We start from the raw sequence: 288,358 nt of genomic DNA, 5'->3' as shown, positions 1-288,358 counted from the left end.
GCGTCTGATGCGTGTTTCGAAGCTAAGCGGCTTTTAAATCGAGGTTAAATCGACACACTTGTCCATCTATTAGCGCCAAAGCATTTTTAAATTGCGTTAAAATCACGCAAAAAAAATAACAAATGCGAGGCCTAGCGGCGAAGCCTCGACCTGGCCTGACCCGGACCGGCCGGGCCTCGCGTGCTTTCCCCGGCAGGGAGGGGGTGGTTGGGGGGTAGGCTCCGCGGGCGTCCTCGGCGATCGGGGAAGGCGTCTTACAAGCCGCGCGGCGCGCGTGTCCCCCTCACCCTGAGGACGTGGTAGCCTTCGCTGCCCCCGCCGGGCACCTCGACGCTCTGCGAGCCGCCCATGGTGGTGGTAGGAGGAGGGGGGGTGGGTGTGCGTGCGTGCGGAGAGCGCCGCTCTCTAATCGGCTCTCGGCGGGGCCTTCTCGCCGAAGGGGCACGGTGAGGCTCGAGACGTCGGCGACGCGGCGCAGCGACGACTGACGTGGCGCCTCGCGGCGGCGGGGGCGGTGGAGGCGGAGGCGAAGGGGGCGGTGCCCACGCGGATGACGACGCGTGCTGATTGGCGCTGGCTACGTGTGGGAGGGTTGGGGGAGTGGTGGAGAATTACGCCCGGGGGGAGGAGAGGGGTGGGGTGGGAAGGGGGTGGGGTTAGGAGGGGGGGTTGCAGTGAAGGGTGAGGGGCGGGGGTGGGGGGAAGGGGAGGGGTTGGGGGGTTGGAGTGAAGGGTGAGGGGCGGGGGTGGGGGGAAGGGGAGGGGTTAGGGGGTTGGAGTGAAGGGTGAGGGGCGGGGGGTAGGGGGAAGGGGAGGGGCTAGGGGGTTGGAGTGAAGGGTGAGGGGCGGGGGTGGGGGGAAGGGGAGGGGTTGGGGGGTTGGAGTGAAGGGTGAGGGGCGGGGGTGGGGGGAAGGGGAGGGGTTAGGGGGTTGGAGTGAAGGGTGAGGGGCGGGGGTGGGGGGGAAGGGGAGGGGTTGGGGGGTTGGAGTGAAGGGTGAGGGGCGGGGGTGGGGGGAAGGGGAGGGGTTGGGGGGTTGGAGTGAAGGGTGAGGGGCGGGGTGGGGGGAAGGGGCGGGGTTAGGGGTTGGAGTACAGGGTGAGGGGCGGGGGTGGGGGGAAGGGGAGGGGTTAGGGGGTTGGAGTGAAGGGTGAGGGGCGGGGGTGGGGGGGAAGGGGAGGGGTTGGGGGGTTGGAGTGAAGGGTGAGGGCGGGGGTGGGGGGAAGGGGAGGGGTTGGGGGGTTGGAGTGAAGGGTGAGGGGCGGGGTGGGGGGAAGGGGCGGGGTTAGGGGTTGGAGTACAGGGTGAGGGGCGGGGGTGGGGGGAAGGGGAGGGGTTGGGGGGTTGGAGTGAAGGGTGAGGGGCGGGGTTAGGGGTGTGGGGAGTGAAAAGGGGGCGTGATTATGGGCGGCACGTCAGAATCAGAATATTTATTTTTTCAGGAGGAATTCCGATGAGCTGTGAAGCTCTTTATCACAAATGTTGACCACTGGAGGTCAGAACTCTATTATCCGAGTTAATTACCCTTTGAGCTATACAGCTCTTTGTCAAGGGTGACTAGGCCAAGCAGCTACAATTAATAAGATATAAATTATTAAAAATGTAAAATAAAACCAAATTATGTTACAAAACAATTACGCACATTCTTTTCGATCTCAATAATGTCTGTCTAAAAGAGTCCAGTGATAGCAGAGTGATGATCCCCAGAGAAGACCCCAGTTGGTTCCAAAACTTTGGAGCAGCAGCTACATGGACCAAGTTGCGTACGAAGTGTCACCACTGGATTAAGCTGGTTGCTATAGTGATTGGGCATGTATTAGTTTATTGATTTATCCGCTATGGAATGCCAACATTTGAAGTTCATGATCGGCTTGTGTGTTTGTAGAATTCATGTTTCGTATATAAACAATTTTTTTTACTCCGATTTTTCCCCTCCATATTTAGAATAAACACGCGTTTATTTGTGACCAGGTCGCTTCTGAACTAGAGTGGGCCTTACCTGGTAAAATTTAATAAAATAGTAGTATCTAGACTTAAAACTTTCGTGACTGCAGGAATTCATATTCTTGGTTCTTTCTGTAAAGTCACGTAAATAGTAAACAAAAAATCTAAAATAAAAGCAAAAAACCCAACACAAGCGGTCTTCTTCAGGCGATTGAAACGTCGTGGGTTTGCTTTTATTTTCTATTTCCGTGACTTTACCGAAAGAACTAATAATAAAAAATAGTAGTAGTAAATAGTACATTTTATAAATTGAATATTCAATAGGTATTCAATAAAATAATTGTGTATTACCGATATACCAATAAAGCATCCATCAATTCCACTGTTTTATTTTACGAATGCTTGATTAAATTGTCGATATATCGACTGAATAAATTCATAAACATACATGACAGTCCAGTTTTTTGTCAATCCATTGCTGAGTAAAAGCCTCCCCATGATGTGTAGTTATAGGGCTGTTTGACCATACTTTACCATGCTGGTTAGTGCAGATTGGTGACGGGGGGTGGGTGGTTTGGGGCGTGTCTGTTCAATTCGCCAGGAATTGAACTCATGTCTCTAGTTGATGGCGCAGTCCGCTGAACACAAGTGCCACCGCTCCACCCCATATTCACAGCATAGTCTGAATTCCATATAGGCTACTGCACAATGTCAATGTGTCCACGGATTGCTCAGTACATTAAGGTATTCACAAAGCATGTATCAGTTGTTATCGCATTGCACAAAACCACTTGTATCAGCCATCCAGAACTCATACATGTGTCAGCCAGCACCCTGCGTGTACCAGCCATTCATAAACTATTGCATATGTATGCACCAGTCAGCAACACCGTTGTGCCAAGCATGAGACATATCCTCACTGATGACGGAAGACCTATACATACCACCCACCCAGCCTCCACATACCATCCAGCAGCCTATGCGTACCAGCCAGCCAGCCAGCCGATGCGTACCAACCAGCTAAGTCACTCGGAGTGTACCACTCAGCCATCCGGGCAGCCAGGCAGCACATCTTGACGCTTTCTTTATTCACAAAAAAAAAATCCCTTCAATGCCCGGCTTTGTTCGCGGTCCTCGCTCGCAAAGTTCCCATAGCGACGCACAAAGCGGTCCCTGCGGAGCGACCTTCGGGTCTTTTGTCTCGAAAACATTCCCCTTTGTGGGCGTCAGGAGCTCGCGGCTCTTGTCACTTCAAGTCGTGCCAGCGGCGAGGCCTCCTCGCTTCGGCGGCGTCCCCCGGCGCAATCTCGACAGCACAAACGACCATCGGAGTGTCGACTGTTACCCACCGACATTGCATCTGGCTCCTGTCGCTCTCTCTCTCTGTCTGTCTCTCTATGTTCGTCTCGAACTGTTCCTCTGTCTCCTGGTGGTAACCGGCGCGTTTAAAATTCGGATTATGCGTGCGCGTTCGTGTGGGAAGTTCCTGCCAGGCGCTTCCAAGACCGAGAAGAAGTTGAATGAAAAGTGATTAATTATGTAGTGTCCAGCCTCGCCGAGGGGGGCCCCTTTAAGATATGCGTTTCTATTTTCGGAGCTTCATTATATCAGGTGCATATACCATGCGCAGGGTGTAGTTGTAATCTGTGTAAGGGCTGAAAATGAATGTGATGCGTCATATCACAGTCTACATACAATAATAGCAACAACAAGCACCATCAGCATTCAAAAGTGCTCTTACGACCGAGATTGTCGCATCAAAGGTACGTGTCGGGGCAAAAAGAGCGTGTGCTATGATTAAAGATGGCAAGCGTGTGTCTGCGTAGAATTCAGATAATGCGCCTTCATTCACTTTGTCTCGCGAATCGGGAACAATATCGCGTCTTCCTTGGCACTAAACGGCTGTTTCCTTACAATCGGTCTTCTACTTTCGGTCGAATTCATTGGTCGGACAATCTGAATGTGATTGATATGAACCATTGGTCTTCTATGTCGAACTTTTTTAAAAAATCCTTTATATTAAGTTCACTTGCTTGCTTGCTTAGGACCGTGCAAATCTTTCGGTCGTTTTTTAACCCACTTCCCGTGATCCAATCGAGCTGACATTTTCCACACAGACTCGTTGTGCGTGACAATTAATGTTCGTGAAAATGTTTTTCCACAATTTTACACTTTTTAGGACAAAAATATAATATTTAATTACCAATTGCTTAATGCTGCCATGCAATCATCTGACCCATAGGTGGCAGCCATCTCAAGCCAGAGGACGAGAGGACTCTAGCCGCCACGCATATAAAGGATTTATAGTGAAAAACTTTGTTTTTACGGGTTATACTTGTTTATCCTGCTGTGTTATGGATATGTGTGAACATGTTCAGCTGCAAAACTGTGCGTCGCATAGTTTCCGATTATTTGTAGCCGTTGGCATTGTTCGAAACGAATCTCTCCCTTGAAAATTGTCTTATTAATGGCAATTAGTTAAACAGAAAAGCTTCACTGACATTAAGCCTCTTTTCGAAGGAGGGTACTGCGTTGGAAAGTTTGGTCAATTCCATAAAAAAAAAAGTATTTGGCTTCATACGAGATAGAACCGGAGTGCCCGGAAGAAAAAAAATCCCATCACGAATACGAGATAAACAATCAAAAGCTCCGCACGGATGGATTGCGTTGTTGCACTGCATTTTCTCTGGCACCTCGACGACCCGCGTCTACAACACCTGGTAACCACAGGTGGTCTCCCATTCACAGAAACTACGAAGCAGGATGAGCCCCGCTTAGCTTCACGCGGTGTCGTGAGATCGGGCGCACTTGGGGTTATTTTATGTCGTATTCAAGAGGCTTGCCTACCTCACTTGCTAATGAAACAACATTACTCGTGTCGTTGTTGCTGTTGCTCTTCACGAAGCGTGCTGCGCAAAGGCAGTGGCTTCTCCCGAGGAGTAAGGCGGACGAGAAGGGGGAGAGGAAGGAGGAGACCACCATCCTGGAAACTTCACAGGGATGAATGCTCAAAGCTGCATTGTTACTACAGTGCAGCGGTCTCCGCCTGCACTCTGAAAACGCTGACTGCGAGAAAAGCCCTCCGCTCACATGAAGAGAGAAAAGCGAGATCGGGGGTGGGAGCCCTCGCGCGGCGGTCCGTGCGTCCCGTAGCACTCCACCCTCATCACGTCAGCGAGACGCATGCTCTGCGTAACCCAGCAGCAGCAGCGGCGGCGGCGGGAGCTTAGAGACACAGAGGCAGTGGTCATCCGCGCCGCCCTTTGCAGGTAACAGAGGCGCGCACACACGCGGTCGCTTAGCAGTGGTAACATGCAAACCCACTCCCGGGTCGCTACGTTGACCGGTACGCGTCTTCGCCGGGACTCCGTGGAACTGATTGGTCTTCTTCATTCGGAATTCAACAAAATTGAGTTGCTGCGTTGGCACCGGTGCGTGCACCACCAGCGCAATGATAACAATAATACAATCTCCACACATTCGTCAATTCCACATCCCAAGAAGGGAAATTATATTATCGGCGACGTTTCGGGCAATGGCCCCTCTTCGTGTAGGTTCAACTTCTCTCGCACCGTGCGTAGCCAACCATGCTAATCGGAGCAGAGGCATGCACGTTTACTTTAGAATAGTAAAATAACAAATGACAGCCCTTTTGTCAATCAATTGCTGAATGAAAGCATCTCCAGTCGTGTCGGACATGGCAGTTGTTTGACCCCTCCTTCACCATGTTGGTCATTGCAGTTTGGTGACGGGGATAGAGGCGCGCGATCGGTTCAGATTTCATTCGGCACTTAAAGATGTTAACCGTGGCCGAGAATCGTGTTAATGGCAGCAGTGTCCTAACCACTGCGCCACTAATTTTGATGTTAATCATAAAAAAACGGATTTGATTATCATTGATGTCCCATTGTTATCGTGATGAGCGCGCCTCATGTATACTTACGTGGCATAAAGGAACTTAATGAGGCTTTATATAACGGGTTGCAAGCGTCGACTACGAGAAGGAAGCATCGCAGATATATTGTGAGAGAGAACCCCACCCCTGCCCCATTCATGCAAGTCCGTGCGCTAATCTCTGAGGATCAAAATGTTAATTTAATGACCCGCGAATTGGTCATAGCTCTCTCTCTCTCGAGAGAGAGAGAGATTGTGGCGAGAGTTAACGGGCTGGCGGATACACTGGGATACTTTGAGCGTCCTGTGTGCACATGATAGAAAAATATATATATATATAAAAAGCACAATTATTAAGGCTTTCTCGTGAATGGACACTTCAGGTTAAGTTGTCGATGGTGACACCAGGCGTCGATCAATCACCTCGATGTATAACCCCTTCTCCTCCTACTCACCCCGGGCGCCGCCACAATCTCACCCACCTCTCCATCTCACCAACTCTCCACCCGTTGGGCCTTCGCATCGATTGTCTATGTGCACTTCGTAAATTGCGTGCGTGCAGCAAACACGATATCAATATTCTTGGGTCTTTCGGTAAAATGACGCAGATAGTCACGTAGATAGGTTATTTGAACCAAGCTACGTCACTTTACCGAAAGACCCAAGAATATGAATTCCTGCAGTCACGAAAGCTTTAAGTCACAATATCAATAATTAACACACGCACACACAAACAACACAAAACTCACCGCCGCCCTGTGCTCATCAGTCACCCGCCGCTTGACTGCAGTGATTAGATGTTTGATCAGCTTTGTCAACATCCGTCTAGGAGCGCGCGAAGATCCTGAATGTGTGGCCTCCTCTCCTCCTTACTCCCACCCCTCCCCAACCCCCTCAACTCACGGGACAGACATTGACACGCCGTTAGCAAAGCCCTCACCCCCATTACGTGGGACAGACGGCATCGCCAGATCGCCACAGCAAGGAGAGAGACGCCCACGCGCTGTGTGCTCGACGGGAATGACGGACGGGACGTTGCGCAAATCGCGCAAAATTGTCCGCACAAATCTCCAGAATTCACGGGCCTGAGAGCGGTAAGGACATTTTGAATTAAGCCGATTTTTCACAGCTGTTCCTGCGTGTTGTTTTTCCTTCTTCCTCGTAGAGAGAGGGGGGGGGGGGGAGAGAATGTGTTATTTCCTCTCAAGTGTGTCGAGGTGTCTGCACCACCGGCTCTCTTCCCGTGCGACCCCCGAAATTCCCCCATCCGCTTTCCCTCCACGGACCGGACCCCCCCCCCCCCCCCCCACCACGAACTCCTAGCAGCACCTGCCTCGCTCTGCGGGACCTCCTCAGTGGGGGGGGGGGGGGGTCTGTCTCGCACCTCCGTAACTTAATCCCTTCCCCCATTAGCCCCTGTCGCGACTACGGTACACTTTTACCCGGTCGCCTCTTCATTGTCGCTCGTTTGTGGCCACAGAGATATAACACTTCGCCGCGAGGCGCCCGAGTCTTACACTCGCTCGCCCGCTCTGGGGTTCGTTCGGATTTTCGAAGATACGTTGTCGGTGTCCTTTTTAGCTTACAAGCTCGGAACGACCACGAGGCGCCCCACTCAAACGACGCAGGTATTCGTCGTTGGTTAACGCAAGCCTGCATTTTAATCTCGGCAGGCGCTCACACTTTCGTGTTCTTTGTTGCAAATCGGTAAGCTCAACTTGTTCCGCTTTGACGCGTAATTTGTCCTGATCTGTGCTCTCAACAGGAGCTCCGCGCGCGCCTTTAGCTTCAGCGCGAGCGATGCAATCTTTGCAGGCTGATTGCGAGGATTGCGAACCGAAGACGCGCGTTTAAGTGATGGATTTGGTTCATTAATCGCACGCTGTATTTCTGCGAGACAGCCTGCTCCGGGTTTCGGGGTGCACGCCGTGGGATGAGGACGCCGACTGACCCGCAGTGAGAGCGCAACTCAGCGCCCTCTCTTTGGCTCCCGACGCCAGCCGAAGATCCTTTCATCACTCCCTGCATCCGTCACCTACGTCCATCCATCTCAACACCCATTCATCACCTCTGTCTATCTGTCCGCCTCTGCCATTCTTCCATCCATCTGTCCATCGCCTCCGTCCACCTATCCATTAATCCCTCTCGTCAGTCACGTCCATCCATTTAACCATCGCTCTCTCCCTCCGTCTCCCCACCGCAACCATCTCTCCCTCGCTAGCCATCTCCTGTGGCTGCTGGCTCCGCCGTGGCCGGTCGCCTACCCCCCATCTCTCTCTCTCTCTCGCTGTGGCCATGTACCGCGTGGCCCTGACGGCGCTCCGCCTGCTGCAGGCGAGACGAGCCCGGCCCGCGACCGCGTGGCGCGCCGCCGCTCTGCTCGCTCTGCTGCTGCTCGCCGCGCTCGTGCTGCGCGCCGACGTCTCGCGCCGCTCTCCGCGCCTCCTCCTGCCCCTCCCCGTCGCCACGCCGTCGGGCGGAGGGTCCGAGCTGCTCCAGGTGCAGCCCGAAGACCTGCCGGGGAACGGGGACCTCGAGGGCGCCGCGGACGACGCGGAGGGCAATCCCGGGGCTCCAGCGCGCGTGGGAGCCGTGCCGCGCCTGCAGATTAGGGCCCCCGCCAAGAAGCAGGTACGGGAAACCCTCTCTGCATGCCGCGAGTTCTGGTTTCGCGAGCTTCGCTTTTTCGCGTTCTAATTCCCTATTCGCGAACCGCTGGACTCCAGTAGTCGCGAGTGTGCCGAGTGGCAGATCACCGAGTCGGGCGTGCGGTCCATTAAAAAAGAACGCGAATGTCATCAGGGAAAGTGTTGCGGCGAGCGCTTCCCAGAGTGCTACATTAAAACAACTGTGCGGCGTTGTTATCACCTCACGAGGAGTCCTCGCGAATTCTTCACAATCACTACCACTTTTATCGTCGTCAAATCATCATCAAAGGTAATAAAACAACACGGCATTCTTCATAACGAATTATTGATGTATTGTAGTCATTGTTATTCAACATTTACCCCCCATGTTAACTCGTACCCTGGAACGTAACCCCGTTATCCCCATTGCAACAAGGTTTCTGCATTCGCGAATGCTGCACCCGCGAGCGTTTTTAAGAACGTAACTAACGCGGTTAGAGAGGGTTCGCTGTATTATACGTGTGGAGGTGTGCGCGCCACGACCACTCGCCTACGCTAATTCAATACGGTCTCCATCCTATATGGGCGTTGTTCATTAACGCCCAGCCTATGCCGTGCATGTGCTATTTACTATTTTTATTTTACCAGGTAAGGCCCACCGAGCTACTCTATAGCTCTTTTTTGCAGAAGCATCTTGGCCATCACAAATGATAGCTCAACGAAGTGGCTTATCGCGTGGAAATATGAGAGCAGGCTAATCCTCTAAACGCGTGTTTCTAATTGTGGAGGGGGGAAACCCGGAGGATCCGGAGAAAAATCCACGCGACCACGGGGAGAGAAACATGAAAACAGTAAATATACAGGCGTCATGGTCGGGATCGAACCTACAATCTCCTGCATACCAGGCGAGGTAGTTAACATCTTTCTGGATGCGGGCTTGCAACGCCGCGCGGGTCAAATGGTGGGGGTTATTTGACCTCTTCGTCACCTGGTGCTGGTCGGTAAATGGCAAGAGTGCACTGAAGACGTGGGGACATATAAAGTCCAGTACAACGGTTGATTTAGCGTCACTGCTACCTGTTGCCCAACATATACAATTACAGTACACTTTGGATGTACAGTACTGTATTGGACACACTGAAAACGGGGTTCGCGTTGGTGGTGTTGCAACTCGCTGACCCGCCCATACTCGACATCTTCATAGGTCATCGGATGCCTCCTGCAGTCTAAATAAAGATTCTGATTATGAAAAAAAGAAAAACCTTAAATGGGGTTTCGGCAGGACGGTGATGGAGGATGGACCAGGCTGGTGACTGAATGACAGCCTCGGGGAAGGAGGGAACGCGCCAAAGAAGATGACGCACGGCAGAAGGGGGAGCGACGCGATTAGTTCGCGTGCAAGTTGTGGATTCGAACGTGGCATCGCGTGACAATGACAGCTGGCGACGGCGTGGCTCGGACCTTTATCCGGCAGCGGATAGATCGTGGTGGGCACGATGATGATGATGATGCTGGTCGCGTATGTATATTTGCAACTGTATCTTACTTAGAATGATGTGCGCAGAGTGGAGATGCGATTTACAGGGATAGCTTAAGCACACGCACTTGCTTAATAAGACAGTCGGTCATAAAGGATGAGGAAAAAAGGGCTTGCGTATCGACTGAATCAATCGTGGTAATGACATACAAGCACGGATAACCTTCGGAGGAGGAGGAGGGGGGAGGGGGTCCAGATTACGTTGGCAGCAGCAGGAGAAGGAGTGAACCCCACCGCGTGAAGGTTGACTTGAGATTTTTGGCTGGAGACCTCGGTTGGTGAATCAGGGGAGCGCGCGGAGCAGAGCGAGGGGGCAATGGAGGGAGGGGAGAGGTACGCGGTGGGGAGGGGCGAGTCTGTGGGGCATCTTGAAGACGGTGAGAGCTATCCCGCATCTCCGATTAGCGCGCTTGGCTACGTACGGTGCGAAAGAAGTTCAACGTACGTTGCCATTGGACGTGGGTGGTCGACGTGGAGGCGGGATGAGGCTCACCCCCAACCCGGGCTTTCACTGCGTTGTTGTTGTTGTTGTTGCTGTTGTTGTTGTTGTTGCGTGCTGCCTACTATCCGAATATTGCGCATTGCCCCGCAGAGCCGAGTGCAGTCCGTAATTCCGTGCGCACTAATGATCAATTATGTAATAATTATTATCCGACAAGATCCGGCAGCTCTGCGCGTAATTTATTCAGAACGTGGGTCCCAACAGCCGCAGCAGCCGCCTCACGCTGGCTACAGATCCATTTTTGAGGACACGGTAATTGCTGCTGTCGTTAATTCTCATTTATATGTGTTTTTTTGTATCGCCTTTCTCACCGAATTGCGCCAAGGATTTGTCTTTGTGTTGACCTAGTTGCGTAAAAAGTTGCTCGTCCTAAAAAGAAGGCACTATTCTATTCATGGCGCGTACACCACGACGTTTTTGACCTACCTCTGATCGTGTGGATTTTCTTACTTTTTGTTTTTCACGCTTTTATTTAACTCTGTCTGTCTGTTATTGTTGTTGTCATATTCTCAAATCTTGTAACTCAATTTTAACCCACTTATCTATTTGGTGTCGACTGCAAACTTGGTTTACTGTACTTATGGCACACTGATGACAATACTATATTCTATATATAAAAAAAATACATTCGTTTTTATATGTTGTGTTTCGGCTTGGGTCTAATTGTCCACGGTCAACTCACGTTGGCTGTAAATCACCACTGCCCCTTACGTTATCACAAGCTTTGGGGCCACTTCCTAGAGTCGTGGAGTTCTGCCATTTCGAGTACGGTACATTTCATTAAAGCGTGTTTAAAAAAAGTTTTTTTAAATATTATTTATTTTTGTTCATCACGAAATAACCTGACGAACGCGTACCCTACGTTGGCATGAAACAGTGAGATGGTTGCAAAGCTTGCGCATCGACGTGAACCGGTGGGGTGCAGTGGTCGTGCAGTGGTTAGGACTGTTCTACCAACCCGGCCGCCTGGGTTCAACTCCCGGCCACGGCTAACATCAGTGGCCAGTGAAGTCTTTCCGATGCACTTCTGCGGCCGTCTGGAACGTTCTTCCTTTCGATATTAGGAAACCACTAGAGCTAGGCATTTAAAATCTAGATTGAAAAAACACATTTCTTTCCAACTGATTTTTGCGTTCAGTTTGTTTTCCTTCCTCCGCACCTCCGATTAGCACGATTGGCCACATACGGTGTGAAAGAAGTTCAACACACATACATCTGTACCAGTTGTGGAGTACCTATTTACCAACAAACATACACTGACCAGCGTGGTGAAGTGTGGTCAAAAAGCCTGCCTGACCTGCACAACATAGGGAGGCATTCATCCGACAAAGGGCTGCAAGCGAGCGAGCGAGCAAATGCATATCTGCACCTTTACCTTTGAGCGTCGCATTATTGTAATAGTTTCGGCTTTCCCGACATACCGCACAACTGGAGAGGCCCTGCTCCCCACATGGCTTTGTGACCTTTTACACGTCCACTGCGAATGACCCGTGCGTGATCGCCGGCGCTGGTTTCTCTCTTTCTTGCCTCCGGACGACGAGTAGGCGAACGAAGCGAGGAGCTCTCAGCCCTGCAGCCGCTCTGACCACTACGGCCCCGACGAGCTGAAGCCTCACCTGGGGAGGCCCTCGCAGGACCCGCTGGCGCCCGGCGCCCGCGGGGCCGCGGTCCGTCTCGGGGCACTGTCGCCCGACGAGCTGGACGAGAAGGAGCGAGGCTTTGCCAAGCACTGCTTCAACGTGTTCGTCAGCGACCGCATCTCCCTCCACAGGGACCTGGGGCCCGACACGCGTCCGCCCGAGTGAGACTTCAGGGCGGGTTTATGGGCTTCGAAGGCCTTCTTCCTCTGCCCTTTGATTATCTGTCTAAAATACGAAATCACGTTTCGCTTCTTTTGTCCATCTGTGAGTCAGTATGTTACTTGAGTCGCTCTCTTGGGTAGTTTTCCATTATATTTGGTTAGATCGCCGTGCATATAAATGAGTCGTTAAACCCACCACCACCACCATCACCTGACAGCCAGTTAGTAAGGTTTGTCATGTTAACAAAACGTGCCAATTAGTTACTACTTAGCACACCGGTGTTGTGTTGGAGAGTAAACTCACAATATGTACAATTCGAGTACGACGTTTCACTAGTAATTACAACCAGCCTCATCAGGTGACAGCCTACGTGTTAAACTGATGAGTTTTCATCACAGAAAGCAAGCCTTTGTGATTTGCAAATGGTTGGTGAAATTGGTAAACTAAAACGAGTTTTATACTCAACTATGTAGATTGAAAACTAATTTCTTTAGAATTGCTTTCTATGTTTAGTTGTCCTTCCCCGCACCTCCGATTAGCACGGTTGGGTACTTACGGTGTGAAAGAAATTCCCCGTACACACATACCGCCCTCACATGCAACAATGGAGTCTGCCAAATATTTCTGGCATTTGGCACATATACAGTAGATGCTGGATATAAGCACACCTCATAAAAGCACGTCTCTGACACGAGCAACACGTGCTTACATTACACTGGTGGGGGGTGTTAAAGGGCAACTTCTGATACAAGCACACTTCTTCAGATATAAACACACTTTGCCTTGGTCCCAAGAAGTGTGCTTACATGCAGCCTCTGCTGTATATCACTTGTCTAGAGCAGACAATGGTGATTGCTGTTTTCTTCTCGCGAGTCCAGGGGTCGACAACAGAAACAACAAGAAGAGTCATTCTTTTTAATTCAGTAAAACACATATTTCAAGAGCCGCAATGCACTGTGTGGTGAATACGAGACGGCGAGTCCTTAATAAATAACTTCACGAAGCAGTCCTTAAAGAGTCGCAGGCGGCTCCAGAGCCGCAGGTAGCCGACCCCTGCACATGGTTAACTGGAATTCCATGACCAGGGGTCGGCAACCAACATAACAAGAACAGAATTTTTTGTGGAATTTCGAGGTCCGCCCTTAAACGGGCCGCATGCGGCTCCGAAGCCGCAGGTCGCCGACCCCTGCGCTCATGCCTCATATTCCATGAGTGGGGGGCAGTTCACCACTGGTGCAGTCTTCTTGGTTCTTTCGGTAAAGTCACGTAGAATGGAAATAATAAAATAATAATAATTGTTTTATAATGTTTTATTTTATTATTTTATTATTTACATTCTACGTGACTTTACCGAAAGAACCAAGAAGATGAATCCCTGCAATCACGAAAGCTTTAAATCGAAATCACTGGCGCAGTATTACGAAAGTCCAAGCTCAGAGTTGGTACCACAAAATCCACAGTCCTCTACCCTCCTCCTCCTTCTATGCCCCCTCCATGGCCAGGTGCGTGCAGCAGAGATTCCCGCGGTCGCCGCCGCTGCCCACGACGAGCGTGATCGTGGTGTTCCACAACGAGGCGTGGAGCACGCTGCTGCGGACCGTGTACAGCGTGCTCCACACGGCTCCCGCACTGCTGCTCGTCGAACTGCTGCTGGTGGACGATGCCAGCACGGAAGGTGGCAGCGAGGGGCGCGTGCCGGGTGGCCACCGCGGCTTCGTTTCCTCTGGGTCCCTTACGGTTTTTTCGCCCTCCGCATTTAGAATCGACGTGCGTTGAGAGAATTTGGCTGCGTTTCGATTTAAAGCTTTCGTGACTGCAGGGATTCATCTTCTTGGTTCTTTCGGTAAAGTCACGTAGAAGGGAAGTAAGAAAATAATAAAAATAAAACATAATAAAATAAAATTCTCACTTTTTTCTTACTTTTTTCTTACTCGATTAGCTGAGCCTTCTTATCTGGGAGTTTGTTGAAGGATCTCAAAGTTATGTGGAATCCATCCCCGTAGAGGCGGTTAAATTTCGATTTCAAGGTTTCGTGACTGCAGGGATTCATCTTCTTGGTTCCTTCGGTAAAGTCACGTAGAAGGGAAATAATAAAATAATAACGTCGTGAGAATTATTTTATGATGTTTTATTTTTATTATTTATTATTTCCCTTCTACGTGACTTTTCCCGAAAGAACCAAGAAGAAGAATTTGGCTGATAAAAAAAAATGTCCACGCGAATAAAGCCACCAATATTGGGCTGTCATTTGTGTGCCAGGTCACTTCTGAAAAAGAGTTATATAGCTCAATGGGCCTTTCCTGATAAAATAAAATTTGTTAATATAGTTATTTACTCACTGATTACTTCATGGGTCGTCGGTAAACTCGGAGGTGGCACGTGAAGAGCAATCGCAGCCATAGAAAGAGGTGTTTTGGATGTGGTATGCCGGGGGTGGAAATAATTTCTGTGTCGCTGATCCAGACAAGCACGGATGAAATGAATCCCTGATTGTAAGGATTCACCACGCCCTGTCATTCGATGCATTGTTGTTTGGGTGGCGATTCGTTTATAGAATCACGTGGATTTTATTTTATTTTATTTCACACGTGTTCGTTTTTTATTTAATCCGTCTCGTTGTAGCATTTTGTCCACTCCGTTATCCTAAATGTAATGACAAGATATCATTTGCATGTCATGTACTACAGTCATAAATCATCTTACGGGAGTGTTGGCACATTAGTTAGCGTGCTGTGCTTTGAACCCAGCATACCGAGTATCAGCAGCGAGTGACATTTCGAACCGGTCCTGGCACCCCCTTCACCAATCCGTGATGTATGGTAAAAACAAACCCATATAACAGGCTTGGCTTGAGTAGACCTTCATCCGGCAGTGGATTTAGAAAGGCCTGCAAAACATTTTCAGAGACACAATTCGATGCATTTATTGTGAGAGTGAGAATCGATTGATGTTGATAAAAGAAAAACATCAGCTTGATGATTAATTTGCTAATATTATGATGTTACTGATCTGGCATAGTGATGCAAATGATGATGCAAATGATGATGCAGATAGCCACGGTGGCGAGATGTTAACTACCTCGCCTGGTATACATGAGGTCGTTGGTTCGATCCCGACCCTGACACCTGTATATTTGGGGTTTGCATGTTCTCCCGTGGTCGCGTGGATTTTTCTCCTGGTAATCTGTTTTTCCCTCCACATTTAGAATCAACACGCGTTCAGAGTATTTGGCATTTATACATTTCCACATGATGATAAGCCACTTCGTTGAGCACACATTTGTGGCCAGGTCACTTCTTAAAACGAGCTATATAGCTCAGTGGGCCTTACCTGTTAAAAAAAAAACACGTAGTTCAGTTTTAGTTTATGATAAATCGCAAACAATGATGGACATACATTGATATTGATTTCATCTTATGATGATGACAATGATATTGGCGATGGTTATCCATCGTTACGACGGTGATTATCACCATGCTGCTGCTGTCGTGTGCCTCCGTGCTCGTGCGTGTGTGGCAGATCACCTGGGCGCGCGTCTGGAGGAACACGTCTCTCACCTGGGCGGCCTGGTGCGCGTGCTGCGCCAGCGTCCGCGCCGCGGCTTAACGGCCGCGCGGCTGCTGGGCTCCCGTGAGGCTCGCGGAGACGTCCTCACCTTCCTGGATGCGCACTGTGAGCCGCCGCCGCGACACCACCACTGTGTCTGCCGCACACAAGCGACGCGCAACACAACAATAGCGTTAGGATAATTGTTTTTTTACCCTTCTATCTGGCAACAAAAACTGACACCTTTTTACAAGGAGTCATGTTTGCATAGACCGCAATACCTGCAGTCATAAATACAAACAAAAGACATAACTCTGATAATGTGCACTTATCAAAGTTATGTCTTTTGTTTGTATTTATGACTGCAGGTATTGCGGTCTATGCAAACATGACTCCTTGTAAAAAGGTGTCAGTTTTTGTTGCCAGATAGAAGGGTAAAAACCCAATTATCATATTTTTACTGGCAAATGAGGTTCCCATAGAATAGCGTTAGGATTTATGGAGCAGGTGTGTAACATCATTGCACGCGTTTACTCGTGCGCCATCGTGCAAACTCCGACCCTGTCCGTCCAGTGCTCTTCGAGCTGCGTTGGCATCCGTTCGCTGAACGAATATTTGCGTAAGTGCTTGCCGCAAATGAACAAAAATACCTTGCTGATATCGTCAAGGACCGTAAACCATCACGCGAACTCCGGTCATCTTCACAGCAGCGACTTTTGGCTAGCCATCGAACAAAGATGTTTGCTGCCTGTAACGCTCTTCCTTCTGATATTAGAGAGCCACTGAAGCTGTATACTTTAAAATCATCTAGATTTAAAACTCATCTCTTTCGAATTCATTCATATTTTTTGTTTGTTGTCCTTCCCCCACACTTCTAATTAGCACGGTTGGCTACGTACAGTACGAAAGAAGTTCAACATACATACATTCTCAAGTTGACTCTTTTCTAATTGTCTAATTGTATATTTATATAGAGTACTTTCACTCAAGGCGCTCGACATACCTTACAAGGCGATGACAGCACGGAATGATGTACGTGACAGGCGCGTGCTACAATGGTTGAGGAATGAGCGAGAGCAATAGAGTTGCGCTTAGGGATCACGAATGGCCAGGGGAGGGACGGGAAGGTGTGGAGGGGCGACTGGAAGGAAGAGAATGGGCAATAAAGAAGAGGTGAGGCTTTAGGAGAGGAATGGGAGGCGGTTTAGGAGGGGGACTGCTTTCATGTTCAGGTGAAGTTTATTCCAGTGGCGGGGTGCAAGGAGGGAGAAGGACCGAAAAACTGGGATTGGGCACAGCGAGAAGGAGGGACGGAAAGAGACAGGCCGACGATTTCAAGTTTCAAGTTTCATTTATTAGGTATAGCCCTGTGAGCCATTCGGCTCTTGAATCGGGTGCAACCGCAACAAAAAAACATGAACAAGAAAACATCTTAAAGTGACTATGTGCAAACAGAAAATCCAAGAAAAGACAGCAAAATATTGCAGAAAAATCACCGTACACCAACCCTGTGCAAATATCCCAGTGGGATGCAAGTCAAACAACAACAACCACAAGACAACTTAGATTAAGGCCATCAGTCTAACTCTGTACTACAACAAACAAACATGGCCAAACCTAAAAACTTTTCAAAAATCACCAAAATAAAGCCATAAAAGCAATGAAACAGTGATCATAGGAACTATGACCGAATTTTCACAATAAACGACATAAACAACATGTACCACCAAACTCTGCAGCCATAACTGGCTGCATGAGTCACTCCACAACAGCAGGAGCATCAATCGGAGTGTCAACATTTTTCAATGCACCTTTAAGATCAGCACACTAAATCAAAACACAGATCATACTTTGCAGCGATCATCCGGAGCGAAACATCGTATTTTAGGCCACTGAATTGCAGTGGCAGCTAGGGGTGTACAACTCCTCTACGATTGGGAACGAAGAGGAAATTGTAAGGAGATGAGAGAGGCAAGATGAGGTGGGGCAAGGCCATTCAGAAATTTGAAGGCTAGCGTCAGGTATTTGAAAAGACAGCGGTGTAGTAACTGGGAAGCCAATGGAGTTGAAGGGGGAGGAGAGGCGAAGTGTAAGAATTAAAGGGGAGATTGAAAATAACTGGTGTTGAAGCATTTTGAATTTGTTGGAGGGAAGTGATGAGAGAGGCAGGGAGACCGAGTAGAAGATAATTGCAGGAGTGCAGAGGGGTAAAGATCAAATAATGAACCAGGGGTTTGACAGCAGAAATTTAAGTGAGAGGGCGGATTTTCCTGATGAAAGCGACAGATGCGAGTTGTAGCGGTGATGTGGGAGAAAAAAGTGAGGGAAAAGTCAAAAGTATGTAGAACTTCTTTCGCACCGTACGTAGCGAACCATGATAATTAATCGGAGCTGCGGGGTAAGGACAACAAACAAAAAATATATAGTTTTCAATCTATATTTAAAAGTGCATCCCTACAGTGGCTTCCTAAAATCGGAAGGAAGAGCGTTCCAGACGGCCGCAGTAGCGCATCTGAAAGCGCTCGATGCGGTGACCGTCTTTGTTCAGCGACTAGACAAAAAGAAAAATAGGTGACACCTTAGGTTAATGGCAGAGGAAACAGGTGAGAGAGACTTGACTTTTAAACAACTTTTATTGCCGCCAGCAGCAACAGCACTGGAGGCGATTCCGATATGAAATACACAGTCGCCAGCAAATAAACGCTATAAATCCACGCGCTGTGGCGCTAAATGCAGCGTGCACAACACGAAAGAAAAGTCACGTGGTGGTGGTGATTGTCATCGCGCACGCCACGGTGACGAGCGTGAACACGCAGGTGAGAGAGAGGAGTGAATGAGATGGTTTAGACGGGAGGAGGAGAGCGAGAGGCCGGAAAGAAAATGTTAACTTTAAACATGTAAACTTTCTAAATGTAGACTCAGTGCTTCACGTGCACAATGATGCAGGGGATCTGAACAGCTCATTCTCACAAAGCGCGATGTATTTTGGGAGTATGTGTTTTAAATACATATATTTAAAGGGTTATTATCAGCCTTTTCGTCAGTCTCGGGGGTCGTCTGACTGCACTAAATCCACGTGTGGGTCGGTGAAGGGTGCCCCGAGGTCCAAATAAAATATCCCTAGCCAGTCATGTTACCCATTTCCAATTATCAAACTCACGTGGCCCGGTTTCCACCGCGTAACCGCTCCACCTCGACGAAGCATTTACACAACTACAGACTCGTACAAGTCCAGTCGTTGTCTTTACCAACAAAAAAAAACAACACAAGACAGTATGTAATGCACCTGACAGAGAAAACACCAGAGTCAAAAATCTGAATTTGGTTGTACAGCATCTCTGTAGACTTCTAATGGGATCCAGCGCACCAACTGCACGTGCGGCCCGTGCTCCGAATTGCCTGTCTGGCAGGCAGCGCGCGTGAGCGCATGCTAATGCTGTGCGACCCACGCAGCATTACACAATAGATGCATCGAATTGACTGCAAAAATTAGGCCACACTCATCCACTTTCAAAGATTGTACGAGGCAAAATAAACTAAATAGCACTTATCCTGAATGGGAATAAAAAATGTTTATTTATAATGGAGGAATCCGATGAGCTGTAAAGCTCTTTTTCATAGATGTTCAGAAGGGGCGGGTCAGAATGTTACAACAACAAACAGTACAAAAACACGATAGTAGTGTAGAGTATAGGAAAGGTAAACAAATCACTTAAAAATATACAAATACAACTAAATAATGTTTGATCTTACCAGGTAAACCCAACTGAGTTATTAGCTTATTTTCAGAAGCGACCTGCCCAGCAATGATAGCTCAACGAAGTGGCTTTTCGCGTGGAATTTTATAGCAGCAAATAATCTAAACGCGTGTTTCTAAATGTGGAGGGGAAAACCCGGTGGACCCAAAGAAAAAATCCACATGACCACGGGGAGAAAATGCAAGCTCTAAATATACAGGTGTCAGGGTTGGGATTGAACCCACAACCTCCTCTATTCCATGCGACATAAATAACATCTCGCCACCGTCACGCGGATTTTTTTCTCTGGGTCCACGGGTTTTCCCCTCCACATTTAGAAACATGCGTTTAGATTATTTGCTGCTGTAAACTTCCACACGATAAGCCACTTCGTTGAGCTATCATTTGTGGTCAGGTTGCTTCTGAATATAGCGTAGTGGGCCTTGCCTGTTAATATAAAAATAGTTTAATATCGATTTAAAGCTTTCGTGACTGCAGGGATTCATCTTCTTGGTTCTTTCGGTAAAGTCACGTAGAAGGGAAATAATAAAATAATAACAATAAAACATAATAAAATACAATTCTCACGACGTTTCGGCCTTCTACGTGACTTTACCGAAAGAAGCAAGAAGAATAGTTTAATAGTTTTTTAGTTTAGTGGTGAATGATATCTGAATTGATCTTGTGCTCTTCCCACCAGATTAACCAATTCCCAAATGGTGAAATATGCTCAATTACCATGACCAACGCGGTGTGGGGGAGGCCTTCATCCAGCAGTGGATATACAAAGGGCTGTTAATTGTTACTACTATTATTATCTTGTAGAGACACATCAAGATGTGTGTCGCAGGATGTCTGAAAAGAGGTTAAGTGTGGCAGTTGCATATTTTGTTTACGGCACGAGGCACTTTCAGGTGCTATGGATCACTGTTGATATCCAGGGAGTGACACTCACTTTATCGACCAGCATTCAAGCACATATCTTTTCCAATTGTAAGACAACAATGGTACTCTTAAGTAGTAAAACGTTTCTCTATGAACATCTGTATGCAATTATGTGGAGTGTAACGATTTCGAACTTCACGTGGCTTCAGCCAGACATCAAACTCAGGGCCTCCGGCTATCTGGAGCATTATACAAAGACATAATAATAATAATACCGGTGCACTTATTGACTTTGCCACAAAGGCAAATATCCTCCATGATAGCCTTCATGGACTGTTGGGGCAAGAGTGGTTAGGGAGCACCTATGAAGGCTGGCACGGCAAACGAGGAGGTAGGTGGGTAGCCAGCACCACGTCTGGCCGCCTTTGTCTCCGCAGTGGCGATGTTCACACACCTCACCGGGTACTCATTTGAGGCTGAGTCGACCAAGGGGAGGCCCAGGACCAGTTCACACAATCGTCACTGGTGTTAGCCGTGGGCATTGAATCGAACTCGGCACACTACCGATCCCCACTAGTCAACCTTAACCACACACAAACACACACGTGCAAAAAAAATTTGGAATGAAAATTAGAATTCATTCGTACGACCCCTTTGCCCGTTTTTAATCAGATCCAGTGCGTATTGTACACGCGCGCGCATCTACGGGCAAGTTGCACTGACCTGTCATGAGTGCATTGATGCATTGCAGGGTTATAATTTCCCATAATTGCTTAAATTTTTTCTAAATGATTGGGAGAATCGGAGGGGGCGGGGGGGTAGTGTATTTATTGTGTACGAAACACACGTTGTGCATGCTCGCAAATACCACTAGATGGTGATAGAGCCCCCCTCTCGCCTGTGGAAAGCCTCAAAGTAGCAAGCCCACCCGGTGTGAAGTATAAGGACAGCCTTCTTCTTTTTGTACGGCTGATGTAGATGCAGAGCAAGAACGACAATCTCACATTCAGGTGGTCAAGCCAGATAACCACATCAGGGGTATCGCTGTGATGTCTCCTTCATATTTGTGGATCGGGCATTGCGTCGTTATAAGTTGTGTAGTCTTGTTCTGGATGGCCACAGTCGCACACTGGAGAGTTTTCAATTTCCATTTGTGCTTCAGGTATCGTCCGCATCTGCCATAGTTTGTTTTTTGATTCCAAAGAACACAGGATGAGATGTTACTATCCTTTGTGCAAGCACTTCCAAGAGTTCATGAACAGTGAGCCTGGTGAAATTTGGGGAGCGCATCGTCAGTAGTGACCCTTTGGTTCCTAGGGTGTTTCGGCCTTTCATACTATACACCCTCCCCAAAGGCGGCCAGCGACAGGGTGATCAATCCTACGCTTGCGTCCCATTCCCAATTAGTCATAGGAGTTGCCTTGTTGTTGGTAGCCACAGTCGCACACTGGAGAGTTTTCAATTTCCATTTGTGCTTCAGGTATCGTCCGCATCTGCCATAGTTTGTGCAGTGAATGCGGTTCATGGTGTGCAGTAACGATGCATCAATCCCTCAATGCCAATTCCTAAGCTCATCCTGCATGCCTTGAATTGTTGCGCCGTATGTAAAGAGTTCACATCTTCCCCCTCTAGCCACTGGAGGTGACTGCATTCCCTACGGGAGAACAAAAAATAACCCATTTGTGCATCGAAGTGCGGCGGTGAATTGTGAGGATTCATGAAATTGTCAGAGGATGGGGTGGGGGGTTGATTGGTACGGCGCTGGGAATTGTGATTAGTCATACAAATAACAGGCAGAGTGTCTGTGCAATGACATACATTAAATATTGCATCAGTAATGCCCTTTATTTTAAAAAGCCTGAGTAGCAACACCATCCATGATGAGCGGTCTGCATTGCCATGTTTGGCCAGGTTCCATTAATGAGTGCCAAGCAACTCATTAATGGGAACGCCTAGAGAAAAGTCACGCATGTGAGAGGACTACACCCAAAGCTCCACACAGATGCATGCACGTACTGTGCTGTAATCTCCCGGCCACCACCCAGTCCATCGGGAGGAGTTTTTACAAATTTGCGTGATCCGCCAGCACTGGCCTCCTGAGCATTGGGTCGCAGCTGTGCGACACTGCCCGGCTAAAATGAAAATCAGTTGAACTAATGGTTCCCTTTCGAACTGATCAATGTATCCCAGCCGTGTTTGTTTCGCCAAAGTAATACTCCGGCTAGTTTCCATTTCACTGAGTCAGGGTGTGGCCCGTTTATGAAATAATCAAACGTAGCCAGCTAATATGATGTTATGGTTTTGAGCTACCCATGATAGTATTGAGGTCTTTACTTGAGTATAGCCTCCATTCCATTTTGCATCACTTCAGTGATTACTTTCGGTTCTTACGATTACGATACGTGCATAAAATCGTGCGTAAGTGTTGGTTCTTCATGATTTATTAATAGACTAATGATATTTTTAAAACATTATGTATGTACGTATGTTGAAAGTCTTTCCTACCGTATGTAGCCAAAGGCGTTAATCTGAGGTGTGGGCAAAGGACAACAAACTAAACACGAAAAGTAGTTCCAAAAGGGATGAGTTTTCAATTTAGATTTAAAAGTGCATAGCTCCAGTGGCTTCCTATTAACGGAAGGAAGAGAATTCCAGACGGCCGCATAAGCGCATCTGAAAGTGCGTTGCAGTGTTCGATGGTTAGCCAACAGCCGCAGCGAGGATGACCGGAATTCGCGTGATGGTTTATGCTCCTTGACGAGATCGGCAAGGTACTGTGTTCATTTGTGGCAAGCACTTTGTGTGTGATATCATTAGAATAATTAGCTTCTTTTCACACCATAAGCATCTGAGTTATATTTAGTGTCCCCATGTTTTATATCGAATTCGGTGCCCATTGATCTACTTGGGGGGTGGCGGGGGGGGGGCTAGGGGCTATACTTTGACTTCGTTCTCGAAACCTTTGCACCGCCACTTGCCCTGTGGTTTCTATTCGGCGCTTCCTGTTTTCTCCGCGGTCCATGTCGGCGCAAGGCGAGTGTTTCTCCGGCTGGCTGGAGGCCCTGCTGGCGCGTGTGGCCGAGGACCCGCGGCGCGTCGTCAGCCCCGAGATCGTCACCATCGACCTGGACTCGTTCGAGGTGTCGCGCCCGGCCCCGCGCGGCCACGAGCCCAGCCGCGGCAACTTCGACTGGACGCTCACGTTCGGCTGGGAGGCCCTCCCGGAGAGCGAGCGCCGGCGGCGGAAGGACGCCACGGAGCCCATCAAGTGAGGGCCTCGTGAACGCTGGCGGGGGGGTGGTGGTGGTGGGGGGGGGGGCGGCGTGGGCGTCACTCAGGAGTGTGTCGGGCTGTACCGTAGGGCTGTACCATAGGTCCCAGTCTTTTTAAACCGGGTTTGTCCAGATCGGTGAGCTGAAAAATATTTCCACAGACAGCACACCACAGTCTGTTCTCCTATAACGCGTGTTTTCATAACACTAATTGGAAATAATGCGGTGTTTTTTTATAATGCGGATGCGAATTGGATATAACGCGTTTGAGTGAACAGAACTACGTCGCGTGAGTAGGAGTAAGAGGCTGTACGGCTGCCTCGGCGTAACATCATGACACAAGGCGGGATGCTGCTGGATGTTCCGGGATGCTACCCGCGCACCTCAGTCTTTGTTCAGCCTGCGCATGCATCGCACGTGTTATCGCGGACTGTGCTTTACCCTATATTGTTTATTATAATGCAATATTCTTCAGGAACTACAACCGAGTTATAGGAGAAAAGACTGTACCTCTCCCTGTGGCTGCGGATGCTCGTGACACGCCACCTACTTTGGGTTAACCAACGACCTGGAAAAAATATTCAGTGAGAGAATTACATCCTCAGTGTCAGGGACCCTCCCACGACCTCCCACACCCAGTAGTTGTCTAAGCCCCCCCACCCCCCGCCGCGAGGCTTCAGCAGGGACTTGGTACAAGGGAGACGTTTTCGGGCTGTCAGAACAAAATGAAACGAACAGTTCAAAGGTTATGGGAACGGAATGGCATAGCATATGCAAGCCCGCACAGTGGGTTTTTGTTTCTCCATAGTGCCAACCGAATGATCACTGACATGGTGTGCTTGTAATAAATAACGATCATGTAAGGAGGCACTTCGATTCGAATAATAGCCCTTGCGTTTTGGTGAACAGTGGCAACAGGACCCGCTCAGCTGTTCGAGCGATCACGTGCCTTTTTGTTGTTTTGTGCGGGTTAGCACTCTGGGTAATTAAGATTTACGAACTCGGCAGTGGAAATTGTCAGATTGCCTCCAGTCGCCGCTTGTAGGTGCAAGGTGGAGAGAGCTGGGAGGCCATGGTTATTGACATTTTCATGGATTTTGTGCAGCCGTGGGTGGAGGTCGTGAGTCATCTTGAAATTGGTCAATTGTAGTTGGCACTACACACATTTAATCAAAACATGTCAGGCAGGTCACTCACCCCCCGTGCCAAGATAATAAATGTAGTACTTTAAGACGTATTTACTTCATTGACCTCCTAGCCTGTAAACAGCGTGGGGCAGTGGCTCGATAATTCTCACGTTAATGCTACATTCTGCATTTTTTTTAAATAACGACGAGTGTGCACTTTTAATTGTGAACAAGTTCGACAAATCCTGCATACGCATGGATTTTGTAGAATGCATGGATGATGCTTTCAAATGTGTGTTTCGCCTCGCAAGTATTTAATCAGTAGTATGGCAGCCGCTGTCATTGTGAAATGCGTCTTCATATTTGCAAATCGACATTTTGACTGTGGGTTGTCTCTCCGGATTTTTATGCCGATTTGCAATTGGGTTTATAATTATTATTATCATAAAAAAAAATCCCCCAGAATCCCCGAGTCTCATAACTCTTTCTATGGAGGATCCTGCAAAGTCTTTTTTGCGGTAGTTGGCGGTGCAATGCCGATTCGAGAAATGTGTTCGCGACACAATTGTACTGTAAAGTTTACGGATGGACAGACAGACAGACCAGTGCATAGGTGCCTTCACCGTGACTTTGGGAAACGTTAAAGAGCATGGCAAGGGCAGCTGAAAGTGATTGTTGCTCACCCGAATTGTGCCTGTGTCGCCAGGACTCCGACCTTCGCGGGGGGTCTCTTTTCAATCTCCAAAGAGTATTTTGAGTACCTGGGCACCTATGACAATCAGATGGAAATCTGGGGAGGCGAGAACATTGAAATGTCATTCCGGGTGAGTCCACTGTGTCTCTTTCATCTTTATTCTTTCCTCCTTCTTCTTATTTTCCATCTCCAAAGTTGCTTGAACAATGAGAGACATTACTGGCACCGCACGTGTACTTTTGCTGAATTACTCCTGAACGCACTGACATTTCCTTCGTGAAAATTATACCCATTGGCACGGCCACTCGCTGTACTCACTCCATGATTGTCATCATTACTGTGAATCAGCCGTGCTGTGATACTGCTGGGGGACGGCTTCAACGTGTTTCAAACCTGTCTTTACTGCATTGATGAGGAGCAACCAACAAACAGACACCAGTGCACAAGACGTGGACACAAATGAGGCTCCAGTTCACGCGCACTGCGTGCCAATGTTGACAAATGCGGCATCGAACATTGATGGTTCATGACTCGACTTAGGGGAGTACAATTTCTGCCTTGGACATTCCAGTTTCAGGTGACACATCCCAGGTGTTTTTTAAAAATGATAAACCATGAGGCAACAGTAAAAACGCACCAGTGCTGGGCAGTCACCAGACGGCTTCTGTTGGGCAGCCGCTCGTATACCACAAGCTAGAATAGTTTAAACTACCGTCGGGATGATTGTTTTCTACTAAATTGCATTGGTAAATAAAACTGCGTCTGAAGCCGGTTTGAGCAAAACTACGACCCAGGCACTTTTGTACACTTTGTCAACGAAAGAACGCATTGGTAATATACACTTGCATGGTTAAAAGTTTGCGTCAAGGATTTGGCTTTGTCGTAGATCGTGATGAACACCTGATTAATATTATTGTATATTTGTATTAGTATTACTATCACTACAATTTCGCTTATTTCCCCAAGAAAGACTGAGTTGCAGGACTCTCTTTTAAGGAAGGCCCCGCCAAATAATTTCTTCAGGAGGGGTCAATATTACTGTTTGTAATCTCAACTGAGTAATTTTGCTGGTAAATTGCTAGTATTGTTTTGGTCAATACCAGTTACATAGCACTGTTCTTTTCTCTATGGGAGGAAGTCGGATAACGCGGAGGGACCCCATGCAGAACACGGGGAGGACATACACACTCTGCACAGAGTTGGGAATTGAACCCAGCTCCTACTTTGGGGCACGAGTATTATTACTGTGCCAGTCTTCTGGTCCACATATATCTCGAGTCCCTCATTATAACCTGCAGTGAGGAAAATGCATCATATAACTGCTGTGACTGACTGACTGATAGGCAAATTCAGTTTTATTATATAATAATGATAGAAACCCAAGGCAGAGTTTTTAGTGACGCACACCAGCTGAGACATTAATCACGACAGTGTGATAGCAAAGTGGGAAGGATTGTTATTTCTTGTGGCACTGTGTCTGGCGTTGTGCAACCTCCGAGGTACAAACAAAACCATGACAAATCATGGGAATGAGAATATTTCACAATACCAGAAGAGGGAATAACGTCACGTGAATCCATTGTCTTGAGAGCTGTCTTATTATTATTACTACTACAACACATCTGACAAAAACCGGGACAGCAGCTATATCCATCCAGGGAAAAACACCAGGACGGGTGGCAACCCTCGCCATTCTAGATTTGAAGCTTTCGTGACTGCAAAAACCTAAGAATATGAACCCTCGCCATGCCGGCCACCTCGCACTGAGCGTGTGTGTGTGTGCGTGCGGGCCTGCCCCAAGGTGTGGCAGTGCGGCGGGCAGCTGGAGATCGTGCCGTGCTCCGTGGTGGGCCACGTGTTCCGCACCAAGAGCCCACACTCATTCCCGGCCGGCGCCTCCATCATCACGCGCAACCTGGTGCGCGCCGCCGAGGTGTGGATGGACGAGTACCGGCACATCTTCTACCGGCGCAACCGCGAGGCGGCGCGCATAGCCAGCCAGGTACACTGCGCGAGCGCCCTCCGTCATGATGTTTGGTAGTAATCATAACGATGAACTCGGTTTGCTGTGGCGCAATTCGCACAAGGTCCAATGTGTTCTCATTGTCTGCATCGTCGTCATCATTATGTGCTAACCATCTGTAATGAATGGCTCCGACACGGTGTGTAAACTTTAAGTTGTTTATTAATAAATCATCGGTACAGCTTCGATTCTCTCTCCGCGGATGTCCACCCGCTCGGGTGGCTGCGCTGCCCCGCGCTACGTGGCGCTCACCCCGCTCGCCAACACGCCGCTGGCTGGCGGCGCGCTAGGGAGCGGCTGAGCCGCCACGTGGCAAATGGAGGTGGCGAGGCAGCAGCGACGGGGAGCTCCTCTTGATCTTCAAACGCCCCGACCCCTCACGTTGCTGTGCCCCCGGGTTATATTCGCTCCCCGGCGGTTAAGCGCCACCTCTGGCCACGCCCCTCCTGGAACCGTCGGGAACGTTCCAGAGGCTTCCCTGGTGGATCCGCCCCATCACCTTTACCCCAGATGTAATGTCTACTATAGATAAACCATAGACTGTACAAGGTAATGTGTTCGTTTTGTTAGATGAAACATTTTCTCCCTTCCTTTATTTTCATTCGGAAAAGAATGTGGTCAAGCGTGCACCGATTCTCGCTGTTTGCATCGCGACCTATGTAACTGGAACTAAGATCTGTCCTTTGTAATAACATCTGCACTGTCGCAGGACGACACATAAAATCGAACCAAGCAGCTCATTGGGCCCTTCTTGCTGAAATAAACCAAATCTAAATCTGCACTGCTGTCTCAAATAACATCGCAGTCAATAACACTTTCATTTTGTCTTCGGTGGATAGTTGTAGCCGTCATCTCGCATGACGATGTTTGTCCACTCATGATCATCGGTGACTAAAAAATGTCATCAACTTTTTTGGTGAATATTTTCATGACATTTCGTTTGCGAAGGTAACACCAGCTGGACGGCACTGGCCCCCATCTCCCTCCCTCCTTCCCAGGGGGAGTTTGGAGACATCTCGGAGCGACTGCGCCTGCGAGAGCGTCTGCAGTGCAGGAACTTCACGTGGTACCTGAACTCCGTCTACCCCGAAGCCTTCATCCCCGATCTCAACCCGGAGGCGTTTGGAGCGGTGCGTAGACAGGTCGCTAGCAAAACGTAACGTAGTAACGAGTTACTAAAATCCGTCATTGTACACAAACTCATTCTGCATTGCTGTGGGGCGTCGTGAGTTAATGAAAAGCATAAATAACCCTCCATTGTATGTATGTTGAACTTCTTTCGCACCGTACGTGGCCAACAGTGCTAATCGGAGGTGTGCGGGAAGAACAACAAACTAAACACAAAAAGCAGCTCTAAGGAAATTAAGTTTACATTTATAAAACAAGTTTTCAGCACGTGCAGAGAACACGATTTAGCCGTCGGCCTATTGACTTCCCAGACCAATATAATCCAAGCAGCATTTGTGTTCACAAACAAGCAACCAGCAGACATGCGGATGCAAATGCTTCTTTGTAAAATGTGTGTGGTGCAGGCGTAACGTGCGCGCGATTTAAAGAAATTGCCTGCCAGATTACTCAACTCATCGTGAACTTTGTGCCGCGCGGCTCTGCTCGAGTGCAGCTGCTGAACCGAGGGAGAGGCCAGTGCTTGGACACTGGCGGTGAGAGCTCCCAGGGCAAGCCACTCATCCTCTACACCTGCCACGGGATGGGCGGAAACCAGGTGAGATCCCTCGCCCGCCCACCTGCCTGCCTGCCTGCCCGCCCACCCGCCCCTGCTCACACATCCCAGGTGTGAATTTTGCGCAGCACAATACGAAAAGCCATCGCGGTGTTCGTGGAAATCTTCGGAAATTGAATTCGCAAAGGCTCACGAGGTCAAGTGAATGTGTGTATCGGTTGTCAGCCCAAATACGTAGACTTGCTGTGTAGACAGTTAGCGCCAGTTTCTTTCCTATTATTGGGCATATAAATATTATACAGCAGGTTGGTTCACATAGCATCATCTTTATGATGGTTATAGTGCCGCTCCTATTGTGGATGGATGGACAGAGTTCATTCATAAATGCTCGCAACCTTATTTAGAAAGTGCTACAACAAAAACCTATTACTATAAAACACGTATTATTTTTCGATTTAAAGCTTTCGTGACTAATGAAACAGCACACGAGCTTGGAGCATATATATAAGCTGGGCGCATTGACAAAGGAATTTGCATATCAAAAGGAATTTTCCCATAAATATGCTAAATTCCTCTTGATATGCAAATTCCTTTGTCAATGCGCCCAGCTTATATATGTAGTGGTGGTATTGACGTGCGCCGGCAGTGATGGATCACGGGGCGCGGGGTTGGGCACGCGATGTGGGCGTGGCATGGACGCGCGCGCCGGTGGTGAGGCGCGCTCACACAAGCTGGGAAAAGAGGATCGTAGCGAGTGTGCAGTGATTGGTCAGATAAGTGGGTACTCTCAGCGACGTCCGCAGGAGGGGTATAAAGGGGGACGCGCGAGAGCACTCGTGGTCAGTGTTAACCAGTTGAAGACCGAAGACGGGGTGGAGGAGGTAGGGGCCCTGTGTGGCTCGGAGCCGAGACTGGGGGGACCGTAGTCCGACGCCCGTGTGGGTCGGGACGGTGGTACCCAGAGCCGAGACGGGCACCCCGGCTGGGTGTGTCCCGGAAGGCTACAGGGCGTAAGAGCCCGTGTCAGTACAGCTGAGTGGGTGTTAGTCACCCGTGTAGCTGAGTGGGTGTTGGTCACCCGTGTAGCTGAGTGGGTGTTAGTCACCCGTGTAGCTGAGTGGGTGTTGGTCACCCGTGTAGCTGAGTGGGTGTTGGTCACCCGTGTAGCTGAGTGGGTGTTGGTCACCCGTGTAGCTAAGTGGGTGTTGGTCACCCGTGTAACGAAGTTGTAGCTGAGTGGGTGTCCGTCACCCGTGTAGCTAAGTGGGTGTTGGTCACCCGTGTAACGAAGTAGGGTGTTAGTCATCCGTGTAACTACAAGTTGGTGAAAATAAAGAGTGTGCTACCCGTGAAGTCGTCTCCTGCCGAGTTACTACTTTACAACTGGCGTCAGAAGTAAACCTGTCTTCAAGGAGAATGGACACAAGGAAGACTTCTCGTTCCCACGTGCAAGACCGGGGAGACGACGACGTACCGGTGACACCACCCTCGGGAGGAGAGGACGAGGAGTTGCCACCGATGCAGCACTTCGCGGAAATGGCCGATGCTCCGCCCGCCTCCGACACCAGCCTGCAGGACGCACACTCCCGCCTGGCGGAGTTGCTGCTCGCCGCCGCTGCGATCTTGGCGGAGATCTCCGTTCCAGTGGCCGGTGGAACGCCTGCGGGGTTGGAAGAGGCGGCGCGACTGGAGGGTTCCCGCCATAAGGCGTTTCGCGCCAAAAGTTTGGGAGTTGGCGCCATTTTTGAGGGTCCGCCTCCGGTTGGCGGGAAACGCGGACACCACGTGGCCAGAGGTCTCCACACAGCGCAGCCCGCGTCATCGGCGAGCGCCGGAGCTCTCCATTTTGCGCCTGCAGAGGGAGCCGACATTTTCTACAACCACAGCGGCGCGCGGGAAAATCGTTCCAACGACGACGACGACGATCGAGTTCTCCAGCAACGATTGCCCGCGCTGTCGGTGTTCAAGGCGGACGGGGGCGACTGGGGAGCCTTCCAGCGACGGTTCATCGCGCATCAAGAAATGTCGGGGTGGTCCGACACCACTGCCCTGCGCGCGCTGCCAGCGATGCTCGACGACGACGCGCTTGCGGCCTTCACGTCTGCCCCGAGGTCGTCCCGCTCAACGCTCCAGGCCGCGCTGCACCTGTTGGCCAAGGTGTTCGGGCCGCCCTCGACCTGTCGCCACCAGTTCTACGATCGGCGGAAGGTGGTTGGAGAAACAACGCTCGCCTATCGCACGGCGCTGCTCGCCCTGGCGGATTCAGCTTTTCCCCGCATGGACAAGGAGGGGAAGGACGCCATGGTGACGGAGCAGCTGCTGGCGCTGGCTCACGGATTGGGAGTTCCCATTAATACGGCGGACGAGATGGACATCTGCTCCCTGGGGATTGCCACGAGTATCCACGCTTACGAGGTCCTACAGCGGAAGCCGACGGTCGTCTGCGCATCGGTGGAGAACGGGGCACCGGCCGCCACGATCATCGGACCTCAGCCTGCTGTGCCTCGGGAGGAGGCCTTCGCTGGTTCGAGGCCGGGGGAGTGGAGACCGGGAGGTCGTTCGCCCACACGCTCCTCCCGCAAGCTGGAGCAACCGAAACCTACGACGTCCCTCGTCGTCTGCTACAACTGCGGCCTTCGGGGCCACGTCGCGGCCGGGTGCCGGGCCCCGCGTCAACGCACCGCGGGACCACGTCCGGACGACGACCAGGGACTCAAGACATCCCAACTGAACCCGGCAAGTCGCGGCACCTCACACGTTCGGTCCACACGCACGGCACGTTCGGGTCGCCGCTTAGCGGTGGGGGGACCGTGTATGGGCGCCGGGGGTTCGGTTCGGCGAGAGGGGTCCGCGTACGGCCCGAAGGCAGTCGAGTGGTCCGAATTGGCCCACAGGATTGTGGCTGCGTCGGCCGGGTCGTCCGTGGTAACGGGGTACATTGACGGGGTTGAGGTCCGGGTGCTCGTGGACACGGGTGCGTCGGCCACTATTATTTCGGACCTTATTTATAATATTCTTCCCGTACAATGTCGACCACTTCTGCCGGTGGACGTACCATTTTACGCGGCAAACGGGGGATCTTTGGGAATCATCGGCCAGATTCGGGCGAATATTTGTATTGGCGACATTAAATTGGCGGGTCCTATTTTTGTATCATCATCGTTGGCCGTTCCTTGTTTACTAGGCACGGACTTTCTGTCTAAAATGCCCATAAAAATTCTCATAGACCAGGCCTGCATTGAGCTTCCGTCGGGTCGGCGGGTTGAGTTTTTGAAGAGTCCAAATAAGATACGCACGGCTTGTGCGACGGTGCAGGCGCTGGCAACCCGGACTGTACGGGTGCCCCCGGGATCGCAAATGTTGGTACCCCTTCGGTTGAGAAAACCCCTTGGGGCGGATGCGGGGGCGCAGGGAGTTCTATTGGGGCCGTCTAACAGGGCTAAAGGGGACCTCGGCTTAGCGGTGGCCCAGACCATGGTGAGGGGGGACAGTGAGCCGTTCGTTGTGGTCCTGAATACGGGGTCGCGGCCGGCCGTGATTACGCAGGGAACGGTGCTCGCTCACGCCGCGCAGCTACCCGTCGAGGAACAGCTCGTTGCTCACGCCGATTCACATGTCGATACGCATCCCCAAAGTGAGGAGGGGACGGAGTGGTTGGACGCGTTGTGTGCCGGGTCCAGTACCTTGTCCAGTGTGCAGTTGGGTGCATTGAGGGGCTTGCTGCTCGAGTTCGCTGACGTGTTTAGCAGGCACAAGTACGACATTGGCTGCACAGACCTGTTGCGCCACCACATAGAGACTGGGGACACGGCCCCTATTCGACAGAATCCCTTCCGGCTCAGTCCAGCCGAGAAGGAGCATGTGCAGTCGGCAGTAAATGACATGTTGGCGGCCGACATCATTGCGCCCTCTTCCAGTCCGTGGGGTGCTCCTATCGTCTTGGTTAAAAAACAGGATGGATCCCTGCGGTTCTGTGTTGATTTCCGCCGCCTAAACAAAATATCAATGGCCGATGCGTATCCGCTCCCCAGGATGGATGAGTCGCTGGATGCCTTGGCAGGAGCACAGTTTTTTTCGACGCTCGATTTGCTTTCGGGATTTTGGCAATTGCCCCTCGATGACGAATCAAAACCTAAAACCGCTTTCCGGACACCGGGAGGCCTATTTGAGTTCAACCGATTGCCCATGGGTTTACATTCCGCTCCTGCCACGTTCCAGAGGCTCATGGAATTGGTTTTGTCAGGCCTTCAATGGGACACCTGTTTGATTTACCTCGATGATATCATCGTTTTCAGCCGAACTTTTGAGGAGCACCTCCAGCGACTGAGGGCAGTGTTTCTCAGGATGCGTTCCGCGAAGCTTAAATTTAAACCGGCTAAATGTTTTCTGCTTCGGGAATCGGTCAGGTATTTGGGCCATATCGTTAGCCATTCGGGGATCTCGACGGACCCTGCTAAGACGCAATGCGTCTGCTCATGGCCAACACCGACCTCTGTTACTGAAGTCCGCAGCTTCATAGGATTTGCCTCCTATTACCGTCGTTTTGTCAAACAGTTTGCCACCATAGCCAGGCCCCTGCACGCCTTGACGGCTAAAGGGGTGCGGTTTCACTGGGGGCCGGAGGAGGAGGCCGCGTTCTGCTCCCTTCGTGACGCCTTGGTGCAGGCTCCCCCCTTGTGTTACCCCGATTTCACGCAACCGTTTGTGCTCGACACGGATGCCAGTAACACGGGTATCGGGGGAGTGCTCTCACAGGTGGTCGGGGGGGTCGAACGGGTGGTCGCCTACGGTAGCAGGGTTCTGTCCCCCGCGGAACAACGCTACTGCGTGACACGGCGTGAATTGCTGGCGATTGTGTTTTTTATACAGCAATTCAGGCCGTATCTGTATGGCCGTCACTTTACGGTTCGCACGGACCATGCGGCTCTCCAATACGCTATGCGGGTGGCGCAGCCATCCGGCCAATTGTCCCGATGGTTGGAGGTCCTTCAGGACTACCAATTCACGACAATTTACCGCAAGGGGTTGCGCCACTCGAATGCGGATGCATTGTCACGGTTGCCGACGCGTACGGAATGCGCATGTCAGTTGGGATCGGCGCGGTGTAAACCTTCTGTCGATGTCCCCGCGGAAGTGGTGCTAGCCGCCACGGATACTACGGGGGTCGACGCCCCCACGGGGAGGGACTCGCTGTTAGCATTGCCTCTCTTCGAGTGGGGCCGTCTGCAAATGGCCGACAGCTCCCTACTCGCGCTACGTCGGAAGGTTAACGTTCCCGAGGGCGGGGAAACGCGGGTCGGTTCCTGGGTGTGCAGACAGGGCTTCTTGATGAAGTGGGACTCCATGTCCCGGCGTCACATGCTTGTGGTGCCGGTTGCTGTACGGGGGAAGGTCGTCCTGGCTGCCCATGAACGACTCATGCATCTGGGGTTTCACAAAACGCTCGCCCTCATTCAGCGAGACTACTATTGGCCTGGGATGGGCAGTGACGTGGCGAACATTTTTAAGGGGTGTGTAGGGTGCGCTAAAAGAAAACCGCCACCAATAGCGGCTAATCCACCGCTTCAATCCATTCAAGTTTCGCGCACGAACGAATTGGTCGCGCTAGACATCTTGGGGCCCTTTCCCACTACACCTCGGGGAAATAAGTTCCTGCTGGTTGGCGTAGAGTACTTCACCCGCTGGCCCATGGCGTGGCCACTCGCCAACCAGTCGGCTGCGGCAGTGGCGGACGCCTTTGTCCAAGGTTATGTTTTGGACAAAGGCGCCCCCGAACGCTTGCTGACGGATCAAGGGAAAAACTTTTCGAGTTTTTTGTTGCGCGAGGTGTGCGACCTGTTGGGTACAAAGAAAGTACGTACCTCCCCGTACCACCCGCAGACTGACGGTATGGTTGAACGTCTGAACAGGACGATTACGTCTATGCTGTGCCAACAGGTATGCGACGACCAGGTGGATTGGGACTTACAGGTACCGGGGGTACTAGCGGCCTATCGGATGGCACCCCATGCGGCGACGGGGTTTTCTCCATTTTTTCTGATGTATGGGCGGGAGGCTGATCCGGCCATGGACGTCCAACTGGGGATTTCACAGCCACGTGCTAAATCAAAATTGGCAGACCACATTAAGTTTAACATTGCCAAATTGGCTGAGGCGCGAGAGGCTGCGAGATTGAATTCACGCTCTCGGCAGATCGCGAACGAGCGATTGCATGAACGGAAGGTGCATACGCACAATTGGGAACCGGGCGATAAGGCCTGGCTGCATTGTCCACACGCACCGTTGGCTACGTCCCCCAAACTGTTGAGACCATGGAGGGGACCGGTGGAAATTGTGCGGGTTGCACGACCCCAGAGTATACAGATTAAATGGGGAAAACGCCGTTGGTACGTGCACCCCTCCCGACTGAAACCCTACGCGGCGCCGCGTGACCCCGGGTTGTGCCGTGACGACCGAGCGTGTGATGTGACCGTCGACTCGGGGAGGGATGTGTCGCAGGTTGATCCTCACGTGTCTCCACCTGACCCACCCCCAGGTGTCTCGGACCTGACGGCTGTTGACCGTCGGGAACCGGAACCCCGCGGCTCGCGCGGAGCCCCGATGCCTGGCCCATGCCTTCCTGAACGGCCGGCGCCGCCGGATGGCCAACTGCGTCCTGTGCCGTACGACGGTCCGGCAAGGCGGACTCGGGCAAGGACGCAACACTTTTCATGAAAAAAAAAAAGAAAAAAAAATGTTTTTCTTTTTTTGTTAAAGCCCGACTTCGTTGCCGGCTTCCCCCTCTGCCGGGGTAATGTCCCGTTCAAGGGACGCTCGGACATTGGGACGCTGCATGAGTCGGAGAGAAAAGAAGAGAAAATGATTAAAGACATTTTTTTTATTGTTACTCTTTCCGCATACACAGTATCGTTGCCATTCGCCGGATTGTGCATGTTGTTCTTGTTGCGGGTGTGGCGGTTGCTGGGTTTTGCGGATTGCGGTGTTCATGTTGTGTTGTTAGGGTTTGTGTTATGTTACGGGGCACACGTGGGGGTGAAGGGGTGTTGTATGTTTTATTAGCAGCCGGGTCGGCTGCGAGCTATGTGGTAGGGGGTGATGTAGTGGTGGTATTGACGTGCGCCGGCAGTGATGGATCACGGGGCGCGGGGTTGGGCACGCGATGTGGGCGTGGCATGGACGCGCGCGCCGGTGGTGAGGCGCGCTCACACAAGCTGGGAAAAGAGGATCGTAGCGAGTGTGCAGTGATTGGTCAGATAAGTGGGTACTCTCAGCGACGTCCGCAGGAGGGGTATAAAGGGGGACGCGCGAGAGCACTCGTGGTCAGTGTTAACCAGTTGAAGACCGAAGACGGGGTGGAGGAGGTAGGGGCCCTGTGTGGCTCGGAGCCGAGACTGGGGGGACCGTAGTCCGACGCCCGTGTGGGTCGGGACGGTGGTACCCAGAGCCGAGACGGGCACCCCGGCTGGGTGTGTCCCGGAAGGCTACAGGGCGTAAGAGCCCGTGTCAGTACAGCTGAGTGGGTGTTAGTCACCCGTGTAGCTGAGTGGGTGTTGGTCACCCGTGTAGCTGAGTGGGTGTTAGTCACCCGTGTAGCTGAGTGGGTGTTGGTCACCCGTGTAGCTGAGTGGGTGTTGGTCACCCGTGTAGCTGAGTGGGTGTTGGTCACCCGTGTAGCTAAGTGGGTGTTGGTCACCCGTGTAACGAAGTTGTAGCTGAGTGGGTGTCCGTCACCCGTGTAGCTAAGTGGGTGTTGGTCACCCGTGTAACGAAGTAGGGTGTTAGTCATCCGTGTAACTACAAGTTGGTGAAAATAAAGAGTGTGCTACCCGTGAAGTCGTCTCCTGCCGAGTTACTACTTTACATATATATGCTCCAAGCTCGTGTGCTGTTTCATTCAGACTCTGTCGCCTCGACGGACCTGGTTTTCACCTGAGGACGGCTGCTTGCGTTGTGGCCGAAACGTCGTGAGAATTGTTTTATTATGTTTTATTTTTATTATTTTATTACTTCCCTTTTACGTGACTTTACCGAAAAAACCAAGAAGAAGCACGTATTATGTGTAATAGACGACTTCCACGACGATTTTTGTCAGAGTACTTCTTGATTTGAAGCTTTCGTGACTGCAAGGATTCATACTCTTAGGTTTTTTCGGTAAAGTCACGTAGGTAAAAAATAAGAATGAAATAAAATAATAATAAATGAAAATAACTAAATTAAATCACGACGTTTCGGAGGCAACACAAGTCTCCGTCTTCAGGTGGGACCATCACAACCAAATGTACTGTATCAAGTGAATAGTCAATTTGGCTGTGCCTCCGAAACGTCGTGATTTAATTTAGTTATTTTCATTTATTATTATTTCATTTCATTATATTTTTTTACCTACGTGACTTCACCGAAAAAAACCCAAGAGTACAGAGTATTTCTTCATTAATCGAGGTACTGCACAGCTCCCTCGATCTCCCAGTAGCTTCCCTTGCACAACACCGCAGGCGAGGGTCTCTCTCTCTCTGGTCCACCAGCGAGGCTCGCTCAGCTCCCCCGGTCTCGCCGTTGGCTGGCGGCGCGCCCGAGAGAAGAGGCGAGCCTCGCTGAGGAACCCGCCACGTGGACGGTGGCGCAGAGAGGAATTGACGAGCAGCGACGCAGACCGGACCCCAGGCTCCCCACACCGACCACGAGTCCTCCCCCGCCTCTGCTTATATTCACCCCTAGGCTCTGCCTCTAGCCACGCCCCCACGTGGAACCTTCCCGATGGTTCCCGAAGCGTCTCTCTCGCCCGTCACCTTAGGCCAAGGTGTTGTTCCCTCTTAGGATTGGATGGTGATTACATAATAGTGTCGTGTACCCAGTTACCCTCTGGCAACCCTCTGGATCGCGCGTCTCCCATTACAAATGTACGACAGAAAAAGTGTCAGTCTCTACTGCTCGCAATGGAGACACCGCCAGGGAGTGCTGACATCATTCATTTATACATTAAATTGACAACACATGCTTAAGTAAAAAAAAGTACAAACAATTAATCAGCAGCCATTGTCGATGTTGGGCACCCGCGGGACACTCGCTGTGGTGCACGGCGGGCGCGACGTGGCTACAATGACGAAAAAGACGTCGCCAATTCCCACCCCCGCCACTCGGCTGCCACAACAAATTGTGCTCTGGAAGCGCACACGGGAACCACGATACCTCGGTAATTTCCTCAAGGAGAGCACAGACCATCAGGTGAACTCCTGTCATCCTCGCAGCAGCGGCAGCTTTTGGCTAACCATCGAACAAAGACGGTCACTGCATTGCGCGCTTTTAAAGATGTGCTTCTGTGGCCGCCTGGAACGCTCTTCTTTCTGATATTAAGAAGCCACTGGAACTATGAACTTTTAAATCAACTTGATGATAAACACTAATTTCTTCATAAGTGCGTTTTGTATTTAGTTTGTTGTCATTCCCCAGCACTTCCGATTAGAACGCTTGGCTACGTATGGTGCGAAAGAAGTTCAATGTATATATACATCTGAGGATCACGTGTAGATATTGTTCATTTGTTTATACAAATGATATGCAAATGTATACTTCTATTTGTAAATTCGTTGGTGCAATAATAATACAAATAGATTGATTGATTACTTAATTAGCTGAAAGGTGCAGCTGCACCGATGCTTGTAAAACCCAACGAGAATAGACAATCGTGAAATGGAAATATATATATGCATATCGTAGTCAGCAGGAGCGAGATTTAATCAATGCCCCACCGGCAAGACACAGGTCTCACCTTGCAGTGACAACCTGCAGCGAGTCCAGGGCACAATGTTCCCTCCGCTGCCACCCGTCACGATGTCGTCTGCCTCTGCGTGCGTTTGTGCGTGGTGAGCGGTGGAGCAGCGGTTAGCGATCTGCTATACGAACCCAGTGACGATTACTCTGTGCTGGTCCTGGGACTACCCTAAGTAGACTCGGCCTCAACTGAGTACCTGGTGCGGTGTGTAAACATCGGCCACCTACCCCCTCGTGTACCGTACCAGCCTTCATACCTGCTCACTAAAAGCACTTGCCCTTACAGTCTGTAGAGGCTATGCAGGTGATATTTCTCTTGTATTTGTGTGTGCATGTGTGCGTGCGTTCGGGGAGCAGTCATGCATTGGTTCGCACACTGTGCTACAAACCTGGGCGAGCCGTGTTCAATTACCGCTCACAGTCAACGCCAGTGATGAATGGGCTCTGGGCTTCTAGCCTGGCTCAGCCTCAAATGAGTACCTGCCGTGGTGTGTAAACTAGAGAGACAGAGACGGCCAGGTGTGGTGTCGGCCCTCACAAGCCCTCGCCGTCAGAACTTTCCTCCCGATGGTCTGTGCGTCCGCATGCGGGATCTTTGTCTTTGCTGCGCGCGTGCCACCCCGCAGTACTTCGAGTACACGTGGCAGCGGGAGCTGCGGCACAGCGTGCAGAAGGAGCTGTGCGTGCACGCCACGCTCGAGGCCGTGTGCCTGGAGGAGTGCCGATACCGTGGACACAACAGCTCGACGCCGGGCGAGCAGCTGTGGCAGCTGCGGCAGGTACCGGGGGCACACCGTGTCGGTCTTCACCACCCCCCCACCCCCCCCCCCCCCCCCCCCCCATGTAGCCGGCACGCTTACGACGGCGTCGCACGCTATGGGGCAAACCCACGGGGCGGTCCGAGGAATACGGCAATAGCTGCCCCCCATCCTGAAAGGGTCGAGAGATTTTGTTTGGGCTTTTCTGAGTAAACAAATAAATGCTGTGGTTGCTATTATTGTTCTTCTTCTTGGTTCTTTCGGTAAAGTCACGTAGAAGCGAAGTAATAAAATAATAAAAGTAAAACATAATAGAACAATTCTCACGACGTTTCGGCCACAACGCAAGTAGCCGTCCTCAGGTGTTATTGTGATGAAAATCATCATCATCGCCACTGTAAAACCATGGCTTTATGACTATGTATGTATGTTGAATACCTTTCACAAGCGTACATAGTCGACCGTGCTAATTGGATGTGGGGGTGGGGGGGGGACAAAAAACTAAACACAAAATGCAGTTCTAAAGAAATGAGCTGACGTATGACTACATGCTAAATTTGATCGTAATTGGTTCTGACACGCATGATTGGGTGCACGTAACGCAAGCGCACACACATCGCAACATGCCCAAAAATCAAGAGGCCAAAGTTGAACACGATTAGAATTTCCATATTGCGAGTCTTGTTGACGGTTGTGTAATCACGATGACAATGTGTACGTGTACGGATATTTTGTCAACCGACTCCTGCTTGTTGAGGGCCTCCCCCACACCCTGCGGGTGGTGGGGGTATCAATTTGTCCATACTTTATCGCACTGGTCTGGGTAGGTTGGTGAAGGTGAGGCGCATAGCAAAGAAGTGCAGTACAACACTGAATATTGCTGCAATGCCCTCTGTTCTCCGACCACACATCTCCACAGCCTATAACAACCTGTTTCATGGTGGTCACCCATCCAAGCACTGACGCCGTTAGCACTTTATTATTCCCCGCGAACGTTACTTTCTACTTCGCGTTGTTCTGTCGTTTTTTTGTGTGCAGAACAAACTCATCTACAACCCGCTGACGGACCTGTGTCTGACAGCACGTGGGGAGCACCCGTCGCTGGTGCCGTGCAACCCCCATGACGCTCTTCAGCGGTGGGTCTTGCAGTAGTGGGAGAAACAGGGCCGCCTCTACAAAACCTTACATCTTCCCATCTACCCGGGGCCTTCAGAGGAAGCGTGCTGGTGTTCATCTTCTTGGTTCTTTCGGTAAAGTCACGTAGAAGGGAAATAATAAAAGAATAAAAATAAAACATAATAAAATAATTCTCACGACGTTTCGGCCACAACGCAAGCAACCATTCAGACGCTGTCTCCCCGACAGACCTGTTCTCCACCTGAGGACGGCTGCTTGCGTTGTGGCCGAAACGTCGTGAGAATTATTTTATTATGTTTTATTTTATTATTTTATTATTTCCCTTCTACGTGACTTTACCGAAAGAACCAAGAAGATGATTCCCTGCAGTCACGAAAGCTTTAAATCGAAACGTGCCTGGTGTTGTGCAAGCCGTGCATGCGGACAGAGCGGTTGTTGTGGCTATCGAGTGTGCAGGCAGTAGCAATTGCACCAGGGCCCATGCCCCTCTCGCTCGATAATCTGAAATGGGACATCTACCGGAATCCTTGCAAATCTCAGACCCTAAGAAAGGATTAAAACCGGGTCGTTCGCTTCCGCACCGGGCACACCACATCCACAATTAAACTAAATTCACCATAATTGATCGATTGATCAGCTGGTAAAGGCCCCTCTATGGACCCACTGTCACGTCGTGAGAAGGGAAGAATCCACCAACTGCTTACTGATGCAAGTCCAACATCCAATCGTGTGCTGCAACTTTCGTGAAAACGAAGCATCGGAATAGTGCTTGCCGCACTAGGACTGTTTTAACAATTGACGCACGAATTCTGAGATAGTGTAGCACGGTTATAGCATAGCGCGTAGGCGGTTGTCGATGAAATTTGCTTTTATAAATGCTAGAATCTGACGTCTTACATATTATGCATTGATCGCGCCCACGGCAAGGGGTGTGAGCTTCTTCAAAAATCACAGGACCAGTTTCTTTTATCCCTTTTGTTTCGACTTGAATGTCGGCCGTCTCTTCACACGTTACACAATGAAAATCCAGTATGGTTTACATGATAGAGTCGAAGCTAAATTCCTTAGAGAAGTATATATATTTTTAAAAATGATAACGCCAATGTGTTACATTGTGTAAATACGAATCGTAATCGAACAAAAATGTTGCACAGCAATAAAGACAGATTGATATCCCTCGGTTTGTGTGCGAGTCTGCTGTTGTCATGAATGTGGATCTTTTTTGCAGTGTGACTGAATGAATGAATAACTTCAGGCCTCATGGGCCATTCATATTGTATTCTTTCCTATCGTTCACTATCATTATTATCAGTGCCGGATTATCCTAGTGGCAAAAGCAACATATGCTACGGGCCCCACACTTTCAAGGGCCCCGCGCTAAATGCTTTCAAGCTATCAATTCCGGCTCAGTGATTCTGCACTTGCTCTATTACTATAGTATTATACTGCCTTCAACTTTTATGAACGGCTCGGTGTTTAAGATTAGCGATTTCTCGTATTATCCAGCTATATAGCAAATGAAAAAAAAAACAATTACTTTACTATGCAACTTAAATCATATTTACGTGTTTTTTTTTCAGGGCCCCTTTAATAACATATGCTACAGGCCCCGCGCTCGCTTAATCCGGCACTGATTGTTCGCGATGGTCAATCCGTTTCTGGATGAAGACCTCCCCAAGCAGCCACCATATCTTGCTATTTGAAATATTCTAACATGAACATAATTATAAACTAATTAATAATGTAAATGATATTCTTGCGTGTGGTAATACTGGACATTCAGGAGCCAAATTCCAGTGTCTTAGCTCTGCTCACCACGATAAGAGGGGCTTCATGAGAGAGAGAGAGTGTGTAGTTTTGCTATCGCTCCTCCGTTGAAGTAGCGCAGACTATAGTGGTTTACTTGACGATCCATAGTTTTTGTGGTCCATGGACACAGTCACACTTCTGTGGCTCGTCTTAAATCTGATGCGGTTGAAGGATACGCCAGTGTCTTCGAGGAAGAGAAATGTGAAAGCCAGGAGATGCAATGTTTGTGTCTCGAACAAGGCGTTTCTGCTGGACGTCCACGCTGTTCCGCTCCGCAGCGTTGTTCAAGATCTGGGTGAGATTCTAGGATGGTGACGTCAGCAGCGCGATCCCAGAAGGGGGATCGGGACTTGAGTTGGTGGGGAGGAACATGATCAAGTCAAATCTTGGTGTAATATTTAGCAGCAGTGGTAGCTTTTCTTAAACTGCTCCTCATTTATGTTTCGTTGTCCTTCCCCCGAACCCTCTGATTAGCACGGTTGGCTACGCACGGTGCAAAAGAAGTTCAACATACATACACGTGGAAAAAATCAGATCTTATTGTTACTCATTCTGTTAAGTGTTGAATAATTGCTTAAAGTTTGTCTAACAGTCACTGTGTCGTGACTCCCCTCCACCCTCCCCCTCTGAGTTCTTCTACGCTACAGGGCCGGTTTGGTGGCATAAAAAGTGAGTGGAGGGTACTTTGGGTGATTTAGGCAGTAGTGGCTTAGATTAGCAAGCTGTCTCTCTTTCGTATGGCTGCTGATATAGATGCAAAGCAACAACTACAATTTCACATTGAGGCGTCATGAGCAGCGGAGTGCATCGCTGCGATGTCTCCTTCGTATTTGTGGATCGGGGCATTGCGTCGTTATACGTTGTTACGGTCTGTCCTGGATGACCACAGTCGCACACTACTACTGGAGAGTTTTTACATTTTCCATTTTAAAACTCGCCAGTGTGCGGCGCGGCTTGTGCGAGAAGACGATTACAAAAATGACAAGGCCGTGGAAACGATGGAAGATTGTCTAACAATGGTCAATGAGAGTAACCCCGAGTTGAATGGCCGACTATTGTGTTGCAATAGTCAGTGTCTTGCTGAGCCTGTGTGGCTTAGCGAGCTGTTGGTAAAACAACAACGTAGGATGTTTCTGTACTGCGGGGAATGGCCTCCTGTGGTGGTGATCTAGAGAGGCCCTTGTTTTTAGCCATTGCCACGCAGCAGAATTTTATTAACAAGTGTCCACCCTTGATATTATTTTGCGTGATATTTTATTTTAACAGAGTGAATGAGACACTTGTGTGTTTTTTCTATTTATTACGGTATACAATATTGTGGTAATATATACCAGTTTGTCAGTATTTGCTAATTAGCATGTTAATGCATTTTAATTAAACGTTACAATTCCTACTCTTTGGTTCTTTCGGGAAAGTCACGTAGGTAGAAAAATAATAGATCACGACGTTTCTATCGCAACACAATCAATCGTCATCAGGTGGGACAACCACCACAGCAAGAACAAACTGCTGAAGTAGGCGAGAGATCTGCCGTGGCACGAGGTTATATAGGCCTCGGCAGTAGGGGGGGAGAGAGAGGAGGTGGGGGGCGAGAGGGGGCGGGGCAGGAAGTGGACCCCGCGGCAGCATTTGGAGAGATCTAAGAGATCGGCTGCAGGGCAGAGGTCGCAATCGGGTACCCGATATCCGTACCCTACCTGATACCCGGCTACCCGGCCGAGTACGGGTAACCATTTGCGACCCTGGTGCGGCCGGGTACGGGTACGGGTAGGCCGTGAGTCATTGGTGAGTAACCGTTTGTCACTCATTTCCCAACGTCTTGTCTCTTCTCACAATTCAAGTTCCTAGAATCAACCCACCCGCGCCTGCAACATGGCTTCACCCCACAGGTCGCAATCGGGTACCCGATAGGGGTACCCTACCCGATACCCGGCTACCCGTACCCGTACCCGAGTGAAATTTGCGACCCTGGTGCGGCCGGGTACGGGTAAGGAATCAAAACCCGTTTGCGACCTCTACTGCAGGGGGGGGAGAGAGAAGTGGGGGGAGGAGGGGGGGGGGCAAAAAGTGAACCCCGCGGCAGCACCCGGGTCACTGGAGTACTGGAGTAGAGATTGGAGAGAGATGCACAGAGAGAGAGAGAAAAAGACACAGAGAGTCGGATGTAACAGCTGACATCGGCAGGTAAGATGGAAACATCACAGTCAGTTAAGACTTTACCTGGTCAATAACGTCCTTCCAATGATTGCTCAGTTTGTACCCATCTTCTCGGTTGAAGTTGTGTCTGTGTTTATATATCTGGATGGCTTCATGAACAAATCTCTGATAATAGCCGGTGGGTTTGCAGAGTACCTTCGTCTAGGAAAAGTCAATTTCGTGTGAGCCCACTGCGTTAAAACTGATCAGCAACGGCAGAGGTATTGGTCCTATCGTGTTTCAGATCTGCCTTGTGTTCACGAACGCGGTCCGAGACATGTCGTTTCGTTTCCTCAATGTAACTGCTGCCGCAACCACAGCTCAGTTTGTAGACACCAGGGTATTGCATATCAGGAATCACATCCTTTACAGATGGGATCTAATCACGGATTTTGTGTATTGTGTTAAAACGAACCTGGATCTTGTGTTTCTTTAAGATTTTGGAAATATTTTTGGTAATCCCTGCTATGTATGGCAAAGTGATGGTATTGGTTGGATTCTTCTAAATTGTAAATATCGGTTGGCATTCATTCAATCAAAAACATAGTGTTGTAGAAAGATCACTCTACAAGTACGAGGGCTATGCACACTTTGCAAATGTATTGTGTTGATAGGGATCCACAACCACTTTCAGTTATATGGCCTCGACTCGCGGCTTTATAAAACGGCCCATGCCCATCACCATGGTGATTTGTCCTATTGATGGTGACGGAGTACAAGTCCCGTTATGCATACAAAATGTGTTTTTACTGAGATAGTCCGCGGTCCAGATCATAAAGTGGTGAGTTACCGAATTCTTTACATGGCCAATGCAAGTGAATTCGAGTTAAATTACATGTATCTACAACGCATAATAAAGCTACAATCCATTTGTCTTTTGTCGATACGATCAAGGCAGAAATGCTTTCCTGTTATTCAAGGTTATCTGTGTATATGAGGCAGAAACAGAATCGGCGTTCAGGAAGCTCAAAATAATGCTATTGTCTGTGTTGCTCTCGAATAACATGAGCTGCACGGCAAATTATGGCGATTGGAGTTTGTTTGGACAAGCGGGAGCTATGTTGCAGATAAAATTATCTGCCAATCGTGTCCTCGCATTCTTGCCAACAAGAGACGTTTATCTGTGATAAGCCAGTGCTTTGGCAAGGTTATCACATCATTCGCTATCCATGTCCATGAGTAAGGGTCCCCAAAGGCCACGTTAATTGAATAAATAATTCCTGATGTCGTAGAACTGCTGTCGGGGGAGAAGCGTGGAATTGGCCAAGGGAGCGAGAAGCTGTGGGTGAAGGGGATAAGGAAGTGAAGGATGGGAGTGCCACGGTGGTGAGATGTTAACTACCTCGCCTGATATGCAGGAGGTCGTGGGTTCGATTTCCACATTTTAAAACACGCGTTTAGACAATTTGGCTGCTATAATGTTCCACATTATCCACTTCGTTGAGCCATCATGTGGCCAAGTCGCTTCTGAAAAAGAGCTATATAGCTCAGTGGGCCTTACCTGGTAAAAAAAAAAGAGTTAGGGATGCAGATACCTGCTGCACAAATAGAACATTCAAAACTCTCCAATGTGTGATTGTGGTCATACAAAACAGAGCGTATACAACGTATAATGACGCAACGCCCGATCCACAAATACGAAGGAGACATGACAGTGGTACACGCCACTACTCCTGACGAAGAAAAAGGAGGAGGGGGAGAGTAAGGAAGATAGGAAGGAGAACTTGCAGAACCTTCCAGGAGATTTGAGAAGAAACAGCAGGAGAGGGTGAAGGGGTGGTGTGAGCAGTGAGCACGTGGACTTCTGGACGTGGCTTCCGACGAGCGTGTGTGCGCCTAAACGTCCCGTTACCCGAATATCGCCTTGTGTGGCTCCCTTGGAGTGTATGTATGTTGAACTTCTTTCGTAGCCAGCTGTGCTAATCGGAGGTGGCAGTGGTGGGATTATCTCATACTCTTAGGTTTTTTCGGTAAAGTAATAAAATTACTGCATCAATTACTGCTTGATGCAGTAATTTTAGCTGTGACGGTCCCACCTGATGACGGAGACTCGTGTTGCCTCCGAAACGTCGTGATTTATTATTTTATTTTATTTCCATTATTACTTTTATTAACTTTAAATTATATTTTTTACCTACGTGACTTTACCGAAAAAACCTAAGAGTATGAATCCTTTCAGTCACGAAAGCTTCAAATCTAGGGATTATCTCACCCTGTGTGATGTAACCCGTGCCGGAGGGAGTCCACGGAAGCGAGAGAAGAGGAGTACGAGGAGGGTGACGAGAGGGGGCAAGCTCAAAGACCCCCCTCCTCCGAGTCCCCTTACCCGAAGATTGCCGTCTGTGGACTCCTTTACACATGCATAAGTCATTAGTACCACCTGAACTGGTACCCACAAGTGGAATATTTTGTCTGGGCTAGTGGACCAAAGCCAATGACCAAATCACCTGGAATGCATTCGCTCTCAGCATACAGGTGGCGAGATGCTAACTTACCTCGCCTGCCATAGAGGAGGTCGTGGGTTGGATCACGGCCCTGATGCCTGCTGTAAAATTTGGGTCCTCTGGTAGCTCCCTTTATATTTAGAAACATGCATTTAGAGTATTTGGCTGCTATAAATATCCGCATGATGATAAGCCCTCTTCATTGGACTATCGTTTGTGGCCAAGTTGTTTATGAGAAAACAGCTAAATAGCTCAATGGGCCTTACCTGGTAAAATAACAAAAAAAGTTTCGTTTTATATGTTGAAAGTGGAGCTTAGCAGATTTGAACCTGGATAAGTGTCTTCGCTTGGATGGGCAAACGCGCACACATTCGGTGTTACATGCTGCCGGGTGGCGATGTTGCCAGCAGGGGGCAATGCAGAAAAATCCGTATATGCTTTGGTTCTTTCGGTAAAGTCACGTAGATAGACATAATAAAAAATAAAAACCACGACGTTTCGATCGCAACACAAGCGGTCGTCATCAGGAAAATTATCAACGTTGGTATGTGGGTGGAACCGTTAGTGGCCGTCCATAAATGACGTCACGCAGATTTTGGACGATTTTTGCCCCCTACCCCTTCGTCACACGGCGTCACAAAAAGTCAGACACCCCCCCCCCCCTCAAATATGACGTCACAAAGCTCTGCCCCCCCTCCCACCAGGCCTGTTGGGTTAGCACAGCTGGGTGCGTCTGCCAGCCATCTCAATGGCACATGGATTTGCTCCGTGACACTCCACGTAGCCTCAAAGTGCACCTTGCATGGCACAAGCGCCGTTGTGACGTCGCCCGCCACCTTGGCGGTTGAACCGCGACTGTTGTTGCTGTTGCTACGCTGCAACCTGCACGCGCGCTCACCCGCCCGACACATCGCACGGGGTCTGACAGCAGCTGTTGGCGAGCGACCACGTGCCATTGACGGCTAGCGAGCGCCTTTAACACCCAGCGCACGTGCCAGCTCAGTTATCATCATTACACGCTCCCAACGGAATCAGGCAGTGTCTCTCCCCCTGTTCAAACAAGTAGCGTGGGCGGCGCTCACATATATATTTCCATTCGTTGACCCGAGTTATTATTATTTTTTTAGCAGTGCGGGGAAATTCCACATTGCTATGGCGAGGGCCAATTTATGGTGTGTTCAGTATATAAAATGGGCTGATGTATTTTGACAATGTGCATGCACGTGATGTAATTCCGCTTCTTTGATTCAATCCGTAAGCTAACTCTTTGAGAAACGTTGTTTGGTCAAAGCTCATTTCTTTTTCTTAACAGTCACTGTGAAATGTCTTGACTTTATGTACATTCTCTAACTCCCCTGTTCGTCTTCCTCTCTCTCTCTCTCTCAGTGTAATTTCAAGTATTGTATGCGCTTCTCAAAGCCTATTTTTTACATCGGCTTTTTCCATCAGTGTTATATCTCACGGCTGCTAATGTTGATGATACTTCATCCTTAATTGCCTCCTGGTCTAATTATTTGAAGTGAATTGATTCTGTATTTCGTTTCCACCGCTAAATCTAGCCGTTAATATGTTGACATTTTGAATCCTGATGTAATTTGTATGCACTTTAGAGCGAGTTGCTGTTGTGATGTTTGCCGCTCGTGACGGTGACTTCTGAGGTTTTAATTCGTATCACCGGAGAACCTTGCCCTTTGTTCCGTGTTCTCAGTCGGCTCCTCGTGCATACACAGCCATTGGTGTCAATCAGGGGCGGTTTCTTCATTAGGGCGATTGGGCGACGCACCACCAATGTCATTCAACCACAGAGTCACGCTAGCCGTCACTGTCAGCCTCTGGATATAGTCCAATCAGCGTCATGTCACGTTCTGTGGAGTACCGCCTCTTTTTGGGCGATTTCACTACGGCTGAGAATCGCCCCGAGTGGCCCCATAGACTTACATTGAAAGATGTTTTTTTTCGAACGGGGGCGCTCCAATGCATTATCTATGGCTTCCGGGAGGGCAAGCCCTAACGTGCTTACGTCATCATACGTGCTTACGTCATCATACGTAAGCACGTTTCATCCAACAATATAATTTATCGCTACCTAGTGGAATCTTTAATAACATAAACTTGAGTGGATTGTATTAATAGTGAGTATATAAACAAACAAGATGTATTGTAAGAGTCACTTTATTTTTCATTAATATTAAAGAAGTGAAGTTGCCTGTACATGCTTAAGCTGTTAATTTATCCATTGCATGGGTGGACCTTATCCTTATCAATCATCCAGACATTTGCCCCCCCTGAGAGATTTTGCAGGAGCCGCCACTGGTGTCAATCCATTGCTGTGTAAGGGCTCTTGCCACACCTGGCAGGGCATGTGGGGATGCTCGACCACACTTCACAACCCTGGTCAGTGTGGGTTCAAGTTCAAGTTCATTTATTAGGTATATCCCTGTGAGCCATTCGGCTCTTGAATCGGGTGCAACCGCAACAAACAAAAAACAAAAACATGAGCAAAAAACATCTTAAAGTGAATATGTGACTAAGTGCAAACAGAAAATCCAAGAAAAGACAGCAACATATTGCAGAAAAATCACCGTACACCAACGCTGTGTGCAAAAATCCCAGTGGGATGCAAGTCAAACAACAACAACAACAACAACCACAAGACAACTTAGATTAAGGCCATCAGTCTAACTCTGTACTACAACAAACAACAAACAAACATGAGCGTGGGAAGCAGAGACGGAGGCACAGCGCAGAACAGCAATGGATTTTGTGTACACTGTTCACCGTCTCCGCTGACAAACTATACTCGCCTGCTATCACGTGTCTATGAATGAACGTATTTGATTTAACCACGTGATCTAACGAAAGGACAACCGATGCTATTTTATTGTCCCTCGAGGGATGAGCCGTGCCGACCCATGCCTATACATTGTTTTATTTTATACCTACGTGACTTTACCGAAAGAACAAAGAGTATACATTGAACTTTGCAACCCTTTGCGATTGTGAGCATGGGGAACAGGCGCGCTGTGCACGCTGGGAGTATCCGACAAGGGAACGGTCGTAGGTTAGATTCACTGTGTAACAAAAACACTATTTTTGTTGTTGTTCCTGAGTTAGTAAGTGTTATTTCCTAATTGCTTATGCCTCAAAAGTACGGAAATTTTATATTATGCCCCACAAACTTTGCTTATGTGACCAGAACACAAAAGCAAAGTTAATAATCCACTCCATCAATAACAGTGTAACAAAAAAATGTTTTCCTGCGTAGTGTTATTTCCTAATTGTTTCTGCCTCAAAAGTACAGAAAATGGCTATTCTTCGCCACAAACTTTGCTTTTGTGACCAGGACAGTGATATTTCTAAATGTACCTATTTTCAATGAGAAACGTGTGCATTTGTGTCTTTCGTTCACAGAAAGTCCTTGTCACAACAGCAACGTTTTGTGGGGATAATAGCCATTTTCTGTACTTTTGAGGCATAAGCAATAAAAAAATAACACTTAGTACCCAGGAACAAAACTGGTGTTACATCGTGAATTATAGATGCACACATTGTGGGCACGTGCCCCGCGGCTAAGGGATAGCTGCGGCACTCCGCTGTGAATTATAGGAATTTGTGCAAAGCAGTTGGTGGCGGTGTGGCCGTGTGCATGTGTGTGTGTGTGCTGACTGTGTGTGTGCTGACTGTGTGTGTGCTGACTGACTGTGTGTGTGTGTGCTGACTGTGTGTGTGCTGACTGTGTGTGTGCTGACAGTGTGTGCTGACTGAATGTGTGCAGACTGGCTGTGTGTGTGCTGACTGGCTGTGTGTGTGTGCCGTGTTTGTGTGGACCGCGTGCGTGGGTGTGTTGACCATACGTGCAACATTGCCGTCTGGACACCCATAACACCTCCGATTAGTACGATTGGCTACGTACGATGCGAAAGAAGTTCAACATGCATGGCACCGGCAGCTTGCAAGTCAAGCTATTTAACCACAGCGCCAGACGATTGGATCAACTGTGAACCTTTTCCTTGAGCCTGGTGCATCCGTGCAGCACTAAGATGCTTATTTTCTGCTGGTAACGCACGTGGGCAAACAGGACTCGTTTTAAATATACTAGTGCCATGAGCGAACGAACTAGGTTCAGTTTCTGAGCAAAGTAGTCTTAATATACGATGCGATTCATATTTAGACAACTCGGTTATGGTCCTGGCTACATCAACTCTACGCCCATCATGACACACAGCGTAGTATCAACAAGGCTCGATTATTTCAACTTACTACTCTAGGGGACGTCTGGCAAAAAACATTATCAAGCTGCACTGTGTACAAAACTCTTTGGCACGTGGTCGTGACGGCTACTGCAAGATCTGACCGTGTCCGTCCAATGCTCACCGAACTGCATTGGCTTCTGGTTGCCTAACGAATACGTTATAGCAGGGGTCCCCAACCCCGGGTCGCGGACCAGTACCGGTCCGTGGCCTGTTAGGAACCGGGCCGCACAGCCGCAGGAGGTGAGAGCGGTGAGTCCGCGCGTGGCCCGCCCCCATGATTTTATTATTCACCACTTACGTCCGCGCCTCTTTCCCCGGACTACGCACTTGTCTCAGTCACAGTTTTGGCAAGCCCACAAGCTCTAACCCTAGTCAAATCTAGATTAAACAAACGTCGCTGGAGAGCTTCTTTGAAAAGGGGGAAAGGCCCAATGATGAACCCCCCCCCGCCTCCCCGGTCCGTGAAAAAATTGTCTTCCACGAAACCCGTCCCTGGTGCCAAAAAGGTTGGGGGCCGCTGCGTTATAAGATCGCACTGATTACACACGAAGTGATTGCCACAAATGAACCACGATACCTCGCTGATCTCGTCAAGGAACTTAAACCATCACGCGAACTCCGGTCATCCTCACAGCAGCGGCTTCTGGCTGGCCATCGAACAACGACTATCACCGCTTTGGTGGCCGTCTGAAATGCTCTTCCTTTCAATGTTAGGAAACCAGTGGAGCTATGCACTTTTAAATCATCGAGATGGAAAACTCATTTCTTTAGAACTGTTTTTTGTGTTTAGTTTATTGTCTTTCTCCCGCACCTCGTATTAGCACGGCTGGTTAAATACGATGGCAAAAGAAGTTCAACATATATACACATATACAAATATATATAGTACAACCATTTGCCAATCCACTGCAAGATAAAGGCCTCCGTTGTGCCGTGCCGTTCAGGAGACTGCTTGGCCATACTTTTACCTCGCTGTTTAGCACGATTTGGGTGTGCTTGTGGGGATCCGAATGAGTTCAAGTATCACGAACGAATAGAGCCAGGTATCATCTATGTCCATTCATTCGGGCACATGTTTCACGCCATTAAAACGTGTGTGTGAGAGAGAGAGAGAGAAAAGCGATTTAGTATGAAGTAAAATAAAATGAACAAACGAGCATCGCGGTGCGGACGTCTTAGCTTCTTTGTCCTTCACTAATCGCTTCCAGAGGACTGGAAGAGAAGGCTTTAGTACATTGGCTCCGTCGACCGAGACATTCGGCTTTTGTGGGATGGAGCGCCGAATGCATCACTGATGATCAATCGGCTGCCATTAATTTAAGGAGACGATAACCCATTGTGGTTGATTATCTCGTTCTCCGAGAAGGAGCGGTGAAAAAATTATCTCTCTCTCTCTTGTATTTTTAAGCGAACGCAGCTCTTTTTTTCCCCGTATGCCTCAAGAAAATTTCACGACAGTGAGTGAAGACCGAACAAACAATATGTTGAAAAATGTGAATGGAACCAATTAAAATTATGCATTTTAATGTCGGTCAAGTGATGGTGTCGTGTTTAGTGCACTGTTTTATGAACCTAGTAACCTGGGTTAGATTACCAGAATTAGCAAACATCAGTGGTGAGTATATCTGAACCGATTCTTCTTTTCCCTCACTAACAAGGGAGGTGAAGTATGGTGAAACAACACAGCATGGAAAAGCCTTCGTCGTATCCTAGTGGTTTGACAATGGGCTATAAATCATTATTATTAATCTTCTTGGTTCTTTCGGTAAAGTCACGTAGAAGGGAAATAATAAAATAATAAAAATAAAAAACATAATTTAATTATTCTCACGACGTTTCGGCCACAACGCAAGCAGCCGTCCTCAGGTGAAGAACAGGTCTGTCGGAAAGACAGACGCTGTCTTTCCGACGCTGTCTTTCCGACAGACGCTGTCTTTCCGACACAGACAGACGCTGTCTTTCCGACAGACCTGTTCTTCACCTGAGGACGGCTGCTTGCATTGTGGCCGAAACGTCGTGAGAATTATTTTATTATGTTTTATTATTATAATTTTATTATTTACCCTCTACGTGACTTTACCGACAGAACCAAGAAGATGAATCCCTGCAGTCACGAAAGCTTTAAATCATTATTATTGTTAACTTTCAATTCCACGCGGACCACGCTGTGCAAATGACAGAGCTGGCTCCGAGCATGCTATACACTGGGCTACGTCTGCTAAAGAATGTGATGGCAACGTAAAATCCCTTTTGTCAACGTTGTCCCCTGCAAAGTGCCTCACGTCCTCTTCAGTGTGCATTTCGATTTTTATTTCATTTCAGCCCCTTTGTCAATCCACGGTTCCATGAAAGCCTCCGCACGCCCTGTCAGTCATGTGGCGGTTGTTTTATTGTACTATACTTCACCATGCTGGCTTTTAACAACAACAAAGATTGCATCACCTGCCCTTTGACCAAATTTTTTACGTGACATGTTTCGAGCTGTGCTGAATTATAACATCCCCTGACAGAGAATACCTTCTTTTATTTTTAAATAATCCCGACGAGCAGATAAAATTGTCTTCCCCAACAGGATATTAGAACTGTCACAGTGTGGACACACCAACCCTCACTGGCCTCGTTGGTCAATGCGGTATAGCATCAGAATCTGTATTTATACACGAGAAATCCGATGAGCTGTACAGCTAATTTTCACACCATACTGCGCCACGCTGGTTTGTCCTAGTACATAATTACAATAACCCCCCCTCAAATCTTTGCACCTGACGAATTAATGAGTTAATGATGACGTCACCCTGCTGCTGCTCTATATAAGAACGGGAGACACAGCAGAGCCTCACCATTCTGGCGAATTGCCCGATGATGCTGGATGCAATTACCAGCGAAACGTCGTGCTACTCAAATTGTAAATGTTGTGGTTTCACGCTTCAACACACCGGTGGGCTAAAGCAGTGAACTAATTGTCTTTTGTCAACGTGACACTTTTTTACTGATTGGTCGTGTCGGGTGGTGGAGGGTTACGACACATTTATAAATAACGCGATCTAAACCCAAAAACGTTGATTATGGTTTGTCCTGTAGGTTACAGATGTCCAGTGAACCACAAATGGTGCAGGCAGGTCAGGGATGGCGGCCCATCGCCAGAGCGGATATCACTCGCCACTGGTGGTAGTCGTTCAAGGGAATCGAACTGAAGTGGTCAGGTTCATAGCGCGGTGCATTATCCAATGCGTCAGCGCTATACATGAATCTAACTTTACAAAGCATGACGTAATTAAGGGGTTGGTTTGCCGTGTAGTATCATGCTACCAACACGCACGGGCTTGCTTGATAGTGATTTTGGGAACGGAAAAATGTTTGACGTGTTAATGTCGTGAAGTTGGTTTTGTTAATGAGTTGTCAAAACCCAAGATGCCTCCTGGTATTTAAAATAAAGTAGTAAGTACAGTATTCCCATGTTATTCGCGAGGGATACATTCCGGAGATACAAATTTCGTCGATAATAATATTGGCCTATATTTTATGAAATATCCCAATTAAAGACGTAATTAAGCTATTACATCCATGGAAGTTATCATAATAAGGCTAAAATGTGATTATAATAAACATAAAGTTTGTACAAACATATACAAGTATAACTCTTTGGTTCTTTCGGTAAAGTCACGTAGGTATAAAATAAAATCAATCACGACGTTTTGATTGCAACACAAGCAATCATCATCAGGTGGGAAAACCACAGCAAGAAAACATTTTTTTGCTGAAGTGGGAGAGAGATGCCGTGGTAAGAGGTTATATAGGTGTAGGGGTGTTACGGGAGGGAAACGGACGGGTACACGGGTGTCCACATCCACGTCCGCAAACGGTTACCACCCTGGGGGAGGGGGCTGTGGGGGGATGCTGTGATCCCACACAGCCCCACCCCTCGGTGGCAAGTTGGTATAAAAGGCGGGGAGCCAGAGAGCTCGAGAGAAGTGTTGTGGAGCTAAGGAGCGAAGAGCCAGTGAAGACCGAAGAACGGGCAGATAGGCCCTGGAACTCCTCTGACCCGCTGTCCTTCTCAGGGCCGGGCAGAGCAAGCCAATGGCGCGGCCCCAGAGCCTCAGATCAGATGTTCTTCTAAGAGCCGGGTCTGTCTGGCTGGGTGTCGTGACCTGTGCCTTGAACAGGGCCAGGTCAGATAGCCTCCCCTAGCGCCTTAGCGGAGGACCTGGGAGCATAACAGTTAGGTAGATAGCCTAGGGGTGTATCCCAGTCCAGTACGGGTGAAGGGGCCGTTACCCCTTCCATTGTTACACTGTGAGTTATAATAAATAGTATGCATCGACTCAGACCTTTGGGGGCCCTAAGCAAAATTTGGTTGGAGGCCCCTTTGATGTATGATTTCTTTCACCCACTCGTTAGCAGTGACTCTAGGGGGCCCTATGCTGGCCACGGGGCCCTTTGCAATTGCAAGGGTCGCTTAGTGGCTGGGCCGGCTCTGCATCGACTACACTGTCTCTGTCGCTTGTGAACCCACTACATAGGTAAGAGAGGGGGGGGGGGCGCTGCGTGGATTCTAGGAGAGGGGCGTGAAGCTGGACGGGGGGAATTGGGCAGGGCTGGACGTGGGAGGCTGAGAGAGATGGAAATGCGGGGGGGGGGGGGGGGAAGTTAACTCGGAATAAGTAATATTTTAAAATACAGTACTTTTTTTAAAACACGCTTTCATGAAATGTACCGGACGAGTAATGGCAGAACTCCGCGACTCCAGGAAGAGGCCGCAAAGCTTGCCATAACGTAAGGGGCCGTGGTGATTTACAGCCAACGTCAGTTGAGCGTGGACAATTAGACCCAAGCCGAAACATAACATGTAAAAATGTATGTTTAAAAATACTTTTTTGATAGAATATAGTATTGTCATCAGTATGACATAAGTATGCCAAGTTTGCAGTCGATACCACATTAGGAAGTGGGTTAAAATTGAGTTGCAAGATTTGAGGAAATGACAACAACGACAACAACAACAGAGTGAGTTAAATAAAAGCGTGTAAAAATAGACTAATACCCGGCAAATATGATAGAAAACAACTATAAAGCAGTTATAAAAGTATTCAATAATAATTCATTCATGAACTTACCTTAAATTATGATGATACGCATCATCACTTTATCTCATCACTTTATCTCGCCACTTTATCTCATCACTTTCTTTATCTCTCTTTCGATGCAGTCGTGCAAAGTTCCAGATGCATTTCGCGGATAGCCAAAATCGCGGACAGGCAAGTTCGTGAATAACGAGGAAATATTGCGTACCGTTTGGATATCTACACGTGTACAGATCTATGCAGAGGTGGGGTACGGTAACCAGCCTGTTAAACACAACACATTAAACATATTTTTAGGTGGTGCTGCGTCCGGCAGTGGTGAAACAAGCACACATCACAACAAAATCAACACACTCGTCAATAACGCGGCCTTAAAAACAAACAGATATCACAGGTGACGTTTCAGGAAATATGTGATATAGATATTTCGTGCAATTGGAAGAAGGGCCATTGACCGAAATGTGGCCGATTATACATTTTCATTTTAAGGCAGTGTTATTGATTAATGTTTCGAAGTTGTTTTGTGTTTGTACAAACTAAGAGATGTGTGGTATATGACAACTGTGTTATATACATGCTCGCTGTAAGTAGCACCTTAGGTGCTGTCGTTCAACCTCAGTTCGGTCCGCAGTTGTCACCCGTGTACTGCGATGAACGGAGGATCAATTGATTGCAATCATCGTTCTCGCAAACCTTGCCTCGTCTGAGCATGCGCTGTTGTGCAGTGCTCTGTTTTCTGCTCAATGCCGCTCAATTCTTTGGCGACTTGCAGATGGCCGTGAGGTGGAGGCCACTGAGTTGTTCTCTCTCTCTCTTTTTACGAAAAAAAAATCCAGTTCGCCGGGTCAGGAAGAGCCCTCGCTGAAAAGTAAACTTCAATTTTGGAAAGGGAAATGCTTGTTTGTGTGCGGATCTTTTGTTGTATTGCTCATCATTGTGCTACGTTTCATTGTTGCGTTATAAGCGGATTTATGGAAAAACCTATTACAATAAATCAGCAGAACTGTTGAGGTTGAAACTTAGCTGTTGCAGAGGCACAAACACATACATTGGATATACAAAACGCAAACGCTCTTACTGTTTTTGGAAGTTTTACCGATAAACAACTATCCATACTGAATTACGTCCTGCTCTGGCGATTAACACGTTGACTTATTAGTTCTGCTGTTTGAGCTTCAGCCCGGCCAACTGCACACTGAGTGTGCTGTGTTACATGCATGTGCTGATCATCTGCTGATCACTCGTGGTGGAGTAAAGAGTGGGTGCACCAAGGCATTAGTCTATAATCTGTGAATATTCACTGTTATGTAAACCACTGTCTGTAACTATTAAAAAGGAATAACTTTGTTTTACATGTGGCATGTCACTGTACAGCCTGAGAAGGCCATGGCACGCGATGCAGTCATCGCATACACCCCGTGAGCGGGTGTAGTACCAGCCATAGCGGGGCAAGGTGAGCGCTGGATAGCGCGGGCACCACGCATAGCGTGTGATGGGGGCTCCCACGAGGGGGAGCGGGAGAGTGTCAGCCCAAGGGCAGGGTTGACCCGGGCCATGGCACTCAGGTTGACCCTGCAGAAACGTGATCTAGAGTACATACTCTTAGGTTTTTTCGGTAAAGTCACGTAGGTAAAAAAATAAAAATAATAGAAATAATAATAGAAATAAAATAATAAATCACGACGTTTCGGAGGCAACACAAGTCTCTGTCATCAGATGGGACCGTCACAGCTAAATCTTTTTTTACATTTTTTACCCACGTGACTTTACCGAAAAAACCTACGAGTATGAATCCTTGCAGTCACGAAAGCTTCAAATCTAGAAGTGATCTAGAGTGTCCATAGAGAGGCCCCCGGGTTGAAGGGGGACTAGGGGGTGATCACGTGTCCAGGGAGAGCTCTCGAGAGGGATCGAGATGGAGCTACAAGGCTCCAGAAGGCGGGCGAGGCCAAGCGCGGAGCGGCCCCAACCGTAGGGGGATATAAGGCAGGTCCCTGAGAGGGACCGGGGTCGCTGCATTCTACAAGCTGAATCTCCACGTCCACCAGCTGAAGCCTACATCTCAAGCTGGAAGCTCTACGTCCTACGAGGCAACCACGTGGTCGCAGACCCGAGTAGGGACCCGACCCTTCGTAGCAGTAACTCCTCTGTATAGAGGAGTTAGCTGGGTGGTCACCACCCTAGGCTGTATCTGGTGAAGGGGCAGTTACCCCTTTGTGTTACGGTGTTACAAATAAAAGTGTTGCCTCGAAAAGGAACAACGTCTGCGACTCAGTTGGACTCACTACACTTGTGTAGTGGTGTTAACTACTCGCTGTTCGCAAACTGTGAGAGAGCGGATCGTAAACAAGGGTTTCCCGCTCAATCAAACGGTCAGGGTCAAATGGGGTGAGGTAGGATCCAAACGCCAGATTGGGAAGGACCAATCAGAGGGTCCCACAAGGTGGCCGGGGATTGGACAACCCGGCCACGAACAAGTATAAAAGCTAGAGCGCTGAGAGCTCTTGGCGAGTTCTGCTACACGAAGACCCAAGTCGGCCGAAGACATCTAGGACCCTGGACCAAGCCCTCCAGCCCTTATCAGGGCTAGGGCTCAGTGTAACCAGTGGTCGGGGAGAGATCCCCTAGGTCCAGCCACAGGACGCTGGGATAGCAGGGAGATTAGATAGCCTGCAAGGTCCGGAGGCTGTACCTTCTGAGGGTAACGGGTGAGGGGACCATATAACCCTTTGTGTGATAGGGACTGTGTGTTAAGACAATAAACAGTGTGTGCCATAAAGAAGTTTAGAAGTCCGTCCTTTACAACACTACACTTGCATAAGAATGTCACATCATTATTCTTGGCTATTTATAGAAATATTAAGTCTTGTTCGTGGCATGCAGTGTACTTGCTATTTAAAGTACTGTATAGTACTCGGAAAAAATAATTGGACATTAATGGCCTCTGACCGAGAGGCCTTACATTTGGAAAATGTGTAACACTTCTCTTCTTAATAATTCACACTTTAAATACCTCTGCTTAACTGAACAAGTTTAACAAGATATATATATACACACACACACATAAAATATTAAACGAGTGAAGTCAAAACCGCTACTTCTCTCCCCTGCTGTGACCGAAAATGCAGATCTGTGTTAATCAGCACTTGGCCTGCGTCGTTTGGCTGGAGACAATGCAAAGCGGGAGCAAAACAAATGACGTTACTTCTGACCTTTAAATTTCCACGAATTTGCTCCGTACACACAATGGGCCAAATTGCATTTGCCCACCAATCAGAAAAACCCAGCAGCTCTCATTTCAACAAAACGTACGCGGGGACCTCTGCGTGCCCCTCGTGGCAGACGATTGAGCAAAGTGTTCGCTGGTTTGCCTTTGAGTTACCCCACCCTCCACCCACAACACCGCACACGCACTTTGGGATGTTTCAATCACAGGCTGCGGCTCCTGGCTCACACGGCAGCAATTAACAGCGGGTCGCGCACCTCCTCAAAAACGGTCTCGTCATTTTCAAGTGAACGCCGGCCTCGTCAAACGCAGACTGCTACAGCGGGCAGTCGTTTTCAAATTCGGATTTACAATTGCGGCCAAACCGTGTCGTTCTCGTGGTTGCTAAGCTACTGTGCATTAGCAGACACCAGCGCCGCTCTCTCGCACCGCATCAACGTGGCCTGCGGTAAAGCATCAGTCACTGATGCTTTAAAGGGGGTGAAGATATCATGACCACAGGTGAATACATACACAATTCATTTGCCAGTAACTACTACTGGCAGGAGAGTGTGGTGGTGGTGATGGTGGTGATGGTGGCTTCAGTCCAGGCTGGCAGTTGGCTCCATCTTTGGGGTTTTAAATTGTAGGTGACTTCATTGATGCGAGAAGAACAGAGAAGCCTGGGGCAATGTCTGATGGCGTCAGTGGGAGTTGGGCTGTCGCCAGTGCCGGATTATCCGGGTAGCAAAAGTAGCTACATATGCTATGGTCCCCGCACTTTCAAAGGCCCCGCGCTCAATGCTTTCAAGCTATCAATTCCGGTTCAGTGATTCTGCACTTGCTCTATTACTATAGTACTACATACTGCCTTCAAATTTTATGAACGAATGACTGTTTAAGGGTAGCGATTTGTCCTATTATCTGGCTGTATAGCAAATGAAAAAATACAATTACTTTACTATGCAAGTTCATATTTTGTCTTTTAATGTGTTTTTATTTTATTTAGGGCCCCTTATTTAGGGCCCGTCCAAGGACGGGTGTATGGCAGTAAAATCTGAAACTTGTAAGCGAAAAGCAGACCGAGGCGTGATATTAATTGCATCCATTTGTGTGCAATTTGTGAGGCCGCGGTGACACGGACTTATTTTATTTAAAGGTTATAATCAATTGTTCATCATGACGTCATTTTTACTTTGACGTCTCAATGGCGTTACGGAGATCGCGTGAAGTGAGGGTTCTGCCTTGTGAGTGAGGGTTGTAAGTTGACGCCGAGGAGGGGGGAGGAGGCGCCTCGCCCCCCCCCCCATGTGGAGTGACGTCACCTGCTAATTAATTTTAATGGTGGGTGGGGGGTGTCCATTTGGAAGACGTCACCTCTTCATGATTATTAATGAGGGGGGCTGTTCGATGTGGAGTGACGTCACGTGCGGGACACACAGACACTCTTGGCTTATTAAAGTATAGTATGCTACATGCCCCGCACTAGCTTAATCCGGCACTGACTGTCACCAGACAGATTCACCCCCAGCAGGTTGCCGTGTGGATATCTTAGCTGGTAAACCTGAGGCTGGGCTCACTGCCTACGTGACTTGGAGCCGCAGCACACCCTTGACGAGTGGAGGTGTAACCGTTCACGCCCCCCACCTTCTCCCCGCGGCGATTGAATGAAAGGTCACGATTCAGGGTGACGATTCCATTCAGTAAGTGATTCTATTTTTAACAAGTTGTGGTGAACTTAGCGGACCGGCGACCTTAGTGTACTTCCCAGCAGGGTTAATGTGTGCTCTCGTGCACACTATACGTATTGAGGGCTTCTTAAACACCGCAATTAGGATTTTCACCGGTGCATTAAAGTCAACGCTTTTACCCTGGCTTTTTGTACTCTGAAACATCCTCACCTCCTGAAATGCTGAGACCGCAAATAACTATTCTTGGATACAGACGCATGTAGGCCAATTCAAATCTGCCCATTCATAAAGATTTACAAATGCTACTGAATGAGAGCCTGGAATCCCAAATCTATTAAAAACTGTTAACTATTTTTATTTAACCAGGTAAGGCCAACTGAGCTATAGCGCTCTTTTTCCGAAGCGACCTGGCCAAACATTATAGCTCAACAAAGTGGCTAATGATGTGGACATTTCGAACAGCGAAATACTCGAAAGGCATGTTTTAAAATGTGGGGGGAGAAACTGGAGGACCCAGAGAAAAATATATGCGACCACGGGGAGAGAGACATGCAAACTCCAAATATACTACAGGCGTAAGGATCTCGATCGAACCCACGACCTCCTGATTACTAGGCGAGGGAGTTAACATCTCACCACGAAGCGCCCTAACCCATAAATCATTACTAAACGCTCTCTTTTTAAGGAAGCTTTTGCCAGACATAGTTCAATGATATTTCGAAGAGAGAGAACATAAAGAAAAACACTTGCAAAAATATTCGGGCAGAATATATGTGGAGTGGTGGTGCAGTGGATAACGCACTATGCTATGAATCCGGCGACCTGGTTTTTATTCCCGGACATGGCTAACGTCAGCGGCGAGTAAGATTGGAACCTATGTAGAGCACCCCAACCCTTCACCAACACGCACTCTCTCTCTCGCATATGGCAAGTCTGTGCAAATCACACGTCGAAGTTTAAGTCTGTGAGCCATGCAACAGCTTCGGGAGTTGCGTGACTAATACTGCTCAGTCCGCCGAAGAGCGGGTGTAGGATGCAGTTATTCGCGTTATGGTCTATTTTCTTGTTCAGGTGGCTACAGTGACACTGTGGGTTGTCTTTAATTCTCCACTTGTGGAGATGTGCGCAGCGACCAGTTCCTGTCCAACACGCACTGGCCAGGCTGATTAAGAATGGTGGAACAACACCTGTGACGACCACAGTGTGGTAGGCCTTCATCCAGCAGCAATTCATGTTTATTTGTTACATGGAAGGGTATAAATATAAAACATTATGTTTTAGTTTGTATTCATATCACAAACAGCGCAGAAATAATATTATAGTGTGGGCAATATAGCCCTCCGTGAAAATGAGCTGGTTAATCCACCTGCACTTTAGTTGTGATGTGACCTTGATCGTCCTCTGTTGCTCCCGTTTCAGGCGACACGCGATGACCTCCACCCTGCCGTAGTTCTTGATTAGCACTTCACATGTCTGGATCTTGCCCGTAAGCGTCAAGCTCCCCACAGATGTCTTCAGCGAGACCACCGTGCCAATTGAAGATGTGTACGTGATCCGTACAGAAAATTAGGCTCACAGCAAGAGCATACCTTCTAACCCAGTGCCCTTCACTAATTTTCAGAGGGGGGGCCACTTTCGCTGATAAGACATCATCAGTGTTAAGGCCGCCACATCGCGTGCAAGGGGTGTGCTCACGTGTTGTGTATTGTCGGGGGGCCGCACATCAGGGGCCGCATTAAAGGTCACCAGGGGCCACTAGTGGCCCACGGGCTTGCAATGAAGAACACTGACCTAACGCCTGAACAATTGTTATGCATATACAAGACTGACACAGGAGGATTTCCCCACAACTCTGGCTGTTGCCTGATGAGGCTAGTTGTAATTACCAGCGAAATGTCGTACTCGAATTGTAAATGTTATGGGTTTACTCTCCAACACACCGGTGAGCTGAACTAGTAACGAATTGGCATGTTTTGTTTACTTGGCAACCTTACTAATTGGCTGTGTTGGGTGGTGGCGGGTTTAATGACACATTTATATTTATGCGATCTAACCCAAAAAAACCTCTATTATGGATAATATTGGTCGCGAATGCCGACTGCATGTTACACTGACAAAGCACAAATTTGACCAAAGTTGGAATGCTGCTGTCATATCTAGAGTGGAGCACCCAGTTCCGATTTCACTGCAGTTGATGGGAATTCATTGCAAAGTAGTCAGGTTGATTGACGATTCAGCACTGATTTACTCCAGTTATCTGCCTACTTATCACTCTTCTATTGCTACTACAGTACCATGCTTTACTCTTCTCAACAACGGGGTTCATTGATTCTGCCACCCATGTTAAGGACTTGGTCTACAAAACTCACCGTCTCATCTATACTGTGTTCAACCCCCCGTGTTGTAGCACAATGCATGCAATATATTTCTGTCTCTGTCCTCACACTGCTTGACTTTGGAATCCCTCCCATCACCTCTTTTTGGGTAGTTTTTTTTATAAGCAGGAAAGCCAGCAACGTGGGTGTGCTGGTGCCAAATTCCCAACCAAATGTTGCGGTCCTCTATACATGAAGAAGTTACCGGCCATTTCACACGTTGGAAGAAACTGGAGCACCTGGAGAAAACGCACATGCGTGAGGGGGCAATGCTTTATCCCATACAAACAGAACATTTGGAGTCCACATTTTTTTATTGTGTCACCTTCTGGCAAGCCAAAGGTTGGCACCTCGAAATCCACAGCAAAATGAGTTTCATAATATAAAACAAATATATTAACTCTAATCTCTAATACCTTTGTAGTGTGATAGCGCTAGCTGGTGCCCAGCTGCGGCAATTGCGGTGGACAAGCAGTACACAGGCCGGTGAGCATATAGACGGGTGTGTCGGCAGAGCGGAGGAACTGGGACAAGGGTCATGGAAGACCCCATCTGGAACCTGCTAGTGGGTTCGAGAAGGGAGGGGCGGCCAGGGCGGAGCCAGGCCGTGCTGGGTAGCATAAAAGGAGCTGAGAGCAGGAGCTCAGGGCTGCCGGTTTGGGGAGTAGACTCGTCTCGTCGTCGCTGCCGTCTTCGCTAGATATTGCGCGGCCGGATAGTTGTTGGCTCTCTCGGTCAGCGCCATCGGTGTTACACGGTCAGGGTTGTGTTTAGGCTAGGCTAGACGACTAGGGAGAGTGCGAGGGTGAACCTGTGAAGTGTGAAGGTGTTGAATAAAGAAGGCGCCGCCTGGAGACCCTTGTCTCCGAATCACTGACACGACACCTTACAGCCCGCTTGGCCTTTCTTGGCTTTTGGGAAGGTACTCAGCAACTGTGACAAAATAACTGTTATAGACTGTTCGTTCCCCCCAAAATATATGTATACTCTGCTAGTTTTTTAGTTGTCTGCAGGTCATTATCGACCTGTAGAGATTACTATGGCAGACTTATTTTTCCAGTTCTCACGGTCGAGACATTCCTTCTTCACAGTTTCCAGTTTATTTTTCCAGTAATCGTCGTTTCTCCATCATCCAGCCGTCTTGTTTTATGGTGACCTCTAGCTTGGTTTCCTGTAAGTTTTTCCTTGCATGATCAATATCTCAAGTGTCTTTCCACCTTATCTAGTTTCATAACAGATTACTCTAACTTTCTGCGATTGATTATGTTTAACAATAAGCTATCTGGGTTCCCTACTTGCACCAGCACATAAAGGGTTGTTCTCATTTTGCTGTACTTGGCATGCGATGTTTCACCACTTATGCAGTTCGAAAGATTTTCACAATTCCAGCTCGCGATTCGCTTTAATAATCGCTTCTTTTTGTCTAACTTGGACCACAATTCATATTGTCCATCTCATAGGTCCTGTTTGTTTGTGCTCTCATTTGTTTGTTCTGTGGCTTCAGGGGACATTATTTTTTCAAGTTAAAAGTTGCTGCCAAATTAAATACAGCCAGCGAGTCAACAACTCATGAAAACACAACTGAAACGGAGAGTACTGCCACTATTTAATGGACTGTGTGTACAAACCACGTGTGTATTTATTCTTCAGCCATGCGTACAGTGGCAACAATAGATCAACAAAACAAACCATTCAGTTGAAACAGTCTTCACGCTTATTGTCTGATAAAATGAGGTAGATCTGATTGTGAGAGGATATGAAAGTTTAGGGAATAGGCCACTTCGACACAACATGACCCACCCAGATAAGTGCTTCTACCAAAAAATTACATCCAGGGATGGAGTTCATTATAAGCAAGCTCAGGAAATGTTTGATGAGAAAACAGCCATAAGCTGTAGTTCTGTTAAGAGTGGCACTCTGTAAAAGGGAAACATCCTTTTCCCTTTTTAGATTAAATGCATTTGGAACAATGTTAACTCGGAAAGTCATTGGACTGCAGAGGGAAACGTTTGCATTGTGGCTGTGCCAATTGGACACACATGTGTGTAGCTTTGCCCGTTTTTTTCTGCACGGCTCTCCGATGTGTTCTCGGGTTGTGTCGCGTGTTGTTCGGCCGCGTTTGGCGAGATTTTAACTACCTCGCTGGGTATGCAGGAGTTCGTGGGTTCGATCCCGATCCTGACGCCTCTAAATTTGGAGTTTGCATGTTCTCTCTCCTGGTCGTCGTGTGGATTTTTCCCCGGGTCGTCCGGTTTTCCTCTCCACATTTAGAATCAACATGACACATGTCGAGTATTTGGCTGCTATATATGTCCACACGATAAGCCACTTCATTGGACTATCATTTGTGGCCAGGTCGCTTCTGAAAAAAACTAATAGCTCAGTGGCCCTTACCTGGTGAAATAAAAAAAATTAGTTTAATAGTTTAGTTTCAGCATATAGTATCCAGCTTTTCTCTCCACGTACTGGGGAGCTTCTTTAAAGAGCCGATTTCGATTCCTGACATCGTTCTCAAACACGCGGTGCAACCCATAAACACATCAGAGAGACCGTGTCATTGCATGTTTATTACTGTGAACCTACATGATGGGTTTGGAAATAAGCTGCGCTGAGTGAGGTGACAGTGTGTGAATTACAGTCTGCGGAGATTATTTGCATTGGAGATTTTTGTTGTTGAATGTGAGTCAGCCTTCGTTTACTACGACACAATTATTGGGTATCTCTGTATTTTTGTCGAGACGAGACGGGTATTTGTGTGAGATGGGGATGGTTGTGTTAAAAGAGACACATATGAAAGGCTGCGGATTTTGTAATTAACAATGTTGACACTGATTAGCCTGGTTTGGAATTCAAATGCCCAAAGTATACGTGGATACGTAATTTTCCATTTAAGCAAATACAATAGGATGTGGATGTATATAGCATCTCAATGGAAATACATCCTCTAGACACGAAGCTACAATACCCGAGATTAAACAAATTAATTGAGCAGGCCCCATGGTGTTAAGTGCAGTCTCCGACCTTTATCAGCACTATTACTCTGGCTCCTCTATTAATGTGCTATGAAGAAGGGTTATTTCCCGAAACATTGGCCATTATATATATTTCTATTAAGGCCACAGTGTTATTGACAAAGGTATTGAGGATTTAAAAAAACAATTGATGTACTGTCTGATAGATGATTACTCTTGTGCTTATGTACAGTATCATGTAATCTTGATTTGAAGCTTTGTTGGCTGCAGGAATCCATACTCTTTGGTTCTTTCGGTAAAGTCACGTAGGTATAAAATAAAATAAATCACGACGTTTCGGGTGCAACACATCATGATGGACGCTTGTGTTGCGGCCGAAACGTCGTGATTTATTTCATTTTATACCTACGTGACTTTACCGAAAGTATCATGTCAGTTTATATGTGCATGTTGACAGATCGATCATATTAATTTCTAAACTAAATAAATGTTATAATATTTCATTCAATTGTATTGCATGTGTTTATAAAGTGCACACGATTAATATTACCTTCTTGATTTTATCATATATTTTTTTCATAGAATCCCAGTGTCTACATGTTAATGATGGGGAAAGGGATGAGAAGTAGACGTGGGAAGGAAGACAGAGAGATGGCACTTGTGGGAAGTGGCGGCTCTTGATTAAAATCATGCCATTAACGTCCACCCCACCTCTCAATGGAAAATAACGAGTTGGTTTTACAATCTGTAAAAGTAATTCGTATGTATCGTTTCCAAGTGTAAATGTATGCAATCCTAAGTGTCCAATAGTGCATGATTAAAGTACCCAGCCCACACACATTATATCGTGTGCATCTATGTATGATAAAACATGCATTGCTCCCAGGAATTATTGTTTTTGCAAACTGTAACCCTGTAAGATCCCAGTGCCACTGGCTACTTCGTCATTAAGTGCTACTTATTCATCCAGGAGGATAATGGGCTGAGTCAACCTCCGAGGTGGATTTGAGTTCACAATTATTTCAATCTTGAGTCAAATCGGTGCCACCCACTCAGATAGAAAACGTAAAAAAAAATCAAGAATGTGCACTGCGCCCACAGACATCTTGAAACAGGTCGGAGTACCCACACTTTACCCCACTCTATGTGGCCTGCAGATCAACTGAGTGTGGTATAACCATGTTTTACTGATGGGTGGATAGATGTAGAGGGGATTTAAAACACTTTCCCATGATTGCAACTACCGGCCCAGGAAAATGAACCAGCGACCTCTGGATTCCAAGTCCATTGTTGCTATTACACCACGGAATAATCCCTGAATGAAGAATACATATTAAGCCTGATTAATGTGTTGCCATAAAGACAGTTCCTATTGATATTTGGCACGCAAAAAAACTTCCAAATCACTGACATTTCCCACCAATTTTTACCGAACATTTTACTTGCCAATTGTTTTCTTTCCACCATTACGCGTTTCCAGCCCTTTGCATCTCCATAAAGGTGAAAAATAATTCAAGCAGAACAGCAGCACCCGCAGGGAGATCGTGTGGTGAGAATAAACGAGCCTGGAGGATATTACTCACAGGGCAAGTGTGACTCAGTGGAGAAGAACACGAGGGTAATGTGGCCCTTCGTGAGCGGTTCATGAGTTCAATCCAAGAGCTGCACATTTGCTCCTATCTGTCCCAGTCAACGCACACCCCCCACATCCATCATCTCTCAACCTGGTTGATTACGTTCTTCCAAAGATTGCTAAATGTGAGAGAGAGACAAAACATAGACACGGAGACACACAACTAGGTGGGGTGTTGACTCTTGTGTTGGCCGACTCTCTGTGTTGTATTGCATTATATTTCCAAGTTTACAATGTTTGTTTTCTCATTCATTTGTACCTGATGATGGTTGCTTGTGTTGCAATCAAAACGTCGTATTCTATTATTATTTCATTTAATTTATTTCTACGTGACTTTACCGAAAGAACCAAAGAGTAAGTCGTGAAGTCACGAAAGCTTAGAATCTAGTTTTAGCAATTATTATTGTTTAAACATCGGTCCTTGGGGTCACCCCTCAAGGAAAGTCAAACTATCCGTGTGCACCAATTAAGACCGTGTGTAATATTGCCAGACCTAAATTACATGGCAATTGATACTCGGTCAACACGAGACCGGAGAAGAGTGAACGACATCTGCGCCCAGGGGTTGGGAGCGTGTCGGGTGGCAGGGTGCACCTGTTGGGATGACGTCATGATAAGGGCAGCGTGACGTTCTGCATCAGAACAATGGCAATATTAAATTTCGATTTAAAGCTTTCGTGACTGCAGGGATTCATCTTCTTGGTTCTTTCGGTAAAGTCACGTAGAAGGGAAATAATGACACTGTCTTTCCGACAGACCTGTTCTTCACCTGAGGACGGCTGCTTGCGTTGTGGCCGAAACATCGTGAGAATTGTATTTTATTATGTTTTATTTTTATTATTTTATTATTTCCCTTCTACGTGACTTTACCGAAAGAACCAAGACAATAGACGAGCAGAAATCCGCGGAACGTCTGCGTTAAACGATGGCCAATATTTACGTTTTATCATCACCCCTAACCAATGTCGCGTGACATCATAACCCCCCCCCCTCTCCTTCCCACTCCGGCGTCTCTTCACGTCATCACACCCTGTCGTCCACCTCACCCCCTCTGCTCAAACTCACCAGTGTCGCATGACGTCACCCCTCCCTCCACTCTCTTCACTTGCGTCGACGTCCCGTGACGTAATCAACCGCTCCTTCTCACATCACCAGAATCTTGCGTGACGTCAGTACTCCTCTCCCCAACAGCCCAGCGTATCTGAGGTCATCAACCCCTCCCGTTCACCTCACCAGCGTGGCGTGACGTCATAAGCCCCCCCCCCCCACCCCCCGACAGACGAACAAGCATATTAATATGTAAAGATGCACAAATTGTCGACTATTGTTTGGGGCTCTGAAATTTTGTCCTCATTTCGGTTAAGCCAGCGGTCGGGAACCTATGGCTCGCGAGCCATATATGGCTCTTCCGGTGACGGCATATGGCTCCCAGACAATTTTGAGTTGAAAAAATAATAATAAAAAAATAATAATAAAATCAGTTTGGAACTGATTTTAAAATACTTGTGATATTGCTTAATAATACTGCGTCATTTTAAAGTAAACAGAAATTAGTTTTGAAGATAACATTTCTCGGGTCACAGGTCCCGTGGACCAGAAGTCGCATTAAAAGTAAGACATATTTAATTTATTATACGTAAAAAATACTATATGGCTCTCAATGAAATATATTTAGAAATATTTGGCTTTTATGGCTCTCCCAGTCAAAAAGGTTCTCGACCGCTGGGTTAAGCGCAACGGAAAGATGATCTGTGTTAGATGCCTTTTCGATACATTTTACTGTTTTCCAGAAGACCTTGGCATTGCCATGTAAGGGGGAGGAAATGCTGTATACGTACAACAAAGCAACAATCATGGTGCTCCTCTAGTTTTTTTGAAGTGAAAGCAACGAACACGGCTGCTGAGCACCGAGCTGTCGCTGAGCGTGGGAGGCCTCCTCCTCGTTCAGGAGCAAAGAACCTCTTCTGTAACCTCGCCGCTGTAATGCTACTTTATCGACCACAACGCACGCATTTACTAACAGGGATAGTCTTGCGCGCCCCCGGTGATTCACGCTGACTCTCGCCTGCACACCCACCCCCTAATTGGCACTAAATGTACAATCAATACGATGGGGGAGTGTCCTTCATTTTCACATCTGCACCGTTGCACTACAAAGGGGTTCGTTGGGTTCCCGATGGACGCCGCTGATGCATTTGTTCTTACTGTTTAATGCTCTCCTGCTCACGGTAGAAACCGAGCACGTCTTAAATGTGTATACATAATTTAAAACGTTGTTGCTTATACTACGGTCAAAGGATGCTGCCATGGTGTTAATGGTCAGCACACTTGAACTTGCAATGCAGTGTTTTCCCGGTTTGATTCAGGTTTCTCCGGCACGGCGGGTACAATTGATGGAAAACATTTCTTAAAATCGCGCCCTGCGAATATGCACCCAGCTGCATTAACGGCTACACCGCAGTTAGTCGAACAACAGGTGGCGTGTGGTGTGGTGAAGTATGGTTACACACCGCTTCTAAGATGCCTAGAGAGTGTGGAAGAGGGGGGAAACGACATTTCAGTAGGGATATTTCTATCTCCCTCCAATGGGAGGCCATTTGCTCACCAATGGCATAAGCAAGACATTGCAAGGTTAAACCTTTACCTTTTCTAACTGAAGCAGAACTAAACAACTGGTGTATTATTCCTGAACAAAATATGTTTTTTTATTACATGATTGTCGTTGTGTTTGTCCTATGTTTTATTTCAATATTCTGGTTATAGTTTATTGACATTCGCAATATAAATATTGATGTTACAATACTCTTTATTGTGCTTTGTTATGTTTTTTGTTGTATTTATATTTAGCTGTGATGCATTAGTTAATACACTAGCCGTGTGAGAATTAAATTGGTTGGCGTATTATCTAATCAGTCGCGTCGCGTGCTTGGCATGGGTCTTTGAGCAAAGAATTAAATGGGCCCCTCTTTAAATGTCTCGCTCCCCTGTTCGTGGCTCAGCACCTGGGTCTCTCTTGCAACACACTCACGTGAGTGATCACTTGACGCAGTGTTGAGAGCACTAGAATCGAATTCTGGTAGGGCGCCACGGTGGAAGGACGTTAACTACCTCGCCTGGTATACAGGAGGTTGTGGATTCGATTCTGACGCCTGTAATATTTGTAGTTTGCATGTTCACCCCGTGGTTGCATGGATTGTTCTCTGGGTCCTCCGGTTTTTCAATCAACATTTAGAATCATGCGTTTAGAGTATTTGGCTGCTATAAATTTCCACACGATAAGCCACTTCGTTGAGCTATCATTTGTTGGCCAGGTCGCTTATGAAAAGAGCTATATAGCTCAGTGGGCCTTACCTGAAACAATAAAGAGTTTACATTTCGATTTAAAGCTTTCGTGACTGCAGGGATTCATCTTCTTGGTTCTTTCGGTAAAGTCACGTAGAAGGGAAATAATAAAATAATAAAAATAAAACATATTAAAATAATTCTCACGACGTTTCGGCCACAACGCAAGCAGCCGTCCTTAGGTGATGACCAGGTCTGTCGGCCGAAACGTCGTGAGAATTATTTTATTATGTTTTATTTTTATTATTTTATTATTTCTCTTCTACGTGACTTTACCGAAAGAACCAAGAAAAAGAGTTCACAGTTTATATAATCGAGGCAGATAAGAGAACATCGTTGAGTTTTGGATTACAGGCAATCCCAGGGCTTAATTTTCATGGATTATTGTTCAGGGCTTCCCAATCTCCAACTGATTGTGAACATATTTTCCAGAGCTCAGCCCCAGACATCTCTGGTGGAAATTAAGCCCTGGGTAAAGCAGATGGTGTTCTGTTGCTGTGGAGAACTGGGAGGGATTTACACTCCTTGGAGACATCTTTCTGTGCAATTAGCGCAGTGATCGGTACAAGGTGGGGTGAGGTAGTGGAGGGGAGGGGAGGAAGTAGCGTGGAAAACACTGCAGATTGCAATGGTGGGGTGGAGGAAAGATGGGATGTTGAGTGATGGGAATTAGTAATAAGCATGCAACGTTCCACCCCCTCTCCCAATCAGTCGCCACGATTTGGAGCCCTGATTCGCCGAACTATAATATTAGCATATTGTGTGCTTATTATTTGTGCAAGTCCTAAATATTGCATTTTCACTTCGTGTGGTTAGATGCACCTCACGAGCATAAGGCTTGATTTTAATTGATGAAGCAATACCTAAAACATAACAAAGGTGTAACACATACGCAGGTAGGGAGTGCGGAGTGAAACAAATGAAAGAAAACTACACGTAAACACAAACATAGACTTTTCATTTATCTGCTGCCATTCACTTTATAAACACCTTGTTATTAAAGGGACCTGAGTAATTGGAACATAACAAGATCACTCATTATGATAGCGGTCCAATTGAGCTGTTTGTGCAAACAATTACACAACAAGACACCAATCAAAACTTTGGAATTTTGAAACTACAGAGCGATGAGCAATCCCTTTTGATGTTCTTGTCGAAATTAATCACAAAACTGCACAGACCTCGTGCTGAATTCGTGCAACGTATTGGCAATATGTTGAAAAAAATTTGCGATTGCAATCAAAGGAGAAGTGGATATAGAATAATGAGGTCTGCTATACAGACATGGCACTCTTCAGCCCGAAAAGAATCAATGCATATTTCAAGCTCTTCAGAAAAGATGCGACATTGTACGGTAAAACACAGGATGAAGAAAATGCAGGACCAGCATCTTGGCAATTGCCCAATATGTATGCGTGTTGAACTTATTTCACACCGTACATTGCAAACCGTGCTGATCGGGAGAGCAGGAAGAAGGACAACCATCCAAACACAAAACACTGTTTTAAAGAATAAAGTTTTAATTCTAGATTTAAAAGTGCATAACTCCAGTGGCTGCCTAATATCTGAAGGAAGAGCATTCAAGATGGCGGCAGAAGCGTATCTGAAAGTGTGCGATGGTGAGCCACAAGCTGCCGCTCTGAGGATGACCGGAGTTCGCTTGATGGTTCATGCTCCTTGACGAGATCAGCGAGGTATTGTGGCTCATTTGTGACAAGCACTTTGTGTGTAACACTGTGTAACAAAAAATGTGTTTTTGTTCCTGGGTAGTAAGTGTTATTCCCTAATTGCCTATGCCTCAAAAGTACAGAAAAAGGCTATTATTCCCTACAAATTTTTATTTTGTTACCAGGACAGTGATATTTTTAAATGTACCTATTTTCCAGAACGTTACAGATAGATTAATTGCTGAGTAAACTTGGAGTAACTTCTAGAACATTCTAGAACTTTCCAGTAATATAAACAGTAGTATAAATACTGGGGCCTTAAGCCCACCAGTTCAGTTTAGGTTCAGCTAAGTGGATACATATCTACATCTTTCTGAGATGGCATCAAGAGGCTGCAAGCATCCAGCAGACGCATTTTGCTATGTCTGCAGCCAATTTATCAATAGAAGAGCGAAAAAGTACTCTGTGGAAGCATCTGCTAAGATGTGCGAGGCCAACAAGGCATATTTCAGCATGCCTGTCAGGAATCAAGACGAACCCTGGGCACCTAATTTCACCTGCGAGCAATGCAAACAACTCTGAAAGGTAAGATGGTCAATTGTTGCTCGGAATTTTATGTTATAAAATTTGTTAACATTTTTAATATTGTAAAAGTGTATTTTTTATTTTTAAATGTTTTACAATTTTCAATGTTATTGAAAAAAGATATCATATATGAAAAAATTGCGAGAATCTCTTGCACATTAGTCATGGGTGAAATCAATTTATTTTTGTAGGATGGTATAGAGAGGAAAAGAGAGCTATGAAGTTTGCTATCCCAAGAATTTGGTGGGAACCCACTGACCACTCAAGCAACTGCTACTTCTGCATGGTGGACCCTTCCAAACCTCGGACTGGCGAGAATGCACCTGCTATCACGTATCCGGACCTTCCTTCATCCATCGCCCTGGTGCCACACTGCCATGAGCTCCCCGTACCCACTCCTCCGGAGAGAGAACAGCCATCTTTAGAAGAGAGCAGCAAGTCAGAGCGAGGAAGACGTTGTAGATCCAGATGACAATTTCAGAGGTGGAGCTGTGGAGAGAAACCCATACTACCCCAACCAAAATACCTCAATGACTTGATCAGAGATCTTGGTCTCACCAAGTCCAATGCCGAGTTTTTGATGTCTAGGCTCAAGCAGTGGAACTTGTTGGATGAAAGTGTGCAAGTCACAGATCAGATGAAGCGTCACCAACCTTTTTGCAACGTGCGCCTTTTGGCGTCTTCTGGTCCAACCCATGTGAGACTAGGCTCTAAGGAAAGCTGTCTCGGGTGTGGACCAATCAACTTCAAGGACAGTGCACATTATCAGAGTTATGTTTTTGTTTGCATTTTGACTGCAGGTATTGTGGTCTATGTAAACATGACTCCTTGTAAAAAAAAAGGTGTCAGTTTTGTTGCCAGATAAAAGGGTAAAAAAACAATTATCATATTTTTACTGGCAAATGAGGTTCCAATGGTGTAAAATAGTTTATAGTTTAATTCTAGATTTGAAGCTTTTAGTTTAGTTTATTCCTTGCACCAGGGACTGTGCTAACCGTGCTACGCCACTGGCTCGAGACTCAACCGCTGAGGCACGGTGCGGGTTTGGAGGGTTGGCTTGGAGTTGGCCTCATGAAACTTAAATTCGTCCCATGGGTGCGTGCACAGTTGCACAGCATCTCAAGTGTGTGTCTGTGGGGCCACGTGGATGTGCCATTGACCCCTTCAAGCAAAGGTTTGCTTTCTCATTCTGCACCAACGACAGGCTTGACTCATATTAAAACAACTTTATAAATGTTTAATTTTGTTTAAAATTGTTCATTCCACCAACTTGCTTTTTTCCCACAGTGCAATTTTAGATGTATTAAACACATACGCTCTTACTTTAATCGGTTGTATGTATTATTAAGGAGTAAAATATGTTGTTTACGGATACGGTAAATTGATTGTGTAATTTATTTTGTGCGAGGAAATGAATGCGTGCAGGAAAACAGTTTGTGGTGCGAGCTCATTGAGGTCAAGAAGCAGAAACTTTTTTTGTGGGGCACCACCCTTTTCAATGTTTAATCTCTTAGTGAGCTGCCAGAAGAGATGTAGACAAGGGATACTTGTGTGTTGAGATGAGAGAAATGTAGACAGAATGGAGATGTCGTGAGATGGGAAGATAGGTGCAGACAAAATACAAATTCGATATTCGTTGGTGTTTCATGTGATTTACTGGAGCTCGCTACGTTTATTAGTTTTATATTTTGAACTGTACTGTATATAACGCAGCCCTAGTTTTGCTGATGAATCTGAGACACCTGGAGCGTTGAGGTTGATTTGCTTATGCCTCGAGCCAACAGTGCAGGAGAGCTGAACAAAACTGAGGAAGCCATATTCCCACAGCACAGGGGATAATTATATAATGTCATGCTCAAGTGCTTCTCACAGATGTTTGCAGCTGCCATTTTTGAAAAAAATGTATGACTTTGTTGTCAGGAAATGCGAATTTTACTTGATGGGGGGATTCAGTGTATTCAAGGTCACGTGACCTCATCAACAATGCAATCGCCTTTCGTAAGTGATTTTATTCCGGGGGATTTCAAACTTTAACTGAATTTGGAGCTCCAAATGATGAATAGCAAATTAATATTTGAAAATACGTATTTTAAGAGATAATGGATTTATATAAAAAATAATGCAATTTGTGTATTTGTAAAAGTCACTCAGAAATTGATCAGACATCCCAATTCAGTCTCAGGGAGGAATTTCTTGACAGTTCTACAATCGCTGACAGAATGTACAAGGTGTTTTATATACATTGACCCGATTTGAAATCGCTATATCTCTGCAACCATGAACCACCCATGAATGAAACTCTTACCACTTGAAAGGGCGGGGCATAGAGTTTCAAATGATCGCCGCTAGATGCCTCTCCCAGCGCACAAACAGCCCCCAGCCTCAATCATTCGCAAGATGGCGACCCCGCAACACAAGGCGTTTTGCGTTCTGCAGTTCAGCAAGACTGAATCCGTAATTGCGGTGCAGCGTGCGTTTCATCACATCCTGCGACTTTTTCTTGTGGGGATAAGTCAAAACCCGTGTTTTTGTGCCACCATTAGTGACTAATCTGGAAGACCTCAACAACAGAATCACGGCAGCAGTGACTTCAATGGAAGAAGACACTTTGAGAGGTGTTTGGGACGAATTCAACTATCGTCTCGATGTTGTCCGTACAGCAGGTGGAGGGCACATAGAGCATTTATAAAATAGTTAATAAAACTTGATAACGCATTAAACCGTTTGTAACTTTTTGTGTAATTGTAAGATGTTGCCATCGTGAAATATACTGCTTTGAAATTGGGTCCATCTCTTTAGAATACCCTGTATTACTCAATTTTAGTTACAACAATGTGAATATCGATTTATAAATGATATGAATAACGATAATAATTTATAGCATTCACTATTCATCATTTGTGGATGAAGGCCATGGGGATTGTGGTAAAGGAATGCCAAAGACTGGTTCAGCTGTTGCTCACAGCTAATGTTAGCTGTGGCCAGGGATCGAACTCAGATAAACAGGCATGTAGCAATGCTTGCATGGTGACCAGAATATCCAATGTTCCTCGACGAATCGATGCATCGCTACGCCACTGTGTATCTTTTATTCTGTTCTAATATTCTGTTATATCATGTTTTTTTTCGCCACTTGTATAGCGCTTGGCGAGTGGCAGCAGTGGCAGTCGTGGCACTGCAAGAAAATACAAGCGCAGCTGGCTGTGACAGTGCATGTGCTGAGTGAGCTAATGAGTTTTTAAAAAACGTTTTAAAAGATACTTGCTCTCACCTGTCTTGGCTCCCAGAAATGGTCCTTGTTAAGGCAAGCCACGTGGCTGCACATAATCAGAGAATGTGGTATTGAATTGGGCCAGGATTATCAGCATCAACGGGTGTCGCTAATGCAAAGTGCCATATTTCAAACGGAAGCACATCAACATGACATCTGCTGCCCAAGTGCATAGCGCGTGTTAAAAGCGTGTGGGAACGACGCGCGCACGGGGTCTGCTGCGCTCGGGAATGGCTCACATGGCTCCATGCTGAGAGAGAACACGGATGGCGCGCAGATGTTTTTTTTATTCATGCACAGATGCGTTCACGTGTGCCGTGCGCGGCAGATTGCACTATTTGAGAAAAAAGAAAAGAGACTGATGGAGTTTAATGCCAACCCGGGGAATTACGAAATTATGCAATAAAAATAAACAACACGGAAAACAAACAGACGTAATGCACATTTAAGAGCGAGGATACTCTATTGTTTCGTTGATCATTTCACCAGTTATCAGTTTAATTACTTGACTTATTAAATAACAGGAATATATTTGGGGGTTATTGGGGAGAGTAACTCCTCTGCTCCCGTGTGTGTTGCTGAACGGGACGTGATCGGTGGGGATCGGTGACGTCATCGGCATCATCATTCACATCACGTGGCTTGCAGGGGGGTTTCCTGCCTTCGGTAAGCAGCACATCTGGAGGTGGCTGCTGCCATTATTATACTGGTTTACAATTTTTTAGAGGTCATACAACTGCTTGTGTTGCGATCGAAAATGTCATAGTTTTTTGTTATTTTCTTTGAACCTATCTACGTGAGTTTACCGAAAGACCCAAAGAATATGAATTCCTGAAGTCACGAAAGCTTTAAGTCAGGCTTGGCCTTACTCTTGGGTAGTTCCATATCCCTGACAAGGTCTTTCAGTTCATCTTGTGTTATGAGGTGTGGTTCAGAGGAGAAGGATGGGAGAAATTCTGGGTCATGTGACCATAATGGTTCATGACCAAAAGTTTCATCCTCTTCCTCGTCTGACTCAAGTGAGAATTATTCTGGTGCATCAGCAACTGGCAGTCCTTTTTCGTGGGGTACTGGGCGTATATCTAATGGAATATTTAGTTAATGCACAGTTCACTTTTTCTTCTTTGACACACCTTTCCAAAAGGGAGGCGCCATGCAGAAGTAACAATTGCTGATATGATCTGTTGGCTCTCTCCAAATCATTGGCACTGCAAAAGGCATAGATTTCCTTCTCATGTTCAACCACTGGCGAAGATTTGTTGCACAAGTGTTGCAGCATATGTGTGGGGCCCACATCTTGTCCTGATCTCCGATTTTGCAACCATAGTGGTTATACTGCACTTTTGTGATGCAAAAGTCACTTCACCATAAACATAGCAGAAGTTTTTCACACAACTACGAGGCATCTCTGCTCACTTTGGCTAAACAGAAATGTGTCCCTTTACAAAATCAAACACTGACAAATAAGAGAGCACGACACTGTTGGATTTCTGGAGCTGATATCGGGCAATTTGTTTAGCAGAGGGATGTCAGCCGAGTTATGATTGCATCATCTATGACTTCTAGGAATAACATGATGCAATTCCTATCATGTATGATGCAATACCAGATTCAGATTGCATCATTCATTGTTTTGCTAAAAAAGCAAGCACTGTCCAAACCTAGTCATAGGTTTATTCATAGATTCAGTCAAAGATGTATTTTAGTCATTTCTGGTTTAAATTGAGATCCCTTCCCTTTAAAACTCGTTTATCCTCCGCCATTCCCAAGTCAAGAGTGGTATACACTGACCCAGTAGCATATCTTAAAAAATAGAGCCAAACAACACTTTTAAGCATCATTTTCAATGGCCCAGAATTAGTGAAGTTGGACTACATTTATTTCGGAAGCATTTTGGCTGTAGACCAGTGTTATTAAAGGGCCCGAGTCATTTACCGCGCAAAAAATAAAAATACTCAAATCCATTATCAATAACACTTTGGTCTCAAAAGGAAAATGTATAACAGGTGATGTTTCGGCCAATGGCTCTTGTTCATAGCAAATAGATAGGCAAGAGAAATAGAGTGGATAATTCATTAATCGACTAATCATCCCAGCTCTACACACATCAGTGAACACAAGCGGAGTAGAACTAAGATATTTGGTGCACAGCACAAACAATACAGCCGCTCATTCGCTGTGCCAGAATTCACAGTTGCCCGCTAACAGTTACCCCAACAGCCTGTCTAGGATATGCACGGGATCGTTGTCTTTATCTTTCTGTGTACAAACCGTTTAGTATGTACCTGTACTAATGTGCAGTGTATGCTTGGCTATATGAATACGAATCAAACACGTCTAGCAGGCAGTGCCGCCCCTGGTGCAGTCTGGAGGTAAGGCTCGGTGGATCACGCAAATTTGTGGAACTCCCAAACCTGCTGGACAGCGAGTTAGCCAGGAGATGGCAGTACAGCAAGTTGGTTCATGAATCCGTCTGTGCGAACCTTGAGTGTATGTGTGGGTTCTCTCCGTGTACTCAGTTTCCTCCCACATGCAACTACTAAAACGGGAATTGGGTCCTCCTTAAGGGGCCAAAGAGCACTGAGATTCAGCAAGACTATCATTAAATAAAAGGCATTGTAGTGCACACATAAATATGGACATTACATATTCTCTTACGAGTTGGATAAATGAGTTAGAAGAGCTCTTTGACACCTATATGTTAGCCCGCTACCACAAACAACGCACACCAGTCAACTTACTGCTCACCGCCCCTATCACATTGCAACACGGATCGAGTTAAAAGGCAAAGACAAATTGCCCAATGTGTCTTAGAAGCTTTGGACTGCAGGTCTATTGTGAATTTCTATACCGCGGTGAAAACGGTTGATATCCACATTATATTTCCAGCATGTACATGTCTCGCTTGTATAGGGTGGGCTGGCCATTGAATAAAGATGGTAACTACGTCGCGTGGCACTTTCAGGTGTGCTTCTGCGGCCGTCTGGAACGCTCTTCCTTCCGATATTAGGAGGCCCCTGGGGCTGTGCAATTTTAAATAATCTATATTAAAAACTCATTTGTTTAGAACTGCTTTTTGTGTTTAGTTTTGTTGTCCTTCCCCCGCACCTCCGATTAGCACAGTTGGACATACACAGAGTTGCTTTAGTCCTTTAGCTCTATCAGTTAATTTTTACAATACAAATGTGTCGGGACTTCCCACTCACCTTATACCTACTATAATCACCCAGAAATGTCCTTCACGCTCGTGACGTCACTCCACATCGACCAGCCCCCCTCATTAATGTTCATGAGCAGGTGACGTCCTCCAAATGGACACCCCCCCCCACCCCTCCTCATTAATAATCATGAGCGGGTGACGTCACTCAACATCGAAAAGCCCCCTCATTAATAACCATGAGCAGGTGACATCCTCCGAATGGACACCCCCCCATTATTATTACCTACTATAATGAGCCAAGAATGTCTGTGTGCAACGCTCGTGACATCACTGGACCCCCCTCTCATTATTAATCATGAGCAGGTGACGTAACTCCACATCGAATAGCCCCCCTCATTAATAATCATAAGGTGACGACCTCGAAATGGACACACCCCCACCATTAATATTAATTAGCGGGTGACGTCACTCCACATGGGGGGGGGGGGGGGGGCGAGGCGCCTCCTCCCCCCTCCTCAGCGTCAACTTACAACCCTCACTACAAAGGCAGAACCCTGACCCGACCCAGCCAAGGTCCTCGGGTACCTACCCACGGGGCTGCTCGGACCCAACCCAGCCAAGGTCCTCGGGTCCGGCTCCAAGTCTTCAGGGTGGCTTCTTTGAGTCGTCTAGTGGATGACAACTACCGGGCCCGGTCCCAGCTCACTCCACCCCTGGCCACGCCTTCCTTCTGGAACCTTCCCGAGGGACCTGGAGTGTGACATCATCCCCCAGCCCCCTTTTTGGGGGTCTGGGGTCTGCACCCCTGGTCACGATGCTCCCTGGGGATTACCTCGGCCCAACGGCCCGACTTCATCTAACTATCCGGCTCAGCCTCTCTTTCGCCCCCTGTTGACACGGGGCCGGTACTACCGGCTAAGAGTAGTGGTGATCGCGCATCACGCCCAACAATGCCACTACATCACCCCCCCCCCCCTATAGTAGCACCCAGCCATCCCAGCTGTCAACTCTCCCCACAAGAACATTGCAATATACATAACAAAAGTACGCGTGCCTAAAAAACAGCAACAACAACATGAACCAAACATAAATACCTCAGCTCACCTGTACAAAATTTACACTATATAAATACATACATACTAAATGGCGCACACGCGACCGCACACGCCTCCCCCCCAGCACATATGCAAGCCATAGCAACGGCGATGCGTCCGACCGTCGACAAAATAAAGGTAAAGAAGGCCACTGACCGAGATGATCCGCTGGACGTGATGAGGTGTACGAGGTGAAAGCAGGGGCCGAGTGTGTGTGGTGCCACGACTTGCCTGAGGCCGCCGTGGAGCTGAGGGTGATCGAGGAGCCAAAGACCGTGGTCCGGAGATGCGACGTCGAGGTGCCCGGCAGCCCAACGACACGTGTCCTCATCGTCCACAGTTGTAGCAGATGACGAGGACTGTGTCCGGCCGCGGAGATGCCTGTCCCCGCTGTTGGAAGTCCCATTGTCACAGGCGATCGTTGGCTCTCCAACCCCTGGCCTGAGTCAACGCAAAGGCCTGGTTGGGTTATGACTCCTCCGACGAACTGCAGGTTTTTGCCGGCGAAGTACAGGTCGCGAGACCTGTCTCCCGCCGGAGGAGCAAGTGTGCCTGGATGCATTTTGCGGCACGCAGGGAGCACAGGTCTCCGTCATCCACGGCATGTATAACCACATGCAAATCCCGTGCCAGCGCCAGCATTTTTTCCAAAACGAGAGTGTCGATGCCCTCGTGGTCCATGCGGGGAAAGGTGGCCTTCGCCAGGGCTAGCAACGAGCTGTGGAAGGCGAGGGGAGTTTCAGACTCACCCTTCCTCCGAGCAGCCAAACGGTGCCACGTTTCCGATGGCGGCCCGTAGAGTTCGGCCATTTGTTGCAGCGCCTGCTGCAGCGTTGTACGATCCGCCCGTGGAATCGTGATGAGGGCGGCAATGGTGTCATCGTCCAAGGCGGCCAGGAGCGCTCGAAGCGCCCTCTCCTCTGTCCACTCCGCCATCTTGCGATGTGAGATGAAGCGCCGCTGAAAAGCTGTCCAGTCGCCTCCCGCCACGGAGAATTCCTTGAGGATGGGCAGGCATTGGTGGATGGAAGGCACGTGTCCCACGGGCAGTCGCTCCTCATCACTTTTGGCGGGAACTGCGCCGGTCGCTCCGCCAATGACACGGTGATCTCTGATTGGCGTGGGCTGTGACCGGATGTTGCATATGTCCCATGATGCCCTTGGCTTCCGGTGGAAACTCCCCCAACTTTAGCGGAGTTTCAAAATCTTGGGCGGGAATTGTGGAACCGGTGGCTGTAATGGCCGTTGCCTGGAGGCCCGCTCCGCCCTCCTCCGCCGTTGGCTCCCAGCGATGAATTTCGTCGAGGATGGAGACCACGGCATGTAGGAGTTCGGCGAGGCAGGAGTGCACCGCCCGAAGCGCTCTTCCCGATGGTGGTGACCCGCCGGGTGGCTGGGCAGACTGCAGTTCGGCCGGAAACACTTTGTCGCCTTCTGCCGGGGTTGTCAACCCCGGGGCAGTTGTCTCGTCTGCCTCTTCGTCGAGGGTCCTGGTGCGTATTTTCCTCCTCGTTTCCATGCTAACTAGTTATTTGGCCACTTCTGTCACCAATTGTAGTAGGTATGAATGGAGGGAGACTTCTCTGGAGGCAACACGTTTATTATACAACTAACTTTACTACCCGGCTTTGCCCGCGCCTTGGATTCTTGTCTTGGATTAATACATGGCCTACGCAGAGAGTGGGGGGGGGGGGGGGATGCGTGATGTCAGCAGGCACACTGCGTAACGCTGCCGCATGCGGGTGACATGACAGAGATGTGACGTCACTGCTCACTTGCGTGCAAAATATATCCATCATTGTGCCCCCCCCCCGCCCCCCAAAATACAAAAGTCATTTTTTTATACTTTTTACCCACATGCCAAATTTCATGTTTGTTGCATGTCGGAAAGTATGCTAAACATTTTGAACAGACACACATATTCACAAATTTCCATTGTATATATATAGATAACAATAACAGCTTAACACGAAGGGGTTACGGCCCCTTCAACCCGATATCCTAAGGAGGTATGTCATCCACACTGGCGTGCCCTACACACTGGGAGATTCGCTCACTAAGGGTCCTCCGGCTAGCGGGACCTAGGGAGGCTATTCTGACCCGACCCAGCAAAGGTCCTCGGGTCCAGCCCCGGTTCCAGGTCTTCAGGGTGGCTTCTTCGAGTGAATGAAAACTGCCGGGCACGTTCAGGATTCCGGCTTTTATACAGAGTCCCTGCTCACTCCGCCCCTAGCCTCGCCTTCCTTCTGGAACCTTCCTGAGGGACCTGGAGTGTGACGTCAGCCCCCAACCCCCTTCTTGAGGGTCTGAGGTCTGCACCCCTGGTCACGATGCTCCCTGGGGATAACCTTGGCCCAATGGCCCGACATCATCTGTCCGGCTCAGCCTCTCTTCCGCCCCCTGCTGACACGGGGCCGGTACTACCGGCTAAGAGAAGTGGTGATCGCGCATTGCGCCCAACAATGCCACTACACGTACATCTGTGCTCCACTCCTTCACCAACCCACAACGACCGGCAAAAGGTGGGTATGTTCAAATAACCCCCACGACCCATGTAACGTACATATATTTTCCAGAATTCTAGATTGACTAAAATAGCCATATATAGACGTACGTACCACATGTGTGCAGAGACTATAAGTGTACAGTGATACAGTGTTTGTGTGTACGCAATATGCCACGCTCCCTCCCTGCCGATAAAACCCACAAACGTGCAGTGATCGTGCCCGTTTATCTTCACTTGTGGGGGTGTGAAATAAAAGGGCCTCCTTTTTAGGGGAACTTCAAAGCGCGTGGCCGTGGCTTTCTTGTGAAATGTCACCCGACAGCAGTGGCGGGTCGCGGCGAGCAGCCCTAAGTAAAAGAAAAGGTAAGTGCCTTGGCTTTTTGAACCAAATCAGGTGGAAAATAGCGAGCCTTTTTAACCTGTGCCATGAAGCATGCGGATGAGCTGACAATGTATATGCGCAGGATTAATCGTTAACATCATCAGCAGCAGCCATCATCTGTCCACGGATGGATGAAGGCCTCCCCATTCTATCGCTCATGATCTCGACGTATTTTTATATCCATCTGTACACGGGCTGATTTCATTGCTCCATCTCCTTTGGTGGACGTGGTTTCACCGTGCTATAAATAAAAAATGTCATCAACCATTGGATGCCCTTTGTCAATCCACTGCTGGACGAAGGACTCCGCAAGCCATGTTAATCATGGGTGGTTGTGTTACCATACTTCACCACGCTGGTGAGTGTGGGTTGGTGATGGGGACCAGTACAGAGACTCGTCACCGATATTAGCCCTGGTCATGAATTAATTCAGGTCGCCTGGGTTCATAGTGGAGCACGCAAACCATTGTGCTTACCACTCCACCCACTATAACAAAAAAAGAAACATGACATGATTCCAATGTATTATCCTTTAGGGTTACTTGTGAAATTATTGACGTTTCATTTTCTTTTCGTGACATATGACGCCTCACAAGGCATTGTTAACAAACAAACTCAGTATTGCCCGTGTGTGCGTATTTCCTCATTGCAGTGCATTCAGTGGCGCTCTTGCCCTCGCGTTGAGCAGAGGCGGGTCACCAAATGCCAGCGAGACGAATCACCGGGGGCAGGACACTGCTGGCGGAAATGTTCTACTCTTTTAAGGCACACACACAAACATAAAGCAAATCTCGTTTCGCCGCATTTTAAGAAATGGCTTGATGTGAAAGAAAAACAAAGAACCCACTCCACACATACCCATCTAAACATCAAAACACTCAGCCGCAAATTGCAGCGTAGAATCCGTCTGGAGGCGTTCCTTCTTTCAGCACGTCTGTGGTGACTCGTGATTATTGAAGCAAAGCAGCGCATCTTTTTTTTTGGGGGGGGGGGGGGGGGAGCGCAAGGATACATGCTGATGCGGTCATGGGCGTTGCGTGCCGTGTGTCGTGTCGTGCGTGCGCAACGCGTGGTGGGTGGGGGTGGCGATCTACGGTGCGTATCCTGGGGCGAGCTCGCAAGGAGCTGTAAAGAGCCACGCGGTGCACTCGCTCGCTCGCAATGACACGCGCGCTCGCAATGACACGCGCGCACACGCGCAGCGACCACAGAGCCAGGGGGGAAGACGGTGCGTGCGTCCGCGTGTCGTGTGTGGAAGAGCGCGCAGGCACGTGCTTGCACTGATCACGTCTTAGCTTCATCCTGAGCGAAGAAAATGCAAGAGTGAAGCGGCTAGCGAGCAATAGAGAGATCTCGAGGGCTCTTTCGTGGCATTGGCACACAGGACGCGAGATCGAGTGCGAGAGAGCGAGCGATCGAGAGAGACAGCAAGAACGACTGAGAGACGGAGGGATTGATGCAAGGAGCAGCGCCAGCACCACCACCGCAAATACAAAGGCAGACAGAAGGGAAGGCCGGGAGGGTGAGAGACAAGGGGAGGATAACCCAGCGAGGAGGCTCGTTGGGAGAACCATGACGGAGCGGTGCGAAAAGCAAGAGAAGTTATTTAAGAGGAAAAGTGCCACCTTCACCGTTGGAGGATGCTCCTACATCATAGGTATCACACACTCCTGCTCCACCACCGTAACTTTTTTGGTGCACCTCTAGACGGTTTGTTCCTAGGGGTGTCCTCGCGCTGCACCCACTGACATCTCTCTCTCTCTGCCTGCTCGGTAACACCGCGTTTTTCTGGTTGCAAACATAACACTGGTCAACACACTTTTTCTGGCATAAGGTATTTCAACGGTCATAAGGTAATTTTGGGGTGCTGATTCCAAATCTGGCATCAGTTGTTGTCTATCACATCAGGTTTTTGAGATATCAAATATTGCATTTTCAATAAAAACTGCAGAAGAAAAATATTAAATAAATGTGGATATCTACATAAAATGATATAAACACACTATCCTAAAAATACAGCACCATATTTTAACACTAAAGCAGTCACTGACTGGCAACAACTTGCAATCATAAGTGACAGAGTTAATTTCGGGTAAAATAAATGAAAATGGGGTATGCCGATAGCATAAAAATGAGATGTGATAGAGCAAATCTGAGATCAGATTTGGAATCAGCACCCTGAAATTAGTCTAAAACAGCTGCAAAAGTCCAGGCCAGAAAAAATGATTTTTTTGTTGACCAGTGTATAATCGATGGTAGGGTGGGGATATCCGTTTCAATAACACTTGATCGCCTTTCACTCTCGTGTAAACTAGACGGGGGAAATTAAATGTACCGACAGCTGACTATCATGAAAACGAATGAATACAGTACATATATGACAGTCCGACTGGCTTCAAAATGTCAGATTGTAATTCTAGAACGGGAAGGTTCAATAAGACATGTATTTTCTTGGGTCCTGTCTTCGTGCTCGTGTTTGCATGTGGAAAAAACTTTATTCCTAAAAGCCCAACTGGATATTTTACTGACTCGTTTATTCAGTTCGGTCCGACTTGAGATGTTAGGCCAATTACTTAATGAGTAATAGTGCGGGAGGAAGCGACAGCGCTCGGAGTTTACTCATGCATAAGGGATGGAAAGACTACAACTCCGCACGGAGAGGTCTACACCTTGCATCCTGCAGTGCCTGCTGTGGGCATCAATATTTCAGAGGGAATGGATGATCTTCTCATTTAAATCCTGACCAGGTAAGGCCCACTGAACTATATAGTTATTTTTAAGAAGCCACCTGGCCATCAATGATAGCTCAACGAAGTGGCTTATTTACGTGGAGATTTATAGCAGCCAAATGCTCTAGACGCACGTTTCTAATTGTGGAGGGAAAAAAACCGGAGGACCCGGAGGAAAAATCCATGCCACCACGGGGAGAGAGACACACGCAAACTCCAAATACACAACGCGCGTCAGAGGCGGTTTCGAACCCACCACGACCTCCTGTATACCGGGCGAGGTAGTTAACATCGCACTACCGTGGCACCCCAGGGGATGGGCGGTCTCATTCAAATGCTCACGTCTCCCGCTACAAGCGGCGATGCAGATCGTACGCACGCACATGCGCAATGCGAACATGTGTGTGTGTGTGTGTGGAGGGAGGTCACACTGCCCCTTACAACTTTGACGGGAAACTAAATCCCTACCGCGTGCTTTGAAAACAATTTGCTCTCAAGTAAACTTGCGGTTTTAGAAAGTTTTGTTTTTCCTGTCTCAGATATTCAGCGATGTGTTCATTTCATGTTTCAAAACAATAAACTGATTGTGCATCAGAAAATATTACTAATTGTGCAAATACAGTAACTGCTTTAAAATATATATATTTTAAAAAATCATATTGAGAGTGATTTAGAAGATCCTTGGATGCCAAATGGATTTGTGTATAGTTATGGGGAGCCAAATGATGGAAAGACCAATCTTGAGCTTCATTTACTCTGTTCCACTCCTGCGTCCGGCAATATGCTTAACAACTAAATGCCAATGTTGAGGTTTGGTAGCCAAGAAAGGGCTTCATGAGAGAGTTCCTTTGTAGTAGTAGGTTTTTACCCTTTCAACTGGTACAAAACTGACACCTTTATACAAGGAATCATGTTTGCAATAACCGCAACACAAGCAGTCAAAATGCAAACAAACAAAAAACAACTCTGATAATGGTAATGCTATGCACTGTCCTTGAAGTTGATTGTTCCACACCCGAGACAGCTTTCATTAGAGCCTAGTCTCACATGCATGGTGTTGGACCAGATGACACCAAAAGGCGTACAACTCAAAAACAGTGCACCATCAGAGTATTGAGAGCTCGGGGAAAGCATTTACACTATGAAACCTCCTTTACCAGTGCTTTATCTTTTCCTGCGTTGAAAAAGCGCAGACTACAGTGGTTTCATGTAAAAAATAAATCGCATGTAAACAGCTTGCTGAAAGTAATAATGCAATGTCTGTTGTTGCCTCTGGGTGATACTGGACACAAATGTGAAAGTCTTTTCATCCCAAGATAAAGTGGGGTGGAAATTTGTCCGTCGAGTCTTGAGCCGGTGGTGGGAATTCCACGTTCCAATGACAGGGCCCAATCTCTCCACAGGGAGCCACTGTTCACTCTCCACATGCTGTAGTAGTAGTACCCGTTTTATTGACTCCAGGAGGGATGATGGGCTGAGTCGACCCTTCGAAATGGATTTGAACTCAACACCATTTTGATGACCTAACATTTTGGTTTGAACCCTAACAGATCAGTTGAAAACGATGCGAATTTCAACATTCATCTAGCGAGCATTGATTGAGTCATACTTCAAATAGAAACGAAATTTCTCAATTAAATGTAGATACAGATGCACGTGACGTTTTGCGTTTGTTCACTGCAGTTTGTATATTTACTCTCGCAACGAAATCATACAGTTTCTGCATGAATGAACAGCTTGCTAAAACGCTATGATTGACCGTGGTTAATGCAGTCACCTGAGTTAGATTCCTGGTAATGACTAACATCAGTAGGGAGTGATATCTGAACTGGTCCTAGTCCCTCCGTTTCATAACAACAACAGCAGCCGTCATTCGCCACCAAGTCGCGGCCGTGACATCACCACAGTGCTTGTGCCAGGCTTGGTGCACTATTTAGGACACATGACAGTGTCAAGGCTTGCTTATTTGGAGGTCACTAAACACACGCTGACATAATCATGGTAAAGTATGGCGAAACAAACCCCCGCCGGCTGACATAGCGTGGCTAGCCTTTAATCCATCAATGTATTTATTAACAGCGGGGATGTGATTATGAAGAATGATTTAAATGTTACGGCGACGCAGTGGCGAGCACAACGGACACCGCAACTTGAGTTGAATTCTCAAACCGTGGCTGACATCAGTGGTGCTGATTTCTGAACCTGCCCTGGGCTCTCCCTTCAACCAACCTGCAACTGAACAGTGTGAAGTATGGTCAAACAACCCCTCCCACAGAATTAAAAGGTATGGGTGGCCTTCGTTGAGCAGTGGATTGGCAAAGGGTGGAAAATTATTCATTACACTTTTACATCGCTCCCGTTGACGTTCGTGATGTATTTACATTTCTGAGTCCAGTACTTTTATAAGGGGTCTCTGTTCGTCAATGTAATCATGAACACGCTAAAACCTATTCGTATTGTCTCATACTTTGATACTGGCAAAAAAAGGGTCCCCATGTTGTAAACATGACACGTTCGTACAGCAGTTCAAACAATACGCTGCGTTAAGGGCTATTGTGATGGAGGGTTGGTTTTTCGTCGTGTCGTTCAGTTTGTGGGGGTGTGTGTGTTCAGCATGTTGATGCTTGGCTGCCTCAGTTGCTGACAGCCAACGCTGTATTCATTGTGCAGCCAGAAACTGCGTTGACGTAGAAAATCGACACCGATGCAGTAACAACAACCCCCCCCCTCCCACACACAATTTCAAGAACTTTTTACAGCTGAAGAGACAAAGAATTGTGACGTCATATTGACAGGCAAAGAATGCTGGGATTCCTGTTATTGTTTTGCTGTCTAAATCCGACTGCAGCAGAACCCTGTTTAATATTTACTTTGTTAACGACGAAAATATGTGTGCAGGGTTTCATAATTGGCTCCACTGGGAGACTGTTATAAAGGGTTTTGGGTTAGATCGCGTGAGTATAAATGTGTTGTTAAACCCGCCGCCACCCGACACAGCCAATGAATAAGGATTATCGGGTGGTTGAGTTTAACGACGCATTTATATTAAGCAATCTAACTCCAAAACCTACATTATGTATACTACTGGTCGCGAAAGCCTGCTACGTGTTAAACTGGGAAACCGTTGTTCATTTCCATGATGGGTTTCATTGAAATATAAAAGCACGTTTACCAAAAAATCAATCACCCCCCCATCCCCCACAGGTGCACCGTTATAGTGAGGGTATAAAGATGCGTTGGTCTATCGATTATGGTCGAGCGTTAAGCTCGAAATACATCAAATCACACGCGCAGCAAACGACGTCTTTATCCCGCCAGAGGCCGCTAAATTCATCACGATGTTAAACGGGAGCATGTCCCTGAATGTAAGTGCGAGCGTGGATTGCGACGATTCATTGAATCGTCGGCTTGGGAGAAGGAGAATCGTTACAATCTCCTCCGTGTAAGGTTGTACAGCTTAACACTGTCATCTCTCGCAGCTAGCTATGTCACTCGTACACTGCTACTTGATCCGTTTATATATTTACACGAAGTACTACATAGCAATCTACGGAAAGAGATTGACTTTTCTTCTTCTTGGTTCTTTCGATAAAGTCACGTAGAATGGAAATAATAAAATAATAAAAATTAAACATAATAAAATAATTCTCACGACGTTTCGGCCACAAAGCAAGCAGCCGTCCTCAGGTGGAGAGCAGGTCTGTCGAGAAGACTCTGCACTCGCAGAGTCTTGCTTGCTTTGTGGCCGAAACGTCGTGAGAATTATTTTATTATGTTTTATTTTTATTATTTTATTATTTCCATTCTACGTGACTTTACCGAAAGAACCAAGAAGATGAATCCCTGCAGTCACGAAAGCTTTAAATAGAGATTGACTTTGCCAACTGCGTCGCGAGGAATCCGGTTTGCACAGGTAGCATGGACAGTGATAACGTTATCATGGACATTTGTCACCAGACAAACCCTGGGTGGTGATGTGGGGGCGCGACATCCACCCCCTCCACTCTCCCCTCCTCCTCTTCAGCCGTCTCTCGCAGCGCCCCCGCCGATCGGGTGATCGCCCCCCACCCCCCGCGCCAGCGCCCTCTCTTAAGGAACATCGCTACTCGGCTGGCTCACCACCACCCGGGGTTATCTCCCCCACGCACACGTACACCACCACTAACACGGAAGTGGCTGCGTGCACGTGCGCGCCCCTGCAGGCGCTCGTTGCACACTAAGGCTAGCGCTAAAAACAGCAGTATGAATATGCACGCGCCCCTCCTGGAGGTTAAGCCCTAATCCGCGTGCCTACAATGCTAATGGGAAGGGAACGGCTGGGACAGGGCTATGGGGCACGCCTCACCGTTAATGCGATTTGTACTGTGTAAACACGCTGCGTAAAGCGCGCTGTGTAAAGACGCACGCGCGTGCAAGCACGTGCAAACGACGGCGGCTCTGTGTACTGCAGTACACGTGCCTCACACGCATGCTCAAATCACTCGCACGGCGCTGCAGACTGGCGTCTTACACACACGCCAACCCCGTGTAAACCGTGGCGGTCGTAGGGATGGTATTAGATGCGCACCTCACACACCAACCCCACCACGCCGACACCCTGCAGCCCCGCGCTCGCTCTCTCACGCACACCACCCCCGCACGCAAGTCGCTCCACTCAAAAATCACAGACACCACGCCGAAGTTCACCCACACACACAGAAATCACACGACACCGATCTTCTGAACTGGAGTTTATTAATGGCACGTCTAAAGAAAATCCTGTGCGGCCCGGAGTAAATATTCTACGAGCAGCGCCTAGCCTATCCCTATTCAATCCCTGGATGTACCCCCCACTCTACTTCTCACCGCGCAGACGCACTCACAGTGTCGCACGGACGCTGTGGGAGTTGGAGGGACGATGATCCGAGAGGTCTCTGCCTGGGGTCGAGTCGTAGCGGCACTCACTAGCGTCTCTTGGACGCTGCGAGCGGCTGGGAGTCGGACCGGGCGGCTGAACAGCTGGAGGGGAACTCCTCAACGTTTTTCCGCTCCCTCCTTTTATGCCCTCGGAATCCGAAGATCCAGGGTCACGTGGTGTTATCCTGCGCGGCCAATCGGGTGCCTACCTTTCGATTTTAAACCAATGCCCCGTCCTTACCTGGAGCGTTACTCTCCGTTCTGCCTTGACCCATTGTCTACGCACCCGTCCTCCCCACCCTGGCCACAACTGGTTTGGTCGGGGTGGTCGTTCCGTGGAATATACATCCGCGATGTGGCTAGGAACTTCCCTCCCACCTCCTCATCTGCGCTGCCCACGGGGTGTTTGCCCTCCAGGCCCTATCTCCCGTGTTGTGTGTGCTTCATTGCGGCCAGCCTCTAAAGCTCTATGCGCCCCGACGACTTTTAAAAGTTGATTTTAGGGGAGCCGCCATGTAATCCGGCCTGGGGGGGGAGGGGGGGTCAATCTACTGGCAACGGGAAACCGGGAGACATCCCTGCTAGGTGCCCTTCGGATGAAAACCTGTGGGCTAGGTACCCCCCTTCGAGATCGTACGTGGGTGCGTGTGTGTGTTTAGTGGGAGTGTGCGTGTGTGTGTTTAGTTGGGGGTGTGCGTGTGTGTGTTTAGTGGGGGTGTGCGTGTGTGTGTTTAGTGGGGGTGTGCGTGCGTTCGTATGGAGGGGTGCGAGGGGATGGCAGCGCCGGCGGAGTTTCTCCGTTGCTGTGGCACCACAGTGACTTGCCATATTGACATTTGAAAATAAATTATTGAAGAGTGTCCTTATTGACATTTTTATGTATGGTGAGCAGGAACGTGTAATAATCGATACGTTCCTGTCACCAAACTACTCGCAGAATGTGCCCGATCTCGTAAGCAGGGCTGAGCTTGGATAGTGTTTGACCACCAGGTGTGAAAGGCTGCTTGCAGAGCTATGTTGTCAGCAGAGGGCAGTGCAGCAAAATCCATTGTTATACCGTACTATGCTCCAGAGTCTTTGCTGGCTGTCAGTTTAACACGTAACTAATGACACATTTTGTTGACGTGACCAGCGTTACTAATCGTCCGTGTCGAGTGGTGGTGGGTTAACGACACATTTATATTATGCGATCTAACACAAAAAACACCTTTATTATGGCTATGTTTGTATTGAGAAACCCTCAACGACCCGGGCGGTAAAGTATAGTGAAATTACCCCCATCACCCGCATGGCGTAAGTAAGCTCACTTGCGGCAGTGGATTGAGAATAGGGCAATTGGTGATTTGTACCAGGGTGGGCAGAGATGCAGTGGCTTGCGCACTGCACAATTGACTTGTCCACCTGAGTTTAATTTCTGGTCATGGATAGCATGAGTGGCGAGTGGCATTTGAACTGGTCCTGAACCGCCCCCATTCCCCCGCCCTCTTTTTTCATCAACCCAAAAGACTGACCAATGTGGTGAAGTATGGTTAAACAAACCCCCATGACTGATGCCGTGTGGCAGGATTTCATCCGGCATTGGATCTACGAAGAGCTGCAAATTAATTGTTAATAATCCATGTACACTTATTGCAACTAACGCTTAACGTTCCACTGCATATGTTTCAGTATAGAAGTTACAGTTGGTGGGAGTGTGAAGTTGGGCAGGAAGGAGGTGCTTTAGTAAGCAGTGCTTAGGCCAATAGTTCGTGTGACAGGAAAATTGGTGCACTGAGTTATAATAATGCAATCTATTTACCGAGGAAAAACCCTAACTGTGACTCCTTAAAGATTAATGGGTATTGGAAACGTGGGAGGAAGAAGCAAGGTGCCCAAAGACAACGATGAACACATCTGGGGACATATATCTGGGGACAACGCAGAGCTTCATGCAGACGGATTCGAGAATGCATCACTGCGCTGGCAATCTGACCACCTTGCAGCCAAAAGCCTTAACAACCGAGTATTAGTTTAACACGTAGCAGGCTTTCGCGACCAATATTATTCATAATCAACGTTTTTGGGTTTAGATCGCTTTATTTATAAATGTGTCGTAACCCTCCACCACCCGACACGGCCAATCAGTAAAAAAGTGTCACGTTGACAAAAGACAAATAGTTCACAGCTTTAGCCTACCGGTGTGTTCAAGCGTGAAGCCACAACATTTACAATTTGAGTACGACGTTTCGCTGGTAATTGCATCCAGCATCATCGGGCAATTCGCCAGAATGGTGAGGCTCTGCTCTGTCTCCCGTTCTTATATAGAGATTGGCCGTGTCGGGTGGTGGAGGGTTACGACACATTTATAAATAACGCGATCTAAACCCAAAAACGTTGATTATCAACCGAGTATTCCCCGGCATTGTTTCCAACTAAGCGCTAAACCAGGCGCAGATCTGAGATCTGATGGGATTGGGCACGTTGAGGGCGAATTTGATTGCAAGCAATGAGGGGACAGTTTAAATGCATCCTTTGCAATGGCGAGGACAGCACACGTGCTCTCTCTCATGGACTCAGTGGTCCTCAGTGGGAGCGCCCACTCTCGCGTGCCCCCCCCCCCCCCAAACATTTTTTAACCCTAAATCACAATGAAGGTTATTTTTGGGGTTAGATCGCGTAAATATAAATGTTGTCGTGAAACCCGCCACCACCCGAAACACAGCCAATTAGTAAGGTTTGTCACGTGAACAAAACGTGTCATTTAGTTGCTATTATATTCTTGGTTCTTTCGGTAAAGTCACGTAGATATGAAAAATAATAATAAAATTCATAAAATGTAAAAATTTAAATTAAGATAAAAAAAGCAAAAAACCCACGACGTTTCAATCGCAACACAATCAGACTTCATCAGGCGGAGAGAAAAGAGGGGGCAAGCCTCCAAATGCTTGCCCCCTCTTTCTATCTACGTGACTTTACCGAAAGAACCAAGAATATCAATTCCTGCAGTCACGAAAGTTTTAAGTCAAAATGGAATTAGTTGCTATTTCAGCACACCGGTGTGCCGGCGAGTAAACCCCACAACATTTACAACTTAAGTATCGTGACGTTTCCCTGGTGATTACAACAACCAACTACATCAGGCGATTGTCCAGAATTGTTTAAAAAAACAATAAATTAAAATAATACAATTAAAGTAAAAAAAAACATAAAAATATTAAATTGAAAATAATAGAACTAAAACCCCACAATAAAAATAAAGAATATAAATAGTCAAATACAATTTAAATAAATTGAAAATAATAAAAGCAAAAAACCCACGACGTTTCATGGCAACACAAGCAGTCTTCATCAGGCGGAGAGACAAGAGGGGGCTCGTTAACGTCGTTGGTTTTTTTGCTTTTATTATTTTCAATTTATTTATATTTTTATTTTACATTTTCATTTTATTTTACTAGTTTTTTTTTGTGGTTCTTTCCTTTTATAATTTTCAATTTATTACTTTTTTTTTTATCTACCTGACTTTACCGAAAGAACCAAGAATATGAATTCCTGCAGTCACGAAAGTTTTAAGTAAAAATGTAATTGTCTTAAATCAAGTAAAGGTCACTGTGAGCCTATCAGGTGCCAAGACTAGAGGGAGGTTAATGAAGTCATATACATTTTAATGGATTATGTTAATATGAGAATATGCGGTAGCTATAATCGGAACGGGTTAGTTACAGTTAATCAACATACAGTGAAGTGCATTTTTTGTGTTGAGTTTGTTGTCCTTCCCCGCAACCTCCGATTAGCACGGTTGGCCAGCGCACCGTGAGAAAAAATGTCAACATAAATACATTATGTTAATCTGAGAATACGCAGTACATGTTACCGGTTGGGTTAGTCACAGTCTAACCCTGACATTATTTGCTTACACCACGGAGTGGAAGAAGTGGGGAGTATCCATACTTTACCCCACCACACGTCACCTATCGATTGACTAACTGCGTTGCACCCCTTTATGCTGCTGGGTAGACATAGGCGGGGGAGGAGGGTTGAGAAACTCGTCCATTCTGTTAACTGCCGTGTCGGGAGCTTTAGCTCGCGACCTCTGGTTTGTTAACCATTTATTAACAAATTCTTGGTCGGAGGTTTGTTCAAGCATACCGTGTTTCTTGGATCAATTAAACGAGTCCCATTTTGTGGGGGAAATTCCAAAGCGGCTCTGTTTCGAGGAGTATGGCTCCATTCTTGGGCAGAACGTTCCTTTTCATAGAAATGTGAAATGTATATCACCGGGGAATTACTGCCAATGGTAATGAGTGGCACCCCCCATGCTCGTTTTGAGCAGAGAGCGAAAGTGAGATTACATAGATTCAACAATAGGCTACAAGGATTACTTATAACCACCCTCAGGCAATTTATTTCAAATCGTTTAAAACAGTGGCCAGGGGTTAACCAGATCAGGTAAAACCAATATGTCCAATTGGAAGACTTTGTCAGTTTTGCGTGCGCGTGCATATTTGACACCTGCTTACTTAGGTCGTTGAGTCGCCGCTGCTCCTGTGTTCCTGCATATCCGTGCGTGTGCTCGCGACTGCATACCCAACATATGTGCACGGTCGAATCGCTCGCATCACATTCCCGACAGCGTCTGTGTGTGCGCATGTCAGCCAGGGCTGGAGCAGGACGTTTGTCGCACGAAACATACCGTACAAAAAAGTTAGGTTCCGCAATCGTAACATTTACGATAAAACTCCATGTTTGTAATCTTGACTGTGACACCTGAACTTTAATCACATTTTTCATTTGACATGTTGGTGTTATGAATACATCTCGTAATGTTTTTGTAATTTTTTTACGAAAGGGTTTAATCGTATTCTTTGGGTCTTTCGGGAAGGTCACGTAGATAGGTTCAGAGAAAACAACAACAAAAAACTACGACCTTTCGATCGCAACACAAGCGGTCGTCTTCAGAAAAAGAATATGAATTCCTGCAGTCACGACAGCTTTAAGTCAAGGTTTCGTCTTACTTCATCCTCCGCACGATACCTGTTGCCCTCTTTGTGTGTACACAATGAGATCGTGTTACAGCCATCAGCGCAATGGCACACCTACATGAAACGATTTAACTTTACCCTTGGGCGGATTTAATAGTGGAAACAAAAACGTGGGTGATGATAGAAAAAAGGGTGTTGTGCTGTGTGCACACGTCACTTTTAGGCTGTAGTATGGACCAGCACCCCCACCCTACCAGGCAGCCAAGCACACAGTTCCATATACAGGGGCCACGTGGCACAGTGGTTAGTGCATTGGGCTATGAACTTGGCGGCCGAGGTTTGATTCCCGGCCACGGACTAACATCAGTGGAGAGTAATATCTGAACCAGGGGCGGTTTCTTCATTAGGGCGATTGGGCGACGCACCACCAATGTCATTCAACCACAGAGTCACGCTAGCCGTCACTGTGCCTCTGGATATAGTCCAATCAGCGTCATGTTACGTTCTGTGGAGTACCGCCTCTTTTTGGGCGATTTCCCTCCAGCTGAGAATCGCCCAGAGTGGTCCCATAGACTTACATTCAAATATGTTTTTTTTCGAACGGGGGCGCTGCAATGCATTCTCTATGGCTTCCGGGAGGGCTCGCCCTAACGTGCTTACGTCATCATACGTGCTTACGTCATCATACGTAAGCACGTTTCAGTCAAAAATAATATTTGTCGCCACCTAGTGGAATCTTTAATAAAAGAAACTGAGTGGATTGTAATAATAGTGAGTATATAAACAAGATGTATTGTAAGAGTCACTTTATTTTTCATTAATATTAAAGAAGTGAAGTTGCCTTTACATGCTTAAGCTGTTAATTTATCCATTGCATGGGTGGACCTTATCCTTATCAATCATCCAGACATTTGCCCCCCCTGAGAGATTTTGCAGGATCCGCCACTGATCTGAACCGGACTTGGCCTCGCCCCTCTTTGCTAACCCAAATTGACCAGTGTTGCATCACTGTGGCGAGATGTTCATTACCTCGTCCGGTATACAGGAGGTTGTGGCTTCGATCCCAACCCTGACGCCTGCTGTATATTTGGAGTTTGAAAGTTCTCCCCGTGGTCGCGTGTTTTTTTTCTTTGGGTCATCTGGTCTTTTCCCTCCACATTTAGAATCAACATGCGTTTAGAGTATTTGGCTGTTTTTAATTTCCACGTGACAAGTCATTTCGTTGCACTATAATTTGTAGTCGGGTCGCAACTGAAAAATAGCTCTATAACTCAGTGGGCCTTACCTCGTAAAATAGTGGAAAAGTATGGTGTAGTATGGTGAAACAACTACTACAATTATTATGTATAGTGCAAGGAGGCCTTCGCACACACGCATACACGTAATTAATTGGTCTCATAGGCTTTATTGTCCCTCTAATTTTATTGGCCTGCCCAATAAATATTGACGGTTTTATTAAGAAGTCAATATATCCATTTTGTGTTTATTTCTCATTCATCCGAGAACGTCTCAAGACTTTTTTTTTGTCAGGAGGGTCCTGCATTGAGAAATCATGTTTTGAAGAATGGCATGAGGGATGAAACTGGTGCACTGGGGTGAAGATTAAAACAACCTTTAGAGATGGGGTAATTTAACCCCAATACATTGCTTATCTTGACAAGAAGCATAAATCGTCGCGTGCACTTTCTCGTGAATCCTCGAAGCGGCTTTTGGCTAACCATCGAACAAAGATGGCCACTGCATCGCGCGCTTTCACACATGCTTCTGCAGCTGTCTGGAACGCTCGCTTCCGGTATTTGGAAGCCACTGGAGCTGTGCACTTTGAAATCTCAATTGAAAAGTAATTTCTTTAAAACTGCTTTTTTCTGTTGTTAATAATAATAATAGTTCAATTTATAACGCGCGCAAATTTGCAGACATAGTGGCCGCAACTCAGAGGCGCGGAGCCAAGCTCAGAGTCGCTTGAAAGCGTGATTGTAGAGGTGAGTTTTTAAGTCTCTCTTGAAGGAGGCGATTGAGGTGATGTTGCGAATGTGCAGAGGGATATCGTTCCAGACTGTTGGGGCTGCCACCGAGAAGCGGCGCATTGAGTTTGTTGTCCTTCCCCCGCACGTCCGATTTTCACGGTTGGCTCCATACATACACGAACGCATTTATCACCACCCGGAGAGATTGGAAGTTTCGCAAATCGTGTGATCCACCAACGGTCGTTTCATGATTCTTATGATCCACCAAGCCTTGCCTTCTTCCACAATCCGCAAAGCCATCACTCCAACCATCAAGAAGGATCCCGTTGAGGAGCCTTCTTGATGGTTGGAGTGATGAACCAAGAAGATTCTTCCACAGAGCCTGCATGCCCTGCTGGAGGACTGTGGTGAATGTGCTTTGGTTGCAGCCTCGAACGTAGCACCCAGGCAAGAGCCTCTGCCCTCAAGAATAATAATAATTAGTGCATTTGGTACTTGTGCCAATTTTGAAGCACAAGTTCCGTCATGAAGACACTGCGTTCACAGACACGTCTAGTATGGCAGTCGGGGGCGATGCTATTAAATGGATTTACTGAATTAAGTAATAAATGCATAGCTTTGTTTGTTTGGGCAAACTTGGTCCGTGACGCTGGCACACACCATGCTCTCTTCTTTTTGGAATAAAGTCACGGGATCTTTGACGCCCACTATGAAGCAGATGGTGCGGAGTGTTTGTAGTTAATACACCCGCAGTATTACCCGGGGCAAGTTTCGAACCGCAAACCTCTGTGACAAGTGGGACAGATTTTTTTTTCCGGGTCCTCCGGTTTTTACCCTCCACATAAGAGTCTTTGGCGGCTATACATTTCCACGTGATAAGCCACTTCGTTGAGTTATACTTTGTGGCCAGGTTGTGTTCTGAAAAAGGGCTAGATAGCCAGTGGGCCTTATCCGGTCAAATAAAAAAAATAGTTTTATGTTTTTAGTTGAAACGCGCTTGGAAGCACGCAAGCGCCTCAGCCGGTGCGTCCTCAAATCGCATTTCCAACTGCGAGTCTAAGCTCTCTTCACGGCCGCCCATGTTGATAAACAAGTTTTCCTAAGATGTTGTCCCACCGGTTTGACGGATAAATTCACAAATTTCTCGGTCAATATTTTTTGTGTTTCCCCAGGCATACAACTGACACAGTTTTTTTTATGTGTACTTTCCGTATGTCCCATCATTGTGCTAGGTTATTAAACCGATATTTTTTTCCCTGCCACTCCACTCAGAAGACCCCAAAAAGATCAGTGAAGGTGGTGTCTTGCAAAAGGGCATTATTTAAATGCCAGTATCCCCTTGGAACTCCTCGTATTTTCATTTGAAGTAGAATTAGGTGATGATCGGCCAGTGGTGCTGCCTGAATACTGGACGACACTGTACTATTTTCAAGGTCTTTTGAGATGTAAAAACGGTCAATCCTTGACTGCGACAGTGTCCTGTCGGCTCGGGTTCTTGTAAAGGTGAAACCTTGCTGCTTTGGATGTTGCATCCGCCACACATTTACAAGACTGTATGTGCGGAGCACATGCCGCAAGGTGTTCAGGACACCGTTTTTGCACTGCTCGGTGCCAGTGCGGTCGAGGACAGAGTGTACAGTTGAAATATGCTCCCAAAATCAGACACTCGTCATTTGGGATGTTTTTGAGTTAGTTCTGTAACGCATTGAAACATTCTGTTTTTCTGCATCATTGATGGGTGTATATATGTTTATGAGGTGGACAGAAATGTCATTAAGTTTGATTGTTACGCTGAGGGCTCTTCCCGGTACTACCTCAATTTGGTTAACTATGGTGGGTGTAAACCCTGGTGCAAATAACGTTGCCACCCCTAAAGAATAGTGAGAAAGGTGACTGAAAAACAAATCACCTTTCCATTCTGTTTCCCATTCATTTTCCTCGCTGGTTGTAAGATGCGTCTCCTGCACAAAGAGCACCAAGGCTTCGTGTTTTTTTTTTTTGCGAGAGACAGCACAGAGTGTCTCTTAACTAGACCTCTACACCCATTTATATTAATTGCAGCTATCCGCAGCATTGTGACAGTGGAGTTGTTGCCAGGTGTGTTTTATTTACATATAGTTATTTGGCTCAGGAAGTACCTGATCCTTTTCCTTCCCTTTCCAGATGATGGCTTTCCCTGTCTCTTGAAGCCCTCCTCAACATGGAGTAGGGAGGCTACAATTGCCTTCACATTTCGCCACCTTGACAGAGCTGCAGTCACTCTTTCTTCTGAGCCATGCACTTCATCCAAAAAGTTCCATATATCCGACTGTGAGAATATTGGTGCCACTCCAGTCAGCTCAGTAGATGTCAGGTTCACCCACTTCCTGTGCTGAGGGTTTCTTCCACCCGCTCTTCTTGGCTTCCCTCCTCAGCCCTGAGGCTTTGAGGATTTTCAGTCGTCGTGGTATCCTCTGTCGGTGCTTTATGGGATGATGCCGATTGCCCCTCCATTGACGGCCTTCCATTATCCTCGTCTTGGTCACCCCCCGCAGTTTGGTCAGTCGGGCCCCGTTTGGGCTCCTCCGTGCTCTTGGCTGCTCACGTTTCCTGGGAGCCCTCGGCCGCCTCAGTGGGTGCGTTGTCGAGGTCTGAAGTGCGACCCTCTTCACTTGTTTCCTTTGCCACTTCATAGATTGCGTTTTCCTCTGCTTCTATTTCAGGCTCCAGATTTTCTGCAGGTGTCCTGTGCTTGATCTTGGTTCCTGCACGGGGCTTCTTCCCTGTGCGTGTCCCACCTCTAGGGGCATCTGGCATGGCAAAGACCCCGTCTTTGCCACCAGTGCTCTCCGTATCTCCCCGTGGCGTGGGTGTGATGTCCGACTCACTCTGGGAGATCTTTAACAGGACCGACCTCATCCCCACTTGACTCTGGAGATAATGAAGCTGAATGCTCCATAAATATTCTCTTCAGAGGTCCGGCTGTCAATGATGGCTGGGTGGCTGGCTGAGCCTCAGTCTCCATGGCAGTAGCTGGAGTTGGAGCGGGATCTACTGCCATCTCGCATGATCTCTGTGGTGAGGGACTCTCTCCTGAGTCACTTGTTGGATGTGTTTCTTTATCACCCTTTTCCACAGTTTCCTCGCTGTTGGATTGGGCATTTGCCATCTGCGGGCAGTGTTTTTTAACATGCCCCTCTGCTTTGCATAGGTTGCATTTTAGTATGTCCCTGCAGTAAAACAGCCTATGGGCCCTTCCTCCATTCATGACCACAAAGGAGCCCTCCTCAAGCTGCCCATTGGGCACCAGCATGTAGACCTGCCTTCTAAATGACAAGACATGCCTCAAGGCGGGATTTTTGCAGCTCAAAGGCACACGCTGTAGGTTGGAGGTCAGTGTCCCAACTTAGCCAGGTTGTCTTGGATGTCTTTATCGGGAATGTAGGCGGGACGTTGGATAGGATTACACGTACCGATGGCGATGAGAGTGGCTCCAAGGTGATGTGCCAATCGTTAACCGTCAGCCCCTTCTCTATGGCGGCGTTTGCCATCTTTTTGGACATAAAGAAAACCACCTTTCCGCTCACCTTGGAGGCGTACTTCATCGAGCCTCCAGGCACGATGGCGCCCAGCGCTTCCCCGTAGACTTCGAGCGGGACATCGCTGGAAGCCGGGCAGCGGATTCCAGCCTCGCGTGGAGGCCCCAGCTGCTGCTGCAGGCGCCTTGCAGACCCCAGAGACGGGCCTTGCGTAGGCGCGGTAGCTTTCGCGTACGTTGTTGCGGGTCGGGTGGACATTTTCACGTGTGTGAGATATGTCACACGCAACTACTAAAGCAAACCTCTCTATTTTCTAAAGCCAGTGAAAAATGTACAAAAAATAATTATATAAAGATGGTCAATCCTGTGTTCTGACCACCTTCTCTTAATACTTTTACTGCTGTTCACTCAAAGCTCCCCTGGAGAGAGGGTGAAATTATTTAAAGTCCTCAGTATTTTACAAAAAGAGACGAAAACAGAAAATATGAAAAAGCACACCAACAAAAAGATAATAACGTGAACACGCTCACAGCACAAAACAAGGGGGGGGGTCTAAAGGGAATGCGCTGTACTCACACCAACTCGTGTGGTACAGTGCTAACACGTGTGTGTTCACGTGGAACCACACCAGACACCCCCCCACATCCCCCCCCCAACCTTTCCCCCACACCCTTATCCCCCCCCACCCTCGCCCCCACCCTCCTCCCCCACCCTCCCCCCACCCTCCCTCCGCCCCCCCCAACCCTCTTCCCCCCCACCCTCCCCCCCTCCCTCACCCACACTCCCTCCCTGCCCACCCACCCATCCTCCCTCCCCACCACTCTTCCTCCTTCCCTCCCTCCCCACCCACCCACCCTCACTCCCCACCCACCCTTACCTCCATCCCCACCCACCCTTACCTACCCACCATCCCTCCCCCCCACCCTCCCCACCCAAACACCCACCTCACCCTCCCTCCCCGCCCACCCACAACACCGCCAGGGTGAGATGCTGCTCCCCCCGCCCTTACACCGATGTTGCTGCTGCTGCGGCAGCCAAAAAAGAAACAGCATCGTCCTCCTACTCCCGACTCGAGTCGCACCTGTCACGCGAAGAGCCGCTCCATCTCCATGGAAGCCGACGCCACTGGGGGATGCGCGCGTGTGCGCGCGCGCGAGTGATGGGGACGTGCGTCCCCGCGGGTCTCTCGCTAACACGTTTGGCTCGGAGCAGATGATCGGACTCCCGCTTAATGTTGGCCCAACGTGCCCTGACGTAGCTTCGCTCCCCTCTGTCCCACCGAGGCTGTTCCACATTTTTAAGGGCATCTGCGGTGTTTTCCCACCTCGCGGGGGGGGGGGGGGGTAATTTACTCTGTTTACCGACTTCCTTTGGCAGGAAACAGCCTTGGGATTTTGAAACCAAACAAGGCAACAAGCAGGTCTCACGGATTAGAATTTCCCCATGTGACCTGGGTTAGAATTCCCCCAATGTGCCTTTGGCTCGTGTTAATGGGTTAATGGTAGCGTATTGTGTTTTCAGCTTGAATGCACGAAGCTGTGCTCCTTTAAAAGCTCACGGAAAACTCGTCCGCTCGAACATTACTCTCATACGTAGAGAGGGTGGGAAAGTGTATCCCCTCCCCCCACTCTGTGTACAAGAGGTCACTTGAAGGCATCTTAGAGTTAGCTCTGTGATATCCGCTTCTGTTGGGCTGTAATCCAACAGGAAGGGTTGCACATCTCTGTGAAACTTGCAAATTGATTCTTTGTCTCGTGGCGTGAGGCCGATAACATGGTCAGGATAACATTTGTGGGAATGCGACAACAAAAGCACTCCCACAGGATCGCCTGAGTCCATATGCTTATGTCACACGTGCGTTTTGAAGGTTGTCATGACGCCTATTTATTTAATGAAAACTTGGCATAAACTGGAAGAAACCACAATGTCAACAACTGAGGGAATTAATCTTGCTGTCCATGACTTCTGCAATGTCCCATTGCAGTCTTCAACTAAATTGGGGTGTTTTTGTTTAACCTTAGTTATGGCTTTTGTGTAAACTAGACATCACTACACCAATGTGCAACATCATTTCGCTGCAGTGTTTTGTTTTATTCTTGTCTGCTTTTGATGAACCGACAATGTGTGACTTACCCTTGCCTGGGCCTGCCCTGGGTAGACCGAGTTAAATTGTAGACTTGTCTGACAAAGTATAATCAGTTTTGTAATTATAGATACCTTCATATTTCTACAAGCCATAATAGAAGCTTGCTAATGCTGAATGCCAAGTACCCAGTGCATGTTGATAGGATGAGTATTAAGATATATATGTAACAAACAAAGGGTTACTTCCTTAGAGATCATCATTATAAAAGCCTTATGGTAACCTCTAACATTTGTTATCACACTCTGTCAGTTTGCATCATGCCACCACATATTGTGACAATCAGGTGAACTTAATATCTATATGAGATTCTTTTTTTTAAACTGAAAAAACTGAGCGAAAAATATATTTTCACACATTTTTGCAACTCTAGATGAATGTTTTTGGCCTAGTCTTCCATGCTGGCCTGACATGTTGAAATATGTAGGAGTACCAAGACAGGGCGAATCTGCCCATCGACTCACAATGATGCACCCATTCTATTTCACAACACGGTTTCAACTGCACAAATAATGTCAGAAAAGTTCACGGTTTTGTACTTGCTCCGCCACCGGACGCTTGAATTTGCAAGACTTGTCAGTGGCGAGAGGGAGGGGGCGATATTCCGACTGGCAGCAACTCGGCGTGCGCACTCCGTGTCGCGTTAATTGGAAGATGACGGCAAGGACACCGTTAATGACTCCTCCGACGGTGTTGAGACAACAGTGGTGGTGACATCGACGGTGACCGCCCGCCTGGGCTTCAAGCAGCTTGACTGTCTCGACTTGACCGTGCCAACATGAGCGTTTATTTTCGGGACTCGCGATTTTGGGGATAATTATTGAGGTTTGTGCTCATTTAGAGACGTCAAATGTCGTGGATGTGCTCGCGGTGCCAGGCGCACAGAAACATTTAACACCACATTACAGGGCAGTAATGTCAAGTATTTTTATTGTTAAACATAGAAGGACTATAGGGTCAAAATAATTACACCCAACAAAAGCCGAAATTGAATAGTGGAATTAGTAAAATGAAATGAACTTGTGTTTTTATTTTGTAAATTTAAAGTAAAACCATGCAAATTCAAGCAAGCGAAGACGTAGCAGCATAATGATCATAATAGGAAAAACTTTTTTTGCATGTCAAAATGTTACTGGTGACCGTTCTCACAGAAAAAAAATATGGTAGTTTTAAGGACATGATGAAAAGGAAAAAGAGAGCCAGTTTTTTTTGGTTGTGATGTTTCTCATTTTTTTCATGGGCAAGATTGACAGCGCTACCTTGGCAGATCGGAACTGTTAAGGTGGAGCAACGGCGGCAGGCCGGTGGGTCCACATTCCGGAAAGAATAAAAGAGCGCTGTCAAGTTGCAAAAGTCTACAGTGTATTCTCAATATCTCTGTTTCTATCTTCTCCTGTAGCTATGCCTGGAAGTGTTTGACGTTATTTTCGGTAGTATTTAGAGGTACCAGTTATTTGAGACCGAAAGGCATGTAATGTTCGGGCTTAAAAAGAAAAACTGCTTCAACGACATCTGCACTTGTGGCAGTGTTTCGTTGAAGGTATCAGTAGTCTAATATTTTTTGAGATTTAAATAGCATGCAATCTAAAGCTATTTAAACTTTTTTTCATTTTATCAGGTAAGGCCCACTGAGCTATAGCTCTTTTTCAGAAGCGACCTTGCCACAAATGATAGCCCAACGAAGTGGCTTATCACGTGGGAATTTATAACACCCAAATTACTCTAAACGAGTATTTCTAAATGTGGAGGAAAAAACCAGGGGACCCAGATAAAAATCCACGCGACCACCGGGAGAAAGACAAGCAAACTCTAAATATATAGCAGGCATTAGGGTCGGGATCAAACCAACGACCTCCTGTATACCGTGCGAGGTAGTTAACATCTCGCCACTGCGGCGAGATGTTATTACTTCCCTTCTACGTGACTTTACCGAAAGAACTAAGAAGATGTAGCGAGGTGTTTGTTTCATTGCTTGTAACTTAACTCCGTGGACTATCTCAGTTGTATTCATTTAAGTGAACGGGGGGCCCTTCGATATCTTTCGACACACAAGAAGCTGCAACACTTGGTGCTCTGCAGTGATTCCACTTACAAATATCACTCGCACGTGTTGTAGATAAGAGCCACCTTTTGGAGCAATGCGGCTGCCGTCTCCTCAAATAAACATCACCTCGGGTAAATAATCCACTACGATCACAGCGCGTGTGTAAAAGCCCTCTGTTGATGAGCACACTCTGTCTTTTTTTTTTAACGCACGCCAGTCGTTGTTCACGGACCACTCGCCGCTTGACGGCTCCCGGCTCTCGTGGCACGAGCAGGTGTGCTCGAGAGGGGGCCGTGACTCGAGTGCGATCTTTAATCCCCTGGACCCCGGGGACGGGGGGGGGGAGAGACGTTGTCTAATCAGCCCAGTGGACTATACACTGATTTTTTTTTATTCCATATGGGTTTTTTTTTTTCTCGGCGTCCTCTTCGCTCGCGGCTGGGTGTGAAGCGTCGTCGCCGTTCACCGTGCGGGAGCCTCTGATCGTTGTCACTGTGGGTCGAGTTCGGCGACCCGCGCCAGTCTTATTTGGAGCGATGTGCAGGAGGGCTGTGTCTGTGGAGCGTTGGGAAAGAGGAGTGCTGTTGAGCACTTCTTTCTCACCTTACGTATATAATCGGAGGTGCGGGGGGGGGGGACAACAAAATAAACACAAATAGCAGTTCTAGAGAAAAGAGTTTTCATTTTCGAGATAAATTCGTTGTCTAAAAATGATGGGGGTGTCCAGACCCTCACATCACCCACACTGACGCTCCTGGATGAGGAGCATTCGTTGGAGTGCCAGTTAAAGTTGGCGAGGCGGAGGGCTCAAATCGATGAAATGATTTGTTGGGGAGTATGAATAATGAATGAAGTAGGAGGCCATGAAACATGCCCCCTCCGCCCACTCTCGTGTTTCGAGTTTCCACATCACAGCTTTAACTACCGGATATAGACATTGCCTTTGTGACAACTAGTTTTTTCAACGGTTTATATGCCCCCTAACCCCCCCCCCCCCCCCAGCAAAATAGATGTATTTACTAAAATCAAATGTTTTATGTTTACTGTAGGATACCTTCCAGATCTGGCAAAAATAACTAGACCTGCTATCAATCATCCACAAATTTGGAATTCCACATTCATGGAGTGCCTAACACACAGGCATGTCTTGCAGTTATTTTGCAGTGTTTAAATCCTCCACCACCACCCATCATCATCAGCCACTCACCATCAAATGAAACAACTTTTACAACTGTAATAACACTGGATGTCTCACCTATAAAATTATGTTTGTCTTTGTGATGCGTCCTGTTTCACTGTAATAAGTTACTCCTTTTCTGTTGTTGAGCAATTACAGCTCTCTAGAATGTGCTATTTAATCACCGAGAATGTCTGATGTACCCGACCCTGATAGTTAAGTGCTGATTGAAAATAGGCCGCCGTTGAAAGATGGTATGCTACGTAGCACCTTATTGGGCAGAAAAGCAATTACCAATTCACCCAGTTATCTAAATGCACACACATGTTTTTGCTTTCCTCCGGGGTTTTTTTTGCAGTTGTGAATTGATACAATGGAAATTTTATTTCGCGTATAAATACGCATGGTTTGTGTTGGGAATCTTAAGAGTGACATTTTAAATGTTGTATTAGAATCACCTGTATTCGGCACGGTGTATTATTTATACCATCACCAGCAGCCATTATCTATCCCCTGTCAGAAGAGGGCCTCCCCGCACCATCAACACCATCAACCGTTGTTTATCCACTGCTGGATGAAGGGCACCACATGCCATTATAATCATCATCATCAGCAGCAATTGCCTCTCGAGTACTGCACGAAGACCCCCGCACATCGTCATCATCAGTGATTTTCTGTCCATCGCTGCACCAAGGCTTCCCAAAACCGCAGCCATCATTCACGAGCCTGTGGCGCCATAATCCATCTCACTCCTGTCAATGGAGTGGCATCGTTGCTCCGTCTCCGTGGCGGTTGCCCACTCGGGATCAATTTAGATTTTCTTTGGGCTGCTATTCCATCACCAGCCTCGTCGGTTAGTCACCACCGCTTCCACTTACGTGTCCTCTCCAAGCCCACTTTTCTCTAAGGTTAATGATGGTCCACGTGCTCCTTTATGTCTGTCGGGGTAAGTCCTAGCATTTGTTGGAGACAGGAGAGCCAATGTGCCCCTTTGTACGGGAGAAATGGACGAATAAACATTCCACTGTGTGCACCAATCAGTGGTGAATGATGTACAGAAGTTGCAAAAGGAGCGGTGGGTGAACACGTGGAGCCGAACGTTTATCGGGAAATGTTGGGGCAGATACCAGACAGTGGGAGCAGAATAAAGAAAACAAGCAATCACGCACTAGGATGGTATTGCAGCTCTTTGAGAGAGTGCCGGATGGGTGCATGGGTCCATCTAAAGTTTTTGGGTTAGACCACGTAAATATAAATGTTGCCTGATGAGGCTGGTTGTAATTATCGGCAAAACGTCGGACTCGAATTGGCACATTTTGTTTACGTGACAAACCTTACTATTTGCTTGTGTTGGGTGGTGGAGGGTTTAACGACACGTTTATATTAATGCGATCTAACCCAAAAACCTTAATTATGGATAATATTGGTCGCGAAAGCCGACATGCTGAACTGCATGAGTGGAGTCTGACATTGCAAGTGGGGTCAAGGGAGTTGGGCGGTACCAGGCGACACAGAGTCCCGTCCGTATGCTTGTGTCGTGGGTCCAACTGAGTCGCAGACGTTGTTCCTTTTAGAGGCAACACTTTTAATTGTAACACCGTAACACAAAGGGGTAACTGCCCCTTTGCCAGATACAACCTAGGGTGGTAACCACCCAGCTAACTACGCTATACAGGGGAATTACTGCTACGAAGAGTCTGACCCTTGCTCGGGTCTCCAACCACGTGGTCTCCCGTAGGACAAGGCACTTCCAGCTTGTAGAACGAAGAGACCCTGATTCCTCCCAGGGACCCGCCTTATATTCCTCTCCGGTCGGGGCCGCTCCGCCCTCGGCCCCGCCCACCTTCCTGAACATTCTCGTTCCCTCTCGATCCTTCTCAAGAGCTCTCTCCGGACACGTGATCACCCACTAGCCCCCCCCCCCACCACCTGGTGCCCCCTGTTTGGACATCCTGGATCACGTGTCTACGGGGTCAACCAGAGTGCCACGGCCCGGGGCAACCCTGCCCCTGGGCTGATACTCACCCCCTCCCCCTCAGGGGAGCCCCCACCACACGCCGTGCGTGGTGCCCGCACTATCCCAGTGCTCGCCAAGCCCCGCTGGGGCTGGTGTCACACACAGCCACCCACACGGTGCTGTCCCCACTAGGGCTGGTGTCACACACAGCCACCCACACGGTGCTGTCCCCGCTAGGGCTGGTGTCACACACAGCCACCCACACGGCGCTGTCCCCGCTAGGGCTGGTGTCACACACAGCCACCCACACGGTGCTGTCCCCACTAGGGCTGGTGTCACACACAGCCACCCACACGGTGCTGTCCCCACTAGGGCTGGTGTCACACACAGCCACCGACACGGCGCTGTCCACGATGTAGAAACATCGAACGGCACGACCCTTCCGGGCCGGCACCATACAGTGACATCCTCGATGTCGCTACACTTGTGTCACGGAATTGTGCACAACAGAGGCAGTTACCGTGAGGCAGCGTTGTGATGCTGCCACGTTGTACGGCACAAGGTGCGCATGTTTTAGCATGCCGTTGTGAAGCGCCCGCAGCCTCCAACTTTCTTCCACATGCTCGTGCGCCTGAATACGCGAAGGCAAACACGAGGGGCACGAGTCAATGGAGCCTTTAACTTTGACCAAACTAAATGGAGAGAAGGTAACGGGCCTGCCTGCGTTCATTGATGGTAGCACCGCCGAGGGTCATATCCTCCAGGCTCCAATTTGGGAAGCCACTTCAACGGCGGCGTGTGACGGGTGAGTAATATTTAATCTACCACTTGCTGTCACCTTTATTACGGGCGAGTTCATTTATGGAACGGCTATTTACGCATGCGATGAACGAGTGACCTGGACTGACCCCTCCCCTTTCCACTCTGCCCAATTCCACCGCCACAACCACCACAACCCACCTCCTCCACCCTGGACGAGGAGTGGCTGACGTTAAGCGAGAGGTGCGTTTTGGGAGTGTGGAACAGCTTACCCAGAAATACCGGGCGGTCCGTTTACAGATATCCTCGCTGCAATAATAATAGGGGAGATAATTGCGTGTAGAAAAGGCAAAGTTTGAATGCACAGCCTCTGCACGTCTCCCACCAGCTGTACACTGACATGCTTTTTTTTAACACTCTTCTCTCGAAGATGTCGAGCCGTCGCTTTGACAATATTCAGTGGCGTGTATGGAAGAACGAGGGGTTATTGGAAGTAAGTGCAATATCCGTCGGTGGATCACGCAGCATTATTAATGGAACCCAACAATGAATCAGTGTAATGCTAAGTAAAAACAAAGTTATTTTCAGATGGTGTATGAGTAGTTTTAATGAGGTGTACAAATTATAGAGACCAGTTTTCAGCGCATTTTAGCTTTTTAGTTTTGTTTATTCGCGTGTGCTCGTGTGGTCACGTGTATTTGTTTCGGCAGGTGGGAACTAAATTGTCTATATCGTGTTGTTCCTTGCACATTTTATTTGGTCTGCAATCATTCCTTTGCTGAGTGATTCTCCAGTTACCTGGACTACTCTTGACATCTCAAGATGTACTCTATGGGAGGCACGGTTTAAATATTAAAAGATGATGTTTCAATGCAGTACACAGAGTACAACGCATCTATGTATGTTGAACTTATTTCGCACCGGACGTAGCCGACCTTGCTCATTGGAGGTGCGGGGGAAGGACAATAAACTAAACACAAAAAATGAGCTCTAAACAAATACGTTTTCAATCTGGATGAATTAAAAGTGCACAGCTGCAGTGGCTTTCTAGTTTCGAAAAGAAGAGCGTTCCAGACGGCTGCAGAAGTGCATCTGAAAGCGGGCGATGCAGTGGCCGCCTTTGTTCAACGATGCTGCGAAGAGAGCGCAGTGTTGGGACAAACACATATTGAGACTTCTGCATGCAATCGATTGGCTAATGGCATCAAGAATAGCGTGGTGTTCTTTGTGGAAGGTAAATTCAGCATGTGGTGCATTAACCCTTCCGCGGACAACGGTCTTATGAATGCACAGGACTCTGCAGTGGGATATGTGGTGAAGCAAATATGGTATTTTTTAAGACGAACATTAAACAGCTCGGTTGAGCTTCATAGGATGACATTCAACAAAGTCACACATGGATAGATACAGCAAAATAAATAATTGCACGTAGTAGCCGTTCACTGAACAGTATTTCGATATTGAGACAATTATAAACATATAGACGCAGACAGATGAACATATATAGATCGATAAACAGATAGGCATATAGATAAAAAGAAGGATTTATATCAGGATTGATCGGCAAATAGAGAGATAAAGCTGCGTTCCCCTGCAAATCCATGCAATTGACATGATGAGCCTTTCCGCTATGTATTCCAGACCACTCACTTTGCGCAGCCACTTATGATGCGGTGGAAATGCCTCGGTCTCCTTGCAAATATCATCGCGGCGATCCCGTTCCCGGCTTTGCGGGTTTCTAGCCAAGGGTCCCAGCCACCCGCGCTTTTGAGAGACGTCAAACGGCATTGTCCAGGAATACAATACTGCACTGTACACGAGCACCGTAGCTATCGCAGTCCACCTCGGGTTCATTATTTATTTGTGAAGAAGAAGAAGAAGAAAAATCCCAACCGCATTGTAACGCAACGCCCTTATAAAACAGCGTCACGAGCCACTCTATAATCATCCTTGAAACGCGTTCGGGGCGCATGTGTGTGTGTGCAGTGTAGCGGTTAGCGCTGCGCTGCGAACCCGGCGACCCGAGTTCGATTCCCGCTCATAGCCAACACCAGTGGCATTTATGTGAACCGGTCTTGGGACCTCCCCTAGGTCGACTCAGACTCAAATTAGTACCTGGTGCGATGTATAAAAATCGCCACTGGGGAGACAAAGGCGGCCGGGCGTGGTGCTGGCCACCCACCCTCTCGTGTTGCGTGCCGGCCTTCATAGGTGCTCGCTAACAGCAAATGTCCCAACAGCCTGTTCAGGCTATAAGGGGGTTCTTTGTCTTTGGTGATGATGGTGGTGGTAGTAGTGGTGCTGTTGTCTTTGTGCAGTGTATCAGATGGGATCGTGAGTGGCCAGTGATGTTGCATGATTGCTTGAGTGACACAGCAGTGCATCTACACACTGACTAATGTAATCGCAATTCATATCAGAGATATAACCATCAAGAAGATTCCGCGGTTTAATCACTTTGTGGATTGAATTACCAAAGATACCAACATTAATAATTGATTTGTCTTTACAAAAAGGTACTGTGCATACTACATATTGGAGACGGGTTAACACTAATTAAAGTATTATTATTGCCATTTCAGTTTCACGCGTAGGCTTTTGCGACCAATATTATCCATAATAGCGTTTTTTGGGTTAGATCGTGTAAAAATAAATATGTCGTTAAACCCGCCAATTCGTTACTATACTACTCGTTACTATACTAGTGTAGTGTCAATGATTCGGAGACAAGGTTTGTAGGAGGCACCTTCTTTATCAACACCGCTCATGGTCTCGTCCACACACTCTCCACAGTAGCTTAACCTAGCCTGTACACAACACCAGCCGACTCACACTGATGGCGTTGACTGAGATAGCCAACTGCTCTCTTGTAGCGCAATATCTAGTGAAGACGGCAGTGACGACGGCGATGAGACGACAGCAACGACGAGATGAGTCCACTCCCAGAACCGGCAGCCTCGAGCTCCCACTCTCGGTTCCTTTTATGCTCCCGGCGCGGCCTGGCTCCGCCCTGACCGCACCTCCCTTCCTGAACCCGCTAGCAGGTTCCAGCGGCCTCCAGATGGGGTCCTCCGTGACCCTTGCCCTAGTTCCTCCGCTCTGCCAACACACCCGTGTACATCCTCACCGGTGTGTGTATTGTCTGTCCACCACAGTTGCCACTGCTGTCCACCAGCCGGCGCTATTACACTACAAGAGTAATGAATTGGCATATTCTGTTTATGTGACAAACCTTAATAATTGGCTGTATCGGAGGGTGGCGGCTTTAATGACACATTTTATATTGATGCGATCTAACCCAAAAACCTCTATTATGGATATTGTTATTTCAATATAGCACCTTTCACCTAATGGGCATCGGAGCACCTTTTTTTAAGTCACATAATAAGTTTCATAATAATAGCAAACAAATGAAACAAAATGTTTCTCAGACTCAGACCTTTAACCGACGACAGGTTGGGTGAAGAGTAATCCCTCGCATCTCTTATTAAAGCCCAGCAAGGCTGAAACAGGGTGTATCTCACGTGGCTCGTCCAGTCGTGTGTCCCAGGGTCGAGGTGGCAAGGTGCGATCCACCCGAGGTCTTTTTTGAGACGACATCTCAGGACTGACCGAAGCACCAGTCCAGAGGACGTGGACTTTCGCATCGTGCGCAGTGTGTGGCCGATCGGGAGGCGACAACAACCTTTGCCGTTTTAATTGTTGATTATAAGAACTGCCCCCGGTTAAAAAGCGGGCGTCACCTGCACCGTTATTGTTGGCCGCAACGGCAGATGCCCTCTCTTTGGTCACAGGTTTTTTTGCCGTGGCGGTGCTCTGTATCTCAGAGCCAGCAATGCGTGAACGGTTAAGGAAATTATCGTGAATTAACTGCACAGTGCCTGAACACAGCCCAAAAGAGGCATGGATTGTGCATTCACATGAATATCCACCCATCAATTGAATTTTTTCTCGACACGCGTCCAATCGTACTCATTCCGCCTTCCTTACGAGAAACAATTGAAAGCGCTCTCTTTCGTCGCGCCTTTTTGGCAGCCCGAGACTTTGTTTTTCTTTTTTGCTTTAGGCCACATTGTTCGACCCCCCCCCCAACTCTCGACCCCCCCGACGTGTTCCGCACATCCGGCTGTTGTTCAGCCCCCCACTGTAGGCTGCTATGCTGAGTATTCCAAGACTCATTGCCAAGTGTTGACGATTAAATGGAGCTTTGTCTCTCAATTAGGACGTGCATCTATAGTCTTTGCTTCGACAAAAACACAAGCAAACTTTTGTTACGTATCTGCTGAGTTTACTGCACACTCCAGAAGCCATACGATAAATAAGAACCACATCTCCTGATTCCAGTGCAGCTGATGTGGTGGATGTACTGTACAGGTGTATACTAGTCTGTCAGTCCAATGCTGTGTCAATCATGGCGGTTTAACCATTACTTTGCCACGCTGGGCAGTACGGTTTGTTGAAGAGTGTGTACCCCGGGACTGGTTCAGATACCACTCGCTAATTATGTTATCTGCGACCCCAGGTTGCTGGGTTCATCGTGCATATTAGATATTCAAACAGGTTATGGACGAGTCCATAACCTGTTTGAATATCTAATATTTTCGTCACTGAGTCTCAATACTTCATTTCAAGTGTCCACCTTTAGGACGTTGAACCAATGTATTTGTGTTGTATTGACGACGTGGATGAATGTTAATTGAACTGGAAGCAGATCGGGATTTTATCTCAATTCGCTGAGCTGTAATTCAGCCAAATTAAGTCAATAACCAAATTTAGATGAGAGGGATGTATTTATTTATAATTGTGGACAGCTGAAATCTGGGTTTGAACCCAGGGTCTCAACGGAGCCGGCTCAGTGAGTGCTCCAAGCCCCCATGGGGATGTATCCTACGCCTGTTGACAATAATGCACTGTAAATATAAAACGCATCCTAGAGTACCAGAGGAGCAATATCCTTTACAGTCACACATGTGCGGTAATGCACGGCTACAAACGAAATTGGATCTTGTGCTGCCACTGGTAATATCCTTCATAGAAAGAGTTGTGCTCATTGATCAGCACTCGTAGAATAACAATTGAATGCATTACACGGCAGTTAGAACACATTGGAATTCCCGCAAAAATGCAAAGTTTTTCAATACAAATGTGTTATTGTGAAGCTGAGGAGACCGACAATGAGATGAAATTCTATAAATAATTATATAAACGTGGCATTAGGGGGAGTTATCTTCAACCAAAGATGGTTAACCAATGGAGGGAAGTGATCAATATGTTGTCACATCCACATTCAGTACTGTGTCTCGATATGTAAAGGGGCCGTCGATAAATGACGTCACGCGATTTTGGACGATTTTTGAGCCCCTCCCCCTTCGTCATACGCCGTCACAAAAAGTAAGACCCCCCCTCAAATATGACGTCACAAAGCTCTGCCCCCCCCCCCCCCTTCAAAAAAAATTCAACATGCTTCAAATCGCTTTCAACTATTGTCATTGTAGTGCGTACTTAATGTGGCGAGAAAACATTTATTAAAAAGTCTATTTAATTAAGTAGAACATGTTGTCTATATTTATTTAAAGCTGCGCATTTTGATGTGACGTCACATTTCTCAACCCCCCCCCCCCCCCCCCCATCGTCACACATCGTCACAAATGTCTGACCCTCCCCCCCCCTAGGTGCGTGACGTCATTTATGGACGGCCTAAAAGTGAGGAGCAGTGGTGCAGCTTTTAGCATGCTGTGCAAAGGAAACCTGGCGACCAGAGTTTGATTCCCACTCACGGCCACCAACACCAGTGACAATTATCTGAACCAGTCTTGGGCCTCCCCTAGGTCGACCCAGCCTCAAATGAGTACCTGATGCGATTTTTTTACATCACCACTAAGGAGACAAAGGCAGCCGGGCGTGGTGCTGGCCACCCACCCCTTCATGTGTTGTACCGTCCTTTATAGGTGCTCGCTAACAGCACTTGCCCCAGCAGTCTGTTAGAGGCTATACGGGAGATCTTTGTGTTTTATATATATATACTAGCTTTACTACCTGGCTTCGCCCGAGACTTGGATTCTTGTCTTGGATTAGTACACGGCCTACGCGGAGGGTGGGGGGGGGGGTGCGTGACGTCAGCAGGCACACTGCGTGACGCTGCCGCATGCGGGTGACATCACAGATGTGACGTCACCGCTCACTTGCCGTGCAAAATATATCCATTATTGCCCCCCCCCTCCCCCCAAATACAAAAGTCTATTTTTATACTTTTTGCATTGTGTACAGTCTGGAAGCTACCCACATGCCAAATTTCAAGTTTGTTGCATGTTGGGAAGTATGCTAAACATTTCGAACAGACTCACATATGCACAAATTTCCCTTTTATATATATAGAAGAATTTTGTGTATATAAACATGATCTGGGCCCGAGTGAGCCAGGGTACCGAGGTCAGTGCGGGGATACAAGCAGGCAGGCAGGCTGGGGGGATGCGTGCGCGAGGAGTGTGCAGGTTGCAAGGGGGAATTGTGAACAACTTTTGGAACCGATCGAGGTAGAGAGGTTACTGGCGTCGTCGATTATTTTTTATTCATCGAAATCCTGACGGCCGTGAGCAGGAGCTGTTGTTCTGTGCGCGCAGTTCAATGGTGCGCCTCACGTGACCGTTTGAATATGTGCAGCGCAGTCCATTAAAAAATGGTTGAGGTACTTGAAGGGAAGAATAACACTGCAAGTGTATACTTCTAAAATGTGTATACAGTACTATGGTAATTTGAGAACACGTAACATGCATTCCGTTGCATAAGTTTGTCTTACAGATGTAGTGCATGCGTTTTAAGTCAAAATAAGCTGCACGTGACAAAATTGGTAATTTTTTAATCCTATTACACTGATTTTTATTCAGGACACGACTATCAAATTACCAGGTCAACCACAGCACATTTCTGTTTTTGAAAGCAGCAATTGCATTTATCATCTTAAATAAATACATTGTAATCTGAATAAGCTAAGCTGTTTCTCTTACTTCTTAATTAAGACCCAATAATTGTTCCTCTTGTAATTTAAACCACGTTAAGCACCAGAGGTGGGGTTATGGGTATGGATAATAATGATAAAAAGATTTAACACAGACTTTCGAGACCAATATCCATAGGTTTTTTTTGGTTTAGATCGCGAAGGCTCACCGTAATGACATCACCATTGCTCAATTTAAGACCGAAACAAGAGAACTTCTTCACAATTATGGCTATTTTATAGTTTAGATCTAATTTCTGGCTCGTTCAGGTTATGGCTGGTGCATGGTTACCAAAGATTAATCAGCCTCTTGCTTCTCTCCACCGTGCCCATTGTCAACTATTTCATTTACGCATTCATTGGTGACCAGGCTGAGACCAGTGGTGGCTCCTGCAAAATCTCTCAGGGGGGGCAAATGTCTGGATGATTGATAAGGATAAGGTCCACCCATGCAATGGATAAATTAACAGCTTAAGCATGTAAAGGCAACCTCACTTCTTTAATATTAATGAAAAATAAAGTGACTCTTACAATACATCTTGTTTCTATACTCACTATTATTACAATCCACTCAGTTTCTTTTATTAAAGATTCCACTAGGTGGCGACAAATAATATTTTTGACTGAAACGTGCTTACGTATGATGACATAAGCACGTTAGTGCGAGCCCTCCCGGAAGCCATAGAGAATGCATTGGAGCGCCCGCCATTTGAAAAAAAACATCTTTGAATGTAAGTCTATGGGAACACTCTGGGCGATTCTCAGCCAGAGTGAAATCGCCCAAAAAGAGGCGGTACTCCACAGAACGTGACATGACGCTGATTGGACTATATCCAGAGGCACAGTAACGGCTCGCGTAACTCTGTGGTTCAATGACATTGGTGGTGCGTCCCTGGCTGAGACCATCAACTCGTTACGCTGAAGAACCCGGTTAATCACAGGCCACTGCCTGGATTCAAACCCAGCGTCTCAACAGTGACAGCTCAGCACGTCCGACTGTCAATTGTTTACTACAGTAAATTGCATTCAATTTTCAAAATGCCTTGTTGTCGGGTATTATGGGTAACATTTATCTCTCCACATAAGCGTTGATTAGTTCTTAGTCCAATTAGCTTTCTTGACCAATATTGTCTGACTCCGCTGATGAGATTCAGAAGGTCAAGATCAGTCCAGAGTGTGCTCGCTTAAGCAAATGCTGCTGGTCTAGAAAGGCCTGTGTTCTGTTGGACTAAATATATTTCATTTTTTATGTGGAAAGACAAACAGAAAGGAAGTCCGTTTATTTCATTTATTTACTGTATGTAATATATCATGTGCATAACAATTATTCCGTATACACACATTCAAATGTCAGCGGTAGGAATTTGTAAAAATAAAAAAATCACGCGCAATTATTCACATCGCTTTGATCCTATATGTTTTCCAAATCCCCCTTTTTTAATCAAATCAACAGCACACACACGAGCCAAAAAAAGGAAAATATAGTTATTGACTTTAGGTTTAGAGTAATAACAAAAATCGTTCTTGCAATGGTAACACGACTGCTGATTACAATCATACCCCACACTGTACATGAACTAAAGAGGGCACCGCGCTTAATAATGTCCTTACAAAAACTGCGGTGTGGATTACAGGTGATTTGATGAAAATCCTGCAAGATAACTGGTTTTCAAATGCTCTGCGAGGGGGGGGGGGGTATTGTATGGTACTGTTTCAAAACCGGGTTGCGATGCGAGGTCTAATGACTTTAATGACTGTGCGTGTCATTCCTCTGTCACCTCTATCCCCTCTCCCCTTCTGCTACCCCACACTCCCATCCCTGTCCCTCACCCGACCCTGCTCTTCTTTATTTGCCATTCCTCTGCCATTACTCCTCTCTCCCTAACCTCTCCCACAGTTGCAAGCGAGCCTGTGGACGGGGCATTGAAACGGCAAGTCAGACGTAAGTGTGTATGTACGTGGGGAGCGGTAGTGTAGTGGTTTGAGCACTGGGCTATGAAACTTGGCGACCCGGGTTCGGTTCCCGCTCCCGGTCAACACCAGTGACCAATATATAAATCGGACCTGGCCCTCCCCTAGATCGATTCAGCCTCAAATTAGTAAGTGATGCGGTGTAACCATCGCTACTTGGGAGACAAAGGGTGCCAGGCATGGTGCTCGCTACTCACTACCTCGTGTGCTGTGCCAACCATCATAGTTGCTGCTAACAGTGCTTGCTGCTAACAGCGCTTGCTGTTACAGTCTATTAAGGCTATATGGTGGAACTTTGTGACATAGTAGCTGTTAGCCTTCAGCACTTTGATCCCAGTGATCTGATTTTCCATGACCGAGGTCGCTCTCGCAAATGAGACTCTGTCCTGGTCTCTTGAATGGTCACCTGCTGGAACAGCACAGTATTTCCCAAATGAGTGGTATCTGAATCCCGTCCTGGATCTCAACCTCAGACAAACTTCACCTTCAACGTGGTGCGTAAAAATCAGAACGCAGCAATTATCTGCTTCCGAAAATCTAAATGCCATGCGTTCGTTCAGCTAATTTACACCGGTGGCTTTTAAAGGAGATGTAACTCTCAGAGATACCGTTTTGTCTTCTGTATATTTATTATGAATCGAGTCCACTGACAACTCAACAAGTAAGTGACTCTGTACACTTGGGTAGTGAGACACCCCTATTCAGAGACAACATAGCTTATAGTCTCAAGACAACTCGCAGACGATGGAGACGGCCCGATCCAAAGTGACGGCGACGACGGTATCCCCCACCAAACAGCCCACAGCTCCGGCTCGCGCTGGCTTTTATCCTCGCCCAGTCTGGCCACGCCCTTATTCCCGAATTCTCATCGCCGCACCTGGCCCTGCCATTGGATCCCGTGCTCCCCCTCACGTGACCCTGTCAACGCTCGTCCCATCAATCATCATTAGCACGACCATTAGTAACCATGGTCCCGGGGAACCATACTGTCCCGCTATCGCTCCGCACTGTCTTTACATATGTAAGAATGGGGCTGTCATCTAGACATGCAAAGCATGCTGACACTTTCTGTTTTGATTTTTACCATCTCAAATTCCTTCATGCAAATACCTGCCTCTGACGTGTGGAGCAAAATGTCACGTACCATGTCGACCAACACGCGGTTCAACATCAGAGAACTATACAGCACAGCCTTGGACATCTATGAAGTACCTTTTTGTGGATATATTATCGTATTTGTCTAACCCGCACACATCTCTTGCCGGTGAGTTTTTTCATCAGTTGCAGACAGTGCTTGCATTTGTGTTCACGCCGGTAAGAGGGACAATGCTGGACAGGCAATGGTGTTATCCACGCCACTGTGTCGTCTGCTTTGCTGTTCCAATCTCTCAATTAGCATTTTTTCGTTATACATGTGGTCAGTATTCTCAAAGTAATCACCTGCGATGCAATTCACGCGTCATCTTTGTTTACAATTCATGGATTTTATATGATCTAAAAAAAACTACATCGTATTTATGCTATGGGGACCTCATTTGCCAGTAAAAATATGATAATTGGTTCTTTACCCTTCTATCTGGCAACAAAACTGACACCTTTTTGCAAGGAGTCATGTTTGCATAGACCGCAATACCTGCAGTCATAATACAAACAAAAGAACATAACTCTGATAATGTGCACTGTCCTTGAAGTTGATTGGTCCACACCCGAGACAGCTTTCCTTCGAGCCTAGTCTCATATGGGTTGGACCAGATGACGCCAAAAGGCGCCTTTTGGCGTCATCTGGTCCAACCCATATGAGACTAGGCTCGAAGGAAAGCTGTCTCGGGTGTGGACCAATCAACTTCAAGGACAGTGCACATTATCAGAGTTATGTTCTTTTGTTTGTATTATGACTGCAGGTATTGCGGTCTATGCAAACATGACTCCTTGCAAAAAGGTGTCAGTTTTGTTGCCAGATAGAAGGGTAAAGAACCAATTATCGTATTTATGCTTACTGTGTTTTGGTTGTTATCTTATAATTTGTAGTGATACTGGATATCTGTGAAAAACAGCTACATAGCTCATCGGATTTCTCCACTCTAAATACAGATTATTATATCGTGAGAATACTGTAATTTTTTGGCAATTATTCGACCATAATTGACAACAACAGCGCCACTCAAAGGTAGACTGCGTCCCAAATACATGCAATAATGGTGCTGTCACTTTGAAATGCGAAGCATTTTGGCAATTTATTATATTTGTTGAGGATTTTCAAACACCTGGGCTGAATTGCAGCTGCTTCGTATACATAAGTGGTCGTGTTGTTGGCTGATAGATGCACCATAAATCTCTACGAAGTATCAAGGGGAGTCTAATCAACTATATTTTCCTCTTTTTGGCTCGAATGAGTGCTTTTTATTCGAATAAAAAAGGGGATTTGGAAAACATGCAGGATCAAAGCGCTGAGAAAAATTGCGCGATAATCTTTGTTATTTTTACAAATTCCTACCGCTGACATTTGAATGTGCGTATACGGAATAATTGTTCTTGCACATCATATATTACGTACCGTAAATAAATGAAATGAACAGACTTCTGTTCTGTTTTGTCTTTCCACATACAAATGAAATATATTTAGTCCAACAGAACACAGGGGCTTTCCAGACCAGCAGCATTTGTTTAAGCGAGCACACTCTGGACTGATCTTGACCTTCTGAATCTCATCAGCGGAGTCAGAGAATATTGGTCAAGAAAGCTAATTGGACTAAGAACTAATCAACGCTCATGTGGAGAGATAAATGTTGCCCATAATACTCTACAACAGCGCATGATTAAAATTGAATGCAATTTACTGAAGTATACAAATGACAGTGGGACGTGCTGAGCCGTCACTGCTGAGATGCTGGGTTTGAATCCTGGCAATGGCCTGTGATTAACCGGGTGCTCGAGTGTAACGAGTTGATGTTCTCAGCCCGGTCACCAAATGACTGTGTAGATAAAAGAAAAGAAAAACTAATCACGTAAATTTTGGTACTGTCCCCAATTTGGCCACATTCCAACTTGGAGAATTAAACGTGTTACTTTGACTGTCACGTGACAAGCACATTCAGAATCTAAATATGTAATTATGCTCGAGGAATCCGATGAGGTGTGAAGCTCTTTTTCACATTATTCTTAGTGGCAGAGTAGGTGAAGATGTGCTGCCTCCCCCCCCCACTCTCTGATATCCACTGATTTGGGGATTTGGGCCGTTTTGGGCCGTTCTCTGCTCTGGAGGGGTAATTACGCTGCTCTGCAAGGCATCCAAATGTATGCTCATGACATGGCAATGATAGCACGACCAGGATAATATTTTGAGAAGAGAAAAAACAATGAAAAAAATTCTATCTTAAAAGAACATGTAAGCACCTAAGCCTCACCTGCAGAAGTGTTTGCATAGCTCCTGTTAAATCACTGATGATTCCATGTGATGATTTAATCACAAGAAATATACGCGACCATCAGTTAAATCACCCCGACTGCAACACAGATGATGTTAAGAAGTTCTGAAACAACAACTCCATCAGAGCGAAAATTACAACACCAGCAAAGGAGACAGGGTGTTGTTACATGCGTATATCCGGAGTTATTAATAATAAATGGAACTAAACTCAAAAAGTGAAAATCTAACGAATATCTAAAATGAAAAATCCCTTATTGACAAAGGGCAGGGAGGAGAGAGCCAAGAGGCTGATTGCTCTTTGCTAACCATGCATCAGCCGTACCTAAACGAGACAGACATTAGAACTAAACTAATGAATAATTTTTTTTATTTTACCAACTAAGCTCTATGGCTCTTTTTCAGAAGCCACCAGATCACAAATGATGGCTCAACAAAGTGGCTTATTTACGTGAAAATATATATCAGCCAAATACTCTAAACGCATGGAGAGAAAACCCATAGGACCCGGAAAAAATGCCATGCGGCCGATGGGGAGAACATGTAAACTCCAAATATACAGGCATCAGAGTTGGGATCGAACCCACAACCTCCTATATATACGGCGAGGTAGTTAATATCTCGCCACCGTGGCTCCGATAAGCATTAATTAATTATAGCCTACTTTTTTCATTTAGAAAAGGACATGCAGCCGGTGCCATGGTTATCACACTGGACTTGCAATCTAGATATCGCTGTCTGGTTCGACCTCTCAGCGCTGCAGATAAAATCATGGGCTTTGAGTCCATAAATGAACGCTCATGTTGGCACGGTTATGTCCAGACAGTCAAGCTGCTTGAAGCGCAGACGGGTGGTCACCGTCGATGTCACCACCGCGGTTGTATCAACACCGCCGGAGGAGTCACTAACGGTGTCATTGTCGTCATCTTCCAATTAAGGCGACACGGAGTGCGCACGCCGAGTTGCTGCCAGTAGGAATATTGCCGCCCTCCCTCTCTAAAAGGCTTGTTGCGCTCGCCACTGAGAAATCCCGCAAATTCAAGCGTCCGGTGGCAGAGCAAAGTGCAAAACCGTGAACTTTTCTGACATTTTCTTGGTTCTTTCGGTAAAGTCACGTAGAATGGAAATAATAAAATAATAAAATAAAACATAATAAAATAATTCTCACGACTCTGTCTTCTCGACAGACCTGTTCTTCACCTGAGGACGGCTGCTTGCGTTGTGGCCGAAACGTCGTGAGAATTATTTTATTATGTTTTATTTTTATTATTTTATTATTTCCATTCTACGTGACTTTACCGAAAGAACCAAGAAGATGAATCCCTGCAGTCACGAAAGCTTTAAATCGAAAATTTCTGACATTATTTGTGCAGGTGAAACGGTGTTGTATGTTTTTTTAAATCCCCCCCGCCTCTATATACCCGGCAGTATAAATGGTTGCACCATAGTGAGCCGATGGGCAAGTTCGCCCTGTGGTGGGGTTATCGCATAACTACTCCTACATCTTTCAAGATGAGTAGGCCAAAACACACTCTAAAGGTGCAGGGTTGCACGTCTACCTTTCCTTTTAACCTTGTGTTTTTTTTTAAAGATCTCATTTAGGTATTCAGTTCACCTTACTGTCACCTTATGTAGAGTTATTCTGGTGGCATGATGCAAGCTGGGAAAGTGTGGTAACAAATGTTAGAGGTTACCTTAAGGCTTTCATAATGATTGATGGTCTCTAAGGAAGTAACCCTGTGTGTGTTATACATATAGTCGATCGACAGATTAAGTTTGGCGAAATCAAGTGTGGGTGCGTCCAAATGTGTATATAAGACGTCTGAGCAGCGTGGACGAGTCGGTTAAATACTCTCTATCGGAGCTCTCGAGAGCTCCCTCGAGTGAATGTTCTTCCACCAGCAGTAGCGTGAGTGAGCAATTGCAGGGCTGCATCTTTTACCTATTTCCCATTGCATTAACTACTCTCATTGTGCGGGAGATACCGAACCAATGGCAGTTGGTATCATGCACACATCAATACTTCTGAAATCCAGGTTACCTGGCATTGCTGCATCAGAACCTGCAGATTGATCGATACACTCGCGTGTGTCGTCATCAGCTTACGATTCATTTTTTCTCACGCAAATAATTATTCATGCCAACGTACGCGAGTGTTTGTGCGTGTTTTACGTACGTGCGGAAATGAACAGCCGTGTGCGTTCGTGTATTTGCATTGTGTTTTGATAAAACATGCTTGTGCAAATATTGCTATAACCAGATATGCGTAATGACAATAGGGAGATAATGGCAGGGAGGTTAGCTTACAGTACGAATACACTAGTGGCCACGGAAGGTAATGACAGGGGTATCAGTTGTGAGTGTGAAGGGACTGATGGCTACAGGAATGTTCGAGAAGGGAGCGTGGTCAGGTGACGGAAGAGGACGGTGGAGTCTGCCGGTAGAGCGAGCATCCAGAGTTAGCGAGAATGATCGGGAAGGGGGTCATGGCCTCGTGTTGGTATAGAAGGGAGATGCGCGGGAGACTCGGGGCTGTTGCAGTGGGGATCTCCGCCTGATGTCAAGTGAACGTGTCTTGAATAAAGTGCCATCTCAAGAGAAGTGCGTCAAGTCGTCATTACATATGTATTAATAGTATTGGTATTGGATTATGGAGTTTCAACCATTCGACCATCCCATCGGACTGAGGGTGGTAGGGCGAGGTTCAAATTTTCTTGGTGCCAAGGAGGTCACAGACCTCCTTGAGAAGTCGTGAAGAAAAATTTCGGCCCTGGTCTGTTAATAGTTGTTCTGGCGCAGCCTTGACCAGAACGTACCCCTGCACGAACGCCTCGGTGATGGAAGAGGCCGATTGGTCCACTTAAGGCCATGCCACAGGCCAACGCGTGAGGTATTTTACCCCCACCAAGAGGTACCTGTGGCCCCCGTTGGGATGTCAGGAATGGGGCCAAAATGTCGAGTGCCATGAGCTCATTGACACAAGAAACCCGGATGGACTGCAGCGGGGCCCAATCATGACCAACCGGGGCCTTCCGCCGTGCACAATCGGGGCAACCTTTTAAAAACAGTGCCACATCACTCTGCACACCTGGCCAGTAGTAGTCCGGTTTAAGGGTCAGCAAGGTCTTATGGTAACCAAGGTGCATAAGCTTCTTGTGAATGGCTCGGGTAAATTTTCCTCGCAGGGCAGTGGGCACAACCACACAATAACGCTTCAGTTTGGTATCCCAACGCATGAGGAGGCCGTCATGCACAGCGACAACCAGGGCAGCCGACGGAACTGAGCTCCGGGTGTTTAGCCCAACACGGCATTGTAACCTCAGCAGAGAGGAATCCTCCATCTGCAATTTGGACCATACCTCTCAGGGGAGACCTAAGCCAAAATTCACAGGCAACACCACACCCGGAGGGGGGGCCGCGTCGGCCATTGCAACCAACTGGGCCGTGATGTCAACTGGGGCCCTGCAGCGACTCGAACCCATGGTGCACGCGCACCCGCCCCCCGTAGGCAACTTGGACAGGCTATCATCGTTTCCATCCTGTGCCCCCTTCCTGTGGATGACGTAAAAGGAATATTCCTGCAGCACCTCGAGCCAGTGGGACAGCTGACCTGAAGGCTGATCTATCCGCAGCGAATATTGCAGGACCCCATAGACACGTGATCCGGAGTGTCCACAGAGAGGCCCCCAGGTGGGGCGGCTAGGGGGTGATCACGTGTCCGGGGAGAGCTCTCGAGAGGGATGGAGAGGAAGCTAGAACGCTCGAGAAGGCGGGCGGGGCCAAGGGCGCAGTGGCCCCAACCTGGGGGGGATATAAGGTGGGTCCCTGAGAGGGACCGGGGTCGCTGCATTCTACAAGCTGGAAGCTCCACGTCTACAAGCTGGAAGCTCTATGTCCTACGAGGCATCAACACGTGGTCGGGGACCCGAGTGAGGGACTGACCCTTCGTAGCTGTAACTCCTACGTATAGAGTAGTTAGCTGGGTGGTCACCACCCTAGGCTGTGTCTGGGGAAGGGGCAGTTACCCCTTCGTGTTAACGTGTTGATGTTACAATAATTGTGTTGCGTCTAAAGAACAACGTCTGCGACTCAGTTGGACTCACTACACATGTGCATGTTTGTGTAACTTAACAAGAGCAGTGACGTATAGGTTTAGCATACTGCACTATGAACCCTGAAATATGGGTTAAATTCCCAGCCAGAGCTAACATCAGTGGCAAGTGATATCTGAACTGTTCATGAGTACCCAATCTTTATTATTGCTGTCTGAGTGTGGTCGAGCGGTCTAGGGTGCTGGGTTAAGGTTGCAGTCTCTTTAGGGACATGCATTTGAATCCCACCGTGGCCAAATTATGTTTTTTTTTTAATCTCACTCCGTGAGTACTATCCCCACCACGGCTATGATCAGTGCTTAAGATTGAACCGGTGCTGGGTCTGCCCTAGGGTGACTCGGTATTAAATTATTCCCTGGTGTGGGGCTGACGACACAACCCACCAATGCGTCCTGTCCGATCTTAATGGGTGCTCGTTAACAACACTTGCCTCGACAGTATAATAAATGTTATTTAACGGGGATCTTTGTCTCTGTGTAACTAAATACACCAGTTATTGCGAGTTCACATTATAACACGAGCTCAGCAAACGCTGTCACGTAATATTGCACCAGAGCACAAGAGCACACATCAGGAGGGCATTAAAACTGCAAGAGGTACACTTAACCGCACGCTCGCGAATCGCGCGCTCACTTTCGCGTCCCCCTCTTTATTATTTAAACAACAACAATGAAACCCAAGTCCCCGGGGTAATGTTTTGGTGCTAGACGCTGTGTGAGCGGCTCTCCCTCGAGCTATTATACTCAAGGAGATGCTGTGGTAATGAATACTCTGTTTGATCTCATGTAATGCCATTAGGCAGAGAGGTTAATGCACCTGGGGTGATGTACAGCGGTGAATTGTTCACTGCGCCCGTACGCAAGGCGGAGCCATGTGGGGTGTGGGTGCCACAGATATAAATACAAGACCTGGGGCTGTGTGGGCTGAGGATAGGGGATGGGGGGGAGTGGCCCTCTTAGTGACGAGATGTTAACTATCTCGCCTGGTGTACAGGAGCTCGTGGGTTCAAACCCGACCCTGACGCCTGCTGTATATTTGGACTTTGCATGTTATCCCCGTGGTCGCATAGATTCTTCTCCAGGTCCTCCGGTTTCTCCCTCCGCATTTAGGAACATGCCTTTAGAGTATTTGGTTTCTATAAATTTCCACGTGATAAGCCGCTTCGTTGTGCTATCATTTGTGGCCTGGTAAAAAAAGTGTTTTACTAAGTGTTTAGTGTAGTACAGGTCAAAGGCATTGGAACGACAGGCAGGTGACTTATCGCGCTCTCACCGTCACGGTTTCTGGTGTCAGAGCTGCGTGTTATTGTTCGACATAACTCATGTGTTCAGGGCGAGGGAGGTCTTAAAACGGTTTTTTTTTACTGGCGACACCCACGCTCTGTCATTCGAATAACATTCACCCTTCCATAAGAGTAATATTGCCTACGTACAGCACGAATGTGCATCCGCTGCTGGATGAGGGCCACCCCCACGCCGTGCGGGTCACTCATAATTACCCTGGTCAGTGAAGGTTGGTGAAGCCAGCAAGCGTGCTTGTAGAAGCATATAAGTCGAGTGGAACATTGGATTTGCAGCACTGCCCTCTGTTGCCGCACCCTAGCCCTTCAGTAGCAGCAGTAATAACAATACATTTATAAAGAGTACAAGCACAAGATCGGTGGCGCACTGGTGAGCTCATTATACTGTGACCCTGGGGACCAAAGTTCCATTCCCGAGTTCGGCTAACATCAGTAGCGAGTGATGTATCAACCAGTCCGGTTTCTCCCTTCACATATAGAGGCGTACATACCGTGTATCTGGCTACTATAACTTTCCACGCGATAAGCCACTTCGTTTGAGCTATAATTTGTGATAGCCAGCGATGTAGCTCAGTGGGCCTTAGCTGGTAAAATAACAAAAAATAGTTTCGTTTAGCCCCCCCCCACCCCCTTCTTCACAAACCTACACTGACCAAGGTACTTGATGCACGGTCAAAAAACACCGACGACCGATACAGCATGGGGATGGCTGTCATCCAACAGTGGATGCAACAAAGAGCTGTAAATTATAAAATGCAAGAGCATCTCATCGCTGTGCAAGTGCAACCGTGCATCTTGGACAGCCCTCGAGTATTTAAACGAGCACATCAATGAAACGTATATTAACGAGAATAATGGCACGAACAACAACGCGCATCGGGCAGATTGAAGTAAGCGCGTTGGACTTCTCTCGCGCCGTACGTAGCCAACCATGCTAATCGGAGGTGCAGTGGCGTGAAAACCGCGCAGGGCTTCGGTATCTCCTACGCCCGTGACAGCGAGCTGCCAGTGAAGCCGGCCGTCTGCATAAGCCCCACTGTCACCGATGGCCAATCTCGGACGCGTTGCCTGCGACTGTTTGAGACGGTATCTGCACTTCTAGGAGAGACTCCGTGCCCTCTAACAGAGGTGTGGACTCGAGTCATGTGACTTGGACTCGAGTCAGACTCGAGTCATGTGACTTGGACTCGAGTCAGACTCGAGTCATGAATTTTATGACTTCAGACTCGACTTGGACTTGCATAACAATGACTTTGTCCCACCTCTGAGGTGTGGACTCGAGTCATGTGACTTGGACTCGAGTCAGACTCGAGTCATGAATTTGATGACTTCAGACTCGACTTGGACTTGCATAACAATGACTTTGTCCCACCTCTGAGGTGTGGACTCGAGTCATGTGACTTGGACTCGAGTCAGACTCGAGTCATGAATTTGATGACTTCAGACTCGACTTGGACTTGCATAACAATGACTTTGTCCCACCTCTGAGGTGTGGACTCGAGTCATGTGACTTGGACTCGAGTCAGACTCGAGTCATGTGACTTGGACTCGAGTCAGACTCGAGTCATGAATTTTATGACTTCAGACTCGACTTGGACTTGCATAACAATGACTTTGTCCCACCTCTGCCCTCTAACTTGATCCTATGGGCCCCACCGCTCCTACGATGTCCTCACTTGACTGGGAAGACATTCCCCGAGAAGTTTGATCTCTTTCCGATACGCGCGACGCAGCAGCGAGCGAGCGCGTGTAGTGGGTTTTGCTTAATTTGACACTGCCCAATGCATACATCAATGGTTGTTGGGTGAAAGGGTGGAGGGAAGGAGGTGGGTGGAGGGGGGGGATTGAGTGGTTGGGGTTTTAGATGAACTCTGAAAATTCCGCTCCTCTCTCTCTGAAGCGTGGAGCGATCTCCACATTATCCCGAGTTCACGTCCCTAGAGGGATCTGTCCCTCACAGGCCTGTGAGACTCACATTCACAACCCGAACCCTTATCCAACCAATCACAACACCGAGCCCCACAAGATGGGAGAAAGTTGAATGAGCGATTAATTTAATGATTGTTCTAGGGCCCGCCAAACCCCACTCTCCAGGCTCCACATTCTCATATCTGCGTCAACTGGTTCATTGCTCAAACACGTCCTTTGCACAATACCCAGAGTCGATTGAATATATCGACACGGCCGTCGTAATCTGTGCCTTTGTCTTTCTTAAACAAGCTCCATGGACATTGGATCTGTCTGTATGTGACGCCGACATTAGATGAAATATATGCGAAGTATGATTATGATATGGTAGTATAACTTACACGAATAATGTACTGCCTTTTAGAATATACGTTCCTTTGTCAATCCACTACCATACCTGTCAACCCCTTATCAGTGCCCTGCCTTATTACAGACCAATTCAGACCTTATTGGTCATCGCGTGCTCTTATACATCTCAATGTTCATCCTGCAAAGTCCCATCACATGGGAGAAACACAAACAAATAGACAAAAATAAATGTGCCTGTATGGACCCGAAACCTCAATTCCCCTTTACAAGAATGTGGGCAAACCGTAATGAGTTAACAGCTCTACGACTGCAGTGACGAGGGCCTCACCACGAACTGCCAGTTATGGGGTTATCTTTGACCAAACGTCACCACGCTGGTCAGTGCCGTTTGGTTGAAGGTGATGGTGGTGGCCCACGACTGGCGCTAGACATGGCCGGGAAGAGTTGCGTAGTGCAGGGTGCTAACCACTGTGCCACCACTCCACTTCACAATACATACGACTGTATACATTGAATTGCAAATTTGCCTAAATATATCCTCGTGTGGTACAAAGACACAAATCAAGTAATCACAATGCAATCACAATAGTAACTCGTGTAAGACATTATCATTGATCGTCTACAGCCTCTCCTGCTTAATTTGGTCTTGTCAAATTCTATATTACGATGGAAACCTGTAAGTTCAACATTCTGGCTAAACCAATTACAAAAACCACCCTTACGTTTTATAATTTTACAGGTACTGTGTATGCCAATGTTTTTGTGACCCAGGTTTCTTCACCCTAACGCCTTTGTTGGACCTAATGAAACGTCTTTCAGTAGAAATTCACGGTTATCGAGTGGAGGGTCTTGTTCCCTCCAGGCGTCACGCAAATGCCCTCGCACCTCCGTCTACCCCCACACTTATCAAACACGGTTTTGGGCTGACGCCTCTTCTTGAGACGCAACGTACTCTCGTATTTGTGAAGGTACATGTGATGTCGACATTATTGATGCGCTCTCTCGTGCGTGATCGGTCGACTCTATGCGTTAACCGCTCGCGCCCGTTCTAAGAAACGTAGTTTGTGGTCCAGAGGGCAACGCTTGGTGGGGACGGCTCCTGCAATGAAACACCTTTTGGGTGAATCACGCAGATTTGTAAACACGTCAAACACGTTGGTAATAGAAGGTCGATCGTATTATTACTGTTTCCTTCAATGGCTTGCCTTGTTACATTAGTATTATGTAAGAGGCGGCTAAGGTTCGTGGTTACTGAGAGATTTTGAAGACAGTGCCTTGGGCTGGTAGAACGTTGTGGCGATTACAACAATACAGGATGGGCAGCCGCTTTCAAAGTGATGTGGTTAAAGTGCCCTGGTGTGGAAATGCGATAAAGAATAGCCCAACAGGTCTAAATTGATAAGATAACAAAAAAGTTTAACCTATGAAACTGATTGCAAAAAGACACCTCAGTAATATACAGTGAGGGAAAAAAGTATTTGATCTGGTGGCCAACTACAACAAACGTCTGACCTCTGTGATTGCCAACAAGGGTTTTGCCACTAAGTACTAAGTCATGTTTTGCAGAGGGGTCAAATACTTATTTCCCTCATTAAATGCAAATCAATTTATAACATTTTTGACATGCGTTTTTCTGGATTTTATTGTTGTTACTCACTGTTCAAATAAACCTACCATTAAAATTATAGACTGATCATTTCTTTGTCAGTGGGCAAACGTACAAAATCAGCAGGGCATCAAATACTGTTTTCCCTCACTGTATGGAGAGATTATCTAATGCATTCTATGCACACCTGGGCAAAATTACTTATTTCATGACATTTTAAATGTAAGAGGTCCGCTTTCATGAATAGGTACTCTGCACTAATTGTAGGCTTAGCTTGAAGTGCCCAAATGTACTTAGAAAATTGTTAAATTACAGGGGAGTCAAGTTTAATTAGATGTTAACACGTGTAATGTAGCGTCAGCTCTTTCCACCCACCCCCGGTCACATACGTGGCAAAGGAGCGGAGTAGAACGCACGTGCGGTGTCGCTATTCCCAGCCACACGGAGATGCCGCTCGCTGTTGATGTCCCCTCCCCCCGAGTTCCCTGGGTTCTCGTGATAGTTGGCACGCGTCGTGACGGCTACCGCAAGATCCGACCGTGTCCGTGCGGAGCTCGCTGAGCTGCATTGGCTTCCGGTTGCCGAACGAATAATAATAATAATACCTCGTTATATGGTCGCGCTTATTACACACACAAAGTGATTGCCACAAATGAACCACGATACCTCGCTGATCTCGTCAAGGAGCATAAACCATCACGCCAACTCCGGGCATCCTCGCAGCAGCTTCTGGCTTAACCATCGAACACAGACGGTCACTGCATCGCGCGCTCTCATATGCGCTGCTGCGGCCATCTGGAACGCTCTTCCGATATTAGGAAACCACTGGAGCTATGCACTTTTAAATCAAGATTGAAAACTAGTTTCTTCATAACTGCTTTTTGTGTTTAGTTTGTTGTCCTTCCCCCACACCTCCGATTACCACGGTTGGCTACGTATTGTGCGAAATAAGTTCAACACATACATACACACGCACAGAGGCTGAGTGATGGCACTCGTCACTATTTTTCTGCTATGATGGGTTTCCTCGTCATGTACAGACTTTGTTTCGTAAGGGAGCTGCCATGCTCGAAACCAGTTGTGACGTCATGGCGAAAAACATGGAAGTGAGACGCATGATGTTGACTCAGGATAGCCTAAATTTACCTAATCAAGCACGAAACATTGGTTTTAAAATTATATTTTTTTTAAATTGCTTACCTCCAGCTACAAAGGGGTACATGTGGCTAGGTCGGGAGCGAGTTGAGCACATGGCTCATGGAGTGTGGAGTGACAGTAATTCACGCTGTGCTTTCAATTGTGGGACGCGAAATGGGGTGGCTGTTCCTGGGCAACTGATCCCGGCTGCCAATGCTGATGGAAACGCAGCACGAGCGTCATGCTGCGTGCAGCCACATATCAGAGTAACAGAGCCGTCGGTGATGCACCCTATCCTGAGGTTGAGCACAGCTTAAAGTAAGCTTGTCGATTAGCGCGGTGAGAGTGAACAAGATTACTGGCGGCTGTCTCTCGCATCTCAACGGCTGGACTTTTGAGATTCTGATTTCGTGTGGACATTTTCGTTCCAATTATGTGGGCGCGCTAATCATCATGAGAACAGTTCAAAATACATGAAGAGTGAAATGAGGACCTTGTTGTGAAGTACGTACTGGCAATGGGGTTAGGGCTAGGGCCAGGAGCGGGATTGTTGTTTAGGTTCACGCTATTGTGTAATATTTCACGGTTGTGAGATGAGCAAGAATACGACAAGAATAGATATTTATTGAGACGAGAGAAGATAGATGCATACACCATGGAGATGAGAGAGATTAATTTGCTATTTATTTCATTTATTGTTTTGTTTGTTGGACATTGATTTCGAGATTTTATGCCACGTTTTTTTTATTCATGAATGTGGGCCCCTCGAGCTATCTGGGGCTCCTATGCTTTTGCTTGGTTTGCTTTTGCCGATCACCACCACTGATGGTGGGGGAGATGGAGATGAACAGGAAGAACCGCGTTCCAAATGTTGTCAATTCCTCATCTGACACTGCCACCTATGGGCCTGGCTCTGAGTAGCAATACCAGTGTTGGGACGCTGTACAGCATTTTCGTGCACGCTGATTGCCAACGAGTAGCAGAAGATTCCTCGGTTTGGTCTTCCACGAAGCTCATGGTTCACCCTAAATCGCATCCGCACAAAATCATGGCAGGTGCGGATACTTGATGCACAACCGGAAAATTTAAAACTTTCCAGTAGTGTGCGGCTGTGGTCCTCCAGAACAGAGACCGTCCAACTTATAACGACGCAATGCCCGATCCACAAATACGAAGGAGACATCACATCGATGATAAACTTCGCAGCTCCTGACGAGGTATGGTCGGGAATAGAACACGAACCGTGTTCGTGAGCATGAGGCAGATTTGAAACACGGTAGGACCAATACCTCGGTCGTGGCTGATCATTCACCTGGCAGCCCTTTGATTGGTGGGAAACCAACCACCGTCGGGTTAGCTGCCCACAATTTGCATTAACATTGGCCGCTGATATTTGGGCTACGCCCATTTCAAGCCCTTAGAAATAGTTTGCCTTTGGAAGCTAACCCCCCTAATCATGAAGACGACCGCTTGTGTTGCGATGAAAACGTCATAGTTTTTTGTTATTTTCTTTGAACCTATCTACGTGACTTTACCGAAAGACCCAAAGAATAGAATTTGACTCAGTCTTCTTTGAAAAATAAACTCATTGTTTCCACGAGCCCTCAACAGACATCTGGCATTCGGTGAACTGAATTGAATATTTACCGAATATAGATGGTTTGTGAGGGAATTTCAGACATTGAGGACAACAGCAGAGCAGAACTGACCTCCCACATAGTGGAGGTTGACAGCAGTGGTAAAATTGTTAATGTAATTAGTGATGTCAATATTTGTTGAAAACGTGCTTTATTTATTTATTTAATCCACATGCATGTGATTGGAGATAAATCATGAAGCTTGGCGATCACTATAATCTAGGAACGTTATCAGAGACTGCAGTACACTGCATAAATAAATACAAAATGATAAGTGGCTATCGAGTCTACGTGTATGCATTGTTCTTGCACTTCGTTCCTCTGATAGAGGGTCTGATCATATCGCTGTGACTGCAGAAAACTTGCACGCTCCTCCACCGACAATGAACAACTAAGAGTAGAGTAACTATTTCACTGTCGACTAGACCAACAGATTGAACGCATGGCATCCCACAGTCTCGACTAAGAGTCGACGGTATTTAGTTGTCCATCCCCTGCACCTTCGAATGCCACGGTTGGCTACGTACGGTGCGAAAGAAGTCCAACAACGTACATAAAATACATGGGTTGTCTTCAACAACAACTACAACTAACATAATACGACTAACTTAACACGGGTTGAGATAAAAACGCAACGCATCCATCATAACCACTGCCTTGAAATAACACACAAATACAATGTACATTTTTAAAGATTATATAAAAGGCTTTTATCTCCCCCTCCGCAGGCACACAATCCCAGAGTTGCCTGAGACGGCCGAGCCTTGCGGGCGACTCGGACTGCGCGGGTGGCCGGGGCGTGAGCGGCCCGGGGGGCCCCGGAGCGAGCGACGCGGACCCTGCCGCGGTGCTGGCCGAGGACCTCCCCGCGGTGCACTGCGGCTCCGCGTCTGTAGAGGGCGCCTCGCTCAGGTAACCCGTGAACACAAAGACTAAGAAGACCCCACACACCCACCCCACACACCCACCCCACACTCCACACCCCCCCACACTCCACACGCACCCACACCCACCCACCCCAATACCTACCCCACACTCACCCACCCCACACACCCCACACTCCCCACACCCACCCCACACCCCTCACTCCCACCCCACACCCCCCCACACCCCCCACTCCCACCCCACACCCCCCCCACACTCCCCACTTTTACCCCACACCCCCATCCACGCTGAGCAGGCTTGTTGGGGTGCACGTGCTGTTAGCGAACGCCTGGGTGGAGTGGCCAGCAACACTGCTGACCGCCTTTGTCTCCCCAGTGGCGATTGTCTTTTGTTTACGCCCCACACCAGGTACTTGTTTGTGGCTCAGTCGACTTAGGCGGGGGGCGGAGGCCAGGACTGGTTCAGATAATCGCCATCAATGATGTCCGTGCGCCGTGAATGGAACTCGGGTCGCCGCGTTCGTTGCGTGCTAAGCGCTGCGCCACCGCTCCCCGTGAGTTTGCACGCACAGACACCGAGAAGAACCCTCGCGGGGCCTTTATAGACTGTTGGGGCAAGTGCTGTTGGCGAGCACCTTTTAAGGCCGGCACGGTGCACGAGGGGATGGTGTGAGCAGCGACAAACCCGGCTGCCTTTCTCTCCCCCAGTGCTGATGTTTAATACACCGCACCAGGCAACCATTTAAGGCTGAGTTGAGCTAGGGGATGCCCATGACCGGTTCACATAACCGCCATTGAAGTTAGGTGTGGCCAATAAATAATTGAACCCGGTTATTTGGGTCCGTTACAAGTGGTACAAAAAAAATAACAACTCTGGCAGCGGTGGGATTTGAACCCACGCCTCCGAAGAGACTGGAGCCTTAATCCAGCGCCTTAGACCGCTCGGCCACGCTACCTCGTGGGCAATGACACAGACCCTCCTGTAGCCGTACATAGGATGTTGGGGCAAGTGCGGTTTGTGGCCAGCACGACGCCACGCCGACTTTGTCTTCCCAGTGCTGATGTCGACACACCGCACCTCCGCTTAGCACGGTTGGATAGTACGGTGCGAAAGAGGTTCAACATACATACATGCACCAGGTACAGAATTGGCACGGTCCACGGGCAGATAGCCCGTAGGTGTCTGCTGCAAATGTCGACGTTTGTTTCCACTTTCCCCTTTGTCTTGTGCCAAGCTGCTCACGTAGTGCCAGATCTTTCTGGCACCAATCTCTCAAGCCATGGAGGAGAGCCCTCACATTCTCTGTGAGGTCTCTCCAGTTAAATTTCGATTTAAAGCTTTCGTGACTGCAGGGATTCAAAGACACATGCACAGAGAGACACACTCAAAGACGCACACCAAGACAAACAGAAGGACAATGACTCAAATAGAGAGAGGGGGGGGGGGGGAAGAGAGATGACTGCGGAGGACAAATGAGTGGAGCAGTGTGGAATTCACAGTGGCCGGAGGAGAGACAATGGTTTAGAGCAAGAGAATCTAAAGTTTGAGAAAGCAAATTTCGATTTAAAGCTTTCGTGACTGCAGGGATTCATCTTCTTGGTTCTTTCGGTAAAGTCACATAGAATGGAAATAATAAAATAATAAAAATAAAACATTATATAAATAATTCTCATGACGTTTCGGCCACAACGCAAGCAGCCGTCCTCAGGTGGAGAACAGGTCTGTCAGACTCTGTCTTCTCGACGGACCTGTTCTCCACCTGAGGACTGCTGCTTGCGTTGTGGCCGAAACGTCGTGAGAATAATTTTATTATGTTTTATTTTTATTATTTTATTATTTCCATTCTACGTGACTTTACCGAAAGAACCTTTGAGAAAGCAAATTTAGTAACATTAACAAGTGTAAGGCAATGCAACACAGAGGGTAGGTTAACACACAGTTAACGCATCGCCTGGTTGATTGACGTTCTTCCAAAGATTGCTAAAATAGAAGTTACGTGTGGAACAGACAAGCAAGGAGACATTTAGACAGACAAGTAGGAAGTTTGACAACAAATTTAGTAAAATTAGAGAGTGTAATGTAATGCAACGCAGAGAGTCGTCTAACACAATCTCTGCCCTGGCCCCTCCTCCCCCCTCTCTCTATTTAAGGCCTTGGCACAGAGTCGATGTCCTTCTGTTTGTCTTGGTGTGTGTCTTTGTGTGTGTCTCTCTCTGCATGTGTGTCTGCCTGTGTTGTTTCCGTGTCTGTGTTTTATCTTTCATTCTTACCTGATGATGGTTGATTGTGTTGCAAGCAACCATCTCCGTGACTTTAACCAAAGAACCAAAGAGTGATTATTGCAGTCACGAAAGCTTCGAATCTAGTTTGATTCAATTGCCACATTTGGAGAATTGAAAACCCCCTTTATGCCACTCTCTTGTAAATTTCCATCGTCCTTCAGTGTTATGTAACACAGAGTAACTTCTGCTATGCATTAAAACATCTTCAAAGGCTGACGACGCATTGCACCTCAGTGGGTCCATCGTCAAGATATTACCCAACCGTCCATCTCCTTCAACCCTCTCCAGCAAATCGAAGACTATTTAAGACTCTCGCTATGTCACATCAATATTTCCTGAAGAATACCGGTCGACTGAAATGCCAAAATCCTAAATTTCCTTCCGTAACACTTTAAATTGACTCGTAATTATACGTTGATATTTTCTGATGTTACAACTTTGTGCCCGTCGAAATCACCGGTGTATGATTGTTGTTACCCTGTGTGTCCACGTGATGGCGCTATGTCGCATCTCATGTGCTTGAGTGTGTGGCTGCTTGGACGTGAGCATCACAGGCCACCGCGTCCCCGTGACGCACTTGAGATGCTGACACGCTTGAGTGTAACGTGAACGTGCATTTAGACCTGCGTGATTATTAGCAAAGGAAATATAATGGGATTCTGTGACCAATTTTACGGGAACAAAGATTTGAAGGTGGGTTGTATTATATACTGTATTCCATCTGAGAGATTTTTGGTGACTACTTGGATCTGGCCAGCTAGCAACAACCATCGACAAAAAAGACGGTCACTGCATCGCGCGCTTTAAGATCCGCTACTGCGGCCGTCTGGAACGCTTTTGATATTCGGAAGCCATTGTTGCTATGCACACTTAAATATAATTTAAAACGAATTTCTTTAGAACTCCTTTTTGTGTTTAGTTTGTTGTCCTTCCCCCGCACCTCCGATTAGCATGGTTGGCTACATACGGTACGAAACAAGTTCAACATACATACATCCCAATACACACTACATGTACGAACGGACTTTTTTTTCTTCCGAACGCAATTCGCTCACGATGCGTGTACAGGGAGTTGGATGACTCGACGTCATACGATGAATCCATGCATCGTTAGACCTCTCAAAAATTTTCCTCAGAAAAGCGTAATCTCGCATCCAGCTGAGACACATCTCGTAAGCACTGTGCAAGGGTAAGTAAGCGCTTAAAACGCGCGCCCTTTGATCGTGAACACGTCTGAAATAGTTTTCAATTTTTTATTTCATCAGGTAAAGTCCACTGAAGTATTTGATCAGGTAAACCCCACTGAGCTTCTTTTTCAGAAGCGACCTGGCCACAAATGATAGTTTGACGAAGCGGCTTAACGTATGGACATTTATAGCAGCCAAATAATCTTGATAAAAGTGTTCACATATTTGGGGTTGTTTCGATATCCTGAGCCACCACGCTGGTCATTGCGAGTTGCTGATGAGGGGTTTGGGTGTGTGACCGATTCGCATGTCACTCTTCAGTGTCTTTTTTTTAGCCAATCAGCTTCTTGGCTTTCAAGACCAATATGATCCAGCAAGCACGTGTCGGAGCAAGCACATTCTGCACCGGGTGTTTCACATTGTTGCTAATGAGTTGCTGTACCCGGTAGCCATGCGACGCTTTCTTTGGCGGTCCCTGGCTGCCGCTCAGACACGCAGGATGCGAGCGTTGGATTATCGCGTTCCACGCGCTGGTCATTTCGTCACTCGGAATGCTTCATTCATGCGAACACACGCATCCGAAAGATAGAGGAGGAAGTCTGATAGCTGCAGCTGCGGAGAGTGAAACTGCGCTGCCAGGCGGAGTGTTTCTGAATCCAATTAGCTTCATCGTTTGCCAGATCACGTGTAAAGTTGCACACTCCTCCGCCGTTTGGTTTCATGTGCGCAGACTAATGCAAGGAAACAGCAGCGATAAGCGACATCCTCCCCACGTTGCATTAATTTGAATTGCCTTGTGTGTGTGTGCGGACGCGTTTACGTGTGTGTGTGTCTGCTTCCTTTCCCCAAGAGCCTATGTCGGTTAGCCGGGTGATATTTGTTGAAGTTATAATCTCCGTTTTCTTATGCAAGTGATGGCAGCGACCTATTAATATCGGCACGACATTGAAAGGGCTGGTGGTGTCGCACCACCATTGCATATTCACAACATACCAGGTACTCATTTAAGGCTGAGTCAACCTAGGAGAAGCACAGGACAGCCTCCCTACATATTATTGAAGGCTATAGGGGGACATTTTTTGTTTGTAATTTCGCGTGATGGCGTGTTCTCATGTGGGAAATGTAAGGACGGATATTCGTGTCGTATACATCGACTATCACGCAGGCAATGGATTGTGTATATTCAAAGGCACGTCAATGCCTCGGCATCTGCACATTCGTAATTAGCAGTAATTTGTAGGCACACGTGGAAAGAGAAATGTATTTTTGATTACATTTTCATGGTGATGCGTAATTTAAGCACTTGCCATTTGTGACTCTGCAGGTTACCAACAATGCTTTTATGCAAACGGCTGGCATTGCTTTGCACGCAAAAATCGCATCATCATCATCATCAGCCGTGCGCAATCCACTGCTGGATGAAGGCTTACAACCGGCACCGTACAACACGAGCTCATTTTCATCGCTCAATCTCGTCGGTGGATGTTTCTCTCGGATCTTAGTATCCTGCACAGCGATGCCTTCATACGTAAAGACGTATGGCTGGCTGGCTGTGTGCCGCGCTGGACATGCTGAGGGAGATAATATTCCGGGAGCGGTTGAGGAAGACGTGGGAACAGGAGGTGAGGATGGAGGTGACGTGCGGAGCGCAGAGAGAGGGTCGCTCTGAATCTAAATCATTTTTTGTGGAAAACGCAATTTCTCTCCGCGTGCAACCAACGACCTCTTAAAATAAATTGTGCTCCCTTTGATTCTTCCGCCAAATGTTACCCACTTCCCCACTCCCACCGAGCCCCCCCCCCCCGCCATGCTAGCCCCGTTTTGATTGAAGGCCACACAAGATTGCCTGCGTCGCTTGCACAGAGCAGTCTCCGAGGATAAAAAAGGTTGGGGGGGGTGGGGTTTGGGGGATGTCTGGGGGAGACGCTGCGGGGGAGGATGGGGGGAGTGGATCGGGGGGTGGAGGGATAGGGGGGGGGGGTGAGAAGTGTCGTGGCCGGATTAACCTCTTGCATCGCAATGACAGGTTTACTCAGCCGCTATGCAAATCCATCTATCTGTGCGCTAACATTCGCCACGAAGCGCCAACAGCGCTGCTGCTGCTGCTGCTGCTGCTGCCCTGTACCAACATTTAACGGCAGCGGTCGGCTACAGAGGAGTGTCCACGTCGGGTTTGTGAATGTGTTTGTGTGGAGCGGTGGGCGCAGTGGTTAGCGCGTCGCGTAGCGAGCTCTGCGACGCCGGGTACGATGCCCGCTAACGGCCACCAACTCCAGTGACGATTTTCTGAACCGGTCCCGGGGCCTCCCCTAGGTCGACTCAGCCTTTAAATGTAGTACCTGGTGTGTAAACATCGCCACTGGGGAGACAAAGGCGACCGGGCGTGGTGATGGCCACCCACGCCCTCGTGTGCTCTGCCGGCTACTCGCGAACAGAACTTGCCCTGGCAGTCTGTTAAGGATGGCACAAGCGCGCAGTGGCCGCCACTCAGTGGCGAATGGCGGTTGCTTGTATTATCGACTGCAACGATCGATTCTCACACGCACGAGTAGACGTGTCGCGTCTGTTGAGCCGAAACATCGATGTACATCGTTCATCGGTAGCGCCTCGCTCGCGTCTGTTCGTGGTCGACGTAGGCTGAGCGGTTCTCGGCTCTTCCGAGAGTTGTCGTGCTTGGCGAGCAAAGATTCACGCGCTGCCACTTTTCTAGACGGTATTGTCCGTCTCGCGGCAAAAAAATAAAATAAACGGACGCGATTATGTCATCCAAACGCGCGTGTCTGAGTGTGTGATTATCTTATCATTGTCGTGACGTGATATGAAATCTGTTGACAACTCCCAGCACCAGTCGGCAAATATATATCGATGCCGCAGAGTTACATGTTTACGCAGTTTGGAGTGATGGTGGGATTCGGGAGACGGGGACGGAGAATGGAGGGATGTGTGGTGGTGGAAGTGGAAAGGGTGATGGGGCAGAGGAAAGATCGGCCCTTTGGGGAAATGTGTATACACGTTGGTCGACCTGGCAAATGTGAGCCTGGGTTGATGGAGAGATAAACTAAACTATTCAACTGCAATTTTATTTTATTTCTAAATCCTTTATATTAAGTTTGCTTGCTTGCTTAGGACCGTGCAAATCTTTAGGTCGTTTTTTAACCCACTTCTCGTGATCCAATCGAGCTGACATTTTGCACACAGGCTCGTTGTGCGTGACAATGCATTTTCGTGAAAAAAATTCCTAAATTTTACACTGTTTAGGGAATTTTTTTTAAATATTTAATTACCAATTTTGTTAATGCTGCCAGAGGACGAGAAGACTCTAGCCGCCCCGATGCCACGCATATAAATGATTTATAGTGAAAAACTTTGTTTTTACGGGTTTACCTGTACCCGGTTAGGTATATAGCTCTTCCTTCAGGAGCCACCTGGCCACAAATGATAGCTCAGCGAAGTGGCTTATCACCTAGAAGCCAAATACTCTCAGCACATGTTTCTAAATGTGGAGGACAAAATTAACATACAAACTTCAAGTATACAGCAGGCGTCAGGGTCGGGATCGAACCCACGCTCTCCTTCATACCAGGCGACGGAGTTAACGTCTCGCCACCGGTCACTCCTGTTAAAGAGTCTGATTTACATCTTGATAAAACAGCAGGACGGCATCGCCTTGGCAATCTGCGCCGCTCGTTGCGAAGGAGACGTGGGTGCGTTTCGGGTCAAACATGAATCAGCCGTTATCTATCTACTGCTGGATGAATGTCCCCCCAAGCCGTCATTTCTCGCGATCACACGATGCGACAAATCCACCCTAGCGCATGCACACGAGCTGGTCTCATGGCTCGATCTGCACGGTGCAGTGCTCTTTGAAACTTTGCCATCTCTTGGATGAAGGAAAAAAAACAATGCATCGAATGATGAACATTCGCAAACAACACGTGATTCAGACCACGTGTCTCTGTTGGAATATAAACGGTTACGTTAGCACGTCCGGATTAGTAACAGCGGTGACATCTCGCTCTGCATTATCGGTGGGTGGGGGGGGGGGTTTCTGAGACATCGCTCCCATTTCGGGTACAATTAAATCACGCTGGTTGCGTTCTGTGCGAGCCGCTGGTTTCCCCAAGTGTGACCAGTCTCGAGTCTGCACGTCCGTACATCAAACAAAGACAAAGATCCCCCTATAGCCTTACCATTCTGTTGAGGCAAGTGCTCTGAGCGAGTAGGACATACGAAGGCCGGCACGACACTGGAGGGAGTTGGGTGGTCAGCACCACGCTCAGCCGCCTTTGTCTTCCCAGTGGAGATGTTTTACACACCGCACCAGGTACTCATTTGAGACCGAGTCGACCTAGGTGAGGTCCAGGACCGGTTCAGATTACCGTTACCGTGGTATAGCGCAGCGCGCTAACCACTAATCTATCGCTCCCCACATCATCAAGCACACATACAAATACTCCCCCCTCGCCACTCAGTGTATCTTTCAACAGACTTTTGGCACAAGTGGTGTTAGCGAGTACCTATTACGGTCGGCATGGCGCGCAAGGGGATGGGTGGCCAGCACGACTTCCGGCCGCCTTGATCTACCTAATGCTTTCGTTGAGACACGCTGCACCAGGGATTCCTTGAAAGCTGAGGCGACCTCGGGGAGGCACACGACCGGTGCAAATATTCGTCACTGACGCTGGCTGTGAGCGTTGGTCGAACTCGGGTCGCCGGGTTCTTGGCGCAGTGCGGCTGCTCCGCACGTATGATGAGCGCACATCGATGGTCATCTCAGTGAGTGATGGGGGTTTCAAATGATTCACCCTCCCCTGTCAAGCGATTGGGTGAATTGCCACGGTTTGGAATCGCGATTCATACGACGGATGGATTCTTGGTTGTATCCTTACATCTTCTTGGTTCTTTCGGTAAAGTCACGTAGAATTGAAATAATAAAATAATAAAAATAAAACATAATAAAATAATTCTCACGACGTTTCGGCCACAACGCAAGTAGCCGTCCTCAGGTGGAGAACAGGTCTGTCGAGGAGTCTGAATGACAAGCCTCAGGCTTGGAGCGACTATTTAAGCTGGGATGTTTTATTTGTTTTATTTTATTATTTCAATTCTACGTGATGACTTTACCGAAAGAACCAAGAAGATGAATCCCTGCAGTCACGAAAGCTTTAAATCGAAAAATGTCTCCTTACAGTCTAGGTTTGTAGATTAGTTCGCTCCATTTGCCTAAATGTAACAGCCTTCATCATTCATATGCAATTGGCATGAATTGTAAATAATTGCTTCTCACACTCACGATTCGATGCATACATGCATATGTCGAGAGCCGAATGCATGATTGTAGTCGTAGGGGTGATAATTCATGCAGAGCCGTCCCGAGGGTACGGCGAATCGGTGCGACCGCCCCGGGTCCCGCGGTTTTTTTTTGGGTGTCAGATTTAATCCTTCCGGTTTAGTTGTAAGGTGGCGTGAGGGTCCTCACAGTAGGATTTACCCTGGGCCCTGCACCCACGCCCCCCCCCTCCCGCCATGGACGGCTCTGATTCCATGCCTCCTCAACATTCCACGGTGTTCTGGGTGAAACGACAATCGTGTACCTCTATGAGTCGCCAGCCGTGGAAGGGGACTGTGTTGATCGTCGTCTTTCTTTGTGTCTGGGTTTTCTGTCTCTCTGTGCCTCTTCCCTTCCTCGAATGGATTTTTTTGCAGCGCTGCCGTCTTGATCTCTCCGCCCTCCCCCACCAAAAGCTGAGGCTATTGTGGGTGACACGAAAGCTGCACCGTTGTACGATCCTGACCGTGTCGTGTCATTGTGCTTCACGTAATAGTCTGCAGACATTTCCCCACGGAGGGGGGGGGGGGGGCAATTGTGATGTGCGTGGTGTTTTTAGATGTATGTTCTTCTACTGGTCTCGTCTTGTTTAAATACTCGCTATCGCCGTGTCGCCGGAGCCTAGGCGATAATTATAAACGCATCGCCCGTTGCATCTTCGCTGCAGGTCGCTTGCGATAGCTAGAGGGCGCCCGTGTGCGTCCTTTGTTTAAAGTGTTTGTTCATGCCGCATTCCATGCACGCCGCCTGTTCCCGCTACCAGGTTCAGCTGGACCGATACCCTCCCCCCTTCCCGTCGTGGGCTCTTAAGAGCCGCAGGGACCTTGTGGGAGCAAAGGCTCCTTGAAAGGTCTATAGCCAGCAAAGGTGCACGTAATTGGGGTAAATCAGCACGCCTTTATATTGCCACGGCCAGTTCATCAGACTCAGCCAGAAGCGCCCGGGCCCGCTGGTGCGTGCGCGATTGGCCGCTTGGGTGGGCGCAATGCCAGGTGCCCTCCGCGGTGCGGTGAAGTTGAGCGCGTGCTGGCGGCGTGGGCTGGCACTGCGGCGCGTGTAGCACGCCAGACAGAGTGGCCCCGTCGTGCGAGGCGAGGCGCGTGTCGTCAGAACCGCTACCGCAGCTGCAGCTGCTGCTGCTGTCGTCTGCTATTGCTTGCTGCTGTCACCACAGCTGGAGTCACTTATTCACCAACTGCGTTAACACGCAGGAGAGAGTGAGGTTGTGGTGGGGGTGCGCGCTTTAAATCCGAGGCGTCGCGCGCGGTGGAATATTTCCATTATCGCAGGGGAGGTGGTGACCACGAGTGTGGTTCGGTGCGGTGGACGAGTTTGGTGCGATTTGTGAAAGGCGTGCGGTTCGTGCGGCCGGTTGTATCAAACAGCCGCAAAGACAACAACAAACCACACAAACACACAACAGGAAAGGAAGAATATTCCTACGCGCTCAGCGCAGGCGAGGCACGGGTTGTGTTTGCGCACGCGACTCGACAAGGACGTCGTCCCGACGGCCATGGACCTCAGCGCGGGCAAGGATGTGGACGAGGACATGGATGACGGAATCCCGTGGAGCGACGTGAGGCCAGAGCAGCTCCACTCCATGTGCCAGAGACTCCGCGGGCTGTGAGTGCACACCTATGCTCACTCGCTTGTGCAGAAACACACGTGTACACGCTTAGTTGCTAAAATTATATAAATAATGCCTCTTGTTACAAACAGCCCTTTCGCTCACTTCAGCAATTGTTTTCTTGCTGTGGTTGTCCTACCTGATGACGGACGCTTGTGTTGCGCCCGAAACGTCGTGATTTTATTTATTTTATTTTATACCTACGTGACTTTACCGAAATAACCAAAGAGTATGTACACGCTTGCTGGGGTAAAGTACTGTTAGCGAGTACTGTACCTATTAAGGTCAAGGTATATGTACGCCAGTGGTGTGGTTAGCATCACGTCCGGCCGACCGCCTTTGTTTCCCCAGTTTGAATCGTTACACACCGCAGCAGGTACTTTTTTAAAGGTCGAGTTGACCTAGGGGAGGCTCAGCGCCGTGTCAGATACAACGCGTCACTGATGTTAGCAGTGGCTGCGAGTTCACTTCCTGGAGGACCAAAGACTCGCGACAACCAAACATAATTCGGGTAAAATTAATTTTAGCAACTAAGCGTATTTTAAAACAATTACTGTACTGTTTTTTTTCGATTTAAAGCTTTCGCGACTGCTGGGATTCATATTCTTGGTTCTTTCGCTAAAGTCACGTAGAAGGGAAATAATAAAATAATAAAATTACAACAATTAAATTCTCACGACGTTTCGATTGCAACACACAGCTGATGATGATTGCTTGTGTTGCAATCGAAACGTCGTGAGAATTGTATTGTTTTATTATTTGATTATTTCCCTTCTACGTGACTTTACCGAAAGAACCAAGAATATTATTACTGTAATGTGAGTTTGTATTCCCAGGAAGGTCTCACTGAGTCCCGATAGATTTCCTTCCGGAAAGTAATGTTCAGGATTTGTGGGCAATTTCCTAATGAGCGCATTCATTCGAGGTGCGTTGTGATCCACCAATCGCGAGTGTCCGGTGTTGTGCCTGACGTGCACCGTCATGCCGGTTAAATTAAGGGTCAGCACAGCCCACGAGATGTCCTCCTCCAGTGTCGATGTTCACACACGGTTGGCAGACGCTCAACCAAAGGGCACTTGTGCGGTGTCGCCTGTGCGTGCCGCAAAGAAGCGAAAACTGCCCGCCCGTCGTCCGGGACTCTTAGCGCATTGCACCGCAGTTGCACATACACATGCGCGCTGCATGCAAACCAGAGGTCGCAACCGGGTACCCGATACCCGGCTACCCGTACCCGGCCGGGTACGGGTACCCGTTTGCGACCCTGGTGCGGCCGGGTACGGGTACGGGTAGGCCGTGAGTCACTGGTGAGTAACTGTCACTCATTTCCCAACGTCTTGTCTCTTCTCACAATTCAAGTTTCCTAGAATCAACCCACCCGCGCCTGCAACATGGCTTCATCCCAGAGGTCGCAATCAGGTACCCGATACCCGTACCCTACCCGTACCCGGCAGGGGAAGGGGTTGGGTACGGCCGGGTACGGGTACCCGTTTGCGACCCTGGTGCGGCCGGGTACGGGTAAGGAATCAAAACCCGTTTGCGACCTCTGATGCAAACCACAAGCGCGCGCGGGCACACGCACGGACACACCGTGCGTTATTGTGCACGGGGCAGGCGATGTTGCTGCTAAGAGAGAGAAAGAGAGCTTCCGGATTTTGCGGGCAAAGCGTTGTGCACGCGCATGCCATGCAGAGAAGGCGGCCCACCCACTGTGCACGCACGCATTGCAGAGTGCACGTTTTTTTTCCTGCACAGCAAAAGTAGCGAATCCATTCCAAGTACACACCGTACGCGTTGGTTTGCGAGCGCATGTTTGTGTTTGTTTCGTGCCGTGTGCACACGCACATGGTGAGTGCCCAAATCTAAAAACAAGATAAACATCATCCCCCGTATTGCCTTAATAGACTTTCGTGGCAAATGCTGTTAGTGAACGCCTATGAAGGCCGGGTGGCAAGCACCATGTCTCCCTAGTGGCGGTGTTTATACACCGCACCAGGTACTCATTTGAGGCTGAATTGACCTAGGGAAGGCCCAAGACCGGTTCAGATATGTATCGTCACTGGTGTTGGTGGCCGTGAGTGGAAATCGAACGCGGGTGGCAGGGTTCATAGCGCAGCGCGCTCACTGCTGCACCACCGCTCCCCATATATCTACTGCACGCGGACGCACACATAGACAACGAGAGATCCCTGTACGCACATGCAGACTGAGTGCAAGAGTTGTTAGCGAGCACCTACATTGATCGCTTTTGTGAATAACAAATTAGGTGTACGCATCAATACCCAATTTCAGCGAGAAGCAAAACGTTAAAACGACCGAAAAGCAAGAACAAAGACGCGTAAATAACACACAAACGTCGCAACAAACAATACATATTCCCGAGTACTGTACACGAAGTTAAAGAAAAGAGGAAATAAAGGATGGGCGTAGGTCAGAGCACAATAAAAGCGGAAGCGCTTGATATATATTTTTTTATTCACTTTATTTTTTATTATTATTTTTCTACCGACGTGTTGTGCACGATGCGTTGCTAAGAGACACCACGCCCAGCCGTCTTTGTCTCCCCAGTGGCGATGTTTACACACAACTGCACCAGGTACTCATTTGAGGCTGAGTAGACCTAGGGGAGGACCGGGACCGGTTTAGATAATCGTCACTGGGTGTTGGCCGTGAGCAGGAATTGAACTCGGGTCGCCAGGTTCGCAGCGCAACGCGTTAGCCGCTACACGACCGCTCCCCATTGTACATCACCCACATACACACACACACAAGCACAACGCACAATATTACCCATAATAGTGTTTTTTTGGGTTAGATTACGTAACTACAAAGGCGTCGTTAAACCCGCCACTACCCGCCAATTAGCAAGGTTTGCCACGTAAACAGAACATGCCAATTAGTTCCACGTGAAGTGCAGTCGAACCACGCGGAGACGAGGAATTCTGTAAGGGCTGTTGCCCTTTAATACAACACTTACACTCGACATCCTACACTCACACCAGTGTAGACAGGGGCGGTTTCTTCATTAGGGCGATTGGGCGACGCACCACCAATGCCATTCAACCACAGAGTCACGCTAGCCGTCACTGTGCCTCTGGATATAGTCCAATCAGCGTCATGTCACGTTCTGTGGAGTACCGCCTCTTTTTTGGCGATTTCACTCCGGCTGAGAATCGCCCCGAGTGGCCCCATAGACTTACATTCAAAGATGTTTTTTTTCGACCGGGGGGCGCTGCAATGCATTCTCTATGGCTTCCGGGAGGGCTCGCCCTAACGTGCTTACGTCATCATACGTAAGCGCGTTTCATCCAACAATATAATTTGTCGCCACCTAGTGGAATCTTTAATAAAAGAAACTTGAGTGGATTGTATTAATAGTGAGTATAGAAACAAACAAGATGTATTGTAGGAGTCACTTTATTTTTCATTAATATTAAAGAAGTGAAGTTGCCTTTACATGCTTAAGCTGTTAATTTATCCATTGCATGGGTGGACCTTATCCTTATCAATCATCCAGACATTTGCCCCCCCTGAGAGATTTTGCAGGAGCCGCCACTGAGTGTAGATGCACTCTATCTCGGTCCTTTTGGTTACTCGCAATACTTCTCTCCACTAGGACAGCACACCGGTGTGTCGGAGAGCCAATCCATAACATTTACAATCTGAGTACAACGTTTCGCCAATAATTACAACGAGCATCATCAGGCGGACAGCCATATTTATTATACTCCACGATATTACACAGGCAGGCCTCACGATATGGGGGCGAGGTGGTGGGGAAGTGGCTTACAACTACCAGGACCCCAAGCAACAACATGTTACAGTGGGGTGATTTCACGTAGCACAATTAACAAACAAGCAAGCATGCTCAAAGCCCAGCCAACCACGAGATGATTTACATGGGAGGGTATGGGGGGGGGGTCCCCGAGGGGGGGGTGGGGTCCTCACCCAGCCCAAGAATGGGGGGCTCAGGGTGGGCCCACGCAACCCATATCAATTACCGGTGTCTCACATTTCTCTCGACGGGCCTCCATACACACGCGTGGACACACCACCCTCACAACATACACACTATACACAAACACCATACAAACCACACACACCACGAACCACATACACCACACATACTATGCATACAGACCACACACACACCATACACACGCCACACACATCACACACACCACGGCTCTGTATCGATCTCCTCTGTTGTGCAGTTGGAGGCTCACGTAGCTCGCACTTGCAATGCAGCGACGGGGGGACGAGGGTGGATGGTGGTGGATGTAGAGGGAATTCGCCTCCTACCCCCCCCCCACCTTTGAGCACCAAACCATTCATGCGCGAGTTCATGGAGTGCACACGGTGAATGGAGGCGGCAGGCTGATCGGCATAGCGTCTCATTGCATAGCTAGCGTCTCATTGCGAGATCAACAACGCCGTAGTGACACCTTGCGCATCTATATGATAATCCGTGAACGGTGTGCAATGTGCGCGTGTTTGTCTATGCGGAACGCACGGCAACTTTGGCAGCGTTCTTATCTGTGCGGCCGATTCAAAGTCGCTCGCGCAGCGCGTACGCACGCAGCACAAAGTTACGCGAGTCCAAAGATGTGTGATTTCGTGTCGTACAATGAACGGAGACAAACTCGGAAGCGAAGGCCAAGACAATCGCAGGATGATTAAGAGGCGTCTTTAGTACGGTACAAAACGCGTACAATTTGACGTTTTGAAGCACGTGAATGTGGCTGCATCTCAAGACTTATGTTTCAAACAACACGCGTAGGAAAAGCACTGTGCCTTTGTGCATTATGCAAAAGCCATCAGCAGCTCCTGAAGAACTGCATTGCGGTGCCCTTGTCTGAGATCACCATCAAAAGAAACGTGGACAGATGTGACTCTCGCAAGCCTGAGTAGAGCCGAGTGTAGTTGCGCACAGCGCCTGCGATACGGCGCTTTAGAGGTGAGGGTTGGTGGATCACCAAGGGATTTGCGTTAAACTTCCGAACCTCCGGGGTTGTGAGTCGGCCTGGAGATGTCGGTACAAGAAGGGAATGCATGAGCCCCGTTGGTGTGGACGTTTGCTCGCAATCACACGAGCAAATTGATGATGGGGTTTCTCTAGCAACAACAGTTTCAAATGGCTCCCTGTTCAATGAGAAATTAGCCAAGCACCATATTCATAAAATGAGTCTTGAAACTCAATTAAACTTTCCTGAATAGAAAATAATAATTATGTTTACATTCAGTTATAAGATAAAGATCCCCCGTATAGACTTAAAAGACTGTAGGGGCAAATGCTGTCAGCGAGCACCTATGAAGGCCGGAACGGTACACGAGGGGGTGGGGTGGCCAGCACCACGCCCGACCGCCTTTGTCTCCCCAGTGGCGATGTTTACACACCGCACCAGGTAATCATTTAGGGCTGAGTCGACCTAGGGGAGGCCCAGGCACCGGTTCAGATAATCGTCACTGGTGTTGGCCGTGAGTGGGAATCGAACCCGGGTCGCCAGGTTCATAGCGCAGCGCGCTAACCGCTACACTACCGCTCCCCATTCAGTCATACACACATACACATCTACACATCACAAAACATGACTCAATGAGGCTTTTTTGGATTAAAAACATAAATATATCAACGTTTATGTGAGTGAGCGTATCTGCCAGTCCTTGTTAATCTGGCAACAGCCAATTTTTTAAGTGAATTAAACAATGATTTACAACTTTTTTTTCATCACATCTCCATGCCGTGTTGGCCATGGAGTTTGTTTCACCATACTGTAACTTTCTGACTCGCCCCTCCTGGACATCTGTGAAAAAGCGCTTCACAGTTCATCGGATTTCTACAGGATAAATATAGACTCTGATTCATCCACACGAGTTCAGATACCACTCCCCACTCATGTTAGCCATGGCCAGGAATTGAACTTAGTTCGCCGTGTTCATTGCATGGTGCTTGAGCGACTACTGCCACTTTCACCCAACCACGCCAATGATGGCCGATGTCAAATACGAACAATTACAGAGACCTGGGAATTGTGATGCGACATTTACATTGCGAAGCTCTTTTTCATAAGCGACATAGGCACAAATGATAGCTCGGCGAAGTGACTTATCATCACGTGGACATTTATATCAGACAATACTCTGAACTCGTGTTTCTAAATGTGGAGCGAAAAACCAAAGGACCCGGAGGAAAATCCACGCAACCACGGGGAGGACGCCTCCCGCGCCTCCGTCAAACGCCTAACGCTTGACCTGCATGGGCATGACAGCTCTCTTCTTACCCAAGTCCATGCCCAACTGAGCTTCCATGGGGTGATCACTCTCCTTTCCCGTACATGAGGCAAAACGGGGAGAATCCTGTTGAGTCGTGAGGGGCCACCCTATATGCGGCCAGAACACCGGGAATGTGCAATTCCCAGTTCGACTGCGCCTCATTAACTCGTTGGCACAGCATGAACGTAAGGGTCCTGTGCATGTGCTCCACCATCTCGTCCATCTGAGGATGGTAGGGCGAAGTCCTAAAAAAAGTTGTACCCAGGGAGTCGCACACCTCCCGTAACAATTTAGAAGAAAAATTTCGCCCCTGTTCTGTGAGAAGTTGTTCAGGAGCCCCCTTGTCCATTACGTGGCCGTGCAAAAACACATCCGCAATGGATGCAGCCGACTTGTCTGGCAGAGGCCATGCCGTCGGCCACTGGGAAAGGCTATTCCAGCCCGACCAGAAGAAATGAATTTCCCCTCTGAGTGGCGCGGAACGGCCCAAGAATGTCCAGTGGGACTAGCTCGTTGATTCGAGACGTGATAGATTGAAACTGAGGCTGGGCCTGCCTCGACGGTGGCTTGCAGCGTGCACAGTCAGGACAATCTTTTACCACGTGGAATATATCACCCATCATACCGGGCCAATCGAAGTCACGCTTCAGCATTAGCAAGGTCTTACGAACTCCGAGGTGCATTCATTTTTCATGGACCATCCGTGTGAGTTTACCCCGCAGAGTAGTCGGCACCAACATGCAAAAACGCTGCAGCTCCTCGTCCCATCTCATCAAGAGTCCTTCGTGGAAGACTGTAAGGGACATCCCTGCTGGCACTGTTTTACTGCCTCTCGCACCAACGCGACGCAGCAATTTCAACAACGAGGCGTCCTCCATCTGGAGGCGTCCCCATTCAGCGTGCGTGAGACCCAACGTGCCGCCACGATGCGCATCCACCACGAGTGGTGGTGCATCGACAGATGCTACTTACATCGCCCGGCACCCAGTGCATCCGCATTGCAGTTCCGCACACCCTTCCTGTAGGTGACCGTGAAGGAGTAGTCCCGCACAATTTCTAACCAGCATACAGTTGGCCGGAAGGCTGGTCAATACGTAGGGAATATTGGAGGGCCACGTGGTCCGTGGACACGACGACGTCCCGTCCGTAAAGATATGGCCTATATTGCTGCACAAAATTAACTATGGCCAGTATAGTTCTCTGTGTGTTATCGAGTAGCGCTGCTCTGCGGGGGACAACACATGGCTCCCGTAGGCCACCACTCTCTCAGCACCGTTCACGACCTTGAACAGCACAGCACCAATTCCAGTGTTGCTGGTGTCTGTGTCCAACACAAATGGCAAAGAAAAATCGCAGTTACGCTTTTCCCCCAGCAGCCAGCGCTATACCACTATACATGCAAACTCCAAATATACAGGAGTCAGGGTCTGAATCGAACCCACGACTTCCTGTATACCAGGCAGGGTAGTTAACATCTCGCCACCGCAGCGCCCAAATACTGCAAGAACCCACATGGCCTCTTCCTAAAAACCTTACAAACGGCACACAATTGAAAGCTGAAATGTCCTGCGTAGCTGCAACAGAATGACAATGTGGTGCTGCTCTTTAGCCCTGAATGATTTACATTTTTCGGATGCGCATTCACTCGATGATTTCCACACCGCTGAGGAATAATAAGACGCATATTAATGTACATGCCGAAGAGGCGGTCAACTGACTACATAGTGGATTCTTATATAATTTTACACACTCGTAATATTATGTTTCTTATAATCGCCAAAAGTGATGGGGTACAGAATTCGACAAAAACATAATATGATTAATTCTCTAGGCTCAGGGGTCCATGCAATTTTTGTATGATGTGCTTTTATGTATTGAAATCGGTTCGACACTCCCCCTGCATTTGTTGGCAATGCCTTAATCTAGTGCCTTGATTGAATGCAAGAAAGATTCAGAAATGTTGTCGCTTTTTACTATTTAGTTTGTTTTGTTGCTGTTTTTACGCCCTGTTTGTAAAGTTATGTTCACGACAAAATAGTCAAAACTTCACCTTCGCTTATGATACTACTACTACTTCTACAATTGTATTTACCAGGTAAAGCCCACTGAGTTATTAGCTGTTTTTCAGAAGCTACCTGGCCACACATGATGACTCATCGAGGTGACTTTATCATTACACGTGGGAATTTACAGTCGTATCCAAATAATCTAAAGACATGTTTTTAAATGTGGAAGCCAAAACCTGATGAACTCGGAGAAAAATACATGTGGCCACCACAGGGAGAGCGAATAAACAGACTCCAAATATACAAGAGGCATCGTCAGGGTCCGGGATCGAACCCACATCCTACTGTGTACCAAGTGGGAAATAGCATCTCACCATATAATTAACATAACATGAGCAGACATTGAAAACATTGATCTTACCCTCGCCTTGATAATGAATCAATACTAATCGATTAATAATTACACCCCCTAATGGGTATCATTAATTTAAACCAGATGAGAGCCCTTTAAGACCAAACGTCTCTTTTTCATGGTAGACCTGATTGACAAAGCAAGTAAACATCTAAACAATTTTATGACAACATCTTACACGTTATATCTGCACAAATATGAAGCAAAATAATATGAAACAATTAACATTACATGTGTAGTGACTTAACTTGGAGACGCTAAGACTTGGAGGCACTTCTTTTATTTAACCGAGCACCCTTTGCACAATGCACACCCTACGCTGGTACACACTCTTCTATCGCTCGTTTATACACAACTCTACGTGGGTTGCTCGCCTACACACAACACGAGCCGTCTAACACGGACGGCGCTGAACCGAGACAGCCAACTACCGTCCAGCAGCGCAATATCGAGTGAAGGCGACAGCGACGATAGCGACGAGAGGACAGCGATGATGGCGACGATCTTCAACAGCACGGTGGAGATCCCACTCCATACGACAGCCTCGAGCTCTCGCTCAGGACCCCCTTTTATGCTCCCAGCATGGCCTCGCTCTGCCTCGGCCACGCCCACTCCCTAGAATCTATTAGCGGGTTCACGGGGCTTCCCCCACGTGCCCCTTCTGTAACATTTCCCCCAGCTACCCCCCTCTGGTGTATCACGTGGCCTGCTGACGTCAGGGCTGCTGTAAACCGCAGATCCCCTTCCCCGCCAGCAGCCAGCGCTATGCTGCTACATCGCTAATTCTATGTCACGACACATTTACTTCATTCTAGATTTGAAGTTTTCGTGACTGCAAGGATCCATACTCTTTGGTTCTTTCGGTAAAGTCACGTAGGTGAAAACATAAAAATAAAAAATAGAAATAAATCACGACGTTTCGATTGCAACACAAGCAATCATCATCAGGTGTGACAATCACAGCAAGATTTTTTTTTACTGAAGTGGGAGAGATGCCTGAGTAAGGGCGGCGTGGGGGGGCGTTGCGTGTACGCTCGGGACGGGACGTGGGACCGGGCATGTTGCCCGGTCCCACGTCCCATCCCTAGCGTACACGCATCGCTCCCCTCCCCTTGTCCCCCCCCGCCGCCCTCTCTGACTTATATAGACGCTTTAACTCAAGCATCTCTCCCACTTCAGTAAAAAAAAAATTGCTGTGGTCACACCTGATGATGATTGCTTGTGTTGCAATCGAAACGTCATGATTTATTTATTTCTATTTTTTTTATTTTCACCTACGTGACTTAACTGAAAGAACCAAACCAGGGTTGCGATTTCCGCACCAATTTCCGCAAACATGCTGTTTTCGACCAGCATTTTGCGGTAGTTTCTGTGACCCTCTTCCGCACAAATTTCCGCAATTTGCGGTGATTCCTGTGAAGACTTCCGCAAATCGTGACTTCGATTCCCGCCTTTCTCGGTGCCGTACTCGCGCGGTTGGCGCACAATATCTTGCGTATGCCCATTTGGCTCTGCTGACTTCTGGAAAAAACGATATGTATATATGAACTATGGATTCCTGCATTCAGACAGCGTTGTTGGTGCGCACGAACTGTGAAAAAATCAATGAGAGCCGCGAGCTCTTGTGCGTCGAAGTACTTGTCGATGCCGTCGATGAAGCACACTTGCCACAAGTACACGACGCCACCGTTGACATGTTTGTCGCCGATAGGAATCCCTACGGTTGCATCTTTCCGGATCGACGCAACCCCCAGCGCTGTGCTCAGGCCCTTTTGCCCAGCCCCATGATGTCTCCTAGCGTCTGCCATTCGGAGCCCTCGCAGTACTCGTAGCGACAAAGGAAAAACAAAAAACTGTAGCATTTTCTTTATTCATATTCTGTCGATATGCAAAACTATTCATCGTCGCTCAGATTGCAGCGCGTTGGGAAATCCACTGGTAATTTTGGCCAAGCGCTCAGATACCCACGCTGTTTTCGATACGCTCAGATACACACGCGTTTCCACTCAGGTAATATCCTCGTCCAGCGTACGCTCATTTGCCTCTGTCGTAGCTACTTTATACCTCCTGCGAATATATACACTTTACTGCTAACGATTAAAACTTTGGCGCACAGGTCGGTCGGCTGTGAGAGGGCTTTCTCTCTGCAAAACAACATCAAGCCCGAGGAGTGGTTGCTCCTCTCGTGCAAGCAGTTGAACGCGCTTATAGTTTGCGCCCGCGACAAGCCAAAACTCAGCATCTTTCACGCCGAAGACGACATGAAGCGCTGGAAGAATGCGAAGAAGTGAAAGTACATGTGCTCGTAATCACGGCTCCGCATTTGAATAAAGTATGTGGTTCTTGTGCGGAAATGCGGAAATCATATATTCATTCCAATCAGTAACTCAAAGCCCTACGTGATGCTGGGCCTTGCATGTATCCTTTCCAATAGAACGCATTAACGTGTTGTTAAAAGCGCGCGGTCATAGGAGTAGTCTTTCCACCGTTTGCGGTTGACTTTAGCAAAAATGCGGGAAAATTTGAACCCTCCTTCCGCATTTTCCATGCGGAAATCGCAACCCTGAACCAAACAGTATGAACACACATTTACCGTAAGCACTAATTTAGTATTAGTCGTTTTAATCAAGTTATATTTAAATCAATACAACTTTATTTCCAGGGAGGTACATTTTAACGTTGAAACAGGGTACAGCGAACAGCTGTTATATTCATGAAATTGCATAGCCACAAATGAAATATTTAATTAAAAACGGGGAATGCATCTTTTTAAAATACAGGTTGACATCAAATGTTATTCTTGTGCAGCGGGGATCCAAACCCCAAACCAATGCGATTTATACTTAGTATGTGTACGTTTTCAGCCACACCACAGCCATTCCTCCTCTGCCCAATTACTCATTCGTTTGTCGAAAACTGGCGACAGTGCATGCGTAGGAAGGCCACGCTGCTGTAATCACCCTCTATCGCGTTTTAATGGGGAGGTGAGGGTCAGAAAGACACCGAGATGTTTCACAACCACCGTGGTGTTAAACAGGCGGCGTAGGGGCCACCGTGGAGGAATCACGCATGAACCAGGATCCAAGCGGGCATTGGTTATAGTGTCTGTGTGTTCACATTGCGCAGTAATAAGAAGAAGAAACTCAGTTTTCTACAGCGCAAATTCACACAAAGCCTCTGAAGCACTTTTCAATAAAGCTTACGTTATGGAGAAAGCCCGTTTTAAGACGCGATTTAAAAAGTGTAACAGACTCAGATTCCCTGGTGAACTAAGGAGGAAAGGAATTCCACAACCGCGGAGCCTGACCGCAAAATCCTCTGTCTCCCAGAGAACAAAGTCTGCTCTCTGGAATAATGAGCAGACCAGAATCAGTAGATCTAAGTTTTCGCAGTTGAATATGAAACTTAAGCGGAACGGTAAGATATTCACCGTGTGTACGTGTGTATGTGCACCTCGCTGCACATGAAGACCCACAGACTCCGTGATGTTAACGAAGCAAGGTGACATCACGGGGTGGTGCATTTTTGGTTATTGCCAGTCGACGGAGACTAATGCGTTTTGCAGTAATGATGTAATAGCGTACGTGTACAGTAAACACGTTTGCCAATCCACTGCTGGATTAGGGCCTCCTCGCACAGTGAAGGTCCACGGAGGTTATTTGGTAACTTCACGTTGGCCAGTGCGGGTTGTAAAGTCGGGGAGCTATAGGTGCGGGAGCATATAAATACTGTACAACAATGGAAATTGCAACACTGCCCTATGCTGCCCCCAATAGCTCAGTGTAAATAAATTAAATGATAACAGGAGTCATTTTTATAACTTCATTTATTTGAAAAGGAACGACTAATTCATTCTCACGCATCTATTTTATCAATTTACCACGTGTATGACGATATGAAATGCTATGATCCGCACAGATATGTTTACAAACCAACTTGCTTTTCTACACGGTGGCGTGAATGGGTGTCACGGTGGCCAGATGTTAACTACCTCGCCTAGTGTACAGGAGGTCGTGGGTTCAGTCCCGACCCTGACGCGTGTATATTTGGAGTTTTCATGTTCTTCCTTGGTCCTCATTCATAAACAAGCGATTCGAGTATTTGTCTACTATAAATGTCCACATGATTACAGGCCGCTTTGTTGAGCTATCGTTTGCGGCCCGTCCAATTAGAAAAACCCATCAGTCTCCTTAAATGTCCCCTCCGATGTGCGCTTTTCCTTTGGTCTTGAGATGTCGCCCACACGTCAGACGTGCACTGGCGCCACCCCTGCCACCGCCCTTGTGCCAGAGACAGCCCAGCCTCACCCAGCACCGCAATGCAGCACTGGCATTGAACGATGCCAGTTCAAACGGCGAATACGCACCGGTTGACTTGCTCCATTTTTGTCCGTTCGATCATCTTTTGGAGTTAGCCACGCATCCCAATGTAGGACCGTAGAGCTTGAGCAATTGTTAGTGCCGGTTCTGACTGCCTTGCTGCGAGTCCTTTCTTTTTCACTCTCTCTTTTAAGGGTGAATAAACACTGTACGGGCACAAATAATGCGTTATCATTAGTATTTATTCATCGCAACTGATTTACTTTGTCACACCACATTCATTACCACACTACAAATTGATTTCAAGGCAAAAAATCCTCCATATAAACCTGATTTGGAGCTTTCGTGACTGCATGATTTACTCTTTGGTTCTTTCGGTAAAGTCACGTAGAAAGAGAAAATAATACATTAAATAATAGCATACGACGTTTCGATTGCAACACAAGCAATCATCATCAGGTACAAATGAAAGAGAAAGCAAATCTAGTAAACTTAGAAATATAATGCAATACAACACGGTGAGTTGGCTAACACAACAATCAACACCCTACCTGGTTGATTACGTTCTTCCAAAGATTGCTAAATTTTAGTGTAATTTTGTCTCTCTCTCAAATTTAGCAATCTACTATGCAAGCCTACTTCCTATCAACAAAGATTCGTTCATGAAGCCATCCATATATACAGACACAATTTCAACCGAGAGGATGGTTATTAGCTCAGCAATCATTGCAAAGATGTCATCAACCACTTTGGGTCATGACTTGATTTGTGTTTTCTTGTCAACCTCCACCGTCAGCAGTTTGGGTGTGTGGTGCGAGCCGCAATTGATTTTCTAGCGGCCCTTTGATTGGTGTAGACCTACTGCCGGTGTCGGGGTTTTCCCCTACACTAGCATTAGCTGCCCCGCCCATGCTGCTGACACGCTTAGGCTACGCCCATCTCTAGACCTTTATAAACAGTTTGTCTTTAGAGGCTAACCCCGCTTTTCCTGATGACGACCGCTTGTGTTGTGATCGAAACGTCGTGGTTTTTTGTTTTTATTGTTATTCTTTTTTCATTACTGAAAGAACCAGAATAAGTCTACATTATAGACTGCCAGTGCGCTCACTCAGGTTAAGAACACTCAGTTTAATAACCATTGCTGCAGTCTACATTATAGACTGCCAATACGCTCACCAGCTTAAAAACCAGGCTACAGTATACATTATATACTGCCAGTACACTCACCGAGGTTAAGAACCAGGCTACAGTCTAAATTATAGACTGCCAGTACTCACCAAACGTAATAACCAGGCTACAGTCTACATTATAGATTGCCCGTACACTCACTCCGATTAAGAACTAGGCTACAGACTAGATTAGCGGTTTTTGGTTTTTATTATTTTTATTTTAGTTTTATTCACTTAATTTTTTTATTATTATTTTTCTATCTACGTGACTTTACCGTAGTGCGCTAACATCACCACTCTCCACGACACACGCACACAACACACATTACACACACGCACGCAACACATGTATATTACACACATCCATAGCAATATGCACACAACACACAGACTCATTACAAATGCATCCCCACTCACATACAAAACACACATCACACATCATCACACACACTGCACCCTCCAAACACACACATACACACCACCCACGCACACATTCGCACAAACATACACACACGTACACCATCGACAATGTGACCCCGTATAGCCTTAACAGACTGTTGGGGCAAGTGCTGTTAACGAGCACTTATGAAGGCTAGCACGGCACACGGGGAGGTGGGTGGCCAAAAACAATGCCCGGCTGCCTTTATCTCCCAAATAGCGATATTTACACACTGCTGAGTCGACCAAGGGGAGGCCCAGGACTGGTTCAGATGATCGTCACTGGTGTTGGTAGCCATGAGCGAGAAACGAACCCGGGTCGCCGGGTTCGTAGTGTGACATGCTAATCGCTGCAAAAATATCCACCATGTAGCTTAACCAACTGTTGGGGCACATGCACGCATACGCACGCTTGCCGGGTCCGCATGTGAGCCCTTGCTCACACAAACACACTCTGACGCGCGGCAATGCTACGTGCATGCATGCAAGCATACTGAATGTACACAGTGTTTTTGTGCGCAATGCCTATAACAGTACTTCAGCACTTTTGAGGTAGGGTGAAGGAATCCACCAAAACGTGCCTTAGACTTGTGCAGGGATACAAATTTGACAGGATATAGCAGGAAGGCGTATTGGCTCTTCGGCTGATCTGTGCAGATCTTCGAGTGTATATAATGGCTTTTTTTTAATCCCATGCAAAAAAATAATAAGACTACATTTGCCAAACATCATTGTGCGAGGCCTTCGTAGTTTGAAGTCCTGAGACTCAGTGAGGCGTTTTTGATCAAAGATAGCAAACCGTGTGTATGGTATTAATGGATAAAATGTTGTGCATATGTGACACCTTGTCTGGTTTATTCGCAGGAGGAAGCACAAGAATGCAGCTCAAAGGTAATGTGATGTGGCCCGTGCATTTGCAACCCATCAAGCAAATGCACGTGGGCCATATTCTGTAATAAGTGATTTAAAAAAAAACATGTTATTGTATTTGAACATCTTGATTCGTAAATGAGTTTTTTTTTTAAATCATCAGTATATGCCCCCGCCGTCTATGTCCGTACAAGCGCACAGGATAATATGTTGCTGTCACGGTGTGCGCGCTCAACCTGTTCTCCGCTGCTTTTTCTGCATATCTGTTTAACTTACGTGCGTCGACCAGAGTCCGTGTCATTGAATGAACCGTTGAGACTTAAATTCTGTTGCAATGCAGACTCGCATATTCGTATGGGCACTTTTGATATTCAAATAAAACATGGCCACTTTGGCTCCGTCACAAATTGACCTAGGCCGAGAATGGCAGTAGCGGGGGCATGCTTTGCTAATTTCCTTTAGCAGCTGCACCGTTATCAAGGTACAACACGCGTTGTCACGGTGCAGGACCCTTCAATATGTTGACATTCGCGACCAATGTTATCCATAATAAAGTTTTATTTTGGGTTAAGATCGCGTAAATATGAATGTGTCATTCAACCCGCCACCACCCGATAATATTAACTGTGGATTTACTCTCCAACACACTGACATAGTCACTTAATGGCACGTTTTGTTTGAAAGTACCCGTATAAAGGGAATTTGCCAAACATCCTAAAAGCAGGACTCTCTTGAGAAGAAGTCTTGAGACTCGGTGAGGTGTTCCTAAAAAAATAATGACGTTATATTGAAACAAAATATTTTTACCCTTTCTTCCAATAAAACAGATGTTAACATGTTCAAACACCAAATAGAAACCTCTTGCAAGGAATCAAGTCTAAATTAACTACACATACTTGTGGTGAACATGCAAACGAACATGCTCTGATAAATATCATTAATGTATACATTGCCTTTGAAACGGATTGGCCTACACCAGAGATAGCCTCCCTTGTGACCTGAAAAAGGCCCCATGATACGTTATTGGCCTACACCAGAGAGCCTCCCTTGTGACCTGAAAAAGGCCCCATGATACGTTATATATTGGTATACATTCATAAGGCACCCTTAAGCAGTGGATCTCAGAGCACCGTATTACATTGATTACACTTTTATAACCTGATGGTAATTTTATCTTTGCGTAGTTATATCAGCACAATGTGCTACTGCACTTACTAGTGGCCTCTTCGGTGGTATTTATTTTGCATTTGAACATTTCATTTGAACATAAAATAAATACCCGTGGTTAACAACAGTTATTGCTCATATGTACGATTGTATAGTGTTTCCGAACTGTATGTTAATTCAATAAGTACATGTCTCCAGTGGAATTTTTGTTATTTTAATCTTACTTTTTGAAGTGTTTTGTCTGTACACATCATGCTTATTTTGTTGCGTTGTTCAGCATCATGAACACAATCAAAACACAAGCCAAGATGTTTTAGGAATCTTTATTTCACATTGTGCCGAGGTGTGGCGATGTGTCGGAATCAGTACGTAATTACACAACCCACATTGTAGTTAGCAGCAGCAAGCGTTGCGAGGCATCGTTGATTTGAAGTGATTTCTTGCTTTTGTCAGCACGATTGCTAATGTATTTAATTGCTGTGAGTGTTGGTTGTGTGCGAAAGTGCTACCAGAAAACATTTCACCCACTGCTTTTCGACAGAAATGGTCAAAGCAGTAGGAATCGCGATAATTGTCGGAGAAACTCCGCTTCTGCTGACAGATTAATTATCCTTATTTTCCAATTATTGCTGGCATGTACCAGGGCTCAATAGGTTCGGACTGCTCTGAAACTATTTCCCTGTTCAACTTTCCCTGTCTGCAACCCCCGCCCCCTCCCCCAAATGTCCAGGTGGGAGAGAGTGAGGGGAGACAGAAGGATAATTTCCCTCCGGTCGCACTCATTACACACAAAGTGCTTGCCACAAGTGAACCACAATGCCTTGCTGATCTCGTCAAGGAGCATAAACCATCACGCAAACTCCGGTCATCCTCACAGCAGCGGCTTTTGGCTCGCGATCGGACAAAGACGGTCACCGCATCGCACACTTTCAGATGCGCTTCTGCGGCCGTCTGGAACGCTCTCAGTTAACTCCCTCGCCTGGTATACAGGAGGTCGTGGGTGTCATCCTGATCCTGACGTCAATATATTTGGAGTTCACATGTTCTCCCTGTGGTCGCATAGATGTTTCTCCAGGTCCTCTAGGTTCTCCCTCCACATTTATAAACATGCGTTGAGGGTATTTGGCTGCTATAAATTTCCACATTATAACTTAGTGGGCCTTACCTGGTAAAATAAAATAGCCATAGATTGAAGACTGATTTTAGTGTTTCGTTTGTTGTCCTTCCGCCACACCTCCGATTAGGACGGTTAGCTATGTACGGTGCGAAAGAAGTTTAACATACATAGACGATGACAGAAATGATAATGATTTTGTTTGGGCGGTGCTCCAGAAGTGGGAGTATCTCAGAGCGATTTACTCGCTATAAGCAACTTCCGTCACATCTCATCTCAAACATTTTTTTACGGCAGCTGACTCGGCAGCTGACCTGCTAGCAGGCACAGTAGTTCGCCGGTAGGGGCCGATCATTTTCTATGTCTAGTGGGCTCAATTGAAGCGCACACTCAACTTGGAGGCAACACTATTAACGCATAGCAACCAACGTGGACATTATATACAGGGTGGTGACCACCGTTCCTAATCTCACTAACACTCGGGGAGTATTACACAGCGTGACCAGGGCAGGTGACGGGCTGCCTGGTCACGGACGACGATCGGACACTCGAGGACCGCTGATGGCGTCTTCATCCCGGGGTTGAACAGCCCAGCTCTCTGTTCACACCCCGCTGAAAACTCCCGTGGCGTGGCCGGCTCCGTCCCAGGCAACGCCCCCCTTCTCGATCCTTCGGGAAGGTCCGGGCCCCCAACCACGTGACCCCCAAGCTCCCCCCTAGGGCCTCCAGCCCCCCTTTGTCTGGTCACGTGTCCTGTTGGGTTCACGCAGAGTGTCACGGCCTGACACGACCTCCGTGACATCCGCTTACAGCACCCATACAGACACAGTAGTGACGTCATACGTCCCTACGTCGTATGTCACTACATATGTGTAATCCAAATTTGAGTAATTCAAACCATCATCATTATTATCATCTTCACGCCGCAGGAGCAGCAGTATAGTATAATATTTACCCTGCATTTGAAGAAGCACTGTTACCTTTTAAAACAGTCTGCCTCATCAGCAGACCACGCTTTCTCACCTGATGATGGACGCTTGTGTTGTGCCCGAAACGTCGTGATTCATTTTATTTTATCCCTACCAAAGAGTACTGTTACTTGGTGTTTACAGCAGGCATTGAAGATGCACAAGTGCAGTATGTTTTTTTGGAAACGGCTGGCCGATGCTATTCGGGGACTACTTTGGTCGGAATTCGTTTCATGCGTGGTGTAATGTGTGCACCTTTGTCTCTTTCTATACCGGAAGAATTACGTAATGCACCACGGTCATGTTCTGCTCCCCTTGCGCAAGCTAATCTAAAGTGGCACCAAATGCACAGCTGCACTGGCGGTTTCTGCCCTGCCTATTGCGTGGAGGCTGTCACTGCATGGCCGTCTCTCTCTGTTACAGCTGCGCTCGCTTATAGCAATGACGCTGCATCCATCAAAGCCCTGCTCCCCTTCCTCTAAGAACACGCTGCCGAGCACGGATTTTGACTCGCGTTGATGAGTGCCTGTACGCAGGATTGCAAGATCACGGAGCGATATTCGTCTCACGATTTCACGAGACCGGCATGCACACGACGACTGCCATTACGATGAAGCATTCTTCTCATCGAGGCATCCGTCTGGAATGATAGCAATTTCGCCGTGTGAGAGTGTTACGGTTGAAGGTCTTTTTGGATTTTTTTTCGTGCCGTCAGATAAATTTGTCTGGAGTATACCAGAACCGTTGTGACGAACTGTTCTACATCAAGGTCAATCCCCTTTGGTTTCCACGTGCGTAGACATCAACAATAACAACTTTACATCCACTGTCATCACCATCACCGGGCACAACTGCAATCTCCAGCTCAGCGTTGTAAATATAATTGTCACATTTTCGCTTGCTTTTTACTACAACGTTTTTGCCGGAAAACAATATCAATTGGCGCGTTTGTCCGGCTGGCAACTTGATTTGTTTGGCTGTGTTGGGTGGTGGAGGGTGCATAGCTCTCACTGTTATTACATAACTATTCGATCTAACCCAAACATCCATTTTTAAATCACCAGCTCAACTGTCATCGTCGTCATCACACTTGTGTTGAATGTGCCCAGTATTTCGTAGTCTGCAGTCCTGTAGAGAGGGTGGCGTTGTTAACAGGTGTTCGTCTCGCGACCGCGTACAGGTGAGCTGGCTATCGACCAGGAAGATCGCTAATTGACTGTATAACGAATGGCCTTGGACAGGTCGGCGTGTCGAGCCAGTGTTATCTGATACACTTGTGGGCGTGTGAGTCTGCGTGCGTGCTTGCGTTTGCCCGACTGAGCGTTTAATGATCGGCAGTGCAACGGTTAACACACTTCGCTACGAACCTAGCCACCCGAGTTTGATTCCCGCTCAAGGCCAACATCTGCATCGGTTCTGTGCCTCATCTAGGTCGACTCAGCTTCAAATGAGTACCTGGTGCGGTATGTAAAACATCGCCACTGGGGAGACAAAGGCAGCCGGGCGTGGTGCTGGCCGCCCACCCCCTCGTGTGCCGTGCTGGCCTTCATAGGTGCTCGCTAATAGCACTTGCCCCTACAGTCTGTTAAGTTTATAGGGCGATCTTTGTGGCATTTGCCTGACTGTGCGTTAATGACGAAATATATATACTGTATATTAAAGGGAAATGTGTGAATATGTGTGTCTGTTTAAAATGTTTAGCGTACTTCCCGACATGCAACAAACTTGAAATTTTGCATGTGGGTACGTTCCAGACTGTACACCATGCTAAAATTAGAAAAATGTACCTTTGTATCTTTTTTGGGGGGTGGGGGCGGGCGCATTAATGCATATATTTTGCACGGCAAGTGAGCTGTGACGTCACATCTGTCATGTCATCCGCATGCGGAAGCATAACGCAGTGTGCCTACTGATGTCACGCATCCCCCCTCGCAGCATTGCTTTATTATTTCAGTCGTTTACTGCCGGTCGCACAATGAAAGTTTTGTGTGTCTGCTGCAAGCGCGTGTATGTGTACCTATGGACGCGCGCGCATGTGTGTGTGTGTGTAGTGGGAGCGGTAGTGTAGTGGTTAGCGCGCTCGCGCTACGAACCCGGCGACCCGAGTTCGATTCCCGCTCACGGCCCACCACTAGTAACGATTATTTGAACCGGTCCTGGGCCTCCCCTAGGTCGACTCAGCCTCAAACGAGTAACTCGTGTGGTGTGTGTGAACATCACCACTGGGGGGACAAAGGCGGGCCGAGCATGGTGAATCCAAGTCCCAGACGAAGCCGGGTAGTGAAGCTCGTACATTATAAATCTGAAATTTGCCTTCCTTTTTATATGTTTGTGTAATGACTGCGATGAAAGTACAATGATATGCACGAGTGTTATTATTGTTTTATTATATTTTGTATGTCTTCAGCCAACGTCAGTTAATGTGTTTATATAATTGAATGCATTTCTCACTTGCATAAATAATGTTTTATTTAACCTGATTATCTCAATGGGATGCATTATTTAGTAATCATTTCACAACATAGATGAGGGTAGCAGTAGTTAAGTGCGGGCTGTTTTTAATTGTATAAATTTAGTCGCAACTATATATTTCAAAAAAATGTGGGTTGTACGTTTACATTCTGGGTGAGTGCCTCCCTACACTGTGCAATTTGTGGGCCTTATTTGACCATACTTCACCAATGTGTGTTGGTCAACGCGGGGTGCATAGGCGTTGGGTCATTCGACAGAGCTACAGTGGATTGTGCTGCATTGTCCTCTGTCCTCTGCAACCAATTATAACCGCGCAGCAGCCTACAACACCTGACTTGTGCATGGTTGGTCGCCCATGTAAGGATTCTACAGACTCGACCCTGCTTCATGCTCGAGGTATGACGAGATCGGGCACATCCTGAGTGAACCGGGCACCGCGGTGGAAAGATGTTAACTATCTCGTCTGGTATACAGCAGGTCGTGGGTTTAATCCCGACCCCGACCCTGACCCGTGTATATTTGGAGTTTGCATGTTCTCCCGTGGTCGCATGGATTTTTCTCCGAGTTCCTCCGATTCCCCCCTCCCTCTCATTTATAAACAAGCGATTCGAGTATGTGTCTCTCTCTGTGGTTGCGTGGATTTTTACGCGGGTCCTCTGGTTTTTCCTCCACATTCATAAACATGCGTTTAGAGTATTTGATTGCTATAAATTTCCACCTGATAATACGCTACTTCGTTGCGCTCACATTTGTGGCCAGGTCGCTTCTGAAAAAGAGCTACATAGCTCAGTGGGGCCTTATACGTGGCAAAATAAAATAAAAAAATATAGTTTTAGTTTACACTATGAGACCTCCTTTACCAGTGGCAAAATATAGCAATATGTTTTTACCCTTTCAACTGGTACAAAAACTGACACCTTTATACAAGGCATCATGTTTGCAATAACCACAACACAAGCAGTCAAAATGCAAACAAAAAGAAACAACTCTGATGATGATAATGATATGCACTGTCCTTGAAGTTTATTGGTCCACACCCGAAACAACTTTTCTTAGAGCCTAGTCTCCATTGGTGTTGGACCAGATGACGCCAAAAGGCGTACAAAGACAGAAAAGCTGTCTTGGGTGTGGACCAATCAACTTCAAGGACAGTGCATATCATTATCATCATCAGAGTTGTTTCTTTTTGTTTGCATTTTGACTGCTTGTGTTGTGGTTATTGCAAACATGATGCCTTGTATAAAGGTGTCAGTTTTTGTACCAGTTGAAAGGGTGAAAACCTATTACTATAGTTTTAGTTATTTCAGTTTCTCTTTGGTCAGAGGCAAAACAATAGGATTCTTTCTAACTTTGAGAAGTATACTGCTGCTGCTTCACATGCATTCACGTCCGGCAGATACGGCAGATGGCACGCACGCCTTTGTAAAAAAAAAATATCACCGCCGTGAGCGATGACTGTTGGGGCTCTGCCCCGATACCGGCACAGCAGCTTGTACACAGCGAGTGGCCCCGGGGTCACAAGCGTGTGTCGGCATGACGCACGTAGGTGTCTGCCCCGCGCCGGCGGCTCATTCCGCGGGCCTCTGTAAACACTTTAGCGGGCTCCATGCGAAGGAAAAGTAAATGATTATCTCGGGGAGTCCATCTGTCATTCACCCTCCGCGGTTGCTAGGGAACACGCGGAGTAATGCCACGCGCAGCCTCTTATCATCTTTCGGCACCTGACGGGGAGGCGCGTCGCACTCCGTTGCCTTTGGCTACTGCCTGCGCTCATTGTATTGAGGTCTCAGAACAGCGAAATCTATTAGAAGTGGGTGGGTGGGTGACCCTGAAGGGTAATAACTCTGTCGGCCGAGTATTGCTGACAACCTGGGTACAAATCGGGGGTGTCGGTCACCCATCATTCAACAGCGTCAGTCACAGTCAATCCGCTGCTGGATGAAAGGTCTCCCCCACACTGCGGCGCTCTCCAATGATCCTGCGATGTAGTAATAGTCCACCGAGCATTTGTACACGAGCTGATTGCATTACTCCCATTTCCACGGTCGTCATTCTCTCGACCGGGTTCCTTTTCCTTGGCTGCCACTCTGTCAATATCCCTGGCCGTCGGCCATCATCGCTTCTGTGCCATGTGTCCTGCCCAAGCCCACTACAGTAATTTCCCTTAACAACTGTAATGTTGTACTTCACCCATGTTTTACAATCCACGAGTTCCTCTACACGACAGTGCTCCTCGGTTTAGAAAAGGGGGGGGGGGGGAGATTTGGATCGCTCCCACACCGAGCGTGGTCCACGAGCAGGATATTTATCTATTTTTTTATATAAGAAGGGATCTTGTTGAGTTTTTCTCATGGGATGAGCATTCTTCTTGCGCAGAAGTTATTTTCGCGTAGCTAAATGTTTCCTCTAGAAGGAACATGTTCACAATTTTAACTTAACAAGAGCGTTATGATCCAGCATTAATTTCCAATGAGACACCAAACTAATTTATGCAAAACCTGTGGGGATCCTGCCATTTTCTCACATTTATTAAGCCGGCTAAATTAAAATGTTCTGAGAATATTAAACAAAAATATATATCAGCATGACTATCATTCGACAACACTTCGCTCATGCAGGACGAGTGGGAAAGTGCGTCCACCGAATGTGTGGACCAGGGGTCAGGGGAAGGGATGTCAGCGAGGTAGCTCTATGAAATATCCGCTTGTGTGGGCCGTTCTCGAACACGCAGGTTCACGCTGCTCTGCGAGAAATCCGAAAGGAAGCTTCATGTCATGGCGTGACAGCGATAGCACCATCAGGATAAAACTGGGGTGGTGGTGGTCGGGAGGGGGGGGAGATATAACAAATAAAACAGAGCCATAATAGAGTTTTGTTTGGGTTAGATCGCGTAAATATATAAAAGTGTCGTTAAAACCCGCCACCACCCGACACAGCCAGATTGTAAATGCTGTGGCTTGGCTCTCCAACACACCGGGTGTGCTGTACTAGTGTAGTGCTTCAATAAAGACATACACAGTGCGTGAGTTGAGGCGAGTCTTTTATTAACACGTCCCTTACGGGACGGCTTCTATAATTGGTGGTAACGTAACTACCCCTATGTAACACTGTGCAACACTATGTAACCCCCTTACACACGAGGCTATTGACGATCCCAACCCGACGACATGACCCGACCCACCCAGTGTTACCCACAATTCATAATCAACGTTTTTGGGTTTAGATCGCGTTATTTATAAATGTGTCGTAACCCTCCACCACCCGACACGGCCAATCATTAAAAAAGTGTCACGTTGACAAAAGACAAAGAGTTCACTTGCTTTAGCCCACCGGTGTGTTGAAGCGTGAAACCACAACATTTACAATTTGAGTACGACGTTTCGCTGGTAATTGCATCCAGCATCATCGGGCAATTCGCCACAATGACGACCCTTTACCGTATCCACGCTGCCCTTTTATCCCCCTAGCGCCCCCCCCCCCCCCGCCGTCTGGCTACGCCCTCCGTCTGGCACTCCGCAGCCGGCTCGCTCCCTTAATTACCCGAATGACGGGATGTACCGGCAATCACTCGTGACGAAATGGCCACGTTCTGTTTACGTGACAGCCCTTACTAGTTAGCTGTGTCGGGTGGTGGCGGGTTTTAACGACACTTTCATATATTTACACGATCTAACCCAAACACCTCTTATGGATGATATTTGTCGCGTGTTTCACTAAATAAAACAGATATTTGTATGAGTCTTAACGAAGTACACGATGACACCTGTGGTCACATAGGCGTCATTGGCATTCGACGAGGCGTTTAAAATGAGATCGCAAGCGTGAACATTGCACTCAAGGTGGCTATCCAAATGGTGTAGTGAGTGTTGGCACGAGACGTATTAGGCTCACCGCTGCGAACCGGCTGCTCATTCGCCGTGTGCACGGGAAGGCAGCCAAGGATGGGGCGGTCACGTGCCCGTGCCCACTCCTCGCTCCTTTGCCACAGACAGCAGCAGTGGCGAGATGTTGACTGCCTCGCCTGGGATACGGGAGGTCGTGGGTTCGATCCCGACCCTGAGGCCTGCTGTATATTTAGTGTGCGCACGTTCTCTCCTTGGTCACCGTGGCCTTTTCTCCAGGTTCTCAGGTTTTTTTTTCCACATTTAGATTTTTTGGCTGCTATAAATTCCACGTGATAAGCCACTTGGTTGAGCTATCGTTTGTGGCGGCCAGGTCGGTTCTTAAAAAGAGCTATATAGCTCAGTGGGCCTTACCTGGTAAAATAAAGAAAATAGTTTACAAATAGTTTAGTTCAAGGTGCCCTCGGATCACACCACAGGGTGGTTTTCCGCCGTCGGTGATTCCCGAGCGTTGGAGCACAAGGTGCGCTCATTACACTGTGCCCCTCGGCTAGGTGACAACGTGTCCCCCACCTTCTAACTTGCCTCACCAACTTCAAAACTGTGCCCGCGTGCATCTGCGGCGAACAGCCAATTGGAAGCAGCTCTCTGATATGTTTAAAACTAAACTGTAAACTACGCATTTTCCATGAATATGCTAAATTCCTCTTCATATGCACATTCTTTTGTTAAGGCGCTCTTCTTCCACCTCCAACGCAGCTTATATATAAGCTCCTAGCTTGGCATTGTCCCATTCTTCACCTGAAGACGGCTGCTTGCGTTGTAGCCGAAACGTCGTGAGAATTATTTTATTTTTATTATGTTTTATTTTTATTATTTTATTACTTCCCTTCTACGTGACTTTAGCGAAAGAACCAAGAAGATAAACTGTAAACTAGTTTTACACTTACATTATGGGACCTCCTTTGCCAGTCTAACACCGTTTGAGACGAGGCTCAAAAGAAAGCTGTCTCTGGTGTGGACCAATCAGTTTCAAGGACAATGCATACATTATCAGAGTATGTTTTTTGTTTGCATTCTGAGCACAAGCATTGTGGTTAATGCAGACATGATTCCTTGTAAAAGGTTTCAGTTTGGTGTTTTAACATCTTAACACCTTTTTTGTTTCCAGAAAAAGGGGAAAAATCTATTATCATAATTTTACATTTGTTTACCAGTTTTTGGTTCCAATCAATAGTGCTGGTGTGAAATGTGCTTCTGTATTCAAAATATATAAATAAAACCGTAATGGGTGTGGCAAGTGTGTATATATAGCGTACTGCAGCTACCGTATTTGTCAGAAAGCTAAATTTAATTAACATTCCAGGTTATTGGCTCTCTGTCACGGTTAGCATAGTAACGTCTGAAACATTTATACATTATTTGAAAAACGTTTCATCATGAAATCGCAAGCCGCAATTTATTTCCTTGACGCAACTCACATTCAGGGAGAGAGTCCAGGGTATATTTAGAGAGGCTGCAATGAAACGCAGTCACAGAGAAGTAACGCGCTGATGCTCTTGCAGTGCTTCGTGAAATGTGCACGATCGCCCCGTCGTGTCGCCGTGAAGTTTCGAGAAGCCCATTCTTCGGCTTTAACGAGCCGGCGGTTTATTTAAAAGGGCGAAATAGTGAACGCATGCCCCTGCTATTTTATCCCGAACACGTCTGACAGTGTGTATACACATATGCGTGCAAGGAATTTCATAGAGGATCTCTGTTTCAAAAGCTCAGCGGATTTGTTTGTTTTTCTACGTTGCCTTTCGATCGGGAAATTTAACAAAAAATAACAACGTTGCACCGCAGCATGCCCGACTGTCGGCATGGCAATGCGGTGCATTGATTCATCGATTGAAATCCATTCGTGTGCTCGTGGGAACACGCGTCGAATCGCGCTTTGCGCGAGAACCGAGCGTGTTCCGTTCGTGTAAATCGCACGCAAATCATCTGCACATGCAAATGTCGGTAATTGGGAATATTAATGACAATAACAAGACCCTCACGTGAGATAAAAAAAAACACAAAACAAACAAAAACTCAGTGAAGACAATCATCGAATTGAAATTTGACTCCCCCCCCAACCCCCCTCAAAAATAATGTGTAGCAATTTATCAAATGACTCTTGGGGACTGTGGCCCGGGGAGGGACTGGTAGTGATGAACCGTTACCTGTTGACCTGACTACATATCGTGTCTCAGTGTTATGCAAATGCGTTGTCTCTGGAGGCAGCGGTTGCCAGGATGATGCGAGATTGTGTGTGCGTGTTTTTTTTCTTCTTCTAAGACCCATCAATATTCCCCTCATCCCATCTCCTCCCAGCTTTGAAGCCGAAATAAATTAACAAACCTGAAGTGTCACTCAGGAGGGACAAAATGATTCACAGTGGCTTATCGCAGCAGCGTGAGCGTCAGATGCATCTGCGGTGTACGAAGCCCTGGCATCGGCGATGGCTACAAGCTCGATAATGCGGTCGATCACTGCTGCAGGATTTGTCAACACTGCTAAATTTCCCCCGTTGTCCGAAAATTGTTTAACCCGCCATTCATATATGTATGCATGTGTGTTGAACTTCTTTCGCACCATACGTAGCCAACCGTGCTAATCAGAAGTGCGTGATATATATATGTGTGTGTGTATGCACATATTGTCCACTCGTTTGTATGTGAATACTGTATACGTGTACGGCCCTTTTGTCAATCCACTGCTGGATGAGTGCCTCCCCACACTGTGATATTGCGGGAGTTGTTTTGACTATACTTTACCATATTAATCAGGGTGGGTTGTGAAGGTGAGGAATACAGCTTTGTGCTGTTCGGTACAAATGTAAGATTGGACATTTTTTTTCATAGTTCTGTAGTTGACCTCAAGTTGAGGCAAATGTTTAAAGGACATTGTTCTAGCTTTCGATTTAAAGCTTTCGTGACTGCAGGGATTCATCTTTTTGGTTCTTTCGGTAAAGTCACGTAGAAGGGAAATACTAAAAAAAACATAATAAAATAAAATTCTCACGACGTTTCGGCTACAACACAAGCAGCCGTCCTCAGGTGAACAATAGAGCTGTCTGAAAAACAGCGTCGTTATGAACACATTGTTCTAGCTTTTTTTATCCAGTGTAGAAACTGTTTGTGGCTGCAGCCCATTGAGAACTAAAGTTTGGTTAGTTATCACTCACTCAGTCACGACCTCAATCCGATGTATATTTGGCCGGTGTTATGGCTTAGCGGTAGCACATTCGATGCATGTTACAGAGGTTCACAATTCAAATCCAGCATTTCGATACTATGGGTGTATTTACCGTGGCCATACTACGCACCATCTGCCGTGTTGTCCTCTGCTAGAGTAGGCCATTGTGTTGTGGCGTCATGGTTAACATTTGCCAAATTAGAAAAATTTTACTACAAATTACTCAATTGGAATATACATCACAATCATCGCCCCCCCGCCCCCTGACTGCACTACACTTGTCAGGTTTACCTGGGTAAACTAAATAATGTAAGAATAACAATGTCATGTACGTGTATGCAGTGAGTTTCTTACGGCTCGCGCTACTTTTTGACATTGTGCAGTCATTACATTCAGAGTGTGTTCACCACCATCTGGGTCAGCGCTAAGACATTTGAGCAATTGATTTACTAAACTAAACTTTTTATTTACCAGGTAAGGCCCACTGAGCTCTTTTTTCAGAAGCAACCTGGCCACAAATGATAGCTCAACGAAGTGGCTTATCATGTGGAAATGTATAACAGCCAAATATTCGAGACACATGTTTCTAAATTAGCAGGGAAAGACTCGAGGACCCAGAGAAACATCCACACGACCACGGGGAGAACATGCAAACTCCAAATAAACAAGCGTCAAAGATCTGGATCGAAGCTACGATCTCCTGCGGGCCAGGCGAGGTAGTTAACATCTCGCCACTGCGGTGCTCCAATGTGATCAAAATGCAAACAAATATCATCCCAGACAATTTGGCGCAGCCTCGTTAATAATGGCACGGTATTTATTTCCCAAATTAATCCGCTGCCACCTTTTCTTTCTGCCATTTTTGTGCAAACGATGCCTTTACTTATTCGTGAGCGGTATAAATGATTGCATTTGCTGAAACTTTGGTGAACTAATTGAATGTACTGTACAGCCATTTGCTCGGCTCTACGTGTGTGTGTGTGTCCATTCCAGCTTATGATACCAAAGTGCACCTAGCCTGGCACAAGCGCCGTAGTGGCGTCACTGCCACCTAGTGGCGAATGTCGGCTGTTGGATGCATTCGATCTCAATCTTCACACGAGTCGGCACTTCGCTCTGTCACGTGGGGACGTGTTTATCAACAAGCACGTTACAGCGTGTCACGACTCAACCTGCATAGATGTTGATGATGATTCAGTGGGCATCAAAACAAGCACCGTGGGAAACCACGTGTCTATCACCAAGACAGCGATGTGCTTGCTCTTGCTTGCCGTGTTCCTTTCGCATGTGTGTATTTATCTTCTTGGTTATTTCGGTAAAGTCCACCTGAAGACGGCTGCTTGCATTGTGGCCGAAACGTCGTGAGAATTATTTTAGTATGTTTTTTTTTCCTTCTACGTGACTTCACCGAAAGAACCAAGAAGATGAATCCCTGCAGTCACGAAAGCTTTAAATCGAAAATTGTGTGGATTTGTGAACTCAGGGCACGCTCCTGGACATGCCCATGCAGTACAAGCTTTACATTCCCACTTCAGGCGTGACTAGTGGCCGCTTTTTCTCATTGGCGTTTGTCACGGTATCTCTGACTGCGTTGGTAAAAAATCGGCGTTCGAATGAAACCGTGGCAGATCAATTTACCGCGGGTGTTTCGCTGCTGTCCATGCGGGAGTTCTTTTGTGGCCGATTATCCCTCCACGCTGGCGTTTCTGCCGCCGCTATAATCTGCAGGCGGGATTATTTATAGACACAATCAAATGCTCCTGACTTAATTTTCCAAAACTCAGACTATGCAATTATAGGTAATTAGTGGTACAATTCAGAAGGCATTGCATAAGTGCATTCTGTATTTACATTTTTTATTTTTTTTAACTCGGCGCTTCTTAATATTTTTGTACAAACCTATATTTTGGGTTGAATGTCTGTTACAATGACATCTAAGCGAGTTATGTTATTGACTCTTATCCTTGGTGAACATAGTGAGGTATTTAGAACAAGGTGGTTATATTTAATATATATATATTTTTTACCGGTGTGATGAAGCATTGCGAAACAACCCAATCACCCGCACGGCGTTGAGAGGGCTTCATCCAGCAGTAGATTCGCAAAAGGGCTTCACGCGTACAGTTATTCATCAATTTAACAATAAATATAATTTTAACACGTAGGCTTTCGCGACCAATATCATCCATAATAGAGGATTTTTTTGGGTTAGATTGCGTAGTTTTGCACAGAACTTCAACATTATCAAAATCAATTGAGTGTCCTTGTTGGCACGCGTATTCTGCGACTGCTCACAGTTGTATTTGGGAGAATTTAATATTTCTCTGATGTTCTTTCAGTCTCGTGCTGATCATTCGTCCTGTTTGCCCAACATAACATTTACCACACGTGCAGTTAATCCTGTACACACCTTCTGTTGATAGCTTCGGAAATACATCTTTTGTACCAGATATTAATTTCTGTATTTCATGTATCGTTCCAGATGTTTTGTTTTTCCAAAGATCTGGCTAGTTTATCAGTTACTCCCGCAATTTACGGTATTTTGATCGTTTTAATTACTTGGGCAGTTTCAATGTTCGTTTTATTTGATTTGGTTTTGGCATTCAATGCCCTGTTGATTTGTGCATCATTGTAACCGTTAATTTGCAGCGCTTCTTTAACATGTTGAATTTCACTTCTCAGACTGTCACCATCTGACACTAAAAGAACATGAGAGATATATTAAATACTCCCAAATAGAACTGTCAGCAGTAGCAGAACACGCTTGCCAACATGGGCACTCAATTGATTTTGATGATGTTGAAGTTCTGTGCAAAACTAGCTACTACTGGTCAAGACTAATTAGATAATCTTTCGAAATTGAAAGAAATGAACACAATTTTAACCGTTCGGATAGCTACCACCTTAGGGCTGCGTGGTAACGAATCATTAAATAATACATAATTTAAATGCATGCCTATAAAGGGCACCATACTTCAATAGGGATTACCGTTGACACGGCTATTTTAATACACACAATAGAAAGGAAGGACGACACGAAAGGGCTCGCATAATGCACAATGCGTAATGTACGTTGACGCATTAACACCCTCCCCCCCCCCCCCCACTTTGCACAAGAGCGCAGAAGTATGGTCACCACATTTACGCCTCCATATAAGGAACGAAACAAACTCCTCCACAAATCTGGCTGTTGCCTGATGAAGCTGGTTGTAATTACTGGCGAAACATCGTAGTCAGATTGAAAATGTTGTGGCTTGGCTCTCCAACACACCGGTGTGCTGTACGAGTGACGAATTGGCCACGTTCTGTTTACGTGACAACCCTTACTAGTTGGCTGTGTCGGGTGGTGGCGGGTTTTAACGACACATTTATATATTTACGCGATCTAACCCAAAAAAAATCGATTATGAATAAATATAATTTACAGCTCTTCATCAATCAACAGCTGGGTGATGGGCTTCCCTGTCTGAGTAGTTGATGGACCATGCTTGACCAGGCTGGTCAGTGCAGGTTACTTGATGGCGAAGGAGTAGTGCAGGGCTGGATCAGGAATCACCCCCCACTGATGTGAAATGCAGCCAAGAATCAAACTCGGGTCGCTGGCGTCATAGCTTCGTGTGCCACCACTCCTTCCAGCTGGTGAGACCAAGAGTCAAACTAAGACGACGTCAGGCATTAAGGGGCCGTCCATAAATGACGTCACGCACCTGGGGTGGGGGGGGGGGTCAGACATTTGTGACGATGTGTAACAAGGGGGGGGGGGGGGGTTGAGAAATGTGACGTCACATCAAAATGCGCAACTTTAAATAAATATAGACAACACGTTCTACTTAATTAAATAGACTTTTTAATAAATGTTTCTCCTACAACATCAGAGTGCAGCGCCACATTAAATACGCACTACAATGACAAGAGTTTAAAGCGATTTGAAGCATGTTTTATATTATTTGGGGGGGGGGGCAGAGCTTTGTGACGTCATATTTGAGGGGGGGTCTGACTTTTTGTGACGCCGTGTGACGAAGGGGAGGGGGGGGTCAAAAATCGTCCAAAATCACGTGACGTCATTTATGGACGGCCCCTAACTTCTTAAATTTGCAATGATTCCCATATACGAAACATATAATTTCAGAATGTATTGCCCCATAGGAAATACTGCGCGTTACGATTTTTTTAATCCCGTGTGCTACACAGTGTTCGACGCTAATGCGCGGTTTTTTGTGTCATTCACTGGCAATGTTCACGAGCCGACTAATTGTGAACATTGCCACTTGAATGAGTCTGCTGGAGGCGTTGCGCATACTTCATTACTGGCCTGGACCCCGCGGCGTGCCGTGAGGTTTCTTTAATTGAAGTACCTGTGCCAGCACCGTCGGCCGTAGCAAAGCGGATATTTTTTGCAAAAACGTTCGGTTATAATTACACAGTTGGCTTGCGCGAGGCGCTCTGACGAAACCGTTGCGTTTAATGGAGGCACAGAGGTTGTGTACATGACGCCGAGTGGTGGTGGTGGTGGTGTGCACGTTTGTAAGACGGTGATGCGTGCGTGTGCGTGTTTGCAGAACTCAGGTCGTTTGCGAGCGTGCACTTGCTACCGGATGTTAGCATTAAAGACTCTAAACGCCTTTGAACAATGGGACACACGCCGTTAAGATTGATTTTTACCCAGGGGCGAGATTTTTTTGCTGCTCACTGCACTGGGGCTGCTGTCTGATTTTGCGAGTGAAATAGTTTGCGTTGTTAATTGTCTTCGTGTTTCTTCGGAATACGCCTCCACTTGGGAATTTGGACTTAATCTGCAGGCAGGCAGGCGAGTAGACATTTTACGCCACACTATTTTTGGTCATTAATACAAAATTTCAGAAGAAACGAATATTATTAAACGATTTAAAGCTTTAGTGACTGCAGGGATTCATCTTCTTGGTTCTTTCGGTAAAGTCACGTAGAAGGGAAATAATAAAATAATACAAATAAAACATAACAAAATAAAAAAATTATCACGACGTTTCGGCCACAACACAAGCAGCCGTCCTCAGGTGAAGAAACAAAGCTGTCGGAAATACAGCGTCCCAAGTCTTTCCGACCGCGAATTTTGTAAGTGAGCTCTCTGCTTCAGTAGGCTCCCCCACGCTCTCTTTGATGCAGGTCACTGTTGGCCATGTGCTGCTCCACATTCACATGCAGTACTTGTTTTTGTCCTACTGCGTGCAATGAAAGCAACACACATCTGGGCAAGAATGCAGGATGCGTGTTTCCCAATGTTCTTAGGCCTTAACGTCGGATGAATTTAGTGGTCGTACATATGCAAAATTCACAGTACACGTCATGGAAGCATGAATTTAGAATTTTACTTATATATATAAATGCCCATTCATTGCACGGGGTCCGGGAGGGGTTCGTTATGATTGGGAAATACTGGTAATTAATGGTATTCATGAAGTGGTATATGACTTGAGGCCTTTGCCCCAGGTAAAACATCCATCGCTAAAAAGTGTCACCGTGCTAATCTTATCGGGTTTTAGCCGTATAAAAACTCTCTTTCCACTCTGTAATATTTTTATTTGAAAGTTGGGAATTGTTTTTTTTAAGAGAACTGAAAACCATGTTCATTCATTCAATCCAAGGGGCAAATGGAGTCTTCACGAGGAACGTGGACTGTGGAAATGTACGCGGGGCATTTTTCTCATTACAGTATACGCAAATACAGTTTTGGTAGCGAGGGCAGGAAACCCGCGGCTGAAGGCGGTGGGGATGTGGTTGGTGCTGGACCTCCCCGTGCAGTGGGGCATCTGTGAGAAGGAAGGGCAAAGGGGAGTGAGAGGAGGTGGGGCTGGTGCCTGCAGTGACAGGCACAGATCGTTACGCGCCATGACCCCAGATTATAACTTTAAAAAAATACAATTCCTAAGAACCGATTATATCTCCACCTTCTCGATACCAACCTCGAAATACAGCACCTAGCCCTGAACACACACTCGCGCGTGCACTTACGCACGCAGAGAGACCCCCGCGGTTATACATACAAGAGCCCACCCAAGCCGATTGTTTGACCCGCTGGCAACACCTTAGCCAAGCACACTAAACGGGCATGGAGCAGAGTTCATCAGAGCCGCCGCTGTTTATGCAGCAGGGGCACCGAGGCACGGTGCCTAAAGTGGGCAGGCTGTGTCCCGCCTGCCAGTGGCGCTGGCGCTGAGCGGAATTTGTCGAGGTGCGGCAGAGGCACACGCCACGGCGAGGAAGGGGGTCGGGATGTCTCGGTCATCGCAGCAGCAGCAGCAGCCGCATGGGCGAGGTGGAGCGCCGGCGGGTCGCCGTGACGCGGACCGCACCGTGACCGTACCGAAGGCGCTGCTGAAGTTGCCGGCGACGCGGTGAGTGGCTCACCTCGCGTGAGACGACTTGACGGTGCCTCCAACAGAGAGCGCGCCGCTCAGGCAGAGGGGCGCTGTACGATCCACCAGCCTTGGCTGTGGTCAGAGTGGCGAGCGGTGTCTGAACCAGTCCTGACCAGCGGAAGGGGGGGTGGGGGGTGTGAAGAACAGGCAAACAGCTCACACGTCCGACACGGCGTGGGAAGTCCTCCATCAAGCAGTATTTTGACAAAGGGTCAACAAAAGGTACGTTTAATTAAATAAATTACCACTTAATTAATGTGCTCGATAATCACCCGGGCAGCCATACAGCTTATTATAATGCCAGTTATTTACTCCGGAGTCTCAAGACCCCTTTTCTAAGTGGAGTCCGTCAACATCGGGATGTTTGGGAAAGTTCGTGAACGAATGTTGTGGCTTAATGGGGGTGATGAAGACCGGGAGTTTACGCAAAGACATCCCCGCGCATGCGAGGGGGGTGACCCTGATCGCTGTAGTCTTCTGGACACCTCGCAGCCCTCACGCCACTCACACCTGGCAGTGCCTGGCAGGATGCACGTGCTTGCTAGAGGCGGCTGACAAAGCCGCTCCTGAGCTGTGACACTTGGTCTCCACACAGGTCGCACTCACTGCGCACAAAGTGCTCGCCACAAATGAACCACAATACCTTGTTGAGCTCGTCAAGGAGCATGAACCATCAGGCGAACTCCGGACATCCTCGCAGTAGCGGCTTTTGGCCAGCCATCGAGCAAAGCCGGTCACTGGCATCGCGCGCTTTTAGATGCGCTTCTGCGGCCGTCTGGAACGCTCTTCCCTCCGATATTAGGAAGCCACCGGAGCTATGCACTTTTAAATATAGTTTGAAAAGGTACGTGTTGAGAACTGCTTTTTGTGTTTAGTTTGATGTCCTTCGCCCGCACCTCCAATTCGTGTGGTTGGCTATGTACGGTGCGAAAGAAGTTCAACGTACATACACACAAGGGAGGAGAAGTGTTAAAATAAATCAAATTGTAAATGGTGTTGAAGATGGGTGCACTCACAACCGAGCGAGCTTTAAAGGTTCAATAGTCTTGTTCCTCTCAGCATTTCTCTTGTGCGACACACCACCTCTAATGTGTATCCAACAATCACAATAACCCTAAAAACATAAATTCGTGTCCAAAGGAAAATAATATAAGAACAGACATTTTGATCGCCGCATATGTGCCCGAAGTTTTACAGATCATATTCACAAAAGTCTGATTGCTTTACTGCCTGCTGAAGTTTTTACCGCTTGGCACATCAAGGAGAGCTATGCTATTGCATTCAAAACATGTTCCAGATGACGCAGTCCATGTCCTCCGTGTACATTCACAATAGACAAAGCTCGCAGGCTCCTTTATATATAGAAGTTCCTAATGAAATAAGCAGACATGGAGCGTCGCCTTTTATTGTCTGTTTTGCGCGCTGTGCGCGTCTGTGTTAAAACGTTGTTTTCACATTTTTCTACATATGAGTAACAGGTGGCAGGCTTGTCAGCGTTCGTGTCACACTCCGAGGGAGAGAAATTACTTGGTTCACTGATGCTGGAGATTGTTTTTTGTATATTTTAATGAGACTTAAGTTAATTTTAGACCTTCAAGCTATCCAGCCCTGGTGTGGTGGAGGAGGCGATCAACCATTTATCGATTGAGAATGGCTGGAATTTTTGTTATTGTCTTACCCTCATGATCTCAGTTTTGTGTACATATTTGCATTCAATAATATACTCTATTAATGTATAAACACCACTGATATGATCGTGTGACGCGGTGCTCGCCGCGTTAAGGTCATAATTAAAAAAAAACTTGAGTTAAAATTCCTGTCAGGAGTCAAACACGGCCCTCTATATCCAATAAAATGTCTACCACTGCCAGAAGCCAGCGGTGGTGAAATTGGCCCCTGCCATAAGAATATGGATTTGCCAAGGCTGGCTTGGGGCTGCCAGTGGAGGTGAGCATGACCGGTTGAAGTCACTGGCACCATTATGTCGTCCAGATTTTGGTGCCGATGCTTCCCGTTGCCACAATGCAGGAACGCTTTGAGGCTTGTAACTTTGCATGAATTCATTGATGAACATCGAATAATTATGATTTGAAGCTTTCGTGACTGCAGGAATCTATACTAATTGGTTCTTTCGGTAAAGTCACGTAGGTATCAAAATAAAATAAATCACGACGTTTCGGACGCAACACAAGCGTCCGTCATCAGGTGGGAAAACATTGGTCTGCTGCTGATGCAGACTAGTTTTTTTTTTCAAAAAGACTGTTTTTGAAAAAAAAATAAAAAAACAGTCTGCATCGCTTGTGTTGCGCCCGAAACGTCGTGATTTATTTTATTTTATTTTTATACCTACGTAACTTTACCGAAAGAACCAAAGAGTATCGAATAATTAATTTACGAACCTGTCCTTACACTTACAGTGTATAATATTAAGTATGTAGGAATTGATTACTGTGCCTAACAAGTGTAAGATTTGTGCCAATTATGCTCATGTTACATTCAAGCTGTGTATGGACAAAGGGGCTGTGCATATGCATTTAGTTTATTGAGCAAATAAAACGATAAAAATAGGAATTTTAAACAAAACTCGGCAATACAAATAAGATGGTAAAAAAATTTGAAAAATTATTTTCATTTTTTGCAATCGAACTGCAACTGAGAATTATGAAAATGACGAAGCTTTTTGCCTGCACCTGTGGGGATGGAATCTTTGCCCGGTTACAAATCTCCATTGCGATGTGTTTTAGCTGTTTCGTCAGAAGGCATATCTCAAAAAAAGTGTTCAAAACTAATTGCCATATTTGCTTCTGGAAGTACATGTAGCACTGCATATCATTTGTGTCGTACAAGATACGTACACTGCATATATAATTTTACTATTGGACTTAATTTTTGGTGTCAATACAGCCGAACGTGTGTGTGTGTGTGTAATGGGAGCGGTTGTGTAGCGGTAATCGCGCTAAGCTAGAAACCCAGCTAACCGAGTTCTATTCCCGCTCACGGACAACACCACTGACGATGATCTGAACCGGTCCTGGGCCTCCCCTCGGTAAACTCAGCCTCAAATGAGTACCTTTTGTGGTGAGTAAACATCACCACTGGGGCGACAAAGGCGGGCGGGCGTGGTGCTGGCTGCCCACCTCCTCGACTTCCATGCCGACCTTCAGAGTTCCTCACTAACAGCACTTGCCCCAAAAGTCTCTTGAGGCTATACGGGGGATCTTAGTCTTTGTTGTTGGCTGCCGCGGATTTCTACTGCCCCGGATTTCTACTGCCCCCTGATCATTTGCACCCTGGTCGCTGGGGGTCCCACGCCTCGGGCAGGAATTCCGTTGGCACTGCTACTTGCATGTCCACTAATATTTGCTGAGCGATCGGATAAAACACGCAAGGCAGAGGCCCCCCGTGGGGGCGAGACGTTCAACTTTTCTTCCGTTGCGAATGTGTCGAAGGGGAAGTAGCGGGTCAGGACTTGTTCGATGATCATTTATATGCCTTGGACTTACAGACTGTCACACGAAACGTGTGTGCCTGGCATCGCGCAATGAGCAGGTCATTGGGGTGTACAAATTCAGGCTGGCTGGGGCCATTCAAACATTCATAATTAAACCCCTTAGTGACTGTCATAGTTTGGAGTCGCGATGCGATTCAACAACAAACAAACAAAATCTTCAATTTTCACCATCTTTTTTGCATTATTCCTCTAATAAGTATATAATTTCCAAAAGTATTGTAAATCATAAATTCTCACCCAAAGAATGTAATGCATGTGCCGGGGCTATAATAATTTACTTCAATCGATTGTAATGGATGCATCGGTACGCGCCAAAACATCACCATCACCACTGCTTGCCACAAATGCACCACAATACCTCGCTTATCTCATCAAGGAGCATAAACCATCACGCGAACTCCGGTCATCTTCGTAGCGGCTTTTGGCTTAACCATCGAACAAAGACGGCCATTGCATCGCGCGCTTTCAGATGCGCTTCTGTGGCCGTATGGAACGCTCTTCTTTCCGATAACAGAAAGCCACTGGAGCTATGCACTTTCAAATTTTCTATTGAAAACTCATTTCTTTAGAACTGCTTCTTGTGTTTAGTTTGCTGTTCTTCATTCGCACCTACACATGCTTTTATGTTGACCTTTTTTCGCGCCGTACGTAACCAACCGTGCTAATCGGAGGTACATACATACCATCTCCCTGCCACGAACCCCAAAGCGGCCCCAAAATCTCACACCACGTTCTCACTCGCCGCCCGCCACGCCATTCTCCCCGTGCGTAGCCGATGAGGCGGCGCATTGACACTGCAGCGAGTGTGGAAAATGGTCGAGAGCAAGAGGCTCTGAAAAGTAACCAGCAACAACAGCGGGCTGTGTTAGCGTTATGTTTCCCCGCAACGGCCGGGCCCCGCTGAGCTGTGCAAGGGGATGCAGAAGCCCAGAAAACGGCGAGAGTGCGACACGGGCGGACAACTTCCTGATGACTCCATTGAGTTCAAGTTGAGTTTTTTAAAAAAAAGAATAAGACACACGCCACTCTCCCCCGCGGCGCTGTTTATCTTGTTTCCTCAGAGGCGAGGAGGCGTGCCTTCTTTGTGTTTCAAGTGGCTTCTGTTTTTATTTGTTCAGAGCCTTCAGGGCAATGCAAATGTGGCGTTGCTTGTTTGCGCAATTAGAATTTTCAAAAAATACAAAGTGTTCTTATGGGTTGACTCAGCCAGTTCCGTATGTACTCTGTGACTTTGCGATTTGACGAGGGCATCGGAGAGAATTGATCTTGAGAGAGAGGAGATGTTGGTTCAGGGTCTGGTGTTCAAGTGGGTGTTTGTGTCCTGCCCAAGTTGAGCGGCGCGGAGTAATGGAGGAGAAAATGCATTGAGTTGAGGTTCCCGTGTTTGTGCAATTTCACAGTTGCACAGCATTCAAGCAAGTGCGGGCACGCAGGAGGCCGCCCTGTCCTCACATAGTGGGGTTATTTTCACCGTCCATGCAAACGCCACGTACGCTGGCCACAGAAAACTTGTGGTTGCTACAATTCCCATTTATAGGGGGCAAGCATTTTTTCAGGCAGCCCTAAATTTAGAGGTCACGGGGGGGGGGGGGGGGCAGCAGCTGGAGGGAAATATTTTTTTCCATAACCGGCCTCACACTATCTCCTCGCCGCTGTGGGTGTTCAACGCGCATCATATGTCACTTGTATTTAGAACTTGTTTAAAAATAAACGGTCACATTCATCTACGTTAGAAAAAAAATAGTACATTTACTCTGAAGCCCCGCTTTTATGTTGAGATATAACACGATTTCGATGGGCAATGATTGCAGCAAAATCCATTATTGTACTGTAATTCTATGAACCCATTTATATTATCCCCATCTTCCCCAACCCACACTTACCAGCATGATCAAGTATGGTCCACTCGCATGACATCTGAAGAACCCTCATCCAGCAGTGAATTAACAACACGCTGTACATGTACTAGGCTCAGTTTCCCGGAGCATTAGGAACCCCTCTCATTAGATTCTCAGTTAAAATCCTAGGCAGGGCAGACTCAGTCCAATTGTAGTGGCATTGTTGGGCTCAATGCGCGATCACTTCTCTTAGCCGGTAGTACCGGCCCCGTGTCAACAGGGGGCGGAAGAGATGCTGAGCCGGAGAGATGAAGTCGGGCCGTTGGGACGAGGTAATCCCCGGGGAGCATCGTGACCAGGGGTGCAGACCCCAGACTCCCAAGAAGGGGGGTTGGGGTATGACGTCACACTCCTGGGCCCTCGGGAAGGTTCCAGAAGGAAGGCGTGGCGAGGGACGGAGTGAGCTGGGACTGTATAAAAGCCGGACCCCTGAACGGGCCCGGTAGTTGTCGTCCACTCGAAGACTCGAAGAAGCCACCCTGAAGACCTGGAGCCGGAGCCGAGGATCTTGGCTGGGTCGGGTCAGAATAGCCTCCCTAGGTCCCGCTAGCCGGAGGACCCTTAGTGAGCTCGCGCCCAACAATGCCACTACACAATCATCATTTCTTAATGTAAACTTTCATTCATAATGCAAAAAAGTATATAACAACTTAAAACTGGTAGTAATATATTTTGGATGATGGTCTTGCCAACGCCATTGTTGGTAATGGTGTTTGTTTGACCATACTTCGCCATGCTGGTCAGCGTGGGCTGGCAAAGGCATGGCGGTGGAGGATAGAACTCACCACTAATGATAGCTGTGGCTGGGATTGAAATATAGGTGCATGTGTGCATACTGCAGTGTGCTAATCACTGAATCACTACCCCCTCTTTCCCTCTACCACAGGTAAAAGAAGCACTGTGCTTTTGCGTTTAGTTTGGTGTCCTTTCCCGCACCTCCCATTAGCACGGTTCGCCATGTACGGTGAGAAATAAGTTATACATCATACATTGTCCCATGGAGAAGCTGGTTCCCGTAATTGGTGTGAGAAATATCCACGTCTGGCTTAGAACCTGCAATCGGGAGGAGCCCAGTACTTTTCACGAAAGGGGAAAAGCGTGGACTTTGACAAGTTTACAAAATATTCAAACAGTGCAACGAAATTAACGCATACACGTCGATGTGTGTGTGTGTGGGTGGTCCTGCTGTTTTGAGCATTAATTTCACGTCGACACGTGCACATTCGTCGCCTGGTTTCAAAAGCATTGTATGGTCCATTGCAAGTACACTCACGGCGCATGTGAAACGCATGAATCTGCGCTAATTAAGACGCCGCTTGACCCTTAATCATGTGGCTGTTGCACTGTAGATGCGGTATCAAGAGGGCACCAGTAATGGCAACCATGCTTCTTTATTGTGTCATCCGGTGTCGAGCGATGAGGGTCAATAAAATGCAAACAAATATTTCTACATGAAGTCATATATTGCGCTGTATTGATCTCTACTGTCTGACGTAATCACATTGTCAAATCGAGACATGTCGTGCGCTTTGCCAAATTATTAATCCGCAATTGAAAGGTGATTGATGCTGCTTTGTCAAAATATGAATCTGCCTCCACATTTTCCTCAAAATGTATATATATTTTATCGTAGCAAATTATTTTGAATGCATCTCTAAAGCTAAGCAGGTATATTAAGCCGTATTAGTATAATTATGGGAGACTGCCTGGGAATACAATGGTCTGCATGTTTTCCACGTGGTCATGTGGATTTTTCTCGGGGTTCTCCGGTTTCTCCCTCCACATTTATAAACATGCATTGAGAGTATTTGCCTGATGAAAATTTCGACATGATAAGCCACTTTGTGTGATAGCCAGGTCGCTTCTGAATACATTTATATATAGCTCAGTGGGCATTACCTGTTAAAATACAAATAAATGTTTATTTTAGTTTTAGTTTGGGCATTGAGGTACCCCTAATGTTGACAGAAACAGCAAGGGTGGGGGGGGGGCAGAAACTCTGCAAGCGAAAACCCAGCAATCACGCGCCGCGGGCTTGACAAGGGGAGGTTGGGGGGGGGATTCTGGCTCTCTCTGCCCCACCAAAGTGAGGACCACGAGCGAGAACCTGGAAGCTTTTATGGGGAGGGAAGGATGAGGGTAAAGATGATTAACATACTACTACTATTTACACTCGTTTTATTTGAGCAGGTAAGGCCCACTGAGCCATATAGCTCTTTTTCAGAAGCGACCCGGCCACAGCCCAACGAAGTGGCTTTTTCACGTAGAAATGTATCGCAGCCAAATACTCTAAACTGCTGCTCATCAGCAGGGATGATTCTAAACGTGGAGGAGAAAACCAGAGGATCTGGAGAAAAATCCACCCTACCACAGGGAGAGAGACACATAAACTCAAAATATGCAGTAGGCGTCAGTGTCGGGATCGAAGCCACGACCTCCTGCAAACTAGGCGAGGTAGCTAACATCTCGCCACTGTGGTACCCACTGATGGGGTTTTAGAAAGGGGGCAACAGTGCTCAAGAATCTATTGCGTGACAGATTTCACCTTGGTGCTCCAGTATCCTCCTACATGAAGCACAACACCGGTGATTGGAATTGACCAAACATCCCAATGCAGGGGCCCTCCTGAAAAGAGAGGCATTCAGATTCAGTGACGCTTTTCTGGATAAATGAAGGGTGTTATAATACGTATAATAACAATATGCATCCATATAATGGCGTTAGAAAGGGGTGCGTGCATTCGGCACGTGGGTTTTTCGCGAAGTGTGTGCAGGAGTGGGACTAGGGGAGGGGCAGCTATGTGGGGGGGGGGGGGGGGGCTAAGGGGGTGGACAGGCAGAGGAGTGCGGAGTGGCGAGGCGAGATATTCGAGCCTTTGTTTTGAATGCAACGAGCGAGTGTTCTCCGCACACACACGCGCACACGTGATCCCTGCTGATGGGCAGCCCTCCACAAAACAATCTCGAATGTGCACACGCACAATGATCCCATCTCAGCGAATGGCTTTCGAGTGTCTTCACACGCACGCAAACCTCGCAGAGCGTCAGCCTGTATCGGTCAAGTCCTTAAGAGAGTCTCCACATATGCATCCATTCTGAAAGTCAACCGTTCTTAGCGAGATGCTTTATAAGGATGTCTCCACACAGTCGGCCTGTATCAACAAGGGTATTTTCAGATCTAGATTTGAATCTAGATTTGAAGTTTTTGTGACTGCAGGGATCCATGCTCTTTTGTTCTTTCGGTAAAGTCACGTAGGTATAAAATAAAATAAATTAAATCACGACGTTTCGGGCGCAACACAAGCGTCCGTCGTCAGGTGGGACAACCACAGCAAGAAACAATGTCGTGATTTAATTTATTTTATTTTATACCTACGTGACTTTACCGAAATAACCAAAGAGTATGGTATTTTAAGAATTGAAATGTGTCTCCATACAGAGAGTCTCTCCCCGCCGACAGTGATGACTTTCAGCAAACGGCTTTAAGATTGTATTTCTATTTAAAGCTTTCGTGACTGCAGGGATTCATCTTCTTGGTTCTTTCGGTAAAATCACGTTGAAGAGAAATAATAAAATAAATAAAATAAAACATGATAAAATAATTCTCACGACGTTTCGGCCACAATGCAAGCAGTCGTCCTCAGGTGAAGAACAGAACTATCGGGAAGACAGCGTCTGAATGAAACACCCCAGGCTAGGAGCGTATATTTAAGCTTGGTTGGAGGGGGAAGAGCACCTTGACAAAAGAATTTGCATATCAAGAGGAATTTAGCATATTTATGGGAAATGCAGATATGGGATTAGTCACTACTTGTGAAATGCGTAGATTGTTGGCACACGCACACACGCACACAGCCCTGTTGATAGACCGGGGCTTTAAGAGGGCAACACTTGTATATCTCGGGATGGTAGGATTCATTTCTCATCCTACATTCGCTCTTTGTGGCATGGGTTGTCCCAGGGGCTTTGCTCATCGTTAGGGTCAATTGAAATCCGCTAAAGCTCGTTTTGGTTTCGGTGTCACATTTTAGGACGTGCCTTTTGTGCTTCGGTTCAGGTATTTTTACGAGCCAGCGGCATGCGTTGCTGTTAGCAGTGTGACTATTCAATTGGTGAATTACTCAGAGATGCAATCACGGTGATGGGCGTGAATAATTAACCAGCCGAACAAGGATATGGGAGTAGGAGGCAGTACAATAAGTAGGATTATGATCACTGTGCTGTATGGGAGGTTTTCTCTCTCCATGTGTGCATAGATTTTCTCCAAGCACTTCAGTGTCCTCCTACATCTAAAACTCACTAAAAATTGATGTTTGTGAACATCGGCAAAAATCTCGCCCCCCCTTTCCCGTCGTTAATAATGTCTTAGAACATAAAATAAATAACCGGCTTTCTTCGCTCAATGTCAATAAGTGAAGCAAGGGCCATTGTGAACAAAAAGAGCCTTTGCCCGACACTTTAGCCTCTATTTTATGTTTCTCTTTCATTGTCTACGTAGGCTTTCACGACCGATATGATTCATGATTAGTTTATTCCTTTGGGTGAGATCATCGTGTTGGTATAACGCCAAATCTCTCATCTAAAACCCTCCGCCACCCGACAGAGCCAGCCACTTCACGTTGCCACGCCGTGGGTACATGTGCCAATCAATTTGGCTTTTTCAACTAAAACCAGGAGGAACGTTGAAAAGCGAGCAAAATGTTTGCGCAACGTTTCGCCGGAGATTACATCCAGCATCATCAGGTGCGAACAAAAGCCCAGCTGTCGTGCGTAAATGTATATACGTACGTTGAACTTCTTCTGCACTGCACATAGCCGACCATGTTCATCGGGGAAGGACAACAAACTAAGTTCCAATAAAATGTGGTGTAAAATACGGTACCATTTGTCTTGCTTTTTTATCATTCTGGTTTTTGCTAAATAACCAAATCAATTGACATATTTGCCCATGCCATGACAACATGATTTGATTGGCTCTGTCGGGCTGTGGAGGGTTGGGGTTAAAACATTGGCATTATAACTACCCTGTGAGCTTACCCAAAAGAAACCGATGATGAATCATGTTTTCTTTTGAAGACGGTGTTCATGGTGAACCCGGTGATGTTTTTCATTTGGGCTTGTGTGCCATTGTATTTGTAATTGAGTGAGTCTTTTTCCCCATAAGAGTTTACATTTTTAAATCCTTTATATTAAGTTCGCTTGCTTGCTTGCGTGCATGCTTGCTTGCTTGCTTATGACCGTGCAAATCTTTCGGTCGTTTTTTAACCCACTTCCCGTGATCCAATCGAGCTGACATTTTCCACACAGACTCGTTGTCCGTGACAATTAATTTTCGTGAAAATTTTTTTCCAAAATTTTACACAGTTTACGGAAAAATAAATAAATATTTAATTACCAATTGCTTAATGCTGGCAGACAATCATCTGAGTCATAGGTGGCAGCCATCTCAAGCCAGAGGACGAGAGGACTCTAGCCGCCACGCATATAAAGGATTTAGAGTGAAAAACTTTGTTTTTATGGGTTAATTTTTATACATGTGTATATATTTTGTCATGAGATCAGAATCAGAATATGATTTATACTGGTGGAATCCGATGAGCTATAAAGCTCTTTTTCACAGATGTCCAGTAGGGGCGGGTCAGAACATTACAACAACAAACAGTACTAAGCTACGATAGGAGTGCAAAGTATAGGAAAGGTAAACAAATCAATAAAAATGTTCTACAAATAAAACTAGACTTTTTGTTTATCTTACAAATGCCCACTGTGGTATTAACTTATTGTGACCTGGCCACAAATGATAGCTCAACAGAGTGGCTTATCACGTGTAAATGTATAGCAGATAAATAATCCAAATAATCTAAATAATTTTTCTAAATGTGGAAAGAAAAACTAGAGGATCCGGAAATGTATTTTTTATATCTATATTTAATAGTTGGTATATGCTTTTTTTATATTGAAGCGGTTACTCATCAGAGGTTGCTTTGATGGGCAGTCCGTAGCCGCAGCCTGGATGCATGCCAGCGCGTTGCCATGAGTCAGAAAGGAAGGTCGATAAGAGGAATGAAGTGGAAAATGTAGGGTAATTTCCATTTTCGTGGTCAAACAATTTCACAGCCCTTTGCATCTGCTGCAAAATATTGATATAAATGGACTGATGAAAACTCTCTCTCTCTCTGTGAAAAATGTATTCGCATGTCCCCAGAAAGATGTTTTTTAAACGAGAAAATACCAAGAAACTGCAATAGCCAGTTCATATGTCCCCGTAGTAAGGAGAATTTTGACAGAGTCCACATAGCCTCGTCAATATGCCCTGGCCATTCACCTGCAAATTGGATATCGAGCACTTCACTTTGCATTCTTCACTTGAAAGATGAATGCACGGTTTGCTCATTTGTAATCGCATTTGCATGTGCTTTGAATACACTACCCGCTTTAAAAATGAAAAAAAATTACCTTGATCACCTAATAGGCAACGATTTATTTGACCCAATGTATTTCACAAACACAGCAGTAGGGAGGTATGGTGCCATGGGCCCGTGGGTCTCACCTCGAGTCCTCTCAGCGCATCCATGACATCGGTGGCATCGTGGGGGCGTAAAAAGGGCAATTTTCCCCCTCCTAGGCAGATAAGAAGGTAACAAAAATAGGATTTAGCCCCCTAACTATAACATTTCTGTGGAACAGGAAGGTAGAAGCAAATTGATCTGATGTTAATAGTAAAACATATACATTGTTATACAAGCCTGCATTTTACTTTTAAAATATCATCACCATGAGATTTGAAACGTAATTTTCTGCACATTTACTTCAACTATGAGCGGTGTTGGTTAGTGCGATTAGACGACTATTTCCCAGCTGGTGTTTTAGAGAAAGTGCTGCGTAATGTGAGCCAGGAATTTGGACTCGAGTCCTTCCTGTGATGAGCTGCTTTTACCTTCCAGTGTTCCCTCGCTATTCACAAACTTCCGATCCACGAATCGCATCTGGAACTCTGCACGACTGTGAGAAAGTGATCGAGTTAAAGTGATGATTTAAAGTAAGTTAATCTATAAACTAGCATCTAATACTGTACTTTGTATTTGTACTTTGTCTTTTTACAACCAATTTTAAATGTTTTCCCCTTCTTTTCTTCAATCACGTTTGTTTTTTACCCACCCAGAAAAGCCTCACTGAGTCTCACACCTCTTTTCAGGAGGGTCCTGCCAATGTGTTTTGCAGCAGGGGTCGATGATTGCTGTTGAATATTCCAATTGAAAATGTAACTGATTAGCTGTGAAGGCCACCTTCATTTAATGTTCTTGTGCAGTGGAGTGCGTTTGGTTTGCTGGCCACAACTGAGATCAGGGGCAAGTGATGTCTGAAACAGTGTTGGGAGCCCCCCCTCCCGCCTTGACGAACCTGCATTGACCCGCATGGTATGGCAACATAAAATAGCATGACCAGCACAGTGTGGTAAAGCTTACATCCAGCAGTGGATTGCCAAAGGGCTGTAAATCGTTATGGTTATTGTTGTACGAGCACTGTGTAGCAATTGCCACCAAATTTATAGCAAATTGGAGGGTTATATTGTTTCATTCAGAATCAGTAATGGCACGTAATTCTGTTGTCGGCGGCATAAAAGAACGTCGATGAAATTTCGATTTAAAGCTTTCGTGACTGCAGGGATTCATCTTCTTGGTTCTTTCGGTAAATTCACGTAGAAGGGAAATAATAAAATAATAAAAATAAAACATAATAAAATAATTCTCACGAGGTTTCGCCACAACGCAAGCAGCCGTAATCAGGCGAAGAACAGGGCTGTCGGAAAGACAGCGTCTGAATGAGGACGGCTGCTTGCGTTGTGGCCGAAACGTCGTGAGAATTATTTTATTATGTTTTATTTTTTATTATTTTATTATTTCCCTTCTACGTGACTTTACCGAAAGAACCAAGAAAACGTCGATGAAGCTTTGCATTAGTTTCCTATTTAATTATTCGCAAGGAGACATTTTCACTTGAGGTATTTTACTCAACCGGTCACTGGGCTGTGTGGTGTTCAGTGTCTGCAGCGCTGCCTATCGGTCCCTGCAGGTCTGCTACGTCTCTCCTTTGGTCATAAGTCGTTGGTCGAGTCTCCACTGATCTGAAGCAGGGTTCGTGTGCGAGTTGTGAAGCAACACAGCGCGTGGCTGTGTGTTGGTTATGCGTGTGTCGACTGCATTAATGCAATTCATATTACCCTGTCATCCGCGTCATTCCGTGTCCAATAATCTATTCAGTTTGCATGCCTTATTAATTTAACACCTTAAGTTCATATTGGATATCTCCAAGTGATTCAGGGGATGAGAGATTGTACTAATTTCCCAATGCTTTTTTTTTATAAACATCTTTTTTGTGTGATCTGTACATTAAAGCCCATCTCAACGGAAGCCATTCTTCAAATGTGTCACTGCAGAATGGCGAATTCATTAATTCAGCTCCTGAGTTAGTGCTGAAGAACAAGCGACATGCATAATTGTTTCATTAGTCCTCTCAATAGCCGTTCATTTTCCTGTGTCGACGTTTTGATTGAACTTTAAAGTTTGGTGTGGGTGGGCGGGATGCTGTATGAATTGTAACCTTCCCGGCCAAATGCCCACAATGCACATGTTTTACCGTTGAGCGCGCACATCCATACGTTCATTTCATTTGTATAAGAAACTATATTCATTGCACATGCACAGGAGTGATGCCGAAACTCAAATCCCTCCTAACTCATCAACCCCTCCACTCCACAAACACAGACACGTTGACCCGCTAAAACGGTCATAGAGCCAAACCCTGCCACAAATGAGGACATCGTGCGATGCGTAAACATCGCCACTCGAGAGACAAAGGAGGCCGGGCATACTGCTGGCGACCCTTGTGTGCCACGTGCCGGCCTTCATAGGTGCTGCTCGCTAACAGCACTTGTCCCAAAAGTCTGTGTCCAGGCTATACGGAGGCTCTTTATTTGTGTATGAACTCTCGTCTCCCTCGGTCCCGTCCTCTGCGTGTGCCCAGGCTCCGCTGCCTGGTGAAACAGCTGGAGAAGGGCGAGCTGCCCGTGGCCGAACTCCGCAGGAACATCGAGTACGCGGCCTCTGTGCTCGAAGCTCTCTACATAGACGAGACCAGGTGCCCCACGGCAACACTCGCGCGTCAATACATCCACGCGCACACACTCACGCAGCAGCACACACACATGCTGCAGCACACACTCACGCGCAGCACACACACACGCAGCAGCACACACTCACGCAGCAGCACACACTCACGCAGCAGCACACACACACGCAGCAGCACACACACACGCAGCAGCACACACACACGCAACAGCACACACTCACGCAGCAGCACACACACGCAGCAGCACACACACACGCAGCAGCACACACACACGCAGCAGCACACACACACGCAGCACACACGCAGCAGCACACACACACGCTGCAGCACACACTCACGCAGCAGCACACACACGCAGCAGCACACACTCACGCAGCAGCACACACACACAGCAGCACACACTCACGCAGCAGCACACACACACGCAGCAGCACACACACACGCAACAGCACACACTCACGCAGCAGCACACACACGCAGCAGCACACACACACGCAGCAGCACACACACACGCAGCAGCACACACACACGCAGCACACACACACGCAGCAGCACACACACACGCTGCAGCACACACTCACGCAGCAGCACACACACGCAGCAGCACACACACACGCAGCAGCACACACACACGCAGCAGCACACACACGCAGCAGCAACACACACGCAGCAGCACACACTCACGCAGCAGCACACACACACGCAGCAGCAACACACTCACGCAGCAGCACACACACACGCAGCAGCAACACACTCACGCAGCAGCAACACATACACGCAGCAGCACACACACACGCAGCAGCACACACACACGCAGCAGCACACACACACGCAGCAGCAACACACTCACGCAGCAGCAACACACACACGCAGCAGCACACACTCACGCAGCAGCACACACACACGCAGCAGCACACACTCACGCAGCAGCACACACACACGCAGCAGCACACACACACGCAGCAGCACACACACACGCAGCAGCACACACACACGCAGCAGCACACACGCAGCAGCACACACGCAGCAGCACACACTCACGCAGCAGCAACACACGCAGCAGCACACACACACGCAGCAGCACACACGCAGCAGCGCACACTCACGCAGCAGCACACACTCACGCAGCAGCACACACTCACGCAGCAGCACACACGCTGCAGCACACACTCACGCAGCAGCACACACGCTGCAGCACACACACACGCAGCAGCACACACGTAGCAGCGCACACTCACGCAGCAGCACACACACACGCAGCAGCACACACTCACGCAGCAGCACACACACACGCAGCAGCGCATACTCACGCAGCAGCAACACACGCAGCAGCACACACACACGCAGCAGCACACACGCAGCAGCGCACACTCACGCAGCAGCACACACTCACGCAGCAGCACACACGCAGCAGCGCACACTCACGCAGCAGCAACACACGCAGCAGCACACACACACGCAGCAGCGCACACGCAGCAGCACACACACACGCAGCAGCACACACTCACGCAGCAGCACACACACACGCAGCAGCACACACTCACGCAGCACACACTCACGCAGCAGCACACACTCACGCTGCAGCACACACTCACGCAGCAGCACATACTCACGCAGCAGCACACACACACGCAGCAGCACACACTCACGCAGCAGCACACACACTCACGCAGTAGCACACACTCACGCAGCAGCACACACACACGCAGCAGCACACACGCAGCAGCACACACTCACGCTGCAGCACACACTCACGCAGCAGCACACACACACGCAGCAGCACACACACACGCAGCAGCACACACACACGCAGCAGCACACACACGCAGCAGCACACACTCACGCAGCAGCACACACACACGCAGCAGCAACACACTCACGCAGCAGCACACACACACGCAGCAGCAACACACACGCAGCAGCACACACACACGCAGCAGCACACACACACGCAGCAGCAACACACTCACGCAGCAGCAACACACTCACGCAGCAGCAACACACACACGCAGCAGCACACACACACGCAGCAGCAACACACACACGCAGCAGCACACACGCAGCAGCACACACACACGCAGCAGCAACACACTCACGCAGCAGCAACACACACACGCAGCAGCACACACACACGCAGCAGCACACACTCACGCAGCAGCACACACACACGCAGCAGCAACACATACACGCAGCAGCAACACACACACGCAGCAGCAACACATACACGCAGCAGCACACACACACGCAGCAGCACACACTCACGCAGCAGCACACACACACGCAGCAGCAACACATACACGCAGCAGCAACACACACACGCAGCAGCAACACACACACGCAGCAGCAACACACTCACGCAGCAGCAACACACTCACGCAGCAGCAACACACTCACGCAGCAGCACACACACACGCAGCAGCAACACACACACGCAGCAGCAACACACACACGCAGCAGCACACACACACGCAGCAGCAACACACTCACGCAGCAGCAACACACACACGCAGCAGCACACACTCACGCAGCAGCAACACACACACGCAGCAGCACACACGCAGCAGCACACACACACGCAGCAGCAACACACTCACGCAGCAGCAACACACACGCAGCAGCAACACACTCACGCAGCAGCACACACACACGCAGCAGCAACACACTCACGCAGCAGCACACACACACGCAGCAGCAACACACTCACGCAGCAGCAACACACACGCAGCAGCAACACACTCACGCAGCAGCACACACTCACGCAGCAGCAACACACTCACGCAGCAGCACACACACACGCAGCAGCACACACACACGCAGCAGCAACACACTCACGCAGCAGCACACACACACGCAGCAGCAACACACTCACGCATCAGCAACACACACGCAGCAGCAACACACTCACGCAGCAGCACACACTCACGCAGCAGCAACACACACGCAGCAGCACACACACACGCAGCAGCAACACACACGCAGCAGCAACACACACGCAGCAGCACACACACGCAGCAGCACACACACGCAGCAGCAACACACACGCAGCAGCACACACACACGCAGCAGCAACACACACGCAGCAGCAACACACACGCAGCAGCACACACACACGCAGCAGCAACACACACGCAGCAGCACACACACACGCAGCAGCAGCACACACACGCAGCAGCAACACACACGCAGCAGCACACACACACGCAGCAGCAACACACACGCAGCAGCACACACACACGCAGCAGCAGCACACTCACGCAGCAGCACACACACTCACGCAGCAGCAACACACACTCACGCAGCAGCAACACACACACGCAGCAGCACACACACTCACGCAGCAGCAACACACACACGCAGCAGCACACACACTCACGCAGCAGCACACACACGCAGCAGCAGCACACACACGCAGCAGCACACACACGCAGCAGCACACACACGCAGCAGCACACACACGCAGCACACACACACGCAGCAGCAACACACACGCAGCAGCAACACACACACGCAGCAGCACACACACACGCAGCAGCAACACACACACGCAGCAGCAACACACTCACGCAGCAGCACACACACACACAGCAACACACACTCACGCAGCAGCAACACACTCACGCAGCAGCAACACACACACGCAGCAGCAACACACTCACGCAGCAGCACACACACACGCAGCAGCAACACACACACGCAGCAGCAACACACTCACGCAGCAGCAACACATACACGCAGCAGCAGCACACACACACGCAGCAGCAACACACACACGCAGCAGCACACACTCACGCAGCAGCACACACACACGCAGCAGCAACACACACACGCAGCAACACACACTCACGCAGCAGCACACACACACGCAGCAGCAACACACACGCAGCAGCAACACACTCACGCAGCAGCAACACATACACGCAGCAGCAGCACACACACACGCAGCAGCAACACACACACGCAGCAGCACACACACACGCAGCAACACACACTCACGCAGCAGCACACACACACGCAGCAGCAACACACACACGCAGCAGCAACACACTCACGCAGCAGCAACACATACACGCAGCAGCAGCACACACACACGCAGCAGCAACACACTCACGCAGCAGCAACACATACACGCAGCAGCACACACGCAGCAGCAGCACACACGCAGCAGCAACACACTCACGCAGCAGCAACACATACACGCAGCAGCACACACACACGCAGCAGCAACACACTCACGCAGCAGCAACACACACACGCAGCAGCACACACACACGCAGCAGCAACACACACACGCAGCAGCACACACACACGCAGCAGCAACACACACGCAGCAGCAACACACACACGCAGCAGCACACACACACGCAGCAGCAACACACTCACGCAGCAGCAACACACACACGCAGCAGCCAACACACACACGCAGCAGCACACACACACGCAGCAGCACACACACCACGCAGCAGCACACACACACGCAGCAGCAACACACACACGCAGCAGCAACACACTCACGCAGCAGCAACACACACACGCAGCAGCACACACTCACGCAGCAGCACACACACACGCAGCAGCACACACACACGCAGCAGCACACACACACGCAGCAGCACACACACACGCAGCAGCACACACTCACGCAGCAGCACACACACGCAGCAGCAACACACTCACGCAGCAGCAACACACTCACGCAGCAGCACACACACACGCAGCAGCACACACACACGCAGCAGCACACACTCACGCAGCAGCACACACACACGCAGCAGCACACACTCACGCAGCAGCAACACACACACGCAGCAGCACACACACACGCAGCAGCACACACACACGCAGCAGCACACACACACGCAGCAGCACACACACACGCAGCAGCACACACCACGCAGCAGCAACACACTCACGCAGCAGCAACACACACACGCAGCAGCACACACACACGCAGCAGCACACACTCACGCAGCAGCAACACACACACGCAGCAGCACACACGCAGCAGCACACACACACTCACGCAGCAGCAACACACACGCAGCAGCAACACACACACGCAGCAGCACACACACACGCAGCAGCACACACACACGCAGCAGCAACACACACACGCAGCAGCACACACACACGCAGCAGCACACACACTCACGCAGCAGCAACACACACGCAGCAGCACACACACTCACGCAGCAGCAACACACACGCAGCAGCAACACACTCACGCAGCAGCAACACACACGCAGCAGCACACACACTCACGCAGCAGCAACACACACGCAGCAGCAACACACTCACGCAGCAGCAACACACTCACGCAGCAGCAACACACACGCAGCAGCACACACACACGCAGCAGCAACACACTCACGCAGCAGCAACACACACACGCAGCAGCACACACACACGCAGCAGCAACACACACGCAGCAGCACACACACTCACGCAGCAGCAACACACACGCAGCAGCAACACACTCACGCAGCAGCAACACACTCACGCAGCAGCACACACACACGCAGCAGCACACACACACGCAGCAGCAACACACACGCAGCAGCAACACACACACGCAGCAGCACACACACACGCAGCAGCAACACACTCACGCAGCAGCAACACACTCACGCAGCAGCACACACACACGCAGCAGCAACACACTCACGCAGCAGCACACACACACGCAGCAGCAACACACTCACGCAGCAGCAACACACACACGCAGCAGCAACACACTCACGCAGCAGCACACACTCACGCAGCAGCACACACACACGCAGCAGCACACACTCACGCAGCAGCACACACACACGCAGCAGCAACACACTCACGCAGCAGCAACACACACACGCAGCAGCAACACACTCACGCAGCAGCAACACACTCACGCAGCAGCAACACACACACGCAGCAGCACACACACACGCAGCAGCAACACACTCACGCAGCAGCACACACACACGCAGCAGCAACACACACACGCAGCAGCACACACACACGCAGCAGCAGCACACTCACGCAGCAGCAACACACACACGCAGCAGCAACACACACGCAGCAGCACACACACACGCAGCAGCAACACACACACGCAGCAGCACACACACACGCAGCAGCAGCACACTCACGCAGCAGCAACACACACACGCAGCAGCAACACACACGCAGCAGCACACACATCACGCAGCAGCAACACACTACGCAGCAGCAACACACTCACGCAGCAGCAACACACACGCAGCAGCAACACACACACGCAGCAGCAACACACTCACGCAGCAGCAACACACCTCACGCAGCAGGCAACACACACGCAGCAGCACACCCACACGCAGCAGCAACACACTACACGCAGCAGCAACACACTCACGCAGCAGCAACACACATCACGCAGCAGCAACACACCACGCAGCAGCAACACACACACGCAGCAGCACACACACACGCAGCAGCACAACACTTCACGCAGCAGACAACACCACACGCAGCAGCAACACCACACGCAGCAGCACACACACACGCAGCAGCAACACACACACGCAGCAGCAACACACACACGCAGCAGCAACACACACACGCAGCAGCACACACACACGCAGCAGCACACACACACGCAGCAGCAACACACACACGCAGCAGCAACACACACACGCAGCAGCAACACACACACGCAGCAGCAACACATACACGCAGCAGCAACACACTCACGCAGCAGCAACACACACACGCAGCAGCAACACACACACGCAGCAGCAACACACACACGCAGCAGCAACACACACTCACGCAGCAGCAACACACACACGCAGCAGCAACACACACACGCAGCAGCAACACACACACGCAGCAGCAACACATACACGCAGCAGCAACACACACACGCAGCAGCAACACACTCACGCAGCAGCACACACACTCACGCAGCAGCACACACACACGCAGCAGCAACACACTCACGCAGCAGCAACACACTCAGCAGCAACACACACACGCAGCAAACACACACACGCAGCAGCAACACACTCACGCAGCAGCAACACACTCACGCAGCAACACACACACACGCAGCAGCACACACACACGCTAGCAGCAACACACTCACGCAGCAGCAACACACTCACGCAGGCAGCAACACACACACGCAGCAGCAACACACACACGCAGCAACACACACTCACGCAGCAACACACACACACGCAGCAGCAACACACTCACGCAGCCAGCAACACACTCACGCACGCAACACACACTCACGCAGCAACACACACACACGCAGCAGCAACACACTCACGCAGCAGCAACACACTCACGCAGCAGCAACACACACACGCAGCAGCAACACACTCACGCAGCAGCAACACACTCACGCAGCAGCAACACACTCACGCCGCAACACACACACACGCAGCAGCACACACACACGCAGCAGCAACACACTCACGCAGCAGCACACACTCACGCAGCAGCAACACACTCACGCAGCAGCACACACACTCACGCAGCAGCACACACTCACGCAGCAGCAACACACTCACGCAGCAGCAACACACTCACGCAGCAGCAACACACTCACGCAGCAGCACACACACACGCAGCAGCAACACACTCACGCAGCAGCAACACACTCACGCAGCAGCAACACACTCACGCAGCAGCACACACACACGCAGCAGCAACACACTCACGCAGCAGCACACACTCACGCAGCAGCAACACACTCACGCAGCAGCACACACACTCACGCAGCAGCACACACTCACGCAGCAGCACACACTCACGCAGCAGCAACACACACACGCAGCAGCACACACACACGCAGCAGCAACACATACACGCAGCAGCACACACACACGCAGCAGCACACACACACGCAGCAGCACACACACACGCAGCAGCAACACATACACGCAGCAGCACACACACACGCAGCAGCACACACTCACGCAGCAGCACACACACACGCAGCAGCAACACATACACGCAGCAGCACACACACACGCAGCAGCACACACACTCACGCAGCAGCACACACTCACGCAGCAGCACACACACACGCAGCAGCACACACTCACGCAGCAGCACACACACACGCAGCAGCACACACACACGCAGCAGCACACACTCACGCAGCAGCACACACACACGCAGCAGCACACACGCACGCAGCAACACACACACACGCAGCAGCAACACACACACACGCAGCAGCAACACACACACGCAGCAGCACACACACACGCAGCAGCACACACACACGCAGCAGCACACACTCACGCAGCAGCACACACACACGCAGCAGCACACACACACGCAGCAGCACACACACACGCAGCAGCACACACACACGCAGCAGCACACACGCAGCAGCACACACGCAGCAGCACACACACGCAGCAGCACACACTCACGCAGCAGCACGCGCACACGCAGCAGCACACACGCAGCAGCACGCGCACACCGATACGTCGGTACGCAGAACCCAGCACATGCGCATCCACACATCGACGCACACGTACCGACGTGTCAACACGCACACGGACGTCAACATGCACAACCGAGCACATCAACACGTGCACACTGAGACATAACCATACACGCATCAACCACGCATCCTGTCTGCATCAGCTTGAATAATGGACGCAAGCACGCAGAATGAATAGGCATGCTGAATGAGTTATGATTTGGGAATATCAGAGTCAAAGTGTCATCCTCAAACGAGCATTCGGATGGCACTCTCTGTCCACATCGGCAATCCTAAGCCAGCGGTGGAAATTCCACATTCCCATGGTGCAGGCCGGGTTGTCCATAGGATGATCACTGTTGGCATACACACGAAGGTAGACTCTCTGGTTCTTTCGGTAAAGTCACGACGTTTCGGTCGCAACACAAGCGTCTGTCGTCAGGTGAGAAAGAATGATCTGCTGTTGTGGCTTTATATAGGCACGGGAGGGGGTGAAGGCGGGGTTGGTGCTTTGTAGAGTCGTGGCTGCAGGAGATTCACGGGGGAGAGGGGGGAGGGTTTGTGCCGTGCAGGGACTGGTGGGGGCTAGAGAAATTAGCATATCAATGAGCAGAAAACAGCATGGGTTTAAGAGTGAGAATTACAGCAGTTAAAACTTGACGTGGCTTATCACGTCCTTCCAATGATTGCTCAATCTGAATCCATCTTCTCGATTAAAGCTTTGTCTGTGTTTGTATATCTGGATGGCTTCGTGAACAAATCTCTGATGGTAGCCCGAGGGTTTGCAGAGCACGTTGGTCTCGGGCAACATAATGTCATGTGGGCGTTGAAACAATGATCCGCCACCGCCGAGGTGTTGGTTCTACCTGATGACGGACGCTTTGTGTTGCGACCGAAACGTCGTGTTCTTTTATTATTTTTTCTTCTTCTATCTACGTGACTTTACCAAAAGAACCATAGAGTCTAGATTCCCGCAGTCGCGAAAGCTTCAAATCAACACGAAGGTATACTCCGCAGACGATGTCTGCCCATGCGTTACAATGCGCATGCGCACGTAACAACAAAATGTGTTTCATGTACAGGGCAAGTCACCGTGACATGCGTCTTTGGGCAAATAATTTAGAGAAGGTGTGAACGCAGTAACCTCTCCGCCGTTCTCCTTGCAGCGCGGCGGCAGTAGCTCACGCCACACGCAGCTGCCTTCCCCGTAACACAGACAAACAGAGCACGAGTTGCTTTGGTAACAATATTTGTTTTTTTGACTTGAGCATCAACTCTCTGTTGTAGCACTTAATCAATACAGGCCACGCGGGTTAGGCAGGGCTGAAGTCAAGGACACGTGTGCGTGTGTGTGGACATACGTCGTGTAAGGGGACAGCATCGACCAGCAGCATACAGAGTGTACCGACATTTCTATCACTACTGCGCACACCCTAAGTTCACATTACGTAAGTCTTTTTTGTAATCTTGTGACTTTACGAAGACGTAGAGAGGTAAGGAAATGGAGTGGCCGCACAGTGATTCACGCTCTGCGTTATTAAGCCAGCGATCTGAGCTCAATTTCCTTTGCCATGGCTCAGATCAATGAAGGGCGATACACCAGTCAGTACTGTGCCCCCACCCCCGCCCCCACATTAGCCACCTTTACTGACCAGTGTAGTGAAATATGGTCGAACAACCCCAATGACTGACATCGCTTGGGGAGGCCTCAATTTTCTTAACATCCCAATGCAAGAAACTCCCGAAAAAGACCCATTAGACTCTGTGAGGCTTTCTTAAGTACATAAAGGCCATAATTTTTTGTTATTATCAATATTATTTTTACATTGCCGATTAATATATGTGAGTGGTTCTCCTCTGCTGTGGGACTGAGGGCCCTCGACATCGGTCATAAAAGTCTCACTTGCTCACTTTGCAGTGAGCGCTGGTCAGAGGCCAATTTTCCGTATTGCTTTAGTGCAAGACGATAGTGTCGATCAATCAATCAATTTTTATTGTACGTGCCAATGTCACCCTCAATAAAGTGGGCATCAGTGCACTTCACAGCAGAACGGGAACGGCATAGGGGGGCACAGAGAAACAGGAATGAAAAGGAACGCGTCACGAACCTCAGCGACTAACACCGACTGAGAAAATGTAATTCCAACCACTCGCAAAATAAAACAAACCGCCCGCAAAGATAAATTGTACAGAGAAGATTTATAAATATTGTGAATTTCATTCACAACCAAGTGGAGGCAGTGGTGGAGTGTAGATGGCAAATGCCCTTCCCTGGTGCAAATAATCACATGGGGTCCCTAGTCCAATTTCCCCCGCTCTTCGTAACCAGGCACCCGAGCTCGTGCAGCCCGCATGCTTCCGCTTGGTGGTAAATAAAGTTAATGTTCGTATGCATATACGTACATTAACGTGCCTAAACGTCTTAATAAAAAGTAACACTGAAAAAATTAACCCGTAAAAACAAAGTTTTTCACTATAAATCCTTTATATGCGTGGCGGCTAGAGTCCTCTCGTCCTCTGTTTTGAGATGGCTGCCACCTATTGGTCAGATGATTGTCTGCCACCATTAAGCAATTGGTAAATAAATATTTTAAAAAAAATTCCCTAAACAATGTAACATTTTTGAATTGTTTTCACGAAAATTAATTGTCACGCACAACGAGTCTGTGTACAAAATGTCAGCTCGATTGGATCACGGGAAGTGGGTTAAAAAACGACCGAAAGATTTGCACGGTCGTAAGCAAGCAAGCACGCAAGCAAGCATGCAAGTGAAATTGATATAAAGGATTTAAAAATAGACCCACACCTCCTACCACCTGTGCACTTAATAGCGATGCCACTGGGTAAAAGCCCATGGCATTGAGCAAAAACGTTTGGTTTGCAAGGGAGACCTGGAAATGCACCAACAGTGGTGGAAGCCAGACCAATGAGGGATGTGCGTGGAAAAGCATTGGTGGTTACTGGCGTGGGGATAAAGGCAGCGGGGACTCCCTTTGGGCCCTTTGGCCTTTTTGTGGGACCCCGTAATGACGCTCGGGGGACCACCCCTCGAGAGCGTCGGTTGTCACGCTCGCGATGCCGCACGTGCGCGCCCTTCGTGCAGACGGCTGCTCGACTCGGAGGATGAGCTGGGCGACATCAGCTCGGAGGCCGTGCCGGCCGAGGTGCGGGACTGGCTCGCGTCCACCTTCACGCGCCGCATGGGCGTCACGGCGCGCCGGCCGGAGGACAAGCCCCGCTTCCGCAGCATCGTGCACGCCGTGCAGGCGGGCATCTTCGTGGAGAGGTGCGTCGGGAGCATACGGACAGCGCAGTGGGTTACCGCACTACGGTACTACTAAGCTAGATTAATAAACACTTTTTTTATTGTGCCAGGTAAGGCCCACTGAGCTGTATAGCTCCGCCGATTAGCACGGTTGGCTACGTACGGTGCGAAAGAAGTTCAACATACATACATCTGTATTTTTAAGAGGTGACCTGGCCCTATATGACAGTTCAACGAAGTGGGTTATCGCATGGGAATTTATAGCAGCCAAAAACTCCAAATACATGTTGATTCTAAATGTGGAGGGGGAAAACCCAGAGGACCTGGAGAAACATCTACGCGACCACAGGGAGAACATGCAAACTCCAAATATACAGGCATCAGCGTCGCGATCGAACCCACGACCTCCTGCATACCAGGCGAGGTAATTAACATCTCGCCACAATGGCGCCCACAAACCCGACAACCTGGCTTCAATCCTCACCCACGGACAACATGAGCGGCAAATATCTGAACCGGTCTTGGGGCCTCCCCTAGGTCGACTCAGCTTTAAATTAGTACACGGTGTGTTGTGTAAACATTGGAAATCAGGTGACAATGGTTGCTAGGCGTGATGCTGACCACACCATACATAGGGACTTGTGAGCAACCCTTGCCCCACATGAGCAACCCTAATGTCTATCTGTGAATTAACTTGAACGTATTCAAGTGCGGTGGCTCATGTCTGTGATCCAGCATTTTGGAGGCAAGGGTTTGTGGATCACGCAGAGCTTTGAGGAATTCCCAAATGCAATGGACTGCGAAGTGGTTTGGAAATGGCAGCACAACAAAGGGTGTTCCTGATTCCACTGTGCGGACGTTTGAGCATTATTCATGCGTATGCGTGGTGGGTTTTCTGCGGATTCTGCAGCTTCCTCCCATATCCCTGTCACTCAATAATATGGAATTGGCCAAATGTGTCAATGTATGATTCTCCTGAGTAGGAGTCTCTTTTGAAAGGAGACCTAGTGAGGATTTCCCTGATAAATGAATATATGAGACAAATTATTAATTCCAAAATCGTACAGCTGTAGTCATTATATACTTTGTGTTTATTTGTTGTATGTTAAACTTCTTTCGCACCGAACGTAGCCAACCATGCTAATGGAGGTGCGGGACAGTTGTATGCTATGCACACCTGGCGACTTATGTTCAAACCGTTTTCACATTTATTTGTCTGTACTGCCGAACGCCGGCAATGCCTAAGTCGGGGCTTTGCAGTTCCGTGCGGTTGTTTTTTCTGCAAAAGCAGCATACTCTCATTCACGTTGTCGATACACTTTCATTACATTAGAGGCCACACAAATCCACGTTCACGTCAGTGTCTACCCATGAATAATGTTTAATCTGTAACATTTGTGCACCATTGTGCATGGAACGTATTTCCAATTATTTTTTTTAATTACATTCGATCATGATCACTTCATAATTGGCTCTATTGAGCACAGCGAGAATAATACTAATAAATAAATAACGCATATGCCAGAACAAATTAGTTGCACAAGCGTATCGCCTTTTTTGCAAACTGTGTGAATACCGCAAGCGTGTGTGTTTTTTACGTGTGCAGGATGTACCGGCGCACATCCAACATGGTCGGCCTCAGCTATCCACCGAACGTTCTGGTGGCACTGAAGGCAAGTTGGGCCCTCACACGCGATGGAGAAGGTGGACAGGTGGCTGAGGAGGAGAAGGCGGGGGGGGGAGGCTAATTTCAAGGCAGAGAAGTCACCTGACACCACTGAGACATCTGGACTTGGAATCCAGATAAACTGGGTTCTTTTTAGAATTATTTTTAAATTCAAGAATCTAGAATGCAAAGTAGATTTCAGAGAGGGGGGAAAACAGCAAATAACATGGAATAAACCCAGAGCGATACACCCTCAAAATTAGGGACTGACTGTGAGAGTCCTGGCTCGCTGCCCTACCGTGGTAGGGGGATCGATCGAGAGCAGTCTATTACTGGTAGGAACCACCTGGTTCCACCAGCCCACAGGGGATTATTGTGTCCGTCCGTCCGTCGTGCATCCAAAAATGGGAGGGGTGGGGCTGGATGGAGAGGGGAGGGTTGGGAGGGGCTGGGTGGGGAGGGTGGGGAGGGGAGGGTGGGGAGGGGCTGGGTGGGGAGGGTGGAGAGGGGCTGGGTGGGGAGGGTGGGGCTGGGTGGGGGGTGGGAGGGGTGGCGCTGGGTGGGGAGGGTGTAGCTGGGTGGGGGGTGGGAGGGGTGGGGCTGGGTGGGGAGGGGCTGGTCACCCCGTGGTGTCCTTATAAAACTCAACGTTTAACCTACTCACGCCGGCTTGTGCCCGCCCTCACAGTCGGGCATATTTGCGGAATACACCACGACGCCGTTGACCCTGGCCATTGACCGAGCAACCCAACGTTCCTACCAGCTCCCTCTGCAGGAATGTGTTTATGGAGGAGTTGAAGGAGATGAAAGAAGGGGGAAGGGCAGTGGGAAGTAAACTGCGGTCTTTAGAGTAGCGAGTTGATGGTCTCAACCCAGTCAACGATTGTACAACAAAACTTCCATATGAGATCTAGTACAAGTAGTCCTCTACTTACGATGGATATGCGTTACGACGACCCCATCGTAAGTCAAAAATATCGTAAGTCGAAGATGGCCTCGCCTACCCAGGAGTCTTAAAGAATGGTGATAATTTAGCAAAACAGAGCAATTTACAGTACCGTACTGTATAAACTATATACTGTATGTATTAATTACTTACTTACAATACTGTATTGCACAGTAAAATATGAAGTAAAAAGACAAGGTAAATTCTTAGCCTACCTATATGAACTGCAATTTAATAGAACGTTTTTTCAGGAAACAATCCTATCTGCTATATAAATAAAAAAAACTTTTAACATGCATTGAATGTATCGTATCGTGGTAACCCTGAAATGAAATCCCTGAGAGTGAGGCATCACACAAGGCGGGAGATGCGTACATCCCGGCAGCGTCCCAACTTATAGTATCGTACCCCGTACGGTGCTGTGGTTGCCTGCCGCGCGAAATTTAAAATATTTAACAATCGCTATCGCCATCGTAAGATCGAAATATCGTAAGTCGGACCATCGTAACTCGGGGACTATCTGTATTCCACTTAATTTGACATGTTCAAGCGATGAGGACAAACATTCAGTTTGGCTGCCATCATGACAAATACGTCAACAGTAGGGCGCGTGCGATGGTGCATGGCCTAATGCTCACAAAATATATTTTAAGCGAATTCAGAAGTACTTTTGTGATGTGTCACTCCAAAAGACGTTCTCGAACAAGAAAGCTCCAAATTAAAATGGCTTAACCAAACGACGTGACGCTGATGAGACAATCGGAACGTAATATGCGAGGATGAAAAAAACATCAAAGAGGGTGCTCGTACACCCCCGCTCGCACGGTCATCGAAGCGGAAATTAAATGGAGTTTGAACACTGAATTAAGCTCGAGTGTCAAATTATCGGCTATGAATTGCAACAGACCGCGAGCCCGCGACAATACGCCGATCGCACACGGAGAAGGAAGGAAACTTCGCAGGTACAGCAGCCCCATTTTTGGCGCGACGGGACCTCACGAAGCAGGGGTGGTGTGGGGGAGGTTCGGAGTGGGGGGGAACTTGGACTCGCTGCCACCACCCAAATGGGAACCACCTGCAGTGGAGACGAAGGTTTATTACATGGAGGGGAAAGGGGTAAGGGGAGAGGTAACTAACATCCTGGTTTAACACGTAGGCTTCCACGACCAATGGTATCTATTAAAACGAGGAGGGTTTTATTGTTGGGTTAGATAGCGTAAATAAAAAAATGTGTCATTGAACCCGCAACCACCCGACACAGCCAATTCTGGCTGTCGCCGAATGAGGCTAGTTGTAATTACAGGTGAAACATCGAACTCGCATTGTAAATGTTGTGGGTTTACTCTCCAACACACACGCACACACCGGTGTGCTGAACTAGTATCTGATTGACAAGTTTTGTTCACGTGACAAGCCTAATTGGCTTGTGTCGGGTAGTGGCGGGTTTAACAACACATTTATATTTACATGATCTATTATGGATAACTAACACACTGTGGGAAGAAAAGGAGTCAGGGGAGGGAGGAAGAGAGAAGGGGAGAAGGGAAGCAAATGTAAACCCTACGAATAAAAATAATCACGCGTCATTTGACATTAAGTGCTAAGCTCCACACCGAGCGATGCTCCGTATCCGCCCGATACTCTTAGACCAACCTTCCACCGGGTATTCATTCCCTCGTGCTCCGCAGGACGTGAACAAGTGGTCGTTCGACGTGTTTGTGCTGAACGAGGCGAGTGGAGAGCACGCACTCAAGTTCGTCATGCACGAGCTGCTCACGAGATACGAGCTCATCTCGAGATACAAGGTGGGGGAAGCCACGCTGAACAGATGTTATCTCTCATCGCCTGGTTTGCAGGAGGTCGTGGTTTCGATCCCGACCCTGATGCCTGCTGCATATTTGGAGTTTGCCGTGTCTCTCCCTTTCTCTCCCCGTGGCCGCGTGGATTTTTGTCCGGGTCCTCTGGGTTAATCCCTCCATATTTAGTGTTTTGATTATTTGGCTGCTATGAATTGCCACGTGATTATAAGCCACTTAGTTGGGCTATCATTTGTGACCAGGTCGCTTCTGAAAAGAGCGAATAGCTCAGTAGGCTTTCACCTGGCAAAAAATAAAAATAGAAGAAGGTGCGTTGCCATAGAGAGGCTGCTCGTGATTAAGGTTTGACTTGAGAGAGGGGGAGAGCTGCAAGAAGAGACATGCAGCGAAGAATAATGGGATCTTGAACGTCCCCAGTGCGAAGCACACGGCACTTAATTTTGTTTCATACGCCTGCAGTATTAACCAGGGCGGCCCGCCGGGTTTGAACTGCAAACCTCTGCAACAAGCAGCTAACAATGCTACTACTCGGTAACATTACCACCCTCTAAGGGAGGTCCAGCACACCTTCAGATAAGATTTACTTAACCCTAGATGCCCCTTGAAAAAGATACTGCTGGTCTCCATAGGTTTTCAGATGGTTATAAACATCAGCTACAAATAGCGGAAGTAATTGCCACTGGTGTTATCCATGGCTGGGAATTAGACCAAGGTCACTGGGATTTCACTGCAGTGTACTAACCAGTGTATGTATGTATATTGAATTTAATTCGCACCGTATGTAGCCAGGTGGCCGCAAGAGGCTTCTCGACAACCATGCTAATCAGAGGTGTTGTGTCCCACTCCACTCCCACTCCAACACGCATTGTTACGTAACGATGCCGCATCGGGGGGGGGGGGGGGGGGTGAGGGGGTGTCGTACTGGATGATCCGGATGACCGGCGCGTCGTACTGGCATGCGCTTACCCGTGCAGATTCCCGTCGCAGCGCTGGTGTCGTTCGTGGAGGCGCTGGAGGCGGGCTACAGCAAGCACAAGAACCCGTACCACAACCTGGCGCATGCCGCCGACGTCACCCAGACCGTGCACTACCTACTCCTGCAGTCGGGCCTCATGGTGCGTGCAGCCTCCGACACAAACAAAGACAAAGATCCCCCGTGTCGTCTTAATTGACTGTTGGGGCAAGTGCTGTTAGCTAGCACCTGTGACGGGCCGGTATGGCACACGAGGGGGTGGGTGACCAGCAACACGCCTGGCCGCATTTTGTCTCCCCGGTGACGAGCTTACACACCACACCAGGTACTTATTTGAGGCTGAGTCGACCTAGAGAAGGCCCAGGACCGGTTCAGATATGCCTCACTGATGTTGGCCGTGAACTGAGGTCGCCGAGTTTGGAGCGCTGCGTGCTAACCGCTAAACTACCACACCACCCAGCCACAACATGCGCACGCACGCACACATTCGGGCGCTCGTCGACATTCAGGCATGAGCGAACATCTGTGAGCGAGCATCTGTGAGTGAAGTTGTGCGAACGAGCGCACGCACGAGCGGACAATTGGAGCGATTTCTGGCGGGCCTGCAGGATTACTGGGTCAAACGCGTGCACGCCTGCGTTGCTGCGTGCGTTGCCTGTGCCATTGCTTTGCTACGAGAAAGTGCCCAAAACAAGTATCCCTCGCACTCTCCCTTCTCCATATAGTAAAATGGACTGTTAATGTAAGTGCTACTAGCGAGCACCTATTACAGCAATTGTGGCATATAAGGGGATGGGTGTGTCCTTGGTTGTGTTCCAATTTACAACATTGCACTCGGTACTCATTCAAGAGTCAGCCTTAGGGGAGGCCAATAATATGTTATGATAAAATTTGCCACTGCCATAAAACCACGGCTGGAATTCGGGCTCTGCTGACCATGTTGGCAATGCAGTGCAGCTAAGCACTACCACCACTGTACACAGGCACACACGAGAAAATGTACACACACGCGCGCACACAGGATCACGGGCCAGAGTCTCATCTTAATGAAACGGTGGAAGGAAATCGACCTCGGTGATTTTCTTTCTCTCTTGGCAGTGAATAAATTGGGATGGTCTCACCAAAACACTGGATGAAAAAGCACATGAGCTCACTTGTGATTCTGTGCCCCCATTGCATTATTCCTCCAGGCTCAAGGCAAGTGCTGACAGCCGGTGTGTGTGTGTTGGCACCTGGGTTGTGTAAGAGGGGGCACTGTGGCCTCCACAGTCACTCCCCCCCCCCCCCGTGCTCGTGTGTCGGTTATTTACCAAGCTCCTTCATTGGAACCTCAGTAAAAAATATGATAATTGTTTTTTCACCCTTCTATCTGACAACAAAACTGACATCTTTTTTAAAAGGAGTCATGTTTACATAGACCACAATACCTGCAGTCATAATGCAAAAAAAACACAACTCTGAAAATGGATGCACTGTCCTTGAAGTTGGTTGGTCCACACCCGAGACAGCTTTCCTTAGAGCCTAGTCTCATATGGGTTGGACCAGATGACGCCAAAAGGCGTCATCTGGTCTCATCTGGTCTCGGGTGTGGACCAATCAACTTCAAGGACAGTGCATACATTATCAGAGTTATGTTTTTGTTTGCATTATGACTGCAGGTATTATGGTCTATGCAAACATGACTCCTTGTAAAAAAGGTGTCAGTTTTGTTACCAAGCTCCTGTTAAGATCAGCACGGCACATGAGAAGGTGTGAGGGGCCAACGCCAATCGCGACCGAAACGCTTTTGGATTTACATCGTTCATGTTGTCACATTGACGGCCCTGAACAGCGTGGAGGAAATTACACATGCCCGTGGCCACAGCCAATATATTCGTAGACTAACCACTGGTTGGCATCCTATAAAGTGGTACTTATTTAAACGTACCTGAAGAGATGATGGGCTGACACAAACTACACCAGGCAGTTTGAGTCGACCTAAAGAAGGTCCACACTAGCGTCATATCACACAGGGCATTGAGTCTCTGTCGCGTTAAAAAAATATCTACTCTGACAAACAGTGTTGCAGCTAATCAGTAGCATTAATTTTGTCCCTAATCCCAACCCCCTTCGCAATCTACCTTCTCACACACGTCGTTATGGTGGGCCCATTAACACGCCCATGAGTTACACTGACTTATTGCACCACTAGCAAGCGGCCCGAATCAATAACTCAGCTTGCCTGCTCACGAGACAACAGCGGCCCCTGATTACTAATTATCTTGCACCGCAATAAACAAGTCACATTCCAGTGGCGCTGCTCGCGTACCAGATTGAGAAGCATGGGCCATTAAGCATTGCATTTAACATTGCGACACATCAACCAATTACGATCCCGCGAGTCCACCCTCCGGCACTACAACTAAGACTGCGCATGGCTTATTCTTTCCACGTTAACGCTTCGCACACTTCCGTAGACCGGTAGATGTGAAATCATACTGGTAGGAACCTCCTGGTTACACCAGCCCACAGGGGATTATTGTGTCCGTCGTGCAGGGAGGGGCTGGGTGGGGAGGGGGGGGCTGGGTGGGGAGGGTGGGGAGGGGCTGGGTGGGAGGGTGGGGCTGGGTGGGGAGGGGAGGGTAGGGAGGGGCTGGGTGGGGAGGGTGGGGAGGGGCTGGGTGGGGAGGGTCGGGAAGGGCTGGGTGGGGAGGGTGGGGCTGGGTGGGGTGGGTGGGGAGGGGCTGGGTGGGGCTGGGTGGGGCTGGGTGGGGGGTGGGAGGGGTGGGGCTGGGTGGGGAGGGGCTGGTCACCCCGTGGTGCCCTTATAAAACTCAACGTTTAACCTACTCACGCCGGCTTGTGCACGCCCTCACAGTCGGGCATATTTGCGGAATACACCACGCCGCCGTTGACCCTGGCCATTGACCGAGCAACCCAACGTTCCTACCAGCTCCCTCCGCAGGAATGTGTTAGACTGTAGGGGATTGGGAACGGTAGAATCGGCATACCCTGTTTCCTGAGAACAATTTAATCTGTGGGATAGTTTGAAAGATTTAAAGCATTGCAACTGTAATACCCATGAAGCAATTTGCATGGTGGCCCAGGAGAAGCAACTAAAACATGGCCTGTCTCTTCTTTGTAAACGATTTATTGCATATAATAGTACACATCGAGGACAGTCCTGTAAATAACCATAATGATATATTATTCTCACTCAAAGAAACATGTTGTTATCTTTCCAGATAAACACCTGGCAGTGAACTCTCTAAAGAAATTCTATTTTAAAGCAAGCGTCTAATTTTGCAACTTGCAAAACGTTAAATTCAATGTAAGCTTCAGGTTAATGGAACCAAGTGACGCAGAATAAAGGGAAGAGATAGAGACAGGACGAACGAGACTGCACAAGCATGGCAAACCGATAAAAACATTTATACAGTCATGACCCCCAAAATCATGAGTATTCATCGACCCGTGCGAGGGTCGTGGTTGGGGGGGGGGTGGGGGAGGCAGGTGTGAAGCGTTGCCACGTCTCGTGAGCGGGGAGCGACGTCGTGAACGCCGGAAGCCTCCTAGATGCGAAAGGGTCAAGAAATATTTGCCATTGATGGTTCCATGCGGGACACCTCCCGCGAGACGCTACAGAACGCGTGCGCAATGCCGTGCACGTTCGAGGGCCTTCAGCTTGACATTTTCCTAAAGCTCTGGGCTAACGTTGTCCTGCGGGGCGAAAAGGCCTTTGAGTTTAAAGGGGAGGATGGAGAACCGGGAGGCTCCGGCTTGCGTATTAAATAATAACGGTACTCGTGATGAATTTGTACAACATTTAAATTGCATCTGAGTGAGCGTCGCTACGGAGAATCCATCGCAATTCAACAAGAGGGGAGAAAATTGTGGCATGGACATTAACATCGTTTCACCGCAATTTGGAATGGATTTCTGAAATTGTTTCTCATTGGGTCCTTTTCCCTGGGGGTCTCTTTGGTTCGATTTGAAACGATAGCAGCGTGGGCGCTAACAAACTGTGTTACCCAAGAACAGCTTTCCCTTACAATTGGTTATTAGCTAGGGCCATAGTCCACCACCATAAACTGCATCCGCACAAACCATTGCAGTAGATGCGGATACCTGATGCAAAAATGGAAAATGTTCAACTGTCCAATGTGCGACTGTGGTCATCCAGAACAGACCGTGCAACATATAACGACGCAATGCCCGATCCACAAATACGAAGGAGATATCGAAGCGATACACTCCGCTGTCTCCTGACGCCGTTGTCTGGCTTGACCACCTGAATGTGAAGTTGTACTTGCTGCTCTGCAGCTACATGAGCCGTACGAAAAAGGAGGAAAAAGATGGTGAATAAAGCAAGTGGTATAGGTAGGGCTGCGGCGTAGAAGTGCCACAGAGGTTAGCAGCACTCTGCTATGAATCCGGTGACCTGAGTTTAGTTCCCAGCCATGGCATCCTTTCGCCAACCTGCACTGGCCAGTGGGGTGAAGTATGGTCGAGCAACCCTCATAACCCACGTGACATGGAGATAGACCTTTATCCGGCAATGGATTGACAACACTTGTAAATTATTAATTTAATGTTTGAAGGCACGGCTAGAAAATACAAAATGAAAATTGAATTTAATTGGCATGACGAAAGTAGTGGTGAAATTGCTTTGCAGTTCTAAATAAGTAAGATATTTTGAGAATTAATTTAACATTTAAGTAATCTCGGTCATACAATGAAAAATGATGAGTAGCGTCATTATGGAGAATATAAAGTAACACGTAGATATGTAATCAATGTCTCCTTCAAGTACATGTCTCCACGCGTTAAAAAAAATTACACAAACCCATTGGCACCACAGCCTTCTGGCACATTGTCTGTCGCTTGTATATTTTGTCAGCTATGTAAGCCAGCCTGCGACCCAATTCGATTGGCGCTGTGTTGACCTGTGAGTTGACCTGAAATCGAGCTGAAGGACGACTGTCAGTGATCAACACAAAAACTGGAATGTCTATATTTTTGGTTAAGTTACTTGAGTTACACTCGAGGTGAGCATCTCTCTGCCAGATATACATCCGAGTCAGATGATTCAGCCCACTTCGCTGATGAAAATTTGTGTTAAATTACATTTGATAATCCCGCAGGCCGAGAAAAAAAATTTTTTTTTGCTTGACACGTTTGATGAGTTATTCCTACTCGGCCAAATCCCTGATGTGGGATGTCAAGCCAACTGGTGAAGCGAAATTGGCCAGGAGACTCTCTGGGCTCCCAGCTTGAAGCGGCAACCAAGTTGAGTTGAGAACGAAACTCACGGAGACGCAGAACAGCTCGAGTGTGTACACTGTGTGACTTGCGGGAGCGCGCTATATGGGGCAAAACTGCTGCGTGGCTACGACCCAACTATGTATGTACATTGAAATTCGTTCGCGCCGTACGTAGCCAACCGTGCTAAATCGGAGGGTGTGGGGAAGGACAACAAATTAAACTGTAAACTATTTAAACGAAACAATGTTTATTGTACCAGGTAAAGCCCACTGAGCCGTGTAGCTCTTTTTCAGACGCGACCTGGCTACAGATGATAGCTCAACGAAGTGGCTTATCCCGTGGAAACTTATCGCAGACGTATTCTAAACGCGTGTTTATAAACGTGGAGGAGAAAACTGGAGGACCCGGAGAAAAATCCACACCAACCACAGGGAGAACGTGCAAACTCCAAATATACAAACGTCAGGGTCGGGATTGAACCCTGTACCTCCTGCATACCAGGCGAGGTAGTTAACACCTCGCCACCGTGGCATCTCAAACACAAAATAACATTTCTAAATAAGTTAGTTTTACATTTGTATTTAAAAGTGCATAGCTCCAGTCCCAGTGGCTTCCGAATAAGATGGACGGTGAACACAACCACACTTTACACGTACTGAATGTTGTCCCCTAATATTCGTGATTGGTTTTCTCCGGCTGCTCGGATTAAAATTGGCCAAACATCCCAATGTCCTACCATCTTGATGCTTTCTTGTGTAAATAAAATGCAGGACTCATCTTAGTTATTATTAATTGTCATGATTATTCAACTGCTGGATGAAGGCCTCCCCATACTGTTGTCATCCATTACAGTCTTGTGGTGCCATCATCCATCTTGCTCCTGCACATGAATTAGTCACTGGGATGTTGGCTATCAACAACAAGGCAACTCCTATGACTAATTGGCAATGGGACGTAAGCGTAGGATTGATCACCCTGTCGCTGGCCGCCTTTGGGGAGGGTGTATAGTGTGAAAGGCCGAAACACCATAGGAACCAAAGGTACACTACTGACGATGCGCTCCCCAAATTTCACCAGGCTCACTGTTCATGAACTCTTGGAAGTGCTTGCACAAAGGATAGTAACATCTCATCCTGTGTTCTTGGAATCTCCATCTTTGATGATGGTCTTAACCATTGGCTATCATCCTGCTCAGTGACGCCTCCTATCCAAGACAACCTATATATTTTTAACAGTGACTACGACGATGTCTAGAACTTGTGTTCTCTGATCCACGTGTTTCTCTTTTTGTCTCTCTGCGTATTTCCCAGCATGCCTTTCTCCGTGTTTCTTTGTGTAATCTCGTTGTTTTGTTCCGTTCTCTTTGTCAGTGTCCACATGTCCAGCCTCCGAGTCATAGCAGGCAAACATGCACCAGTTGAAAACTGTCTTCACTTTGTTATTTTTGCTTTTAGCTATCAAATTTAATGTAACAAGTGCACTCTAACCTGCTCCATCCTGCTCCAACTCTTTGCTTACTCTCTTCTCTCGTGGGTGTGGCAAGCCAGGTTTTTTTTTACCACTTGGAAATTCCATCATCGGAGTGAGACTCTTCGATAGCCTCCTCCGTAGTACGTACAGCGCTCTGTCACGTGTTGGCATCGCAGTGCCTACCTGAGCTTGACGATTGCACTCGTCTCCGAGGAATTAATAGCGGCGTGAGTTTTGGTTGCTTCACTCAGTTGAGGTGGCCTGGTTATTGAAGGCAGCGTTAAAAGTTAGCTTGCAAAGATTGATTTGTGCCTTTTAAACTTCCTCTCGATGATAATGTCTTTTTCTTCTTCTTTGAAGGTTAAATGTGACTCCCCAAATCATATAACCGGACTGCAAGGGAATTATCTAATCTGCAGCATTGTGTTTTTTGAAACTTGGTGTGCCCTGTACACCCTGATTGCAGGATTGTCTCAAGAAAACGCAGTCCTACATCACTGATTACCACACATCTGTCATTGGCGGTTGTCGACATGCATTGACTGTGGGACATTAAGAATGTGAACACACTCACAAGTTTTCACTTCATAAATTACACCCCTGTATAATGAGCAAGTGCCTATTATGTTTGAGAACATCGATGACATTTATAACGGTACATTATTTTTTTTATCAGAATGGCAATCTCTCCTCACACTTCAGACTGTACCTATACGATAAATAAATAAATGCAGGTCAGCGATTGATTTATTTCTAAGCGTCTGTTTGCTTTGACAGCGGTGAGATTCGCCTGCCAGTTCAATGGGGTTCAGGCAGTGCAATGAATCGTAGGCCGAGAGGGCTTCTCAATGAGACAAAACACATTCGGGAGCATTCAATAACGAGCAAACGCACACACATCACACAGAGTATTGGGGGGGAGGATGCTGTTAGCGAGCACATATGAAGCCCTGCGCGGTACACGAGGGGGTGGTTGGCCAGCAGCACGCCAGACCATCTCTGTCTCCGCAGTGGTGATGTTTACACACCAGGTACTCGTTTGAGGCTGAGTCGACTTAGGTGAGGCCCAGGATCCGGTTCAGATCATCGTCGCCGTTATTGGGCGTGAGCGGGAATCTAACTCAGTTCACCGGGTTCGTAGCGCAGCGTAGCGCGAACCGCTGCGCCACCGCTTTCCACAGCACCCACACGCGCGCGCGCGCACTGGCACCCATTGGAAATGCAACGTAAGTTTTGTACCCAATTTAATTATTTCAATTAACACGCTACGGAATGCACGGTTCTCTGCTCACGCCCTCGCTCGCGACCGGTTTTGCTCATCGTTTCACGCTCCCCCCCACTCGTCTCGCTCCACCGTGGCCCCCAATCCTCAAAACGTTTACACGCCAAACCACGGCCGTTTCTCACCACCCACCCCGCGGTGGCGAAATGCTGACTGCCTCGCCTGGTATACGGGAGGTCGTGGGTTCGATCCAGACGCCTGCTTTCTATATTTGGAGTTTGCACGAGTTTCTCTCTCCCCGTGGTCGTGTAGATTTTTATTCGGGCCCACCGGTTTTTCCCTCCGCAATTAGAATACACATGCTTTTAGAGTATTTTGCCATTATACATTTCCACATGGTGATAAGCCACTTCGTTTAGCTATCATTTGTCGCCAGGTCGCTTCTGAACAAGAGCTAATATAGCTCAGTGTGCCTTACTTGGTAAAAATAAGTTTTTAGTTTATCATCATCACCACCACCACCACCACCATCCGTGTCCGCCGTGTCCCCTTGATCCCTTGTACCCCAACCTCCTGTGTCTTTGTGCCACCCCTCGAACAGCACTGGCTGAGTGAGCTGGAGACGCTTGCTGTCATCTTCGCCGCGGCCATTCACGATCTGGAGCACACGGGCACCACCAACAACTTCCACATCCAGACGCGGTGCGAGCCTGAAGTGCACACCGCTCACCGAATCTGCTCACCGCCGCTCACCGAAGCTGCTTACTGCCGCTTGCCGAATAATCTGCTCACTGAAACTGCTCACCGCTCACTCAATCTGCTCACCACTCACCTAAACTGCTAACCGCGATGCGCGTGCACACCACGGTGGCAGCAATCAGCCAGTTACTCCTTCCATACGACCCCAGCGATTAATCAGCCTTCACGTGTTGTCGCTACATGCGGTTATTTTATTTATATACGGTGTATTTAATTTCTAAAGTAATTTGTGAACATATCAAATGTGTCATTCGTCCAGTTAGTTAAAGCCAAAGAAATTGCATTGCGGATTTTTGTTTTTGCCCTCGATATTGGTATGTCTATAAAAGGCAAATTGCAGATTACAAGACACCTACTCTTAGGTTCTTTTGGTAAAGTCATGTAGATAGGAAAATAGATACATAATAGATCACGACGTTTCGATCGCAACAACAAGCAATCGTACTCAGGTGAAAGAGAGAAACATGCCTCTGTGACGAGGCATTATATAGAGGGGGAGGGGGGGAGGCCGTAAAGGGGGCGAGAGGGTGGGGATAAAATTAGTATAATTATTGTTATTAATACCATGGGCATAATGTTCCTACTGTTCATCTGGTTAACTGGAACATAACTATATTCTTTGGGTCTTTCGATAAAGTCACGTAGATAGGTTCATTTTCTTTGAACCTATCTACATGACTTTACCGAAAGACCCAAAGAATATGAATTCCTGCAGTCACGAAAGCTTTAAGTCAAGATGGAACAAAACTCTACTCGTCTATGGTACATTTGACTGAGCAGCTACCAATATAATTTGGAATTTAACAATCTCACCTTACTCTAAAGAATTTGCTTGATTTAGATGGTAATCATAGTCTTGACGGTGAAGACATTTTAACTAAACGATGCTTTAACAGTGGCATTATTCATTTTCCATATTATGTTTTTCTTTCAAAACAATATAACATCTTTCGATTTAAAGCTTTCGTGACCGCAGGGATTCATATTCTTGGTTCTTTCGGTAAAGTCACGTAGAAGGGAAATAATAAAATAATAACAAAAAAAACGTGACTTCACCGAGAGAACCAAGAAAAAGGTTACATCTCTATGTCAGTCTCACGAAATGCTTCGTGTGACATTTTCATTCTAATTATCTGCACGTCTCTGGTTTCACGCACGCACGTGTGTCCGTACGCCCGTGTCCGCATGGACTCGTGCGTTTGCGTGCCTGCGTGTCCATGCACTTCTGTGGCTGTGTGTCCCAAGTGCTCTTGACCCTGTGTCCATGGAATCATGCATATGACCGTGTGCTCACAATCCCACAGATTTTCCCATTTAATCTTGTGTCCACATACTCACGTGCCTATGTATCCACGTGCCCATGTGATCATGCACTCGTGCGCGAACCAACACACTCATCTTCCCATGTACTCACATGGCCACAAACTCATGTTCCCATGTACTCATGTGCCTTCGTGTCCGTATGCCTATGTGGTGGGGAGCGGTAGTGTAGCAGTTAGTGCGCTGCTCTGTGAACCCGGTGACCCGAGTTGGATTCCCGCTCACGGCCAACACCGGTGGCGATTATCTGAACCGGTGCTGGGCCTTTCCTAGGTCGACTCAGCCTCAAATGAGTACCTGGTGCGGTGTGTAAACATCGCCACTGGGGAGACAAATGCATCTAGGCGTGGTGTTGGACACCCATCCCATCCTGTGCTGTGCCGGCCTTCACAGGTGCTCGCGAATAGCACTTGCCCCGATGCCTATGTACTATAGTCATGTGCCCTTGGACTCACGATCCGTACGTAGCGCTCAGTGTCCCCATGTATTCGTGCGCTCATGTTGTCGTGTGCCCGGATGCAGCTCGGACGTGGCTCTGCTGTACAACGACCGCGCGGTGCTGGAGAACCATCACGTGAGCGCCGCCTACCGCCTCATGCAGGACGACGACATGAACATCTTCATCAACCTCAGCAAGGACGACTGGAGGTTGGGGTGCCACTGTGACGAGATATTAACTACCTCTCCTGCTATACAGTTGGTCGTAGGTTTGATGCCGGCCCTGACGCCTGTATATTTTGAGTTTGCGTCTCTATCTCTCTCTCTCCCCGTGGTCACGAGGATTTTTCAGTCCTCCGGTTTTTTCCCTCCACATTTAAAACCAATGTGCATTTTACTATTTGGCTGCTGCTATAGATTTCCGCGTGATAAGCCACTACGTTGAGCTATCATTTGTGGCCAAGTTGCGTCTGCAAAATAGATAAATAGTTCAATGGGCCTTACCTGTTAAATAAAAAATTGTTACATTTTATAGTTTATAGAGTCCACACACTGATCCGCTCGTAGCAAACTCCTGCAGCAAAGTGTCCTGTGCTATGGAGCAGTGCAGCAATCAGGTTGATAGAGACTTTTATGAGGGGCCTTAAGTGCAAACACATCTCAATATGCTTGCCAACTTACAGCGCCATCTTATCAGACCACCACAGCACCGCCACCGAACCAACCCGCACCACCACGACCTCAAAACGCCATCCCACACCGCCACCACCACCAATACCCCACATCGTCACCGTAGGGACGGATCTTGGATCCATTAATTCCTTGGAGCTCCGTCCCCAGATGCCTGGGCCTCACATTCGGTTTTGATGGAGCGAGCGAGGCATCCGCTTGTTCATTTCTCAATCGGCGTGGCATTCGCGCGACAATAGGCTGTGATGTTCCTTTGCAGAGTCCGGTTACCTTGGGCGACTAAAATGTGTGCCTGTCGTGTGGTGTGTCAACAGCTCTGTGGTGAACGTGCTGCATTGGGAATGCCCAGAGGGTTGGCCCTTCCACACCCACCTCATAACCAAAGCTTTGTCCCACTCACCAAATATATATTCCCATGGCTACTGAAGTTACATTGGGAAATTCTATTTTACAAATAATACGTATAATAATACAATAATACATATGCATTCCTATGATTCCATCACTATTATTTTCAATCTCATCGTGCCTGCTCAAGATTCAATGCACTGCCGCCTAAAGGATTCCTTCGTGTCAGATGTGGGGGTTGTTTGACCGTACTTCACCACGCTGGTCAATGCGGGTTGAGGGGGAGGTGTGGAGACTGGTTGAGATATCATCGATGTTAGCCTTAACCTGGAATTGAACTCTGGAGCCCAGTTTCATAGACCACTTTGATCACAACTGTGCCACCGTTTCGTCCTATGATGCCCAATTGGTTATCACATTACTTATTTACCATCTCACTGCATGCGTCCCGCGCCGGTGACCCTTTGTCTGCGGGCTTTTCGATGTATACAGAAATAAAAAACGACCAGAGTTGAGCCAATCCCACCTCAAGTGACATTCATAGATGCTCGCAAACAGCACTTGTGCCATGCTTGTGAGTGAGAACGAAGATTGAAGTATGTGTCCTCGCGTGTTTAACGCACGTGTCGTCTGTGCTGCTGTACAGAGAGCTGCGTGCGCTGGTCGTCGAGATGGTTCTGGCGACGGACATGTCGTGTCACTTTCAACAGATCAAGACCATGAAGAGCGCCCTGCAACAGCCTGAAAGGTTATGCACACATGCATGCCAATGTGTGTGTGTGTGCGTGAGTGTGTGCGTCTGTGACGAGCATTAGTGTAGTGGTTAGAGCGCTGCGCTACGAACCCGGCGACCTTGAGTTCAATTTCCGTTCACGGCCACCAACACCAGTGATGATTACTTGAACCAGTCCTGGGCCTCCCCGATGTCGATTGAGTCTCAAATGAGTACCTGGTGCAGTGTGTGTAAACATCGCCACTAGGGGGGGCAAAGGCGGCCGGCATGGCGCTGGCTACCAGGGCTGAACGATTTGGGGAAATATCTAATTGCGATTTTTCTGACAGATATTGCGATTTGATTTGAGATGAAAACAAAATGCAAGCTTCAGTTCAATAATCACTGTGTAATAGATTTAAAACATGTGATTGAGCATTACCACATAATACCATGAAATATGAACTGCTCAAAATAGTCTAATGCAAGGATGATAACTTAAAAGATATGAATTGCTTTCAACATGTTTTATTATAATGTTTCAAGAACAATCAAACATAGAACAATTATTAAGTTAAATAAATTAAGTTATAATACAAAATTAAAAAAATCTAATAAAAAGTAATAAGACTTTTCAAATCGCAAAAATTTGCAGCCTTTGCGATTTGCTAATCGCATTGTTTCAAATTGCGATTTCGATTTGAAATCGATTAATTGTTCAGCTCAACTGGCTACCCATCCCCTCGTGTGCCGTGCCGGCCTCCATAGGTGCTCGCTAACAGCACTTGCACCAACAGTCTGTTAAGGTTATAAGGGGGATCTTTGTCTTGTGTGCATTGTGTGTGTGTGCTAGGGGCGCAGCCAATGTGGGTGTCATAGGTTTCCAGACCGCCCCCCCCCCACCAGATGCTTTGAAATGTTGCGAAGAGAGACCCAAAAAGATTTAGACAAAATCATGTTATTTTTGAGTCCCAGTTTTTTTTCCCTTCAACAAGGAGATTGTGGCGATGACGGAATCTGTCAATGCACAGTACAGTAGTGCGCAGATAGTCGCCTCAGTACTGAGTAGCCAGTAGTTGCGTCGATTTGGTTTGTTGCTTGATAATAATATTGGTTTTGGAAAGCCAATACAGTTGGCTGATAGACAAAAAGTTTCATTTATATGTGGGTGACAGGGAACCCGAGTTCTGTAATATATGCTTTTAACATAATCTTACAAGTTCAATTTTGTTGAACGTGTTGATTAGTTTTTGTCAGAGTATAGCGCGGACGACAGTGATTCACGACGGGATTTGCAAACGAACGGATCACAGCACAGCTCCAATCTAATATACTTTTAGTTCTTTCGGTAAAGTCACGTAGGTAAAAAATCAAATTAAAATTAATAAAAAATAAAATAAAAATCACGACGTTTCGGAGGCAACACAAGTCTCCGTCATCAGGTGTGATCGTCACAGCCAGATTTGCTGCATCATTTTTTACCCACGTGACTTTACCGAAACAACTAAGAGTATGAATCCTTGCAGTCACGAAAGCTTCAAATCTAGAATCCAATCTAATAGTCAATCACCACCGGGAGGAACCCTTCGCTGGTCGCACACCGCCAACTCCCAGAGCGTGTGGCCGCGTTCGTGACGCGTGCATGCACGTGCGCTCTGCCTGTCCCCCCCTCTCCCACCTTCCCCCACCACCACCACAGCATTGACAAGTCGAAGGCGATGTCGCTGCTCCTGCACGCTGGCGACATCAGCCACCCCACCAAGGAGTGGCCCCTGCACCAGCGCTGGACCGAGGCCCTCATGGAGGAGTTCTTCAGGCAGGTCCGTCTCACTGGCGTTCGTTTGCTGTGAAACGTCTCGCGCTTCGCCGTCGCCGTGATAGCCACAAGCGAAGTGTGCGAACTGGGAGGGAAATGGTCACGACAACGAAAGGAAGCCATTGCCGCCCGTGACGAATCTTCGTCGGTGGAAATCAGCCTGAACATTTTGGGAGGTCGCTCCTTTTTTTCGGCGCCCACCTGCCGTTTGGAATTTCTCTCTGCCCGGTTGTCTACACTGCTTATTACCTCCCCGCTGTCAGTCCAGACTCGGCATCTTCAGTCCCTTCTCTGCCTCAGAATAGTTATTTCCAACAGCACTCTATAATTTTCCCCACCTCTTTGCCCTTCAACCTCCATTCACAATCGTCACCCCCTCCTGTTCTTCGCCTGGTTGCATACCTTGTAGATGTTGTTGCCTCAGCCGTTGCACACTGTAGGACAACTCAGCTTCGGTGTAGTTTTCTCTGCTCACTGGTGCACACCTTTGTGTTTTCGTTTGACTATTTCTCTATAGTTCATATGTACTACTCATTTTTTATGCGATCATCCTGTGCAGCAAAGTGAGATAATTTAATGTAGGGATGCTTTGTTAATTCATATTCTTTTCATACATTTTATTAGGCAGTTGTTGATTAAAAATACGTGATACTTGGCACCTGAAGTTCATTAACTTCAAACGCCATGAAAAAGAATAATTTTTGGATGCATGGTGTCACTTTCCTAATGTCCGTATCCAGTCACCTCACGACAGCCGCCACAATTCCACCAAGACCACTTTTGTAAATATTTGGGTGTTTTCTCTTGAAGCAGATGCTTGCATGCCCGCTGACTCACACGCATTTTGCGAACCCTATTGCTCCCGTGATGGCTTAGTCACTGGGAACAAATCGTTTCATTTTCGTGAGGTCATGAGTTCAAAGCCCAGTCAGAGAATGAGAACAATGCATCGTCCACATCAGAGTGGGTAACAATGGAGCACAACCTGTGTAGCATTGCTCGTCAATAATTCACCGGTGTTTTTGTTTTATCGTCTGGATTTATGTACGTATGCTGAACTTCTTTCGCACCGTACGAAGCCAACCGTGTTTTATCGGAGGACGAATGACTACTTTGTAGTCTGTGGTGAATTGGTGCATTCAACAATTTAAGATGTTTGCAAGGAGTGGCTCGATCAGAGAGCATGGAAGGAAATTGGGATATGCCTTGCATGGGCACTGCACAGGTTAACTTTGTGAGCGTTAACATTTTCCAGCTCCTCGGCTCAAGCCAAGGTCATTGGAATTGCCGGCACATTGCTGTAATGTGACAGAAAGCTCACTTCTCTGCAACCACTGTCAGCTTGCTACCCCATTGCTGCATACGCGCTGCCCACGCCCCCTGCGTATTACTCTTGTCGTGCTGAGCGCACGTTGTTCAAACCACGGGGTATTCAGGAACAAGCAAAGGGCCAGACGTGCACCTCATAATCCCAAGAGGAACTCGCGGTGCAATTTCACTGGTGTGTGATTGTGCTCGATTGCTATATGCCATTTAGGCGCCTCCAGTAGGGGGATGCAGATACGGTGAAATGTTGGACTGAGCAAGTTGGCAACGTTGTCCTTTTACCGGACATATCTGAAAAAGAGATTCGTAGCTCATCGGATTCCTCCAGTCGAAATAAAGTTTGTGATTTGGAAGTGTCTGTGTTTAACATAAAAGTTCTAAATTACATATCAGGTCTTGTGAACTATGCCCATCCATGTTAAGTGCCACCATACAATGTGAAAGCAAATTCTGTAGCTGCATGTGGAAATGTCATTGATGCACAAAGACAAAGATGCCCCGTATAGCCTTAATAGTCTATTGGGGCAAGTGCTGTTCGCGAGCACCTATGAAGGCCAGCGCGGCACACGAGGTGGTGGGTGTCCAGCACCACGCCCGACCGCCTTTGCCCCCCTAGTGGCGATGTTTACACACCGCACCAGGTCCTCATTTTGAGACTGATTCGACCTTGGGGAGGCCCATGACCGGTTCAGATAATCGTCATTGGTGTAAATGTCCACGTGATATGCCACTTTGCAATGTAATAATTTGTGGCCAAGTTGCTTCTGAAAAAAGTGGGTCGCACCTGGTAAAATATAAAATAGTTTAGATAGTTTTTAATATTTTTTGTCTACCCAGTGCTGATAATCAAATTTAAAATTCCACTCGCCCACTGGGTGTTGTGCAAAGCCAGCATTGTAGTGCCCTGTGCCTGCCACTGCACCAAAGCTTGCTATACTTTTCAACCCAAGCACATCAACCTGGAGCCTCGCATACATATCAGCGATCTCAGCAGCATGGAAATAGAGACATCAAGCTCGTGGTGTCAATGTCTCCCGTGAGCCAATTACGGATACAAAACAGACATAGCAAGCGTCTCAGCCGCTCACCGTATGTCACCGATCGATGACCACGGTTGGCTACGTACGGTGCAAAAGAAGTTCCACATACATACAGAAGAGTGTACGAGTGGTGTGAGCGATGTTTATTGATGTGATCGCATGAGGACATTCTCAAGCAGGAATATGGCCCAGCAGGAAAATTGTCGAGACGTTATTATACTTCGATTTAAAGCTTCCGTGACTGCAGGGATTCATATTCTTGGATCTTTCGGTAAAGTCACGTATAGGTAAATAATAAAATAATAAAAATTGAACATTATAAAATTCTCACGACGTTTCGGCCACAACACAAGCAGCCATCCTCAGGTGAAGAACAGAGCTGTCATTAAGACGCTGTCTTTCTGACAACTCTGTTCTTCACCTGAGGACGGCTACTTGTGTTGTGGTCGAAACGTCGTGAGAATTGTATTATGTTTTATTTTTATTATTTTATTATTTCCCTTCTACGTGACTTTACCGAAAGATCCAAGAATACGTTATTATACATTCGCTAAGAAAATTATTTAAATCGCTGTAAAGTGAATGCAGCCTATGAACAAATCACCCAGAATGTGCCCCATCTCATCAGACGTTGGAAACCAAGCCGGGTTGAGTTTGGAGAGTGTTTATATGGGTGATGGAGATGACTGCTGGGTGGGTCTCGTTCACAGCTGAATATCGGAACGCCCATGCGGCTCAGCCTTCATTTTATTTAGAGAGGCATAGCGCTGTTGTTTAATAAAAAAAAAAACATTGTACTCACTGCAGAGAACTGTCGCGACACGACCGCACTCTCTCCGATAGCTGGCGCCAAACCATACCACACAACCTCTCGCGTGGCCTAGTGGGAGCCTAGGTACCGATAAAGTTCTTTCATTGGACTTTTTCTTCCGGTACGTCTTCGGAAGAAAATCGGAAGAAAAACTGATGATATACACGTAATTCTAGATTTGAAGCTTTACGTGACTGCAAGGATTCATACTCTTTGTTTTTTTCGGTAAAGTCAACAATCAAATAAAACAAAATAAATAATTTATTTGTTTTTATTTATTTTATTTTTTACCTACGTGACTTTACCGAAAAAACAAAGAGTATGGATATGCACGTACCTCAGCGGAATGGGAAAGGGTTACGTTACTCTAGGCTGCTGCTGCTGCTGCTGCTGCTCCTACTGCTGTTGGGGGCTACTTGGTGAACAGCAGAGAGTAGTGCAGTAAAACCCATTGCCGAACTATAGTTTCTATCTATGCTACCCACCTTCACCAAGCCAGACTGACCAGAATGATGAAAGTATGGTAAAATAACGCCCACAATATGCAAAGTGTGAGTAGGCCGTAATCCAGCAGTGAAAAAAAAATCCTGTGCATGTAAACGTACAATGTGAATGCAGTTTTGTGTGGACCATAATTTCCAATGTTTATTGATTTTCATAATAAGTATTAATAAATTAATATCATAATATCGATCCTCCTGGGCTAGATAATTCATGAAAAGGGATCTAGACAATGGTCTCAAGCATGGAAACAACTCCATGCAGCTGTGCATTGATGGCTGCTGAGTTTACAACGGACATATGGTCCCTTCCTACCTCGCAGGGGAGACCTGTGGAGGCATCTCAGGTCGTGACGGGGGGGGGGAGGGAGTGACCGCCGTGTACTTATACGCGTCCGTGAATGGCGAGGTTAATGGGTGTCAGCTCGAGGCAACGGGAGACAAGTGGCGTTGTTGTTGTTGTTCGGACAGAATCGATACGCGGTGGCTCGTCCGTCAGCGTCGCAACTATGCCACATGTCACCACGAAGCCAAGCGTGGGATCGCTCTCCCCGGTCCGAAATTCATAACGGGTTACAAACCACAACTTCAACAACAAGAAAAGGCATTTTTAAGATCGGAGGGGGTTTCCTGCCGAGTTGAATTGTCTAATCTCGGTCGAACTTCTGTCCGTTAGAATTTTTCAATCGCAATTTTTTGTTTTTTACGCTCGGCGAATTGAAGGAGCACGTTGAGACGTCTGCAGAATATTTATGAACGCGTTCCGCCGTGAGTACCGATAGCCAGGAGTGGTGCAGCCGTTGTGGTTGGGTGATGTAATCACAAACAACGCACAGACAAGGGTCTCACGTACACAAAGTTAAAGAACATCAAGGCTCGTTTATTCATCACACCTTTTTTGGATCGGGTGATTTTAAACAGCTTGTACTTAAATCATTTCCTTTTGAGCATTTCTGAGCCAGTTTCGACTTTTTGACGCCGATCAGCAGAGTATCACCTGATTGTGATAGTATAACTTATTTTTGCATTCTGATTAAAGAGACCATCTTTTCATTCGGTTGTGTTTCATCATGCTTGTGTTTAGTTTGTTGTCCTTCCCCCGCACCTCGGATTTTCACGGTTGGCTACGTACGGTGTGAAATAATTCCGACATACATACATAATCAGCTGTGCCGGTGAAGTTGCATTGACAAGCGGGCGTTGTGCAGTTCGCTCGCTGGCCGTGGTGCTGAATCACTGTAGCGTTGTTCAGCATTACCAGGTGTGGCAGCGCCCCCTCGTGGCGATTATGTAAAATGTGCATAGACGTTGAGTTGTCGGCCTTCTGTTTTTGCCGTGGTCTGGGCAGGGTGACCGTGAAGCGAAGCTGGGCCTCCCGTTTTCGCCCCTGTGCGACCGAAACTCTACGATGGTCGCCCAGTCACAGATCGGTGAGTCTTCACTCGCCCTCGTCACCCACTCTCGCACCTCCAATTAGCACCGTTGGCCACTTACGGTGCGAAAGAAGTTCAACGTACATACACACATGTGTAATGAGATAGTGACATCTGCTGATTGGTAAAGGGTAGCACGTGCACAGGCACCATGATAAGCATTATTCAATCCGACTTAAAGCGTTCGTGACTGCAGGAATTAATATTCTTTTGGTTCTTTCGGTAACGTCACGTAGATAGAAAATTATAAAAAGGTAAAAAAAACTACGACGTTTCGATCGCAACACAACTGATCATCCTCAGGTGAAACAAATACAGCAGGCGGACTGCTGAGAGAAATATTGCGAGAGAGCTACCGCAGCCTTTGGCGGATCTCCGGCAAAGCTCCACCGCCCTCCTCGGCACGCCGTCAGCCAGCGGCGAGACAGGGAGCGGACGGGCGGAACCAGCCGTGTGATCAACCGTGTGCATAGTCTGTAGAACGTGACATCTGAGTGTGCGCCAATAACGTTGGCTTGTGCCGTGCCGTACATGGGATCAAGAAGAGCACCCTCTTCACGACGTGTCGTGGAAGTGGCTCATTACACATGCATTCACTCTCGCAGCACCCTTGAGTCACACACCTTTCAAATGAACCACCTACAAGACGCGCCTTTCCATCTGTATGTACTATGTTGAACGTATTTCGCACCGTACGTAGCCAGCTGTGTTAATCGGAGGTGCGGGAGAAGGACAGCAAGCTAAATACAAAAGCAGCTACGAAGACATTAGTTTTCAATTTAGATTAAAAGTGCATAGCTCCAGTGGCTTCCTAATATCGGAACGAAGAGCGTTCCAAGTGGCTGCAGGAGTGTATCTGAAAGTGTGCGATGCAGTGACAATCTTTGTCCGATGGGGAGCGAATATCAGTTGTGCATGGCAACTCCTGTGTTCCCGGCTGTAAGTTCATATACTTGTGATAAGTTCAAGAAGATATCTTAGGTTAACTCTTTTCCGTTTCATATTCTTGGTTCCTTCGGTAAAGTCACGTAGAAGGAAAATAATAAAATAATATAAATATAAAACAATAACAACAATTATATAAGTGTTTACTCTTTGAAGTCCAAGTCGTGTTCTTGTCTAAATGGTGCATAACGGTATTGTACTCTTTCAAATTCAGGTCTGTATCTTAGTGGTGTACAATCCTGCTTCGAATGTAATAAGAAAAGTAAATTAGTTGAGATAAATGGATGTTAAAGATGTTCAGCCACGCGAGTGCCAAGCAGAGCTGTGAATTATAACCCCCGAATTGTACAATCCGTGTTTCTCCAGCTTCCTCTCACTTAAATGAATATTGGTTAAAAAAATATACGAATGTTCTGTCGTCCAATCCATACTTCTAATTGACCGTAGCGTGTAGTCGCAGCAGTAAACCTTAGTGCTATTTTTTTTATCAGTGATGACACACCCTTCATTAAGCCCTGCCACTCGGGCTGCTGTTGTTGTTCGTGGATATTTTTTATTTCCCCTCATCCGTTCTGTGATCGACGCTTCGTACCACACTCGTGTTCAGTTATAAAAAAAAACAGTCTTGACAATCACTAATAAATCATACCGATCATTTAAATCAATCACAAAAATCCGTTTGAATCATTATTTAATCACTGATCGAAAATCGCTTTTACATGAACAAAGTGAAACTGGTTTCGAACAACTGATATGATTCACGGATTTAAATTTTACCAGACGAGAACCCAGGAAGACAACAAGTCCCATTTGCAAGGGTGCCCTGGATCAACGAGTTCACAAAACACTGCAGATTCAACCAAAACACAAAGAGCTAAGAGTTGGACAAGAGACTTTGCTACTCATCGGCAATACATACCAAATTGTCAAAGCAAGCAAACATATGCAAGCCACGCCCACACAATTCACGGTAAAAAAAAGCTGTCGATCACATTCCACTTGCAATTACAAAGTTAATACTGTAGTTAAAAAAAATAGTTTGATATGAAAAATACCAATTGAGAGAGGATAGACTATATGACTTATCACCGTCATCATCAGGCAAGATCATTCCAGTTCCGGTTGAAGGCCTCCCTAAGTTGGCACCATAATTTCACGGTCCTGCGATCTCGCGATCCACACAACACCTGGGCCTTCTCTCAGCCGTGTTCTATGCCTTGGCTACTGGTGGTGAAAACGTTAGTCTCGACACGAGCAGGGCTGGTCAGTGGTCAAGACGTTAGTCTAGACCACTGACCAGCCCTGCTCGTGTACTGCCCGAGACCACTTACGTTTCTTAACTGCATGGCTTATTCATGTAGAACCAGGTGAACACTATTTCTTCCTAAAACATTTGCAGATTGTAGCCCAGCGCAATTTGGTGCTGTAATTAATTTTCACTTTACATTTCAGTCAAAGCGGCCACACTCAATTATTTTATTTAATCAATGTAAACAGGGCAAGCCACTTTATGGAGAAAAAGGAAATCTGCGTCCTATCTCCCCTTTCCAGTATCTGCTCATGACCAAATCAAACCCTGCAATTGAATTGTTGAACGTTTTAGATTGCCATTCGTATTAACGTATTGACGTTGAGCGTGACCCCCGTCGCTAAAGAATGCATGGCAGGGTGAGAGAAGGGTGGGGGAGGGATCCTTGCATTGACGTCCACAGCATTCCTGCTATGCAATTAGTTCCGATTAGAGCGCTGCACAATACACAGTCTTTCAGTATCAATGCGCGTCGTTTCATTTTTTCACGGCTCAAACCCCTAACGCTACTTGTATTAAAATAGTTACAAGCTAATTATATCGCTTGACCATTTCACAAACATTAACCCATGCCCTTAGCGTGCTATGCTGATTCCTTTAAGGCTGCAAGGTGGCCAGGGGATATCAGTATTTTACGTTGCCGCTCGTATGCGTGGTTGTTTTTTCGGTACCCCAGATTCCTTAACGTGAGAGCCCAGTGTTAGAAACATATACAGTATATATATTCTATCCTTACAGACATTTTCACAGTGGGTGACAGTTAATTTCACTAAAACAAACTGGGGACATGTGATAACTATTCATCATCCTATGAGTGTATTTGAAAAAAAAAACAATATCCAAACGAATGAGTTACATTAAAATCCAGTAGCTCGGTATCCAAACCATTCCACCTCCACAAATACAGAGCCTCCTTGCTCACCAACCCACACATCGACAAAATCCTGCATTTCAAAATTCACCAACAGAGGGCAGCCGAGGTATCTAAACGACATGGCGCCCTTCCTTGGCCAATGCTCTTCTTCCACATAAGCTGTTTGTCACTTGTGCTGCACTGACACCGGTCCATTTAATTAAAGTGAGAGGGGTTCTCATAGCCACATCCATTCTACGCTTCCAGCCCTGAAACGCTCTGCCCGTCTTGTCGAAGCAAATCCAGGGCAGAGGCGTAGCTGGGGGGGGGGCAGGGGGGTACATATGTCCCCGGGCGCCAAGGTAAAGGGGCGCCAAAATGAGGCTTACAACGTGACATTATAAATTATTGCGGCGGGCACGGCAGCCTGAAACTACTGCACAAATCTACACCTCAACCTAAAAGTTTATATATCCCGCCACACACAGCCTACATGTCATGTAATTACATTTTGGTATGTGATTAAACGGGGGGGGCGCCAATTTTATAGTTCGTCCCCGGGCGCAAAATATCCTAGCTACGCCACTGATCCAGGGGTAGTGGCGAGATGGCAGATGGGAGGGAAGCATTTGGCATAGGTTTGCCGTGTGGCTCCAGGTCAGGGTTTTCCAGCCAAGGGCTCTATTCAGGCTCTCAGGACGGCAGGTCGAGTGACAGCTCAGCACCCACCGGTGCATTAGAGATGGCCTGCGCTTTCATACCGTGCTCTGTTTAATTTGCCTGCGCGTGTCGCACGCAATTACGAAACCGTGACTTGATTCCACTCCTGCACGGGAGCCACAGCAATTTGCTAGTATTAGGGGCTGTTTGGGCACAGTGTTGTTATTGTAGAACGCTGGAACAGGTTATACAACACTGCATAATGGAACACTACTCTTATAAACCTTCCATTATAGGAAAAGCAACATTCAGTGTCTAGTCATGAGGCATCGCTACCTAAACGAGAAGTGCAACAAAAAATGCACAGCGCCATTATCCAATTAACTGTACATGTGCATGAATGCGGCACTGTGCTTCACGATAATGTTGATCAATTATTTTTGAATACATAGTTTCTCATATCAGCTCGTGCTAACACTCTGAGTGATGGTAGTGGCTTAAGGATTAAAATACCAATGGTGGGCTCAATGTGGATAGGATTTTTTGTTTGTATCATTGCTGTTTTTATCACCTCCGCATCCTGCACCGTAAAAATAGCCTCATCCCGCAAAGCTTCCAGTGGTCTGTTAAATCTGTTATAGGAGCTTCCTGCTTCTATATTTGGGAAGCTAGTTGTTGAGCATTTTTTTTTTTGCGTGAGAAAAGTTGGTCACATGTGTGCACCATCCAGTAACGTTTGTCTAGTTGACATGGGCCCTTGTGAAAGGTAATTAAACGGGGTCCCCCCCCCCCCATTCAATTCCCCTCACCCCTCTTCGTAGCCCATAGCATGGGCCCCTTTTGGCCTACATGCCACGATGCAGTTGCACCGCCTGTGCACTCGATAGCCACGCCACTTGGCGCCATCACACATCCTGCGATCCATTCCGTCCGTTGACCTTTTCTCATGAAAATACGTCCGAGTCTCTGCTCCTCTGTGCCTCCATTCCTTCCCTCGGTGCCAGGATTCATGGACTTCATTGTGGAGCCCACGTTCTCCGTGCTCACCGACATGGCCGAGAAGGTGGTGGTGCCCCTGGCCGAGGAAGCAGCCAGGGCCGGCACACCAGGGGTGCCACGCCGCGGCAGGTATTCTAAACTAAACGAAAGCAATTTTTTTTATTTTACCCGGTAAGGCCCCACTGAGCTATATTGGCTGTTTTCCAGAAGCGACCTGGCCACAAGTGGTAGCTCAATGAAGTGGTTTTATCGTCACGTGGAAATTTATAGCAGACGAATACTCTGAACGCGTGTTTATTTTAATTGTGGAGGGATCACCGCACGCCCACCACACAACTTAAAATAATTACACTAATTGACGGTTGGAACAAATATTGCTTCTCGTGAATATATGTAGCCCCGGACTATGGTTCAGGTCCCTTTGTTACAAAAAGAAGAAGGGGTGCAGATATTTGAAAGGTTAACCAATATTCTGGAGTATTTGGGAACCATTTTTCCATGATATTGGTTCTCATAAGTGATGAATATTTGTATCTAGGGCCAACAAATATTTGCTAGGAACATATTCTCTTGACACGTGTACAATAAAAAAACCAAAGAGACTATTCAATTGTTTCAACTTAAGAGCCAAAAAGTAGGACAGAATGTGACCAATAGGAAAATCCACGTTTTTCTTTTTTTCCAAATCCAAGTTTGTTTCTTGACAGGGCATGACCTGATGCAGACAGCAGGCAGGAGGTGTAACTGGGTGATTGGTTCTCATTGCTCACGAGAGACAGCTATTGACAGATGGCTGAATTGCAATATATAAATTGACAATCATCATACATTTGGTTTAATAAAAGCTGTTTGTTTCTATCGTTGTCATACTCATCATTTTCATGAGCATGTTCTAACCACTGCTGGATGAAAGCTTACGCACGTCATCGCCAACCCGCATTGTCCTGTGATGCCACAATCCATCTCGCTCCTGCAAATAAGCCGATCTTACCGTGCTATCTATACAATCGTCATCCTTCTGGGAGTGTTTTCCTGCTTTGGCTGCCATTCTGTCACCAGTCTCACTGATCGGCCATCATCATTTTCGAGCAATTTATCCTACCCAAGCCCTCTTCTTAACCGTCAACACGACGTCTCGAATGTGCGTTCATTGCCTGATCCATGCGCGTGTTCCTCTTCATAACTCTCGGCGCAATCTTTGGCGTGCACCTGTCCTACGCTTCTTTGGGCCGCTTTATAGCTCTCATTGCACTTTTCTCTGGCGGTCTCTTTTGTTTCTGCACTGATGGGCGGTCATTACGCACGTGCGCTTCCCTGCACCCTGACGCGCCGCCCGGTGAAGTGCGCCCCGCTCTCCACACAGCGCGGCAACCGTGGAGTGGCACCGCGGCAAGCGCGCGGCAAGCGACGGCTCCGTCACCTCCATCTGCACCGTCGACCTCCTCCAGTTCCGCGCGCTGTGGCAGAATTGCCTCAGCAGCAACAAGGAGCGCTGGAAGGAGCAGGCGGCGGCGGCGGCTGCAACGGCTTTAACCGCGACCCCCACTGGAGGTTACTTGCTACCCAGACTAAACTAAACTATTAAACTGATTTTATTTTACTAGGTAAGGCCCAAGCATCAGTATCGGGATCGAACCCACGACCTCCTGTATACCAGGCGAGGGAGTTAACAACTCGCCACCAAAGCTAGTAACCAGACAGAGCCGCTATAGCCAGATATATTTTATTGTTGCAGAGGCCTGTTTAAGATTGTTTTCCAGAAATGTCCCAATTGTACTATCGGCATCATGTCATGAAACATGGCAGCCGCAACCCTTTGTGTTCGAGACGAGTTTACTAAAGTGGCTGTCACGAAGCTATCTCTAAGATCCTTTCAAGTAAACCGTGGTCCACCCAGTAGGAGGCAGCAGAATGTTAAATTCAATGTTTAATATTGTTCAGTTTACAGCAGTGGCACACGACGGTCCCCCAGTTGGTCCGCGGAGCTGTGAGGAAAACGCAGGTTGATCTGGACAATAATGGCAACGTTTATACCGTTTGTTTCAGTTGAACATGAATTAATATTTTACTTTTGATATTTAATTTAAAAAACGAAGTTAGATAACGTACCCCTGATTAAACTACCCTAACCCCCCCCCCCCACCCCTAAAAAAAATTGTAACAGCTACGTTTAAAAAAATATTAGTTTAAAAAATATTTTTAAAGAGAGAAGTGAATGCGTTTTGTAACCAGGGGTGGTCTGCGGAAATGTGGTCCACGAACTTTAAGCAAAGTTTGAGAAACACAACTGGCTTACACAAAGCCTCTTAGCGCTGTGCGTGTTCTATCCCGAACCACTCCCGATAACTTACAAACGAGCACTTGTGATTCGAAAGAGAACAGATAAAACAGGGGTGGGGAGGGGGGGGGAGTTTATATTGTGGTATTTGAACCAATATGTTTAAGTTTGGTAAAAAAAAAAAACGCGACTCGCATGACTTGGGGAGACCTTCAACCATCAGTGAATTGCCGGAGTTGTAAATAACAAATATCACAAATATACTCACTCCTGCACATGATGATGTAATGTGGACAAATAGCAACATTTCGTACGATGTCGTCATCATCATCATAACAATTTGACCTCATGAGCCGATGTTCCAACAGATGACAAGGAAGCTCCCATGCAGGAGGAAGAAACGACAGCAGTGCCGGCACACGAGCTGCGCAGGGAGCCGGATGACGGCAGGCGACAATCCACAGCTGCCCTGGAACAGATCGCCTCCGCCGATCATGCTGACGATGACGCCGATGATGTCAGTCATGGCAGCATGGGCGACCAAGATGAGGACCATAGCGTCGGCGGCGACGATGATCATAACGATGGTGGCAACGATGACGATGATGAGGCAGCGGAGAACACGGGAGAAGATCCCGGAGAGAGACTTGCAGACGAGGATGCAGGGTGGCGAGAGGGCGGGCACGCCGGGAGGGCGAATGACGTCGAGGTCACCGCCTCGTCGGACGTGTCCCTCCAGTCGGAGCCGTCGCTCACGTCCGAAGAGTCCGTGTTGTCCGATTCGAAGGACAAAGAGGACTCGACAATGCTGGAGACAGGTGTGTGTCGTTTTCCGTGGTTACCCTCATGGTTGTACTCACGTTCGTGCACCGCCCGCCCCCCTCCACTACCCACTCCCCATAGATGGTGCAGGGAAACAACTATTCTTCTTATTCTTGGTTCTTTCGGTAAAGTCACGTAGAAGGGAAACAATAAAATAACAAAAAATTATAAAACAATAAAATTCTCACGACGTTTCAACTGCAACACAAGCAATCATCATCAGGTGTGAAATCCACACCTGATGATGGATGATGGATTTCACACCTGATGATGATTGCTTGTGTTGCAGTCGAAACGTCGTGAGAATGTTATTGTTTTATATTTTTATTGTTTTATTGTTTCCCTTCTACGTGGCTTTACCGAAAGAACCAATAATATGAATCCCTGCAGTCACGAAAGCTTTAAATCAAAATTTAAATACTCTTCTGTTTCCTTAGGATTTTCATGAGAGTCTTCCAGGCACTTGATAGCCGTTTGGCTCTCTCTCTCTTGTGGAGTTGTTTTTGTATCTCAATATCATCCATCAACTGCACTTTCAGGTCTCAGGACTACAGGCTTGCTTCACCAGCACACAACCACCTGTGTGTGTGTGTGTAATACACATACGTTACGTCGGTTACACATTCCTGCGAAGGGAGCTGGTAGGAACGTTGGGTTGCTCGGTCAATGGCCAGGGTCAACGGCGGCGTGGTGTATTCCGCAAATATGCCCGACTGTGAGGGCGGGCACAAGCCGGCGTGAGTAGGTTAAACGTTGAGTTTTATAAGGGCACCACGGGGTGACCAGCCCCATCCCACCCAGCCCTAACCCTCCCATTTCCCACCCAGCAGCCCCTCCCCACCCTCCCCACCCAGCCCCTCCCCACCCAGCCCCTCCCCACCCTCTCCTCCCCACCCAGCCCCTCCCTCCCCACCCATCCCCTCCCTGTACGACGGACGGACACAATAATCCCCTGTAGGCTGGTGGAACCAGTGGGTTCCTACCAGTAATATTGTTTGCGTGCATAAGTCTCAGTGCATAAATACTACAGAGCACCATGATTTAACATGGATCTCAAGGTTTCCTTGTGAGTATGGGTGTATCCAGGGCTTTATTTCAGCCGGGTATGTCTGGGTCGACAACCCAACATGTATTTCTGTGCCTGGCACACTGCATCTCGTATTCCTCTCACTATATCTGTGACTAGTCGCATTCCAATTGCAGTCTTCTAGCGATCAGGAAAACTTTCGTTAAGAAATTTGTTTCTGGGTGTAGTTATGGATTTAGCCATCTATTAAAATGTGTTTGTTTTGCTCTCAGTCTGTGAATGCAATTCCAGGAGTAAGACTCAATTATTTTGTTGTTTGTACATGTTTTATTCATGGGCTCACGTGAGCCCTGCAGCCAGTGGCGATGTTGCAATGCGCCACAGTGGTTCTTTTTATTTTACCAAGAACCTGAATTAAATCGTGCATTTTCATGGCAACAGGAGGCGGGGGCGGATTTGTTACAGACTTATTTTTGAGCATTGCACAATCCGTGGGCCTCTGCCCACATCACTCAGAATGTGCCCGATCTCTTAGTAGCTAAGCAGATTTGAGCCCGGTTAATGCTCGGATGGATGACAGGCTGCTGTAGTTGCATGCATGCTGGGCAGTGGAGGGCAGTGCAGCAACATCGATTGTTGCACTGTGCATCTATGCTCCATGCCTTCACCCACCCATACTGACCATCGTAGTAAAGATATGGTCACATACACATGTGCACACCAAATGAGCCCCCACCTGCTCAACCTCCCTCAAATGCCGCCTCCATTTCGCTTTGCAGCTCCCTGCTCAGGGAGCCACCAGGTGAGTACTGTGCACTGTGCTAATGGTGCCGGGTATGTTATGCTGCTTGTTCTGCATACAGGTGAGGCTTCGGTAAGAACCGGTGTGGAAGAAAACGTCTTGTTGGACCATTGACGCCACCACCACCATCATCGCCATACTCAGGTGTGGCTAAAGAAGTGGTGCAGTAGGTTAGAATTGTTGACATAGGCCCTGGTACAAGATGTGTCCCCCCTATGTCCAATCGCTGTCTCTTGTCGCCTCACGTGCACCCGTCTGCCCAACGGTGTGTGCCCGAGGCTCCTCGGGTGTCACATGAGCGGGTTAACCTACACGCCCACCAATCACAGCCACCCGACTGTAGAATTTTGACATTGCCGCCCCCACCCCTGCAACCTGGTAAGCGCCATCTTGGAAATGCTTAATGTTGATGCCTCCTGCACATAAAGCCAATACTGCCAGGCACCCACCTCCCCCCCAAACCAACAACCAGCACTCTCTCTTATTGGGCAGAGCCTGGGCCCCGACGCCTCATGTGTCCCAGTGCAGTTGCACTTTTTGCAGGTTTGATAGCAGCATCACTGGCAGGATGAATGATTCCATGATTCCCTGATGGCCAAGTTGGCCCATGTAGGACCCCCACCATATAAACTTCTCTTTGCACTCTCATTGGGATCGTGTTGCGTCAAACATCTTGAAATCTTTTGGCGTTATGGTTCAACAGTCAATGCGTTTTTCTTGCAATGCTTAATTAGATGCTTGTTATTGTTTTTAACATTGTAGATGTTTATTTTGTCATTTCGTTTTTCTGTCATCACATATTCTTGGGGGCGAATGCCCCAGAGATTGTTTTATTCTTCCACTTGCATCTGCTGGCATTGCGAGGTGTCTTCACTGTTCGCTGCACGTCTGCTAAGTGGGCATCGGCCGCTTTGTGCGTGATGTGGTTTTGTAATCTGTGCCAATGTTTTGTCTTTTGCAGGACTGACAGTGTGAAGAGTCAATTGTGAAGTTGCAAAAATAGTGAAACAAACAAGTGGGAAAGAGGGAGGAGAGGACGGGGGAAAGAGGCGAGCACAAGGGGGCTAAAGTCGTTTTGTTTCAGCAATGTATGGGCATGCTCACAGGTTGAATGTTTGTCATGACCATGGGCAAGCTCAGAAACAGCCTTTTCCACTCAAACTGGACAATCAAACCAATAAACCGGGAATCACACGTTACATAGCTCTGATCTGAGTCGCAGACCGATGTACAAAGAAATCCCTTTACCGTGGGTCAGTTTTTCGACAATATTTTTTGTTTAGCTTGTTACATTTGCAAATGTGTACGATGGCTGACATCTGTGCTGGAACATTGCCCACAATTGTAGCTGTAACCCTGTTGGTGTTCAAGCTGACACGGAGTTGAAGTTAACTGTCAACACTGAAATCATAAAGGACTAACATTAAACGTAACATGTATCAATTGGTCTGTTTTAAAAAAAAGTCGTGTCCGTGAAATGAATGAAAATGTCCACCATTATTTAATTTATTGCGAATTTGTTTATGGGTCTGATTTTCCACGAATCACATTTGGTAAAACAAAAATGGTCGGTCCCTTCAGTCTTATGCTCATGTGAAGGTAAAATGATATATGTACTGCAGGGTAACGCATGTGACTGAAAAATCATGTTTTATTGCAGAGAATGTCAACAGCATACGTGTGGTGTATTTAATTATTTAGAATGTTTTTAGTTTGTGAAGTAGAATAGTAAAACAATCATAAACACTACTTGCGAGGAGATGTTAAGGTTTGCAAAACCACTCCTCTTTACTCCGTTCATCCAAACTCCATCTAACATAAAAAAAAGAAAATATCTTGAATCACACACACACACATTGTAAATTGGCCTGTCATATTCCGGCTGCTGCATTAAGACTTTGCCTCTGAGCAGCACTCTAATAATTAAACAAATGCTGTTTCAGCACCGTTTGCATCATGGCTGCTTTGCGAGTGTTAACGTGTTGGTATTTGAAATACATTCTGGCCGGACAGCACGGAGGGCATTAGGATGTGGACTCGCAGTTCGTTATGCTGCTGCAGCAGCTCGTGGATTTGTTTACTAACATGAGTCGGGCACCATAGCGACGGTCGTTCTGACATCAAGAGGGAAAATCCACACGGGTTTCTGTGGCGTAAGGAAAAAAAAAAGAAGAGACATTTAGGGCTCGATTTAATAGTAAATGCTTTTGGTATAAATGACCACACACATAATCAAAAATACGGCGTGACTTCGTGTTCTGTTTTGTTAATGTTATTTCTTTGTACTTAATTATTGTTCATAAGTTGCTGTGCATAATAAACCAGAGGCACTCAGCAGTGCTGACTTTTGCAACATTTCCATTTGATTGTAGCGTTCGTGCAATTCGGTATAGCGGTAATTTAATCAAACGCATTTATTTCATACGAGTTCATGAAGCCTGTCTTCGCCAGGCAAAAGTTTTCAATATATATAATAGAGGTGATATGAATTTTTACAATTTTTATCTACGATCTGACATTAACAACTACTCAAAAAATGTGTATTTTTTCGCAAAAAAAACTAACATTGTCGACGATTTCATTAAATTTCTTATATTTAAAGACTTATCCATGGGAAATTACTTAATTTAAAGATTCCATTCTTTTTTATTCGAAAGAACAAAAACTAATTAAGTTAATACTGTATGAGGGGAAATTCTTATCGTTTACCGTTTTCGAACAATTCAGATTTGAACATGAGAAAATGCATATTTATTTCGTTCAAAATCGCTTGAATCTGAATAATTTACAAAACAATAAAAGATAGAACAATTGTTCTTGCTTTAATTTTTATTATTTGCTATTTAACGCTTTATCAAACGAAAAAGACCGCGATGTTATATTTTGAGCGGTTTCTGAATGACACTCACAAAATTTTTACGGGGCACAATATCGAGGTTTGGAGGCCTTAAAATGAAAAATCTCGGCTTTTATGATTCCCTGTTTGTGTCCTAAAAACTACATACGTACCAAATTTCAGCGTTCTACTTTGTCCGGAGGTATCCTAGAGGTTTTTGAGACATACAGATTAAGCTATTTATTTATATAGATAATGTTGAAATCCCACAGTTTTGTGCTGAAGGAAATATAGCATTAGGTCTACTGAAGAAACATTGTGCAGAGATGCCCTGCTGGTTTTCCTAGTAAAAATGTACTCCTGCATGTCTACCGTTGTGTGATGAATCAGCCCAGGTATTTTGAGATTTTACTTTTTAGCCACAGGTGCTTATATATGGATACAAGTCACCGCATAACGTTTCAGAGTTAAGTGTTTTTTTGTGTGCGCTTGTGTATGTGTGTGTGAGGAGCGGTAGTGCAGCGGTTATCGCGCTGCACTACTAACCTGGCGAACTGGGTTTGATTTCCGCTCACGGCCAACACCAATACTCTTAAAACCTCCACCGCAAACAATCGCCTTTCCCGTCTTCAAGAGCCTCGGTGGGCTCGCTCCTGCCTCGCTCCTCCTTCTCAACTCCCTCTGATTGCCTCCACGCAGTCTCCGCTCCAACAAACAAGGCGATCTGTCGAAGCCCTCAGCCAACTTTTGTTCGGTGGGAGTTGCACATTCCTCTCTGCTACCTCTATAGTCTGGAAATCCCTTCCCCCCAGCCGTCAGTGTTTTTAGCTCACATTGCCGACTCGCATCCAGGCCTAAGACATTCCTCGTAATCATCTGCGTGTGACTGCTGACTGCATCTTTTTTTAAACAATTTGATAAACAGTTTCTATCGAGCATCGTGAAATGCTGTCACACCTTTCTCACGCTAGCTGCGCGACATTACAGTTAAGGCATTACACATTTTGTACTTTATTCATGCTTCAAATTAACAACCTTTCATTTTTCAGTGGGCGCCCAGTACTCTGTTTAATTGGCTCAGTGATTTTTGTTCATCTTTACATGCTATTCTATTCCATTGTTACCGAAAGACCCAAAAAGTATTTTGAATTGTATTATTTTATTATGTTTTATTTTTATTATTTGATCATCTCCCTGCTACGTGACTTTACCGAAAGAACCAAGAATATAGAGAGTCCACAGTTAAAATCTTCAACTCTCGATCACTTAAAAATTCCAAACACTAGATTTTACAATCTGAATTGATATTTAAACTGGAGCAATTCAGTCAAGAGAGTTGAAGATTTTAACTGTGGACTATCTATATTCTTGGTTCTTTCGGTAAAGTCACGTAGAAGGGAAATAATAAAATAATAATAATATAACACTTTTTTCAAATTTTATTGCTGTGGATTTCACACCTGATTATGATTGCTTGTGTTGCAATCGAAACGTCGTGAGAATTTTTTATCGTGTTATATTTTTTTATTTTATTATCTCCCTTCTACGTGACTTTACCGAAAGAAACAAGAAGATGAATCCCTGCAGTCACGAAAACTTTAAATCGAAAAGTATTTTTAGAATTTATTTTGCGCCCTTTCCGAATGGCAATTAGCATCAGAAAGTGGGTGCCTGGCAGCCTGTGCTGTGGACTGCACGGGGCTCAAACGGCCGCGTAGGCAAGCGTGGCTCATAATCATGCCGATAAAAAAAACTCGAGTCACAAATTGTGCAGGCGAGCATCTGCAAATGCCGGCTCTCCAATGTGCATTCATGCTGTACCGCGTGTATCGTTCAGCACGATGTCCGACGTTTTTGCTCCGCGTGCTGGGAGCTTCTTCAGGAACCGAATGGAGCAGCTTACTTTTAATTTCATGGAGAGTGGGTGAAAAATGTCGGGCATGCAAAACGACGCATCCGTCCGCACAACCGCACAAACACCCACGCAGTAGCTTCCGTGGATCGGTTTCGGAACTGCGGGAGTCTGCTTAGCTTTTGTCAAATCCATTGACTGAGACTTGGAGAATCCAGACAAGAAAACAATTCCACTGTTATTTGGGCCCGGTTATCAGTTATAAAAAAATAATTTCAAAATATGTGTTATGGAAAGGATTGGTTTTAAGACAATTGTTACTACATAATGTCATTTGGTACCTCTTGTCCACTTACCCCTTATGGAATTGTCTAATTGTTAACTTTTTCACGAGGAATTTGCAAGGCCAAATTAACTCCTTTACCTAGTATAACTCTCTCGCCTGCTATACAGGAGGTCATGGCTTAGATCCCGACCCTGACGCCTGCTGTATATTAGGAGTTTGTGTGTCTCTCTCCGTGCTCGAGTGGATTTTTCTCTAGGTCCTCCGGTTTCTCCCTCCACATTTAGAATCAACATGTGGTTAGAGTATTTGGCTGCTATCAACTTCCACACGATGAGCCGCTTCATTGGGCTATCATTTTTCGCCAGGTCGCTTCTGAAAAAGAGCTAAATAGCTCAGTGGGCCTTACCTGATAAAATTAAAATAGTTTCTTGTTTTGGTTTAGATATACATGAGAAAATGTTATTCAGAAAAAAATACATTGCATATTTCTTGAGTCACGTAGCATCCATTAAATCTTTCAAGAAATTTTCATTTTGAGAATGAAATTTTTTTTTTTGTGCTCACTGCTGCATTTTCTATGGGAACGTGTTACGGTAATCCTCACTTTTTCTCCAATAAATGTCAACTTAAATACTAGACAAAAAAAGTTGCTCACATTGATGGGCGATCTAAAAATGAGTTTGGCTGGGGATGTGTGACGAGATCTATTTGCAGTCACCAAATCATCTGCGGCCATTTAACGAAGTGAAATCGGACATCGCCGACTCAACATTTCGTCGCATCAAGACAGAACTCCTTTCCCGTGCAATTGTTGTCTCGTGCTGAGCTAATCTGCGTCGCTCACCAGTTGAAAAAGGGGGTTCTCGGCCAATGTGTTAGCTGAGTATAATGTCTGTAATCGCCTAGTGCGATTTCTGCGAGAAAACTTGGAGGCAGAGGAAGGACGAACGGAGGACAGAAAAAGGTGGAGGACACTTGGCGGTGCCGGTAAGAATGATTGAACAAAGGATGTATGGCGTTCGAGGCCATTATAGATAAGTGCTGTGAACCAACTCATCCATGCCACACGAAACTTTGGAGTGCCAAAATTGCATGACATTTTATTTCTTCTCTGAGTGCCTCGGAGACCAGAGCACTGAACTGACAGTGCCAAAATGCCGGGTTCAACTCTGAGCAGCCACCCCAGGACTCTTGTAAGTTGATGGTCCCAGCCAGGTAAACTCGTGGCTGCACACAAAAACCTATCGTATAACATTTGGTTTTGCACTTAACATTGTATTTCTGAAAAATGCAAAATATCAGTTTGGCTGGCTTGGAATGTACATTACTCTTCATTAGTGTAGTTGGGAATGCCATGTCTCTTAATATGCATACGAGATCAATTGAGGGGATCTCAGAAGCAGTTTTGTCATAGCTACTTCTGCAGACCATACCCTAACTGCTCTGGGAGTACTGAATGGATTCATACACTCACAGCATAACACTATCAAAATAAAATTGTGCACAAAGGAATAGTAATAAGAAATGTCTTGTTGCATGTAGAACACGTGCCTTGAACAATGACCATGAAATGCATTCAATACAATTTATGCAAATGGTACGACCGTGTTACATTACTCACGATGTGGACAAAAGTACAAAGTGCATCGGTAACAAAAACATGAATACGAGAGGGAGTAATGGAGGGAAGCAAAGTAAAACAACATTGAGTTGAATCGTGACTCCACATCGAGGCAATTCACAAAATCGCCGGGGGGTAAATCGTTCCATGCTCCGTAATTGGGCGAGCAGCAACGGAGGCACGGCGCGAAGGACGTTTGGGTCGTGCCGTGCGGTGTCTCTTCACAATCATAATCAGAATGTGTAGACTGCAGGAGGAATCCTATGGGCTATGAAGTTGAGCAAGTTACAACAGCAAATTATACAAAAGGAGTGCAACATAGAGAAAATGGTAGGCGAGTTACTAAATATCACTAAGAACTAAAATCATTATATGAGTCTAATTTATCAAGATTGGGCAAGGCAGCAAAAACAACAACACAATCCTAGACCATCCAAAGATACCATCTCACAGTAGTAGTCCCTCAATAAAATGGCACATTAATATGGAATTGTCGACACGACACACGGCTAACGATCAAAGTTTGCAAATCACATTTGCAAATGTAACCGTCGTATGCAGCACGAGTCTTCTGCTTTCATCATATTTTTTAAAGGAAGATTTACGATGCTAATGGAGGAAACAAAGGTTGTTTCCAAAACGTTGCACGTGGTCACCTCCTCGTGCGGTGCCTTCTCCATCACCTGTGCCATCAGGCGCGGGAGGGAGGGGGTGGACGCTTGGAGACCGCAACTCCTGTGCTGTGATCTTCAATTTTCTTTTCAAGATCCAATATTTTCACGACAGGTTTGAAAGAGTGCAAGCGACTGTTTAGGTCCATATTACCAGATACTGTAGACATATGGAGCCCCTTTGAGAGAAAGGCCATCTTTTCTTTTGTCCAATGTGTGCTTGTGTCATATCCTCCCCAGGCTTAGCACAACGTTCACCACCACCCACTCGAAGCCACCACCAGACAACACGAACGAACCATGGGGGCCTTACAGTGAACACACGGTAGGAGTCCTCTCTCTCTCTCACCCGAGTACAACATTCCAAAACCACACTCTGGCTTGAGACTGGGCCTCGTGCGAGCTCAAGCTCCTCTGAGCTACAAATGCCCGCTCCACCCCTCTTTCATCACCTCGTTCTTTCCAAGACCTTCCACACCCTCTGTCTTGCTGTCTCCTCCACCCGCCCCCTCGAGATATCCCCCCCCCCCCAAAAAAAAATACCCCACTCGTACTTATACGCTTACCTTAGGCCCAATTCAATCCACGAGCCACTACACCTCGAGCAGAAGTTGTCCATTCGCCCCCCCCACTACCCCCACCAGTGTAAGTATGTGTTGCTTATATTAGAATTGTGCTTATACAAGGTGTGGATATTTCCAGCTTCTGCTTCACAAGTCAGATGGAAATGTATGCCAGTTTCTAAATTCGTCGCAGGATACGGAGGGTGGGCTGTGTTTTTTAGGGTTCTCTTCAAATGTCACACCAATGGCGTGTAACTGTAATTCGTGAGTTTTCCGTTTTGAATGTGCCCCTATTAAAAATGAAATAAGGTCAACTGCTCTCAGATCAGGTCCCAGCCAAGCGTGCTGACCTCACACCCACAATCATCGGTGCGCGAACTTAACATTAAAATAATAACCACAATAACACAGCAACTATAAACATTGTTGATAGGTTTGTGTTACCATCGTATGCAGACCGATTGTCGTATCCTCTATCAGTGTTTCTAAATAGAAGGGTTTTTTTTGTTAACAGATGAAATTGTCCACTCACCTGAACAGTGCACCTTGATTACTCTTTCCCCGTCAGGGAAAAAACATCAAGTGCAAACATTGTGACTTGCATCCATTATTTACAATTGTGAGATTTTTTTTCAGCTACTCATGCACATCCGTGTATTCTCATGAAATTTTAGTGTGCGATTTTTTTCTTGAATTCTTGTGTTCTATTTCGATTTAAAGCTTTCGTGACTGCAGGGATTCATCTTCTTGGTTCTTTCGGTAAAGTCACGTAGAAGGGAAGTTCTATTCTTCATAAGCACAGCCTCAGCTGAATTTCAGTATTTAATCATTTATATCTTTGGCAGAGAACCCTGAAGCAGCTTTATATCTAGATATGCATATTGCACTTGATAACGACCCGAGCTTATCTATTTACAATTATGTTGTGTCTTGTGGAATTGCACGTATAATAGTAAGTACTAGACCAAAACAATTCATTCCCCAGCGATATAAAAAATTACCATTCGAAATCTCAATTATATAAAAAAAAATGTTCTGTTTTTGTCCCGTTATTGCCAACGCGTTTGTATAGTTTTGCTTACTGTATTCACCCAAATCTAGCAGTGACCTATCATTTTAATGTACAGTAATTGACATTAATAACATCTTCAATCACATACAGAATTTGATACGTGTGTTGTATAAGCATAATAACCTATGTCAGTTCACGAATCCATTCCTAGTTGGTTGCCTAATTAGAGTGTAGCACCTACCTCAGTCATCGTCATCACCCCCCCACCCCAATTTCGTGGCACATCATAACGCAGCGTTCTTCATTACAAGGCTCAGTGGGTCACTTGGCGGCCCCTGGTGGCCTTTAGTGCGGCCCCTGACGTGCACCAGAGGTCGCAAACGGGTTTTGATTCCTTACCCGCACCCGTACCCGGCCGCACCAGGGTCGCAAACGGGTACCCGGCCGTACCTGTACCCTACCCGTACCCGGCCGGGTATCGGGTAGGGTACGGGTATCGGGTACCTGATTGCGACCTCTGGGATGAAGCCATGTTGCAGGCGCGGGTGGGTTGATTCTAGGAACTTGAATTGTGAGAAGAGACAAGACGTTGGGAAATGAGTGACAAACAGTTACTCACCATATTCTTAGGTTTTTTCGGTAAAGTCACGTAGGTTTTTTACCTACGTGACTTTACCGAAAAAACCTAAGAATATGAATCATTGCAGTCACGAAAGCTTCAAATCTAGTTACTCACCAGTGACTCACGGTCTACCCGTACCCGTACCCGGCCGCACCAGGGTCGCAAACGGCTACCCGTACCCGGCCGGGTACGGGTAGCCGGGTATCGGGTAGGGTACGGGTATCGGGTACCCGGTTGCGGCCCCTGACGTACGCCCCCCGACAATACACGTGTGAACACCCCCCCCCACCCCCCATCATCGTCATAATTGTGCTGCTGTTTCAAATGTGTGGCGGCCCTCACGCTGATGGTGTCTGATGGGTGAAAGTGCCCCCCCCCCCTCTTACAATTACGGAACAACACTGCCGTAAAACATTCACATCAATAGGTTCATAATTTAATTAACTCTTAATCTCATGCCGCAGTTGTGAAATGTATGCCCCATTTAGAATGAGGTGTGCATAAGAGACAGGTGTGGTTCCACCCGTTGCGACTCGGAGCACTTAAACAATTGCCAATGCTGCTGTGGCATCGTGGTCGGCACACCGGCAGTGCAGAGGTAAGATCATAAAAATGAGATCCTCTATCCTGGAGAAATCCGATGAGTTATGAAGCTCTTTTCCACAGATATCCAGTCGGGGCAGGCCATGAAGTTACAACAACAAGTACAGAAAAGCAGGTTGCTGCTGCATTTTCCTGGCGTGGCAGTTGTCAATCAATTGTGCAAGATTCTGAACCCCCCCGACTCCCTGTCCATCCAGCAGTATAAATAAACTAAACAAAAAAATTACGTTACCAAAAATGGCAGATCATGTGCGGTGGGGAAAACTGTGGATACTCCACCTCTGCTACGATGCCCAGCCAGTGTGGAAGAGTAGGCCAAATACCCTGTTGAGGGGCTCTCCAGAATCTGCCTCTATTCCGAGACCCTTCTGCCAGCGGTGATGTGAGCACGCGACTTCAGGACCGCACTTTAACCTGTTTAATGGAAGCTTGTATTGATTTAATGTTGTGGCGTTAACAAGTCTCGTGTTTAGATGTTGTAGTGCTCGTACATTTTCACGTTTGAATAATAAATAATTGAGCTCTTCTCCATCCACCTCCACCAGCTCACATCCCCCGTGGTCACAATGCGTACGTGTCTTTCGGGAACCATACTTCTGCTGTTGAACACGTAAGCTTTCGCGACCAATATTATCAATAATATAGGGGTTTTTTGGGTTAGATCGCGTAAATATAAATGTGTTGTTAAACCCGCCACCTGTAATTGATATGCATGCATTAATCCCCCCCCCGCCTTCGAACTTAAAGGGCTCAAAAGTGACGTCATCACACCTATCCCTCTATTTAAGGAACGAAAGAGGATTTCTCCACAAATCTGGCTGTCGCCTGATGAAGCTAGTTGTAATTACTGGCGAAACGTCGTACTCAGATTGTAAATGTTGTGGATTTGCTCTCCAACACACCGGTGTGATGTACTAGTAACGAATTGGCCACGTTCTGTTCACGTGACAACCCTTACTAGTTGGCCGTGTCGGGTGGTGGCGGGTTTAACGACACGTTTATATTTACGCGATCTAACCCAAAACACATATTATTAACATATTTCTGCTGCTCGCCAAGTAGTGCTAATTTCAAGTGCCTAGTAGATCTTTCTGGTTGTAGTTGTGGCTTTTTATTCTTCAAAGTGCGTCATGCAAAGGGGCCCCCGTGCAAGGTAAAACACAACCTGCAGGATCTGTACAAATGTGCATATTTCAGAGGAGTTTTGTGCAAAAATAAAAAATAAAATTAAACGAAGGCTTTGCTATCTTCGCTTTGCGGGGAGGGGGGGTATAATTAAATGTTGTGCGTGTGTTTAAACGAAGCTGTTGAGAGTCCACAGAATGTCTATGTACTACAGCACGACAGTTTACTACACGAAATAATGTATATTCCAATATACTCTTCACTTTTAAATTATGTCTATAAAATATACGAGTGCATTTGACAACATAGGTATACAACGCCACCGCAAATCATTTTTATTTTCATGTTTTGTTTAATGAAGACAAAAAAATCACCACGGTGTTTACTGTAATAGCTCTGAATTTTTTCTTGTTTTAAAGTTGTACCGACTACGTTCAAATAAAATAACGACGATAGAAATGATTATTAAATTAACATGGCTTTGTGGGGGAATCATAACCATTTAAACATCGACTTCTTAAAACACCGACCTGTGACCTTGGCGACATTCACGTTCAGAACTTTACATAAATCACGGGCATTTAAACTTGAGGGTAAAACATCAGGGGTGTAAAGACGCACCGATTACAGTAATATGTATCCTTTAACCTCATGTTGCGTACACGTGATCTGTATGTGTTGTGTGTAATGAGCTCACATGACACCCCTGCAGCTGCTAAGAGGCCGCTACGTTCACACACATTTTTTTTATTGTGACCCATGTTTTGTGACAGTTCGTTGAATCGCCTGTAAGGTGAATCATTACACTCCTAAAATCTAGGCCCCTTACACTACACGAGAGGTAGCCTGCAGAAAAGCAGAGCTACAACCGGACACGACGGGAAGGGCCCAGCTGTATATCTGATGTTTGTAGTGTGTGTATGTACGTTGAACTTCTTTCGCACCGTACGTAGCCAACCATGCTAATTGGAGGTGTGCGGAGGAAGGTCAGTAAACTAAACACAAAAGGCAGTTTAATGTGGGGAGCAATAGTGAAGCAGTTAGTGCGCTACGAACCTGGCCAACCAAGTCCGATTCCCATGCACGGCAACCAACACCAGTGACGATTATTTGAACCGGTCATGGGCCTCCCCTACGTCGACTCAGCCTAGAAATGAGTACCTGGTGTGGTGTGTAGTAAACATCGCCACTGGGGAGACAAAGGCGGTCGGGCGTGGTGTTGGCCACCCACCCCCTCGTGTAACCGGGGGAAATGTGATGATTGAAGGGGAATTCAATTGCAGGCCAGTGCGAGGAAAGAAGCAGGAAGGGAAGCATTTTGGAACTGGAAATTTACCAAACCAAAGTATCACACAGGTCCAGCCCCATTCATGGACCTCATTGTGAATAATGGGATGCCCAAGGATGAAAATGGGGGTTGTGGGGAGTAATTTACGTGAGGGGCCTAATTGGCGCAACACCTGCGAATTCTGTGTTGGGCCCAGTGTGAGCTGTGTGTCTCGAGAATATAGTCATAAGCGATTGTTAAATTTGAACCAGCAGCAGTGACAAGGTTGGGGCGTTTACAAGAAATTCACCAATCGAATTACTGCATTGTGCCCACTTGATTACCGAGTCGACAGAGGCGATTTTGGAAAATAAATTCAATTCCACAATTTCAGTCGGATTTGAACCTCAATTCCCCACGTCACATTACAGCTCTTGCATGTCAACCCTTACCGCTCAAATGCTTCCCCATGTGCCTCTGCACATGTAATCAAATGTATTCTCTGCAATCAGTCACACCATTGTGCATGCATTACTATGAAAATATGGAAATTCCGCGATGAAATAACATTTTTTCCCTGACTCAGAGGCTTTTGGAGGCTGCTTTTCCATATGGTTCCAGCGGCCAATTGTTGCTATGTATTTGGAAGTTATTAAATGTGTTTCGTTTCCCCGTCAGATTTACAACAGAGCACAAATTGAATTTGTAAAAAAAAAAAGGCACCTAGATATAAAAGCGTCTCAATATGTTGTATAATTGTGAAATCTTCCTCATCTACGGATGTGGAGAATGGTTGCTTTATGGGAGCAGGAAATGAGGGGTGAAATTCTACTGACCAGGGTATAGCGTTATTGTAAAAGGGCAGTGGGGAGTGGCGATGCAGTGGTTAGTAGACTGCGTTTTCAACCCAGTGACCTGAGTCTGATAATATAGTAAGTCATGGCGACATCGGCGGAAAGTGATATCTGTACTTGTTCTAGGCCCCTGTCTTCAACTTGCAAATGGCCATCTTGGTGAACTACTGTTAAACAATCCACATGACCAGCAGTTGATTGACAAATAGCTCTAGTTTTTTTCATTGCAGAAGTGCTAATTGTTTAACTTTTAACAGATAAATTATACCAACACAAACAACAGCTTAATAGCAGTATATATTCATTATCTATTTATCTGTGCATACATTTAAAATAGTAAACTACAATACTGCACAGACACATTACAATAGACTGAGTGCCTCATTTTCATCAACCTCAACCTTTTGTGGGTAGGCAAAGCTGACCTTAAATATAACATGCACTGAATATTTAAAACACGGTACACTGAAACATCTCCTCAGTATAACTACATTGACACTGACATTGACACTTATTAAAGCAACTAGGTTTGAAGCTAAACCTATCTATAAACCAGTTATCGTATAATTTTGGCCACGTAAGTCCCACAACCCGTTTCTCAATTGACAGACACATTTCAATACAAAGCACAGTACATCGAATATTTAAACTGTCCTTAAACTGCAGTCCTTACATCAGAGAATGTCAGATAATATGTAGATTGAGTCTAGTTTGATAACCTCTGATCCAACAAAAATGTTTTGTGCCCATGAAAAGCCACACCATGGTAGGCATGACTTTTGGTCTGGGTTTGGAAAGCATCCACTACCAGGACATTCATTTTCAAGAATGTCGTTCATGGGAACCGTAAAATCATTTTGTAATCAGTGGAGAACCGGCAGCAGGGATGGTGCAAGTGGAGATTGCCAGCGTAGGGAGAGGTGAGAGTGACAGATTAAAGTAAGGAGGAGAGGCATTTATTGGCATCCATAACCCACACTTTACTCAAAGCCCCAATGCTAACCTATTAAAACCAGTGTCCTTGTCCTACCCTTGTGACCAAATCTCCTGAGACCAGCACAAAACCTCCAAGGTCACAGTTCAGGGCCCCGATCTGAAGTTGGTAGTAGTTGTGGTGTTGGATCCGAGAAGCCCCCCCCCCCTCACGCGTGTCCTCAGCTCACGATGGCACAGATGGTTGGACGTTGACTTTGGCTGATAGCACTGTCTCCTCGGATACCAGCAGCTCTTCGGCCCATTCCTCTTCAGGCATGGCCGGGACAGGTTGCTGCTGCTGCTGCTGCACATCCCTGGGACGTCGCTGAACTCTGCCTGCACCTGCTGTACAACAAGAACAACCAAAGATCCTCCGTTTAGCCTGAACAGACTCTAAGGGCAAGCTGTTAGCGAGATGAAGGGCGGCACGGACCACGAGGGGGTGAGATGCCAGCACCACGCCCGGCTACCTTTGTCTCCCCAGTGGTACTCATTTGAGTCTGAGTCGACCTAGGGGAGGCCCAGGACCTGTTCAGAAAGTTGTCGCTGGTGTTGACCGTGAGCCGGAATTGAACTCGGGTTGCCAGGTTCATAGCGCACCGTACTAACGACTATACTACCGCTCCCACATTCTGCATATACACATATGCATATACAGTAGAATGTGTACACATGCTCAAGAGAAACATTTTTTACATTGACTATCACTGAAGATCATGTTAGTGAATGAAGCGACCACTTGTGGCTGCAGTGGTCACATTAACCGTTTACATGCCACATAGAAAGAGACAAAAATACATTCTTACAAAAACACACATACGGATGCACAGGTTTTGAGCTTAATAATTCAATATTGATATAAAATAAAAGCAATGCCTCTTTATGATTGCGGGTGTATTCATAATAGGATACGTGCCCCTGATGTAATTCAAAAAGAGTAGACAGTTGTGTGCTGGCTTTTGTAAAATGCAAATTATGCCACAGATCACTCATTTGGGATCACACGCAGTGTCGGATTATCCTCGTAGCAAAAGTAGCTGCATATGCTACGGGGCCCGCACTTTCAAGGGCCCCGCGCTAAATGCTTTCAAGCTATAAATTCCGGTTCAGTGATTCTGCACTTCCTCTATTACTATAGTACTGTACTGCCTTCAACTTTCATGGACGACTGGGTGTTTACGGTTAGCGATTTGTCGTATTATCTGGCTGTATAGCAAGTAAAAAAATATACCATTACTCTACTGTGCAAGTTAACATTTAGTGTTTTAATATTTGTGTTTTTATTTATTTAGGGTCCCTTAATAACATATGCTACATGCCCCGCACTAGCTTAATCCGGCACTGATAACACGGGGCATTAATCGTTGACTAAATTCTCATTTGCGGGCAAGGGACATCTCTTGGTAAGTTTTTCAAGAGAGTAGAGGAAACACGAGCACCAAAGGGAAATAGCATCGACATCTGCAGAATATGGAGAACCAGTGGCATCTACATCTGGAGAACATGAAGAACCAGTGGCATCTGCAGAACATGAAGAACCAGTGGCATCTGCAGAACATGAATAACCAGTGGAATCTACATCTACAGGAGATTATACAACTTTTAAAGCCATTCCCCGTGTTTCATGTACATGTCGTACAACATGTTTGGAATCTACAGGAGTAAAGTTGGACTTAAGAAGATATTGACTTACGAGCAGACCTCTGGAACCTAACTTGATCGTAAATAGAGAAGTCCCTACAAACATAATTCGTATAAGGTCGCATATACAAACGAACCACAGCACCTTGCTGATCTCGTCAAGGAACATACACCATCGTGCAAACTTCGGTCATCCTCGCAGTGGCTTGTGGCGAACCATCGAACAAAGACGGTCACTGCATCGTGAGCTTTCAGATGCGCTTCTGCGACCGTCTGGAATGCCCTGCGTTCCCATATTATGAAGCCACTAGGAGCTATACACTTTAAATTCCAAATAGAAAACTCAATTCTTTCGAACAATTTTTGTTGTGTTTATTACTTTTGTCCTTCCCCCTGCACGCACGTTATTATTACACCGCTGCGTCTGGGGGTTCAAGATAGTTGCTGCATGTCTGCACGTCTTGACTGTGACCGTACCAAGAGCCAGCGGAGGGACCTGGTACACAGGTGTGTCCTTTCTCCGCGGTTTCCTGGGCGCCTCCTCCACTGATGGCAGTGTCTCCGGCTCCTCCTTGTCGACATCCCCTACACACACAGAGAGGGTGTCACTGCGGTACACGGAGGGGCTCTCCATCATGCTCGGCCAGAACCGGCCCTAGACCTTTGGGGGCCCTAAGCAAAATTTGGTTAGAGGCCCCTTTGATGTATGATTTTTTCACCCACTAGCTAGCAGTGACTCTAGGCCACGGGGCCCTTTGCAATTGCAAGGGTCGCTTAGTGGCTGGGCCGGCTCTGTGCTCGGCCCTGGTCAAACTCTGGAGGATGCTCGGATTGCAGTACATGTGTCTTCTGTACACTGAGCATAATTGATTCTTCTACTGATTATCATTTTGGTTACTCGACTAATCGGAGAACGTGAAATATATTTTGGGGAACAACATCTCACCAACAACAACCGCCATTCGCCACTAAGTGGCGGTGACGTCACCACTGCGCTTGTGCCAGGCTATGTGTACTTTAAGGCCACGTGAAGTGTCGAACGCCCGCTGGCAGGTCACCGGACAGACCCAGGTGCCATGGGTTGAATTACTTAAATGACTGGCCGATGCACCACCTGTGCCCCCTACTGTGCCAACTTGCTTGTTTTAGCTGCCTGGCGCTCCACTCGTTGTTGTGAGTGCCGCTCCTCTGCCCTCCATTGTTGCTGGGAGGTAATTGTCTCCAACTCCCCAGTCGCATCCTTCACGAGCCTCCTCCACAGAGGCCGATGTTAACACCGCTGGTATCAGTCATCAGTAAGTCCACTCAGCTCCACATCCTCTTGTATCACATCATTCCATCTCTACTCTAGCCCGTGCTGCGCCCATTTAGCCCCCTCTATCTGGGCCGAATAAAAGCTGTTTAGGCATGCGGTGGCTGGGCATGCGGGCTATATGATCCAGCCAATGTAGTCTCACCTGGGTCTGTGCCACGGGCGGGAATGTAATGGGCAAAGCTTGGTGATGTTTATTGCTATCATCAGCCAGGTGGCACTGGGTGTGACTGCGAGGGGATTTCCCAATATTAGGAGAGTCCCAATAAATAAACCATGAAAAACATAGTTAATTGCATTTTTTTTTCGATTCATATACTTAGTTAAATAATTATCCCAGAAATAACATCGATAAGGTTAGCGAAATTGGAATGGCCAGTTCCACATTTATTTACGTTAATCATTATTCTTAACACGAACGGGTTTTAATGTTTATATGATAACACATATAGCCCCGCTGAACCCAAAAGTTAAGTCTTTATTTTAAGATGGTATTATGGAACAATTTTGAGTCACCCACGTAGCAATGAGCACGGTTAGCTGTGTACAGTGCAAAATAAGTTTAACATAAATCCAAACAGCAATGCGTGGTATGGTGGCATCGTAGTTTTTACAGTGCACTATGAATCCGATTACCTTCGTTCAATTCCCAGCCATGGATGACATCAGTGGCAAGTGATATCAAAACTGGTCCTGAGCTCACCTTCACAACTGACCAGCATGGTAAAAGATAGTAAAAAAAACTACCAAATGGCATCAGAAGCCCTACACCCATCAGTCGATTGACAGAGAGCTGTATCGTATAATTATAATAATTTACATATCATCCTAATCATAATCATCACTGATATGCCAAGTATTATCATGGAGCAATTCGGTTTCGAGGGGTATTCTGGCATCAGCGCTAATACCTCAAGCCTAACGGTGGCACCTCGTAAGTGTTCAGAATGGGGCAGTCTGATAATTAAATGAATATGTGTGACTTAGATTATATGGCTACAGCCAAGTTGTTCTTGTAGAGAATCAGAGTTTTTCCTGTGCTTGGCACAACGTGATTTGCTCGTAAACATTTAATTGAGAGGGATTAAAATTCACGTCCTGCAGATTGCAAGGGTTGGTGTTCAATTTATTGAGATGTCTTCTTTTCGTGTGCTACATGACCTCATGTTTATTGGCTATTAATATGCTCAATGAGGTCAATTGTATTGCAATGAAGCAAATCTTGTTTAAATTAAGTTGTTATGCCTAACCTCGAGGCACGTCGAAATGCGCCTAGTTAATACAATCTCAGAAGCTAAGCCGAGCCGAGTCACGCTATCACATGAGTGGAAATCCACCTGGGAAGATCAGGCATTATAGGCTTGGGCTGAAAGTGTTACTTCCTCGAGTGAGTGGGGTTTTCTCAAGTGCTACAGTCTCCTCCCACGTGCCAAACACTCCGACGTGTACACAACAAGTAACGCTTTTACTTCAGCCCGTTTCTCACTGCCTCCACTGCATCGCAACATCACTACTGTGAATCTGATTTTGGTTTCCCACTTAAATCAGGTCATTGGTTCCACGAAACCTGTTGCTAAGTGACTTGGTCGTTCAGCGAGTATAGGAAATGCATGCTAATTTCTTAATTCGTTCCGATTGCATCAAAAGTGACACCTTTTTCACCCCAAAAACTTACTTTATAATATTTAAGCAATGGATATTAATACATAAATATAATAACAACATTATAAGCACGTCGTATTCAAATAAACATGGTTAATCAATGCATTAATGCATATTTACTGTAACTACAAAAGCCCATCGTTAACAGGGGAATGGTCCGTAAGTGAACACATCAGGCTCTATAGATGCCCGTGGTTAAGCGATTAGTCGTTAATAGGGGTGGTCGTTAAGATGGGTTCTACTTTACACTACTATACACTACACTACTATACACTACACTATACACTACACTACCATACACTACACTATACACTACACATTGAGTTCGAGGGATGCCCATCAATAAGCGATTGGTCGTTGACAGGGCTGTTCGTTCAGAGGGGTTCTACTTTGTTTTAATAGGGGGAAGGACTTTTTTCAGACTCTAACTGACACCATGTGCCACAATGGCATTCGCCAAACAACCAAGTCCAGAACCCTACTGAAAAAGTATTGAGATTCAGTGAGGCTTTACTGGGAAGATAGCATTATTATCACTTATAATGAAAAAAATGCACGTTAAATGGGATTCAAATTGGTAGAATAATCTCTGCAATGGTGCCCATAAACATTACATTTTCTATGTATATGATGTATACTGCAGGCTAAATTTTAAACAACTGGTACGCAAATGCAAGAAGAGCCATGGCATTTGGCAATAGCACTGCCTTCCAACAGCAAAATAAACAGTACTCTGATGTTTCAAGCAACAAGGGACTTTCCTTGAAGCGTCCACTTCATATATTTTTCTCCTATGAAGAAGCCCGAATGACGCATGTGGCACGTTGCTTTTAAATATGGAGTAGGTAATTCAAAAACAATGTTTATTTTACATTGTAGTGAATGTAGTGGCCGAAACTGACTGGAGTGGAGGTCACGCGGATGTATTACATACAATATATATTTTTGAACATTTAAATACAATGACGTTCACACATGATTCAATGCATGTATTGTGAGCTTCATAATCGATACGACTCAAAGAATGAATACATCGATACAGCTCTCAAACACATTGCAAACACAGTATCCGTTCCTTTGAGGATAATTTCGTTCTCTATCTCCCAAGTCAGCCTGTTGCCACCATTGTCTCTGCCACCTTTGACCTAATGGTCGTACAGACTGCAAAGTTCATATTTCCTGCATGGTTATGTGAGAAGCAGTGCCAGGTGAGTAAACCTCCCAAAGGTTTTATCTGATTTGCTCACAATCTGAAGCGTGGTACTTTAAAAATAAGATGCAAATCAAACAGTCTAGCAGCATAGTCAATAGTTGTTTTATTATTAATACTACTGCCTATCTCCCTGGCTCCTCCCCCCTTCTTACCCTATATAATCGCTTATCACAAATAGCTCTCTCTACTCCCTACAGTAATTTTGCTGTGGCTGTTCCACTTGATGACGGAAGCTTGTGTTGCCTCCGAAACGTCGTGATTTAATTGAGTTATTTTCATTTTATTATTATTTTATTATTTTTTCATCTACGTGACTTTACCTATCAATTAGCTGCCCTGTCTAATTCGTTAAAATATATATTGGAATCCAGGTGAGCAAACTATCAAATAAAACAATAATTTTATACAAGTGAAAAAGTTAATTTAAAACCCGCTGCTGAATGAAGGCATCCCCCATCCATGCCGTGCCAGTCATGAGGGTTTTTTGAACATATTTCACCGCGTTGGTCATCGCACTTTGATGAAGAGGTACCCTGGACCAATTCACACATGCCTTGTGACTGATGAGAGCCCTGGCGAGAAATCAAAGTCAAATTCACAATGCAGTGTACTGACCTATTGCTCCATCCCAAGGAATGTGTGTGTTTCTCGTGTGACCATTGCAATAATTTAGTTAAATTCACGGGAGCAACGAACATTCAAAATAACCTACAATGACAACTTCTGGTGCAAATCAATTGCAAGTTGAAAAACCTATTCATCGGAGGTTGCTTCTACAATGACAAATGTACCATATGGTGCTGCAAATATGCAGAAGCCCCCTCTCTATAAAAAAAATATGAACAGACACGTATATGAAAGAGGGTCCACTAACGAAGGTGAAGCACCTGTCAGTCATGCCCGGTCATTCCTCCGCCAACAGTCACTGATTAATGCACGAATACCATTAACCGAGCATTGGCTCTCCTAACCAATTAATTCCGCAAAGCCACTCTCATTTGATTAGCTCCTAATGAGTGAGCGTGTTCTTCTTTTAATGTGGCTGTTTAATTCTCAAAATGAAATGCAGTCCACTATGCGAAAAACAATTCGTATTAAAGAGAAATGTACATCATCAAATAAGTTCATTAATTATAATCAGGTCTCTACTATGTGAAATAAGATATTTTTGAGCGGGAAATTTACTCAAATTATACACAGAGCAATGGTACTGATTTTAGAAGAAATGTGCAGCATTTTCAGGTACAATTTACACAGCATCTTATATGAAATGGATTTTGATTAAGCCAGACACTTCAATAACCATATTCTGTTAAATCTTTGTTCCATATTTCTAATATAAGCTAAACAACACATTTAAGAACACAAATATTAACAATAGCCCTTCATCAATAATGTGCTGGATTAAGCCATCACCGTGCCTCTCCGTCATGGGGAAAGTTTGATGACATTCGATGCTGGTCGGTGCACGTGAATGAAGTAGGGTTGGTCAGGACCAGTTCACATATCACTCACCACTGATGTTAGGAATCAAATTCAGGTCGCCTGATTGACATTACAGTGCCGCACATCTCCACCCAAAGTTAAATGCGTAAGAAAACATTCATGTCAAAATGTCCCTTCATTTCATTCAACTGACACACGTGTGTAAATCACGTGTCTACTATAAATGTGACCATTGTTTCTTCACGTGCTTCACCTGGACTCTGGGCCAAGGCAGGAGTCTCTGAGTCAGAGTTCAGCCCAGCCACTCTCGCGACTTCTCCACCCGCGTCCCATGTGACCTCGGCACCTGCCGCTACTCCATTGGGCCCCTCCTTAGCAGCTCCGTCTGTTCCAGCGCCGCTCAGCTGCTGCTCTGTGCAGCACAACTCCAGTGCGTGGCGAAGCTCTGTGGATAAAGGTCATTCGTTTACCAAGAAATGGTTCCATTTTATTTAGACATTGAATAACCCACAGTGCGACTGCGGACATCAATCTCGGAGCTGTGGACCACGTGGTACACCGCTGCACACTTCGATCATCCACCGCAAGCGTTTCAGACATTCATCACCAAGCTACTCCTGAGGCTCACGAACCGTGGCATGAACATAAACGCAGTGCCGATCGATTCCCCGCCATATCAGTGAATACGTTGAGATGACGTAACATTAATTAAAAAGAGTAATTACTGAAGTGTTATAGATGGTTGAGCCACATGTTAAAGAAGACTTTAGTTAATTTACACACTTATTTACTGGAATTCATACTCTTCACCATGGACAATTTTTGATTATATAGACGGAATTTGTCCTGAGAATTTGTTGACTTCTTGGTTCTTTCGGTAAAGTCACGTAGAAGGGAAGTAATAAAATAATAAAAATAAAACATAATAAAATAAAATAATTCTCACGACGTTTCGGCTACAACGCAAGCAGCCGTCTTCAGGTGAAGAATGAGACACTACCAAACTAGGAGCTTATATATATGAATCCCTGCAGTCACGAAAGCTTTAAATCGAAATTGTTGACTGTGAAGACATGAACATTACATCTTGACTTAAAGCTTTCATGATTGCAGGAATTCATATTCTTTGGGACATTCAGTAAAGTCACGTAGATAGGTTCAAAGAAAATAACAAAAACTACGACGCTTCCATTGCAACACAAGCGTTCGTCATCAGGAAGAAAGCTTGTGTCCGGAGTTTTTTGTAATTTTTTGTTCTTTTATTTGAACCTATCTACGTGACTTTACCGAAAGACCCAAATAATATGACAAGAACATTCATATTGATATGCACAAGCAGCTCAGTATGTTTTTTAATTAAATAAATGCATTCAATAAAAAACAGAAATCTCCATCAGTTTTTATTAATGGGAGACCTGCTAATCCCTCGCAGTCCGCCGTTTTGTAATTTGCAATATTCTCTACGCATAATTATAAAATAATTTGGCCATGTTGCGCTGGCTGTGGTGCACAAGCAGAAAAAACAAATGTTGACAATTATTTTGAGGTTTTTCTATTCATATGCATATTAAGGCACTGCACGCCTCTTGCAACCTGCTGGTTGGTAATCATGGAAAGATGATACGGAGTCGTGAGGACTGAATTTGAAGAGCACAGCTCTTGCGTAACGTCTCGTCTAAAGCACATTACTTATACCACACATTTATTCTCAGAACAAAGCTCCGAGGCACTGTCTGAGTCATGGAAGCTTGACTCAACTGGGCAGTTAACATTTCCTGTCGCAGTGTGAGCCTATCTCTGTGGTTCGTTGATAGTTCTGAATACAAGCAAACAGCGATATAAAAATAATCCTGCCAGATAAAACCCGTCTAATCTCGTGATATCAGAGGTCGCGTCAAATTTCGAAGAAAGCACTGCAGTAAACTACCGTACAATGCAGTGGTGCAGCGTTGTTGTTGTTGTTGGCAGGAGCCCTGGTACAAGCAATGAAATGTGGCCCAGCGTCTCACCCCCCCCCCCCCTCTTTATCACCATCCGCCTGGGGCCTCTCCAGCCTGTGGGTCCCCCAGTGCAGTCTCACCACCTGCACACTCAATAGCCATGCCACTTGTATAAGCCAAGGAGAAGCCAACTATTATCCTTCTTCACGTTTAATATTGCATTTACCTTTCTCAAAACAACAATTATGCACGAGCATATTTTATATTAGTCACAACATGAAATCGTATTATTTTTAGTATGGAAAAAAGGAAAATAGTTTTCAATAAGATAAAAAAACTATACTTTTGTAGTGAATCCAACTGAGTAGCAGACGTTACCTTTGGAGTAACACTATTTATTCACGTAACCATACGTAACATAACACAACCTACGCTGGGGTCTCGAATGCCCATCTAGCCACGCTAGAAGTGAGCCACGGAGCCCTCGTTATATACCCCAGGGCTGCGGCTGGCTCCGCCCTTAGCCCCGCCCACCTTCCAGGCTTCTCGAGCTCCTTCTCGAATGTTCCCGAGAGCTCTCCTGGACCACGTGACCGCCCCTCGGACCCCGTCCACCGGTGGCCCCCCTCCAGTATCGTCCGGTCACGTGACAACAGGTCAGCCAGATTTCGATGTAAAGCTTTCGTGACTGCAGGGATTCATCTTCTTGGTTCTTTCGGTAAAGTCGCGTAGAAGGGAATTAATAAAATAATAAAAAATACAACATAATTAAATAATTCTCATATTATATTTTATTTTTAATATTTTATTATTTCCCTTCTACGTGACTTTACCGAAATTTTTCGATTTAAAGCTTTCGTGACTGCAGGGATTCATCTTCTTGGTTCTTTCGGTAAAGTCACGTAGAAGGGAAGTAACAAAATAATAAAAATAAAACATAATAAAATAATTTTGACGACGTTTCGGCCACAACGCAAGCAGCCGTCCTCATGTGAAGAATGAAACACCACCAAGCTTGTGGACGAAACATCGTGAGAATTATTTTATTATGTTTCATTTTTATTATTTTATTACTTCCCTTCTACGTGACTTTACCGAAAGAACCAAGCAGGTCAGCCAGAGTGTCATGCCCCAGAGTAACCCTGGCTGGCTGACGCTCGCTCTCGCTCAGTCACTGGGAGCCGGCAGGCACCGCACGCTGCTCGCGGTGCCTCTGCGCTAACCAGCGCTCAGCCAACCACCGCTAGAGTTGGTACTGCAGCCAGCAACCCGGGCTACCCGCAATGCAGTGGCGGCTCCTGCAAAATCTCTCAGGGGGGGCAAATGTCTGGATGATTGATAAGGATAAGGTCCACCCATGCAATGGATAAATTAACAGCTTAAGCATGTAAAGGCAACTTCACTTCTTTAATATTAATGAAAAATAAAGTGACTCTTACAATACATCTTGTTTGTTTCTATACTCACTATTAATACAATCCACTCAAGTTTCTTTTATTAAAGATTCCACTAGGTGGCGACAAATTATATTGTTGGATGAAACGTATGATGATGTAAGCACGTTAGGGCGAGCCCTCCCGGAAGCCATAGAGAATGCATTGGAGCGCCCCCCTTCTAAAAAAAACATCTTTGAATGTAAGTCTATGGGGCCACTCGGGGCGATTCTCAGCCGGAGTGAAATCGCCCAAAAAGAGGCGGTACTCCACAGAACGTGACATGACGCTGATTTGACTATATCCAGAGGCACAGTGACGGCTAGCGTGACTCTGTGGTTGAATGACATTGGTGGTGCGTCGCACAATCGCCCTAATGAAGAAACCGCCCCTGCCGCAATGACAACATTACCGGCCGTGACTTCGCAAGTCCCGGCACCACACAGTGACAAGTACAGTCACTACACTTTTAAAATGTTCTAAGGGGCCGTCCATAAATGACGTCACGCGATTTTGGACGATTTTGGACCCCCCCCCCCCCCCCCCATTGTCACACGGCGTCACAAAAAATCTCTGCCCCCCCCCCCCCAAATAAAACATGCTTCAAATCGCTTTAAACTATTGTCATTGTAGTGCGTATTTAACGTGGCGCTGCACTCTGATGTTGTAGGAGAAAACATTTATTAAAAAGTCTATTTAATTAAGTAGAACGTGTTATCTATATTTATTTAAAGTTGCCCATTTTGATGTGACGTCACATTTCTCAAACCCCCCCCCCTCGTCACAAATCGTCACAAATGTCTGACCCCCCCACCCAGGTGCGTGACATCATTTATGTATGGCCCCTAAGGTAAAATGACATACAATTTGTCGATGCCGTATTTGACAAAGGTACATACTCGTTTTTAATTGCAACTGACTTAGAAAACATGTAACTGTAAATTTTTATTGCATTTTGACACGATGGATTTTTGAAGCATATTACTACATTTCGTTTTCACCAATAGACGGATTAGTGATTTTTATCTCGAAACCTGTTCATTATTTATGCCGATTTTTCAACATACCTGCATCGGGGTTAACATTTACAAGCTTAACATGCATCAGTTCCACATGCTTGCATTGCATCTCCATAAGTATTTATTTTTTTTTTGCTCTATAGGTCAGCAGCTGGGCTACAGAATGATAATTACATTTGCAATTTGAAATGTAGAATGAGATGTAGAAACGATTTCGTCCCTTTATTTGAAGCATTTGCCAATTTTCATTCACTTAAATCGAAAATGCTGGTTTTATTATGTATACATACTGTGTTGGCAGATCATTTTTATAATGGAGATAATTTTCAAGCAAGCTTGTTGTCAAGAATTCAAGATGAATTATATATGCATATGTCGGTAGCTTAGTAGAATGTAACAATGCACCGATGAATCAATGAATGTCAATTCTTAAGCTCACAATATGTGCATGGAATGGTGTGCGTATCCATTCACGTTTTACAATTCATGCATGTTGTTATGTAATATGTTTTAATGAGCCCAATCGTGATAATTAATCAAAACGCGAGTGAGCCAAATCATTACACATTTAAAATGTTGCTAAATTCGTATTATAAATGGTAGTCCTGCTTGAAGTAATGACGTTATGAGTGCAATGTTGAGAATTCTACTTGCTCTCGTGAATAAGTCCCCCTTATATTGGAACCTTGAAAAATAAACAGTAACGTAACCATCGCATGCATCACGCCCACTGTGGTGGACTGCTATGATTTACACGGCTGCTCTGAAATTATATGGGAGGTGGGGGGGGACCTCCCAATGTCACGGTTAAATACATGCAACTTAATGAATATGATGACAACGATGGTGATGAAACAGTAACTTTGGGGCTACACCGCTCCACTAAAACGTAAGTCTCATCTTGTGAAACGGCAGCGAATGTATTTTGACTCCTTCCGCGTTTCAAGCGTGCGGCGTGCGGTTGCCCGACTTGGTCGCTGATGTTTTAAACACGATTGACCCTGGGGCTCCTAAAGGAGGAGTCGCTAATGGATATTTATGCGACACATAACAGGGTCACGAAATCACTGCTGATGCTGCTGATGCTGCACACTGGGTGAAGGCCACGCAAAATAATTCAGGATAATCGTAAACTGAATTCACGACCATCTACGCACATGCTAATGTAAGACATTGTTGCCACGGCGTCAGGATGACGCAGGTCAGAGATTTCTGCATTTGATGTCCAATTTTCTCGATTCGTATGTATCACAACTAGCACATTATAGCATGACACATCGCTAAATTAATGCATGATGTTCTTGTTGTATTTGTGTTCACTCTTGCAGTGAATGCATAATCCATGGTGACTGCTCACGCAGTTATATTTATAAATTGAACAGTCTCGATCTATTCCAGCTTCTTAAACAAAGGCAACGCGATCGTTAATATAGAGTTAAGCCAAACGGCCCGATAATTGGGACCTTCCTGAAAGGGCCTTGAGACTCGGTGAGGCTTTACGAGGTACACGATAATTCTCTACAAATCTGGCTGTCACCTGATGATGATGCTAGTTGTAATATCTGGAGAAACGTCATACTCGAATTATGAATGTTGTGGGTTTACTTGCCAACACATCGGTGTGCTGTACTAGTAACGAATTGGCATGTTTTGTTTACGTGACATACCTTACTCATTGACTGTGCCGGGTGGTGGCGGGTCTAACGACGCATTTATATTTACACGATCTAACTCAAAAACCTATATTATGGGTTCCACGATAATTGTCAAAATTATATTACAAACTATTTATCTTGTGCAGCGCTTGAGCAATCAGCCACTGTGGTATTGTTGTGCCACGGTCCCATGACCACGGTCTATAACTAGTCAACACGCTTCGAGAAACCAGGAAAGTGATCTCGGCCCAATTTCCCCACGATAAGCCTTACCGCACAAAACTGCGCCGGCCTGACCAAGACCTGCGCTTTGATCCTTCAGGGCGAATGTGCTCAGCTATCCATTAAAATGAGCACACCGTGACGGACGGACAACCGAGCAAACGGACGTACCTTCCATGGTGGGTGGGTTGTACACACAGTCGCTGGTAGTAGTGGTAGCCTTTGGGACGTCACTGCTATCCGAGTCGGCGACTGCGCAGCCCTGCGGTGTTTGGTAAATAAGAAACCGCACATCAGTGATGCTCCGGTACCACTTGACCCTCCACAAGTGCCACCCAGAGGACCTTCGAGTGATTTATTTCGTCCATGTTTCCCGGACAACTCTTGTACCTAATTCATACCCAATCATGAATTGCATTAGTAGCAATTATAGTCGGCATAGCCTTTGTGCGTTTTTTGTTTTTGCAACGCAAAAATCCAATTTCACATTTTTAATTGTACACATTCATGGTGTCCCGTTATGGTTTTGTTATACAAGTAATTACATACAAGGGTTGTTTTTGTACTCTTTAAACTCTAGAGATGGACGTTACCTTTACCTATACACTGCGTGTTGAGGTGGGGTAACATTGACATGCCTTATAAATCCTGATTGCATTGCATGATATAAAATGTCTTAACCAGAGGAATTATGTTAATGTATTATATTAATAGCCCACAGTGCAAATGTATCACAGATTACAAGAACGTGTAGATTAGAGAACATAATGCAGGCGAATGGCATCGTTCAAACTGTCAAGTGAAGCAAATGGGCTTGGGTATGTACGTATAACTTATTTTGCACCGTACGCAACCAACCGTGCTAATCGGAGGTGCGGGGAATCAGAGGTGGGTCAATCGTGCAGGACATGTGCGAAAAGGGGTCATGACCGATGGTGACAAAAAGTGACGGAGTGGCAGCTAAGAGATGGGACGCATCTGGGATCGTGTCCACTGGGGGGATGGGGCAATGAAATAAGTTTGCTACAAATGAACCACAATACCTCGCTGATCTCGTAAACCATCACGCGAACTCCGGACATCCTCGCAGCATTTTTTGACTTGCCATCGAACAAAGACAGTCACTGCATCGTATGCTTTCAGATGCGCTTCTACGGCCGTCTGGAACGCTCTCTCCCTTACGATATTAGGAGACACTGGGAGCTATGCACATTTAAATCAAAATTGAAAACTAATTTCTTTAGAACTGCTTTCGGTGTTAAGTTTGTTGGTTGGCTATTTACAGAGCGAAAGAAGTTAAACATGCAGTACATACATAGTTTGCAAGTGCTCTGGATGATTTTTACACCGCAAGACCGCGGGAGATGGCAACGGCTTGGGTAGCCCTTTATCCAGGAGTGCATTAACCATGTGTAAGGACAGTATGGGGCCTAGTAGCCGTAAATAACATTGTGTAACAGTTGTTTAATTAATTGTTTGTTCCTGGGTAGTAAGTGTTATTTCCTAATTGCGTATGCCTCGAAAGTAGAGAAAATGTCTATTATTCCCCACCTTTTGTGACCAGGACAGTGATTTTTTTGAAATTTACCTATTTTCCAAAACATTCCAAATAGATTCAGTGCTGAGAAATCTTAAAGTAACTTCTACAAAATTATAGAACTTTCCAGTAATATAAATAGTAGTATAAATACAGGGGCCCGCCAGTTCAGTTTAGTTCCAGCTACCTAAGTGGATACATATCTGCATTTTTCTGAGATAGTAGCAAGAGGCTGCAAGCATCCGGCAGACGCATTTTGCTATGTCTGCGGCTAATTTATCAAGACAAGAGCGAAAAAGTACTCTGTGGAAGCATCTGCTAAGATGTGCGAGGCCTACAAGGCATATTTTGGCATGCCTGTCGGGGATCAGGATAAACCCTGGACACCTCATTTCACCTGCGAGCAATGAAAAAAAACCACGGAAGGTAAGATGGACAATTGTTGCTCAGAATTTTACGTTATAAAATTTGTTAAAATGAGAAAAAAAATCTATGTTATAAAAAAAATATATCACATATGAAAAATGTTGCGAGAATCTCTTACACATTAGTCATGGGTGAAATAAATGTATTTTCGTAGGATGGTCGAGGGGAAAAGAGAGCCATAAAGTTGGCTATCCCAAGAATTTGTCGGAAACCCACTGACCACTCAAGCAACTGCTACTTCTGCATGGTGGACCCTTCCAAACGTCGGACTGGCAAGCTACATAAAGTCACCCAGTTGTATATAGTCAACCTGCGTTCACCTGATAACATGTCATCGAGTCGGGTGGCTGTAATATTAAATATATGTATAACTTAAGCAAGACAGCACCTCTGAGTGCTACATTACACATGGGTAGTGATGATGATCACGATAGTACTTTGCGTGAAATCAAGAATCCTGTGGAGTGATCATCATCGCCACATTAATGTGGAATTTCAGCTATGACGTGCGTTTTGCGTGGGGAAAAATTGTGACGGCTTGACGCAATTGCAAACAAAATTGTAAGGCATTCTTCACGTGGGCATATACAACAATAATAATATATTAAATGTCTCGATGCTTATTGTGATCCACGTATTGATACCTCACTGATTTCTAATGAGGAATAATCCTCTCACTCTCTTCTCAACAGGTGGGATGTGCATGTTGTGTTGTGCGAGCGATGGCTCCCATATATTACAGAGAAGAGCGTTAATGGACTTAACACGTGCACCCACATTGGGTGGGAGACGTGTGAAAGCTTTGAAATAAAACGGAGGCTTCTCTATAAAGGTCACGTCTTTTGTGTTAGTGGGATATCAATAAATGGATCACAGTGTCTGTATTTTTCTAGTGTTCTTTTAATGCAACAATCTCGCACAATATTAACAAAGACACAGTCGCAATTCACGCGGCGAAGGCGATCCGCTATTCTTTTAAATCGGGGTAACCTCAGTGGGCTGGGGGTTTAGTCAGCAGCTGCCACTCCATGTGGCAGTGCACGATGTTGACGTGACAAGGGCAGTCTGCAGTGAAATTGTAAACAACGCACCACCCGGAATGATGGCGCCAATATCGTATGATCAGACTTGAGCCGAGATCGGGCTCGGATGGGTGACCACCACAAACCAACGGTGCGATAGACGTTCTGGCCAGCAGAGGGCAGTACAACATTATCCACTGTTTAACTTCTTTTGTGCCCTACGTAGCCAACCGAACTAATTCCACCTCCCACGCCCCCGGCCCCTCGCACCTTCAGCAACCCGCACAGACCAGCGTGTTGAAGTATGGTCACAATATCCGTCACACAGACCCACAACGCGTGGGTTTGTGCCGTCACCCGGCAGCAGTTAGACAAACGGGGCTGTACCTTGTGCAAGAAAGAGCACGGGACAACGTGGATTCACATCGCGCGCCCTCTAAATAAAGAAACTGCATCGCGAGGCGTTGCACACAGCGGTGGTTAGACGTGCATTGCGGGATAAATGAGGACAATTAATAGTTAACGCTGTAGGATACACATTTTAAGAGCAGAGACACGACGGGCCAGATGAGTAAAGGAAACGTCTAGAACTTGGACTCGAACAGAGGCAGGGAGTCGATCAGAAAGAGGGGCGAAATGAGGTGATGTGGTGGGGGATACGAGTGGGTTTCCGACTATGGAGACAACAGAGCATGAGGAGTGACCTCTCGCTCAGCGAATGTTGAGAGAACGCAATGTGCAATGTGGACATATATACAGCAGTCTATAGAGTCGGTGGTCTGGATGTCTTGTGACCCTAATTTAGTCTCTAAAACGTGATATTTTTCAAGTAAGATTTATTTAAAACATAAATGAATATGCAAAGGGTTCAATTCATTGGGGGCGGGTCACGAGACATATTGGACCGCCCTAAAGATGCCCCGGGTTGCTCGTTGCACAGTGGCACCAGAAACCCGCTTGGAACATTCTAGCAGTGAATCTATCATCGTTGTTTGGGCCGTGTACAAGTCTGTGTTCCACATCCACGCTCACGCTCCCCAATTGTCCTGGACAAGCTCCAGCGGTGGAACAAACAAACAAGACCCGTTCACGTTCAAGAGATGCCAACGAGCACACAGGTTGAGCGCGCAGACGCGTGCGGACCGACGAGGGAGAGAGAGGGTGGCTGCCGACTGCATGGGGCATATTGAATGCATCCACATGTCATTGTGGATGCTTTAGGTTGCGACGTTTATGCGTAGATAAGGCGCCGTGGAATGACGTTGACACGTCGCACAAAAGCGCTGTGTACCGCACGCGATCGCTGTTCATTGAGAGCACGGCACGGCCACTACCCGAGCATGCGGCCCTTGATCGTTCTATTTATCGACCGTGGCGTGCGCCTTTGTTGTCGCTCAACTTCAAGAGACTCACCTCCGAGGGATCTTGAGTCCTGTCATCTGCTCCCCCGTCGAGACAGAGGCGGAGACAGACAAAGATGAGTGAGTTCACGGCGAACTGTGTAACATCTCTTGCACATTGCGGCTTTTATTCATTGGACGGGTTATGAATGTATGTTAATTTCTATAACTTTTTTTTGTATTAACACAGAAGCCTGGTCGTTGTGATCATCGTGTTCTGTGCTGCCCTGCAGTGCACGCAGTGCACGTGTTGTGTCTGGCACTGCAGTGTACGTGTTGTGTTCTACACTGCAGTGCACGTGTTGTGTTCTACACTGCACGTGTTGTGTTCTGCAGTGCACGTGTTGTGTTCTACACTGCAGTGCACGTGTTGTGTTCTGCAGTGCACGTGTTGTGTTCTACACTGCAGTGCACGTGTTGTGTTCTGCACTGCACGTGTTGTGTCTGGCACTGCAGTGCACGTGTTGTGTTCTACACTGCAGTGCACGTTTTGTGTTCTACACTGCAGTGCACGTGTTGTGTTCTGCAGTGCACGTGTTGTGTCTTGCCCTGCAGTGGACGTGTTGTGTTCTACACTGCAGTGCACGTGTAGTGTTCTTGCAGTGCACGTGTTGTGTTCTACATTACGTGATTAGGCAAGAGGAGCCGCAATACAGTCCCTCCAGAAAAACGCGATTATGCGATCGCAAGATTCCACGCAAAATCAGCCAAAGTCCGCATATTTATGCGGGGGGCGCGTTTTTTCAAATACGCCGCACTTTCGCCGCATATGCGGGCTTGCATGATTTCATAATCCCCGCATTTTCGTTGCAAAAAGTCACATATATCTTAGCAGAAAGTTGAAAAATGTTGCGTTTACTTCACACAAGCGCAGCCATTTCCCCTGTTGCCATGGGAACGTTATGAAGTGTTAGAGGCTACGTAGTTAGTTTTATTCAGGAGTTTATGTAACTTTACAGTTGTAAGATTGCACTTTTTTGTTAGTAGTATGTAAATTTACATTACTGTAAGACTGTAATGTTACTGTATTGCTTACGTTACTGTGCACTGAAAACACTTATTTTAACAGAAGATGTCTGTTTTGTATAGCTACCTCTGTAAAACAGGAAGCACACATTTTATTTTTTAATATTTTATTTATTCATTTTTACAGAAGTTGTAGCATATTCATTTTGTAAAGCTACAGAACTTGTTCGACTCAATGTTTTGTAAGTTTGAGCCATCTGTTTGTTAAGGTCTGAAATAAAACAAGATGAGAACTTAAATATTCCCAGCGCTTTCTGTGATGTAGTATGCTTGCTTATCATAGGAAGTAATAAGAAATTACTCTTTACATTAAAGTAGTAGCCTAGTGAATAGGGTGTTGGGGGAATCACTTTTTTTCTCTTTTTCATCAAACCGCAGTTTTTGCAAGTTCCCGCAATTTAATCGCATAAAATTGCATAAATATCCCGCATATTCCATCGCATTTTTTAAGAAAACGTGCCGCATAATCAACGATTTTTGCCCGCAACAATCACCAAAAAACTCCGCGTTTTTCTGGAGGGACTGGCAATAGACAATAGCCTCTGGGTGCGACCGTGCGAGACAAATCAATTATTGGGGCCCCACCTGACCGATTGCCGCACCCCCTGAGCTGATAATTTCGTCACTACGGCACTGGTTTGTGGTCCTGTCCTGCCCTGCTGTGCTTGTAGGAGCTTCCCTGATCACGTCCCGTACCACCGTGCCCCCATTATGCCCCAGTGCCGTGCCGTACCACCGTGCCCCCATTATGCCCCAGTGCCGTGCCGTGCCACCGTGCCCCCATTATGCCCCAGTGCCGTGCCGTATCACCGTGCCCTGTGTAGGCCTCTCCGTGCCTCGCACTCAGCGCAAGTGCTCCTCGTGCCCTGCCCCACTCTGTGTGTGCGTGTCAGGACACGGTGTCCCACTGGGCCTCCCTTTGTAGCGATCTTCCCTGAAGTTGCCCCCTTTATTGTCACCACTTACCTGGCTGTGACGCCTGTTCGTTCATGACCACCAACTTGGCCGGAGTGGGACGTCTCCTCCTAATCTGATACCGCGCAACACAGATCGATGCAGTGATGAATACATATACCGTATATGTCAACAGGTGCATTCCACGTGTACAGCCCCTTTTGTCAATCCACTGCTGAATTCGGCAACGAAACATCTCAATACTTCAAGAGCCGGAATAAATAACGCTCGCGAAGCAGTCCCTAAAAAGACGCATGCTGCTCGGGACCGGCCGGTTGCCGACCCCTGGACTCATGGGTATTGTTTGAATGTACGTCGCCACGCTGTTCAGTGCGGATTGGTGAAGGGGTGGAGGAATCTAGCAGTAGAGCACAGTACAACAATTCATTTTTTCTGCACTGCCCTCTTCTGCACAGGACGCAGCCGTGCAGCAGCCGGCACCGCGCTGGAGTGCGTGGTGGTTGCTCATTTCAATCGGACGACCCAGGTTCAACACTGCTTAGCTTTGCCAAATCTCAGAGCGGACAGGAACATTCTATATTCTCTGGTTCTTTCGGTAAAGTCACGTAGATAGAAAGAAAAAAAAGATGAGAAAAAACACGTTTCGGTCGCAACACACGCGGCCGTCTTCAGGTGAGAAAAAATTATCGATTTAGCAATTTAATGACAAGGCTGTAGGAGTTTCTCATCTGAAGACGGCCGCTTGTGTTGCGACCGAAACGTCGTGTTTTCTTTTATTATTTTTCTACCCACGTGACTTTACCGAAAGAACCACAGAGCATGGATTCCTGCAGCCACGAAAGCTTCAAATCAAGAAGGAACATTCTAGCCCAATTTCGTCCAAGGTCTCTGTACAGGTGCATTGCGTTTTTAATTGAAATTTAATGACAAGCTACAGTATTTCGACTGTGTCCTTGCGACCAAGACTATGAACCGTTTCTTAAACCACGGTGGTGTGTGCTCTTTCAACAAAGGAGGAAGAGCAAAACCACGAACTGTCTCTCCTGACGCCCTCTTGTCGTGGCCAGCAGACCTCGACATTGGCATTTAGCTCCTGAAAATATTGCCACATGCAAAAATAGAAACATTTATTGAAACCACGTGTTGCTATATAATGCACTTTTATAATCAGTGTTGTTAACACGTCTATATTTATAAAGATACGCTGGTCCCAATGGACTCTTACTTGATTACAAAAAAGATTACTTGTACCCATAAGAAAATGTAATTTTATACATTGTCGGTTTTCAATCCCTAGATGAATAATCCCTGAAGATGTTTCTTCATTTTGTTGAGCAGTTGCTCAGGAAATGACCTTAAGCCTAAAAACAAATCACTCTCAATTTCCCCGCTCTCATTGGATCTTGGAAGCTCAGCGGCGTTGAGTCGTCTGGTTAGAGCTGAGATGAGTGAGCATGCAGGAACCGCAAATGTTGAACAACAGTTGACATTGTCGTGTGGCATCCCCTCGTATGCATGGTCTGTTTTCTCAAGGTCCTCTGGTGCCTCCCCATTGAAGCGCAACACTCATCAGTGTTGTTGGCCAAAGGTCACAATTAATGGACCCGCGTCAACAAGCATCTCGAGACTCAGGGAGGGTTTTCTGGATAATTCATTCGTATTTTGTTTTCTAGAAAAATAGCTGAAATAAAAAAAATGTATCTGGTTATGAACAGCTATGTACCTCTCTTTCACAATCATATCCCTGACCTATATACAGTAATTTTTTGTTAAAAAACACAATGGGTGTTTTGTGAGACGATTGTGGTGTCCTCGTGAGCTTATACGCTGGTGGATTTGTATCAGTGACGTGCGGTGAGGTCAATAGCTGGGGAGGCACTGGCTCGTGTCAGAGCCAGATTCACACACTGAGGGGGGCGTGGCCTCACTGAGGGGGCGTGTCCTCGTTGAGGGGGGCGTGTTAGACACGTCCCCCTCGGTGAGGCAGATGTGATAGCTGCCTCCCCTGGTGCTTTTTCATTGCAGTTTCATGACGAGACCAGCGTGCCTAAATATCTCTATACACATACGTGAAATAAGTTACCTGGAGTATGGAATGCGAGGACATGAAATGAAGGGGTCTACAAACATCACATTGGTGACATGCCGAGATAGTAACAGACACGCGCTTATTGCCCACGCTCCATCCAGTTACTGCGCAATCAGAGGGGAGGCTGAGCTCGTCGCTGCCTCACCTCTCGTCTCTCCCTGTATTTGCAGCGAAGCTCCGCAAATTTGGCGATTTTGAGTATAAAAATGATTGGAATCGTACAGAAGTGACATTGATAACACAGAACAGTGGAAAAATCTTAATATTTATTTTATTTGATTATTCTTTTTTTTTTACTTTTCGTAACAGCTATTTTCATTGGAGTATAACAGGTGAGGCTCTGCATCCCCTGCCCCCCCTGCACGTCCCTGATTTCTATTGGTGTTGTATATTAAAATTGGAGGCTTTATACAGCATAACATGGCTTAAAGTATTGGTCTGTACTCTTTGGTTCTTTTGGTAAAAAATTCAATAAAATTAAAATTAACATATCATGACAGTTTCGATCGCAACACAAGCGGTCGTCCTCAGGTGGAAAAAAAATCCAGCAGTAGAACTGCTGAACCAGCGAGAGAGCTGTTACAACAACAAGAGGTTATTTATGTGGCGAAGGGTAAGCAGGCGGGGTCTGAGCTGGAACGGAATTGCATCCCCGGACGCAAGCACGTCAGTTGTGTTAATGGGGGAGATTAGGGTGAGAGATTAGGGAGAGAGATTAGGGAGAGAGATTAGCATGAAATAAGCTTCCGTCGCCGCATAAGAGTATCGTCCCTGCATGTGCGCAAAACAGCAGCGTTAATGGGAGATTAGCACTATGTTGATGGGAGAAATTAGGCAGAGAGATTAGGGGGATTAGCAAGTTAATGTCATGTCTATGTGTAACACAAGCTGCGGCGCTGCCAACTGCGCTGTGAGAGGCAAGCGCGTCCACGCAAGAGAACCACCGCAACGGTGGCCAAGCCAGTGAGACCCCAGCCCGTTAATGCACACATAGACATGACATTAACTTGATAATCCCCCTAATCTCTCTCCCTAATCTATCTCCCTAATCTCCCCCATTAAAACAACTGACGTGCTTGCGTCCGGGGATGGAATTCCTTTCCAGCTCAGACCCCGCCTGCTTACCCTTCGCCACATAAATAACCTCTTGTTGTAACAGCTCTCTCGCTGTTTCAGCAGTTCCACTGCTGGATTTTTTTTTACGCCTGAGGATGACCGCTTGTGTTGCGATCGAAACGTCGTGATATATTATTTTTTATTTTATTTTATTTTTCTACCAACGTGACTTTTCCGAAAAAACCAAAGAGTATGGAATCCTGCAGTCACGAAAGCTTCAAATAATTATTGGTCTGTACTAGAGGGTTTTTTTTTTTCAAAATTGGACCTCAGAAAATCCTCACAAAAACTACCTGTGCCTTTGCTAGATTTTTCACGGCCATGTGCTCCTAGTTCCAGCAAGCTAAACTTGATGCAAACTCCCCCAGTCGACTGCTGGCCTGAGGAGAGGTTATCCCCTTCTCAAATGCTGCCCTCTTTGTAACTCCTCCAAATTCGAAAATACGGATTCTTATAATTAATGTAAGGTGTCAAAGACTCACAGAGCCAAAGTTAAACATATTTAGCATCCATACATTTGGACAGTGGTTAGCACATTGCACTATGACCCCGGCGGGCCTGAGTTCAATTCCTGGCCAAATTCTTGACAATTGATATTCGAACTGATCCTCGGCACCCTTCATCCCTTTACCAACCCTCATTGACCAGCATGGTGAAGTATGATCATATAAACTCCCATGACTGACATGGTGTGAGAAGGCATTCATCCAGCAGTGCAGTGACAAAGGACTGTGTATTATTGGGTGTTAATGGAAGCGTGCGAGACTCAACAAGATAAGCTAAAGTTGGGTGACCATTAAATGATCAATAGTCCAGTGGGAGAATGAAACACCTATGGAGGTGCCTAGTTATATGTTATCAATGCAGACCAGGTGTGCATGGCTGATTGAAGTACTACTTGAAAAGCTGCGCCTAAAGCACAAATGCTCATCTGGGCTCAATTTGCAACATTGAATGAGGAGTATGCAACGAAAATTGGGCAATCATTTGCTTCAACTACGGATAAATACTCGTTGGTTCTTTCGGTAAAGTCACGTAGGTATAAAATAAAATATATCACGACGTTTCGGGCGCAATACCAGCGTCCGTCATAAGTTGATAAATCATTATTCATTTTTTTGTATCTTGCCGGGAGACCAAAAATATCTGTTACAGTATTTACTTTGCAAATACAACCTGAGTCACAGTATTAATTATGCACCGCCGTGGAATATCGTGGGTAATAAATAATAAACAGATAAACATCTCATCATGGGATCTCCCTTGCACGTCCTGGCAATACAACAGGTGTTAAGATGTTAAAACACTGATTGGTCCACACCAGAGACAGATTCCTTTTAGAGCCTGGTCTCAAACGGTGTCAGACCAGAGGACGCCAAAGGGCGAACATCACAAAGACAATGCACTATCAGGACATTGAGAGCCTTTTGGCGTCCTCTGATCTAACACTGTTTAAGACTAGTCTCTAAAGAAAGCTGCCTCTGGTGTGGACCAATCAGTTTCAAAGACAATGCATATACTATCAGAGCATGTTTAATGCAGACATGATTCCTTGCAAAAGGTTTCTGTTTGGTATTTTTACATCTTAACACCTGATATATTAATACTCCCGTTCTATTGCGAGAAACGGTAAACCCTTTTCTTAGATAAACATCTGTTTGGCCATTTTTTCAATAACCGTTCCATCTGTCTCACCTGTCTTACCCTTGCACCCGTGCTCCAGTCAGCATCTCACCTATGCCACCCTCGCTCCAGTCAGCATCTCACCTATGCCACCCTCGCTCCAATCAGCATCTCACCTTTTGCCACCCTCGCTCCAGTCAGCATCTCACCTTTTGCCACCCTCGCTCCAGTCAGCATCTCACCTGTGCCACCCTTGCACCCGTGCTCCAGTCGGCGTCTCACCTGCTCAAGCGCGGCGGGGTCGAGTTGCATTTGCCCGGGCGGCATGACAAACTGCAGCTTCTTGGGGCTCCGTTGCTCCACGGAGTCCGCTGTCTGCACTCGCCCAAGCTGCACCCGTCTCTGTTGCTCGGAGCTGTCCATAGCGGGACTGCTGAAGATATGGCTGGATCAGGGTCAGGTCAAGCCTGCACTGATGTCTATCAGACGTATGGTAAAATCGAAGCTTAATGCTTTGCTAAAATACAGTTTAGTCAGGCTGGCCCCTAAATCTTTTTTTGCGTCTTGTTATATAGATGTGAGTTTGGCAAATATTACTGCAGACGGGGATGAACGTTTGATAGCTTTTGAGCGGCCAGTTGGGAGACAGTGCAGTGAGACAAGAGATCGGTAGGGTGAGAGAGGAGATCGATTTGGTTGAGGATATAGATGACGGAGGACAGCTACGGGAACCTTAAACTGCCCTGAGCTCTGCTGACTGCAGGAGCGAAGAGTCTCTGCATTTAACCGTGCTCAGACATAGGGGTGGCTCGGGATGCGTGGGAGCAGAACGGAGATTGGGCAACGGAGCGAGCGAGCGAGAGAGAGAGCGAGCGAGGTGTTGAGCTGTGGGAGGGACAGGGAGGTGCTTGGGGGGAGATCGAGTGCCGGGTTTGTAAGTGGGGTTGGGGGGGCGTTATGAAAAGGTACGATGGCAACAGAGGAGTTGGTATCAGATTACGCCATGGAAACGTCTGGAGCGGTGGTGGCAATGTTGCTGGATTAACGTCAGTGTAACTTTGTTTCATTTCGCAAAAATACGTTGTGCAGACACACTCTGCAGGGATTTGCTGCATTTAGAAGCAGGTGGTGGCCAACAGAAACACCACTGAGGATGTTATTTTGCTTAATGTGGGAACCGTGGCAGGTTTCAACATCTTTTTTTAAACGTGTCTTAGCTACTTGCTATCATGTTTATTGCAAGTCGCGGTGGATTTGTTTTATAACCGGTATCCGAGACATTTCGGGACTCTTATTTAAAAAGCGCCCATCGTTGGAGCAACGAAATAATACAACAAAGCAACTTCTAGCTCAGCCTTGTCTCATACTGAAGGTCGGTATATCTGCTGCACGGTTAAGGAATGTAACTATAAAAAAAAAACATTGTGTAAAAAAAAACATGGAAAGGGAATATTCAGGACAATATGAAAGGGAATAATGAATTAAAAGCAAAGGTGGACGTCCCGAGGGCGGTTCTTGACGAGCTCACCACTATCTCAGGGAACGTCAAAGCACACACAGAGGTCACGGGGGCTCTGGGGGCAAAGCGTGCATGTGGTAGGGTTGAGTCATTCCCACACCCTCGACACGCAAATCCGAACCGCACGCACCATTCATATGACGCTGGCCTACTGCTCTCCTGTCATCAAATTACACCACGGATTCTTCAATGTCCACTCTGAATGAGATGGCGCGGAGCGTCTCGTGGTTAATGCACCCGCAGTATTACAATCTTACGAGGTCGCGCTCATTACACACGGAGTGCTTGCCACAAATGAACTACAATACATCTTGATTTAAAGCTTTCGTGACTGCAGGAATTCATATTCCCTGGGTTTTTCGGTAAAGCCGTACGTGGCTTTACCGAAAGACCCAAAGAATATGAACTACAATATCTTGCTGATCTCGATAAGGAGCTCAAACCATCATGTAAATTCTGATCAACCTCGCAGCGGGATTTTGGCTAACCGTCGAACAAAGACAGTCACTGCATTGCACGCTATCAGATGCGCTTCTGCGGGCCGCCTGGAACGCTCTTCTTGCCGATATTAGGAAGCCACCGGAGCTATGCACTTTTAAATCTAGATTGAAAATTAATTTTCTTTACAACTAATTTTCGTCTTTAGTTTGCTGTCCTTCCCCCGGCACCACCGATTATTAGTATGGTTGGCTACGTACGATGCAAAGGAAGTTCAACACACGGTACATAAATGGGGACCAAATCTCCTGAAAGGTTGAGGGTCTACACTGCGTCGCGGAGCTGAAGTTCCGCAAGGATGCCAGGCGGAAGAGGCTGCCAGACCAGGCTCGAGCATGGTGGCACATAGTAATAATAATAATTTTGCTGAGTGATAGGCGAGTGAAACTGCGGTGTACATATCTGAACGTGAGCAAAACACGCGCGCTTGTAAGTTTGCGCACTTCAGGGCAGCACAGGGTGCCGGCACCTCTGGCTGGAATTGAGCTCTGTCCTGACATCGTTTTGCCGTGCAGGAATAAACGTTGGTTTAAATCAAAGTGAGCTGACATTATTTGCATTAAAACCGTGATCGGATGCAATCCTTTTGTGTATGTCAGTGAGACGCATGGGTAATATTTTGCCATAGCTCCAAATGCCTTAGTTCTAATCAGCGATAGTTGTCAATAATATGATCACACATTATCACCGATGACTGCAGAAAAGAAAGCCGAGCTCGTTAAATACGGTTCTACACTCAGTGTTGCCCAATTCCAACATCTGAGAACTAAAAATATCGGGTTGACTGTTGTCGGTAGCAGAACCCATGGGAGGCGTCACCCCCTAATGTGTAGAGTAGAGGTCACTTGTCAGGATTTCAGAGGTAGCTCTGTGATATTTGCTTTTGTGGGATTTTTTTCTAACATGAAGGGCTGCACTGCTACTATACAGCTTCCAAATGTAAATACCGTCCTCTCGTGACACGATGCCGAACACACAACTCAAGTAACTCAACAAAACTGACACTTTTTTTTACAAGGAGTCATGTTTGCATTGACCACAATATCTGCGGTCGGAATGCAAACAAAAAAACACAACTCTGATAATGTATGCATTGTCCTTGAAATTGATTGGTCCACACCCGAGACAGCTTTTCTTAGAGCCTAGTCTCACATGGTGTTGGACCAAATGAGGCCAAAAGGCGCACAACTCAAAGACAATGCACCATCAGAGTATGAAAGCTCGGGTAAGCATTTACACCATTGGAACCTCCTTTACCAGTAGCAAAATGTGATAATTGGTTTTTTACCCTTTTATCTAGCAAAAAAACTGACACCTTTTTTACAAGGAGTCATGTTTGCCTTGACAATTCATGTGGTCGGAATGCAAACAAACACAACTCTGATAATGTATGCACTGTCCTTGAAAAAAAACAATTATCATATTTTGCTACTGGCAAAGGAGGTTCCAATGGTGGTGTCAAATAACTCAATTTAATAACTCGCACTGACAAGCGTGGTGAAGCATGGTCACCCAATCCCCCCTACTTCCCCTACCCCCCACCCCATACCCCCCATGACCGACACAGTGTGGTGATGCATTCATCCAGCAGTGGATTGAAAACGGGCAGTAAATAATAATTTACATTTGAAAGCACATTTCCCAATGTTCCAGTGGAATCATGCAAGCCTCAACAAGCTGAGATACGGTGACCTTTCAGCAATTGCCACTTTAGTGGGGGAAACAACAGATCCCCCTGCGGGGCAGCTTCGTGATACATTACCAGTGTACACCAGGTTTGCGTCCAATAGGGCTGCACATTTTCTTTTCAGAGATTTGGGTTTAACGGCTCTGAGCTTCGAAAACGTTCACAATAAGGGACGTTTTCGTGATACGCTGGTGGTGGCGGTGGTGCACAAGTACAGCTAACACAATCGTCGATAGCATTGCCCTCAGAGGACGCGAATATAATTAGCGTCGTTTTGGACGATGGCCCTGCTTCGTAGCACAGAGCTCATCTTAGCATGACTTTCAACGAAAAAAAACTTGTCCTTAGCGGACCTCCTAAATGTGTGAGCGGTTCCTCCAATAAATCTAAGCATGCTAGCAATTACAAACAGATTACACTTCGCATATAACAACACTAGTTTCATGAACGCACAAAAAATACAGCTGTGGTTTCGCACCAAAAAAAGGTGAAATCGTTTACACAGCGCCTGTAACCGGGTAATTTAAAGGGTCCGTGTGGGACTCGGGCCATTTATCCAGCACATCTCTCTTGTCAAATTGACACAGACTGGGAAATAAAAAAAAAAACAACCCTCAAAACTAAAAGGGTGTAGTTATCTGGGTCTGCAAGGCTGTGCTGCTGTCTTTATAGCCTGCCTAGCACAAGCACTGCAGAGGTTGACATGTCAGTTAATGCCACAAAGACAACAAGCCCAAGTGCATAGACATTGCTTTTATGGCTTTATTTTGGTGATTTCGAAACGTTTTTTGGTTTGGCCATGTTTGTTTATTGTAGTACGGAGTTAGACTGATGTCATTAATCTGAGTTGTCTTGTGATTGTTGTTGTTGCTTAACTTGCATCCCACTGGGATTTTTGCACACAGCGTTGGTGTACGGTGCTTTTTCTAGAAGATTTTTTTGCTTTTTTTTCCTGGATTTTTCTGTTTGCGCATAGTGACTTTGAGATGTTTTCTTGTTCATGTTTTAGTTTTTTGTTTGTTGCGGTTGCACCCGATTCAAGAGCCGAATGGCTCACAGGGCTATACCTATTAAATGAAACTGAAAACTGAAACTGTCTCGACTCGTCAACTCTCTGCGAAACTGGGGTGTTGAGAAAATACGCTGATGTTCATGTTTGTAAAATAATTACTGGTTATATCATCGTGTGATCATGATAAACATTTGAATTTACAAAAAAGAAATTCGGTGTGCTTTGGAATTATCTATGTCAAGCATATTACCCACACAGAGTTGGCAATGTTAATGGGGAGATCGTGAACAAAGCGCCTGTTTCACACCCCTCTGCGTGAAAACACCTTCAGCTGCATCCTCGAGAACTGCGTGTACAACATAATTTGGCACGTGTCGTGACAGATGCTGCAAGATCCGACGATGTCCGCCCAGTGCTCGCTGAACTGAATTGGCTTCTGAATGCCGAGCGAGTACTGTACATCAATAAGGTTGCACTCAATACACACAAAGTGCTTGCCGCACATGAAGAACAATACCTTTCTGATCTCGTCAAGCAGCTTAAACCATCACACGAACTCCAGTCATCCTCGCAACAGCGGCTTTTGGTAAGCCATTGAACAAAGACAGTCACTGCATCGCGCGCTTTCAGATACGCTTATGTAGACGTCTGGAACACTCTTACCGATATCAGGAAGCCACCGGAGCTATGCACTTTTAAATCCAGATTAAAAATGTATTTCTTTACAACTGCTTTTTGTGTTTCGTTTGTTCACCTCCCCCAGCACCTACGTATGGTTACCAACGACAATGGACCGACAATATTTTAAAAGCATTTAAACGACTCGAAATTGTAGCACCTCCAACACTTCCACGGACCATTCCCCACCAGTGGTCAGGAACCACTGCTCTCGATCAAACAGATAATCCAGGGAGCCAGTCAGGTCCACGGCCTGCATAAAGCGAGGAGCAACATCATCCAGCGGTGGATTGACAAGAGGGCTGTGCGTGTGGATGGAGGCTATTAAGCGGTTTGGGGGGGGGGGCGAGAGCTAGGAGGCGGTGCTACAGCAGCACAGCTGATGTCTATTAATTGTAGAAGAGCTGTAGCCAAGGGGAATAAGGGATGTGAGGTGGCTTCGTTTTCACACAAAAAATTTCATTTTTTTAATTCCTACTTCAAGATTCAGTGGGGGTTTTATTGTTTATATGGATTACTTGGCGTCAGCGTCTCTCCGGTGAGTGATGCAATTTTTTTGTGAAAATAAAAATGTGAGTACTGTCATGTACTATAAATATGACTTAGCATCAGTATTAATACCATGTGTTCTACAGTTAAAATCTCGTTATACCAATTGTGGGTGGAGGTCCAATGTGCATCATTTGTTCCCCAAATCTGCCAAGTCATGGTTAGGGGCAACAGAGTCCCCCCCACTAGCCCCCCCCCACTACCCCCCCCCACTACCTCCCCCCACTACCCGTCCCTCCACCGCACCACCACCTACGGTACGTATGTTCAACTTCGTTCGCACCCCATCTACACAGGGAGGGTTGAGAACATCTTAATTTCGGTGCGTCAAGGTAGGCGTGTCCACAACTGCCATGACATTTGCCCTATGCTCATTAATACCCATTGATTCATGCTGTACGCTGCTTCACGTCGACCCCACGTATCGATGCATTTGACCTCCTTGCCAGGTAAAGGGAATGCGTTCATTGGGCAATCGTCTTGTAGGGGTGTGGAATGCGCACTCTGACTAAGTAACGCATAATTTGGCCCACGCGCAGCAGCGAAGTACAATCGATTACTATTACGAAGCAACGGTGACGTTACGTGAGTCACCCTTCATGTATTAATGCAACATCTATTGGCCCCACAACAGATTGGAAGAAAATGGAGGTCCGCAAATTTCACTTCTAATCCAGCCAGGCAAGTCGCTGGAATTGATTGCGTTGTGTGGGGGGTTTCCCACCCCCCTCCCATCCTCCCCCATATTTTTTTTTAACGAAATAAATAAATATGTGGCTGTTGACACACAGTGTAATGCATTACTGAATTTCGGAGATATTTGCGCGTGTAATAGAAAGGCAGCGAGAGGCGCGTCATTGCCGTGGCCGGCCAAGTGACCCCGGGGGACCCAAACGCGCACCTCAAGACTCCGAGTGCCGTCCTCAATCAACGCCGGGTCGAGATGAGTCTCCCGCATGCTCCTTTACGTGCTCTAGCCGCTGATTCACGGCGGTGAGTGTGAACGTATGTACGTTCTGTGTGTGCCGTGTGTATGCTGAACTTCTTTCACACCGTACATAGCCAACCGCGCTAATCGGGGGTGCGGGGTTACGTGTGAGCACAAGCACTTGAAGCACTTCCCCGTGCAGCCAGGCCACCACCGCTCCCCCTAATAGTAGCTGTGGCCGGTCCCCCTAAGTCAGGGGTCGGGAACCTTTTTGACTGGGAGAGCCATAAAAGCCAAATATTTCTAAATATATTTCATTGAGAGCCATATAGTATTTTTAACGTATAATAAATTAAATATGTCTTACTTTTAATGCGACTTCTGGTGCTATATGGTTTTGCTGATGGCCTTGTTGTCTGGTTCGTACGTGGTGAGGTTGAGCTTCATGCAGGCGTGACCCGTGAAATTTATCTTCAAAACTAATTTCTGTTTACTTTAAAATGACACCGTAGTATTAAACAATATCACAAGTATTTTAAAATCAGTTCCAAACTGATTTTTAATTTTTTTATTTTATTTTTTTTTCAACTCAAAATTGTCTGGGAGCCATATGCCGTCACTGGAAGAGCCATATATGGCTCGCGAGCCATAGGTTCCCGACCGCTGCCCTAAGTTATATTGAAGTTGTCCATCGGTTATTACTTTAATTATTATCATTTAAGTTGTTAATTAGCATCAACATGAAAGACTATCGTCTTTGTGATACCAATGCCTCTCCAGGTCATATCCTGCCACCCCCTCCCACTGCCACTAGGCCAGTGTGTGGCTATGTCAG

General features: G+C 47.0%; 4 protein-coding genes, 1 long non-coding RNA gene and 1 other non-coding gene across 11 annotated transcripts in view; 2 read left to right on the top strand and 4 right to left on the bottom strand.

Moving 5' to 3' along the window:
* The window catches only part of LOC133345231 (Golgi reassembly-stacking protein 2-like), a 9,634-nt gene extending 9,138 nt beyond the window's left edge, over window positions 1–496 (bottom strand). Inside the window, exon 1 of the mRNA XM_061555809.1 lies at window positions 288–496. Coding sequence (XP_061411793.1) covers window positions 288–350 — 63 coding nt within the window. The 5' untranslated portion in view covers window positions 351–496. The remainder of the gene's footprint in view (window positions 1–287) is intronic.
* Window positions 497–3,162: 2,666 nt separating this feature from the next.
* On the top strand, window positions 3,163–41,059 carry LOC133345237 (polypeptide N-acetylgalactosaminyltransferase 3-like). Its single transcript, XM_061555824.1, has 14 exons — window positions 3,163–3,706; window positions 4,849–5,212; window positions 6,748–6,931; window positions 7,739–8,468; window positions 12,048–12,304; window positions 13,808–13,980; window positions 15,825–15,977; window positions 23,507–23,741; window positions 25,579–25,696; window positions 27,368–27,568; window positions 28,588–28,719; window positions 29,211–29,312; window positions 39,665–39,817; window positions 40,835–41,059. Exons 4-14 carry the CDS (start codon window positions 8,133–8,135, stop codon window positions 40,946–40,948), a joined length of 1,974 nt encoding a protein of 657 aa, XP_061411808.1. The 5' UTR covers window positions 3,163–3,706; window positions 4,849–5,212; window positions 6,748–6,931; window positions 7,739–8,132; the 3' UTR covers window positions 40,949–41,059.
* A 44,652-nt stretch (window positions 41,060–85,711) lies between these two features.
* Window positions 85,712–244,008, top strand: LOC133345236 (dual specificity calcium/calmodulin-dependent 3',5'-cyclic nucleotide phosphodiesterase 1A-like). 6 transcript variants are annotated; one of them, XM_061555818.1, is made up of 19 exons: window positions 85,712–86,259; window positions 119,642–119,686; window positions 135,937–136,120; window positions 161,997–162,023; window positions 195,615–195,728; window positions 207,281–207,463; window positions 209,049–209,115; window positions 211,743–211,859; window positions 212,846–212,986; window positions 221,382–221,482; window positions 223,382–223,507; window positions 224,982–225,083; window positions 226,747–226,867; window positions 231,889–231,970; window positions 236,745–236,868; window positions 238,082–238,290; window positions 239,386–239,835; window positions 241,730–241,812; window positions 242,630–244,008. In XM_061555818.1, the coding sequence occupies exons 1-18, from the start codon at window positions 86,175–86,177 to the stop codon at window positions 241,780–241,782; spliced, it is 2,331 nt and encodes a 776-aa protein (XP_061411802.1). In that variant the 5' UTR covers window positions 85,712–86,174; the 3' UTR covers window positions 241,783–241,812; window positions 242,630–244,008. The 6 variants fall into 6 exon arrangements, with proteins under 6 accessions (XP_061411802.1, XP_061411804.1, XP_061411803.1 ...); XM_061555819.1 differs by having other exon boundaries at window positions 85,717–86,259; window positions 238,103–238,290; XM_061555820.1 differs by lacking the exon at window positions 161,997–162,023 and having other exon boundaries at window positions 85,716–86,259.
* TRNAL-AAG (transfer RNA leucine (anticodon AAG)) lies at window positions 136,967–137,048 on the bottom strand. Its single transcript has one exon. It is a non-coding gene; the product is annotated as a tRNA-Leu (tRNA).
* LOC133345242 (uncharacterized) lies at window positions 178,897–184,681 on the bottom strand. Its single transcript, XR_009755424.1, has 3 exons — window positions 184,253–184,681; window positions 181,172–181,290; window positions 178,897–180,573 (listed from the first exon to the last, which is right to left on the bottom strand). It is a non-coding gene; the product is annotated as an uncharacterized LOC133345242 (long non-coding RNA).
* A 9,189-nt stretch (window positions 244,009–253,197) lies between the features above and the next one.
* LOC133345230 (protein phosphatase 1 regulatory subunit 1A-like) lies at window positions 253,198–281,480 on the bottom strand. Its single transcript, XM_061555808.1, has 7 exons — window positions 280,935–281,480; window positions 275,876–275,939; window positions 273,897–273,922; window positions 269,670–269,760; window positions 263,483–263,674; window positions 258,074–258,181; window positions 253,198–256,300 (listed from the first exon to the last, which is right to left on the bottom strand). The coding sequence occupies exons 1-7, from the start codon at window positions 281,073–281,075 to the stop codon at window positions 256,140–256,142; spliced, it is 783 nt and encodes a 260-aa protein (XP_061411792.1). The 5' UTR covers window positions 281,076–281,480; the 3' UTR covers window positions 253,198–256,139.
* Between the last annotated feature and the right edge of the window lie 6,878 nt (window positions 281,481–288,358).

The sequence above is a fragment of the Lethenteron reissneri genome, chromosome 21 (assembly GCF_015708825.2).
Source record: "Lethenteron reissneri isolate LAM-NWPU_2019-01 chromosome 21, ASM1570882v1, whole genome shotgun sequence".
NCBI classification, from domain to species: Eukaryota; Metazoa; Chordata; class Hyperoartia; order Petromyzontiformes; family Petromyzontidae; genus Lethenteron; species Lethenteron reissneri.
This window is presented reverse-complemented; position numbering and strand designations above follow the sequence as displayed.

Bases quoted from the DNA above. Each gene is read 5' to 3' on its own strand.
- LOC133345237 (XM_061555824.1), top strand. From the start codon at position 8,133: ATGTACCGCGTGGCCCTGACGGCGCTCCGCCTGCTGCAGGCGAGACGA. The intron at 8,469-12,047 runs GTACGGGAAACC...GACGACGAGTAG, and splicing joins GGGCCCCCGCCAAGAAGCAG to GCGAACGAAGCGAGGAGCTC. The intron at 23,742-25,578 runs GTGAGGGCCTCG...CTGTGTCGCCAG, and splicing joins GACGCCACGGAGCCCATCAA to GACTCCGACCTTCGCGGGGG.
- LOC133345230 (XM_061555808.1), bottom strand. From the start codon at position 281,075: ATGGACAGCTCCGAGCAACAGAGACGGGTGCAGCTTGGGCGAGTGCAG. The intron at 275,940-280,934 runs GTGAGACGCCGA...GCGCGGTATCAG, and splicing joins ACCCCGCCGCGCTTGAGCAG to ATTAGGAGGAGACGTCCCAC. The intron at 273,923-275,875 runs GTAAGTGGTGAC...ACGGGGGAGCAG, and splicing joins CGAACAGGCGTCACAGCCAG to ATGACAGGACTCAAGATCCC.
- LOC133345236 (XM_061555818.1), top strand. From the start codon at position 86,175: ATGACGGAGCGGTGCGAAAAGCAAGAGAAGTTATTTAAGAGGAAAAGT. The intron at 136,121-161,996 runs GTAACCCGTGAA...GTTTATTCGCAG, and splicing joins GTAGAGGGCGCCTCGCTCAG to GAGGAAGCACAAGAATGCAG. The intron at 195,729-207,280 runs GTGCCCCACGGC...CCCTTCGTGCAG, and splicing joins CTCTACATAGACGAGACCAG to ACGGCTGCTCGACTCGGAGG.